At 34.8% G+C, this 288,358-nt stretch overlaps 13 protein-coding genes, 1 long non-coding RNA gene and 1 pseudogene across 25 annotated transcripts; 8 read left to right on the top strand and 7 right to left on the bottom strand.

The window, feature by feature from the left end:
* Window positions 1–6,508: 6,508 nt before the first annotated feature.
* LOC111517359 (uncharacterized) lies at window positions 6,509–21,403 on the top strand. Its single transcript, XM_023173494.2, has 4 exons — window positions 6,509–6,664; window positions 13,637–13,975; window positions 20,266–20,423; window positions 20,605–21,403. The coding sequence occupies exons 1-4, from the start codon at window positions 6,644–6,646 to the stop codon at window positions 21,323–21,325; spliced, it is 1,239 nt and encodes a 412-aa protein (XP_023029262.2). The 5' UTR covers window positions 6,509–6,643; the 3' UTR covers window positions 21,326–21,403.
* A 2,705-nt stretch (window positions 21,404–24,108) lies between these two features.
* Window positions 24,109–35,259, bottom strand: LOC111517348 (uncharacterized). Its single transcript, XM_023173476.2, has 2 exons — window positions 35,054–35,259; window positions 24,109–25,163 (listed from the first exon to the last, which is right to left on the bottom strand). The coding sequence occupies exons 1-2, from the start codon at window positions 35,155–35,157 to the stop codon at window positions 24,743–24,745; spliced, it is 525 nt and encodes a 174-aa protein (XP_023029244.2). The 5' UTR covers window positions 35,158–35,259; the 3' UTR covers window positions 24,109–24,742.
* A 25,866-nt stretch (window positions 35,260–61,125) lies between these two features.
* On the bottom strand, window positions 61,126–98,129 carry LOC111517357 (membrane alanyl aminopeptidase). 3 transcript variants are annotated; one of them, XM_074169560.1, is made up of 15 exons: window positions 98,011–98,129; window positions 97,915–97,960; window positions 90,065–90,687; window positions 88,293–88,577; window positions 86,074–86,257; window positions 84,903–85,071; window positions 84,686–84,767; window positions 84,394–84,535; window positions 81,134–81,317; window positions 74,899–75,176; window positions 70,900–71,075; window positions 66,488–66,664; window positions 66,289–66,435; window positions 61,476–61,554; window positions 61,126–61,365 (listed from the first exon to the last, which is right to left on the bottom strand). In XM_074169560.1, exons 2-15 carry the CDS (start codon window positions 97,915–97,917, stop codon window positions 61,141–61,143), a joined length of 2,754 nt encoding a protein of 917 aa, XP_074025661.1. In that variant the 5' UTR covers window positions 97,918–97,960; window positions 98,011–98,129; the 3' UTR covers window positions 61,126–61,140. The 3 variants fall into 3 exon arrangements, with proteins under 3 accessions (XP_074025661.1, XP_074025663.1, XP_074025662.1); XM_074169562.1 differs by lacking the exons at window positions 97,915–97,960; window positions 98,011–98,129 and adding an exon at window positions 94,555–94,707; XM_074169561.1 differs by lacking the exons at window positions 97,915–97,960; window positions 98,011–98,129 and adding an exon at window positions 91,706–91,826 and having other exon boundaries at window positions 90,065–90,683.
* An 8,255-nt stretch (window positions 98,130–106,384) lies between these two features.
* On the top strand, window positions 106,385–109,263 carry LOC111517355 (uncharacterized). Its single transcript, XM_023173487.2, has 3 exons — window positions 106,385–106,602; window positions 106,654–106,877; window positions 109,029–109,263. Exons 1-3 carry the CDS (start codon window positions 106,497–106,499, stop codon window positions 109,224–109,226), a joined length of 528 nt encoding a protein of 175 aa, XP_023029255.2. The 5' UTR covers window positions 106,385–106,496; the 3' UTR covers window positions 109,227–109,263.
* On the bottom strand, window positions 109,249–111,584 carry Blos2 (biogenesis of lysosome-related organelles complex 1 subunit 2). Its single transcript, XM_023173488.2, has 3 exons — window positions 111,349–111,584; window positions 110,959–111,201; window positions 109,249–109,467 (listed from the first exon to the last, which is right to left on the bottom strand). The coding sequence occupies exons 1-3, from the start codon at window positions 111,389–111,391 to the stop codon at window positions 109,331–109,333; spliced, it is 423 nt and encodes a 140-aa protein (XP_023029256.1). The 5' UTR covers window positions 111,392–111,584; the 3' UTR covers window positions 109,249–109,330.
* A 1,178-nt stretch (window positions 111,585–112,762) lies between these two features.
* LOC111517354 (solute carrier family 12 member 9) lies at window positions 112,763–131,708 on the top strand. Its single transcript, XM_023173486.2, has 11 exons — window positions 112,763–113,220; window positions 114,519–114,653; window positions 115,002–115,136; window positions 116,243–116,439; window positions 116,495–116,708; window positions 119,779–120,048; window positions 120,111–120,517; window positions 122,304–122,695; window positions 122,950–123,120; window positions 123,626–123,955; window positions 126,604–131,708. The coding sequence occupies exons 1-11, from the start codon at window positions 112,980–112,982 to the stop codon at window positions 126,785–126,787; spliced, it is 2,676 nt and encodes an 891-aa protein (XP_023029254.1). The 5' UTR covers window positions 112,763–112,979; the 3' UTR covers window positions 126,788–131,708.
* Window positions 131,709–133,030: 1,322 nt separating this feature from the next.
* Window positions 133,031–133,839, bottom strand: RpL13 (Ribosomal protein L13). The gene has a single exon (XM_023173485.2). The coding sequence runs from the start codon at window positions 133,756–133,758 to the stop codon at window positions 133,087–133,089; it is 672 nt and encodes a 223-aa protein (XP_023029253.1). The 5' UTR covers window positions 133,759–133,839; the 3' UTR covers window positions 133,031–133,086.
* Window positions 133,840–135,614: 1,775 nt separating this feature from the next.
* Amacr (Alpha-methylacyl-CoA racemase) lies at window positions 135,615–138,409 on the top strand. Its single transcript, XM_023173482.2, is given in 4 exon segments — window positions 135,615–136,089; window positions 136,141–136,627; window positions 136,630–136,770; window positions 137,923–138,409. Coding segments are annotated over 4 exon segments (1,134 nt in total). The 5' UTR covers window positions 135,615–135,981; the 3' UTR covers window positions 138,321–138,409.
* A 235-nt stretch (window positions 138,410–138,644) lies between these two features.
* Window positions 138,645–142,961, bottom strand: LOC111517352 (ceramide-1-phosphate transfer protein). The gene is made up of 4 exons (XM_023173483.2): window positions 142,747–142,961; window positions 142,482–142,696; window positions 141,302–141,477; window positions 138,645–141,198 (listed from the first exon to the last, which is right to left on the bottom strand). The coding sequence occupies exons 1-4, from the start codon at window positions 142,866–142,868 to the stop codon at window positions 141,070–141,072; spliced, it is 642 nt and encodes a 213-aa protein (XP_023029251.2). The 5' UTR covers window positions 142,869–142,961; the 3' UTR covers window positions 138,645–141,069.
* On the top strand, window positions 141,476–163,974 carry LOC111517350 (asparagine synthetase [glutamine-hydrolyzing]). Of its 6 annotated transcripts, none has more exons than XM_023173481.2 (10): window positions 144,698–145,017; window positions 146,453–146,603; window positions 148,151–148,276; window positions 150,882–151,119; window positions 152,578–152,754; window positions 152,818–152,996; window positions 155,122–155,507; window positions 155,676–155,849; window positions 157,542–157,806; window positions 160,213–163,974. In XM_023173481.2, the coding sequence occupies exons 2-10, from the start codon at window positions 146,475–146,477 to the stop codon at window positions 160,216–160,218; spliced, it is 1,680 nt and encodes a 559-aa protein (XP_023029249.2). In that variant the 5' UTR covers window positions 144,698–145,017; window positions 146,453–146,474; the 3' UTR covers window positions 160,219–163,974. The 6 variants fall into 6 exon arrangements, with proteins under 6 accessions (XP_023029248.2, XP_023029247.2, XP_074025658.1 ...); XM_074169558.1 differs by having other exon boundaries at window positions 157,916–163,974; XM_023173480.2 differs by lacking the exon at window positions 144,698–145,017 and adding an exon at window positions 141,476–142,084 and having other exon boundaries at window positions 157,542–163,974.
* Window positions 163,975–173,291: 9,317 nt separating this feature from the next.
* On the bottom strand, window positions 173,292–174,304 carry LOC111517349 (uncharacterized). The gene is made up of 2 exons (XM_074169556.1): window positions 173,790–174,304; window positions 173,292–173,730 (listed from the first exon to the last, which is right to left on the bottom strand). The coding sequence occupies exons 1-2, from the start codon at window positions 173,958–173,960 to the stop codon at window positions 173,443–173,445; spliced, it is 459 nt and encodes a 152-aa protein (XP_074025657.1). The 5' UTR covers window positions 173,961–174,304; the 3' UTR covers window positions 173,292–173,442.
* Window positions 174,305–182,669: 8,365 nt separating this feature from the next.
* On the bottom strand, window positions 182,670–183,760 carry LOC141480033 (uncharacterized). Its single transcript, XR_012464125.1, has 2 exons — window positions 183,459–183,760; window positions 182,670–183,426 (listed from the first exon to the last, which is right to left on the bottom strand). It is a non-coding gene; the product is annotated as an uncharacterized lncRNA (long non-coding RNA).
* Window positions 183,761–192,921: 9,161 nt separating this feature from the next.
* LOC141480032 (uncharacterized) lies at window positions 192,922–194,511 on the top strand. Its single transcript, XM_074169723.1, has 3 exons — window positions 192,922–193,090; window positions 193,176–193,465; window positions 194,067–194,511. Exons 2-3 carry the CDS (start codon window positions 193,181–193,183, stop codon window positions 194,202–194,204), a joined length of 423 nt encoding a protein of 140 aa, XP_074025824.1. The 5' UTR covers window positions 192,922–193,090; window positions 193,176–193,180; the 3' UTR covers window positions 194,205–194,511.
* Window positions 194,512–252,735: 58,224 nt separating this feature from the next.
* Window positions 252,736–274,436, top strand: LOC141487622 (elongation factor 1-gamma-like; annotated as a pseudogene).
* On the top strand, window positions 267,040–288,122 carry LOC111517347 (uncharacterized). 5 transcript variants are annotated; one of them, XM_023173473.2, is made up of 4 exons: window positions 267,040–267,153; window positions 280,334–280,448; window positions 284,706–285,241; window positions 287,889–288,122. In XM_023173473.2, exons 2-4 carry the CDS (start codon window positions 280,342–280,344, stop codon window positions 288,035–288,037), a joined length of 792 nt encoding a protein of 263 aa, XP_023029241.2. In that variant the 5' UTR covers window positions 267,040–267,153; window positions 280,334–280,341; the 3' UTR covers window positions 288,038–288,122. The 5 variants fall into 5 exon arrangements, with proteins under 5 accessions (XP_023029241.2, XP_074025654.1, XP_074025655.1 ...); XM_074169553.1 differs by lacking the exon at window positions 267,040–267,153 and adding an exon at window positions 267,160–267,338; XM_023173472.2 differs by lacking the exon at window positions 267,040–267,153 and adding an exon at window positions 274,513–274,623.
* Window positions 288,123–288,358: the final 236 nt, after the last annotated feature.

The following is a 288,358-nucleotide window of genomic DNA, read 5'->3' as shown; positions in this document are numbered from 1 at the left end:
ATTTGTCGTGGAGTTTTCAGCTCCTGGCGAGACGAATAGAAACGGATAAAATATCGATATTTTCTCTTCGAACTCCGTAGACTCTATCCAGACCACTCTGTAAGGTGGTTGTTCTGATTATTGGAGTCCTTGGTGGAAAGATGCCCTCTCTACTCTCCAATCTTAAAATCATACCGGCCTGCCGCACTAAGGCAGAAATCTCAGCCGGACAGATGCAGAAGGCTGTCATTCTTGACTCACTGCGCTTGCTCAGGGCACATGATTCTCGGACCCAATGTTCACTTACCCCACGGTGTGGGGAGTGGTCGTTGGTTGATAATGCTGGCGCGCCCTCCCGTTTGTATCAGGGCTTCGAGGAATAGGGCCTGACCAGCGCATATAACGGCAAAAATAATAATAATGATAATAATGTTTATACAGATTCAAATCACAAAAAGAAATAACTGAAGTAATACATACAGTTGAATAAACATCGTAGAAACCACAAAAGCCCATGAATTAGTAAGACATATATGGACAATGTGGACATACCTACAGAGATTCATTAACTTATTTGAATCAAAGGCCCTATAAACTCGTTGGAATTGGACAAAAGTTTGTTTCAATTCCATCAACATCATCTTGAATATGTCTCATGTCTGTTACATTCTAGTTTAACTATATTTTGAATATGATATTTCTAAACAATCTATGTCGCAATCTACACCTCTATGAAATAAAACTGTAAAATGCAAATTTAGTGTCGGGAACAATGTAAAACTTGATTCAATTTGCGTTAAAAACCCATAAACGAAGGAAAACTTCTCATTCACAAAAGATGTACTTCTTGCAGCAGAAATCCAGTCAGGAGGTCGGTATTTCAGGTATGACTCATAGGGAAGCCAGATAGTAAGGCAAGGATCACACAGCTTCAAAATAAGATTCATGTATGAAGGAAATTTCACGAAATCATATCATTAAATTTCATACAAAGAAGCAATCTGAAGAGTCATTGAGAAATAATTCATGTTTTTGTCATTTAATTCAATTTCAAATCACTTAGGAAAGTTGGTGCTTGGAAGAATATAAAAAGTCTCTCAGTTAAAATATAATTTTTTCCAACAGTACAATTTTTAGGTGATGCACATTCATTGTTACTTCTCTAGTCCATGTTTTCATTTTTTTGCTTCAAAAACCATATATTTCATCTGTGATTATCCTCGAAATTAATATTTGTAACTATAATTTTCTATCATATATTCTGTCTTTTGGCTTAGGTTTTCGATAATGATGATACCTTTCAATTAGAAGTTTCCTGTACCCATGAATGGAAAAGTTGTAAACCGGAAATGCTGACGATAGGAAGAATTAAAACCGTTGGCGTTGAATGAAACTATTTAAAATCTTTTCCACTTTTCCACCTCAGTTTAGTTTTACCAAACTTTATTTTTATACATTCACCTCCCAAATTCTTTTCTATAATCACATCAATTGAAATATCAAGGTCACAAAAGAAGCAGTTCGAAATGTTATTTGCTAAGGAAACCGTTATGTTATAATAATAATAATAATCGTTATCAATCCTAAGAAACAAACCAGCGCTCAAATAAGCTATTTAAATACCAACACATCAATTTAAACTGCAGCACATATATACATACATACTATTGAAATATTGATTTTTCCCCAAATTTTGAGCAATGTGATATGATTAGTAGTTTTCTTGATTTCCCTTGTATTATATCATGGATGTTATTCATTTGATTGAAATTCAAATTCGAATGTTTATGATTTTTTCTAATAGAATGAGTGAAACAACAAATTTTCAATTGAAAAATGGACTGAATGTCTAAAAGATCACATGGTGTATGTAAATATGATTTTGTTTCAAAATATGCTAATTCGAATATATATTTTATTATTTTATTTTGCATTTTCTTTATTTTGCATTTTTGCATTTATCAGTGATAAATCAGCTGTTCCCCAAATTGAAATTAAATATTGTAGATTCGAATAAACCACACAGAAATATATACATTCAAGATATTTCAACGGAATGGAATTTCTAACACTAAATAATATTCCTAAACCTAAAATATCAATATGATTATTCTTCAATGTATGGTCCTAAAAATTTTGAATTTTGACAATATTTATTGATTTCGTATTTTTCGTAATTCAAACTCAAGTAATGATAATTTTACCAAGATATTGGCAATATAATGCCATTAATCATGTTATTCTAAAAATTTTTAGTATCACCAGAAGAATTAAGTAATGTTGTGTCATCCGCGTATAACTTAATATTTCCTTCCATATCACCAGTTTATCTTTCATGTTTCTTTCATGATTCTTTAAAAAGTGTTGAGTTTATTTTCATTATTCTCGTATCCTTAATTTTACAAAAGTACGATACTCAGTAAAGCGAATTAGCTTCTTGATTTATCTCAACATTTTATGTGGAAAACATTCATATAAATATTGCTCGTTAAAGCAGGCACTCGACCTCCAGCGAAGGCGAACTTGTTCTGCAGGATTATGAATTCAAATAAATTTCTGATAATATTACTCCAAAAAAGCGTATACTAACAAAAGTGCAACACGGTGACATTCAAACAACAATATACTTTGCACCGAAAGGAAAAACATCAAGAGATGACATTAATATTATTTTTCATCAACCATGTCTAGTTCGTTAGTTCGTGAGATGTTCATATTCAGAACCTAACACAGCCACTACCTGATAATGTTCAAACTACAAACGAACAATATCAGTGATACAGAGCTTTCTTATGAATTTGCATTTGCAACAGTTTTGATGTAGTTTTTGCCAAGCCAATATGAGATGTACATTTCTCTAATCAACTGTGACAAAAGATGAGTTTATTCATATCATATGAAAATATAGGTAATAGAGCAATTCAATTACTTCACAGGATCCTCATATAAAAATTATTATGCTCACAAATACTGAAAATCTCCGACTGTTTTTAATTCTTCATCGTCATTATCATTGGCATAGTTTGACTTATATTGAGAATCAGACAATTTTTATTCGCTCAGATATAAATCCCTGATATACTTTTCCAACAATGAATATATGAGGTGACTCTTTCGGTGATAAGAACATTACTTGCATATGTAAATAATATCTGTAATAGATAATATCGGGTGGTCCAAACAAAACCGGCAAAACCACAAAAGAAATAACCACGAAAGGAATTTCAGGCAAAAACATAACAATCTGCACTGACAGCAGACAAGCCCTATTAGCCTTGAACAGACAACGTAAATCCTCAGGGCTAGTACTAGAGTGTCACCAAGATTTAGCCAAAGCCTCGGTAGATAATAACATTATTATCCTAAAGTGGGATAAAGGGCACGACAGGAGTAAAGGTAATCGCATTGCCGACTCTTTAGCCAAGGAAGCGGCTGGACTAAGAATTTTAGGACCCAGTGGCACCCACGGCCGGATGACTTCGACAATTGCGGAACTAGCCAAATGTTACACCCATGCTAAATCTTCAAAGAGATGGGATGGAATCAAAAGATGCAATCTTGCCAGGATCACCTTGGGCGACCCTGGGAAGCTGGCGCCTAAGAAATATCTGACGATGACCAGGAAAAATCTACGCTTAACAGTAGGATTTCTGACTGGCCACTATCAACTGAGAAAACACCTCCATAATATGGGGCTAGCGGATACACCTCTATGCCGGATGTGTGAACAGGAAGATGAGACCGGAGTTATCGTCAATAAGAGAGGCCTACACCTGCCGATATAAAGGATATGTCTCCCAGTGACCTGTCCATTTTCCTGGAAAGGAAAGGATGGACGATGACCTAGGAGTACAACTCCTCGGAAGGATGTACACTGGGTCACATGTGGCCTAAGTGATGTGGCTCACACTCAGCCTCCCTACTCTACAGATACAGTTACAGATACAGAATATCGGAAGAAATATCATTTGGGCACCTCTTTCCTTCCTCTTCTCATTCCTGGTTAAGTGCAACGTGGTCGAATTTCCTTTGAGCTTTCACTTAACCTAGTGTTCTTCACTGCGGATGATTTCAGCTTGAGATCACTTGATGGTTTGCTGATGAGTCCAAACACTACTTCAGATTTGCTGTTTTCTCCTCGCTGGGAGTTGTTCTCGCCAATATATTCAAAAACAAGCAGTTTTCCCAATCACCAAAAATGCAATACTCTTCTGGACGCGCGTTTCACTTGGTTGGTTAATCACACGTCGAGAAGATTGATTGGGTAAAGTGCTTATTTATAGATTTATTCTATGCCACAGGTTTTAGTTTTTCTCACCAATATAGACTTTCGAAAGCCTCTTGGTTTTACCGATATAGGATTTTCCGCACTTACTTGGTATTCGATAAACGCAATTTCTGTAGTCCTAGTCCCCGTTGTCTGATGACTTGGTTTCTGTGAGTCTACTACAGATCCGTAAACATCATCCAATTATTATAATTTTTCATACTCATTGCTCATTCATTTCTGCTCCATTTTTTCTCTCTTTTTGACATAATTTCTGTTTTGTATAATCCATCTGAATATTTCGGTCGTTTGTTTCAGTAATTCCAATAATTTTCTACATTTCATTCATTTCACATATAGTCAGTGGACATATTTGAAGACTCGCTATAGATCAAATCATTTAAAATAACAATTCGTTCAGGCCAGTCTCAACTGCCTACACTTTAGGTTGCTGGACTGACACCCATCAGAAAACAACTACTCCCCTGGCTAATACCACGAATGGCGTTTAATTATATCCGACAGGTGTCGGTGCACGTTTGTCATTGCCCCATCTGCCTGTGAACGAGGTAACCAACGGCATATCCGAAATTTGCCCAATTCCTTGGATAAGGAAAGAAAACTTTTTACATACTCAGTGGGCATACTTGAAGGCTGGATATAAATAAAATCATCTAAAGAAAAAATGCCACGAAGGGCATTATCCGATTATATTCTGAACTAATTGTTCTTTCAGATGATTTGATTTATAGCCAATCTCCAAGTATGCCCACTGACTATATGTGAAAAGATAGACCCCACCGTGCACTGACGAGTGGCCAAACAGCCCGAAACCGGACTGCAAGTGTGAAAATCTATTGCGGCAGTTTTATCGCCAACAGCATATATAGGAATAACTTCAGTGAAGACACCTTCTGACACCTGTCGGATATAATCCAACGCCCTTTGTGGTATTAGCCAGTGGAGTAGTTGTTTTCTGACAGGCGTCAGTCCATTAACCTACAGTGTATTAGGGAGTTGAGACTGGCTTGAACAAATTGTTTCTTTAGATGATTACATTTCATTCATTTTCATTTTATTTGTTTTCCCATTTGCCTTCCATTTGTTTTATTAAAAGTACAAACTTGTAACATTCAGCAAAAAACATTGTCAACTACTTTCAAACAGACACAGATAATCATATCTTGTATAATAGATTGCGTTGTTCAATTAGTCGTACTCACTTCATTTTTTGTGTTGATATAAGGTATACGTTTCTTCCGCTTTCTGGGAGTAGTTATCCTTGTCCATTTCTTCCAAGTCTTCAGAAAACACTGCAGCATCAAGGGCCTATTATCTAATAATTTTATTCTCTGAACTGATCCCTTGCTGGACGTATGTTATATTCTTCTGGACAAAATTTGGGTTGTCCGTATATTGTTTTCCTTTTGTGATACAAAGCTTCATATTCGCATAAAATATATGGTACTAGTTGTTGCCCGCGGCTTCGCCCGTGTAGAATTTGGTAGTTGTAGTACTAATTGGTACTATGTTGCTGTATCGCTGCTGTTCCAATGTTTTGCCAGAAACAGAATCAATGAACTTAGGCGTGCGCAGTGTTATAGAACAGTGCTTTCAAAAAATTGTTCTACAGCGCTATCTAGTGGCGAGTTGCAGAAAAATTGATAGCCTAAAAACCTTCTCTATAAAAAATTACTTATAGATGTCAAGTTTCATCACGATCGGTTGAGCGATGTAGAAGTTTATCTGATTTAATGAACTTTTATTTTAATGATAGAGTAGATTTAATTGAGTCAGGTAAATCATTGAATTGAACAAAACCTTTAAAAAATAAATTGCTCATACTATTTCTTAGATAAGTTAGAAATTTTCTAACTTATATTCTGTTGGAAATAAAAATGTATTTTCTATGTTTAATAGAAGGTGAAGATTCGTAAACATTCTGGAAACTCTTTCCATTCAGCTGATCTGTAGGGCAAACTTTACGTGGTTCATGTTGTTCTTCAATGTCCAATGCATATGAACAGATTTGAACAACTTTACCTTCAAATTTAAACAATTTGAACGAAAAATATTGATCAATACCCGTAAAATCTATCGAAGCATCAACAGGAAGAGCAATATCATGAATCAATCAATTCGGCTATATCTCGCCGCAAGAATTCACTTCTAAGTGTATTCTGGCAATTAAAACGCCATTTAGGAACCGCCTCAACAGGTAAGTTAGGTTCAGGATATGCTCATCTTCGGTTTTAAGCGAAATGGAAGGGGAAGATTGCGGATTTACCAGTTATAAATAGGAGATTGTTATTAGCTAGTTGAATATTTAAACAAAACATTTATTCGTTTTAGGCTAAAATTGTTTCACAGTTTACACAGTGAGTGTCGCTGTAGAAAATGAGAGTTTTATTATTTTTGGTGAGTACTCGAACCATATTCCTCAGTGATGGAACTATTGCTGATCATTTGTTTTGTCAATATGAATAAATGTTTACATAACGAAGTGTTGTGAAGTGAAGGTGAACTACAAGCTGAAGCAAAATCTTTTTTTATTCGATCCTTTTCAACATATTTTGTAAAACCGTAAAAAATAAAACCACAGAATCATATTGCTAAAAAGTATTATTTAATCACTCCTGAAATATATTTTTTTTATCACAAAATTACGTGAACCATTCATGATAGTCTTCAAATATTACACCAATTTTTGTTCTTCATGTTGACTTAAACCTTTATAATGTCAATATTTCTGAAAGAAGTATTTTCCGGATACAAACAACTGCTTCTGGAACAACCAATGGAAATTGAATTTATCCACTAAGCGTTTATAATGCTAATTGACTAAAAACTTGTCAATGGTAACCTAATATAATACAATAAATGAGATTGTAATGATAGAAAATTCCACTTGATTTTGGTACAAACTGAATTCCAAATGTCTTGAAGGTTTGAAGGCTCAACAACTGTATTTTGGATATTTTGAACTACGATTCACTCAAAATTCTTTAACGCATTTTAAATATTTGACACTACCGGAAAATTTGCGACTTGCATCAGAAATCATTTATCCAACTTCTTAACTGAATTCAATTATTTCAATCCCAGTCACAGAAATTCAATACATGACGATACTTTTTTCACGAATCCAATTTTTACGGCTGGTATTAAAGTAATCGGATTTATAATATTATTGTATGAATTACTTCAGTCATACAATCGAATTACCATGTTTGTGGAGCGGATTTGTTTTTCCGATTGTACCAAGTTTTCAAAAATTATGCAAGAATTCAAGTGAGCCATCCGCCGATAAATTTCCCAAAATACTGCTCCAGTTTGAAATTGAATCCATGTAACTTTATTTCATTTATTGCATAGTGTAGCTTTTTGTACGAAAACTTTTTTGAGAACGTTGGGCAATTGAATTGCAAAACAAGGCATCTTTGTGTTTGTAAATACCTGCAAGGAAAATTATTAATTTCGATCATTTTTTTTCTATTCGAACCTAAAATGAAACATTGGTGGATGATGGGAAGAAATGTTTTACAAGTCTAAAGTGATTCATTTTGACTAATCAACAACTAGGTTAGGGTTAGGTTAGATCCAAAGTGGGTGGGTCTATTCGACCCTCCACCGCAACCCGCAAGGGTTTATTGTGGCTCACACCACTCGACCAGAAGAACCCAGCTTCTTAACGAAGCCGATTAGTTTGTATGGTGAGTGGTCTTTCAGGTCAGATGGTAAGAGTACAGCTTTGCCGAACTCTAAAAATCCGATTCGGTCTCCAGCAGGGCTGGAACATAGTATGTGCTCTGCTGTTTCATCATTTTCTAAACAGAGGCGACACACACTGTCTTCCGACCGTCCAAGTCTCTGCATGTGATGATTCGAATGACAGTGACCTGTAAGAAGGCCTGTTAGACATCGTAGGTCATCCCTACTATGGTCCAACAACTGTTTGGTATCAAGCTTCGAAGGGTGAATAAACGCTTTGGAGTGAGCCAATCCTGGAAGATTTTGCCAGAAGTCCATAAATCTTCTTGCCATCCAGGTGTTCGATCTTTGTTTGGCAAAGCCTAAAGTGATGCCAATGCCAGGTTCTGGTCCGATGAAGCCGCTGGCAGCACCCTCCTTCGCAAGAGAGTCTCCAGCTTCATTACCTTCTAGGCCAGTATGGCCAGGAATCCAGACCAGAGACAATCTGTTAAGTCTTCCTATCGAGGAGATAATTAACGACTAATTCACGACTAAAATGAATGTGCGAACTTCAGTTCACATTTTTTATGTATACTTTATTTCGAAGCAAAATTTCATTGTGTTTTTGATTTTTTATTCTTAATATGTGAAGGAGAGGATAATAATTTTATACATGCACATCATAATATTTGAAACCACAATTTAAGTGCATTGAAATAATAACCTGATATTACAACAGTTTTCAAAGCGCGTTACTTGTTTACCTAGAAGAAATGTGCATAGTGAATGAATGGAAATGATATTAGGTACTAGGTACTAGAAAATTTCAAAATATAATTGAATACATAAATATTGAAAGCAAAATATAATTCACCTTGGATTATTGTCATTGTTTAGGTAGAAAATATACTGAGAATTCGCAGTATCCATTAGGTTGTTTCGAAATTTTTGTCCGTTTCCATTAGTCTACTTTGAACTGTAATATCTCAGTGAATCATCATTCAATTCAATCGAAATAAGCGCCCTCTGAATCACTGCAAATTGCCTACGTAACACATTTCGATTGATTCCCACATCAAAAAATTGGGATTCGATGAAGTCAACGAAGGCTGTTTTTGTCTGGTCCTGATTGGCAAAGGTTTTACTGGTGAGTTGTCGAAGTGCTTGGTGGAAGGTCTGGAGAGTATGGCGTTTGAGGCAGATTTTCGACGCTAAATAGTCCTTGATGCTGATTTATCCGTCAAGTATCGCCACTGGATATTTTAGTCATCAGGTTACTGAATTCTTGCCAAAAAACTATAGAAAATTGAGAATAATATTTTGTGAAAAAACAATAGAGTTATTTTTTGAAAGACTTCTAACGGAATTAACGGATACACTAATATTTATAATGTTTATAATGAATTTTCTAGTTTTTTACAAATGGACAACGTTTCAGTAAGCAGTTTCCATTTTCAAAATTCATCTTAAAAATGCCTTGATTGAGAATGTTTTCTTCAGATGTCAAAAATATCTTCAGTTTGCCATTATTGAAGTCGGGGATATTTTCCATCAATTTAGATTTTTCCTGATTGCGAAAGGGTAAAAAAATTGAATACATGAAGAGAAGAAATAGAGTTGTTTTCCAAATGAAATATTTTATATTTTCCATTCATTAAATGTCTATGAGGTTTCTGATTGAAACGTCAACATTTTCATCATAGGATATAAGTAATTACTCTCCCAAAAAATTGACTTCCAATAAGGGACTGTTTTCCTTACAGCAATTAAGGTCATCCTCAACAAAATATGAAAATTGGGGTCCCCTCTGAAGGTCGTAATACGATAATTCAAACATTTTGTTTAGATACTCTTTGTCGGCATTTAACGGGAAAAATCACTTGTTATCCACATTTATTTGAGAGTTATTTCAAATCAGTTGTTCCTTCTAAGCTAAGAATGATTTGGACTTTTTTATAACCGATCAATAAACATGTAAAATAACTTTAAAGTTCACGCGATTCGATTTTCCAACAACGTTAACAAAAATCGATTTAATTTGAATATGGTAAGTATTTTTAGAAAAAAAATTGAAATAAAAAACTGATAAAAACTCATAAAAGAGTCAAAACCGGTAAATGGCCAATTTCGTATTTCAAAACATCTTTCACATTATAAAATTCCATATTAATCTTACAGATTGAACTGTCAAATTTGAATCTAGTTGGTTGAATTTACAAGCGAAATACATGAAATAAAAATATTTGCATATGTATGGCAAATCCGATAAATCATGACCAATGTTAGAGAAGTTGAAGCGAGTATTCAATAAAAATATCTCCATCGCAGATGTTTTTTCTGGTTGAAAGTAAAATGTAAAAAAAGAACCATGGCATCAGAAACAGTTCATTGACACAGTGTCGGTAATAAACATAGGTATAATTAACTTATTGATTCCAAACACTAATAAATATAGTAGGTATAGAGTAAACAAGAAGGTTGAAATTTTATGTTTTGGGTCAAAAAGAAATTTCGTAGTTGTAGTAGTTTCAGTTCCATTGTCTTTGAACTAAGTGATTCACTATTATTATTAACAAATCTAATGTACGAATTCAAAGGGGTATATTTTTAGGAGAGAGTAATTTCCGGGAAAGAAACGTTTTAAAATAATTTATCTCTCAGAAAGGATGTTTTTGAGGTATAGACCTTGTATTTTACCCAAGTAACAAAAAATAATCATTTAAACCCAAAATAATGAGTTCAAGAGTAACAATTAGGAGACGTATTTCAAATTCATAAGTGATAATTTTGGCATCGCACTTTAAAAAGTGAAAATCTCGCTTTTTTATCTCAGACGATTTTCGATGTTGTTCATAAGAAAGCACCTGATTGGCGGGTGATAAGATTTTGAAACGATTCAGTTAGTCAATAGTTTTTCTTCGACAATAAGAACCAGTTAAGCACATAAGCGCAGAAAGTCGTGCGTAACAGATTGCGATTTATGTGGCCATGAATTAAGTCATCGGTTTCTTGCGTCATCTATTCAAAATTCATTCTTAGTCGTAAAATCCATCTTGATTAGCAATGTGGAAGATGCAAATATATAACCTGGTCATAAGTTGCATTTTCGATTATTTAATTTAACTTGGAAATTATTGATTGTTGTTTTTGTTTTTCAAAAAACATGAACAAACAAATAATCTACGGTTACTCGGTGACACAATAAAATATTTTTCATTTATTCAAATTTTATTTTGTCTTTTTGAAATATAGTTTATCAGATTATAATATGATGACTGAAATAAAACATGTATCAGTTGAGGCTTAGGTGATCTCTTTTTTGTTTTGTGTAAATCCTATCCTAAAGGGGTAGCTTCCATAGATTATTTATTAAGCAAACACATATACATGAAAATTATACTTCATATCGACTTAAAGTAGTTGTGAGCGTAACTGTCGCTGAGTTGACAGATTTAAAACTTATTTTGTGTTCTGATATACGGTTATTCAGATATTCACCAATCCATCCAATATAGACGTCTTTGCATTTCACCCGAAATACATTGAAATATATATTTTTTAATGATTTGGAAGCTCCAAAATCGTTGATCATGTATTGTCAGGCAATAATAACAGGATTTTTTGTTTTCAAAACACATGTTGAATTTTTTCAATTCAATTTCCATTTATTTATCCTCAGCTAATACTGTTGAAAATCTGTTCATCAGTTGAGTGGAGGATATTTATAGTAATAAACTCAAGAACTGTTTCATGATATTTTTGAAGTTCATTCAATGTTTGAGGGTTATTTGGATGGACTATTTTTTATTTTATAATGAATATAAATCATAACGAAACATTTTTTGAAGATCAATTAACGACAAAAAAATTTTGAAATTTATATGAAGATCCAACCTATTACTTTCTATAAATAATGAAGATATAGTTACATGCTTCAAGGTGTTAATAATGTGATGACATCGCTTAGCTCATGCCATGCAATTTTTTTGGAAATTTTGGTCATGAAGCGTGTGGCAGCAAATTTCGCTTCAAAATTGCTGAATTTTGACCAAAAAAAACCGTCGTATGAGCATCGCTCATATCGGCGATCCCGATTTGCTTGGAAGGATCGCAACTGGCGACGAACTATGGGTATAAGATTATGACATCGAAACCAAAGTCCAATCGTCCCAATGGAAGAGCCCAGGAGAGCCAAGACAAAAAAAGCACGCCAAGTTCTATCATATGTCAAGGTTTTGCTCATTGTTTTTTTGATTACCATGTTCGTACTTTCAATAAGGAGTTTTATCTTGAAGTTATGCACCGCTTGAGAAAAGCAATGAGCTTTTGCATCACGGTAATGCACTCCTTAGGCTTAGTGATCTGGAGTACACTTCACATCCTTCGGTTTTGGAGCCATCTGTATATTTGCGTATTGAGTTTGTAGCATCTGACTCTGTAGCTCAAAGACATATCTAGAAGTAAATATCAGAACTGCTCCGAAGATTGGAAAAACGCTGGCACAAGTGTCCCCTTCGAAGGGGACGAAATTGATGAATAAACAAATATTCTTTCAGAAAAATCAAAATTCAGCTTACTTTTTCAAAAGACAGCGTACTATCATACCGGTGATCAATTCCGGAATTTCAGTGATGATTTTCTCCTACAATCAGTCTGTTGGTTCTATCATCTGGGCTTTTTTTGATACTATTTTGACGGAAAAACGTTGCGGTCATTCATTTTTACTACAAATGTGTTTCACTTAAACATTTTTGAACCACCTGGACTAAAGAGAAGAGTCAGTCAAGAAAGGCGCACTTTTCCATAAAATATCGTCAAGTCGATTCTGTCGCGAATTTTTGCTTTATTTTGCGTATGCCAGATCTAAGTTAGAGTATGGCTCTTTGTTATGGAATTCGGTTTACGACTACCAAAAAACATCAATCGAGAGCGTGCAAAGGAAGTTCCTGAAATATTTATGTCTCAAAGTTGATGGTCAATATCGCACGAAAGGCATCGATCATAACATATTGTTGACACGATTTGATATGACATCTTTGGAAAATAGGAGAGTTATCCTTGGTATAAAATTCCTGCATAAATTACTCAACAATATTGACAGTACGGTTCTTTTACCCGAGAACAATTTCTCAGTATCAAGAAGTGAAGGTCGACACAATCTGAAATTCTATCGCGTAGCATCACGCACAAATATTATGCTACGATCACCATTGAATTTTATGTACAGTAGCTTCAATAAAATCTGTGAACACTCCGATATTCATTTCGACTCTCTGAACGCCTTGGTATCTTGTATCCATAATCACTTTTAATAATACTATAAATAACTTTTGTGTCAGTACTGTTACATTGCATGATTTGTAACTTTTTGTGTTACAAAGTCAATTTTTCATTTCTCTTTGAAATTCTACTCATACGAATATTTTATATATACTTTGTTTTAGCATTTACTTTTATACATTTCTATATTCCATTATTTTTAATATTTATTCCATATATACTCTGTAATAATAGCATTTTCTGTAATTGGGTACTCCTGTTGGAAATAAATCGCTTTTTTTTTGTTCCATAGAATTTTAGTTGCAGCTCTTCAGAGGTATCTTTTATCCTACAAATTTATCGATTTATCCCTTTTATCCATCATCAGTACATGCAGTTGCTGTCTAGAAATGTATTGATCGAAATTATTCTTTCTAGTTCGCACTCCAATATGCGTTTCCATCACTACTTACCGAAGAAGTAAGGCTGCTTGATTTGGAACCAGCGGATGCTCAAAAGATCATCGAGAACCACGATCAATCTCTTCACTACGCCCCGAAAATCGAAAGCAATGTTCCAGCTATACGATTCCTTGGAAACGAACCCCATCACGTGAAAGAAGACATTTATCTAGCGAAGCAATACCACGGTCAAGACGGCATTGGTGGATATATCTATGGGTATAATGTTCCTGATATCGCTAAGACAGAGAGAAAGAAGGCTGGAGGGGATTTGAGAGGAGCGTATAATTATATTTCTGGAGGAAAGGAAATCAAGGTAATCGTAAATCTTCATTTCGAATCCTGGAGCAAATATGAATTCACATCCAAGTTTTCACATCTCAGTTTTTTTGGTCCTATTTCTCTTAGTCCTCTTCATCAGAATTCACATCGAACTCCCTTCTGTGTAGAAATGTCAACATTTACGTTCGAAAGATGATTAGCCCTGTATGGCTGAATCTAATGTATCATCAGGTATAGCTGACTTACAAATTCCCTCTGATATGAAGGTGCCCCAGTCTTACGGTGGAAATATTGCATCTTGAACAATCAACACCTCGATCTCTTCAGTGTGCCATCAAGGATGCTTTAGAGTTAAGGGACACTCCAAAAGATGATCCAGGGATACAGTTCCAGATCTGCTCATTCTGGCCTGGATGGCTGCAGGATACCTGAGAGAATCAGCAGATAATCTTCTAACTGGCGGGTACAGTCAGAACCCTGTAGTTATGGAAGGGAGCACAAACGATTTACTTCTCAAATCACACATTTGAAATGCTCACCTACGTGACTGTCGATCAGGTCCTCATTGGATTGAGGAATATTCACCATGGTCTGTCAACTGTGGGGTGGATTATTCTTCACGAATGAGTTCGGGCCTGGAAAAGCAGGGCACATTCTCTGTGCCTCTGTGTCACATTTGGTGGAGTCGCAGTGGAGTCGCATTCTTGGAAACAGATTTGAAATATAGCTCACCAAATGAAGTAATCGGCTTCCTTGGTCGAGGTTGAATAGTGCAACAAAACAAACCTTCTCAAGTTATAGTAGTGAGTCGCATAGATATACTCACTCACCTATCTACCATATCTACTCACTGGAAAGATTGCGAGATATTGCTAAAAATAGTCTTCATATTTATATAGATGGTGACGTTCTGCCTTCTGCAACTGAAGCAAAGAACTCAGGCCTGTGGTTTGATTATGTACAGCGCTTCAGAAAACACGTTAGTCATTTGATCCAAACGTCCTGTAACATATTGAGGCAACTGTTTCCAAATCTGGACTTACCAAACATCTCAAACTGAAATTATGTGAGGCGCTAATCATTTCAAAAGTTTCATATTGCCATAGCATTTATGGCCCTGCGTTACTTCAATCTGATTCCCTCCGTCTTCAACGAATCCAATATGGTTGTCTTCGTTTTTCTTTTGGCATTCGAAAATACGACCACATATCACCGGTCATGAATGAATCAGGTTGGCTGCAACTAGAGAAACTCGGGACACTGCACCTACTCACAAACACCCACAAAGTCTTGAACACCGGAATGCCACATTATTTCATTAAAATTTCTTTCTTTTTCAAATATCAACAGCTTTTTCACCAGAAACCTGGCCATTCCTGAACACAGGTCTTCTGTTTTTACTCGCAGCTTCTCATACAACGCAGCTGAATTCTACAATATCTCGCCCAGTGAATTCAGATCCTACACGTTGAAAAACTTTTAAACAAGACTCAAACAGCATTTATTTGAGTAGTTAACTTTCCTCATATTGACCGTGACCCATTCGTTTACGCAAAAGATTAGGTGACCGAATAATAAATATTTTTTCAAAATGACATTCCGCCCACTCACCTCTATTTTTTTGTATATTCTGTATCTTCTTACTTTAGGTGAATGAAGGGTTTTTATTATTATTATTATTATTTTTACCGTAGTGTGCGCTGGTCAGGCCCTATCCCCCGAAGCCCCGAATACATTCGGGAGGGCACGCCAGCATTATCAACCAACGACCACTCCCCACACCGTGGAGTGAGTGATCATTGGGTCAGAGAATCATGTGTCCTGAGCAAGCGCAGTGAGCAAGAATGACAGCCTTCTGCATCTGTGCGGCTAAGATTTCTGCCTTAGTGCGGCAAGCCGGTATGATTTTAAGATTCGAGAGTAGAGAGGGCATCATTCTACCAAGAACTCCAATAATCAGAACAACCATCTTGACAGAGTGGTCTGGATACAGTCTGCGGAGTTCGAAGAGAAAATCTCAATATTGTATCCGTTTTTCCTCCTTTTTTCGGACGATATTCGTCTCGCCAGGAGCTGAAAACTCCATGACAAATATCGTCTTGCTCTGGTGGTCGAGAAAGACTACATCAGGCTTGAAGGTGGCTGAAGGTGGGGAACGAATAGTTCCAATAAATTCGGCACTTCTCGTTTCCCACAACGGATTCCATATCCCCGGAGCGTAGGGCAACACCGGTGTCTCGTCAATACCGTAAGAGTGCCGTATATGGTAATATAGCACTTTTAGGGCCGCGTTATGTCGATGGATATAGGCCGAGACTGCATATGCTGGACATGCTGATAGCAACTCCATTAGGGTCTCGGGCGCCTCGCGGCAGGCCCTGCACCTTGTGTCACGAACCTCTATACCCATCACGCGACTGCGGTAGGCTAAGGTGTTGAAGACACCATCCTGGCAAGCCATGATGAACCCACCAGTTTCCGACTTTAGCCCACTCGACCTGAGGAAAGTGAAAGTCAGGCGCTTTGATGAGCCAAGGTCTTCAATATTATTGAAGACGACCCCATGCATTGGCTTATCTTTGTGTTTCTGCAGAAGTGAGGTGATCTTTGCAGCTTTATATGAGCTTTTTGCTGAACGGGTTCCAAATTGGTGACAGAGTTGTGGTCACCTCGTTCAGTGTCGAATACTAAACTGAGTTCATCAGCCCCTCGGGCAGCTGCCCTGAAAAGAAATCCTACAATTCCTGCTCTCTCATGTAGACACTCCAAACTCAAAAGTCCACGGCCTCCCTGTTGTCGGGGAAAGTACAACCGTGAAACGGATGATTTGGGATGCAAACTCCTATAGAGATCCATCATTTTTCGGGTCTTTACGTCGAGTTGATACAGGTCCTCCCGAGTCTACTTCACTACTCCAAACGAGTAGAGTAAGATTGGAACGGCAAGCATATTTGTTGCAGCAACTTTGTTCTTCCCCTACAGTTCCGATGACCAGATCTGTCAAAGTTTGTACTGATACTTGCCGCGGAGAGAGTTCTTCACTGCTGTTACTTCTTGTGAGTGGCGTTGTTCCACCCCGAGGTAAGTATACGTCTCTCCGGCATCCGTAGGATGCTTCCATCTACAAGCTGCACATCCTCTCCGTAGTTCCCGCATCGACCTCTTTTGAGATGAACCATTGTACATTTGTCTATCCCGAATTTCATACCGATAGCATGCGTGTACTCTTCCACCACCCTCAAGGACTGATGAAGATCCTTCTCTCCAGAGGCATAAAGTTTAAGATCATCCATATAAAACAAATGGATGACCTTGTGCCTCTGGCTTGACCAGATGTTATGGTGAAGCGAGTTCGCCAGAGTGGTTTCAATTGTTCAATGCATCTCACTATTTTGTCGGATACCGCAAGGCATCTGAGCAAATGCAAGATGAGCTCATGCGAAATTTGAATCAAATGCCTTACGGTAATCGATCCAGGCCATAGAGAAGTTGCGCTTATATTGTATAGAGTCCTGGGTTACACATCTATCGATAAGCAGGTGCTCTTTAGATCCAGCGACTCCTCTCTTCGATTCTCTCTGCTCATATATCTGTTCGAACACTCGGTCAACTGCGGTGAGTATTCGTGTGTATAAGATGCTTGTAAACAACTTATAACACGAATTCAAGCATGTTATCGGTCTGTAATTCTTAGGAATCGACAAATCTCCGCTTTTGGGGATGAGAACGGTCCCTCGACAAACCAATCCGGAATCGGCTGCTCTCCGTCCAGCCATGAGTTGAAAACTCTGGTCAGATGGCGGTGGGTGCTTCGTAGTTTTTCCACCAATAAGTGTTCAGCCGATCTGAGCCTGGAGCAGCAAAGTTCTTGGAACCCAAAAGGGCCCTTCAAACGTCATCCGGAGTTATTGGGTTGTGCAGTTCAGTGAGCTCAGGCTGTCAAAGCTCTCTGTTCTGCAACATGCTCCAGATTTGTTCCACACCATAGAGCATGCAATCTCGCCATGTACCCTCTTCGCGCGGGCTCACTACTCTCGTAACAATGCATAAACCTATATCTTAGCTCATGCGTCCACTCAAAGCGTCCGTTGTTAATGACAGGGTTGTCATCAGTAGGCAAATCATCGTTATGGGCCCCACCACCTTGCCTCCGACTCCTCCGAGCGGGTCGATTGTGGGGGCCCCTTCCTTGATTACCAGGAACCAAGTAGTTGGGTCTACCGGGTGGTTAGCCCTGTGGACTCACGGCCGGCACCGAAGGGAGTGTTCTCCTTCCCGGGTGCGCCTGGGCTGCCGGTCCGGTTTTGTACCAGTTGCTCGGGTAAGTGGTGGCGCAACTCACCAAAGGCCAAGGGTGTTAGTGGCCATTCCTGCTTATTCATTATCATTATTATTGTTATCATTATTATTATCATAATTATTCAGTCTTTCTTTCCTATACGTGGTAAATAATACAGATCCATTGATTTCCCAGTGTCAATTGATTTTTTACAAAAAAATATTTCAAACGTTTTTCATATTTTCTCTATTCAGTTTCTGAATACTCATGAGAAGTTCTTCATACCCTACCACATGTCCAGTTCTTTCTACGTTATGAACGAATGACTCATGCCTTCAGTAATTTTTTCAGTGAGGTGTATTCAAAATCTGGCTCACTTTTGAACAGTGAATAATAATGTTCATATTCATTTTCACCCCATTCAAGAAAATGAGGTTATATCTGCAACTAAAAAACTAAAGGACAAACTGAAATCAGGCCCAGATATGATCCCATCATTTTTGCTGAAGGATTGTGCAGGAGCATTAGCAAAACCTCCAACGAGAATTTTTAATTCATGTCTGATATCTGGAACATTCCCAGATATTTGGAAATTAGCTAAAATATATCCTGTATACAAAAGTGGTGAAAAATCATATATAGAGAATTACAGACCCATATCTATTTTATGTAAGTTTTCTAAAATTTTTGAGATTATTTTATATAATCGCATATATGCTTCTGTTCAACGGCAACTATCTCAACATCAACATGGATTTGTTACTAAGCGTTCTACTGTTACAAATCTAGTCATTATTACTCAATTTATTTCCGATGCATTAGATAACAATGGCCAAATTGATGTTATATACACGGATTTCTCCAAAGTATTGATAAAATTGATCATGGTATCTTTCTCAATAAACTGATGAGTTTCGGTTTTTCGAATACTGCCTGTCAGCTGATGCAATCCTATCTGACATGTAGAAAACAATTCGTGTCCTATAACGGTCATAAATCTAGAACATGTATGCCTCAGAGCTCCAACCTAGGTCCTCTTTTAATTGTATTGTTTATCAATGACTTATGTGAAAGTTTTGCTTGTGAGCGGTTATGCTTCGCGGATGACTTGAAATTATTGTCTATAATTAAGGAAGTAGGTGATTGTGTAAATCTTCAATCTCAATTAGAATTTCTTGTTGCTTGGTGTAGCGATAATAAATTGAAACTTAATGTAAAGTAGTGACTCTAGTCGAAAAAAAGAGGTTTATACATTCCTGTATGTAATACAGGATTCAGATCTGCTGAGATGTAATGAGATCAAAGACCTAGGGGTAATATTTGATCATGAAATAACATTTGGTAGACATATTTCACAAAAAGTTTCAGAATCTCGCAGAGCTTGTGGTTTCATAATATTAAAGCCATGAAGCTGTTGTATTTCACCTACATACGTTCGAAGATAGAATATACAAGTATCGTCTGGAGTCCATTCTATGAGATTCATAACATAGCCATTGAAAGAAAGTTTTGTAAATTTCTAATTTTCAGAATAGATGGTTCTTACCCTGAGAGAGGTATCAGTAATGATGTCATATATGAACGTTTGGAACTTTTTAGTTTAGAGCATCGCAGAAAATGTGCGTCGCTCATATTTTTATTCAAGTTAGTGAATGAGAGAGTTGACTATCTTAAAATTCTCCAACAAATTAACTTCAATATACCATGGCCAGCTTCACGATCTCAATCCATTTTTAGACCTCTCAGAGCAAGAACTAACATTATGCTCAATGCCCCAATATATGTTATGTGCACAAATTTCAAAAGCATTTGTGCCCATGGTGATTTATTCTTCACTAACCTTCATAATATTATCAGAATTGCTATCGTGTACTTGAAGTAGGCGATTAGAATTAGTTTTTCTTTTTTTGTTCATTTTATTTTTCGTTTATGGTTAAGTATTGTGAATAAAATTTTATATTGTCCTGTAAATGGGTAACTGTTGGACAATAAAGCTATTATTATTATTATTATTATTATAACAAGAATTTCACGCTTTTTTGCAGGTGGAATACTGGGATAATGGTAATGGTTTCCATCAAATTGATAACGTACCAAAAATTCTGCCAAAACAAATTGACGATTCTCCTGAAGTAAAAGCTGCAAAAGAAAAATTCTTGGCCAGGTGGCATGAGGAAGCTGAACGGAATAAACATCCAGTGACGTACGTATTTTCGAATATGAAGATATTCGTATGGAATCAGTTATATACTGATTCATGTTTTAGTTTCAATTTCACAAAATCATATGATCCTAATAAGTATCAGCATTCATCAGTAGTGGGGAATTGAATCAATATTTACTAACATAACACATGCTTTACTGATATTTCATTTTTCTTACAGGGACCCCTACAATAGTGAAGGCCAATATGCCAGTGGACCTCTCTCAGCGCAAGGACAGCTAGAATCCAAAAAACAATTCCAACAACAATATCAACAAGGACAATATCAACAAGGGCAATATCAACAACCTGGACAATACCAACAACCTGGACAATACCAACACCCAGGACAATACCAACAACCTGGACAATATCAACAACCCGGTCAATATCAACAAACCGGTCAGTATCAACAAACCGGACAGTATCAACAACCCGGACAATATCAACAAGGTGGTCAATATCAACAACCTGGCCAATATCAACAGCCTGGGCAATATCAACAACCTAGCCAATACAGTGGTTCCCAAAATCAAATTGATTACACTGGGCAATACAGTGAGAACCAAAATGTTTACTCCAAGCCTGGTCAAGTTCCCAGCTCTGGACAATATCAACAATCTGGTTCATACCAGCAGTCCGGATCCAAAGCTACGCATGAAGTAGACAATTCTGGGCAATACAATCCCAAATCGGAAGAAGAAGACACAACAGGGCCACCAAAAGGATTTTACTACAATTTCGATTACCCTGTTGGTATAATAGTAAATAAAGAAGGGCTAGTTAGGAGAGAAGGCATTAAAGAGGTTTACGATGAAAATAAAGCTAAATTTGAGGCACAACTCAAAGCAGGTCACACTGACGGTTCAAACCAGAGTGGATATCTTTATGTAAAGAACTGAGGTTTTTCTAAAAGAATGAGTGATAGTAATTTTCAATTAATTTTGTAATTTATTTATAATAAAGTTCATATTTTCTGATGGGACTTTTTTTTCATTTATGCAATTTTTTTAACCTTTTGAAAATTTGAAAATGAATCGATAAGTTTATACCATGTATAAGAAAACATAGAAAACATTGGATAAAGTGCAGTTTAAGCGGTTCTATTATGATTCAAAATTGTATACGAATTGTGGTAATCAAGGACTACATTGTCAAATGAACAACAAATGAATGGTTTTAATCGAATAATCATTGAAACTCTTCATCTACGAACATATCAAATGAATTATCAGAATTGAAACGAAATTCCGTAATCGGTTGGGATATCGTGAACTTTCTTCTTTCTTTGCATTTCAAACTTTTCTGATTTTGTGAATGTATCTGACCTCTGAACGAATATAAATGGTCAATTGTTTTTGGTTTAGAGAGAGAAGTCTCGGGACAGATTGAAGGTCACCAGAGGCTGCCCTTAAGGTGGAGTTCTATAGCCCCTCCTATGGTCACTCCTGACGGATAGTCTGCTTGATGCCCTCGTTAGAAGAGGAGTAGAACTGCAAGCTTTGGCAAGGTCTACGTTGGGAAGAGTAGCGTGTAGTATCCTCCAAAGTACGATGGATGTGGTTCACAGTTGGTGCCAGAGGGAGCAGTTGTCTATCAACCCCAGCAAAACTGTGATGAACTTTAGCAGAAGTAGAAAGTTGGATGATCTAATGCCACTTTCCCTCAATGGTGAGGTCATTCCATTTGGAACGGAAGTGAAATATCTTGGCATTATCCTTGATACAAAACTGACGTGGAACGCTCATTTGTAAAAAGTTCTACACAAATCCAGACTGTTACTATGGACGTGTCGAAAAACTTGTGGTAAAACTTGGGATTTAGGTCCCAAACAAATCCATTGAATATATGTGGGCAATTGCCTGGTGGCCGAAGGCTTTACAAAAAACGGCTCAGGCGAAGCTCTCTGGCTTACAGAGACAAGCTTGTCTGGCTGTTTGTGGTGTCATCAGTACCACACTGTCAGTGGCCATGGAGATTCTTCCAGAACTACCTCCTCTCCACATTTTTCTGGAGAGGCTACATGGACTGTATTTAGACTTGTGAACATCCAACTGTCAACTACGAACTGCATCATACAGTTCTTTTCCCGAGTAGAGAGGATTGGATCTTCCGGGAGAAGGAAATTTCAAGAGCAGATAATTGTTGGTTCACAGATGGATCAATAACACCTACGGGCTATGGTGCAGGTGTTTTCAGTTGCAGATGACAGGACAGAGATATCAACCTGCCTAGGGACATTTGTGACTGTATTTCAAACGGAAATCTATGCTATTGAACTGTGTGCGGAGAGATTGGTAGAATCCAACCTCACACACAAGTCAATAAATTGGTGGAAAATTGACAAAAACGACTCTCCTCAATAGGAAGACTCAACAAATTGTCTCTGGTCCAAGCCACACTGGCCTGGAAGGCAATGAAGCTGCTGACTCCTTTGCAAAGCAGGGTGCTCTAAGTAGCTTCATCGAAACAGAACCTATCATTGGCATTGCTTTAGGTTTTGCCAAACAAACATTGAAACCTGGATGGCAAGAAGATTCAAAGACTTCTGGCAAAATCTTCCAGGATTGACTCATCCTTCGAAGCCTGAAACCAAACAGTTGTTGGACTACAGTAGGGATAAACTACGATGTCTAACAGGCCTCCTCACAGGTCACTGTCGTCTAAATCATCATATGCAGAGACTCAAACTGTCGGAATACAGTGTGTGTCGCCTCAGATTGGGAAATGATGAAACAGCAGAGCATATACTTCATGCCTGCCCCGCTGCGGATCGAATCAGGTTTTCAGAGTTTGGTAGAACCACACTTCTACCATCTGACCTGAAAGATCACTCACCATATAAACTAATCGGCTTCGTCAAGAAGTTGGGTTTATTTGGTCGAGTTTGAATAGGTGTGAGCCAGAATAAACCCTTGCAGGTTGCGGGGGAGGGACAAATAGGCCCACTCACTTTCCACCTAACCTAACTTAACTGTTCATTGCAATGCAGCTCAACAATCATCATATTATATGCAGTAGGTATGAATGTAATGCGAGACTTTGTACCAATAAAATATTTTTGTAGTATCTCGTTATGTATTACAACAAGAAAGTAATGAATATACTTTTCTTTCCATTAGATTATTGTTTCAGTAGTGATAAATAGCAAAACTTATAATTTCTTGATACTTCCCAGTACGGTTGTTTACCTTAGTACTCTTATAAATATTCTAAGTTGATGTTTCTAACTTTTTGAGGTTATGGGAGAATAAACCTAAGCCCGAAATATTCTGTAAAAATACTTTCATATATCCCACTGTTATTTTGTCAGTTTCAGGCAATAATTTGCTTAAGCTGCATAGCCATATTCATTCCATAAAAAAGTATAGTATTCTACTCGTAAAAACTGGCCATTACATGCTCGAATGATTTATAAAATTTCATTCTCATGAGTGAAAGCCACATTTCTCGCCCGTTAAATAATATACAAATTTTACTTATTCTCTGAGTAGAACATTTTTAAAAAATTGAACTGAGTATACTTCTAGTTCGAAATTGCATCAAGATATTTGAATGAAAATGAGATATCAATAAAAACTCCCAATAAAAATAACATTTTCAGGAAAATCAACAAATAATTTAATATAGTAACATAATAATATAAAAAATAAATATTCAACATAAAAATACCAACATAAATAAATAAATAAATAAATGAATGAAAATGGAGTTATCACGTGAAATTAAAAGGTCATTCTGCTTTTTTAGTTAGTATCAATCTATATAGAGAAAAAACAAGTGCAAGAACATCATTTTTGAATTCACAACGCTGACAAATGAAAATTTCAAATGATTCAGACCAAATTTAATTTTGTTCATTGTTTTGAAGAGAATCTATCTTTGGGTAGATCACTTCGATCTCTAACATACTATGAACCCTGTACATGAATATTCAGTTTCTTTTATATTTCGAAAGATGGGAAACAATCAACCAATATGTTACCCAAAGAGAAATCCATAACATAACTCTTCTGTAAGTTTGTGATCCAATATCATGAATTCAAAAAAATATGTTCCAGAAAATTATGAGGCGTTTTTGCATTGATCTAATTTTAGAAAGTTTTATAACATCTTAAAGATATTCAGGAATCATTTTTAATGAAACTCAATCCCTTTCAATCAATGAGAAACATCAGGAGTGCAAAATAACTACAAGTTCATTTTTTCATATTATACTCCGAACTAATTTTCATTCACGATTTTCACCAGATATCTTTGAGGTCTTCAGTATTCGTATTACAATGAAGTAAGAAACTTTTTTGTAGATATAAACAAATTCATGGAAAGAAATCAAAAACATCACTGTCTACCTGACCGGTGCTTTTCTGAAAATTATCCAATTTCTTAAGTAATTGGTCAGGATCAGCATTCTTCTGTGTAGGAACCAAGATGAAGTACTTTTGCGTAGTTACACTCCCTCCAACGGGTCGTACGAAGGCGCCCAAGATAGGAACTCTTTGAACAAAGTTCTGGAAGCCGTTGCCAACATTTTGAGTGAATGTCTGGAAGCCAGTTCCAACGTTTTGAGCAAAATTTCCAACGTTGTTTGCTAGAGTTCCTACCCCATTGCCTATCGATCCAAAAGTATCGGGTACGTTTATTTCTATTGGGAAGAATCCTGAAGACTGGATCAAGTTGCCAATGAAGTCCAGAGGTCCTCTATTTTGGCCCTGAAGGATATGTTCATTTTGAAGAAAACTGAAAAATTCAAATATGATTGAAAAGTGAAAACTAAATGAGGTCGTATTTCATTGAAGAGTCACGATAATATGTAAACTGAAACAAACTTAAACACTAAATCATCCAATTATTTACATTCTTGAGTAAAGAAAAATGGGAAATATAATTTCTCTATTGAATTATTATTATAATCACTGTAAATCTTCAAAAGTGGTGCGAGTCGGGTCCTTTCCCCGAAGCTCCAAAACTACTGAGGCGGTCGCGTTTCAGCGAACTCAAGCCGTCCATAAGAAATACTGTACTACACGTACACGGGCGTTCACAAAAGTTAAAACGGGCGTCTGCAGTCACCAACCACAAACTTGCAGTCGTACCCAACCGCATACACTGTCGTGTACTTTTTCTCATATTGGACTCACAGCATTCAATTTTTGATGTCAGCTCCCTCAACTGCAAGTGTGGTTTATAAGACCGCAAGTCGACCACAAAAATGTGGTTGGGTCAACCGCGAAGTGCAATCAACGTGGCCACAATGTTGTGGTTGAATCGACTGCAAATATGTGGTCCGTGTATGGCCGGACTTAGAGCGCCCGTACACGAGCCACATTTTCCGGTCGGATGGACCACACAATTGCAGTCGCGTTCCAGCGAACTCAAGCCGCCCATAAAAAATACTGTACTACACGTACACGGGCGTTCACATAAGTCAAAATTGACTTCTGCAGTCAACTTGCTGCTGATCTCCGCCGAGATGTCATCGCGGCATCCGCCGTACACTAACCACAAACTTGCAGTCGTACCCATCCGCATACATATTGGTCTCACAGCATTCAATTTTTTATGTCAGTTACCTCAACTGCGAATGCGGTTTATATGACCGCAAGTCGACCACAAAAATATGATTGAGTCAACCGCGAAGTGCAGTCAACGTGGCCACAATGTTGTGGTTACCCCAACAGCAAATATGTGGTCCGTGTACGGCCAGACTTAGTAACGAATGACCAGCACTTCACACGCCGTGAGGTAATAAATCATCGAGTCAGAGAATTATGTGTTCTGTAACGAATCTGAAGCCGCCCCTGACTACGCCAGCTGACTCATCGAACAAAAACATGATCTCACCTCGAAAGAATGCAGACTAGAACCGCCGGTAAAATTCTAGACGAGTACCGAACCGTTTACAGACTTCTCGAGAGCCTTTACCGTCTTCCCGACCCAAGAGGGCAGTTTATCCAAATAGTGTAGGATGCTTTCGTCTACAAGTATAGTAGGAGTGCACTCTTCCAACATCCTCAAGAATAGATGGAGATCCTATTCTCCAGAGGCATACAGTTTAAGAGCATCCACATAAAACAAATGAGAGACTTCATGCCTCCGATTTTCGAAGATGCCACAGTTGTACCCTCGAGTATTCCCTGAGCTTTACAGATAATGGCAATAGTGAGATGCCGAAAAGAAGGAGACTGCGGGAATCACCCTGAAATATACCCCTATAGGATACGTATACTTGTACATTCACACGGCAGGTAAAGCTTTATAAATTCTTTTTGGTAAAGAAGCAACCTTACACTTCAGTAGTCTTGCATCGATGTGGGAATTTAATCTCTTAAAAATTCTGTTTTTTCGTTAACCAGCTGTCGCCCCACGAACGACAACTCTCAAAAGTTGAAACTCGTTCGAGCTGAGGACTAAGAAGGTCTTACCTTTCAACGTGTGATTCCCAGCACGGATTGGATGATAGGAAGTAAAAATAGATCGTCTGGCTTTGCGGCTTAAACCACTGGTTCACACAGCGGTCGATTGAGTGAGTGGAGCGAACCACCCACGTCAACCCGACCACCTGCCGCCCCATCTTGTGATACTAAATCAACGATCACAAGCAGCGTCTTTTCTGAGAAAATCTGAACAGTAACCGACATAATCTTGAATTCAAGCATCCGGTTTTTCGAACTTTTTAGCGCTTCTGCCAAAGATTTTCTATATCTATTAGGGAAAACAAAATCTGGGCTGATAGGCTGTGGTCCTATGGAACCTCTGGTAATTTGTAAGTGTATTCAAAAATACTTCAAATTGTGCTCATTAATGAAGACTGAAGAATTTCTAGCAACTTCAAGTTTGATAGTTCGTACTGGAACCTCTGGCGTAATATCAATATAGTTTCAGGAAAGGAAAATCGACAGCTGAAGCAGTGAGAAGATTTGTTGAGTTTGTAGCCGATGGGTTTGAAGCCGCAACTCCCTCTCTGGCGGTTTTCGTTGACCTCCGTAAAGCGTTTGACTGTGTCAATCACACTTTACTAATTAAAATTCTACGGATTTTCTGACTCCGCAATAAAACTGATGACCTCATACTTTCAAAATAGATCCCAAATAGTTCACTGCAATAATCAGAGCGGTTCAAGTCTAATGATAACCAAAAGTGTTCCACTAGGAAGCGTTTTGGGACCGCTATTGTTCTTGATTTATATAAATGACCTTCCCAAAAGCATAAACGCATCATCGGCAAACAACCTTGTTTGCCGATGATGCTACCTTCGCAACCAGAATCGAAAAGAATTCTACAAGAATTGAGGAAATGATGGGATCGATCATCAATCAAGCTACTGAGTGGTTCACGGCAAACGAACTAAGTTTGAACACACGCAAGACTCAGACACTTATTTTCAATATCAAGCATACTGCCACTCAGAGCGTAAAATTTCTAGGGCATATTATTGATCCCAATTTCAATTGGAAACTTCATGAAGATCAATTAACAAGCAAGTGATCAAAAGCAATATTTGCAATTAGACGGATGAAATCGCTAGTGAACTTGGAGGCAGCCATCTCTGCTTACCATGGTTCATTGAGTTTAAAATACTGACACTTCCGTCAGCAATTATTTACAACGAACTAATCTACATAAAAACGCACATGCATTTGTACACACAATTATCTGACTAGAATGAAATCCCAAAATGCTATTCCAAATAACAGATTGACCTCTACGAATAAAAAATTTATTGGTATCAGATTAATCAACTCTCTACCAGAATTTATCAAAGAAGCTCCAATAGCCATTTTTGAAGCAAAACCGAAAACTCACTTACAATGCTCTGCCTATCATGACAACTCTGAATTTAAATCTCATTAATTTTTATTTAGAGTTAGGATTAGGTGTAGTCAATGACTTGTCAAAACACTATGTCGTGTATTACTGACCAATTGAGTACAATATAATACAATAAATACAATACAATACAATACAAAAAGAATCTATTGCGAACAATATCCCAACACCAGAACAAAATTACGGTTTCTCGACGCGCGACGCTAACTTGATTAGCGAAACGCGAGTCGAGAGACCGTAATTTTGATCTGGTGTTGGAATAGTGTTTTCAATAACTGTAAGTTGCGCTCCTTAATATACACTGAAGAATGTTTAGCTCTCAAGCGATTTGCTGAAATGCTTTCCATAGAACAATGAAATTAAAAATGTTGTAATAATTTTGCATTTTTTTTCCTGCATATATTTAGGAGTACTCACTGTAATATAGCTCACTATAACGATCTTGGTAAACCCCAACTTTATATTATATAAAGTGTATTCTGCGTAATTCAATTTGTTTCACCAGGTACAATGTTGGTTCATCTCGAGTATGATATCGTTAATTATATGAAATCATCCCACGTGAATCGTTTTGATCATCACTTATCTATTATGAGAAAACTATTGAATTTAATAACTCAAGATGAACATTTGATCCTTTCATTGTGAATAAAATTGAGGTATAATAATCGACAATTTTCCCACAAATAATAATGAGATACTTTAATAGCGGTAATTATTCTATTAAAGTCGAATACTGAAGGATTTGGAATTCAAAACTCACACATATGAATGATTAAGGCTGGTGCGGAACTCATCAGTAAAATAATTAACTCCAGTGGCAAATTTATAGCGTAAATGTCTCCTTGAACACGATTCTTCACCTGAATTTTGTAAAACAGTATACTTTTTTATAATTATTTCGGCATTTTGTTAGCTTTAACAAAAGTTCCATCGATAAATACATTTTTTTTATTGTATTTGAAAAATATTTACGTCAAATGACGTTTTCCATTTTGTCAGATCAAACCTGATGACCTGTTTTTCAAATAACTCCCACATTGATCCGTTACATTCGATTCAATCTTTACTGTTTATATGTCTAAAAAGTTTTCACAGTATCGACAAAATTTTATAACTATCTCCATCTGTAATCAAGCGTTTCTTCCATTTACTGTGCATTTCTTTAATGTACCCTTTCTCTTTTATTTTTTGAACGGGTCAAACCAAAAATTGAAATTTTGGATAATGAAATTAGTGCATGAATACTTTATTTTGAACTGAAATTGACAGCGACTGGGCGCCATCTGGGAAAAAAATTAAAAGGAAAGGGGGGGTCTTATGATTCATCATTTTGAAGTTTCTGACGAATACTTCACAACCCTAGAATATGAAATCAATATATTCAGCTACTACAAAATGGCGGAACATTTAATAATTTCCTGAAGACAAACACATTAATATCGATATTTCTAGAAATTTTGCTTTTTATCTGCCTTATGGCAATTCCAACAACCTGATAAGGTTTGTTAAGTTATTTTTTGTTTATAAAAACGTCAAACAATATCAGAACGACAATGAACATTATTGTTCAGTTAAAATATTCTCATTTAGTTTTCGGTTTTACTAGTAGAACGGTACCACGTCAACAATTTCTAAAATGGTCAATTCTTGTCCATTGGAAGAAAAAATTGAAGACTGAAAAGATTTCCAATGAACGTTTTCTGAATCGTCTTATTTGAAGAAACTTGTATCCAAGGTCACAACTACCGGTAGTGTACATAACAAAAAGCCCCCAGGTCATCAGTCCATTCCGGAAGATGAACAAGTGCAAATAATTGGTGAGATGGTAGTAAATCCTGAACAGTCTACTTATTCCGTCGCAAATGTTTGTGAGGTGTCTCCTTCTACTGTGTGGAGACTTTTGAAGGGGAATAGGTATCATCCATACAAAATTAAAATGGTACACCAATTAACTGAAGATGACCCTGATCGTTCTGCGAAATCATGACGGAAACCATTGCAAGGCATTCTAGCTATCTCCAAAATATTTGTTTTACTGACGAATGTATATTTTTTCTAAACGGCAATGTTCACAGACAACATTGCAGTATTGAAGTGACACCAACCTTACGTTTTCCGGGATACACATACCCACTGTCAAGAAAAAATTAACGGTTGGGGAGGAATATTGGGAAACCATATTATAGGACCTCTATTTACTAATCAAAATTCACCCACCAAGGGAACTGTGTTTGAATATGCTGGAAACTACTGGATATTGTATTCCAACAAGATGGAGCACCACCACTTTACTCCAGACAAGTAAGAAACTATTTGGATACTACTTTTCCCGGTCGTTGGATTGGCCGTCGAGGTCCTACAGAATGGCAAGCTCGCTTGCCAGATTTGATACCTTTGGAATTTTTTTATGGGGATATTTGGAACAAAAGGTATACGAAACTGAACCTGCTTCAATATTGGATATACGGCAGAGAATAATAAATATTTGTAGAGATATTGACGTTACTGTGTTCGAAAATGCTCGGCGTGACATATCGGATAGAATTTTCATATTATGTAGTTGAATGTCAATGTATTCAGGAAATTATTTAAAGTTACGCCATTTTGAAGTAGTTGAAGATATTGACATTATATTCTAGGGTTGTGAAGCATTTGTCAGGAGCTTCAAACTAATGTGTCACAAGACCCCTCTTCTCATTTAATTTTTTTCCCAGATGGCACCCAGTCGCCATATTGAAAGTTTCATGTGTCAATTTCTACCATAACTTGAAAACAGAATAGAGTTGATGAAATTCAGGCTATTTCTATGATTTTGAAGCAGCTTGTCACAAATCACTACCAGTTAATCGTCAGCATACAAATGTTGATGTAACTAATATTTAAACGCTCGATATACGTATTTCTTCAGTACTTTTATTGTGGATTTTTAGTTCGAGATTTTATTTCAAAATATTTATTTTCCAGTACGTATGTATCTCTCCTTGATACAGTCTTCAGACATAGATAGACAACCAGTTCACAACTTTCGTGATATCTATATGGTTCAGAAAAGCTCAAAACGAGACTCGGCTCGAGGATCGGCTCGTGAAAAAATTCGCGGCTTGGACTCGAATACAACCCTGATCATGACTATCCATGGCACAGTTAACAAAAGTAAATACATCCAGTATTATCCTTAGTCTTAAATGATTTATTCTCTCATTTTCAATCAAATAAATAAGTACATTTTTTAGGAAAGGGCCGTATGGTATCCATACTTCGAAAACTAATAGACACGAAAATGTTTTATGCCTGCCTATCATACTAGTCACTAAAACTATGTGATTTTAATATGACATTACCTGAGGGCCTTAGATTAATTAATGTAAAATCATGGCTATTTCTATGCAACATTTGAAGTTAACCTTTAAAAAAATTAAAATAGGTGAACACTTTTCAAAATATCATCTTCTGAACTATAATTGTCTCAGATATCAAAATATACAGGGTGTTCTGTTAAAAATTCCAACAACGGAGCCTTTTCCCATGAAACCAGAAATGACTTTGCGAATAACCTACACCAAGTCTCATTTTGTTACACTAATTCTAGAAGTAATCACTTGTCTAATAGATTTGTTGACACCCGGTAAATGTTCATATAACTGAGAAGTTCACTTCGAAAAATTACTACATAATATGTATGTGAATACTTATTAATGTTTATTCATAAAACTTTTAACCCACAAAAAATTAAGAGCCTCCAAACGAACTCCAGAGTTTTCACAAATTTGATTAAAATTTTAAGCTATCACTGAAGAAAATGCAAGGCAAGTTGTGGGAGATCTTCCTTCAAGGTCAAAAAATGTTAATTTCTCAATCAAGAATAATGGATAGTTTTAAATCAGTTGGTAAATCGAAAATCTAAGGGAAAATTTCATATTAAATCATATAAGTATGTATTTTTTCAATGGTTGAGCTATACCTTTTCAGACTTTCACGGGCATATACAGTGTCACCGATAAAGTCCGCATCAAATGGGAAACTTTTTTATTTATCGTTTTATGTGAAATTTGATTTTGGCAGTAGATTTTGCTTAAGAAATGATGTCAAATGGCGTCTACAAAATAGGTCACATGATTTCCTTAACCTGTCAAAATTGACATTTAAAAAAAGAAACATTGAAAAATGACATTATTCTTCAAAATATCCAAAAATATCAAAGGCTAAAAACATTTTCTTTTGTAATTTTATACCCACACACCAAGTTTCAAACCCATAATAAGTATTTTATATTTTCACTATTTTTCCGCACTCCTGCTTTTTCTACTTATCAAAATTTAAGCACACCTGTACTGAATCATTTATTTTAACTAAACTCGTCACCGAATTTCTTTTTTTGTAATATAATAATATTTTAAGAGCCTCTTTGATGTTAAAAACAAATTTTGAAAAATAAAAGTTGTCAAACTTGATGCAAAGTTCATCTAGTTTCAACGGGGCTTTCAAAACTATACAGTACTTGAGTTTTTTAATGAGCAAATGACCTCACAATATGAATTAGAACAAAACGGAACATTAGGAAACATCATTTCGTGATTCTTGAAGCCCATTCAATAAAAGAAAAAAACTCATAGTATTTACATTTACCTACTCCGCTAACAACACTAATTTAAAAAAACTGGGTAGGCTGTGAAAAAATATGAAACTACATAATGTGTTTTAGAAAACTTCACTGTCACTGAATAAATTAATGCCCGTTAGTTCAATGTAATGTATGAAAATTAAAATAATATGTTATCTTTACAAGAAAAAATTGAAATTGTGCTAATTTGTGGTGAAAACACATTGCATCGACAAGTGGCTGATATTTTTAACGCAAGACATCCTGGTAGACATGTACAGCAATCCACTGTAAGTAGGATTTTTAAAAAAATTAAACTGACTGGTTCAGTTGAAAATACTTTTAAAAAACGTCATAATCCATCACGCAATAATGATGAGGTTCAGTTGGCTGTCTGCCTGGATGTTATCGAACAGGGAAAATCAAGTATTACCAATATTGTAGATAGAACTGGCGTTAAAAGAGAAAGCGTAAGAGCAATTTTACATAAAAATAAATTCAAACCCCACAAACCCAAATTTATAAATACCTTAAAGGAAAGAGATTTCGATGTTCGACTAGATTTCTCTTTCTGGTACCAAGGAGAAGTAGAATTAAACAGAAAATTTCCTTACAAAATCCTATGGACCGACGAAGCTACCTTCACATCGAACGGCGTAGTCAGTTCCCAGAATTGTAGGTGGTGGGCTCAGGAAAATCCTCATTTTGTGATAGAATGTCGGGACCAATATTCATTTAAAACAAATGTGTGGTGCGGTGTTTTAAATAATCAGGTAATGGGACCATTCTTTTTTAGACACAATTTAACTTCTCAGGATTATTTGCAATTTATAAATACTGAGATCAGTGATATAGTGGACAATATGCCGGTTGAAATAAGACACAGTCTGTGGTATCAATGTGACGGGGCTCCTATTCATAGTTCAAGACAAGTCAAAGAGAAACTATTAGAAATGTTTAGGGGCAAAGTTATTGGGCGAAATATGGAGCAAATATGGCCGCCTAGGTCGCCAGATTTAACCCCACTAGATTTTTTCTTATGGGGTTACTTAAAACAAATCGTTTATAAACAAAAACCTTTTCGTGACGTGAATCACCTAGAAACTGTTATTAGAAACTCTATTTTAAACATAAACCCTGCGAGTATCAGCAACTCAATAAAAGATGTATCAAGAAGGACAATTATCTGCATAGAACGCGATGGAAGACATACAGAAATGTAGTGTATTTAATGTCGTGAGTCTTTTTTTCGTGTTTTTTTGCTATTAGGTATAGGTACATGTTTATTTTCAGTTCCTTTTAATTAAGATTAAATTCCACTGTATTTTTTGTTAAAAAAACAATAAACACTCTAAGATATTGTTTCCTAATGTTCCGTTTTGTTCTAATTCATATTGTGAGGCCATTTGCTCATTAAAAAACTCAAGTACTGTATAGTTTGGAAAGCCCCGTTGGAACTAGATGAACTTTGCATCAAGTTTGACAACTTTTATTTTTCAAAATTTGTTTTTAACATCAAAGAGGCTCTTAAAATATTATTATATTACAAAAAAAGAAATTCGGTGACAAGTTTAGTTAAAATAAATGATTTAGTACAGGTGTGCTTGAATTTTGATAAGTAGAAAAAGCGGGAATGCGGAAAAATAGTGAAAATATAAAATACTTATTATGGGTTTGAAACTTGGTGTGTGGGTATAAAATTACAAAAGAAAATGTTTTTAGCCTTTGATATTTTTGGATATTTTGAAGAATAATGTCATTTTTCGGTGTTTCTTTTTTTAAATGTCAATTTTGACAGGTTAAGGAAATCACGTGACATCATTTCTTAAGCAAAATCTACTGCCAAAATCAAATTTCACATAAAACGATAAATAAAAAAGTTTCCCATTTGATGCGGACTTCATCGGTGACACTGTATAAAGGTTCTGAAGAAACATGATAACAAATTAGTAAATTTCCATAGGCTGGTTGAAATCTGAAATGAACTTGTTTGTGCCACATAACAATTAAGTGCAAATAAATCGGCAAAAGAAAGAAAAAATCTTCGAATATTTTGCTTGAAGAAAACTATGTCAGTGAATTTATATTTCAATTATTTAAATACTATTTGAAGTTAATCAGTTGTTCTCGTTGAGAACATTATTACTTGAATCATTTCAAAATGTTTTGTCTAGCGGAATTTAAAAAAAAAACAAACCTTGCAGGCACTATAATTATTCTTCTAGTAGAATCGATGGCCGGTGCTGCCAACAGAAACGAAAGCCAGCTGAAGCACAAACTGGTCACCAAGATAATCTTCATTTCGCTCGATTACTCCGCAGTTTACCGTTATGAGAACGTTGGTCACCGTTACTATACTCGTAAACAATGAAAGTGCTTCTTTCGATCTTCGTACGCCAGGTGGGAAGTAGAAACTAATTGATCATATTAGGACCAAAATTGGGACTCATTAATTGATCATACGGGTACTGAACGGTTACAAAAACCAGGCCAAACCGGATTTTTCAGTACAGAGTGGCGCTGGGTTGTCCAGCGTCACTTCAAAGAGATAGCTCGTTATAAAAGTGATTCATTTCTTTTCTGTCAATTTTTCTAATTCAACGCAGTGGATACAAAAAAATTATAATTACATAAGTTAACACTTATTGATCAGACTCGAACACCTGTTCATGTAGCTGCAGATTCTTAAGAATGTATCATCTTTCCCACCAACCGATTTCCTAGATTCTTTTAGGTCCACTATATACTCGTTTCGAATTCTTGGGGTTCGTGTTGAATACTCTTCGTGAGCAGGAAAGTAGCAGAATCAATACTCCCCACCGCTCTGGAATGAATAATTCCGTACAGTCTATCTCGTCTTGTATTTGTAGTTCTTTTTCAGGAAAAATCCTCACTATTTTACTTTGTAGTACATGTTCAAGAGGTAGCAAAAACGTATGTGACTTTCTGGAACTTCAACTATGACTGATAACCAGTCCATGCAAAGCGCATTGTTAAATCATCTGAAATTAGAACTTTTAACGGGTGATGATCAACTGTATCGCCAAATATGCGGCAAAGTAACTGACTATTATGAGACAACAAGTATAGCTGTGGCACCAGTCAATCAAATAACACCACTGATGATCTTCAAAAATGACTCAACCTCTGATGAAAGCAGCAAACTCTTACGAAGTTTCGAAATAAATGAACACTTCAATCTAGCAGACCACTATTATAATCTACAAGCGGCTCCGTCCAACATTTCCATTTTGGAAAGGTTGCAAAATAAGATAATGAGGATGATTGTGAATGCTCCTTGGTTCGTGCGGAATGAAGCCATCCACAGAGATTTGCAGCTGCCTTCCATTCGGCAGTCCATTCAGTCGAGGAATGAGAGAGTTTTCGAAAAAACGGAAACTCATGAAAACCCGTTAGTAAGGAAAGCCACAGATTATGCTGTAGACGACCCCTCCCGATATAGAAGGCCCCGACACTCTGTCGAATGAGGCCCTCATGTCCCCCGTTAACGGATGAATAACTTTTCATCCATCCCACCCCAGCCAGGTAGGGGTATCCCGTGAAGGGCGGCACTGATGTCTAAGGACTTCATGCCGTCACCTATTCAGTCATGAACCCATTGGTCCCACTCAAGACCAACAATCAGCCAAAAGGGTAGGGGAGCTGGTCTCCAAACCTGGATGAATTGACGATGACATTCTATTATAATCTTCATGCAGTCATTGTCCACTGTTATTCTGGCGTTGAATCTAGTCATTATTAGGCAGTGGTCAAAGACAAAACGGACTGGTTTAAGTTTGACGATATATGTAGTCGTGTCACTAAATATTCTGGCAATATCTTGAATTTATTGGAGTCTCTGGAGACATCCTACATAACATTTTATTCTAAGAAAGAGAGGATATTGGAAGATCAAGATCTTCAGATGATGTGGTTGCAGGTTTCTCCGGGTTTTCCTGCAGCTGAAGAAGCAAATGCGCCACTGTAATCAATCAAGTCGCCCCGGAGCGACATTTAATTTTTGTTATTTCATAATTTCATAACTCGTATTACTTTATTTTCTGTAAGCCCATTTTGATTTTGCTGCAGCTGTTTTATTAAATTTTCGTAACGTTACAAATTTTTTACCAATTTTTCAACGGAATTCTTGTCGTATTTCCTGGAAAATGAATTATTTCTTCCTAGCACAGTTCTGAACCCCACAAAAGTGGAACGATGAGAAATATTCACCTTCAAAATGTGTCTCCACATCAACTTTTCACTTCTACAAGTATCCAGGATGGTGTCCATCTACTTCCATACAGTTTTATAAATTGCTTTCAATGATAATATGAAAAAATTTGTTACTGTTTGTTTTTGAGAATATAACAGTCTGAAAAATAATGAAAGGTGAATCAATAGAGGGCAAACATGAAAATTTCATCCCAAAAAGTGATTGCTTAATATAAACCACTGAAGAGTCCAATTAGTCAGTAACTTGTCGTGATCATAAAGTTTGCGTATATGACAGGTTACTCACCAATTTATCACGGTTCATAATTTTCCAAACATTGACATAGTTGATGAAATAATGCATTTATTCCATATGGATCTTCTACATTATAATATTGGTAATATACCACATGAGCAAAAACGTCTCAGGCCTTACACATAGATGGCTCTAGTCTTATCGCATTCACCGCTTTTTCAGTTAGTACTAACCTTCAAAAGAGAGCTGTTGAAAATGTCATGATATTCTACTCATAAGTTTGTGAGTTATTGAACTGACGGTGACACTACTTTTGTTATTTTCGAAACAATTAATCAAAATAATTTTCGTGTTTTAATTTTATACTGCTTCTTGATGGAAAAAATACCGTTCAAGCGAAGCAATGGCTTGAAAAATGTTATACGGACACCGCTCTCTCAGAAATAACAATCAAACGTTGGTTTGCTGACTTCAAACGTGGTCGTAGAGACACCGATGTTACAGAACGCAGTGGACGTCCAAATGAGGTATAATCTGTTCAGAAATGAGAGAGACTACAGCAGTAGTCTGTAGTCTGTACTGTATTCAAATTATTTACTCTCAACGAATTGAATCAATGAATTTATACGACGAAAATACAATTCTTATTTTTCAAAAATATCATTCATAAAAAACAAAATAACAAATCTACTATGAAAAATGTTAAAATATGTCCAGTGATAACCAAGATATTCTCCAACAAATAGGTATTTAGTTGAAATGGATTGAAAAACATTGTTTTTTTGAAGGCGGTATAAATAGATATTCCTTTGAATTATACTGTCAACAGACACATCGCACCCATCAATAAGACCGACTTGGCTTTTTAGCGGAGTTATTCGTGATATTCTTCAGTTAATTTCGAGAGCGCCTTGAATAAACAGCTATACAACATGGAAGCTAGTTGTTCAGGAATCGTGAAGCGTCCGAAATTGTCACCATTAAATATAAATGAAAAAACAATTGTTATGAATGTATATAATTCTTTAAGAATACAATATCCGCCCGAAATATAAAGTAAGGAGGAAGTAGTGCCAAAATGCGCGAGTATGACCGGTGTCAATAGATCGACAATTTTTAGAATTCTCAAGGAAAACAACAACTTTTTGGAGACGAAAGTGTCCATTGGTAGAAAGTGTTTGTTTATCGATGAAGAAGTGAAGAATTCTATTAGAAGAACAGTACACTCTTTTTACATAAAAACGAAAAACCTACATTAAATAAAGTTTTGTCAGTTATTCGTGAAGACAGTTTTTTTCCTGAAAAGAACTCGATTATGGAAGATATTACATGAGCTGAATTTCACTTTTGTAAAGCAAGATAAAAAGAGCATGTTAATAGAAAAATCAGAGATTGTAGAATGGAGAAGAAACTATTTAAGAGAAATAAAGAAAGCCAGAGCAATAGGTAAATCTATTTTTTATTTGGATGAAACATGGGTCAATGAGGGTCATACCGTCCCGAAGGTTTGGTAAGATCAGAACATCAAAAGTGGAAGAAAAGCTTTTATGGAAGGTTGGTCCACTGGTTTGAAAATTCCAGTTGGAAAAGGTCGTCATCTTATCATCACTCACATAGGCAGCAGTGAAGGATTCGTGAAAGATGGGTTGATGGTGTTTGAATCGAAGAAAAATGGGGATTATCATCAAGAAATGGATGCCACAGTATTCGAAGAATGGTTTAAAAACATACTTGTAAAACTTCCGCAGAGATCCGTAATAGTAATAGATAACGCAAGTTACCTCAGTAGACGAGTCAAAAAGCTGCCGACGTCGTGTTGGAAGAAAGCAGATATTACTGAGTGATTACAAATGAAAGCTATTCTTTTTGAATCGACCATGTTGAAAGCGGAGCTCCTCAACTTGGATAAACGTCAAAATTCAAAATTCCTCAGATACGTCACCTATGAGATGGCGAAGACTAAAGGAATGTCGGTTCTTCGGTTGCCGCCTTATCACTGTGAATTGAATCCAATTGAGTTGGTTTGGGCTCAAGTTAAAGGATTCATCGCAAGGAATAATAAGACCTTCAAGCTGTGTGAAGTAAAGAAATACATATACAGTGCTCTGGAAACAGTCGACCAAAAAGCTTGGAAAAAATGTATCCACAAAACAATCAGAATCGAAGCAGAGATGTGGGATCTGGATGATCGCAGAGACTCATTATTAGATTTTTCAGATATGAATCTCCATTTCCAAACCAACAAGAATATATAAAGTGTATCTCTCAGTGAATCCACACTTTTATACTTCCTGAAAATATCAAAGTCGAAGCCGAAACGTCGAGCAACGCAAAATTTTGAACGCGGTTCAACTCGAAATCAGATGTTCAAATTTCTAACCGCGGAAATCTATTCTATTTGTATACTTATCTGGTGATGTTTCGAATACTTTATCCATCTTCATTATCATACCGACGATCAATTTGATATTATCAGTGTCAATGATAATAATAATATCAAATTTATTTACATCAAAAGACGAATCATAACTACAAATTATAATGTTTTGATTTAAATAGTTTGGTTAAAGAAAATGGATAGAGTCTTCAAAGCGTCACCAGATGATACATTTTTCTTTCAATATGCAAAATTTTTTAAATTCAAGTTAATGACAGATTTGATTTTTTTTCCAAAAAGCGAATTTATCAAATGCAGTAACTTTTTGCCCTTTCTACATTTGTATTTATTTGTAAATTTAATATTCTGATTATTTAATAGATCTGTAGAAGGTAACAATTCTAAATAATAAAAAACTATTTCAAACATAAATTGTCCTTCCCAAAATAAAATATTTAAACAAAATTAGTTTTCACCATATTTCAATTATCTCCTCATCATACAGAATTTATCAATGGAAAATTTATATTAATACCCCCAGTCCGACGCCTATTAATATTATCTTAAACGTAATATCAGAAAAAACATCGAGCGGTTCTTTTGGCAGTATTTTCGCGTTCTTGGTCGCATATCCCTATTTTATGGCTCGTTAGCGGCGTCCTCAAGGGATATGAAGGGTAGACATATCTCAATGATTTTGTGGGTGAATTGCAGTGCTACTTGCTTGAGACGACTATGTTGCTTTCTTTGATGTAGTGACATGTTTGAATTCTTGAAATTCTTTTACTCTCAGACAATACTGAACGAACTATAGTAACACCAGAAAACATTAAAAAATCCACAAAATTGTTTTGAAACTTCGAAAAGTGAAGTTGCGTGAGTTAGCTGACATTGTAAAGATAACAAAATAACGTGTTGCCTTTATATTGCATGAGCATTTGACTATGAGAAAGCTCTGTTCAAAATGCCTCGCAAGCTCACTGTTTATCAAAAACAAGAACATCTTAATGATTCTGAAAAGTGTTTGGCCATGTTTAAACATAACAAACCGAAATTTTTGCGTCGATATGTGATAATGGATTGAACATGGATCCATCACTTCACTCCGGAATCAAAACGGTCGTCATCTGAGTAGAAATCAACTGGTGAACCTCGTCTAAAGCGCCCAAAGGCACACAAATCAGCTGGAAAGGTCATGGCCCCGGTATTTCGGAATGTGCGTGGTGTAATATTCATTAACTATCTTGAGAAGAGAAATACCATCAACAGTGAATATTATATAGCATTACTGGAGCGTTTGAAAGACGAAATTGCAAAGAAAGACCGCATATGACGTAGAAAAAAAAGTGTTTCATCAAGACAACGCACAGTGTCACAAGTCAATCAAAACAATGGCAAAACTACATGAATTGAACTTCGAATTGCTCCCACATCCACCGTATTCGCCAGATTTGGCTCCCAGCGACTAGTGGCTGTTCACAGACCTCAAAATATTGCTCACCGATAAGAAATTTCGCTTGAATGAAGAGGTTATCGCTGAAACCGAGGCCAATTTTGAGGCAAAAGATTGTCTCGTCGATTTTTTCTCAAATGAATCGGAAGATTATTGAAAATTTAATTCCTGCATAATATGTGCTATAGTGAGAAAAATTTGGTAGACTAAACTGAGAGGGGTATATTTATAGAAGAGGTTGTTTTTTGAAAAAAAAAAGGTTTTGCCTTTCTTTTTCTCCATCTTTATACAAAAAATGTGAGAAACTTTCAAAGGAAAGAAGAAAACAATTAATTTGGAAATGAACTCCTAACAAATGTGTATATCATGCATAAGCGTTGCTTTCAGATACAAACTGGAAGAAAAAGTCCTCTCGTAACAACTACTTTCATATAAACATTGAATTACACGAAAGAAAAATACTTTGGAAACAAATACTTTTATACGAACACTGAATTATACAAAAACACTTTTTTTCGATCAGTGTGTACTCGAAACATTCGTTATGGAATTGAATCAGATTTCATTCACAGGATTGCTACACAATATAGTATATGAAAGATATGAAATTTCACTTACATGAAACACTGTCATCCTCAATGGCGAACATCGATGTTTCGGAATAGGACACTTGCTTATTAAGCACCAATCTGGATATCATTACAAGATGAAATGTTCTCTAGCAAATTTTCAAGCAAATTTGATTACAAAAAATTCCTGAATTGACAATGATTAAACCTTTTCAAATGATATAGAACAAACTCCTACTTTTCATTTGAAGAGATAGACATTGTTTTGGGTATTTAATTCAAAGAAAAATTCCATGCAACAGGATAGTAATTTCAAAATAAAAAATTTGTCATGTTCAAAATTTTCCATGAATTGGCACAATGACTGAAATAATGCATTTATTCCATAGAGATTTTCTACATTATAAAATTCTTTATATAAATAATCAATAACATGATAAAATATACTTTCTTTTCAATGACTCAGCGGCGGGTATTATCAATTTGGCTATACTTCCGCATTATTGATACAGGTAGCTTCTTATCATTCTTTCCTACTTATCTCAGTATTATATATGCGAAAATGGGAGCTTTCATTGGGTTAAGAGACAAATATAAATATACTGGGTCATCTCGATATGGTAAATTACAATTGACGAAACTTCTAATGTTCTCCTTTAATGGTAAACCATTACAAATCATCAAAATAATAATAATTAATCGAAAATTGGAGGTATAATTATTGAAGGTATAACAAAAAGTAAAAGATTCAAGAAGTAGTTGTAATTTTAAAAATCAAAACTCTGAATCAATTTATCTACACAATTCACGAAAAATTCAATCAGAGGAAAGAAAATGGAAGCTATGCTTTGTCTAGTCAGGATTACATTTTCCATATCGTGGAAGGATATCTATTGGAATAACAAGAACGAAGGCAAACCAAAGAACATAAAAACAAAAGGCAAATCACTGACCAGTGGCGTAGCTGATGGTTTGCATGGCCCACGGGCCCAGGCTTCAGAGTGTGTGGCGCTCTTCTCCAATTCTGCAATTCAACTAGTGTTGTAACAGAGGCCACGGTAACGGAAACAGAGATGGAAGTACAGAGGTTTCCCTTGCGGAAACGGAGGTTAACAGAGGCGGAGGTGGATACATAAATAAAAGAGATTTATTATCAACTATTTGTTGAATAAAGAGTACCCGTTGTTGATCTGAATTTATGAGAGGCAAATTAAGTTTCTTGATGTTATTTAGGTTTTCAATCTCCCATTATCATCCCGAAAAATTTCTTTGCGATGTGAAACGAATAATTAGTCAATGAATTGTCATATTTATAAATGTTGCCTAAAATGAATTAAATAATTTGAATTTTTTTTATCTACTCAGCTTTCTCAAAATGTCCAACGTTCCGGAAAGTATTTTTTTTTCGTTCTCAAAACCTGATGGAATTATAGATAGGAAATGCCTCGATTGCAAATATATAGGTATCCAAAACTCCAGAACTGCAACACTCTTCTTAATTCGCGTTGCACTGACTAATTTGGCGTTTTCAGAAGCTATAGTAGACTAATTATTCTGCTTCATTCATCTCCTACTCATCAGAATTAATTCGTAATTACAAGTAAAGTTGATGACTGGATTGACATGTGTTTCCATAATGTCTTTGAAATGTGTTTTCCACTAGCCAGTTATCGTCCCTCCACCTATTCGAAACTTGTACGAGTTAAGGATTAACAACTTCTTATTTTTTAGCGCGCGATTCCTAGCAAAGGTCAGACAATACGTAGTGACGGAACCCAGTGCTAATTCGATAGTCTCACAGGGGTCGAACCAATGTTCAATCAATGTAAATGGAGTGGATATGCTTTATTGATATTTTCACGAGGGATTTTCAACTATGTAATTGCATTCTACTAGTATGTACAGTCAGCAATAATGATGGTCACCAAATCTAGTTCGAACAACTACAGCAGGCTACGAAAACTTCTCCTCTTGAAGATACCAACTTGGTTGGTGAAACGCGCATCGAGAAGATAATTTCATTTCTGGTGACTGAGAAAAGTGCTGGTTTTGTAATTATTTTGAAACTTTTTTATTCTCCATAACTCAAAACAACCGAAAAAGCATTTTACTTTCACACTGTTCACACAAAAACGCCTAAAACTCATGGCGATTCTTAGCCGGCTTCGCCTTTTGAATATCTGGTGACGTCACGCCCCCTTTCACTGAACCGCTTCTTTGGGGCATCGGATTCACTCGGATTATATTTTCGCCAATACAATATGTCAATTCCATTTTGGAAATAAAAAAAGTGCAAATGAGCCTATTGTTGACAGGTTAAGTCAAGGTAACGATATAGTTTTTGTTTCTGGCAAATGTCTTCACGTTGTAATGAAGTATTCACAGTGTGATAATAGTTATTCATGTATCAAGGGCGTAAAATAGGCTTTTATGGACCGCAGCGTGTAAGTACTAGTCCGAGCGATAGCGAAGGCTATTAACTCACCTAGGTCCATAAAAGCAAATTACGCCCGATCGATATATTTGATGTCATGTAGATAGATACCTCTTTATATCTAGAACACGATAGAAATACATCAAGGCTTCTGTGAGGGCGTATATTCATATCATATCGGAAACAGAATAAATCAAGAAGTGATGGAATGAATGTTACCATGGCAACTCCGTAAATTTTTTGAAATAAGATTATATAGGCTAGTAACCATAATTTATTAGTGATTTTGAAATGGATTCAATCGACGATGAAAGTGTGAACTGTACTCCACCAGAAATAAGTAAAGCAGCTGAGGATGCGAAATTGTGTTTATTGCCAGGTAAAATCAAGAAAATATACGACAAATTCTATAAAGAATTCGCGAGGTGATGCAACGAGACTAATTTAAAAAATAAGAACTATACAGAGAGTGTATTTCTTGCCTATTTTCGAAAAAAAATTAAATATCGTGAGCCCTCTTCCATGTTGTCATACTATTCCATGCTGAAAGCTACTTTAAATGTCCATGATAATAGAGATATCAGTAGATACGCAAGATTTATAGCTTTTTATGAGTTACCTATAAGTACAATAGATATATCGATAGTCTGATGATGGTGGTTGATGGGTTCTCGACTCGTAATCTGCACTCCTGTATAATTCAGATGTATGTTTCAATAATTTTGCATTTATTGAAACCATCAGAATAGGTATAGATTTCTATCGATATGAGATTGATAGCGCCTGTTCAACGACCATATCGCCCGCCGGGCGATAAAGTAGCCCGCGGGTGCTAAAGTTCTACTTTACGCCCACAAATCCGGGCAATAAAGTACTACTTCACGCCCAGTCGTGCATAAATAATATTATTTTTGTTGTAATATATTCATATTGATTGTTGTAAATTATATGTGCATGTTTTCAAAAACGCCAATGATCATTTTCTACTTAATAAATCTGTTTACAATAATCGCTTGTACCATATGCTAAGATTAAATTAGTTATGATTCTCTCAAGTTATTGATCCCAAAATCAACATCTCAAATACTTTCCATAATTTGAAAGATATCTGCCTTAGTAGTATGTAAGTCGTATAAAGGAATTCATCGTTGACGTGTCCTATACCTATATATTTTTTGTCGAAAGAAAATAAAGAGTAATTATTTGATTGAAAATTTGGTGACTGATGCATTATGTATTTATGATATGCAATTTAAAAAGTTTCTACAGGTTTTTTATAGCAGGTGCAATATGTAAATAGTGTTAAAAAAATCAGAAATAATTCACAAATTTTCTGAAACTTCAAATTAGGAAAATTTCTCAGGTTGATCAAATAGATATTCCCGTACAAATCATCCTAAGTATCCTAAGTATCCAGGTGAACGAATGGATTTTATTAAACTTGAAGAAATCAATAAAAACATGAAGCCATCAAATAGTATACCTATGAATAACTAATGAAGAAACCTCTCGGTAAAATGATGTATTCTACGCCATCAAAACTAGGTTTGACACATAAAAAATTAGAAACTTTAATGACAAATGATAATAGAAGATGAGACGTGAATTTCTAATAGTCTCATTACAGTTTGTTGAGCAAATTTGTACTGGATAAACAAACGAAATTGGAAAGTGCATTATTGTTTTTGTCAAAGTATGAAGAAGTTTTTAGATATTGAAAAGTAGTTCAGCCTAGTAATGTTATTAGACAAAATTGATATTAATTAGTTCACTGAACCATTTTCCTCATAAAAATAGCTGTTCTATGTTGCTGAAAATATAAATAATGCTATCTCGTAGATAGCTAATCATTAGTTTTAAAAAATTTGTTTAAATCAGAACTTATAATATCATTGTCTACTTCGTCATAAGGTTTCTGGAACTCAATATATACGGTATCTAGCTAGGGCTTGAAATAACTGATTACTATATAAAAATAAATTGCTATTTATCGATTTTTCTACCATAAAACCATATTGTTATGTGACTATATATTTGCTAAAAAAATGAATATTTCGCTCCAATAATGATTTTACTACCATAGTTGTAGCGTCGTTAAAGAAATTTACCACGATTCAAGGAAAATACTCGATCTGCATATTGAATTATGGATATGGTCCACGCAACCACACGTTTCAACTTTTCAGAAGATACGGTATACCATTATACCCTGCTGATTGCTTGGGTTCAAGTTTTTGAATTGCCTCATTATAGACATCTTCGGTAACTAACTGTATTTGGAAAACTTCATTTGTGGCAGATTCGGCATCATCACTTGCCAAATCATATAAGATTTTTGTCGACTATAGACAGTGAAGGAAAACTTTGCAAACTGACCTTCATACCTGAAATTATCTGAAATGATACAATATTTATGAATGAAAGAGAATTGAAACTTTCTATGTTTTTTACCACTTTTATTTGTAAATTTTGTTATTGCAGTTTCATCCTATAAGGGCATTTTCTTTTCTTTATAATGATTTCCTACCACGTAATTTAGTGAAAGATACAATATTTCCTTCTTTTATTCATATAATTCCAAAACTAATTCATATCAACCACATTATTATTTTCCATACGTTTCATGTTTTTCTGCTCTTCTTTTCTGATTATTGCCCTCATCTTTCTTCGTAATTCCTTGATAATAATATCATTGAAACTTTCATTTTCTAAACTCAATATCCTGAATTTCTGTTTCTCTTTCAATAAATCTTCAATTTCCCTAGTCAACCATACTGGATATTCGTTAGATTTTACTGAAACATATTTTGGTACACTTACATCAACAATATCATTCCAAATATTGTAAACAAAATTTGAGGCTCTGTTCACATTAGATTCTGTCATGTCCAAATTCCAGTCCGCTTCTCTGATGGATCTACTCAAACTCAAGAAATCGGCTTTTTGTATTTGAACTAATTACTGTTTTTTTCATGTTTCTTTATTTTTCTTACAATTGAAAGCATAAAAAGGTATATGTACACTATGGTGATATAAAAAACAAGTATTATTAAATGTTGGCCGTCAAACTGGCTGTTATTGATGACAAGCAATTCCAAAATGATTAAAATAAACCCATTCAACATTAACGATGATAACCCAATTACATGGATAAAAAAATATGAATTCATGACCGTGTCCAGCAAATGGACTTCAGAGGAACAGAAAATATCGAGAGAAAATATCATTCGAGAGTCAACTTATCCGGTATTTCTCTTCGTTAGTATGAACAAAAACTTGGTGAATTAAGATCATTTTCTTGGGAGGAATGAAAGAATTCTCTCATGGTGACGTTTGATGAAGATAACATAACGAAATGGGATAAAGCTGATATTTCTAATATAGGAAAATTTCATAACAGGAGTGATGACTTTGAAGAGGGGTAAGCTATGTGATATATGAACACTCTGTATACTTCCTTTTCATATATATTTATTGATATGGTGATATAAAAAAACAAATATTGGAAATGTTGACAAGTGAAGTTCTATGCTAGGAATTCATCTTCTTGTTTCTGTAAAAGTCTATTACGAAAGGTGAAGACTCTTTGGTTACTTTACAGTGACCATAACATTTTTCTGATCCAAAAACCAAATCCAACGTTCTGCACCCTTCTATTTTGAATGATTCCAACAAATTCAAATCCAGAAATTCCTTCATTGCGTCAAGTTTTTCATTGTACGTGATGGCACTAATGTCGATATTGACTGTATCGTTTATAATAATAATAGTGGCTTTTATTGATTTTTCCATGCAATGACAATCAATTAAATGGCAGGGTTCAATATCTACACATGATAAATTTATCGGAGAGATTGCTCTTCCATATATTTAAATACCAATGTGTGTCCTAGCAAGAGATTGAAAAGATTTACAGACGCATTTTGAACTAGGTTGTCTGTAAACACCTATGATAATGTATTTTTGGTTTTTCACTTCGGAGTGTACAGATAGTGCTTCAAAAAGATCGCAGTGTTTATATAAATACAATATTTTACCTTTTTTACTTTGCGCTATCAATAATTCATCCCCAATAGTTTTATTTGTCATCCGTAAATTTCTGTCAACTTTTAGTAAATTGAACATTCCTGTATCAATTATCTGTACATCGTTAATTTCTTCATGAAACAACGTTTCAACATCTAGTGTAACCTCAAACTCACTTATACTAAAAAAAATCATTGAGTTTTGTGTTGAGGTCCCTTTAATTTTGATAATAAATATTCAAATCTGAATTTACTCATTTATAGAGATGAAATAATCGGAAAAATGCAAATGCAATCGAGAGTTCCAAACGGTGAGAATTTTGTGCATAATTACGGGGCGGTGCTTATAACCGGGTATTGTTTATTCTGTTTACGCTGTTTGTTCGAAAAATAAGGTGAATTTCATTTTTGTCAATGAATATTCATTCATCTATCAACTTCTATTTTGTCCCCTACAAAGTAGTCTCCCTCAGATTCAATACACTTGTGCCATCGTTTTTTCCAGTCCTCAAAGCAGTTCTGATATGCACGTTTTGGTATGTCCTTAAGCTCTTTCAGCAAATCCTCATTCGAAAACAAAAAAAAAGTCACAGGGGGGCAAATCTGGTAAATACGGTGGCTGAGGCATGATAACGATGTTGTTTTTGGCCAAAAAATTACAAACAAGTAATGACAAGTAAGCAGGTGCATTATTATGATGCATGAGCCATGAATTGTTTTTCCACAATACCGGACGTTTCCTTCGTATTGTTTCTCACAAACGGCGCATAACTTCAAAATAATACAACTTGTTGACAGTACGATGTGGGCTCTTCCACTGGGACGATTGGATTTTGGTTTCGATGTCATAACCATACATACATGATTCGTCACAAATTATGAGCATTTAAAGCAAATCTGAATCGCTGTTAACGTCATTCGATAATTCTTGAGAGATGCTCATGAAACTGTTTTTTGGTCAAAATTCAACAATTTTGAAACGAACTTCTCTGCCGCAAGTTTCATGCCCGAAATTTACGGAAAAAATTGCATGGCATGAGTCAGTCGACATTCTCAACAATTCTCCATAACAATTTTTTCACTTACCACTAACCCAACAAATCACCCCCCCCCCACCCCAAATGAGTCACCCCCAAGTCACCCCCAAGCCCAACCCAAATGGCCTAACGCAAGTTACCAACCCAACCTCCAAAGCCACCCTAAAACGATGGTGGTAGTGGTCTTATTCAACCTCCAAGAAACCATCCCAACCTCCGTGTCCATCTACCCCAACTAACCCAACTAAAAGCCACCCTACCCTTTCTCCTCCCTAGTATCTGTCTATTCCAAAACATAACCTAACCTAACATAACATAACTCAACCTAACCTTATCAAACCTAACCTAACATAACATAACATAATCTAACCAGGACGGGCGTCTTCGTTTTTCTGACTCAGAGTACCATCACCGTATGCCACTGTCAACATTTCGAGGGTTTTCGAGCACTTAATTCTATTTTTTACGTAAAATTTGACACAAATCCTTTGATCCATTTTTTCGATAGCAGAAAATTGCCGAACATGCAAAACACTTCAAACTTGTATGCCTCTCATCCACAAAATAAATAATTTAAATAGCTGAAACTGTGAACATATGTTGGAGACTAGTGTACTAACATAAAAAATATAAATATCTCTAATCGAAATTTGAACATACACCTTATTTTTTTAATAGTCCACGTACTATTTACTTATACTGTTCATTTACATTTCGAGAAGTTGGGGGTGTTCGTGGAGGGCTGGTTCCACAAATGTTCCCCCCTGGAAATTTTCAATATCAAGTCTCGGAGATTCTTGATATTTGCGTTCGTTTCGAAAAAACTCTGGTTGGAAAGTTTTCGTTAAGGCTCTGTATTATTATTCTTTATATTAAGGTTAAAATTCGAACTAGAATTTTTATGTGTAAGTTACTAGTTACTAGTGCCAATGGAACCTGAATTTTTTATGGAACCCATTCGCCAAACAAAAATTAAAAGTTGTTATTTCGCAATAAATTCTATACCTAGTTTGGAGATATCAAAAAAGTACATATGTATTCACATACACTTACCTGGAATATACTTCTGAATTCGGGCTTTCAATTTTGAAATTTGTTATCAGAAACCTTCCTGCTGAATGTTTTCAATGAAATGTTCAGTTCAAGATCTGGATCAATGAACTTCTCAGTATTTTGTTCCAAGCTGTGCGTGAAATATGGTGCAGTAGTAGAAGTTTTGGGAGTTATATAGACGAAACTTTCGTTCTTCACAGTAGCAACCGAGTTGATAATCTCAAACAACTTCTCTGTACTATTTTCCGTTTCTAGAGGGGATAAGTTTTCACTGACAGTGATATTTTCTGTCAGATTATCAGTAGAATCTTCTTCGGTTTCGTTCGTATTTTGGTAGACCTCAAGGGGGGCGGATGTAACTGCCTCGGTCGTTGAATTGGGAACATAAAATAACAGTTGATCCGCTGGAGACAATGTGTATACAGGTTTGTCCCAAGTGGGTGGCCGACTCAAGTCTTCGTGAACGTAATTTGAGTAGTGACTCTGCACTTTTTGCAAAAAAAACTCGAATATAGGTGGAAATTTACTCACTGTTTCTTGTGGCCTCAAAAAAAGTTTATTGATCACTTCGCCTGGTTTGGGAATTCTGTTCAACACATCCGCTGGTTTAGGAATGTTTATACTAGCACTCGATGAAAAAGAAACGAAGAGCAAGAGCATCCAATGCATGTTCATGATATTGAATTATTGCTGGAAATTTTCTCTTTCTGCTCGATTAAAATTCGATTTGACTCTTAAAGGAGGAAGTAGAACACAAAATGAGAAAATACGTTTTGAAGAAGTGGTATTTAAAATAATCGCTTTTATGTATTCGAGAGGGCCGGATGACCCGAGACTTGCATGGGCGTAACTCAAGAGAATACTGAACATTAAATTACATTTACGCGATTTGTATGAGGTACGGTCACCTAAAAGGTGACCGTACATTTTTTCATCACAGTAACAATAGGATTTAGATATGTTGAGGTTTCATGTAGTAATTTGTCATTCATCAAAATTCAATTTTTTTGTGAGGACAATACACAAGCACTACAGGAAAATACAGGAACAGGCACCGCTCTATGAGAGCGGTGCCTGTTCGAAAGTAGCGATTCACGCTAGATTTGAATTGTTGGAGATTGAACTCATTTGGGAAAATGTTCTCAGGAAGTTTATTCCACGCAGTTCTTAAACAGTGAAGTTAGAGGTATGCTGAGTTGAACCTCAAAACACTGAGCAGCCATAGTCCATCGCGTATTCCTGATATGTACCGCTTTTGGTGGAATCAAATGTATATAACTGGAGTTCTTTCCCAACACCAAACAGTTATTTTAACACCTCGGCACGTGTTTCGATCACCAAGTGATCATCTTCAAGAGGAAACTGTTCAAACTGTTTGATCTTCCTTCGAGGTGTTAAATTAACGGTTTGGTGTTGGGAAAAAACTCCAGTAATATTAATTACTACACCAAAGGTTTCAAACAGTGCATTACAAGGAATCAAATGTGCCAAGTCACTTGGACACTTCCCGAGAAAGTATCTATAGAAGAGAGACAAACCCCCAACCTTTCTTCGATATTCCAGACTATCAAGGTTGCAAATGATGTTCGTGTCTCCAATCAGACAGATGGCTCTTTTCTGGATCGAATCCAGCAGTTTCAGGGTATGCTTAGGAGCTGAGCTCCATACATGTGAACAATACTCCAAAGAAGGTCTGATCTGAGCTTCATGAAGCATCAAAAGTTGCTGAGGTGTATACAGTTTTGTGGTTCGGAACAGTATTCCAAGATTTTGAGAAGCAGCCTTCGCAATTCCAGCGACGTGATTGTGCCAAGACATATTGGTATCCATTCTAACCCCCAACAAACTTATCGAAGCGAAAAGCGGAATTGTCTGTCCTGACATTAAGATATCCGGTAAGAAGACATTTATCTTTTTGGAGTAAACTGATGCCTGGGTTTTTGTGACATTGAATGGAACCTGGTTAGTTTCACTCCAATTCGAAATCACTTCTAGATCGTCATCAAGATATACAACCTCCAGCTGCCGGTGAAGATGTGCATCCACAGCCGGTGTCCTGGAATCCAAATGAAATGACGAGACAAGTGTGATGTCATCAGCAGAGTAATATATTGGATTCTTGGTTTTTTCCAATAAGTCATAAAATGGGGGTTGAAGTTAATATGGATCCCTGGGGAAGACCAGCGTTGATGATAAAAGTATTCGAGATATACCCCGACGGTCACTTGCAGGGAACGTTCTTTCGGGTAGCTGGAGAGCCATACAAAAAAAGATCCGACAAGCCATAGGATTGAAGTTTGGCCAGCAAACCCCCACACAGTCAAAGGCCTCAGAAATATCAAGCGCGACAGCTATTGTCCCTCCGTGTTTCTCGATTGCGTTATTCGAAATATGGGTGACATAGCTTGAGTTATTGGAATTCCCAATAGATATGAGTACACTTTATTCACCATCTATCCATGACTGATGATGCCACGCATTAGAGAAAAGATTTCATTAAGTTTCGATGACGAATTCTACACCAGAAGTTTTTTCATGTGAAAAATAACCCTTCAGTACATTCAACTAGCAATCCATTGCGAGATGTCCACTGAACAAAAAACCACAACAGTTGTTTCACTAGACAATAGCTTCTTCAGGCATGTTCAATACAAACTAGTATTGTTGTTATTGATATTGTTATTAGATTATTATCATTACTTACCTATTTTACAGGAAATTCAGTTGCTGTTACTTTATCATACCTTAGCAAATTCTTGTCTCAGATATTATACACATCTTTGGGGTTATTCCACATTGTTTTCTGATGTTTTCGTAGCTCAGGATAATCGAATAACTCGAATAATCACAGGAATGAAGTGAGGTAACTCATGCAGTAGCACATTTAAGAAACTAGGTGTTTAAACTCTGAATCTCTTAATTTTAGAAATGTGTTCACATATATTCGAAAAAAAAAATTGAAATAAGTTAAAGATATTCACTTCAGAAACACGAGACAAAAAAGATTACTATGTGTCATTTTGAAAATACAATATTTCAGCAAATGCTCCTTCGTACTTAGATATGAAAATATCCAATAAATCACCATGATATATATATAAAGCACAGTCAAAATAACATGAAGAAAATATATACATTTTTTTAATAGAAATAGTATTTGCAATAGATAGGTAGATAGATAGATAGATAGATAGATAGATAGATAGATACTACCACAGCTATGTCGTCGGCAAAACTAATCAGTGTGATGCCAAAAGACGGCACACTGATTGGTTTTGCCGACGACATAGCCGTGGTAGTAGCTGCTCAGAACGAGCAAATACTGATGAATTCAGCCAATAATGCGATTCAGCGCATAATAAATTGGCTCCACCTTCATAGGCTCAAACTGGCACCAGAAAAAACTGAAGCAGCACTTCTCACGACTAGAAGGAAAATAAAGCCTATACAATTCGATGTGCAAGACATCAAGTGCTTCCAAAGAAAGCAGTGAAGTATTTGGGGGTCTGGTTGGACACGAAACTAACGTTCGCTGAGCATGTAAACAAAGCATGCCAGAAAGTAGAAAAGACCGTAGCCGCCCTAACGAGGATTATGCCAAATGTCCAAGGACCTATAGCGTCGAAAACAAAACTAATGATGAGTGTGGCTCTCTCGTAATTACTTTATGGCGCACCAGCGTGGTACACAGCGGCAGAAAACCTAAAGGTGGTCTCAAAATTGCAGAGTGTCCAACGCAAAATGTCGATCAGAATATGTTCCGCCTATAGAACAATTTCCGCAGAAGGGGCTGGGGTGATATCTGGCGTTCCCCCAGTAAAACTTCTTATTTATGAACGACTGGACAAATACAATGAAGTAAACGAACAAACCGCAAAAACTCTTCTCATTGACAGATGGCAGACCACCTGGAACAATGGCAGATATGGAAGATGGACCCACCCTTTGATTCCTGATATTCATGTATGGATTGATAGACCGTACGGAGAGGTAGACTACTACTTGACCCAAGCCCTATCTGGACATGGGTGTTTCAGGAAGTATTTGTATGACCGGAGAAGAGTAGAATCAGACCGATGCACCTATAGCGGCCTTCAAGATCATGCAAAGCTTACACTTTTTGTATGCTCAAGATGGCAAAGTTCACGTGACATATTTCAAATGAAAACAGGAATATCTTTCACTGCCAGTAACATGATGACAAATTTAGTATCAAGCGAAAAAGGGTGGAAACATGCATACCAAACTATCCGCCACGTAATCGAGAACAAAGAAAAGGAAGAAAGACCAAATAGAGCATATAACGGAAAAAACTAATATACTTCATTGGGGGCTAAAGAAGAAGAAGGGGTTTTGCCGGGGTATACAGGACTTGCACACACCAGCCTGGAGTCCCCGGACTGTCGTGCGAGGGAGGAACTTCGCCCGGCGCCAGCAATCTCTAACGACGGTACCAGGGACTAGCACAGGAGGCGGCTAAGGAAAAAAATATCTAAAATATAATACAATTTGTCGACAGAGGGTGTCATGTTTATAAATACATAAAATGTTGAGACTGCCTGGTCAAAGATGATGTGGGCAGTGGAAGGGCAAGTTTTTTATCGCTACGCGTAGACCTTTCCGTATGGCTGTCAAACTTTTCTATATGTTTGTGAAGTAAGCAGACAGTCTCTGGAATCAATATTTCAAATATTGGTAATATTTTATTTCTGCATAAAAGTGGCGTACACGAGTCACGCATCTTCACGCATCAAAATCTGGCTGCCTTAGCCAGATTCCATACCGGAGACGACTCTCCATAAGTGAATAGTATGCATTTATTGCTGCTGAAAATGCGAGTTCACGAGATATGACATTTATGGCAAAGCAACCAGAAGATAAATCTTTTCTTGAAGCAGTAATTTGCGCATCAAATTTTAAATTACTTTCAATGAATATACCTAGAAATTCAGTTACAGTCTTACTTTCAATCATATATTCACCTAGTATTACTTGTTCTAAGTCCCACTTGAATGTTATCAGATTTGTTTTAGAAACATTTAGCGATAGCTTATTCGATTCACACCATTTTTTTATTTTTTTCTAAATCTGAGTGGACAGACCGAGCGAAAGTACCGTAGTGTCATCCGCAAACAAGGTAAATGCTCCGAGTTTCACGATGAATGTTCCAATCATCCGTGTAACTGTGTCTAGTTTAACTTTAGGTATTAGGTTAATCGTGATGACTATTCTTATACGATATTAAATTTGTTGAAAAAGAAAATGAATGATAATACTACTTCAATATTACTATTACTACTACTATATTATTACTATTGTAATTAGTATCCCACAAAATATGTGGGATACTTCCTTTTTCTTAAAAATCATTCCTCCTAAAAATATTTCCCCTTCAAATTAAAACGAAATTCCTTCATCTGGAATTAAATCAAATAACCATATGAATGTCTTTGGAAATAGGTTTTATATAAAGATGGAGGAAGCCAAAATCTTCCTTTTCCAAAAACAAATATCTCCTGAAAATATATGTGTTTTCGTATTGAAAAGCCTAAATAGGTGCTGATGAGGACAAGCGATTCCGATTCGAAATTGCGAGAAGTACCAGGTCTGTTAGTGAACTTTCATTTTTCTCACTTGTGGCAGCACTTTTTGGTATGTCCTTAAGCTCTCCCAACGATTCAGTTTGTATCACTTCAATCGTCGCCAGATGCAGTCCTTTCATGAATCTCTTCAATCTTGGGAACAGGAAAAAGTCGCCGAGGGCCAAATCTGGTGAATACGGTGGTCAAATTTTGAAAAGTCAAGACAGTGAAAATTGTCCTAACTTCTCAAAGACGGTATTTTACCGCCAAGGCTAGAAAACGCTAATTTAGAGATAGAGTCAAGTGACCGTCAAACCGACATTTTAGAAAAAGACCAGACTAATGGCGACAAATGTCTGCGGAGACGGAGTTAGTTGAAACATCCAGAACGATTTACTCCATTGTAAAATAAAACTGACATTCATAAGTGTTTACCATTTTTATTAACGTGTATTTTCTGTGAGGAAGAGATGTGTAGTGAATAGGGGAAAACTATAGAGTACGCTCCTGCACTCCATCAGATAAAAAAAGTCTCTCGGGCTCGAATGTACCGCAGACCGAATATATTTTCCCACAGTAATAAACGAGCAGCATTGAACACTTGTTTAATTATAACCAAAAAATACAACAATCACCTCAATCGTCGCAAAACGCCGTCCTTTCATGGATCTCTTCAATCTTGGGAACAGAAAAAAGTCACCGGGATCCAAATCTGGTGAATTCGGTGGCTGAGGCATGATAACATTGTTGTTGACGAGTGAGCAAGTGTATAATCGTGATGCAAAAGCCAGGAATTGTTTTCACACAAAACCAGACGTTTTCTTCGTATTGCTTCTCGCAATTCGATTCGACAAACATTTCTAAACTTCTAAACTGAAAACGGCATACGCAGCTATGAAATTATTTCCTCATCGAAATTAAATGGATTTAAAAACAAAAAAAATGTTAACCGAGTCGATGTTTCGATCACATTTCAACCATTATGACATAGTTTATGGTCCTTTTCTTTGTAAATCTGATGACTTTCGTATCCAAAAGGTTCAAAATTCATATCTACGTCTAAATTCTCAGTCTCAAAAAGAAGAGATAGGATTTCACATAAGCTTAAGGAAATGGGCTGGTTAAGTATGTATAATCATCGTTTAATACATTCGCGTTGTTTTTTTATAAAATCCTCGATACAAATACACCTGAATATCTGTGCAGGACAGTCACATACAGGGCGGATGTTCATAATCTTAATTTGCAGAGAAAGAATCTTATTGATATTCCATGCATAAAAAAGAGATATTTGAATCCTTCTTCTCTCTTATCAGATTGCTATAACTGCCTCTTTACTGGATATTCCCAGTTTTGCATTGTCTTTGAATTCCTTCGAAACAAAACAAAATTTGTTGACCCACCAATTTTATAACTTAGTGTATAAAATGTATGTTATCTTTATAGTTTATATTTGTTAACCAGTGATACATTATAAGTATTAATCATTTATTTAGGTTATGGGTACGTACCTTATTATAAGTAGGTAGATTTTTCATTAATGATTTAGTATTTACAATTTTTTAGGGGAGTGTGGAACTGACCTAACACTACTCCTTTTGTTTTGTTGTCTTCTTTGGGTTGAGGTTTTCAGTTCTGTAATTATTTTACCGGCAAGCAATAAACAATTATTATTAATTATTATTAATATTCCTTATTGACTGTACAACCGTGTGGCACAAACTCCTGATGCACTACGCTATGATAATCAGACAAAACAATGAGAAAAAACTTGCCATTTGATTGAACTTGGCGTGCTTTTTTGTTTTGGCTCTCCTGGGATCCTCCACTGGGACGACTGAACTTTAGCTTCGATGCCATAACTAAACATGATTTGTCACCTGTTATGACCCTTCCAAACAAATCTAGGCCGCCGTTGACGTCATTTTTTGACAGTACACCTTAAGAATGATAGATTTCCAAATTTCATATCAATTCTCGTTCACACTCGTATGTTCACGTTTTTGTGGATGATATCTGCTTCAATTCCATAACGAATGTTTGGAGTATAATATTTATGACATTTATGGCAAAGCAACCAGAAGATAAATCTTTTCTTGAAGCAGTAATTTGCGCATCAAATTTTAAATTACTTTCAATGAATATACCTAGAAATTCAGTTACAGTCTTACTTTCAATCATATATTCACCTAGTATTACTTGTTCTAAGTCCCACTTGAATGTTATCAGATTTGTTTTAGAAACATTTAGCGATAGCTTATTCGATTCACACCATTTTTTTATTTTTTTCTAAATCTGAGTGGACAGACCGAGCGAAAGTACCGTAGTGTCATCCGCAAACAAGGTAAATGCTCCGAGTTTCACGATGAATGTTCCAATCATCCGTGTAACTGTGTCTAGTTTAACTTTAGGTATTAGGTTAATCGTGATGACTATTCTTATACGATATTAAATTTGTTGAAAAAGAAAATGAATGATAATACTACTTCAATATTACTATTACTACTACTATATTATTACTATTGTAATTAGTATCCCACAAAATATGTGGGATACTTCCTTTTTCTTAAAAATCATTCCTCCTAAAAATATTTCCCCTTCAAATTAAAACGAAATTCCTTCATCTGGAATTAAATCAAATAACCATATGAATGTCTTTGGAAATAGGTTTTATATAAAGATGGAGGAAGCCAAAATCTTCCTTTTCCAAAAACAAATATCTCCTGAAAATATATGTGTTTTCGTATTGAAAAGCCTAAATAGGTGCTGATGAGGACAAGCGATTCCGATTCGAAATTGCGAGAAGTACCAGGTCTGTTAGTGAACTTTCATTTTTCTCACTTGTGGCAGCACTTTTTGGTATGTCCTTAAGCTCTCCCAACGATTCAGTTTGTATCACTTCAATCGTCGCCAGATGCAGTCCTTTCATGAATCTCTTCAATCTTGGGAACAGGAAAAAGTCGCCGAGGGCCAAATCTGGTGAATACGGTGGTCAAATTTTGAAAAGTCAAGACAGTGAAAATTGTCCTAACTTCTCAAAGACGGTATTTTACCGCCAAGGCTAGAAAACGCTAATTTAGAGATAGAGTCAAGTGACCGTCAAACCGACATTTTAGAAAAAGACCAGACTAATGGCGACAAATGTCTGCGGAGACGGAGTTAGTTGAAACATCCAGAACGATTTACTCCATTGTAAAATAAAACTGACATTCATAAGTGTTTACCATTTTTATTAACGTGTATTTTCTGTGAGGAAGAGATGTGTAGTGAATAGGGGAAAACTATAGAGTACGCTCCTGCACTCCATCAGATAAAAAAAGTCTCTCGGGCTCGAATGTACCGCAGACCGAATATATTTTTCCACAGTAATAAACGAGCAGCATTGAACACTTGTTTAATTATAACCAAAAAATACAACAATCACCTCAATCGTCGCAAAACGCCGTCCTTTCATGGATCTCTTCAATCTTGGGAACAGAAAAAAGTCACCGGGATCCAAATCTGGTGAATTCGGTGGCTGAGGCATGATAACATTGTTGTTGACGAGTGAGCAAGTGTATAATCGTGATGCAAAAGCCAGGAATTGTTTTCACACAAAACCAGACGTTTTCTTCGTATTGCTTCTCGCAATTCGATTCGACAAACATTTCTAAACTTCTAAACTGAAAACGGCATACGCAGCTATGAAATTGTTATTTCCTCATCGAAATTAAATGGATTTAAAAACAAAAAAAATGTTAACCGAGTCGATGTTTCGATCACATTTCAACCATTATGACATAGTTTATGGTCCTTTTCTTTGTAAATCTGATGACTTTCGTATCCAAAAGGTTCAAAATTCATATCTACGTCTAAATTCTCAGTCTCAAAAAGAAGAGATAGGATTTCACATAAGCTTAAGGAAATGGGCTGGTTAAGTATGTATAATCATCGTTTAATACATTCGCGTTGTTTTTTTATAAAATCCTCGATACAAATACACCTGAATATCTGTGCAGGACAGTCACATACAGGGCGGATGTTCATAATCTTAATTTGCAGAGAAAGAATCTTATTGATATTCCATGCATAAAAAAGAGATATTTGAATCCTTCTTCTCTCTTATCAGATTGCTATAACTGCCTCTTTACTGGATATTCCCAGTTTTGCATTGTCTTTGAATTCCTTCGAAACAAAACAAAATTTGTTGACCCACCAATTTTATAACTTAGTGTATAAAATGTATGTTATCTTTATAGTTTATATTTGTTAACCAGTGATACATTATAAGTATTAATCATTTATTTAGGTTATGGGTACGTACCTTATTATAAGTAGGTAGATTTTTCATTAATGATTTAGTATTTACAATTTTTTAGGGGAGTGTGGAACTGACCTAACACTACTCCTTTTGTTTTGTTGTCTTCTTTGGGTTGAGGTTTTCAGTTCTGTAATTATTTTACCGGCAAGCAATAAACAATTATTATTAATTATTATTAATATTCCTTATTGACTGTACAACCGTGTGGCACAAACTCCTGATGCACTACGCTATGATAATCAGACAAAACAATGAGAAAAAACTTGCCATTTGATTGAACTTGGCGTGCTTTTTTGTTTTGGCTCTCCTGGGATCCTCCACTGGGACGACTGAACTTTAGCTTCGATGCCATAACTAAACATGATTTGTCACCTGTTATGACCCTTCCAAACAAATCTAGGCCGCCGTTGACGTCATTTTTTGACAGTACACCTTAAGAATGATAGATTTCCAAATTTCATATCAATTCTCGTTCACACTCGTATGTTCACGTTTTTGTGGATGATATCTGCTTCAATTCCATAACGAATGTTTGGAGTATAATATTTATTTGCAAGTAGTTGTTTCGGAAGAACTTTTTCTTTCGTGCAATTCAATGTTCATGTGGAAGTAGTCGTTTTGAAAAGAATTTTTTCTTCCAGTTTGTGATTGAAATGAACTTCTATGTATGATCTATACATTTTCTGAATAAAGATGGGGAAGTAGAAAGTCAAAAGTCTGTTTTCCAAAAAAATAAACTCCTTTAAAAAAATCCCCCTTTTAATTTAAATTAATTAATGAGTTTTTTTCAATAACAATGCAACCTGAGAAATAAGTTCTGGAATAACATGCAAGTGACCTATGGTGAAAGAAAATATCAATTCAACAAAGAATAGTTTGTATTATTTACGAATAAGCCTAGCAAAGGATTTCTTTCTTGAAATTCGCTATCTCAATACAAGTAGGTATGGAATTTATTGAAAAACTTCATCTTTTGAGATTAAAAATTATTTTGATAAGTATAAATAAACACACGATAATACACAAGCTGAAGTGAAAACGAAAGTGTTTGATTGAGCTCCTACAGCGTTTGATATTTTTGGCAGAGCTTCTTTTATCACTTCAATGTACATTTCTGTCCACTCCAAGTTGTACTTGATTCTGGTTATCATTTTGCCTCCGACCAGTGATAAATCGTCCAAATGGGGGTTATTTGTGACGATGTTTTGGAGCTTAAAAAAAAGGAAACAGTATCACCAATGAATGACTGTATACATATAGTTGATAAATGCATTTAAAAATATATATAAAAAATTTATAACAGTATATTTTTAATTTTTACCTTTTTCAGTTGCTCTTCCGTTTTAATTTTGTCAGTTAATCCTATGATAAAATCAGAAATGCTGAATGTTCTTCTGTGCCTGAAACAAATCAATTTGATAATGAAAACAAAACGAAATATGGAATTTAAAATAATAGTACGCATTGTCTTATACTTGTTTGAATGATTTATAAGTAGAATACCTCGATAAAATCACATGTATGTGCTTATAGAAAGTGATTTCACACATTTAACAATTTTCTGTTGATCAAATTTCGGAAATTTAGACAAAATATAGATATACGTATTCCACATAAACAATAGAATCCGTTCATTGAAAAAAGAGTAGGAAATCTAAATTTCAAGAAAAATGATAAATATCTATAATGAGACAATTGCAACTATTTTTCACACCCACCGGGAAAAATGATTGAAATTTACCTCGGAATTTTCATTTCGAACGAAGAAAATTACTTCAGTTTTATTGAAAATATACTTTCTCTATTGAATAATTCACATCCCCGAGCGTAATTTCAGTAGGCAATGTACTTTTCATTGAGAATTAAATATTCATCTAATATATGTGTGAAATCATAACATATTATTTCATGTGAAGAGAAGAACTAACTGGACGATGGGTATTCCCCCTTAGTGAAATGTAAATTTTCGCCATCTCTTTATCGAATGTAAAATTACGCTTGTATTTGTGAGTGATTATTGTATTGTTCATTCTTGTCTACAGAAGCGCATCGGTTTGTCTGACGTGTGCATTAGAATATTTTTGTTGTTGGTGAAAATAAGTAAAGAAGGTGAGTACATTTCTTGTAAAATTTCAATAACTAGTCCAATAAACAGATGAATTCATTGAGTTTTCTCGTTATGCATTATAGAGTGTTTTTTTATTACAAGTATATCCTAACCTCACATCGCGAATTATTTCATACTGTATGGAATAGTACAACATATTTTAACTGATTTTCAAATAATTACAGAACATATATTTGAAAATGTTTGTGATAATTACTGAATGGTATTGAGAAAAAGAGAAAAAGAGATATACTCGATAGCAGTGGCGTGAATCATCAGTGACGCCGTATGCACTATCCATTTTAAAAATGAATTTCGATGAGGAATAAAGTTTCGTATTGATGGTTGCAAATATCGGACAATGTTAAATCGTAATTTCATTCACCTAAAAAATATCTGAACGTTTTATTCGTATCTCTCATAATTTTGGATAAATTTGAGGATTTGTGATTCTTATTATTGAACTTGAAAACATTTTTGCGATGGAAGGCAAGTTGAAATTGAAGGAATCGAAAAACACTTTAGGACCTTTTTGTTTCTGTTGAAGAGGTGAACAAAACACTTCATCACCACTTCATACCATATCATTATAGATATATTTGCTATATTTCAGAAAATGTTGGAAAACATTTGGAAAAATCAAATTTTTATTATTCCAAATAATTCAAATATTATTATTCAAATTATTTTATTCCAAAATTTTATTTTATTTAAACGGTTGAATATGTATCAAAATTTTTTGAGAAATATTAATATTGAATTCAAACTAGTGGTAGTTTTTCTCTAGGAATGTGTTTTCGTCAACTTACTGTGTTTTTAGATTTCTAAACCTATTCATTTGATGATATTTCATTTCTCTTTTAGGATAATACCACCATGAGCAAGAAAGAAAATGTGTTAATTTGAAGAATGGTTTTTTATTTTGTACTGTTATTTGACTTTTTTGAAAATGAAAAAAAAATGTTTTGTAGAATTTCATTTCAAGAATGTATATGAACTTATTTTGTATATACATATTTTTTTTAATATATCAATGTGTAATATGTCTTGTGCATTCAATTATCTAAATTATGAGGAAAAATGGTCACTTAAGAGTCGAGAGTCAACATCCGATTGAGGTATTGTATAGGTATATATAGTGTATTCAAAACTACTCTGAATACGGACCTTTTTACAACGGAATATCCCAAGGTAATATAACCCGTAAATGAAAAATTACAATGTAAAATTTCATCAGACTATAGAATTCCACTGTGAAATTATATAAGAGTGTAAAATTCTACTGTAAAATTCTGTGAAGAGTGTAATATCTCGATATAAATTTATATCGCAAATTTACCCTATAAAGTTTTATTTCAACACAAAAGTACACTCAAAATGAAAAATTACACTGAAAAATTCCACACTTGTCTTCGGGGTAGAATTACAAAATAATATTCCGCATGGAATGTGAGATCACACACGAAAGTAATTTCTCGCTAATATGGGCGGTAATTAAATTGCCACCGGTACCGGTGGAAAAATTTTTACCAGCCCTTCATTTTTAGATTTGCATGATTGATTCAGAGTTCATACATTGTGAAGAATTCCGTAATTCCTTTTCTCCTTAAAAAATGCTTCAAAGAACACGCTGACACGGCATCTTGTCAGAGAATTTCTAATAACGGATGTTACTGGAGCCAAACTGCGATTTGATAACGCTAAACCTTTCGGTGAGAGAATTTACTGAGTCGTATCAATTTCTAGTGAAGTAAGTGTAATAATTTAGTTGAATGAAAATTCCGTATTCAGGTATCGCAAGAGGTATTTCTTTATTATCATTCATTCATTAATTTATTCAATTCGGAATACTAACAGGTTGGAACCTAAAACAGTATTTTCCAGAGAACACAGAGATTCAAACAACAAAAAAGTATCCAATAAACAGATGAGAAGACAATACATACTAGTAGCTTTATCCAATTGTCACTACAGCAATATTTTCTCGAAAATAACTTAAATTATTATTGCGTATTATCAATACCAATATGGATTCTAAGAAAATAGTAGCACCCTGAGTGCTACTATAGACTTCATTAACCACATTGCTTCTTCACTGGATGATAAATACCACACTATTGCTGTATTTGTTGATCTACGAAAAGCATTTGATGTTGTTGATTTCTTTATATTACTTCTGTATCATAATGGATATCATTATGAAACGGATTATGGTCATATAAGTGTAATGTTAGAGTACGGGTGTAGAAAAAGAATGTTTTTCATAACGATACAGATTATCAACCAATAGGAACCCATAATTTTTCAATCAAGAATCCTGTTCCTTTGTTTGTCCTAGATTCTAACCTAAGTAACTAATTGCTTTATTTGTCAAAATCAGTTTTCATATTACCTACCTATATTATCAAAATGTCTGAAAACAGCGATATAGAAGGAATACCATCGACTCCAATATTTTTAAAAGATAAGATTAATTACAGTTGTTATATTCAATAGAATCTTTATAGTTTTCATATATCCATGATAATACCATTAAGTTTGTGTTTTTTTAAAAAAATATGAGTTAATTACTGTAAATGTGTTCAATACAAATATAATATTTATAGTTTTTCATTATTTATCGGGTTTAGAAAAAATAGCGTATGCAACTCTCATGTAATGGTTATTAATACACTCGCATATATCATACAAAACTCGCCTTCGGCTCGTTTCGTATCCCGGTTAATGCTCGTGTCTTAATAACCATCATTACATGATTGTTGCATAATATACTATTATACTAGCATACTCAACGAAGGAACAGCTTAAATCTTTTCATTTCTCTCTATCAATTACTATTAGATTTTTATTTTGTTTACATTTGTATTATGAATCTTGATAGTATCATTTTGTTGTACTGTACAAAGTATTATTATATTGTTTTAAGCTAGTTTTCCGCATGTTGGTGCTGCTTTGGATTATTGGTTTTGATAGTGTTGGTATTTCAAATACTATTCAAAATGTTTTTGTAACCATGATTGTATTATCTAAATAAAGTTCTTAAAAAAATTATACATCATATGCATTGACACTTAAATATACATTTCTAAAAAGCAAACAGGGAACCATGATGTTACAATCATGTGCAATTTCACAATAACCTAGTTATTGAATTAATCAATGAGATTAGTCTATGGAAACACACATTTTAATTTTGTTTCATAGGATTGTAGTCAGAAACAAAAAATGACTACGTTACCATAGTACTTGAGGAAAGTTTCAGCATTTCTGTATATAATAGAGTTTTCCCTAAGTCAATGATGAACTGTGCGAGAAAAAATGTAGTGCGAGTGTTATGTGTAGATATATAAAAAAGTATCAAAGATAATAGATTTTTCATCCTGAATCGTTGTTCGAATGAGAAAATATCATTTTGACTTTTATTCACTGCCGACATATCTCGCCTCACTTCCAAAATAAGGTCCTTACGCTTCAGGTGAAAACTTTAGGTGCAAAAACCCGTGTAATCACGAGTAGGCGAATTTGTTTGGCGAATGGTTTACAATAGAGTCTTCATAAGAGTGTACGATAAAAAAAACTGTTATTTTGAAACAGATCACTTGGATTTTGTCAAAAACTCTCGAACTGTGGCACTTTCCATGAAGAAATAATAAAGAGATGCGACAAATTTCTGCATTTAATTCATATGGGTGCTGAGTAAATAATTGAAAAAAAATACGCGCGACAGATTTCGATTCTCGCACCATCTATCAACATGTGTATAATGTTGGGCCGATCTCATTTTTCTTATCGAGAGTTTTTGACAACAGCAAAAAAAACAAACCAAGTTAGCATCATCTCCTGATGAGCTTCTGATGATGATAACTTGGTTAGGGAAAAGGTTTTCTTTAGATTTGTATGTTATTGTGAATGAGGAATAAGGCTTGTTAAGTAATTAGATCAAAAACTCTGGTATTCCATTCAACAGATAGTATGTAAAGTGGCCTATGATACTACTGATAATATTTGACACAGCTGGAATACGTACTTTTCCATAAGCAGTTCGAAATTTTGCAGCAAAAAGTCTAAGGTGACATCTACGCCACTGGCCTTGTTTGAATAAACTGCTTCGAAAACTAGCGAAGCATACGAGTGTGGAATAATTGAATGATCAGTCACGAGTTCCAAAAGATAACTAAAAAATCGAATGCATAAATTGCACTGTTTGATTAATGAAAACTACTCACTTGAAAAGAACTTTAGGTTCCGAAATACAACCTAAAGACGTAAGTATACTTTCCCGCTCACAAGTTGAATTTGTGTTTTGGAAAACATGCAACAAAAAATTGTAATCAATCTGTGGGTTCTTGCTGTTTCTGATTCCGTAGCAAAGAATTAAATTTCTTTCTTCATTATTGAGAATACTGAAACAGAATGAAAGTAGAAGATGATCATCAGTACACACATTATATAAATTACAGTGCTAGGATATGACATTGGACTCTGCTCTAGCTTGGCCTTTGGGTTTACATGCATAGTGGCATAACATCCGATCAATTTCTCAACGGAAAATCCATCATGGCTCAATGTACCACGAGCTACATGATAATAATAACAGTAATATATTTCAGAGAATGCTCTACATTTTTTAAAGAAAACATAAAATGAAACAATATCACACAGTTTGTACATAAAGGTTTGAAAACTATATACATATTCCTAAAGTAAGTGAGGTTTCAACTTGATCAGGAGCTCTTCGACACCTGTTTTAAATTTTTTCAGGCTCTCTAACATTTTACGTCCCTGTGGTAAATTATTGAAAAATCTTATAGATGCATGGGATGGATGTCTCAATAACATTGTCAATTTGTGAATCGGAAAAGATATATTTACATTGCGCCTAGGATAATTATGACTTGTTCTAGCTCCCAAGAATCGAATTTTATTTTCAAATAGCTATATTCGCTCTCATGGATATACTGTCAAATTATTATTTGCCTTGAAAATTCCCTGGCATGACTGATGAAAATTCATTTTGAAAAAACTCTCATTATTTTTTCCGGATAATGAATATGTCTGAGGTATTATTGCTGCTCTCCAGAATATTATGCCAAATTCTAGTGAAGACTCAAAATTCGCGAAATATATAATTTTTAGTGAATTTTATTTGAGGTAGAAACTAATAATTCCGATACTGTAACATACTTGATTCAATTTTTTCACAAATTGGTAATATGATTGTAGCTATGTAAGTGTTCGTCAAGAAAGGTATCACAGAACCGGCAGTTGAATGGGCTACCAAGTCGTTATAGCCCTTCAAAACTCCTGGAGAGGATGGTTTATTTCCAGCTCTTCTTCAAAACGGACTGGAAATAATTTTACTTATTTTCATAAACTTGTATAGATCTAGTCTGGCATGGAACTATATACCACCCAGTTGGTTGGCAGCAAAGGTGGTATACATACCTAAAATGGGTCGGGTACGACCAATAAGCCTTACATCCTTCCTGTTGAAAGGACTTGAGAGGATACTGGATGGCACATCAGGAGGGTGGCATTATATTCATCCCCCAGTATGCTTTTCAAACTGCCAAATCGACAGATTTAGCTTCAAATAAGCTTGTACAGAAAATTTCCCAATCCCTTGACAAGAAGGTACTGTTCCCGAGTAGAGAGAACTGGATCCTCCGGGAGAAGGAAATATCGAGAGCAGATATGTTTTCAGTCGCAGACCCAGGACAGACATATCAACCTGCCTAGGAACCTATGCGACTGTATTTCTTACGCTATTGGAAAAATTCAAACTCATAGACAAGTCAATAAAAATATTCTCGAACAGTCAAGCGGCGTTCAAAGCTCTTGGCTCCTACCGAGCAACGTCTAAATTGTTAGCAAATTGCCAAAAACGACTTTCCTCGATAGGAAGGCTTAACAGATTGTCTCTGGTCTGGATTCCTGGCCATACTGGCCTGGAAGGTAATAAGGCTGCTGGCTCCCTTGCAAAAGGACGGTGCTGCAAGCAGCTTCATTGGATCAGAACCTGTGATTGGCATCGCTTTAGACTTTTCCAAACAAAAATTGAACACCTGGATGGCAAAAAGATTTATTCACTTCTGGCAGAATCTTCTAGGATTGGCTCACTTCAAGGCGTCTATTCACCCTTCGAAGCTTGATACAAAACAGTTGTTGGACTACAGTAGGCATGAACTACGATGTCTAACTGTCCTTCTTACAGGTCACAGCCGTTTGAATCATCATATACAGAGACTCGGACTGTCGATAGACAGTGTGTGTCGCCTCTGTTTGGAAAATTATGAAACAGCAGAGCACATACTTTGTGCCTGCCCCGCTGGGGACCGAATCATGTTTTTAGAGTTCAGCAGAGCCGTACTCTTACTATCTGACCTAAAAGACCACTCACCATACAAACTAATCGGCTTCGTTAAGAAGCTGGGTTCATTTGGTCGAGTGTGAATAGGTGTGAGCCACGATAAACCCTTGCGGGTTGCGGTGGAGGGTCGATTAGACCCACCCACTCTGGACCCAACCTAACCTAACTTGAGTGTTCGTTTACATGTATACCAAGAAATTCTGTTGAGTTCTGAACTGCAAATTCATTATTTGACAGATTAATTGTACTTGGTGATTCAATTCATTGCTGTGCCGTTCTGAATCAAATTACATTTGTTGAGTTCTGAACTGCAAATTCATTATTTGACAGATTAATTGTACTTGGTGATTCAATTCATTGCTGTGCCGTTCTGAATCAAATTACATTTGTTTTCTCAACATTCAGAATCAAATTGTTCTTTGAGAACCTGTGGCTTGCTCTAGCAGGTTACTCAACTCTACAAATAAGTTTGGATATTTGTGACTGAAAAATTTGTATCATCAGCATAATTGATGATTTGAAAAGTTTTACTGTCATTATTTAGGTTTCTAAAATATCGGTGATGAAAATAGTGAAAAGCATGGGTCCGATTACACTTCCCTGTGGGATGCACATCATGGTATTTTCTCGTGTCTATGATTTGAATATTATGGAAGCGCAGAAGGGTCACATATTTTTATTATTTGTTTCTTGGAAATTACGACTTTAAATCTCGAAATTTCGACTTGTATCTCAAAATTTCGACTCCAATCTCAAAATTTCGACTTTTATCTCGAAATTTCGACTTTAATCTCGTAATTTTGAAATTACGACTTTTAACTCGAAATTTCGACTTTAATCTGAAGTTTCTACTTCAATCTCGAAATTTCGACTTTAATCTCAAAATTTCGACTTTTATCTCAAAATTTCGACTCCAATCTCAAAATTTCAACTTTTATCTCGAAATTTCGACTTTAATCTCGTAATTTTGAAATTACGACTTTTAACTCGAAATTTCGACTTTAAACTCGAAATTTCGACTTTAATCTGAAATTTCTACTTCAATCTCGAAATTTCGACTTTAATCTCAAAATTTCGACTTTTATCTCAAAATTTCGACTCCAATCTCAAAATTTCGACTTTCAAATCGAAATTTCGACTTTAATCTCGTAATTTTGAAATTACGACTTTCAACTCGAAATTTCGACTTTAAACTCGAAATTTCGACTTTAATCTGAAATTTCTACTATAATCTCGAAATTTCGACTTTAATCTCAAAATTTCGACTTTTATCTCAAAATTTCGACTCCAATCTCAAAATTTCGACTTTTATCTCGAAATTTCGACTTTAATCTCGTAATTTTGAAATTGCGACTTCTAACTCGAAATTTCGACTTTAAACTCGAAATTTCGACTTTAATCTGAAATTTCTACTTCAATCTCTAAATTTAGACTTTAATCTCGAAATTTCGACTTTTATCTCAAAATTTCGACTTTAATCTCGTAATTTCGAAATTGCGACTTCAAACTTGAAATTTCGACTTTAAAGTTGAAATTTCGAGATTCAAAGTCGTAATTTCCAAGAAACAAATAATAAAAATATGTGGCCCTTCTGCACTTCCGTAGAATATATTTCCGCGCTCATGATTTTAGTTTTTTGCCGACGATTTGACAAATATGAATCAAACCACTTCCAGATATCACCTCTAATTCCATATCTATCAAGTTTTGCCGTTTCTTCTGATCTTTCTTTCATATATACATGTTGAAAAGAACTTAACAGGTTTCACTTTTTCATGAATTTTATGATTTTATCACATATGACCGTCTCAAAAAATTTAGAAAAAGATGGTAAAACGCGTATCGGTCGAAAATTCTCAAATAACTCACAATCTCCTTTCTTATAGACGGTTGTTTTCAAAGCAACTTTCATTTGTTCAGGAAATAATACTAGCAACATTATCAATAAATTATTCGAGAAACAGGTATAATGTTCAATAAAAATAATTTGTATCGATTGGCAATGTTTGTTGTATTCCCTAGAGATACTTTATATTTGCCTACTATATCTTTATGAATATACTACATACATTCCGTTTTCTTATGAGATGGTAGAAATCCTCTCTTTTTTTTTCAACAATTTATTGTACTCTTTTTTTTTGTTGCACTTGATATAGTCAGCATTCTTCAATTTCCTGATCACTATGCAACATATGTGGCATAGTGACTTTTCCACACTTCTTTTTATGTATCTCAGAGGCCAAGCTAGAATATTCGACCTACTGTTACCTTCTTGTAGTTTTGAAACTTTCGAAGTTTGAGCTGGTATATTTCAGACAATCTTCATGTTTCAACTCACACTTCCATTTCAAAATCAGTGTTTCTTTCAATATTCCGACGTGATCAGTTGATTCAACTTTTTTCAAATTTGGAAAAGCAGCATTTATCCATTGTGATATTTTTCTCTAAAAAGAAAATACATAATTTCCACATGAAATTTGATTTTAATATATCAGGAATGATTTTATGTTTATGATATTTCATAGTAAAGAGGACAAAATACTTCAGTTGAGAATGATTCGGGTATCATTCTGCTTGGTGATTCCAATAGCGTAGATGGTAAATGTTCCTGTCTACACAGTACGGATTCCAGCAGGATTGTTATACGACCTCAAAGCTGGTATGTCTGGTTCATGGGATAAAGGAGTCCTTTCACCAGAATAAGAACACAGTCATGGTGCTGCTTGACATTCACAAAGCCTTCGACAGCGTCTGAGCAGAGGAATTCTTTGCGAAAATGTGGATGGCACACATGCCTTTATACATGATAAGAATATCAGATTCTTATCTGGTCAAACGGACGTTTAGGGTGCGAATCCAACAACCTATCTCTACGGATTTTTCAACGAAAGGTGTTTCACAGTGGTCCTATTTACCTCCGCACCTATACAGGCAACTTTCCAATGTTTTAAAATACGGAAGGAATCCTTCAAAGACTGAGATCGTCAATTTCACGAAGAAATTTACTGAGTTGTATCATTTTCTTTCTTCAAATCGAGACCAACTCAGGAAAACATAACCTCTCGCAATTGATTGAGGAAGGTTACAACTGATGTAAAGATCTTCAGGTGATTAAAAATTCAAGGGAAGTGCATAGATGAACAGAGTAGTGCGAAATACCTGGAAGTGATCGTGGACAAGCGCTTGAACTTTCGAGGGCACTTACGTTTGGCAATTCAAAGAGCGGGAATGGCAATAAAACGCAACGACCCTCATTGCACGAATTCCAAATTGGTGTTGACAGCAAACTCCTAATATGCAAACAAGTTATCTAGCCGGATATGTTGTACGCTTACGCTGTATTATGCTGTCTCAAATATACCCCATTATCGAGGCTTGAAATAATACGGAACAAGGTGCTTGGTATTGTCAGCCATCGATACGTCTCATCGGAGCGTTTGCAAGACAGTCGGTTGAAGATTTCATCTACCAACTGGCGTACGAACCCTTCAAGTGGTTTCTTCTGAAAAGCCCGCTGACAAGTACAGTCACGGCGGTCAGAGGTCATAATCAGCCCCGCCGTTACGGCGGACTTATTTATGAATCTTTCGACACCATCCGCGAAGTAAGTGCCTAAAAACCGGCATCGAAAATTCGTGTCGAAAGTTCTGTCCTGGTTTTCTCGTAAACTTTTGCCAGGAGTATTCGGCCAATTCTGATAGTTACAGTATGAACCATCGTTGAGTGACCTGAATATCAAACCAATGTATACTTATACAGTAATCCCACTTCGGGTGATTTTTGGTTTGAATTTTCTACACACAGACCCAGGAGTTGCAGTCTCAGGTCTGCGCAAACGACGAGTTTTAGACAGGCACGCAACCCTTCCATAGTTGTCGAATTTCATGGGTTTCGCCCAACCTACCTACCTACAAAAATGTCTCGAAAAACACAAATGTGACATTTGCATTAAGTATGCTAGAGAATGTAAATTATTAAGTGCAGAAACTTTGTACACGTAATTCAGAGCATATCAAAATGCAAAAAACGATACTTTTGGAAATCTACAAACTCCAAATAAAAAGTTTATGGATTATTTGAATATTTTGAAAACTATTTTCAGTGAACATTTTCCAAACTTATCGATAGAAACTGGTGTTGGGAAGCATAAAACATAAACTTCTCATCCATGTTTGCATTTTCCAGCTGATTATTTAATTTCATTATATGTGCGGGTGACAATTTATTATTCGATTAAGTTTATAAATCGTGGTTATAAAACTACATCGAAAAAAATTAAAGAAAATCAAAAAATACAAAACCTTCGACATTTGTAAATTTTGTCTAATACTTCTCAAATACCTAGTGTTTATATGTACCCACGACTTATTATACTATAGCAATAGAAAAATTTGTTTGTTTTCTGAATAAAGTGTATTCAAAGTCTGAGGTGATTTCTTATTCAAAGAAGGTGGAAATAAACTATCGAAAGCTTGACGAAAATAAGGAATCTTCTTTGACTTAGTACCAAAAATTCTGACTGCAACCCCACTAAAGCTTTTCCAGATAAACTATAGGCTATATAGTTTCATTTTTCTCTACTGTCAGATAACATATATAAAGGTATAGTCAAAATGCATTTAGGCTTGTCAGTGATTTTATTTTCAATTTTTACTTGAGTAAAAGCTGAAAACAGCAAAACAATCTATTATTTATCATACGGTGTAAATAATTCATAACTTCCGACTCCGAAAACTCTCACATATATTTATAGTTAGATACAAAAAAAATATTTTTGTATGATTGAACACTACACAATTACTTTTTTACTTCGTCAAGTCCTAAATAGTACTACATAATTCAAAAAGAATAGGCTCTACAGATTCTTAAATCTTGAGTGATGAATTCGATTAGGAATATTTTTAATAATTGGCCTTAAATGAAATCGAATCGGCAAACTCATCCGCCATCTTGAATTCTCAAATCAATGCATGAATATGCTATATTTGGCCCCAAAATTCACTACAAAGAAATTTCGCATGGATTCGTACCATGGTTCATGAATAACAAAACTCGTTCTTCATCTTGTCTTTTTTCTTGTTGAAATGAAAATATATTTTGTCACATGAATATGAACATCTGCTGATCACATGAATTTTTAAAATCTACTTGAAACATAGTTCATCATTGTCCAAATGATCTGGATTACTTGAATATTACACAAATCACAAATGCAAAATTATCATTTGTACAATTTTCTCAGGTGCCCAACATGGTTTTCATCGACTGTATTTTTTGAGCAGTTTATATGAATAGTTGTTATGTTGAGCAGTGTTCAGACGCTTTGGTTGAGATTGTAGTAGAGAGAAATGTCATTTGTGTCAAATACGTCAGCATTGTAAAAACTGAAACTCCTGGACACCAACATCAAAGGGATCGACGCTTAGTGGGACTACTATATAAGTATACTGTGTGTAGAGGAAGCCCTATATAAAGATACAGCAAGCGCCAAACGTGATGGCGAGCCCGCCCCCGTGCGCACAGACTCATTTTTTGGTGTAACCCCCACTACAGCTCTTGCAAGACATACAAATGCTCTGTACAGAGGCGTATCATTACTTGTCCCCCAATGCTGTTGGCGTTTGGCATTGTCTGAATAATATGTGTTGTTTCTGAAAAAACGTCATCGCCTAACAAAAGTTTATTTATGGATAAGTGTATCATTATATAACATCTTGAAGAAATGCCCTACTACCTATAATACTGTATAAAATACAAAAAGAAATTACAAAGAAATCATATTTCATTTGCTACCCTAATTGAAACTAATTATAAATACGACACTGGCCGGCAAGGAGCTTATCGTAATCCAATAGTAATTTAGTTGGGAGAGTCCATACCTGTGCGATGACTCGCCATCACGTTTGGCACTTGCTATATATTTATTTTGATTTGTTGTTCTTGTCTACAGAATAGGAGACGCTAACTCATCTTGTATTTCGTTTCTGTTTATTTCATGCATTGACATTTATATTATAAAATCCTGCCATGCTCCTATATGTGAAAGACAATTAACAAATTTCATCTACTCCATACAATCACCACGGAAGAGCAACATTGTTGATAAAAGCGCTTGTCTAGAGAACAAGAAATCCAGGTTTGAATTCCGGTCCGATCCATGAAAGTAGAAAACAATGGAATGACTACAGGCACATGCAAGTGAATCCTGAAGTGCGGCAAGGGGTATTCTCAAATCTAAGCTTTCGTAGTCAATGAATTTATACTTACATTCAACACTATGGTGGTTTCATTATCATTTATATGATCCACCAAGTATGACACTGCATTCAACGCTGAGAACCAAGGATAATATTCAGTTTCGCCCTTTAAATAATCAGCCAAACTAAAAACTGTAATATAATTGACTTTTCCAGCACGAGCAACATTGAAGGCATCATCAATAAGTTGAGCTCTATTCAAGACGTGGATGTTTTTCATGTCGCCTCCTTTCAGAGTTTTGATAATACGACTCCAAAGGATATCATCATAGTTGACTCTATAGAACCCTGTAAAAATTGTCAATTCGAAAAGTTTCTACGGAATTACCTGAAAGTGATTTTATATACTTCGTCCAACTCATTTTTAACTGTATTACTGAAAATACGTCATCTATTCGACCTACGAAACAATTTACAATTGATCCTGGACCACGAAGTAGGGATGGGTCAATTGAGGTTAAGCCTATGGCGAGAAGCGCTCACTGCTCAACCTCTGCTGCAGGCAGCCAGTGATGCCATTGAACCCAGGTTTGTGTTTGATGAACCCTACAAAATACAAGCCCTATTAGCCATGAACAGACAACGTGTTACTTCAGGGCTAGTACTAGAGCCAAAAGTCACACCCATGCTCAATCCCCAAAGAGATGGGATGTAATCAAAGGATGCAGTCTTGCCAAGATCACCCTGGACGAACCTGGGAAGCTGACGCCGAAGAAATATCTGACGATGACCAGGAGAAACCTAAGCTTACCAGTAGGATTTCTGACTGGCCACTGTCAACTAAGGAAATACCTCCATATTATAGGGGTAGTGGACACACCTCTATGCAGGATGTGTGAACAGGAAGATGGAACTGTCAGACATGTCTTATGCGAGTGTCCGGAGTTATCATCAATACGAGAATGTGTGTTCGGCGAGTCTTGGCCAACACCTGCCGATATAAAGGAGATGTCTCCTAGTGACCTGTCCACCTTCCTGGAAAGGACAGGATGGAAGATGACCTAGGAGGATAACTCCTCGGGAGGATGTACAATGGGTCACATGTGGCATACGTGCTGCGGGCCTACACTTACCCTCCCTACTCTACAGAGATACACCTAGTCACCTAGTCACCAAAGAGTATAATCCTGTAAATGGTGATTTTCAGTATATTCCTCTGCAGTGTTCTGAATAAACTTCTTCGGATATAATTGCAATGCACAGAACCAAATATTAAGACCTTTATGGACTTTGACTGGAGATTATATCAAATGGCAATCACGACCCCCACATCTGGATATTTTACTACTTCCTCATTTCGATCGTAACCATATCTCATGATATAGTTCTTAATTTGAATTTTTTCCATGCTCAAATCCACGTTGAACCAGGCCTCACTAATTGAAAAGAGCTTAAAACTACGAGTTTCGTAAAGTCTCAAATACTTTGCAAAACGAGCACTTTTTCTAATCACCAGAAATGCAATACTATTCTTGATGCGCGTTTTACCAACGAAGTTTCTTTAGTAAAGTTATTTAATATTGCTATTTTATCATGAACTTCATGCGCAATATTATTATACGTTACTGGCCTGGTAGTTTTTTGTGAGCATCCTGAATATCGTTTATTTGTTCCTCCATTTCTTTAACTTCCCTTCCCAAAAGCAAAATCTTTTGCAAGCGAGAGTACTGGAGTCCAAATAATAACATATTTACATTCTTCTCAGAAAAAGAGAATGAATGCTTCTTTTGCTAGATTGCACGCATCTGAATAAGACTTGTAACCAAATCTTCTTCGTCGGACATATTGAGTTTGTACTTAGTGCAAACCATAATCTCATCATCAGCAGAAGTCATTGAAATGGAAGAAATGCATCGATCTTCAAGTATAATATATGCTGGTAATAATGTGAAACTTGGCTGTTTTGGAATGTCCAAAATCAGTATGGCTGTTGTGGACTGGAAAAGTCTATCTAGCACCAAGTTCAGTATTCAGTTGAGTGTCTATGTTTAGACTGTTTTAAACAATCCAGACAGGGAAGCAGAACTGACCACCGTTGGTGATTCGTCTTCAGAGTCCAATTAGTCGAAACCAGAGCTCAAAAACCATAAGTCTCATAAATTTTGTTAGACTGAACCACAAATGCACTTCTGGACACAACTATCATCACGATATAAGCCTAAATTAGAAAAAATTATGACATCTGTCCTACGAAAATATAATCTGGAGCCTTGTTCAAATATCATGTAATTTATAAGTTGAGTCTTATGTTTACTAGGTAGTTCGAGACAGCTCTATCTGGTGATGGATAATAGATTTTTGGTTTCCGAGTCGAATTGACATTTTTCAAGTACAACTTCCATTTCAACCCACTTGGAGTGACAGCAAGCACCCCCTTCAAAATGTTCAAAGTAAACAAACAACTTCGAAAATTTTATATTTCAAAACAAATTTTCAAACTAGGGTCCATTGCTTATTAACAATAATGAAGACAATCGAAATATGTTTTATCGTTTCAGGGAGAAATTTATTTATTTTGTCTTTCAAACCATCAATGTTATTCGTTTTTTAGCAGCCTCAAGATTTTTAAACTGCAATGAAAATAGTCAAGCGGAATCAAATCAGAAGAACGGGCAAGCAACTGAATTTCACCGTTTCTATCGAACAACGTATAACGTAACCTTGATTGGGATAGGTTTTTACTTCCGATGCAAAATGTGATGTATCACCTGCTGATACCAAATATTTCTATCAATTCCATTAGGACTGTCATCCAGGAATAGTATTCGTAAGTATGGAACAGACAAATTGTGCAAGAAATACGAGTAACGCACACCAGTTAATGTGATATCAAAAAGAAATCGGCCCATTTTTCGCGTTATTATATATAGACGCATTATATACTCGTACAGAAAAAAAGATTTTTCATTAAAAATATATGGACCTAGATTTCAGACAGACAGACAGAAGATTTCAGAAGTCGCTAGTTGAGACAGTTAGTCCCATCTAGTTGTTCACATCAATTTTCCTCACCTCGAATTTCAAGAATGACTTGATTGAAGCATAGTTTTATGAAAAAAAAATTCTAAAAGATCATTGATAGTAGTAGTAGTATTGTTTTCAATGTCTTTTAAAAATGTTATTATATAATAAGTATGTATCGGTCTTCATATACAGGGTCCTGCAACAGTGGCGCGGTGTTCCATATCTCTATATAGGAAGCAGATAGGAATCTAATTTTCTATAATATTACCTTATTGCTCGAGCTCGACAAAATAAAAATATTGGCGGTCACACAGGGTGTTCGATTTTTTCTGGGCGGATCCCAACTGTATCTTTTTAAATGGCAACCTATATTTTTATCGCTTTTTCGGTTTCTTCATAGAAAATAAAATAAACTTTATGTATATCTGCACTTCGAAAATATTGATGGTTTTCGAGATATCTAGCATGTCAGGTTTTTTTTTCCAATATTCGTCACTCAGAATATTTGAAATTATAAAGTGGTGCCAAGTCCAGTAGAAATTTTTTTTTGGTCGAATATTCTACATTGGTAACTCTCTCAAACGATATATCTGAAATCGACCTGTGATATACAGGGTATGAAAAACCGCTTGCCAAATATTGTAAATGAAAATTTGCAAAATCTTCCTTATATTAAATGGAACACCCTGTATATTATTGATCCATAAGAAGCGCCAACGAAACCTCTACAAATTTCATTAAGTATTCCCTATGGCTAAGTTCAATAGTTTTTCTTAAATGAGCATTTCTTTCGAAAAATGGTCATTTTTTCAAAGCGAAATCCATTTGACGACTGATAAGAATATACAAAAAATACCCTTTCCTTAAAATATCGCCCATTCCTAAAATTACCTGTTGCTAGATAAACAAGTTGCGAATTACACCACAAAATGGACGTTCTTGAATAGTTACAATAATTTCAAAAATCTCGGAATTTGTGCCATATTCTTTCGGTCTAAAACAACCTTTCAGCGAATGAAATATTTATTGGAAATCAAGTAGTCTGGCAAATGACAGAACAAAATATTTGGCTGCAAATGAATATTGAAACTGGATCTATTAATTATTCCAAACATGAGCGCATCAAGCCAGCTACTAATGAAGATAATGAATTGCAAGTTCTTCTTGCTGTTGAAGAAGATCCTAGTAGGAGTCAACGACAAATTGGGGAAATAGTGGATATAAGTGAGAGATCAGTGCAACGAGTATTGAAGAAACATCGCTTGCATCCATACTACGTTCAGTTACATCAAGAACTACTGTATGCTGATTTCGAGAAAAGAGTGAGATTTTGCAATTGGGCCATGAACAAAATTCGTCGAAACGAATATTTTTTCAATGATATTTTATGGTCGGATGAATCGACATTCCATAAAAATGGATTTGTAAATCGACATAATTACCATTATTATGCGACAGAAAATCCTCACTTATTGAGACAGGTGGATTATCAACATAGGTGGTCGATAAATGTCTGGGGAGGCATCATTGGAGAATATGTAATTGATCCATACTTTTTTGAGGGACATATGAATGGTGCAATGTATCTCAATTTCTTACGAAATGATTTACCAGGTTTGTTAGATGATATTCCTCTTGACCTCCGCAATAGAATGTGGTTACAACATGATGGTGCACCTGCTCACTATTCGGCAGAAGTGAGAGATCATCTAAATGAAGTATTTCCCAATAAATGGATAGGACGGAATGGGCCTGTACGGTGGCCCGCTAGGTCACCAGATTTGACGAAACTAGATTTTTTCTTATGGGGATACATAAAAAATATGGTTTACGTTGAGCCACCAACTTCTCCCGAAAATATGCGACTTAGAATAACGAATGCTTTTCGCAGCATTACACCAGCTGTCTTGCGCAGGGTAGAACAGTCTTTCAAACATAGACTTCAGCTCTGCATTCAAGAAAATGGAAGACATGTTGAACATATTTTATAAAAGTTTCATTATCAACCTTAATTAAACTCTCCCTTTTGTAGTTTTGTAATTCGCCAGTTGACAAATTTGAATATCTAGAACTCAAGCTCTGAATGAATATAATAACATGAAAAAAATAGTTATTTATAATGTTTCTTTCTTTTAACTTGTTTGGTTTGATATTGCACGATTTATGAGTGAAATTCTGCATCCAATGAAAAAATAATTTTCCATTTAGCAAAAAGTGATGGCGCTTCTTATGGATCAATAATATACAGGGTGTTCCATTTAATCTAAGGAAGATTTTGCAAATTTTCATTTACAATATTTGGCAAGCGGTTTTTCATACCCTGTATATCACAGGTCGATTTCAGATATATCGTTTGAGAGAGTTACCAATGTAGAATATTCGACCAAAAAAAAATTCCAACTGGACTTGGCACCACTTTATAATTTCAAATATTCTGAGTGACGAATATTGGAAAAAAAAACCTGTCATGCTAGATATCTCGAAAACCGTCAATATTTTCGAAGTGCAGATATACATAAAGTTTATTTTATTTTCTATGAAGAAACCGAAAAAGCGATAAAAAATATAGGTTGCCATTTAAAAAGACACAGTTGGGATCCGCCCAGAAAAAATCGAACACCCTGTGTGACCGCCAATTTTTTTATTTTGTCGAGCTCGAGCAATAAGGTAATATTATAGAAAATTAGATTCCTATCTGCTTCCTATATAGAGATATGGAACACCGCGCCACTGTTGCAGGACCCTGTATATTATCATCTGTTGAATTATCTAAATTGAAAGGGTATATTTTTAGGAGAGATACATTTTTGTGACAGAAAGTTTTTGTCTCTCCACTTCTCCGTCTTGATAGAAAAAATGTGGAAATCTTCCAAAGAAAAGAAGAAAGCAAACAATTTCAAAGATTAACTTTATATAAAGATGTGTACATCATGCGAAGACACACACTGGAAGAAAAAGTCATCTCGAAACAGCTATTTTCGTATAAACATTGAGTCACACGAAAGAAAAATACTTTCTAAACAAATAATTTTATATGAACACTGAATTATACGAAAAATACTTTTATCTATTACGTTGGTATTCCAAACATTCGTATGGAATCGAATCAGATGTCACTCATAGGATTTCTACACAATATCTATAGTAAAATTATTTCTATGATAACGAAAGTGACAATGTAAATCGAAACAGTTTATGATGAAATCTTTGGGCTAATTTCTGTAAAAACAGGTTATAGAATTGAAAATTTACAGATTATAGGTATTAGTTATTATTCTTACCTGTTTGCTGATTATTCAAGATAATCCAAGATTCGCCTTCCAAACCAATAATCAAATCATTGTTTGGTTCCAACCAAACCACATTTTTTACACTAAAGCTTTTGTCTTCGGATGTTGCAAAAGTAACTGGAACGTTCCAACTTGTTCTGTTAGCGGTGTCTTTTTTTGTCATTTCGAATTTTTCCTTAAAATGAAACACAAGTTTTTGATTCTCATCTGGCAAAACCATTGTGTATATATATATATATATATATATATATATATATATATATATATATAAATGTTTTTTTTTCCAAACAGATGTTTTCCTAATTCTTTTTTCACACTACCCATCATTCTGGCCAACTGGACCTAATGTCCACGTGGCATAACTGAATTAATTATATTAAAAATGCAAATATCACTAAATATGTAACAATCTGAACACTCAATCAATTATATTGGCATATTTCACATTTCAAATTTTTTCTAACATGGAACTGATGCACTTAACTATGAAACTTGGTAATTCGATGCACTCAACTGATTGGAACAAAATTGACGTCTCACGATGAACACGTTGGAAATTACAAGATTGGCCGTTACCAAGAAACATATGAAGAAATACGAGAGTCTGTGTAGAGCCAGAAAATACATTTACCACAGTACAACAGACAAATTTTGGTCAACCTCTCCGATCGGACTTTCAGAAGTTCGTCATACTCACCAAAGGTGGAGTCTTCACTATACCGCCAACCAAAGTACCACATGAGGATATTATTGCGAATATAGAATCAGGTATTCGTACTTCACTTAACGACATTGCTGAGAAACATCGCACAAAACTATCAAAGGCCAACACAAAACGACAGAAACGTGAAGCGCTAAAAATCTCAATACAGATAAGAATATTTTGCTATTGCCGTGACGAACATCAGGGATCATCATGAGAAAATTGCCACCTTACTCGATCCAGGGATATATAAGAGACTCAGTCGGAACCTGAACTCCGGGATTTTGAGAAAAACGGGTTTTCTTATTCGTTCTTCAAGCCTTGGAGAGAATACGAAGAAGATCATACAAAAATACGAAGCCACGTCTATATGGCTTATCAAAAATCCATAAAGAGAATGTGCTACTTAGACCTATCGTAAATGCGAGAGGTTCACCAATTGATGAGCAGGCCAAATACTTGACAACCCTACTGCAGCTATCAAAGCTGTATAAAGAGATCCATGAATTCATGGATGCAGGCCGAATCGATAAATTGGAATAAGCTCCCAGGAATGAGGAGCCATCGCCCAGATTCACGGAAGATCTGCTAAACCACAACCGTAAGGTTGTAAGGGTAGTGGTGGGTCTACTGACGGGGCATAGCCGACTCAGGAAACATATGAGCAACATGGGTCTGACAGAAGAAACTCAATGCAAATTATGTCAAGAAGAGGAAGAAATCGCACTGCATATGCATGTGCGAAGCGTTAGCAAGGCTGAGACACGCAAGATGTGGGGAAGATAAACCAGAGGCTGCCAACTATATGAAGGTGTCAGTATCAAGGCTATGGAGTCTCATCAAAGATATCAAGCTAGAAAATGAACTCTAACAACCAAGGAGCATCACAATAGATCTGAAAAGGTTGCAGTGAATCAGGCCTTGGGCTAGCTCCCCGACAATCTAATCTAATCTACTGAAGCTGTTTATAAGAAATACAGAGTCATTTATTAAATACTCGAGACAATTTATCAAAAAGAGTAGATATATGAAATTCAAAAACAGGGATAATTTTAATAGAATAGAGGAGACAATGGACATCAATAAAATCTAGCCACCTGTCCTTTATTATACACAAATAAGGTTAGGTAATCTAATCATGAGAAACCAAAACACGCTTACCTATGATAATATAAAACCGAAGACAAATTCCAGTATTCCAGTTGTTTCTGCATTGGAACAACAGGAACAACAACTCGACCGTCACCTTTGGTAATGGGTACGGCAGTGATGGACGAAAACGACAGGTATAAAAACTTGCAGACCACGGCCAAAAAAACCGAAAATTTGCTTTGACACAATGAATAGACATTTAAATAGTTGAAAATCAGCTCGATACTGAATATTTTGATTTGCTTCTTTAGTTATGATCAACTGAAACCCAGTTTCAGTTGATTTCTAAAAATATAAAGATATATTGTGCTCTAAAACAGCACCTTTGGACCTCTCAATGTTGAATACAATCGTTTGGGTCAGATTTCTAAAAATGTAAAACAAAAATGCTGGGTAATCTCTCCAGAATGTTGTTCGAATTCAAGAAATCATGATTTTTAAAAATAATCAAGAGAAAAAGCCAAATGTATTTCAGAAATGAGTATAAGAAATCAGGAACTGCTCCAAACAATGAAGTTTTTCATCTGGTCTTCAAGAATAAAAATTTCGTTACCATGCATGATTTTTACCAGATCAAACTGTTCGCTTTAAGAAAATACTGCATGTAGGGTGTATTCGCCCAATGGGCGCCTCAATATGCCATATCTATAGGATGAAATATGTTACTCAATACATCATATGTAAAAATGACACGAGACCCTGATTGGCGAAGGTTCTACCGGTGAGAAAGTTATCGAAGTTTTCGAAAAGATGGCAGTCGGTTGTCGGGAGGTCTGGAGAGTATGGTGGTTGAGGCAGAACTTCGAATCTCAATTCGTTTAATTTCCAAACGGGTATTTGTGAATCGTACGGACGGGCGTTGTGGTGGAGCAGGATCGAACCTCTTCTGCTGACCGATGTTGGCTGCTATTGACGCAATTTGCGGTATATTTCCTCGTAAACCAACGTACCACGGCACAGTTGAATAAATATTCATTGAAATATGTAGCTACAAAAGCACATGACATTAAAACGGACAAAACTTTTGAAAGAACCTAATAATGTCTAATACCGGCTCAAAGATAACAAGTTTGGTGATTATTAGAAACAATGGTTGGCTATTATCAAGAGGAATTCAAAAAAATTCAATGCAGAGTGGCCCTCAAGTTAGAATAACCTTGAAAGTTCAAAATTACATGAGGCTTTGAGTAAAACATAATAATACAGAATGATTGGAAAAGCCAAAGCAAGATATGTAGGCATAGACTGTCTCTAGGTTATGGGTTATAATCAAACAGTAAATATTTGTCAGGTATGAACACAAAAATTGAGAAATGGAATTTTGTATTTTCAGTACCAAAAAGTGTGCTTTGGATTAACAATTTCTAAACTCAAGACATTTTTATTACATATTTACCTGGGTAACTATAACTTTTTGTTGATTATTATTCAGCCTCACTGTGAGTAATGGATATCCTGATTCATATATCCAGTTAACCATACGGTTCTCCAAATCAAGCACTTTCAAGAGGGACTTTGGATCTGTGATATTGAACTGGCTGAAATAAATCAACTCATATATCAACATATTCTCAATGAAAATTTCATTTTGAATGATCATCTATAAACATCTGTTACGGTCAAGGCGAATTTTTGAAAAAATTGTGTTCAGTGACAGTTCTAATAGAAATGACCAAGATTTAACTTACTTTGTCGACAGATAAGATTTGATACAATTTTGAAACTCATCATCCCCTTTAATGCTCCTCATCATTCTTATCAAACTGGCCCCTAAAAAAAAATTAAAATTTAATCTTATGCCGAACAGTGGGAGCTGTGTGATGTAGATGAGCAAATAAAGTAAATAAAAACTTTTCCAATCACGAAGACTCCAATATTGGCAGTTCATTGAATTGAATAGCATACCTTTCTTAGATGTTACAGCATTGAATTTCTTCAAGCAATCATCAGATGTCATTACATCTTCCTCTTTACTAGAAAGTGGTTCAGAATCTGGAAAGGCATCTTCCCGCAGTGCCACTTGAAGCTCGTTTATAGTGAACTGCTTCTCATATTCAAATTTTAGATCAGGAATCTGTGAACAAACGTGAAAGGGGTTCTGATAACAGATTTGTCATGGTTTGCCGTACAATTGACTCATGAATGCCCTAACTTGATTTTGAATCATCGGCTAGGTTAGGTTAGGTTAGGTCCAAAGTGATTGAGTCTATTCGACTATCCACCGCAACCGGCAAGGTTGTGCCTTAAACCTATTCACACTCGACCAAATAAACCCAGCTTCTCAACGAAGCCGATTAGTTTATATAGTGAGTGGTCTTTCAGATCAAATGATAAGAGTACGGCTCTGCCGAACTCTAAAAACCCAATTTGGTCCCCAGCGGAGCAGGCACAAGGTATGTGTTCTGCTGTTTCATCATTTTCCAAACAGAGGGGACACACACTGTCTCCTGACAGTCTGAGTCTCTGCATATGATGATTCAAATGACAGTGACCTGTAACAAGGCCTGTTAGACATCGTAAGTCATTCCTACTGTCGTACAACAACTGTTTGGTATCAAGCTTCGAAGTGTGAATAAACGCCTTGATGTGAGCCAATCCTGGAAGATTCTGCCAGAAGCCCATAAATCTTCTTACCATCCAGGTGTTCAATCTTTGTTTGGCAAAGCCTGAAGCGATGCCAATGACAGGTTCTGGTCCGATGAAGCTGCTTGCAGCACCCTCCTTTGCAAGGGAGTCAGCAACCTCATTGCCTTTCAGGCCAGAATGGACAGGAATCCAAACCAGAGACAATCTGTTACGTCTTCCTATCAAAGAGAGTGATTTTTGGCAATTTGCTACCAGGAGAAAAGACAATTAGTAAAATTCGTGTCAGTGAATGAATTATTGCTACTGAGTAGCAATAATTATTTAACAGTTGCGTATTCGCATTCAAAAAATATTTTGAACTGTACAGCATAACCTACTTATGGGGGGCCTTTTGGTCGAGTCAGCATACAGTAATTTGCCAAGAAGCGGGTGTATATCTATCTTTTTGTCAAACTTGGTCAGCAGTTTATAACGTATTTTCATTTCTTACCTGTCCCGGAAGGAAATATTCGAAGAAAGTCGCAAACCCTTCGCTCAACCACTCATCTGACCACCAGACTGGAGTGACGTATGCACCAAACCATTGCTTAGAAACTGAATGCGCTATATTGGAGATAATTTTCTGTTTGGTGATTTCAGTGCTTTTATCGGCTTCATCCAGTAAATCTTGTTCTCTAAAGTCAAATCAATCAATTATTAATAGAAATAAAAAAGTCATGGAACTGCTCGCTGATATTCATGAGGCAAGTACAGTCAATAATTCTTTCAATTCTGTTCGACTTGTCGTCTTTCACGAGCGCTTAGCTTTAAAGATTGACGCATGAATTCAAGAAAAAATCGGAAAAACATTGCTCTCACTATTGAATTGAAAGGAAGAACAGGAAGCTAGTTACATAGTCAGAATGATGCAAGAGTGATTGTTACCTACCAGTGAACATTGTCAAATTTCACTCCTGGTACCAATTTTTTCATAATTATCCTTTTTTGAACATTTAATGGTGTTGAAACCAGAGCCCAAAACCAAAGCATGCGTGATCCAATACTAGAGAGTACTGTTTCAATTCACCAACGGTTGAAACAGTGGGAAGCGGCGATGACGTATCCCCTTACAAAAACGCCATCATCTACGGCAATCCACGAATATGAAAGATAAACGAGGCCCCTCGATTTGGTCAATAACAAAAATAAGTTTTTACATCGACAGCTGAAGGAGATCCGTCTTTTGTCTTTCACGACTAGGCAACTTGTTGAAGCCAGAGACAACTAGTTGAAACAAAACCCAAAAGCAAAGCATTCCAGATTTAACGCCTCTACATACTCAGGTTTGTTCATTGAAGAATGTTGAGTTCAGAAGGGCATTTGTGGATTAGCTCAGCACCACTGATAAGACCAGGTCGCAATAGCCCCGTCTGAAGTTGGATCATGAGTATTTTGGTTTTGGGCTCCAGTTATAACTAGAAACTTAGTAGGGAAGGCTACGACGAAGTGTTATGATTGTTGTCATATAAATATTATATTCAACATTTGAGTCTCCGAATTTATTTTGTTGGTGCTGAACGAAACTTCGTTCCAGTAAGGTTAGGTTAGGTCAAAAGTGTGTGGGCCTATTCGAACCTCCACCATAACCCGCAAAGGTTTATTGTGGCTCACACCTATTCAAACTTGACCAAATAAACCCAGCTTCATGACGAAGCTGAGTAGTTTATATGGTGAGTGATCTTTCGAATCAAATGGTGTTCAATGTTTAATTGGCAAAACTAAAAGCAATGCCAATGACAGGTTCTGGTCTGATGAAGCTCCTTGCAGCACCCTCCTTTGCAAGGTAGTCAGCAGCATCATTGCCTTCTAGGCCAGTGTGTCCAGGAATCCACACCAGAGACAATTTGTTAAGTCTTCCTATCGAGGAGAGTCGTTTTTGGCAATTTGCTACCAACTTAGACGTTGCTCGATAGAAGCGAAGAGCTCCCAAAGCCGCTTGACTGTCCGAGAATATTTTTATTGACGTGTGAGTTAGGTTGGAGCCTACCAATATCTCCGCACACAATTCAATAGCATAGATTTCCGCTTGAATCGTCCTCATTAGTTGAATGCCGTTTTACATACGTAAATAAGCGGAGGTAGCCAGACTTCAATAATGTTCATTCCATCTTCTTTTCTATTGAAATTTTTTCTGTTTTTGAATTTCTATCGCTTCCCCACATAGTCTTGTACCGTACCTCTTAGTTCCATCGAGCCTTTGAGTGTCTTCAAATGACAATTTCTTCTATGTTCTGGAAGCTGGATACTTACACATGTTTTCGTGGCCCAACTGTTAACCGATCTACAGCTACAAAGGATCTGGTATACCCCCGATATTGCTAAAGGTCCTCCGGAGTCCAATTCAGACTATTTGAAATTGAATGAAATAACAAAAATTGGAAATAGTTTTAAATGTTTTTCAGCTTGCTTCTTGATAGGAAATTGAATGATATTTCTCTTATTCGGTATATTTCACAAATGAGCCCTATTTTAAAATGTTTCTGATAAATCTATGAAAAATTATAGTATTCTACTCGTGGAAAATGGCCTTTACTCACTCGAATGATTTAGGATGTTTGCCTTCGGCCTAAGTCAACAAACTTCATTATCACGAGTAGTGGCCACATTTCTCGCTGTTGAATGATACACACTGTAAACATTTCCTGTAAACATCAAAGTGAAAATACTCACCTATATATTATCAATCCCCAATTCTCCCGTGATCGAAATGTAGAATGCTCAAGAACAACCTGATCAAGCTGTGCGTTCTTCATATCTTTGTACTCAACTCCAGCCCAGTCGCTCATTAATTGTATAATATTTGGAGTATATTTCAAAGCGGTTCTGGTAAATGGTTTCAATTGCGGTCTGGTGTATACCTTATATAATGAATTTCCAGATTCCAGTTTCGAAAGCACGAATCCAATCAAGTAGGTGGGCATAGGAGGAGTCGAACCAAATTCCACCTCATCAAGTCTGAAATTATTGTACAATGATAATAATCAAGATAATAATAATAATAAACTTAGACACTCCAGCCCTAGTGCAGTTCGAAACCTGAGCTCAATGACGTGCTCAACCCGATAACCCCGGATGACGTTCGAGGGTCCTTGTGGGTTCCAAGAACATTGCTGCTCCAGATGAGCTCAACACTTATTGGTGGAAAAACTTCCAAACACCCATCGCCATCTGACCAGAGTTTCTAACTCATGGCTAGACGGACAGCAGTCGATTTCGGATTAGTTTGTCGAGAAGCGGACTGTAATTATCCTCGAAAACAGAGATTCGTCGATTCCTTACAACTGCAGACGATACCATACTTGAATTCATGTTATAAGTTGTTCACAGGCATATTATACACACGAATACTCTCCCCAGTCGACCAAGTATTCGAACGGATATATGAGCAGAGAGGGTCGTCTGTCTCGTCAATTTCATATCTCAAGTTCACGAGCTGCAGTAAGAAGCTGTCGGAATTCATGCCAGATGTTCAAAAATAAGCGACGATACCTTCATGCCCTGAAATGGCTCCTCTACCAACTGGCAGAATGAAACGTTTTATCAAACCCTTTACATTTGCAGGAATGAATCATTTTGGCTTTGGGCCTATGGATGTGGCTATTGTAAAAAGCAAGGAAAACAAATACAGTAGACCAGGATTCAGAATTTAGTAATAATCATGAAATCCGTGTTCTGAAACAAGTAATCGACACCTTGAGGTTCAAGGATAATAATTGCAGCAGATATCAAAATACCTTTCGAGACCATTTGGTGGTATATATAAAATCAATCACCACTTTTACAAGTCAAAGTATGAACACATCTCACATAAATTTCAACCCCACAAACAAAAGTAGTGGGAGCAAAAACAATTGAACCTCGTCGGAAGCCAAAAGGAATCTTCAGAATTTCGTTTTCAAGAGAGTACGAAGTAGAGCAACCAATTGAGTATTCAGTCAAGTTCCAGATTCCTCCATCATTCCTTCATCTCACGTGATGAATTAGTGACAGAAGAGTAGACGTTGCCAGCTTTTCTTTTCGTCTTTTTGATAATTTAACCTATAGGGTGTTAACTTGGTGCTTTGAGAATCCCAAAACCCAAACCTTTTTCGTTATCTGTATCTGATGAGATAAGCAAGGTAAATGACAAAATAAACTTTCTTTTATGAAAAACACAGTTCAAAGAAAAAAAGAAATGCTTACACGTATGCTATTTCAGCTGTGAGGAATTCTCGAAACTACTTTTAGTATTAAAGGCATTGATAGGCCTTTAAACAACCAAAATTACTCGCTTGGAAGAATTTACTAGGCCTAACTACCAACTTTTTGAATTCATTTCAACTTCAACTCACATTTTGTCACGTTCATCAACTCATCTCAACATTTCTTTCATATGTTTTTTACTTCAAAGTTCAATTATCAAATACATTAGATTTCATTATCAAATGAGTGACTTTCCTTACCCGTTGCTTTCATTAGATATAGAACGTATCTGAGTGTTTCCAACTACTCGGAAAGTATCAGGAAACAGAATAAAAATATCAAAAACAGCTTTGAACTCTGGTTCATCGAAGCAAGGAAACACTCTTCGGGCATAAGAAGGGACCATTTGGGTAGCGAGTAGAACTTCTTGGTGGCCATCTTGCTCATATATGTTTTTATAGAGACCAAATTCACCATCGTCACTCAGTAATGCTTCGTAATTTATTACCAGAGAGTTTTCGTCTTTGGGGTCGGTATTTTCCGAACAAGTTATAGTTATCTTTTCTGTTTCTTTATCCGCATTTGTAACGTTACAAGGCTTTTCGAAGTCGCTATTCAAAATAATTTTACTCAGATGTAAATGGTCCGGGGAAGCATGTAGCAATATAGTATTTGTAGCTTCGCTGGTTTGGAAGGTTATTGCCACTGATCCGGTAAAGTTATTGCTTTCAATGTCATTGATGTGTATGCGAAGAATGTAGTGGAGTGGGACAACAGTTTTCGGTAGACGATGATCCTTCGCCACTCTCACAGATATTTCTGCTGAAACAATACACAGTAAGACGAGATATAGGGCCACAGTATTCACCCATGCCATTTCTACCTGAAATGAAAAAAAATTCACTTCATAGACCCAATTTTCTGATAAATTATTTTCAATATTGATTATACAATGCTTTCCAAAAGTAATGATGAATGACATAAACATGATACATCTTTGGTGTCATTTGAAAACTCAAGTTCACATTTTTGAAGTTGAAAATTCGAAGCATAGAAGCAGAGGATCTTTCAAGAAATATCAATTACTTGATTGAAATGGTTCAATATGCATTTGTCACCAATCCCGAGGCTGGACAGAAGTGGCTCAATCTGAAGCGGTGGCTGGAGATGAATAGAAATGTCCACCCCAATCTACCGCTTGAAGTGAGGCTGGACATAGCAGATCACCTCATGATGTAATACAAAGGCCAAGGCGTAAGCGCATTTGCGGCGCCGAGGCCAAAAGGAAAAAGAGAGCGAAAGAGGTAGGAGTGGCAGCAACTCTAAGTGCACCCTCCTCCTCCCCCACTCCAACTCCAACAGCAAGAGCACTTCCAACTCCTGCACCTTCCAAAACCTTCGCGGAGGCTACCGTGAGACACCTCAAGGTTACCAAAGAGAGTGTGTGTTCGGCGAATCTTAGCCTACACCTGCCAATATAAGGGAGATGTCTCCTATAGTGACCTGTCCACCTTCCTGAAAAGGTCAGGATGGACGATGAACTAAGAGGACAACTCCTCGGGAGCATGTACAATGGGTCACATGTGGCCTAAGTGCTGTGGGTCTACACTCACTCTCCCTTCTCTACAGATTCACATGCATTTGTCACTAGACTATAACATTTTATTTTGCAGCGTTTGTGTTCTTCATTCTGATTTCGATATTTTCTCTATTTTCCATTCAGATACGTGTGATACAACTTATTTCAAAAATAAATTTGTCACTGGAACCTCTTCAATTTGTGGCAACAGCAAATTGCTGTGTTGAACGTTGAAAATAGTTTTCTGAGGAGTGCAGCTGAATCAAAGTAATCTAATGCAAATTAAATTGTGAATTTTGGCCGACAAAAATTTAGCAAATACTTGCCTACTCTTCATTAAATATCATATACTCTCAAAATGGAGGTTGAGCCGATAAAAATACATCAACTAAGTTTAAAGCATATTAATCCCCGATAATATCACGATAGTTTTTTATTATTCTGGTTGAAAAACTCTATAGAGGACGTTAAATCCGTTATAGTCCAGGAGCTTCGACATCACATCTTCGCAACTAAGTAAGTCGAGTAGACTTTACATACTGATTTTTATATTTCATTCCGTGCGATTGCGATATCACTGGGAAAACGAATTTTCATTGTTGTGAATCTGCAACTTTTCCATCAAGTTACCATATCTTCGTGTATTGATATAAAGTTTATTACAAATGCTGTACCTTGAAAAATAAAAAGAAATAAACATTTTTGGAGGGATTCAAAATTAAATGTTGTGATGGTGAAAATAATGATTGTAATGCAGATAAAAGTATACTGGAAGAAACAATAAATGAGCTAACAGAAACATCAAACCAAAAAGATTAGTATATTATGAACATAAAACTTGACAAGGCTAATGAAGAAATAGCTCATTAGAGGAATGTCATTTCACAAATAACAGAAAAATATTGCAGAGTTGGATCCACGCAGACTGAGAAGACAATTCAGTTAACTAGTTTATTGATCCAATAATTTTTCTGAAGGAAGGTTGGTTAGGTAACAGGATCAATGTTTTCTTTAAAAAACAATTGTTGTTTTGCCGACGTTTCGAATTCAATTAAACTTTTCTTCAGGGTCAAAAAGTAGTTTCTTCGTGTTGATAATATTACTGTTACAAAAACCATCAGACATATTAGATACATATTAAAACAAAAAAAAAACATTGCAACAGACAAACTTCCATATTACGGGATCTCCGTTTACTACACCACATACGGTGAATGGACTATCTTATTCAATTCCTGAGGGGGCGATACCTGGTAAACAGTAAAACACATTTTGAACATATATATGTATGTGGAGGGTACCAATCCAAAATAATAAACCATGTCAAAAAATAAGTGAAAGCTAGTTAAACGATTTCTTATTGGTTTGGTCGGTCGGTAGCCAGTCGGTTCGACGTGGGTGCTTTATTCACTCACTCGAATCGACCGCCGTGTTGATCGGTAGTTCAAGCCCCAGGCTGAACCATCGATTTTCACTTGCTATCGTCCAACCTGTGTTAGGAATCACACGTTAAAAGGTAAGACCTCGTTAGTCTTTCGCTCGCACAAGTTTGGACTTCTGAGGTTTGTCGTTTGTAGGGGTGCGACAGCTGGATAGCGAAATAGCTGTTTTTTTATGAAGATTTTTTTACTGGATTAAATAGTTGATTCAGAAATTATATATATATATATATATATATATATATATATATATATATATATATATATATATATATATATATATAATATAAGAATATGAAAGTTATTGAGTGTCTTGATATAGAAACAGAAGTTAATATTGGTTTGCCACTTTCTGGAGTGCTATGTGGAGAAAGGTTAATTCAGTCAAGCTGCTGGAAAATAACTCCATGAAAATCAAAAGATAAATATATAAGTACCATTCTGGTCATTCCCATGGCTCTTAAATTGAAATCAATTGAATTGAAATCAATATATATATATATATATATATATATATATATATATATATATATATATATATATATATATATATATATATATAATGGAATAACGGGGTCTCTCAGTCAAAAAATCAAAACTCTGCTTTACTTTACCAAGCTTCGCTTCTAGTGGGAAGATTCTTCAGGCCCTATAATTTATTAAATTGTGGGTTTTTTTGCCAATGAATAAAATTACAAATCATACTTACAGTAAAAATAAATCATAAATCTGCAGTGATATTCATTTTCATCGATTGTTGAGCGAGCGTCGTCATTCACATCTTGTCGACCATCTGTGAAAAGCTTGTTCCACTTGTAAACATTTTTCTAACTCAGAGTACCATCATCGTATGCCACACGTCAACACAACAGTGTTTTTGAGAACTTGATTTCAATTTTTTCTCAAAATTTGATGCAAATTCTATGATTTACTTTTTTCGATAGCAGAAAATCGTCAAACACGCAAAACTATTCTAAATTTCATGCCTCTCACCAACAAACTGAACATGCTAAGCAGTTGAAACTGTGAATATATATATATATATATATATATATATATATATATATATATATATATATATATATATATATATATATTGTAAATCAAATAAATCAAAAGGGGGAAATTCGTGGACAGAATACTCAAGAAATATGGAGGCAAACCGCGGATACGTATTTGTGGCTGTTGGCCTCATCAGCGCGGTGCAGCCAATTGCAAAGGTGCACAACAATTGATTACCGGAAATGGAAAAACATCACATATGTACGGTGTCACCACCAATGTGCGGTTAGCTCCTGTTGGTGACACCGTGTATAAGTGATGTTTTTTCATTTTTGGTAACTAATTGTTGTCCACCTTTGCAATTGGCTGCACCGCGCTGATGAGGCCAATAGCCAGAAATACGTGTCCGCGGTTTGCCTCCATATTTCTTGAGTGTTCTGTCCACGAATTTCCCCCTTTTGATTTATATCATACACGCTCGATAATATCTACATAATATTTCATATCATCTGAGAACATATTTACTTAGAAAGTATTTACCGTAAATCAAAGGATACTTAATAATTAAAAGTAAAAACAGATCATTCAATTTTTCTCTGTATGTAAAACAAATTATTGAAGAAAAATACTGTAAAATATCATCTGATAGTCATGACCATTTCAACACTAATATATATTTCATCAATACCACAGTGCTACTCTGTGTGGCATCAATATTTTTTAGACTCACCTCGTATTTGAATCTCAAATCAACCGAGATATTTTCCTGTAGATTACGAAGTACACAAAAAGTAAAGAATTGTTTCACCAAATTGAATAATAGATAAGAACGTTATACATATTACCGAGTTAATTAAAAAGAGAGAGATTTTATTTTTCCAGCAACTTGACCCTTGAAACATTTCCGAAACTTGATAATTAGAGTTTGGGTTACAAATTATCAACGTTATGAAACAAAAAGGAATGGAGTGGGTGGAATTATTTGTTGATACATGTTAATATCAGAAGCTCTCTTTAAACCAAACCAAAATATCACGTGTCCCAGAAATGTGTTGAAGAATACATGGTGATTCAATTAGTCATACCATAGCAGTGCTTTCATGAGTCTCTTCAATCTTGGAAACAGAAAAAAGTCGCAGAGGGTCAAATCTAGTGAATACTGTAGCTGAGGCATGATTACGGTGTCGTTTTGGATAAAAAAAAACCGCGAACAAGCAATAACGAGTGAGCAGGTGCATTATCGTGGTGCAAAAGTCATGAATTGCTATCTATTCTCTATACAGAACGGGTCATGAGCAAGGCCAACAAGAGAAAATGTTTCCAAAACTCCAAAACACGTCAAATTCGTTCGAGAGGTAGCAAGTTTTGACCTAAAAACCATTGGAAAACTTCCAGCCTCATAACCAGATTTTTTCAAAACAGAAAGGTGGTCAAGTGATATCTCTTGAAGTGGATTTTTGATTCCCTAGTCATTAATACTTCGTTTTTTAAAATAGGTCTCTACTTTAGATGATATGGAGCTTTGAAATGCTTTCAATACGTTTTTCTAAAAATTCAAAAGATAGTGATTTCAAATCAAAACTTTCGTATCAGTCTAAATCTTATATACTTAATAAAGATGGAAAAAAATGCACTTACTCAAACGCAAGTACCAACTGGCAGCTTATCCATTTTGGTGGATCTATAGATATATTGAATTGTTCAAAAAATAGGGTGAATGTACAGTCGATTGACGATTTTTAATTTGTTTTGTATTGGTACACTCGTCTCTTACATACGTTCACAGTTTCAACTGCTTAGCATGTTCAGTTTGTTGCTGAGAGGCATGAAATTTAGAATAGTTTTACGTGTTTGACGATTTTCTGCTATCGAAAAAAGTAAATCATAGAATTTGTATCAAATAATGAGAAAAAATTGGAATTAAGTTCTCAAAAAAAACACTGTTGTGTTGACGTGTGGCATACGATGATGGTACTCTGAGTTAGAAAAATGTTTACAAGTGGAACAAGCTTTTCACAGATGGTCGACAAGATGTGAATGACGACGCTCGCTCAACAATCGATGAAAATGAATATTACTGCAGATTTTTCCCAATACCAAACCATTATTTTAACACCTCGACACGTGTTTCGATCACTGAGTGATCATCTTCAAGAGGAAGATCAAACTAATCATACTTATTCGTGTATACACGAAGAAAGATTGTCAAGGAACTAGGTATGAAGGTGGTTTTTAAAACAAATCATACACTACAAAGCCTTTCAGGAAGTCCAAAAGAATTCGGAAAAGTCTGGAATTTACGAAATTAAATGTAAGGACTGCGATGCAAAATATCATGGACAGTTATAAGGAACACTCAGCACACTCAAAATATGGGAAACCTGAAAAATCAGCAGTCGCCCATCACATTTTGCAACAAAACCATGAGAGTGTAGATATAAGTAAACATAATAATATTATGAATAACGATGGTGGACCAATACCTAATAGTATACTGAATAGCTTGTTAAAATAGTATTTTATTCACCTATTAGATTTGCCTCGACTATTACATAAGGACACATTATAAAATTAATTTAAGACTAATATGTAGAGCAATATTGTGAATTTAATTTTATATAGCTCATAATATTTTATTTGTTAGATTTACCTGACTATTACAAAAGGACACATTGTAAAATTAATTTAAGACTAGTAGATAAGGCAATATTCTGAAATTAATCTAAGACACTTAAGACGCAGGTACCTAGAACAGGTATCTATGGAATAAATAAGGATAATTTTGTAAGGATGATTAGTTTGATCTTCCTCTTGAAGATGATCACTTGGTGAAAAGAAACACTTGTCGAAGGGTTAAAACAATGGTTTGGTGTTGGGGGAAAAGCCAAAGGTTCCAAACAGTGCATCACAAGTAATCGATGAAAATATTGAGATTAAGTTTTGAGTTAAATTATGTTTTGAACGAGAAGAAAATCTCAATTGATTATGCTCGAAAGAAAGCAAGGCAAAATTTAGAAAATCAAGCTATCAAAATGTGTAATCTTTCGAAAGAAAAATTTCCTGCTGCTGTGATTGGTGACAATGTTGGAGTTTCCATTCCAGACGTTGATCGTGGTAAAACAGATCCAAAAATTTCAATTTGCGTTGTTTTGTCTAGAGATGACGAAAAAAAATTATATAAATCAGGAAGTAAACAGGGAATTTTAAAACAATCTTATTCTTAGGCATGAATTCGCCATTTGCGAACAAAAGTTTATATGATACGAAGATGTTCCTCAAGATGTTGAGAAATCGGTAAGAGAAATTATAGGAATGCAATCCCTTACTGGTGGACAAGGTTTTAAAAGATGCATCTGTAAAGGAACATGTTCCTCAAAAAAATGCTGGAATATTATGTTATTCTAAGTGCCACAATAATAATTCTTGCTCGAATAATAAAACTTTTTTCATTATGAAATTTCTATATGTTCCTTCATAGTTTTATAAAATTCAACTGTTATAATAAAGAAAAGTATGTTATTATTGTTATTTGTTTGATTCCCATCGTATAGGTCCTGAAAAACTAGGACGAAAATTGTATTTATGAATATTGGGATCATAACCTACGATATATTATATAATATGCAAAGAAAAGTATGTTTTGTTCGTCATTTACATTTTTTTATTAAAATAATTTTCGTTATTGAAGCCTTTTGTATTATATTTATTTGAATAAATATTTTTTTACTGCAACAATATTTTTAATTTATTTGTATTCCAACTTTTCTTAAAACATGATGGTAAAAGTATACATTTACCAAAACGTGAAGCAAGAGTACACATTTGCCGGGAAATGTACATATACATTATATTCAGTTCACATATACCTAACTTTCTGGGAAATATACACATTTCACGGTAAAAGTGTACATTTCCCAAGAGTGTACATTTACCGAGAGGTTGAGTGGAAGAACTCAGTAGCACTTGTGCTAACTGAGTTGAACTTCGCCTTTTGTTATGTCAGCAACTAGCTCTGTGATTTATTTAAATATTGTATGTTACTACAGCTGGGAAACAATAAAGACGATTATTATTATATTTATTTACATACCATAATATTTTTTTAACTTTGTGTTGTTTGAATTTACAAAAATTCAGCTCCCCTAGTTTATTTGAAGAAGAAATCAATCATCAACTGTTGGATTCATCAATTCGTCAACGTATCACTAACTCTTATTTATCTCTGATTACAACCCAAACCTGCAGTTAACTCTTACACAACCTATCTTTTTTGCACACCTGCACTCATTAATTCTCTATGTAGATATTTATTTATCTCTAGTACAGCCATTTATTGTTATCTATAACTGAGTATCAAATACATTTTGAAAGCAGTAATGAGGGCATGTGTAATGATGTTGTTGGAAGATCGGTTTCTATATTTTCGACAGTTGTTGGTTGTTGATTTGAAAATCGAAAATCTAGCTCCGGTAGGTATCAATTGAGGTTTTGAACGTGTTGGTAGCGTCCATCATATAACATAATTTTTGTTGAGTTGAACATAAATAGTTTTTATACATGAATTTCTATTCTGAAAAATTCAGGTTGGGATCTAAATTCAATGGTGATGGTCTTTGTTGATTTGAATTTTGGCTTATTACTGGTGGCCTGTTCGTTTTTTTGACTTGATATAGTTGTGGGTGGACTTGGCCTAAAATTTTGCACTTACGGATTTGGTCTTTGAAAGTTTTGCAAAATTTCATTACGTGGAATTTAGTTTTTTTTTTGTTTTGGTTGAAACTGTTATTCAAAGTTTGTTGTTCACAGTAAAAGAGTTATATTTCTCTTTTCATTCTTTTAATAGCTTCCAGTGTGAAGGGTGAATTTCATGCTCTAACTATTCACATAATAGAAGAATCAAAGCCTGTTGAAAGGGTGTTTAATGTCATGGTTTCAATCAGATTTTGTTGGACCTGTTTCTTTTCAGTTTTCGAATGACTGCATACATTTTTGTGTTGTGAGTTCGAAGTCTGTTGATAAAATTCTGATGGGTCTGTAATTCTTGAGTCGAGAAGAATGAACCTCGAGAATTACCAAAGCATTAATTCAGTAATAATTTGATTACCTCTCAAGTCTGAGGATTGCGAGAACTCATCAATTCAACTGCTTCGACTTGGGGTTTGTATTTTATGTGTAATATGACCACGATTTTCTGATCTTGTACTTCCATGTGGTAGGCAGTATTATACGCTTGTATGTATCGATAATCATCATATTCGGGAACAACTGAAAAAAGTTCATTCAGTTTGTAGGGTTTAATTGCGGGTGATGCTAGTGAATTGGGTCGAAGTATACATACTTTGTCGTCATGTTCAACAACAAAACCGACAGTACTAAATTTGAAGAAGCAGAGAAGGCGATAATGAAGGCACGAGTGATCTGGCTAAAAGAACAGTGCAGGACACTGTTCTCCAAAAGAAGTAACCTGCAACATTATTTGAAGGTATTACACTCTGAACTTCCTTATAAACTCCACCAGATAGAATTTGACAGTTTTTATGACCAAGTTTGGTCTACAATTAGTGATTTTATATACCGGAAGTACCAAACTCAATTCAAGAAACTTAGGGCACTAACACAGAAACAACAACATATAATACACAGCGAATCAGTCGAACCAGATATCCAGTTCACCGAAAAAATCATTAACTTGACCAAAGTAGAATTTAACAAAGAGGAAATTTCAACAATGTCCAAAGGGCCGAAATATACACCAACAATAATTAATAAAAATAGTTTGGATACGTTGATAACAGATACAGCTATTGCATTGAAACAGACAGATAATAGAGATATAGGGGCATACAATAGAAATGAAGTAATTCAGAACCATCCATTCTCTTATCAAACAGTAGAGAAACAGGCACAATAAAAACTATAAAACAAAAAATAAGAAATAATGATCTTGTTTTCATGAAAGCTGATAAATCGAATGACATCGTTTCCTTGAACGAGAAACATGTTCAGAAAATTGAGTCAGTCATCAAGAAAGGCCCAACGAAAAATGGTCAAAATGAACTGAAAAATTTTCTCTTAGTGACTGAAATCATTTTCACGGAATCAGAGAAACAGAGAATCACCAACATGAACCCCTCTTGCCCTAAACTATATGGCCTGATAAAAACACGTAAAGAGGATAACCCCATAAGACCGGTAGTTTCGTATATAAATAGTCCGGTAAAAGAACTAGGAATACGTCTTAACAAGTTACGAATTTCGTCCCACCTTACAGCATTAAAAATTCACTGATTTTAGTAGAAAACATAAGGAACCAAACCACGCCACATAATTCAATTTTAGTTTCATTCGATGTAAAGAGTATGTTCTCCAACATACCTACTGTACAACGAGTGTAAGCCCCTCATTTTAGACATATTAGATCAGGCCGAAGTAGACATATTCATTTTTGGTACAGATATGTAGACGATATTCTCGCCTGTTTCAGAGGTACTACACGACAGCTAAACCAATTTATGACATTCATGAATAATCTCAATAGCAACATTCAGTTTACACTCGAAACAGAGATAGAGAAACAGATAAATTTCTTAGACCTAACCCGTTGTCACACAATTAGAATAAATTTGAGTTCAATGTTTTCAGAAAACCTAGCTATACAGACATTACCATCCCAAGCGATTCTTTCCATCCAGACAGTCATAAATTAGCAGCATACAATTCAATGTTGCACAGAGCATTCTCACTGCCTTTGTCTGCTAACAATCACTCTAGGGAAATTGATATAATTACGCAGATAGGTCATAATAATGGTTTCAACGCAGATACTATCCAGAAATTAGTCAGGAAACAAAGTCGGAAATTCACTTACAGATTAATATACCCTCAGGTCAAACAACCAGAAATCAAGAAATGGGTAACGCTAACATATTTTGGAAAAAGAATAGAGATAATTGCGGGTTTTTTCAGAAAAAACAATGTGGAAGTGACATTCAGACCAACCACATGCCAGGTTATCTCATTTCCTTTTCAATGCCAAAGATAAGGTGGACAAGTTGGAGAAATCTGGAGTTTATAAGCTTAAGTGTCCGGAGTGTAATAGTGTTTATGTAGGACAATGTGGCCGAAATTTGCAAAAACGATATGCCGAACAGCATATTGTGAACGCAATAATCAAGCACCAGCATTACCCAGATTGTCTGAAACATGCGGTGGTAGTGCCCGTTCCGAAACCAGGAAAAATCAAAACACGTATTGATAGCTACCGACCGATCTCGCTTCTCAGTTCGGTCGCGAAGGTTATTGATAAAATCATCCTAAGCAGACTTCTCCGCCTGGAAAATAGGATGAAACTCATCCCCGAGGAGCAATTCGGGTTCCGGCGAGGTCGAAATACGACATCGCAACTGGTCCGGGTTGTTCACGGGGTGAGGGAGTCCTTCAACCAGGGGAAGAATACAGTTATGGTCCTGTTAGATGTCAAGAAAGCATTCGATAAAGTTTGGATAGAAGGGTTTATCGCCAAAATGTGGTCGGCAGGCATGCCTTTATTCGTGATTAGGATTCTAGAATCCTACTTGAGCAACCGAACTTTTCGTGTAAGAGTGGACCAAACCACATCTGCAAATTATTCAATCAAAGCAGGTGTCCCGCAGGGGTCCTGTTTGTCACCGCACTTATATTGATTATATACGCATGACTTCCCTATGTTCTCGAGGACGAAGGTGGGTATTTTCGCGGATGACACCGCGATTTACGCGCACTCTTTCTCGAGCGAGGTGGCGAAGCAGCAGCTTCAGATCCACCTCGATAGGCTAGTCGTGCCGTATTTCGAACAAAATAAAATCGAAATAAATCCCGATAAAACTGAACTCGTAAACTTCACGAGGAAATTCACGAATGTGAAAATCTTCAAGAAGTTGCGAGTTAAGGATAAGTGCATTGACGAGCAGAAGAGTGCGAGATATCTGGGAGTGATCCTGGACAAGCGCCTGAACTTCCAGGAACACTTGAGTATGGCGATCCAACGAGCAGGTGCGGCGATAAAACGCACGTATCCGCTCATTGCACGGAACTCTAAGCTCAGTGTTGACAACAAGTTGCTTATTTATAAACAAATAATTAGGCCGGCTATGATGTACGCGAGTCCTGTGTTCTGCAGTCTCAAGAAGTCCCCTTTAATGAGACTCGAGAGAATGCAGAATAAGGTGCTCCGTATTTGCACTAACAGTGACAGATACATTTCATTGAACAATCTGTTAGATCTGGCAGAAGTGGAGTCAGTCACCGACCATATCAGGAGACTGGCTCAGAAATTCTTCAAGTTCTTTCTACCGAAGAGCCCGCTGACGAGGGACGTCACGGCAGTTAGAAGCTATCATGAACAGCGCCGTAAGCACGGGCTAGTCTATGAAGAACTGGAGATATACCGTGAACGGCGCGAATGCGATCGCGCTTAGTTCATGGAAAAATTGGATAAGAGTATTCACGCACACATGATGACGTGATAGCAGAAATACTCTTACCTGGTTTTTTAATGAACTTTTTCCAGGGGGATATCGACAACTGCTACCAACAAACAGACGAATGATTCTCTGAGAAGTACCGAAACGCGACAGAATGACAACTTCCGCGTAAGCCTCGGCAGGAAGCGGAAAACTATATATGAGGCTGATATAAGGCGTTTTTGAGTGGAGAGCCAACCGCCAACACCAGCGGGGGCGTCTCCCACTGTCCCATCGGGGGACTGTGTGGAGGCGCTTTTCTCTTCCGTGCGGAATTCTTGAGAGCGCAAATGTATCGGGGTCTTTTCCTGCCACTCCCTCTACCCCATTCACTACCCATCCCAATCCTTACCACTGTCCCACTCCATTGGGGAAACCCTTGTGTACATTTTGTATATTTGTATATATATTTTTTATTGTATATATTTTATAAACACCACAAAAAAAATACCTTAAAATTGTATGGAGAATAGTTAATAAAAAACATTTTGATTTTGATTTTGATTTTGATTTGAAAGGTCCTTCAGACTAGGAAAAAATGATTCGACGTTTTCAAACCATTCCTTGGCATGCAACCACAAGTTTCCAAACCTAAACGATACAGAAATTTTGCACTATGCAAGGAAGGGTTACAAACTCAATTATTTACAATCCTTGGAAATTCACAAGCATAAACATTGCGGGTGCAACCTGTTAAATGATCAAATCGATTTAGTTTACTCGCCGGTTTTTACTTTCACTTATCCCCGCCAAACGGTCATCTCCCGCTGGTTTAGTGGGAGATGACCGTTTGGGGGAGTTGGCTTGATGTTGGGTTTCCATATGTTGCGTATCTCTACGCTAGCTTGACTGAATACGTTGTTGGACAACATGTATGTGGCTTCTTTGAATTTCCTCCTAAACCAATGTTCCTCTCTGTGTATAATCTCAGCTTGGGGCCACTCGATGTTATGTTGATGGGTCCATACATGCTCTTCTATTCCTGATTTGCCAACTCTCGCCAAACGGTCATCTCCCACTAAGCCAGTGAAGCAGGAAATGGAAAGCGGGGATAAGTGGAAGTACTCGATAATTACCCATAAATAGTCATATCTCGGAAGAATCAGTCCAGTCATCACCCGAAGACGATTGTGGATACTAACAATCGAAACGTAGTGAAGTAACCTGGCTTGGAATCTATTTACGTTTTAATTTTATTTTTTGTCCAATTGCTCTATGTTTACTTGTATTCTAATTCACTACTATTTCATTTCAGGTTTTTTTGCTTAATATAATTGTTATTTATTCATTTTCAATTCTTCTTTTTCGGTCGGTAGCCAGGCGGTTCGACATGGGTGCTTTGTTCACTCACTCGAATCGACTGACGTGTTGATCCGTGGTTCAAGCCCCAGTCTGAACGATCGATTTTCACTTGCTATCGTCCAACCCGTGTTAGGAATCACACGTTAAAAGGTAAGACCTCGTTAAACCTTGGCCCGCCACAAGTTTCGACTTGTGAGGGGAGCGATAGCTGGTTAACGGAAAAACAGATTTTTTTTTAGTTTTTTTCAGGGATTTCAAATCATTTTATATAATATCAGACAATGGACGTCCGAACTAATGAAATTCATCATGAAACATTGTCAATCACCTTCAAACAATTAATTATCTTGTTTGGCGTCCAGACGATTTCAATGATACCACTTTCAGAGAAATCGAACAATCGAAAGCGGAAACCGGAAGTGGTTTTATCTTGACGGATTCGAAACCTTTGTGGCAGAAGGAATTTGAATTCATTATTTGATAATCGAATTTTTCGTTATATTTTTTCTCAACAAGCTTTTGATTTTATTTTTCAAAGTTAGTACCTACTATCTGATTTGACAAGTAACAGCTGACAAGTGACATGTCTTCATTTTTTCGAAATTGAAATTGATTGACTTGACAGATGACAAATGACAAGTGTCATAACTCCAAATCTCAAAGTAATAAATAAGACATAGAGTTGTCATGCCTGTACGGTGCCTATACCAATACAATACATGTGTTTTGAAACAGGTGTCGTAGTATCCTTTTCTGTACAACTTCATTAAAGGCGGGGGGTGGCGGGTAATGAGGAGTTATGGAGAGTTTGTTTACATTTGAAGTAAGTTGGACCATAATACAGTGGCGGTTGGTTTATTTGTTTATTATATGTTTACAAAATAAATGATTTCAGGTGAAAACGTATTCTGTTCAAATATTTCCTACAGGAAATTTGATTTATTATTCAATAATGATTATGGAAATGAAGCCAGTTTTTCTACCACCTACTAGATTTTTATTTATGTATGGCTTTATAATAAAGCGCGTGGTTTACTGGGTTAAAATTAAATTATTCCAAATGAACTAAGTCATAACAATGATAAATGTTAATTTCAAAAGTAATGAACTTTGCTTCATAACATCAGATGAAGAAATTTGTGATTTATTCTCAGATTTGATAAACAAGCGGTACGGTTTGTGAGGTCCGATATAAAGAATTTCCGATTAGAAATCATGAATATTCATAATTACGATTGAGGTTTGATATTATTATGTGATTTCATTGAAAATTGGTATTTAAGGGTCCGGCATTATGTTTTTTTCAATAATTCATGCTGACGAATTCTATAATTACGAAAAATCATTAATGTAAATTAAAAAAACTGTATTCAAAAATGGAAAATATGTTTTTCATATGTGTGCCATAAGTCATATCCATTCTGTGATCAACGGATTAAAAATCGTTCTGCTCAATGTTCAGTTTGTATACTAAATGGTTATTCTTGTGCAACCGGTGTTATATATGTTTTTGCTCACTTAATAACTAACTTACGTCACACAAAGAATATTATCTCCGTTTTGGTTTTCCTTTCTTTGTACGAGGCTTTCGAGTTGCATACAGACAATATTCAATAAGAAATGACGGTTGTCATTTTTCAAACCTCTTTTTGGTTGGGATATGTCAAATAATGAAATAATGTAAACCTAGTTTCAAAAACTTCATTTAAAAAAATAAGATCAAAAAAACTATCATAACAAACATCAAAAATATCCCCTTTCATAATGTTGGTCCACAAAGAACCCTAGATACCAATTTTAAATAATCACAGAATAAAATCAAACCTCAATCGTAATTATAAATATTCGTGATTTCTAATCGAAAATTCTTTATATCGGACCTCACAAACCGTACCGCTTGTTTATCAAATCTGAGAATAAATCACAAATTTTTTCATCTGATTTTATAAAGTAACGTTCATTACTTTTGAAATTAACATTTATCATTGTTATGAATTAGTTCATTTGAAATAATTTAATTTTAACCCAGTAAACCACGCGCTTTATTATAAAACTATACATAAATGAAAATATAGTAGGTGGTAGAAAAACTGGCCCCAATTCCATAATCATTTATAATATATCAGATTTTCCGTAGGAACTATTCGAACAGGATTCATTTTCACCTGAAATGATTCATTTTATAAATATATAATATCCCTCCGGTTATCAACTTAACCGACCGCCACTGTTTTATGGTCCAACCGTAAACAAAACACAGTTATGCTGCCTTCAATGTAAGGATGGAAAAGGCCTCTCTATTGTCTTTTGTTACTCTGAGATTCAAATATGCTTACGCATCAAAGTTTCCGCGTCCTGCGCACTCGCCGTATTACTCATGACAATCATGATTATTCCATACGATATGACGTAATTTTCCTTTCCAAGGAGGCTCTCAACAGAAATGAATTCTGAAACATTCAATAACTGTTGACTTAATCATTATCAATTTTCTGTTTACTGGTATTTTAAGTCTTCATCCGCTGGATTCTGATAACATACAAACCAATACTCCATTTCATTATTACCTAATAGGTAATATTCGTGAATTATGAATGACGAGTATTATCTGTTTCACATACACTTTTCAACATATAAAATTTCCCAATAACTACGCTGCCAAAACACATACGAATCATGACGTTTACGTTTATACACACTTGAATTTTTTTGGGAAACACCCAAAATGGAAATTGTTACTTTCAAAATAAGGTGAATTGATAGTGACAAAACTTGTCAAAAAAATATCATCAGTCAGCCTTTTTCAAAATGTCAAGTTATTTTCATTAATGATTCCAATTAAATCCATAATATTGTTTGTAGACTCGTAATGGGAAATGTTTTATTTTCCGAACTCTTTGATCATGAAAGTAACCCTTCAAGTGAAGAAAGCATCATCAACTTATCTGATAACTGCATCAAAATGCTCGTTAAAGGTAGGAAAATTGACGATTTTTCAAAGTGTCGTTCATAAATATTGTTTTCAGGTGTGAGCAATGAAAAATCGGAACCTCCAGCAGACAATACAGACACCACCACCACAGAAGACGTTGAAGAACGGCCAGATGACGAATGGATGAAGAAGCTTAAGGTGATGGATGATGTACACTCGAACACCAATGGCTTAACGTTACCTGCAGTAAACGAACTTTTGGATAAAGTAGAATCACAGGTTGACAAGATTAGGCCACAAGTTTGTTCCACATTTCTGGTAAAAAATAATTTTGATAATTTCGTTTCATTTCATTTGAATGTAAAGTCATCGCCTTTTCAATTATTTTTTTTTTCATTAACACGCTTTTATCATTAGCTTCACCTGTATGTATGTTTGTTTGTTTGTTTGTAGCTTTTCTTTTCATTTCATATTTATTCCCGTTTGAATGCTCGAGATTTGTATTCGACAGAATTATCGACATTATTGCTCGATCTATTCGCAGGCAGATGGCGCGTAACCTCCTTGACATAATTCGAACTCACTTTACATGTATTTTTTCATTTGAAAAAAGTATGTTTTTTATCAACAGACGCGCCTGCTGCCTTATTTGGGCTTGGTAGCTAATTTTCAGGCTCCCTCTCTGGAATCGGAATATATCAATGGTCATTTTTCTAAACAATATACGGCTGATTGATCCCAAAGTTTAGATAAAATAAATACCTACCTATAGTTCAAAAAAACTGAAAAACGCACTTTTATAGCATACCAAACTAAAAAATTAAAAATAAATATATTTTAAAAAACTAAAAAACACGCTTTTGAAGAACATCGAACTAAAAAATTGAAAATATTTTTTACATAAGTTTAAAACAATAACGAACGAAAAATATTAGTATTATTGTGGAAAGAGCGTGAGTGCTCTGTGCCATATTTTTTGTATATCAAGCGCCCGTCGCTTTTTTTAGTTTTTTTAAACTATATTTATTTGGTCTTGTCTTCAATGCATTTGAAGGGAGGTATTTAAAGAATGATTTAGTTTGCTATTCATGTTGTCTTGGCTTGGCAAAACTGGATATTTAGCCAGAGGGCTCACCATTATTATGTCAATTCTCAATATTTTCTACACTCAATTTCCGCGGCCCATGCTCACCAGGACGAAAAGGTACAGGAGCTGAATTGTATTTTTCCAGATGAAAGGAACGATACGTTATATCGCGCCAGGATATATTGATATCCAACAATATTTACTCCAGATCTTCATTAAAATATTAAACTTGTCACCAAACACATGCTTCAATATCTGATGTTGGAGTGACTAAATGAAAAAAGAGGGGAGTGTGTTGTCTCCTGAAAAGTAATAGGTATCTATATGGAATTTCTAGTCTTTTATTTGTCATTGATGTACGGTTGGAGACATTTTGAATCCCCTGAAAACACCATCGTTAATGGTAAACGAATCCAAGAAAGAATCATCTTTGGTTTCTAGTATGGAGTGCTATTTTTGTGAGAGCTGGAGAGCCACGCACAAAAACGATTCGGTAACACTGAAGTTTAATAAATGTTCATGACAATCGCATTCCAATGGCCTTAAAAATATAAAGCAGAGAAGTCGAGACTCTGAATGCTTCCAATTGCATCATTCCAAAGTTTTTTTCAATGTTTCAGAATTGATAGTTGTGTCAGAATTCGTTTAATAGGACACTTGCAAAAAGTAATAGATAAGGTAAGGAATATATGAGAGCACTATGGATCCGTTACCTGACAAACTGTTAGGTATTATCTATAAGGGGTCGTTAAAACTGTCATTATTTTTTCGACTATTGTGAAAGTGGCCTTTGCGTCTTTGTTCAACTCACAAGCAAAACTTATATTGAAAATTATTGAGTGTAAAAGACAGACTTAAAAAATTAGTTATCACAAAACCTGTAATTTTGTTCTATGCCAACTAAATCACACAGTTTACAATATTGCGAGTGATCTCAGTAAATTCAAAATATTGAACAAAAAAGAACTACGATAGAAACAAATTCCTAGTCAGTGAAGAGTTCAGAAATCCACAGTACCAAATTTTGCACTTTTTGTTGTGTTCAGAAAACAGCCATTCCGCCTGACCAAAGATCAAAGCATTGCTTCAAGGTTCAACAGAATTCACAAACTACATTTTGTAAGAAGTCTTCGTTTTGAAGAATGGGGAATGGACTCTCCCGGACCGTTTTTCCGTATGCGTATAATCTATGGCGATCTAAATCCAACACACACCACTTTCGCAAAGGTATCCCTCGCAGAGACTTGCAAGTGACTTGAGTGGCAGATGATGAATCAAATTTGTAATTTCCCAACAATGAACTTCCGAATCACCACCATTCCAAACGATCTCATTTATACCTAAGCCAATCAAGACTGAAAATTAATACAACTAAATTTCAGCTTTTGTTGTGCCTGAAAAAGAACGAAAATTGTATGATAAAGTGCAAAAAACTGATGGACGAATTCATCGACTGTGTGGACAAATCCAGAATAGAAATAGTGAAGGAAAAAATAGAAGCGGAAACCAAAAATAATATGAGTTCAGGGGCGTTGACCAATGAACTCACAAAAGAATCAGATTCGCTGGAAATATTGTAGTATTTTTTATCAAAATAAACTGTTTTTTGTTCACAAATTTCATTTTATTTCGTATATGTACACTAATTAACAATATCAAATCCAACAAGAACAAAGTCTTCAATTCAACGATTTTCCAAATTCTTGAACTTGGCTTCCAATCGTTTTGAATAAGAATCTAATTTGTATGCAGCTTGTTCCAATTTCACCACGCTATCTTCTATTTGTTCTATTTGTTGTAGAAGTGGAATTAATGAATTATCTGAAAACAATAAAAACCATCAATGCTGAGTAGGGTTTATAAAAAAGCTACCCCAAAATACATTTACAGTAATCAGCTTTAATACAGGTATATTCATGTATTCAAATGATGCTAAAAATATGAAAATTCCCGATTTTCTTTATATTGATAGATAAGAAAGCCAAAATGTTTCTTCACAAAAATTGATCTTTCTTGAAAAATATTTCTGTTTTGATAAGCGAAATTCCAATGGATGCTTCTTATGAGCAGAAGTGTCTCCAAAGTCATGAAGTTTTTCCAAAAAGATGCCAATAGGGAAATGAAGTCTAGGGTTTTTCTTTCCTTAGAAATTTTCCCTATTGAATGAAAGAAAATTAAATTTTTGGAAAATATGAAAACTTTTCTAATAACAGTACTTTCAAATAACTTTCTTTCATAAACAATTTTCTATACTTATTTTTTTTTTTTGAAATTTTTCTAATCATAGCAAAAATAGATATTCAATATAGTTAAGTACTAGGTACTATATTAACAGAATGTGCAGTGCTTGTGCATCTCATAAAAAAATATTTCAATGAAAATATCGAACTAGTATTCTCACAATGGTAATATGTAATTGAAATTTTTTTTGAATATATACTAGATTGGAAGCGGGTCTCTTATCAGATATCACTCAATCTATTTTCAACATCTCACCTTGAGAATGTGCACTAATGTCAAGTGTCATATATTATACCCACAGGTTTATCCTTCTGTGGGAACTATATTCATGTCGTTATCTAAGATTATTGTATATTTCAAATTGAATGGCAAATAAATATTATTATTAATAGTTCTATATTCAGATCGTGACTAGTTAAGAATAGATCATACCTAGGTATCTACGTCCAATTTTGTATCAAAAAAGTCCATCATTGTCAGTTAGAGTCAGTTACAAGGTTATTTATTACTAGCAGTGATCTTACATTGAAAATAAGTATGCATAGATTTTCTAGTAGAAATTATTCTTTTACTACGATGATAAACTCTGGTGGCTCAAGGATTTTAAGATGGATTCATACAAGCCAACTTTACTGATAACTGATTCAACTTAGATCTGTCAAATTGAGTTATGAAATTGAGCATTCATGGAAAAACTTGTAAAGATGTGAGGATATACACACGTTTCAAATTGCCTTTGACATTTTTGACAACTCGTTTGAAGATTGAAGGACTTCAAAGACAGGATTTATTAGTTTGCAAAGTAATACGTTGTTTTGAAATATTACGAAAATGAGAAGCTTGATCAGTTTAAATCCTTGATATCTGACAAAAATATGATCAAGGGCAACCAAACCGTTGTATAGTATACTGTTTTAGAATTATAAAGAAATGTTAAAATATGTCGTAATTTATAATTGATAAATTATGAATGCACAACGCTCCCATCATTCAATCTCTCAAATAACCAGTTAATTGCATAAATCCTCCTTTGGAGTATATGTATTTATATTTATGAACCTTGGATCTTACATTTCTCATTTAATTCACACATACTCTTCTTGACATTCACCGCTAACCGTTTCATATCAGAATATTTGGTTATAACAGTTTGATTCATATTCTCTAGAAGCCTGTAATCATCTAATGTTGAAGTCAGTTCGCCATAAAGGTATTCAGATGTTTTACTGAACATCCTATTGGCCAGCTGGCTTAAGTTGGGATCATGGGGGTCCAAAGCCTCAAAGCTCGAAGTTGAAGTAGAAAGTGTTGGCCCTACAAAATCACAAATTGCACGGTTCATATGTATTGCCCTATAAAATGAAAATCAAAGTGCCCAAGAATTTCAATACATAGTACTCGTAGTAGTGAATTGGGCTTAGGAAAAATATTTCATAACATTTTTGTCTTTCTCTGTAGTACCTCTTCTAGGAGAATCTGAAACTTCTTGCTCTTCTTCAGCCATATTTAAATGAGTTATAAACTATTATTTCTCAATATTGCATTGAATAAAATCTATACACTCAACTTTACTAGTAAAACTGAGTTCAGTAAATCTATAACAGATAATATTTATGATAAACAAACTACAATAACAAAAACACAACTTAGATATCAGGTTATATCCAGTGGCGCTACAGAAGTTCTCTTGAGAGTTTAGGGTTTAGGGAAGTTCTTAAATTCAACATAAAATTTCTAATGAATTGTTTCAACCAATAGAACTGCACTAACGTTTCAATTGGTCCAATACATCGGATCAATCGGTGGACTTAAGAACTCATATTGATAGCAGATCAGACACTGAAAATTGTGCACGTCTTTTGATTGTCTGTACTCATACAAATTGAGTGATATTTTGAATTATACGCACGTGCTGTTCTTGTTTTACCAGTACATCGGTAATATAATCGGTATAAATAATAAGCAATCGGTATATATAATAAGCAGGCAGTCTTGGAAATAAGCTGATGAGCATAAAAAAGTTGAATTGATATTTATTATTCACTGACCACTGACGACAGAAATGAGAAAGGTATGAATAATAATCAATAGAAGAAAAAGAGAGCATGAAACTCGTAACACAAAAAATTTCCTTCATGTCAGAAGTTAGCTATTCGTGAACTTTAACAGAATTGTTCAGCAAAAGGTTGAAAATCCCATGGAATATAGCAATAAACTAAAACTGATTAAATCTTCTGAATCATTTCTACACATAATGATAGTATTATGACGTCATTGAAATCATCGAGTCTTATAGAACTGATAACGTCCAGTCCGTCGACATCCAGTTACTGGCGTAGGGAGCTGCCACTCCGCTCACTCTGTGTTTCACTCCGTTATTGATGAGAACGTGACATTATTTATTTCAACTACACCTCTCTTTGACTTTGGGCTCCACTCCGGCCACAGCATCTACGTGCCATCTTTGTGGACGGTCGTTATCGGCACAACCGTCCTCTGTCGCGGTCGGAGAGAAAGTCTGTCGGTGTCTCAGAATATAAGAAAATAAGTAAAAACGTAACTTGTTAATTTCATACGTCAAAAAGGACCATTTTATTACTGAATTAAAAGCCGGAACAAGAAAATTTGCACAGCTTATGTCAAACATTCATTCACCTGTTTATCAGGTGTAGGACAAAGATAGTTTAGGAATATAGCTTGGGTAGGATTACACTCCAGCGAGTCTGAGCAATTCTATTGAAATTTAACCTTGATTTATATAGCATGCGCACATGCAAAAGTTATGAAATCGCTTAATATATTTCTGAATTTTAGTATGAAAATGACATGTGGAATAGCAACACCGCAGTGGAATGAATATTTCACTGAAAAACTCCCCGCCTCATATTTCCTTTGTATCACAGATCACAACTAAAATGATGTTAGTATGTTTGTTGTGATCTGTGCTTTGTATATTTATTTTTACTATTCCCATATGTATGGTGAAAGTTGTTTATTTGTAGTTAATTAATGCACCATGTCGTGAAGTACATTTAAATCAATATTAAATAAGTTCCACTTGTATTTTTCAAGACTATAGTAAACATTACAAAATGTTATCCCCTGAAGAAACCATAAATGATTCAGAACCTCCAGTTGCTTCCAGAGGTCTCTTGAGGAGAATTTCTGGTATTTTCAACCGAAATCAATTGGGATCTTCAACTGGTGGTAGCTTAAGCTACATAGAATTTGGGACAATCGAAGAGTCGAGTACTCGAACATTAGGAACCTTTGCTGGTGTTTTTTCCCCAGTGACATTGTCAATGTTTTCGGCCCTCATTTTTCTAAGAATGGGTTAGTATTCATCAGTCAAACCTGAAAAAACAGTTTTTGGCTTTCTACTCCAATATATGGATGAAAAGAAAATATCCAATGAAATTGAAAATAATATTCAAATAAGAACCATTGTAGTTCCTCAGAAAAACCTGGAGAAACAATCTAGAACAAATATACTCTAAGAATATTCAATGAAAGAAATAACTTTTTATCTCGAAAATATATATCTATGAATTGAAATAGATGAGTAGTTTGTTATAAAATATTCACATGAAACACATTTAATCTCAAACTGGATCCAGTGCTTCTGTGGGAATTTGTTTCAAGATTCTCAAAAATCATTCTAACCACCAGTTGGCAGCTTCTCTATGAACAACCTCAGTAGTCTTCTAGAGACTTGTGCTAGAAATTAAAAAAATAAAAAGTTGAAGTCATACCTTTCGACATCTGATTCCTAGTATGAGTCAAACAGTACACACTGAAAAGAATTATCACTGAGTAATTCACATATAATACTTACTTGCTCACAGCGTAAAGTCATAAAGAGATTTTTTTAATCTTCAAAAACAAACTGGGTTTGAATCTGCTCTCAATGTAGCAGTGACTCCAACCAAGTGACACTGAAAATTCATACATCACTCTTAAGCAGTTGAAACAATAATTATCAGTGGCAACATTCGTACACTAGCATAGATATTATATTAATTTTTTTCTTGTAACAAATGAAAAATATGAATTTTTGCTATTTGAAACTTGCGAATCAAGACTAATGCATGAATCCACATGTACATTGTGGGTCCAGTTTAAGATTAAAAGAGATATGTGTATGTTTAAAGTAGTTTTCTCTTCTTTCTCTTTATCTATATTTGATGTAAAAATTGCGAAAAAAAGTGATGTCATTCATTGTCATTAAAGGGAAGTAGTTATTCCAGATGTACTTTTTTCAATCTATGGATCCTCTGTACATCCCTCAATTTTCATTGATATTCTTTTTTGTTCCTTTTGTTTGGAAATTTTCAGTTTTTTTATAGCCGTGTCACGAAGTGTTCTGGCGATGCATTGAATTTATTGGAGCCTCTGGAGACACCCTACATTTTGTTTTATAAGAGAGAGGACATTGTTAGATCAAGATTTTCAGATGATGTGGTGCTGCAGGTTTTTCCGGGTTTTCCTGCAGCTGAAAAAGCAAATGCACCACTGGAATCAATGAAGTCGCCCCGGAGTGCCAATTAATTTTTATTGTTGTTTTAATTTTATTTTTATCGTTGTTTTAATAAAATGGAGAAGTAGAAAAACAGAAACCAATTTACTTTCAGGATATTTAGTTGGAAATGCAGGTTTATTAGTAATTTTACTACAGTTCGCCATAGCATATGCCATCTTGGTGTTTACAGTCATGTCAGTGTGTGCTATATCTACTAATGGAGCAGTAGAGGGAGGAGGAGCATATTGTATCCTTTTCACAAAACTTCATTAATATTCATCGTGTCATAATTTTATATTACATATTGTCATGATTTAAAAGAGTCTTAGAGAAGGCTTGATAAGGGCACTTGAATTAACATTAAATAATTCACATATGAAATAAAAAGATCAAGTCAATTATACATAGATAAGTGGATAATTAAATAACCCTCATGATCTAGTAATCTAGTGCATTAAAAAGAACTTATTGGGCATTTCTGAGAATAGAAACCTGGGTCGGGTAGGAAATCTCAATTTTATTTTAGGTTTATGTTTGTATTTAGAAAACTTGTTTTTTAAAATAAGTCTGAATATTTTCTTAACAACATATTCAGTTATGATAAGCAGAACTTTGGGTCCTGAATTTGGCGGATCTATAGGAACATTATTTTTTTTAGCAAACATAGTGAGTAGTGCACTTTGCATATCCGGATGTGTTGAAGGTTTAGTAGAAAATTTCGGACCATCAGGTGAGTGAGTAATAATTATCTCAGTTCTTTATTGATTGTAACTCAATGGAAATCACACTAACTTATGCCCTTCAATCTGTTAATTTTATTACCAAATATCACGGTAACTTTTATTAAAAAAATCAGTTATCTTTTTTTCTGTTAACCAGCTGTTGCACCCCTACAAAATACAAATCTCAAAAGTCAAAATTTGTCTGAGTAAGGACTAACAAGGTCTTACCTTTTAATGTGTGATTCCTAGCACATGTGGTGATTAACATAACATATATAGTGAATAACATACTGCACAGAAAATCTCATGTTCAAAGGAGTAAATTTCAACTGATGACTCGAACTTTGTTACCAAATTATTTTATTTGTCAAATATTCTATGACATATTAGAGATATTTCAAAGTAAAATTCCTATATGAAGATTATTTCAAATGAGAGTTATATTGTCAAATTTTATATTGATTTCATAATAAGAAGCAACTTGAAAAATTGGTATACAAGCTCATGTTCAACCAATTGTTACACATAGACTTCTTACAAATTGGTGTCAATTTAAGCTATTTGAGTTTGACGACTTTAATTTCGTTATTAAGCGACCTCTTTAAAGGAAAATCAATTCCTTTGCTATATTGTAACTTCCTGGTGAAATACTCCTGTTATAACTTTCCAAGTATACGTTTTCATTTTAATTTTTCTTTAGTACATATATTTTAAACACCACCTATGTATAATTCAGTTTGAAGTTTGAGAACAATTTGGAAGTAGGTAAATTTTTAAGGCTTACTTGCGACTAGAAATGATACAAACACTAATATAAAAAAGTGAATTTGCTCAGAGGTAGTGAGTTATGTATCTGGTCAACTGTGACTGGTACGAAGGTGTTGAAAAAAAGATCAGTACCTTCTTACACAACAAGAAATCGTCATCTAATAAAGGTTTTTTCAATAGTCATAAGAAAAATTCAATTTAAAAAAAAATTACAACTTTAGCAGGTAACAAATGACAGTGGTTGCTTTAACTCAAAGCAAAGACACATGTCACCGAAGTTTATTTGTTAATCCATCTTACCTATCTGGCGAGTTGCATAAAAAAAATCACAAACAATATTTTTTAGGGTATTTTGTGAAGGGCCTCATCCCCGATGGAAAATGGTTTGAATTTCTCTATTCTACTTCATTGAACGTTTTGAATTTTCTGGTGTGCCTCATTGGAGCCTCAATGTTTGCCAAAACATCATTTTTCATTTTGGTTGTGGTTTGTGGATGTTTGAGCATAACATTTTTCACCTTCTTTTATCAAGGATTTCTAGAGGTCGGTACACAAATAAAATCAATTTTCTTAACGAAATACTTGTTGAATATTTCAGGTTTCCATACCAGATTCTAATACTCTTATACAAAATGCAAGTGATCACGTCTTCAGAAATTATACAGGCTTGCAAGGTTCCACTTTGCAGAGTAACTTGTGGCCCCAATATGGAAGAGATTACACAGCAAAAGGTCAATTAGTTACTTTTGCCACTGTATTTGGAGTACTGTTCTCAGGAGTAACTGGAATCATGGCTGGTGCCAATATGAGTGGTATGTTGTTGACAAGTATTTTTACTTCCTATGAAATTGCCATTACATATTTCATGATATAAATTTATTTAGTTCATACAAAATAAAAACCGATGAACATTAACTGGCATGGTTGAATTTTAGAGTACACCTTGAATATGTGAAAATATTTTAACTCATGTATTAATGGGTTGGTTGGTATCGTTTGGGATGTCTCAGGAAAGTGTTTTGGGACCTATTTTATTTTCAATTTAACTTGAAAGATATTGTTACCATCTATGGATGTGTCTTCATTAACGCTTTTGCAAATGACGTCACATTGACAGAAATACTAGTTGACCAAATGGATAACTAACTAGAAAACTCAACTTCTACAACACAAAAAATTATAAGCTGTCACTCATTAGATATGAGAGTAATTCTTTGATGCAATTGTTATGCAAGCATATATGCTCTATGCTTAGTGCATTACAAAGGCTATCTATTCGAGAAAGATATTACAGATTAGCGATGATTTTTATTTTGGAAATGATCTATGACATGCTGCAGTCCTACTTTAAGGAACTTTATTATATTGTTATGTTTTTCTCCGTTAACCGATAATTGACTACAATCGGTAGTAGCGACGGGCGGTGTGTACAAAGGGCAGGGATGTAATCAACGCGAGCTTATGACTCGCGCTTACTGGGAACAATTGAAAGAAAGCCCCAATCCCTAGCACGAAGGAGGTTCAACGGGTTACCCGGTCCGCTCGGCCAGGGAAGACACGCTGATTACTTCAGTGTAGCGCGCGTGCGGCCCAGAACATCACAGACCCCTTATTGCTCAATCTCGTGCGGCTAGACGCCGCCTGTCCCTCTAAGAATAATTGTTTATACGCTGACAGTAAAACCGCGCATGTTGTCTATCGCCTTACTAGATCGCTTCGCGTACCGCACTGTAACTTCCACTTGACGGTGTCGATATGCTCTTGGCTAATGTTTATATATCATAATCGAATGCGGTAGACAATTCGCCGGAATTCCATCGAAGTCGGTAGCATTATTCTCGCTATATCTAGAGCTGCAGCGAACATGGTACATTCGCGCGCTCTTAGCTACGTCACAGTTGGTTTATGACTACCAGTGGCGGCCGGAGTTATTTTTTTAGGGCATGATTTACAACAATATACAGGCATTCTACATATAATTACATGACCAAACATAGTGTCAGTTTTCACCTGCAAAAATCTGTGAAGATTTTATTGCATAAGGGTCTTAGTAAATTCAATAAACTTTCACAAAATCAGAAGGATTTCCCTTCAAAATTAATAATTCATTTATTCAACAAGCAAAACTTGAATTTGGAAATTGCAGGTAATGAAGTATGGTTTGTGATTTCAAGTACTTAGGTTTCATGATGAATGATCGTTTATCTCTTCAAGCTCGATTTGATTTCTTTTGCAAAAAATAACAAAACATCTATTTTTTTTCACGAATTTCATCTCGCTTTTTTCTAGCACATAAGTCGATTTTTTATATCATTATTATTATTATTATCCTATCATGTACGATCAATTTTAAAAATCTAAGTTTCACTAGTAACATACATTAGATCATTTTTTACATTTGGAACCCTCTTTCAATAGTCTGAATAATGACATATGCTAAAAAATACTGTAAATTTTCAGTTTTCTCAAAAAATATTCATTTATTTATGTTTTTATTTTGTCCCCTTCAAAGTAGAACCCCTCAGATATAATTGACTTCGCCAGCGTTTTTTCCAATCCTCGAAGCAGTTCTGATATGCACTTTTTGGTATGTCCAGGAAATAATCGCAGGGGGCCAAAACTGGCGAATATGGTGGCTGAGACATGATTACGGCATTGTTTTTGGACAAAAAATTACGAACAAGCAATGACGAGTGAGCAGGTGCATTATAGTGATGCAAATGCCATGCATTGTTTTTCCACAATACCGGACGTTTCATTCATATTGCTTCTCGCAAGCAGCGCATTACTTAAAGATAATACTCCTTATTGACCTTAAGACCATGTGGCAAGAACTCCTGATGCACTAAGCCAAGGTAATTGAAGAAAACAGTGGGCAAAATCTTGACATTTGATCGAACTTGGCGTGCTTTGTTTGGTCTTGGGTCTCCTGGGCTCTTCCATTGGAATGATTGGACTTTGATTTCGATTTCATAATCATATATCCATGATTCGTCACCAGCTATGACCCTTTCAAGCAAATCCGGATCATTCAACAATTCTTGAGTGGATCTCTTGCGACGGTTTTTTGGTCAAATTTAGCAAATTCTGAAACAAACTTTGCTGCCACACACTTCATACTAAAATTTACGAAAAAATCGCATTTCATGAGCCAACAGATATGCCAACATCCTCAGTAACTACTCTAATAGTGATTCGAAAATTTTCCATAACAATTTTTTTCACTTTCTCAACATTTTCATTGGTTATTGAAGTGCTGGGGTGTCCAGGGCGAGCGTTGTCATTCATATCTTCTCCTCCTCCTTCTGTGAAAAGCTTGTACCACTTGTGAACATTTTTCTTACTCAGAGTACAATCACCGTATGCCACTGTGAACAAGTGTTTTTGAACACTTAATTCCATTTATTACACAAAATTAGACGCATTTTCTTAGATCCATTTTTTTTGCTAGCAGAAAATTGCCGAACACGCAAAACTCTTGTAACTTTATGGTTCTTGCCAACAAACTCAACATTCTAAACAGCTGAAACTGTGACCATATGTTCGAAACGGGTGTACCAACATAAAAAAATAAAAACATTGTTAATCGAATTTATGTAGCCCGCGAAATTTGAACATTTACCTTATTTTTTTTAACGGTCCACATATGTCATCCAGAGAATAGTTTTTTATCACGTATTTTTTTCTGTATGGAACTTCCTGGGGTAATATATACTTGAAATATGGTGTTACAATTAGCGCCTGTGTCTAGTGCTGCAGTATTTGTAACCCTACAAGTAGTTTAACACATTCTCTAGACGAATTGAGAGTTTTATTGTTTTTAGTCTTTTATAACTTTTAGTTAGGTTATTGAATTTCTATGTGTGATATTACATTTTTTAGGTGAATTGAAAAATCCTGGAAAATCAATTCCTAGGGGAACACTTTCCGCTGTAGCTTTCACGCTTGTTATATACCTATCAATATCTTTACTGACAGCTGCCACATGTACCAAGGAACTAATGCAAAACAACTATTTGTTCTTGGCCGGCATCAGCGTGTTTTCACCTAGTGTTGCTATTGGGTTACTAACAGCTACCTGGTCTGCTGCTCTAAGTAATGTTATTGGAGCCTCCAGAGTATTGGAAGCTCTCTCCAAGGATAAAATTTTTGGTAATCATTTCATACTTTGGTGAAAATATCTTTGACAGTACCTAACTTTACGTAATTTTCAGGCTCGCTTCTAAATTTCGTTCCAAGTGGTACATGGAAAGGTAACCCTGTTGCTGCAGTAGTGGTTTCAGGTGTTCTGGTACAGTTGGTTCTGCTCATTGGTTCCCTCAACCTTATTGCCCAACTGAACTCTGTTTTGTTCCTATTAAGCTACTTGGCAACAAACCTGGCTTGTCTCGGTCTTGAACTTGCTGGAGCTCCTAACTTCCGTCCTTCTTTTATGTATTTCACGTGGCACACTGCGTTGGTAGGCCTTTTAGGAACAATCATCATGATGTTTGTTATCAGCCCGATTTACGCAGCATGCAGCATACTGTTGTGTCTACTGTTAGTAGTATTTTTGCATTTGTTCTCTCCCTCTAAAGAGGCACAATGGGGCAGTATTTCGCAGGCATTAATATTCCATCAGGTAAGCCGTTTAAGATTGCTACAGTGGGAATATGAGCGTTTTCTTTTTCAAAAACTCAACAAAATGATTTGTATGATATTGAAAGTATTTTCAGCTTTGATCAACCTAATGTCAATTCCTCTTTGCCAAAAAGTAAGAATAAACTTTATTATCTTTCAGAATATGTTTTTCTGTGTATTAATATTGGTTCATTCTTCATTTTTATTCATATTGTATTTGTTTAATTTATATGAATGTTTAAAAAAAATTCAAGTAGACTCATTATCAACTGTCTATGGGGTGTATGGAACAATATTTCGTTCATTTATGCTTACACACCTGAACAACTTGGAAAATTCATATTGGTTTTATATTGCTTCATTCTCCATTTTCATTTATATTTTTTCAACTTATTTGCATGTTTTCAGAAAAATATTTTTCAAAGAAGACTCATTACCAACTGTCTATGAGATGTATGGAACTATATTTTATTCATACACTGTAACAACTTAGAGCATTTATATTAGTTTTATATTGGGTTATTATCCATTTTTATTTATATTGTATTTTTTTATATTAGTTGCGTGTTTTTTCAAAAGATTTTTCCAAGTAGTCTTTCTGTGAGATATATGGAACTATATTTTGTTTATTTATGCTTACACACCTGAAGAACTTGGATAATTTATATTGATACATTCTTCATTTTTATTCATATTAATATAATTTCAAAATAAATTTTCCCAAGTGGACTCATTACAAACTTTTTATGAGATGTATGGAACTATATTTCGTTCATTTATTGTTCAGCAAGTTAATCGAGGATTTGGTTAGCTATACTAATTTCTGATTACATTACTGAGTTTGGCACCTAAGTGATTGAACACTTGTATTGTGCAACTCTATTATATATGCGGATTTCAAATAAGTCTTGTAACAAAATGGCTTAGGAATAATATTAAAACATAATGAAAACTTCATAAGCGTATGTCAGCAAAGAAGTGTAAATGTTGCATTAATTTATTTATTCAGTATTTTTAGAAAGGTGTAATAATTATGAAAAATATATTTTTTTGATAGAATACTGAATTTCTTGAAATTTTTTATTCTTTTATACTGGATGGAAGAAGGTTGAATGCTTTAGGTAAAGTATATATTAAACATCTATGAACAATATTTTTGTTGCAGTTGGGAATTCTTATGCTTATATACTTCACCAACTTGGATCATTTATATTGGTGTTATATTGTTTTATTATTATTTTTCATTTATATCGTATTTTATTTATTTGCATGTTTTCAAAAAAATATTTTCCAAGTAGACGACTCATTACCAACTGTCTATGATATATATGGAACTATATTTTGTTCATTCATGCTTATAAATCTGATCAACTTGGAGCATTAATATTGGTTTTTTTGCTTAATAAATGTTTAAAAAAAAATGCTTTTTCAAAGTAGACTCATTATCGACTGTCTATGAGACGTATGGAACTATATTTTGTTCATTTATGCTTAAACACGTGAACAACTTGGAACATTTCAATTGTTCTGGATGTTTTCTATAAACAAAACTTCTCTCTTCAATAAGATGATAAATGGATAAGAAAACTTCACCTCCCGAAGACGCCAACTAGGTTGGTGAAACACAGGTCGAGAAGATTATTGCATTTCTAATGACTGGTAAAAATGCTTGTTTTGGATTATTATTTCTTTTTAGTTTTCCCTTTGTTGTCAATTTCTGATGTTTTTTCATTTTTCCCGTTACAACTTTGATGAATGACTATACCTTGAATTGTTGTTGATTTCAGGTTCGTAAATACCTTCTCCTTCTGGATTCTCGCAAAGACCATGTGAAATTCTGGCGTCCACAAGTCTTACTGTTAGTGAATAGTCCCAGATCAGCGTGTCCGCTCATAGATTTTATTAATGATCTTAAAAAAGGAGGGCTGTACGTGCTGGGTCACGTGGAAACTGAGGAACTGAAGGAAAATGGGCCAGATCCAACCATTAACCAAACTTTACACTGGTTAAATTTGGTTGATCATTTGAAGGTGAAAGCTTTTGTAGAACTGACTGTTGCGAGAACTGTTAGAGAGGGACTACAACACTTGATGCGGTTGTCTGGAATGGGAGCCATGAAACCTAATACTGTTATTCTCGGGTTTTTGGATAGGCAGGATCCGCACGATTTTTTGCAGAGGTACATGGTCAATATTAATAATTCTTAAAATATTGAAATTGATTTCTCGACTCAGTAGCCTCGGTTTCAAAGGTTAAAAAACATATGTTAAACGTAAAAAATATGTGTATGTCAACACAAATCCTAAACCACTGATGGATTGGTTGGATGGAAGAGCATTTGGTTGGATGGAAGAGCAAGGTCTGCTCATGTAGACTAGTTCTTTTCAAATATAATAAAAAATAAATCATCAATTGAACTTTTTTTATTTTCAGTAATGATTCCCCCTATTGCAATCAAGATTTTGAAAATGATGTATTTCCTATCAGAAGTCGAAATACCTTAGAACCACTGGAATATGTTCAAATGATGAGGGACGTATTAAGAATGAATAAAAATTTGTGTTTGTGTCGGAATTTTTCCAAACTGAAGAAGGATTCTAAAAGGTATGAACTGTGTTGCTGTTTTTATTGAATGAAATATATTTCTAATTAACACCAAATGTCTTTACTTGAGATCAACACATATATACTCTTCTGCAATTGAAAGAGGAAGTCAAAACAGTTAACATTCACTTTTAATCAGAGAGAGCTCTTGTTTGGTTGACAATTTGCACTCAGTATGTTGAAGAGGGATAGCTAAACAAACGTGAGTTGTGGGCCATTTCATAGATTTTGAAACCAATATCGAAGTTGAAAAACGAACATGAAATGATCCAAAATCGTTCGTAAATTGTTTTTAGTACATATATCACAATATAGTGTTAGTTGAATAAGAAATGCAGATATTTTGTTTGATACAAATTAATAAATAATCATTTAATGTTAATGCACTTACCATTTATTGTTACAAAGCACCCCTAATGGAGTTATATAAGTCAAATAGATAATGATGAATATTTGAAGAGCTTTAATATTATTGGGACTATATAAAGACCAATTTTGATTTCAGCGTTAGAGGCAAAAAATACATTGATGTTTGGCCTGTGAACTTCTTGAATCCTGGAGAACATGATGCTTTCGATACAACTTCCCTATTTATGATGCAACTGGCCTGTATCGTTAACATGGTTCCCTTGTGGAGCAAACTAAAGCTAAGGCTATGCATTTGCGACGAGGCTGTAACCAGTTACTTCTCTCTCACTTCTTCAGCTCAAAGCCACTCTGACAAATTGAACAATCTTCTGAAAAAACTGAGGATTGAGGCAGAATTGTTTCCCGTTAATGGATGGAGAAACGTCATCGAGTCGCATGGAAACAACGAGAATGCGTACATCAACAGGTGAGTTTTTCTGAAAGTACAATACCAAGATGGATAGAAAAACTCTGGGGTGATCATTAGGATCTCCTTTCTTTTGTAGAATAGTTTATCAAAAAAACTCTGATAAAGAGATAATGAGATATCCAGGTTCTCATGCGACTGCCATTTACAGAGGCACTGGGTGTCACATCAAGTAACTCTGCTTAACAGCATCAAGTTGACAATTCCGTATTTATCTTTGTAGGTTTAAAAAAAATCAGTTTTTCCGTTAATCGGCTGTCGCCCTCATACGAACGACAACTCTCAGAAGAGAAACTTGTGCGAGCTAAGGACTAACGAGGTCTTACCTTTTAACGTGTGATTCCTAACACGTGAATAACAAGTGAATTATTATTGTGAATAATAATGTTCTGTAAATAATTATGTTATGTAAATTCAATATCTGAATGATATTTGTAATTTGGAGATTTGGGGCATTTGTGGAATGTGGTAATAATTGTTCAGTTTAGTGTGAGAAGGTTCTGACTCTTACATCTTAAAATAAGATGAAAACCTTTATTCTGTAATTTTTGCAATGCAGGCAAAAATTTGCATCAAGTTGTGATAGTAAAGTAGCACAGAAATCGAAATGGGGTTGATTGATTGATTTGAAAATAGTAATGGAAATCTGAAACGGTAAGCAACTGTTTACACGGGTATAGAAAAATAATTTTTTAGCAATTTCATTACGAATATATTTGAAATGATTTTTCATATTCAGTGTTTGATCCACGATGAACCCCAAATATTTGAAGTCCCCGACAATTTCAATTTTTTGATTGTATATACTTATACTTATAGATGTTTTGCCGATTGAATTATGTTTATTTTTTGTTGTAATTATCATTGCTTTCATTTTATTGACATTGAACATGAGCTTATTAACGTTGAGAAATTCTGAGGCACTAAATGAACGAAACAGAATGAGAAGAAATGAGTAACAAAATTAGAAACTAAAAACTGGAAAATAAAATAAGTAAAAAGTATGTTAAACAGTTTATTGAAAAAAAATAAAGATAATAATGATGTAGATAATATACTAAAAAGTAAAAAATAATTTGGAAGGCCCTAGGTAGCATTCATCACACCACACTCCTCAGCAATCTAGGGTATTGATCAGATAAAAAAATAATAAAATCGTAGAGTACTTTATTTGACCATTTTACATACAGTACATTTATGGCAAGTCACAAATATAGAAATCCTTGATCAGAGATAAAATTCATCTACTATGAAATATAAGTAAAGAATATAAGTATAAATAAAATCATAAATATAAAATCGTTGAAATATGTCACTAAAATTGAAATGTAGGTATGTTGATTTAATGAGGCCTTTCGTAAGTTAAAGATCCCGCCATTTCAATATATTCCTCTATATTATAGAAACAGTGTTGGAGGAGAAAGCTTTTGATAATAAATTTAAATTTAGTGAGGTTGAGTGATTTCACAGATGAATGAAGATGATTATAAAGATTTAACTTCAGTGAATTTATTTGACTGATAGTCAGATTATGTCTAGGCAGGTTCAACAAACTTGCGGACCTCGTTTCATATGCATGATTTTCACTATGTCTTTCAAATTTGTCAACATTTTCATGGATCTCCAGTAACACTTCATGAACATACAGTGTTGGAAGTGGCATAATGCCGAGTTGAATAAAAAGAGGACGACAATGATCTTTGTAACCTGCTTCAGTTAGAATTCTTATGGCCTTTTTCTGACACCTAAACACACTTATCGAGTTACTTGAATGACCTCAAATGAGAATACCATAAGAAATAACTGAGTGAAATAATCCGTAGTAGGCTGTTTTCAGCGTCATCAAGATGACCACATCGTTCAGTCGCCTCAAAACGAACAAAACAGTAGGAAGTTTGCTAAACATAGCTTTGATATAATAAGACCAGCTCAATCTATGATCAATAGTGAATCCTAAAAACTTTACACTTTTAGATTGGGAATATTGCGATCGGAAGATACGATTATATTTTGAGATTTATCTTAATTCAAGGTAAGTTAGCAGCAAACCATTTGTGAGCTAATGTTTTGCTATCTTACATCATTAGTTGTAAGCTAGTTGAGTCTTTACTAGATCACATTAAAGTTGTATCATTTGCAAACAATACATCCTGCATCCTACATATTTACTCAGGTTACGCTAAGCCCAACGATTTCATTATTTTTTTCGTCTAATCAATACCTTCAGAATTGTTTTTTAGTTTTCAGTACATTATCTACATCATTATTATATACATATCTTTCAAAAAAACCGTTCAACATAAAATATTTTTTTACTAATTTTTCTATTTTATTTTTTCTTTCATGTACAATTCAAATTTTGAGATGTTGAAGAGAAATATGATAAAATTTATTGTAGGACTATATGTAGTTTGTTTTATATTTGCAATTTCTTTCTTTATGTATTTTGTATTGTCATACATTTGACTGTACTTTGGCAATACATGTTTTTTCAAAGAGGGTAAAACACTTTGAACAAAAAAGCATATTTATTATTATCAATCACGTCGAGTGGAGATCTTTTAACGAAACAAATCGAGTTGGTTGAAATACCAGGGTTTCTATGCGTTATGTGCAATACAATCTTTAATAATTTTTCTTTTTTTCAGTGTGAATACTTTGATATTGCAACAGACAAAAGAAACTGCTGTAACCTTCATTTATCTTCCTGTGCCGCCTTGTGATGATTCCAAGGCAGAGTTGTTTTATACCAATTTAGAAACTTTCTCGAAGAACTTACCTCCAACTATTTTTGTACATGGTGTCAGCACTGTTACTTCGACTACTTTGTAATAGCAATTTTATCATTTTGAAATAACTCATTTCTATTAGATACAATTATAACTATTTTATGAACCGACATTTTAGAATTTTATGAACCGACATTTTAGAAGTTAATCATTAATTCACTAAGGAGATTTTTTTGAGCAGAATTTTAATAAGAATATGAACTGATGTTTGGAAGACATATACTCAGACAGATGATCATGTATTGAGTCTTTCAAATAATGATAACTAAAATTGGAATCTCTGGCTCTCAACGAGCATTTCCCTAACCAAGTTAGCATAATCAGGAGATGACTAAAACGCCTGCAGCTATGTTGGTGTTTTTATATTTTGTTCCTAGAATTTCATTGACCCTAATGTTACCACCACCTTTTAGCTGTTTTCTACAGGTAAGAGACTAAAAGACTAAAAAATGGGCTGTTTGGAAGGGGGCCTTGGATGCTTTTCATAGGTTTCATTCCACGTTTTTTTATTTCTATACTTTCGAAGACATCTAAAAATCTTATCATGTACTGGTCTCAAAATTTTACAGCGATGATCACTTATTTTCTGGACGTTCTTTTTATATAACACGTTTTCAATATTCAGTTTTCAAAGACCAGAGAAGTCTAGTGTTGCACAAAATGTCATAGAGAATGACCGCAGATTAAGTTAACAATGCTTGGAATTGCAGAGACTGGTATATGTCGAAATGTTTTGAGATGCCTTTGAAAGTTTAGAAATCGAAATATGTGAAATGAATTCAATTAATGGTGACAAAGATCTCATTCCAAACATCTCCTTTTAAGTCTCTTAAGTAATAATTACACGTTAAGGGTAGGTATCTATATACATATAAGAACATTAACATAGCCTTAAGCTTTAGATTTAGTCATCTCCCAATGGTGCTAGCTTTGTTAGTGAAACGTGCCTCGAGAGACAATATTTAATAGTCAAAATTTAAAATAATATTACCAGCTTCATCATCAAAATCAGCTTGAAATATCACAAGTACATTGCAGAAATGTCGAGGTTGAAAATGAATGATTCTGCAAAATGTCAGTTCACATTCTTTTCTGTAATAAGAGAACCTTTTTTATTTTATTGATTTTTTGGCTGTTACGTATAGTCAAAAATGTTTATTATAGTATTTATACATGTAAATGTTTAAGGCGGTATTTCTATGGGTGATTTTAAACAAAAAATGTATAAATTCATATCCTAATTCATAACAGGACGTTGATCTTTTAATATTTTCCTAAATTTTATTATTTTAACTCGTACATTTCTCAAGCTATCAAGTTCAAACTTAACACACAATTTTCTGTTATCGTTCTCCACAAAGAGAGAGTTCTTTCAAACCTTATGAATTTTTTGTTTCGACCTCTGATTACTTGAAATAAAAACAGATTGCCCATTTTGTGTTCAAAAATTCTTTTCTCTTGCTCTATTATGATATTTTACTCTGTTTAAGAAATATTTGGGGTAATAGCTCACATTTAAAACTGGAATGTTTCATATGGAATCTGTTTTATAAAAGATTTCAATTGATGTTTAGTAAAAAAACATGCATATATTGCCAAGAAACATTTACAATAAACAGTATTTTTATTTTGTATCCTTTATAAAAAATGAGAAATAAAGGTACACAAACAATGTAAATTAATAATGTTCTTATGATAACTGTTGAACAGTTATGAAAATTGTCAACAATTTATGAAACAAAGGTACAATAAACAACAAAATCATTTCAATTCCCTGATAAGAATTGTGAAAAGTGCCGTTGACAATGTTTCGTGGTATATTTCATTAGTTTGAACTCCCATTGTCTAATACGATATAAAATTATTTGAAATCCGAATCAATAAGATGAAAATGAATAGCTGAAAATAACAATTATATTAAGTGAAAAAAAACCCTAAAATGCAAAAAATTTAAAATTGAACATGAACCATAAACCTTTCCAACCTATCCACCTATTATGGTAAATTCGGTGTGAATATTTCCAAATTATAACACTAAAGTGGGCTCGTCCACAGTCTTGCATTAGTGAAATTTCAATTCTTGAAATTATTGGAATATCTTCAAGGAAAATGGGAAATTCTTTTTGTGAAAATTAAGATTGTTTGACTGTCTATACAACAAGGTAAAAAGAAAGGACTTCTGGCCCAGAAGTTAACAGAAAAACTGCTGTTAATAGATTTATGCAATGCAAGGGAATTTTTCTCAGACAAAAAATTATTTTTTGCAAAAATTTGATACAAAAAAAAAGGATGAGAGAATCTCCCAAAGAAAGGAAGGAAGTAATCAATTTGAAAATAAGTAACTCTATACATGGATGTGTAGATCATGCAAAGATGGAGTAGTAGAAAGCCAAAAACTTTCTTTTCCAAAAATTAATCACTCCTAAAAATATAACCCCTTCAATTCAAATAAGGTTCCACTTGGCTGGGATTAAATCAAATAGGTGAATGAATGTCATTTTTTGAGAGAGAGAGAGAGAGAAAGTACTTTATTGTTCATGAATAACATCATGGTTACAAAGTTGAAAAATTAAAAAAAAAAAAATGTAAAATATACATAGCACTGATACCAGAGAAAATATGTCAACAACAATTAAACTTGTTAATAAAAGGTAACATGTCACACTTAATACTATATAAATCTACACAACTATACATAATAAAAGATGAGCAACACTATGCGACATATGGAAATTAAAAAGGATTATTCTAGTATTTCACATTACGATGTCATCGATGACATAAGCAGATCAAGCTTATTCCGTGACATTCAAAATCGTAATTCATGAATGAAGTGTGTGTATTTTCTATAATGTACAATTTGGTACTGAAGAGCCTTGGGGCAAGTGTCTTAAGGCGAAACATCGGTGTATACCAGTGAGGGTGACAGTGTTCCATGTGAGTACAATTTATTACCATTCATTCAAAGTAGAACTCATGTGAATGATATCTGATTCTTATTCTACAACAAATGTTTGATATACAAACTGAGTAGAGAAAAGTATCTTCTGTATAATTCAGTGTTCATATAGAAGTATTTGTTTCGAAATAATTTTTTTCTTTCGTGTAATTCAATGTTTATATGAAAGTAGCTGTTTCAGGAGGACTTTCTTTCAGTTTGTGTCTGAAAGTTACTTCTTTGCATGATCTACACATCCATGTATAGAGTTACTCATTTTCAAATTGATTACTTCCTTCCTTTCTTTGGAAAATTCTCTCATCCCTTTTTTTTTGTATCAGATGGAGTAGCAGAAAGCCAAAAACTTTCTTTCCCAAAAATTAATCACTCCTAAAAATATAACCCCTTCAATTCAAAAAAAATATTATTATGGAAAGTCATAGTGACATAAAAGTAAGGAAAACTTGACATCCAAACTGTGAATTTACTGCTAGTTTCTGAAGATACTACTAGCAGAAAATAATCAATATCAGAAAGTTATAGAAAAGCAGTATAAATTAGATTATGAAACAATGCCACCATCCACTTGGAGTATTCTAACAATACGAGAGAATTTCCATTTCCACAACCACACACAAATTTTCAACATTCTCATTTGAATGGAGATTTGAACATGTATTAGTTTTCTAACCATTTGAGATATCCTGAATGGTGTAAAATATCAAAATCAAGCAAGAGTCTAAAATGTTTGAACACCGAATGAGCAATGTGTGTTTTTTTCAGGAAAAATAGCCAGTGACGTTTTGAAAAAATTCGGAGGATTGACAAAAAAATTATCCTCTAGAAAGTTCAATACTTTTTTATAGCCATTTCATGGATGCATATAAGAATAGGCAGCATATAATAAAAATTTAGAAATCAATTAAACTTTCAACGCCCTTTTATAATATAAATAAAATATTTCATAATATGTATCTATGAGGTTTATTCTCATTATTATCTATAGAAAAACTCCCATAAATATTTACATGACATTGTATAACAAAGAACTCTTGGGGATTTTCAAGATTCCACCATGTTAATTTCTTAAAAGTTGAAAATGAAAAATATATGAATTCATGAACGGATTGCATTGAAGCTGAATAGTAGGAGCTTGAGATATAGAAGAGAATAATAATATTCTTAGAGAACGGTCCAGTTATTTGTGTTTTTCAATATCCGATCAATGTTGAAACATTAAAAATTGGTGATTTGAAAAATAGAATAATGATTTTTTCCATTATAAAAAGCAAAGGCTTCAGGAGTCTTCTACAAAGAAATGATTAAAGCAGCCTTACCACTCAGGTAATGTGCAATTCTTTTTGTACAGTATCACAGACGGGATTCTTTTGCAAAGAATCACATTTGTTGTTTTTAAAAAGGTACATGATTTTTTGCAAACCAAAACAATTCATTGAAAAAACCCTCTTGAAATAATTATTTTCACATGAAAATTACCTTATTTTTTGCGTAGTCATAATTATTCAAAAATAATTTTTTTATTTAATCAATGTTTTTGTGGAAGAAGAATCTCTCCAAAGATATCCTTTCTTCAATTTCGATTTATAAAGTGTTTTAAATGTTCATTGATGACCTACGCACCTTCTTCCTTTTCAGGCAGTAATAATATGAAGTGACCGACTTATAGTTTCATGAGGTACTAAGAGACATACATTAAGCTAAAGAACTCCAGTTTTGAGTGGAATCTCAACATACTCATCATTATATCTCTCATGTTGGAATGTTTGATTTTTCTCTCACATCTTCAATTATTAGGGCTTACTTTAATTTCTTAAACTCCTATTATTGAGTGTCACTAAATTCCCTAGAATATACCTGATTTTGAAACCTTGTTTGTATTTTTTTGAAATGATTTTTATAATTTTTTGACATGGCCTATCGGAAATCCTGTGATATGAATATTATAAAGTGATAATTGACATGTATAGTAAATTGATTTTATATTTGAATATAGTATTATTTTCGATCAATTATTTTCATTTATTTCCTTGAACCCACCAATTACATTATGAAATCAAAAAATGATTTAGTAGCAAGTGGAAAGCAAGAGTTGATAAGTTTTGTACAGACTAATGGGCTTTCAGTTGTTTCAGGCTTGCTTCATCACAGTGAACCATTCACATATTGTGGTGCAAAATTGAGCTTTGACTATAGAAATCACTTTCTGTTTCTCTCTGCAGTAGGTAATAATAGGTAATTTTTCTTTAGTTAAAAGATAGTTGTGTGAAGAAAATGTTTGTTAATGTTTGGCTTTTTCTCTCAACCCTTTTTTTTAATCAAAACTTCAGAAAAGCATAACTATTCACAGACATATCGAGCCAGAAAAAAAAACTCATCTGTAATAACTAATTTCCTGGAAGAGATTCAACAGAAATCTATTTTTTTTCTTCAACATTCAAAAAAAGAACTGAATAGGATATTATTTATAAGAATATATCAGTGAAAATATTAATATAAAATTTCATCTACACTAGAATTTTATCTCCATGTGAGAAGACTTTATATCCCTACTCCATTTATTACCCAGTGTTTTGCTTTGAATTATATATTCAGTAAATTTTTTTCACAATAGTTTGGTGTTCAAGTCAATAAAGATACAGCAATTTCTGCGTAATTCAATACTAACAGGTTAGGCTTGCCTAGTTTGAATGATCTATATACAGTTAACAAGTTTTCATACATACTCATTTCTTCTCACATATTCTTTTCAAATTCACTTGTCTTCATTGAAATTTGTTTTTATAAAAAAAAAAGTAAATTTGAAGAATAGGTTACTATACTTGTTTATTGAAACTATGTGTCAATGTTAAAATACAAGTATTTTAATTGATTGATGGATGTAGCCATTACTATGTGGTAGATCATCCCTTTCATTTGTAAATAAAGTTATTGCAGTTTCTTCCAACAAGGAAGTTTTCAAATGAATACAATAAACTTGTATTTGTTAGAAAATGCCTTTGTATCACGAAACTACAGTAATGTTAGTTACAAACAACAGTGGTATACAAATAGGAAGTTTTGATTCTCATTTTTCACAAGAATTTTAATTAACTCAATGTATGTATTTGTCAACAAATAGAAATTTGTGATGCACTGTTTGGAACCTTTGGTGTAGTAATAAATATTACTGGAGTTTAATCCAAACACCAAACCATTATTACATACTTCAACATGTGATGACTTGGTGATCGAAACACATGTCGGGGTGTTGAAATAACGGTTTGATGTTGGGATAAAACTCCAGTAATATTTAACAAAAAGAAATGTGAGCAATATAAAAAAAATACCTTTCAGAACAAAACTTCTTTAATTTTTCACGTTAAATATAAAACTTTAGTTCTGAATTACTTTTTTGCCTTCTTATCTTTGCCTGAAGCAGCTTTGGCGATGTCTTCGGGGTTTTCTACAGCGTCCTTCACTCTCTTTGCACGAATACCAACCAGGCGTTGATCCGCGCGTGCTTTCCTCAACGTTACGTATGCTTCAAACTTGGTTTCTTCTTCAGAGGGAACCTTTGCCTTTGTCTTGATGGATGGCTGGTGAATAGGCAAAACCTCACCATTCAACTGAGTAGCAACCTTACGCTCCTCTTCGGTAGCTTCTCCAGCACGAAGCTTCTTCTTATTGTGAACGGGGAAAAGAATGAGTTTGGATTTATATTCTTTCAAACGCTGAGTGTTCAGTTGAACAGATTCGATTGACTTGTTTCTTCGACGAGCATCTACTGAAATTCCAATGGTTCTGGCAAATCGTGGGTTAAGACCTGCAGCTTTCAATTCTTGAAGGGTGAAACCACGTCCAGCACGAACTTTAGTATGGTATCTTACTGACGGGCATCTTACCACAGGTCTCAAGGGTCCTGCAGCTGGTCTGGGTGCGATGGCTTTGGCTTTTTTCAAACGGTTCTGCCTTCTACGATGCTTTCGGGCGGGTTGATTAAACCATGTTTTCACAAAACGTTGCCAATCTTTATGGAAATGTCCATTAGGAATCATATTATTACCTTTTGGAGCCATATTTGCGGTTTATCACTACACACACAGCGCTTAAACCGACACGTGCTAATAGCGAAATGGAAGAGACGGAAACAGTGTTAGTGACTTTTTCAGTTGTCTGCTGTCAGTTTTTGTTCTATGTTCTATTCAATTTTTAGCGATGTGTTTTTGGTAATTGGAATATCTGACGCTAGAGGATGGAACATTTGAAAAGAATCTCGTAATCGGCACATATGTTTTATGACTCAAGTCTCAAACCCAAGAAAAATTAGATTATTGCCATAAGGATCCGTAGTCGCATACTAAGGTTTTCATTCGAAGCATCCTAACTTTTTTGTTTCATTTATTCATTATGTTATAAAACACAAATGTAATAGTCAGCGCTTCATACTGACTAGTATATTCAAACCGAATTCAATAAAAAATGACAGAACTGACCGATACTTGATGAAAATCCATTATAACGCATACTTCAATGTAAGATTTTCACTTGAAAGTTTAGAAAACCGCGACATGTGTTTCGCTATACACTGGATTGGTGAGTGAGAGCAGCGTAAGCTTTGACACGAATAATGTAACGAATTATTCAATTCGCTTCTCCTTTCCTTCCCTCTGTCATCGCCACTCGTATTCTCGTGATTCCGATTAGCATTTGAAATATTTCTATTATTCGAATGATTCCTTTCTAGTTCTTGGGATATCTCGAGTTATTGCAATTATCGAATGATTAATTTGAATTATCCTATCACAAGCTATCCGTTATCCCTTTCCGTTCTCAAAAGGTAAATTATCACCATTGATTTATTTGCGATTGTGAAAGATTAAATATGCAAAAAACAGAGAAATATAGGGTTGAAATAGTGAACTATTACTTTTCTATATTCGACTTATAATTGTGCAAATGTGTAATACAACAATCATTCACGAGAGTTCGAAGTTTTCATTCAATTATTAATTGCAATTATTATTGAAGTTATAAAATGTTTGAGAAAATTGTTTAACTACTATAATGAATAAACTACTAACCGTACGTTCCACTATGCGTTCGCAACGATCAACCAGTCGATGTGGTCGCCTCGAAAAAATCACTCATGACGTCATTATTTCCGCTCATAGCAAGCTCACAAAGACCCATCTGAAGAGATGGGTCGAAATCGGTAGTCGAAGTGGACGTTGCGAATAATTCGGCGCAATTTTTGAAATTGTTTTTGAAATATGACATAAATGTTATATGCCATTCGTAATTCATTTCCAATTTTTCAAATCATTCCATTATTTAATCTCATAAGTAATCAAAGGAATAATTACTTACACATAATGGAGTAAATTTAAGAGTAGCATAAATTTAGTGAATAATCTAAGTGTGCTATTAGAAATGACATTTTCAAAATTTACAGTGCAATATGTGATAGAAAATCATGTACCTGAAATGATTTTTGAGTTCTTCATTTGAATAACGATGAAATACATTCTCATAATCAATATGTGGCCCGAATTTTCGGTTTACAAGATTATAATTTTGGAAAGTTGCATTCCACTCTGGGGCATTATTCCGACGCATCAACAAATCTCCAATTGCCGTAGAAGACATTTTGATCACATTTAAACTTAATCTGTTCAACAAATTTACTGAAATTATATATATAAAAAATTAGTTTTTTTTTTTAATTTCAAAGCTGCCCGTTCGCTTACCAAATTAGAACGATAGAGGGCGCAGTAGTCTCTTTGAAAAGCGTTCTGGTCAACACAACCAGAACACATTGTCCGAGATTATCTCGGAGTGTCTGGAACTGTATGGGATTTTTGTTTCTGTACATCATGTTCTGAGCAGTTTCAAATATTGGGTATAACCATAGATAGTTCTGTGGGTAGAACTAAAAAAACATAATACTGTCAACCGAAATATTTTCATTTATTCACAAAATTGCTTGTCAATTTATAGATTTTTTGTTTTCTATACTGATTACGCCCCTGTAATTCGTTGGCTAGTGAAAGTTCAAACCTGTTTTCCGCCAAGAACTTATTTCCAATACTGTATGTTATTTAAACACTGATAAAGAACGTGATAATTTGAATTATTGACCTTTGAATTGTCTGCATACTTAATATATTTGTCATGGATTTTGTTTGGTAAACTGAATAAATACTTCACAGTATATACATTATTTATAACATACCCCTATGGAATTGTTCTGAAGTTTTTCAGGGTGTACTTATCTATTATTTGAAATATAATTGGTTGAAATGGCTTTGAAAGGAATCAAAGTATTAGAATTATCTGGGTTACTACCAGTACCTTATTGTGGGATGGTACTGGCAGATTTTGGAGCGAGTGTAATCAGGGTGGATAAGGTAAAAGCCATCCATCATTGTTTTCTATAGATTTAACAGAACTATTTTCAGCTCGGCTTCAATACAGATTTGGACTGCTTGGGTAACGGAAAAAAATCAATTAGTTTAAATTTGAAAAATCCCAAAGCTATAAATATAGTAAAAACTTTGTCCCAGCAATCTGATGTACTCATAGAACCTTTTCGTAAAGGAGTCATGGAAAGGTTGGGTCTGGGACCTGAGGTTTTAATGAAAGATAACCCCAAACTTATTTATGCTAGGCTCACAGGGTTTGGACAGCAAGGCTTGTACAGTCTGAGAGCAGGGCATGATATAAACTATGTAGCAATTTCAGGCCTATTATCACTTTTCGGAAGATATGGGGAAAATCCACTTCCCCCGGTCAATCTACTAGCTGACATAGGAGGAGGTGGTCTAACGTGTGCTATGGGAATACTATTAGCACTTTTAGAAAGGCATAATTCTGGAAAAGGCCAAATAGTGGACAGTTCGATGGTAGAAGGCACTGCTTATTTGGGAAGTGCAGTCTACCGAGGTCAACAACTCCCCCTTGGGGTCATGAAAGAGGAAAGAATATATTAGATAGTGGAACACATTTTTACGAAGTATATAAAACAAAAGATGGAAAGTATATGTCTGTCGGAGCCCTGGAGCCACAGTTCTATAAAGAGTTACTAACTGGTGAGTTATGTGAATTACTTCATTGATACATGTAGGTCAGATTCATTTTCATTGCACATGAATTCTTTCAAGCCTACGTTTAACATTTGAATGCCTTTCAAAAGACGAATAAATGAGCTACTAACAATTAACGGATATTATTATATGGAAAATCAATTTCAAAGAAATATATTGGAGACAAGACAGTAAATTTCCTCTGAAACCTAGTGAATACAGTTAACTGATATTAATACTGTGATCAGTTGTATCCAAAGCTCTTGATAAATTAAAAAAAACAGTGCACCCGCTTACTTTCTTCGATCGAGTGGTACACGAAATACACCCTCTGTCGACCTACCTGGGCCCTTATTTTAACATCAAGTGAACTCTCCCATTGGGATAGAATTTTGTCTCTGTTAAGAAAGTAAAACTGAGACATCCATTTTTTTTCTCATTGTGAGAGTTCAGCTGATTTGAAATTAGGGATCCAGAACAAAAACCACATTGAAAGTAGTAGTAGTATCAGTTTAAACTGATGCAAAAATACAAGCATTTTATTGTACATACATTTCTTGACGACTTTGCATATAGCTGTGGGTACTGTTATAAGTGGAAGAGCAATTGAATGATGACTTGTCATCATGTAAATTGAACTTCGCCTTTTGTCTTCTTATAATAAATGAACTGTACATGATTAATTTGATTTGAATGTATTAGAAGATAATAAAGACGATATTATTATTATAGTTTTCGAAAATTTGCAATCTTTTTTAGAATTTCTGATATCAATTCAGTTTTCAATTCATTTGGGTATTTTTCAATTTGCACAGATGAATTTAGTAAGTAAACAAGTTGTTCACAAAATCAAGAACTTTTTATGATTTTTGTTGATACATTCTTCAGTTAAAACCCTTGGGCTTGATGGGTTGAAAAATATTGGCAACACCTGTTTCATGAACAGTGTAATAAAATGTTAATCAAACATGATATGGATAGTGGAATATTTTAAAAAGGATAAATACATGACAGATACTTTAAGTTTGATGAAGTTGAGAGTTATTTCTGGTGAAATGTTCATAGATTTGCTCATTTGCCCTGCTATAAACATTGTGTTTCTTGGGAAAAAATAAATTGTTATTATTATTATTATATATTTGGGAATTCCTTTTGCAGGTCTTCATTTGACTGAAGAAGAAGCACCTCAATTTGGTGACTTTGAAGCTATGAAGAAACTTTTCACCAAAAAATTCTTAGAAAAAACAAGAGACGAATGGTCTTTGATTTTCGATTCCACAGATGCCTGTGTTGCTCCAATTTTAACTCTTGATGAAGCTCCCAAACATCCCCACAACGTCGCTCGAGATACTTTCGTTAAAACGGAAGATTGTTATGCTCCTAATCCACATCCAAAGTTGAGTAGAACACCTGGAAAATCTCAAGCTGTCCATCCAATACCGAGGACAGGGGAACATACTAAAGAAATTTTACATTCTTTGGGTTATTCCTCAGATGATATCAATACATTGGAAACTGAAGGGGTTATTGAATGCTTTGTCAATTCAAAACTGTGATATTCATGTTTTGAGTTTTATTTTCAAAGTGCTTTTATTCTTGATGGAGATGTTTTAAATATTTATAATATAATATTTGTTCTGTTGTCTTTCTATGAACATCATTTTGGGAGCTAAATTAAATCCCAAAGCATATAAAATTGTAAGGCCATCGATAGTTTTAGATGTTTATGGATTTCAGAAGAAAATTCTACTTACATGCATAATCGTTTCAACAGATTTTTTGGTAACACTCAATCGAACAAATAAGTATAATAAATGAAATCTATTAATCTGAATGGAACTAAAGGATATTGAGGGTACTATAACTGAGAACTAACCGAATATACACAAGGAATGTTTAATATGTTGTATATAATTTTCATATCACAAAACTTAAAAAAAAGTAAAATATTCATTTCAATACTTTAGGCCTTGCATTTGTTATAATAATGTATGAAAATGTAAACTACTATAGTGTGTGAACATAAAAAATTTCCTCTGTTGACTTTTGAATGGGACAAGATATCAAGGTCGGACGAAATCAACTTAGTAATGCATCATTTCTCGTACTCTCCGAAAAAAAAGGCAATACTGTCACAATGACCCTTTCTCAAATTACAGGGCATTGTGTGATACCTCTCTTGATGAGTATTTCAATTTTCTACGACATTTTGTTTGTGGAATCGGTGATTGCAGTTTTATATTACTTTCAAGATCTGCAAACAAATGATTGATTGAAAACTCACTCCAGTTTATTCCAATTCTTGACATTCACTGTTTACAAATTCATTCCTTACATTGTGGAATGTTAAAAAAAATCTGTTTAAAATCTGCTTTTCTGTTAACCAGCTGTCGCACCCCTACGAACGACAACCCTCAGAAGTCGAAACTTGTGCGAGCTAAGGACTAACGAGGTCTCACCTTTTAACGTGTGATTCCTAACACGGAATAATTTTGTTGCAAATTTTTTTATATCCAGGAATTCTGAAATCATAACTTGAATGTTATGTACCCTCAAAAACATCTAAAGGTATCATGTCTGGAGATCCAGCGGGCCATTTTATGGGACGTTTACCTATCCACTGGTTTAGATGATAGTGATCAAGCCATTTTCAAACCAGTCTAGTACCACATCTTGCTGAAACGTAACATCACTTGAAAACTCATTTGGTTTTCGCAATTGTCCAAACCGGTAAATATGGAAACAGGATCTCTTAGAATGGCTTGCCTTATCAACTGATATGACACCTCTAGATGTGTGACATTTGAGTGTACAACATACAATCACAGGTCATTTCAGAACTCATGGATAGAAACAGGTGTGCATCCAAAGAAATAACCCCACGAATAGGAAATTAGGAAGTAAATGGTGAACATTTATTGGAATTAACTGTAGTGAGTTTCTAATGATAGAGAACTGAAATACCTCAAACGAGGTATCACAAGACCCTCTTACGATTTGAAAAAAATTTGGTAGAGTCCTGATGGCGACGAGTGATGAAACTATGTCTGATTCTGCCTGTTTTTCCATTAACCAACTGTCGCTCTTAACGAACAACAACTCCCAGAAGTCCAAACTTGTATGAGATAAAGATTAATGAGTCCTTACCTTTTTACGTGTGATTCCAAGAACATTATTTGAACCACTGACCGATAAGCTGAGTATTTAATGGCTCAGCTAACAAACGCTTTACTTCACTGTGATCGCATAATTTATTTTACACATACATTTAATGATTTTGTTGTGACACAACAATCCTCAAAAGTCGAACCTTGCATGAGATAAGGATTAACGTAGTCTTACCTTTTAATGTGTGATTCCTAACATGGCTGTAGATATTGCATTGAAACATAGGTTACATATATAAAAAACATATTGGAAGCATCTAGATGAAAACCATAATATTAAACCAACTCAAGTAAACATTAACAAAATTATTTCACAAACACAACTCTGAAGTATTCTAATTTGAATGTTCAAAATATAGAAAACCCTGTAAAGAAAATATTTTTATTTTTTGGAACATTATTGTAGCTTTGAACCTCATTTTGATTTAAAAAAAAACAGGGAATTTAAAAAAAACTTTTCTGTCTCTTGCTAGGAATTGCACGTCAAAAGCTGAGATCTCGTTAATCCTTAGCTCGCACAAGTTTTGTCTTTTGACAGTTGTTCTTCGTAGGGTGCGACAACTGATAAAAAAAACAGATATACTTTTTAAAAGTTCAATAATACTATCAAAATAGTATTTACCTTCACACTAGATTATATAACAAAACTTACATATGAATTATAAACCAGGAATCAGACAGCAATTTGAAGTTCACTACTACATTAATTTTTTCAGATTGAAGATCAATGATGCCAACAAAAATCAACAAACCCGGTTTTTTCTCCCCAAAAAGTGACTTCCATTCAATATACCACACGAAAGACAACATTCACAAGCAAGTTGTTGATACAATAAAATAATTATCACTAGCATAAGCTATTTTTTCCGAAACTTGATCGGAATGTGATAACAATTACTTCAAAAAATCACCCAATTCAAAATGAACTAAGAAAAACTGATTTTGACTTGACTGAACGACCTTATTTCGATTCAACTTTTTCAATTAATCTCTAATACTTGTAGTTTAATTCTGGCAAGTTACTTCCAATACTCGTTATAACAGCAAGCCAAAAATTATTCATTGTGAAAATATGATACACATTTTTGGTTCATCAGTGGATCATTCTCGAAGGAGATACAAAAATTTGTAATAATGTTCAAGGCAGTTCATGAAGTTTATGTTTGCTATACAAATTTTCTATCCTTTGGAACACTGAAGACGTAACTTCCAGGGTTCTAGGTAACATATCCAAGGCTTGTTTTATGTCTTCTTCGCCTCCACAAACCTAAAATAAGTCACTTGAATTGAACTTGATTCAAAAGAGCTCCAAATTAATAGGGAGCTCAAATATTTCATACCAAATTTAATTTAGACATCCTGTAGCTTACCCGTTTCAGTAAAACTTCTTTTGTAGGCAGTGTGTATATTGCAATCCTAGCACCATTTCTAATGAGAAAGGTATGATGTTTTGATAGAGTTTGGTCATATGCTTCTCTGCAGGCAGTGGAGGTGCTTTCTTCATCTTTGAGATCACCCAATTTCTTCAAAAACAATTGTATGAAATCTAAAAATGAAGGAAAATAAGCTTGGTATTAACTACACTATAATATTTTGTCGGTTTGTGAAATTGATGATTGATTATTCGAAGGAAATGGGGACTTTAAATATTGTAATTTTCTACTAGTGAATAATGAACTTATTTACTTAGTAGCTTCTACTAAACTCAATATTTTTGTAAAAAAATTGAATTACACGAAAGAAAAATACTTTTGAAATAAATACTTTTATATGAAGGTTGAATTATACGAAAAACACTTTTCTCTATTCTATTTGTATTCCAAACATTCCCACATATTTTGTATCAAGATGGAGAAGTAGAAGGCCAAAAACTTTCTTTCCCAAAAATTAATCTCTCCTAAAACATACCCTCTCAATTTAAACAAAGATTCCTATAGCTAAAATGTAATCAAATAACTGAATGAATGTTATTTATGTACTGTCATTGATGACATGGGTGGATTTGATCCATTCTGAGACAAAAAGTCGTAATTATGAACAAATTGAGTGTTTTTTCTTATAATGTTATCTGTATTTGCTATTGAAGAGCTGATAAGGCAAATGTTTTACTGTGAAACATTGGATGTCTAGCAGTAAGGATGACAGTGTTCCATGTAAGTGAAATTTAACTTCTTTCATTAATTATATTGTGTAGAAATGCTGTGAATGATATCTGATTTGATTCTATTACGAATGTTTGGAATTCAAACAGAATAGAGAAAAGTGTTTTTCTTATTATTAAGCGTTCATATAAAAGTATTTGTTTTAAAAGTATTTTTTTTTGCATGATCTACACATACACATCTATGTATAGAGTTAATGTTTTGAAATTGATTCCTTTCTTTCTTTGGAAGATTCCTACATTTTTGTATCAAGTTGGAGAAGTAGAAGGTAAAATACTAACAATTTTCCCACACCTATTATGATAAATATTGAAATGTGCATGTAGATATGTATAATAGGAATTCATATTATATTTCAAATAAAAAAAAATCCTTCATGAATACTCACCCAAACCTCTATGTAACCGAAGAAGTGTCCTAGCTCCTGATGTATAATCTTTTTTATTCAATAAATCATTCTGTAATTCATAATCAATCATTGCTTTAGTTGTGGCAAAATGATTCCCATTTTCTGGGTCTTTAAGAAGTTCATATAATATATCCATTTTCGCTTTGAGATCATTACTTACAAAACTGAAAACTGTGCCAATCAGAGTAAAAAATCTGAAACATATTGAACTTAGTAGATGTTTGAACTTGAATCACAACCATACTTGTTCAGCTCTTCAAAACTTTCTAGGTAATTTTGTAGTTGTACGTCGTCTTCTTTAGAAAGAGCTATTTCAAAATTTTCATAAACTATTCTCATATCGAAATTCTTTGATTTTTCAGACATATCTTAAGACTTTGTGTGTATTAGGAATTGTATTATTGAAAATAATCTTTTTTCTCCTTGTTGTTACTTTGTCATACGTCATCTAGTATGACGTGGGTCCCTGCGTTCCTGTCATAGAATTCTGTATTCCTGCTTGGAAAAAATTATAATAGATTATGCTGAAAAAAAGTAACATTTGACAGAAATTTGTAACTTTTGAATGAATCGTACACAAGCGCAGCATTTTACGCGAGAGGTTACAGAAAACGTTTGAAAAATTCTGAAACGTTTGAAAAAATCATCGATTTTGATACGGTAAGAAATATAAATGAAAATTTATTTCATAAAATTTGATAATTTTGTAATGAAAAACTGAAAAAGGCGAATTATTAGACTTGCCAAAACGTAAGTATACAGACATCCATGGAAATATTTTTAATGGTCACCATTTAATATTATATGCAGCAATTTTTCATTTACGTTGAGTCACGATTCTGTTGACTTTGGACGGCTTTGATTGGTTCACATTGAATGAATCCTTGGAGAAGAGAGCTTTAATACAGTTAACTATTGATTAAATCGGTCGGTAGCCAAGCGGTTCGGCGTGGGTGATTTGTTCACTCACTCGATTGACTGCCGTGTTGGTCGGTGGTTCAAGCCCCAGTCTGAACTATCGATCTTCACTTGCTATCGTCCAACCCGTGTTAGGAATTACACGTTAAAAGGTGAGACCTCGTTAATCCTTAGCTCGCACAAGTTTAGACTTCTGAGGGTTATCGTTCGTAGGGGTGCGACAGCTGTTTAACGGAAAAACAGATTTTAAAACAGATTTTTTTTTAAATTGATATTCTGAATATTATTATTTCAGTAGAGGATAACATGATCAAAAAACATTTCCTTGTGAAGTGGAAATTGTAATTATATTTTCAGAGTTTTTCTGCAGCAACGTAAATAAAATAAATAGCTGCATTTTTGCTACAATTCCGAAACTGAAATGACCATTCCAATCGTTTAAATGTACTCTTCCAGGTACCCACTACTTTTTATTCTGTTTCAATTGACCGAATCTTTTGATTTGAATTGAAGTGGCGAGGAAGAGCTAAATCAATTATTATTGGATTTTGTTAATATTCGGATATTTATTATAAGATAAGTATGTACTAGACTTGATGCTGCCCATGCTGACTCTGAAATATTCATTTGTTCAGCAAACTGGCTTCTGCCCTTGAATCTTCATTTCCTATGACTATAGGTAACCAATAATATGCTCAGAGAAATTGAGTTTTTATTGAAAATATTACAGTTTTATGAAAGTGACGTTGAAGGAAGTTATAAATGTTGCTTTGCATATTTAATGAGTAATGAATACGATGAATTCAGAATGATACAAATGAAACGAAATTAGTAGCATAACTCTATGAAAGACGATCTATTGAAAGAAAATGGTTTATTCAGTTTTTGATATCTATTAAATTGATATCTATTAAATATGGCTTTCATTTTCAAATGACGAAATCAAACTGGTTCATCATTTTGAAGTATACAAAGTCATTATACGAAGTTGAGAAAGTTGTGAACTATATCATTCTGTGGTCGTTGTAAATACGCCAACGATTCATCGTTGGAATACGCCTTAAGTGAAATATTTTTTTGACACATTTAAATAATTTTGTGCGCCAAATTTGAATTTTCCTGAGGTAAACGTAAGATACAGGAAGGTTATATTACTTTCCAAATATATTTGATGGAGTGTTAATTATGAGATAGGTACATTGATTTAATTAATAACGATGTATTAGTTGGGTTTGTCGTTTAAAGGGTAATCGGTGACGGTGATCCTAACCTAACTTATAGTATGTAGTAGTAATAACTATGTAATCTATAATTCATATACCATAAGAATTATTTTTTATATATCTCTAAAATCCATGAGGTTGAACAAGTTTATTTTCAACTCATCCAAACTTAGATATCTAAAATAGTTATAGAAATGCAACGTTTTTTAATATTTCATCATAAGTCATGAGTATTTGTGTTTATGTGAGTGTGAGAGCGAGGTGGTAAAAATATTTTGCCTTTCAAGTCGATAGCAATTAGCAATCCCAGCATCGTGTATAAATTTAAGCAGCGGGTAGTCCACGTGTTAAAAGATTAGTGAAAAGATTGTTGGGTAAGTTTAATTTTGATTTAAGTTCAGGTATATTTGAAAAGAATATTTGTCATCTACTGTTGAAAACCATTTTCACGAAAAAAATATTTTTTGATTTGGTCATTTCTGTAACATTCCATATTTGTCAGGGGAAGTAGTTGTTTCAGATAATGTATTTTTTTATCTGGTTTCCATTCAAAATTACGTTGTTCTCTCAAGGAATTACTGAAGAAGTAGAAAACCAGAATAAGTTTTTCACATTTTTTTTGTTAGATTTTAAGAGGAATAACATTTCATTATATATACCTAGATTTGATTATGAAAGCATATTTTATTAGTTTTTGTTTTATAAACATTCAAAGGAATCAAATGAAGTAAGTGGCAGTTTCCAGTTTGAGGATGTAATTTTGCTTCCATAAAGTTGGGCTTGTACATTAAGTTTTGAGTTTAAACTGGTCTTGATTGGGGACAGTTTTATTTTATTTGTTTACACAGATCCAGAAGAATTGTAATGAAAGTTATATATAGAGTAGGGCAATATCATTATTATTATAAAGTCACTGTTGAAAAATATTCAATTATGACAAGTTCACCTCCCCAAGAATGTGAATATGTTCAGTATTTTTAAATTACAAAATATTTGATTAGATGGTTTAAAATGGGTTTTTTGTTCAACCGAATGTTGTTTGTTTCCATTCAAACAACTCTCAAAAGTGGAAACCAATGCTTAGGAAAATCAATTAATAGAAACAGTTTTGAAACGTAATTTCAAAGAGTCTTCCTCATCAAGTTTTGGGTGAATTGAAAAAAGTTTATAAAAAAGAAATATCAGAAGAAGCACTAAAACGTTTAACTGCTTTTGTCATACACATACCTCTGTGAGAAGGCATTCTCTGCTCTTGTATATATCAAAAACGAATACAGAAACAGGTTTCAATTGTATTCCGCTTTGAGATTACAACTAAGTAATAAAACATCAAAAAAATATTTCTAATTCAGTTGCAAAAAAGCAGTACCAACCTTCACAGTGAAAAGTAATTTTTTGCATTACTAAAATAAAATGTATGAAAAGTATTCCCGTTTTTTTATTGAAGGGGTCCTTGAAATTGTAAGCGAATTTTTTAGGTGTCCGTGGATTTTGATTAACGCTGAACTAGAGTGAAGAAAAAAATTTAATGGATTTGTTTATTTAGATAATAATTGACATTTAAATAACTACTTATTGTTTATAACAGGCTTTTATAATTTTCTTCTGGTATCTTTTTTCTGGTATCATTTTAAATTTTTTCTTAAAATTTAGTATTACAACTTTACATCTTCATTTTTTCAATATTTTTTATTTTAAATTAAAGATGATGAATTTTATTTCTTATAAAAACATAATGGGAATAACATTTATAAATAAGTGATTTTTTTTTCAAAATTTCCATTCATATCTGTTTTAATTTTTTTTCAGATTGCTCAGAACAACATCTAAAATGTGTGGAATATGGGCAACTTTTGGTCTGACATCTAATAAATTACCTTGTCACTTAGGTACTACTTTTGCCAAGATATCTCATAGAGGACCAGATGCTTGGAGAGTAGAATATGATGACAAAATGAAGGTGAGGCAAATCAAATCGTACATCTGTTCCTAAATCACAAATTCAATCAATACTGGTAACCCATTTAATATAACAAATACAATAAAATCTTTACTTTTCCACATTTCAAAAAAAATCTTTCATATTTGAGATCTGCATCATTTGTTCTTATATCATATTACTTTTACTACTAGTTCTCAATATTATAGAATCTTTTTTATAGAAAATATTCTTCTTTTATTTCTCTAGACATCAATGTCAGATAATAAACTGACTCTTTGAGATTGAAATTTCCTGCCGTTTTTTATCTGAAGAAGAACAAATAATTATATGAAATAAAATTTGAGAGAATCAGATGAAGAGACATGAATAGGGTATTATCATTGATATTGAGATGAATGTTTCATAGTTTTAAGCTTCAATTTATGAAAAAATATATTGAAAGAAATTTCATCAGGTTTTTATACAGTTTGATCCATTTTAAATGGAAGCACCTTTATAAAACACAATAAATTGATTGATGTAGCCGTTACTACATAGTAGAAGATCATCATGAAAAATGAGAAATGAATTAAATCTTCTATGTATAAAAGCGGTAAAAAACATAAAATTTCATTTCTCATTTTTATTACAAAAAATATATTTTTAACCAATTGGATTTTTCAATAGGTAGAATTTAAACATAAAAAGATTATTAGTGATTTGCTGAATTTACTTAGTTTTGAACTTAGTTTGGAATGGTTTATGTGAAAAATTTTAAATATATGCCGATTAATTATTCCACCAATTCAATGTCAGACCTCTCATCAAAATTCTGCCTACTCCCACTATTGGCGTCTGCAAGTTTTGTTTATCAGTGTCAGAAATTTCATCAAAATCTATACATCATTTGAAAAGTTATAGGTCAAGAAGATTTTAAAAATATGTTAGAATTATTGCATCAAACTATACTCATCACTTTTTGATGATGAACATATTTCTGAAGAAATTCTGGACAGTGACAAAGCAAAAGGTGTGGAATCCAATGGAGTAATCAGAATTTTGATGGAAGTTTTAAAAATGAATTGGTGGGATGAATAAATGGCATTTTTTTCAAATTCTACTCCCTTATACTTGTTCAAAGACAAACGCTTTTCAACGGAATTTTGACAATTCATTATTCAAAACTATACGAAGCAGTAGTGTGGACAGATTGAAAAAAAACACAAATGATTTTTTTTATTTATATTGAAAAATAATGAACGTTGTCCTTGTAAACAAAGACTCTTTCATGAAATTTGATGTTTGTTCTACTTAATCTCCTTGTGATGTCAACTTGATTAGTGAAACGTGCATCGAGAAGAGTGTTGCAGTTCTGGTGTTTGGGGGAAGTACTTGTTTTGGAATTATTCTATGCCAGAGGTTCCAGTTCTACTTTTCATTTGTTCTAGTAGGCTCCTCAAATGTCTATAAAATGAAATATGTGTTTTACAAGGGCGCTTCCATTTCAAATGGATCACACTGTATGATAAAATAGTATGTGTTCATGGGGACAGTACGTCAATTAATCTGAATTCTCATTCTTTCAGAATGCCTGTGTTGGATTCCACAGGTTAACAATTGTAGACACCACGTATGGAATGCAGCCCATGAAATTACATGTTTATCCCACTTCTATGTTGATTTGCAATGGTGAAATCTACAACTGCAGAAGGGTATGTCCACTTTAACTAATTGTTCATTAGATACATTTGGTAAAGTAAGGTAATTTGTATTGAAAGTAATGTTAACTTTTTACACAATTGTCTAATGAATGATCTTCAATATAATTGATTCAAGGGCAAATGTTTCAGGTGAAATGAGGTTACCTACTACAGAAGGTGTAGGGTCAGATATATAATAAGAATTTGTGTGATATTTATTTTTTGATTCTAACCGTAGAGAGCTTTTTTATAGATATCTTCATATTGCAAAGACATTGCAATATGAACTATTGCTATTTCATTGTTGAAAAATATTCTCTAGAAAATAAAAAAGATTACTTTTTAATTTGATATCATATTTTTGCAATCCGTTAAAATTGACTTTACTTCAAAAAATTAAAATTATTCATTCAGAAACTAAAATATCTTCTATCATTTAAATTGGAAGGTGTATATTTTTGGGAGGGGCTAATTAAATAGAAAGGTTTTGGGTTTTTACTTCATCTTGATGCAAAAAAGGTGTCGGAATTTTCCAAAGAAAGGAATGAAGTAATCAATTTCAAAAAAAGTACGTCTATACAAAATGTGTATATCATGGAAAGAAGTAACTTTCAGACACAAACTGGAAAAAAAGCCCTCTCGAAACAGCTTCTATCATATAAACATTGAATTATATGAAAGAAAAATACTTTCGAAACGAATATTTTTATATGAACACTGAATTATACAAAAAAACCCTTTTCTCTATTCAGTTTGTACTCCAAACATTCATTATGGATTTTAATCAGATATCATCCACAGTATTCTTAAACAATAAAGTAAATGGAACACTGTCATCGTCATAGTTTTTTCCTTCAATGTTATCCAGATTTGCTACTGAAAAGCTGATAAGGCAAGTGTCTTACAGTGAAATATGGGTGTCTACCAGAGAGGATGACAGTGTTCCATGTAAGTGAAATTTTACCTCTTTCATTTACTACATTGTGCAGGAATCCTCCTTCCTGAGGTTTTTCTAGGTCTACTCATATTATTGTTAATTAAATATCGTGGATGAATACGTTTTGAATGAATTCAAATAATTTTTTTCATAATAGCAAATATTGTGTATCCATTTTTGTAGTACAGATGTTATTGAGAGTGAGCACTAAATGAAATGTATTTGTTTGTTCATCTGTAATTTCTATTAGAAAATGAACAAACTAAAATTGAATGTTCAAAAAACGAAGGCAATGGTAATTGCGAATAGATATAAATATGATCAAATAAACATAAAGGACATCTAAATAAATACCTTGGATTCATTATTGATAATCTGAATTTTCTCAAGCATGTCCAGTACATCAAGAATATCTAGTCATCTTTCCACAAACTGTCGAATTATTTGCTGTAATTGCATCATTCAACCACATTTTGATTATTGCAGCTCATTATTATACTTATTCAATTTGAATGAAAAATATCAATTACAAAAAAAGTAAAATAGAGGCATGAGGGTAATTCTGGGATGTAATAATTTACCTATAGCTTTAATGCTGGATGCACTGAAATGGTTACCAATTATAAGCAGATTGTTTTATACGACTATGACATTCATATTCAAGATAAAATAGGAAGTTCAACCTGAGTATTTCAATGAATTTGTTATTTTGAATCATTAACATCCACAATTATTCTTCTAGAAATAGAGTAGATTTCCAAATAAATAGAACGAATCTGAAAATGGCCATGAATTCTCTGTTCTTCAAAGGTTTAGATTTATATAATAGTCTTCCACAAATGATAAAAAATGCAAGGACAGTAACAATTTTTAATACCTGTGTAGGTATATAGAGACTGGCTTGAACGTTTGAAGTTCCATTTGCTTTAGATTTGTTTATTGCCAGTCTTCAAGCATAGCCCATTGACTAATAAGAAAATCTTTTTTTTTCTTCTTTTTGATTTGAAATACCTTATTGATGTAATTCTTTCATAATAACTACATACTAATATGAGTGTTAATTATCTAGTTTTATAATTATAAAGGCATTTTAAATCTTAGGTGAATACATCTTGAATAAGTTGAATGTTTTTTATTGGTGTATATTAGGAATTTCTATTTGAATAACCTACTACTACTACTACTTTGAAGCACATTTTAGGGAAAAAAGCTACTACATCACTAAAAAAATGTGGGAAACTTTCTTTGAATTTTGTCCACATTTTTTGATCTCTCCTAAAATATTCTTTTTTTAAATCAAAAGGAATATTTCATCTTACTTACAAAATATCAATTAAATGAGAATAGTTTTGAATTTTTTAGCAATCATCTTCTCTGTTGCTGTTCATTGAAATCAAGTTAATATTGTTAAAAAAAATGAACTTTCAACTCCAAGTTAAAAGAAGTCCAAATTCATAAGAAAAATATTAAGGAATACTCTTAAAATTTCAGAAATATGTGTGAAAGTTGACCAAGTTTTAGCCCATAGGATACACGGAGAAATAAATCCACCGATGAATCAAAGTTATAATTCATTACCTAACCTCACTAATAGATCTATTGTATGCATTGTTGCGATTGGAGAGACAATTACAATGTTTTTATTTGATTGTAGTTGTGAAATTTCAATTTATTTTACAGCTTCAAAAACAATTCAACTTTGAATATGAAACTTATAGCGATGTTGAATGCATATTCCATCTCTATGAAAATTTTGGTATTGAAAAATGCATTCAAAACCTTGACGGTGTGTTTGCATTCTGCATTGTAGATTATCCCAGGAATAAGGTATTTTTGGGAAGAGACCCTTATGGGGTTAGGCCGCTTTTCAAATTAAAAAGTGAAAGTGGAATTTTAGGAGTTTCCTCCGAGGCCAAAGGTAAGAAAAAAGATTTTATATATATATATATATATATATATATATATATATATATATATATATATATATATATATCATAAAAAATGTATCAAGAAATTCGTAGATCACTCACAAATATTTTTTTTACAATCAGAAACAAGTGTATTTTCTTTTGGGATTAGAAAGAGTAGGGCCAACAAGAGTGGCTCTACCTTATCTAATTCCTGCAATTTGCTAGGGCTTATTATGTCTCACACCTATTCAAATTTAGCGAAATAAATCCAGCTTCTCAATGAACCCGATTACTTATTTGGTACGTGAGCTTTCAGAGTGAGACTCTCTCAAACACTGATAACCTGATCTGATTGGATGTGGGACAAGTAAAGATTATGTGCTCTGCTATTAGAGATCAGTTTCTCAACTAATTTAACTGAAATATAGTTATTAGATGCTATCTGCTTTATGATCTTCATTTCTTCTTGAAAAGCCTTCTCCGATGACGGATTCATTATTGCTCTATGTATCAATTATCTGAATGATGGACTGAAAGGATCCATGGGGATTGTACAGTCCGTAAAAGTGTTTTTTTTATACCTACATGTTGAACTGAAATTTATTATTAATTTTATCCTATTGTGGAGAGTGTTGAGGAAATTCAACAAACGATTTATGTCTATATATTTATGAAACCCACGAGGATATTATCCACATACGAAATGTGTTTCTGTGATAAGGCATTATTCATGAAACACGTGTTTTTTAAGTTGTTCATAAAAATATCTGCTAGTAAGGGACTAAACAGTGACCCCATTGGGAGGCCCGAATTTTGCAGCAAAAAGTTTTTTTTATTGTATTTGAAATAATTTTGTCTGAGGCATATTTCAAAGAGGTTGTATAGTTCCTCAGTGATATATGGATTGGTATTCTGTTTATCTAGTATGTCTTTTAGCACTTGAATGTCAATAAATTAGTTTCTTTCAGTATGTATTACACATCATTTGAATACTTTTTCACATTTCTCTTAACATGCAAGACTGTTCCAGGCGATAGTTGTGTCAGCAGCAAATAATGTAAAATGACTTGACATATTGATATATGTCAGATCATTTACATAAATAAAGAATACCATACCCAGAAAAGAGCCCTGTGATACCCCACATTTGAGTTATTCTATTCTTGACTAATATTTGCAACTCTGTTTCACTTTACTTCGAAATGAAGAATGTTTTACAGATCGTCACACAATTTTTTACCTTTTGTTATTTGTGTAGAGAGATATAAATGAGAGATATCAGTCATGACTGAATATGATCACAAAATGGTTGGAATACTACTATTGCAAACAAATAATTTTAGAGTAGCTACTATTTACCAATTGAAAAGTAATTAGAAATATCAAGATTCTGTTATATTATTCCTCATATTCCTTACCCCTGGATTTAAAATGATATACTCTTCTATGGTGATTGACAATTTCAGGTTTGGTGGAATTACAGAAAGAATTAAATGGAGAAAGTTATAAATTGGAACCGTTCCCACCAGGAACCTACGAGGAATATGATTTATTAGAGTCTGGTAAAGTTAAATTAGTAAAAACAGTAAAGTATCATTCACCTGGAGACAAACCTTTGTTTAAGCCTTTTTTACCATATACAGGTAAAGTAATATGAATTAAATTGTGTTACTATGTTCTTTAGAATACATATTTATTTGATTTAGATTTATCACCAATCAATGATAAGGAAAACATAAACAATTTATTGAGATTGGCAGTGAAAAAGAGGTTGATGGCAGACAGGAGGATTGGTTGTTTACTATCTGGTGGTCTGGATTCCTCTCTTATAGCATCTCTGTTGGCAAAAGAGGCCAAGGAAGCAAAGTTGCCATATAAAATACAGGTAATAAATATATTTGCGTGAGTGATATCTTACAAAAGAAAAATATGAATCTGACAAAAAAATGAGAAGTTACTATAAAAATAATTGGCAGGTCTATAAATTTAATGATTTCAGATTGTAAGTAGAAGAAATCCTTATTTTTAAAATTTTATTTTGGTCCCATGAAATTTCGTTTATTAATGTTTTTTCATTGTTGTAATTTTAATAATTTAAATTTAATAATAATAATGATTGTTTTTTGTTTGTCAGTAAACGAAATATACATGTTGATCAATAGCAATGACAACAAAAGGATAAGTGTTGGGTCTTTAGACCCATTCTTTCACACTTTCCTCATTCATTTCTGAAACTTTTTATTTGTTTCATTCTGTAATATTTATCATTTCGCTCTGTGTTTCTATCCATATCTTTACATTTCTACATGGTTTATCTGAGGAATATGAAACCGTAAACATGTTTGATGTTCATACTATTTTTATGACTAAGAGCTATGTAATTTCCAAGATAAACATAGTCAGTGATTTTGTTGAATGATATGAAATGTAGAGCAACCAAAAAAATCTTTGAGCTAATATCCCTTCAAGAGATATCAGGGTGTATTTTTTGTTGTGTTTTTGATCATTTCAATTTGGATTTGTGTCTATTTTTACATTTTCATTATGGTCATATAAAGTATCGTTTATTTTCAGGGGGTGATTGATTCATTGTAATATTTTATTACTTTACAGTTGGAACAACAAAAGAATACGCATGCATAATCAATTTGTGCATTCAATACAGGTCAACAAAGTTATGAAAACGAAATTATGTTGCTACTGTTTCTAACAACCTCATCTTTTAATGAAGATTTTATTTTATTTTTGACAAGTAACCCCATGTTCCGGTTTTGGGCCAGTTTTTCATGAAATTCATCAGCACTTCATTGATTATTCTGAGAAAAAATCATATTTTATATTCCAACTTCGAAATCTGTCTATTTAAATACTCCAACATTAGATAGAGCCATTTCCAATTTGAAGTTAAAATGTACAATTACAATATAAAACTTACTTATATTAATTACATAAAATGCCCACAGGTTATTAGTTGTGAAAACAACTGTTTGGGTAATATTGATACCATAGAAACTCTTCAACAACAAAGTAACTTGTCAAACGATATTGATATGTCATCAATTGGTTTCAAAATCTAAGGAATTGCCGACGACTCATGTTTGTGTAGCCACGTCTCTTCGATGTACTGGGTGCAATCTATCGTCTATCTGAATCCTCTTTTGTCTTTCATTTTCACTTAGAGAAGAAAAGGATGCTATAAAAAAGTATATGTTTTATTGTGTATTTTATTTATGACTTATATGTATTCTTTTGTCGTCTCAACTGTTGGATCTTTTTTTCATAAAATGTGACAAGGAATCACCCCCTGAAATTAAAGTCATCACTGTATATCAGTTTTCTGGTATTAAATATGATATTTTCATTGGAATTCTGTCCAACACTTTTATCCTGGATTTGTTAAAAACTCATGATGTTCCTAACCTCATCTATGCATTGAGTAGCATATGGTGTTTAGGGAAGAGCATCGAGGAATTAAAAAAATGTTTGATTTATATAGTGATATAAAATGCATTTCTCATTTATGCACATAAACAAGTTATTTTATTGATAACAACTTCAAAGAATGTTTTCCAAACTGTCTACTGATTTTTCCTATAAATCAGCTGGGGTCAATTAATATCTTTTATTACACTTAAAAGGTCAGCACACTTTCTTATATATGCCACTATATAGCAACTATCGTTATGGTGGTGGGGGGGGGGAAGGTTTTGAATGTACCTACTCAAAATAACGAATACATTACTACCAAGTTGAATTGATTCTGGCTATCTCAATATGACCAGTCTCAAGATGCTACACTGGAAATGAGGTCTAAATGTGGTAGGCTACATTTATTGATTTCTGTGCTTCATAACATTGACAGCTCTAGCACACCTTTCAAAGGTTTAAATTATACTTATATAGACCTGATTTCCCTTTTTTTATTGTTTTTTAATTCTCGAAAGTTGTAATGAGGTTACAAAAACAAAAGGAATTTTATTATTCTCCTACATCAATGTCAATCCTTCTAGTCGTTTTCTATCGGAATGGCTGACAGTCCAGATCTGGTTGCCGCACGTCTTGTTGCCAAACACATCGGGACGGATCACCACGAGATAATCTTCGGAGAGGAAGACGTTGCCAGAGTTCTCGATGACGTCATTTACACCTTAGAAACGCCAGATATAACTACGATAAGAGCATCCATACCCATGTACCTGATTTCGAAATATATCTTAGAGAATACTAACACTACTGTCCTGTTGAGCGGGGAAGGTGCAGATGAAGTAGCGCAAGGATATATATACTTTAGAGATGCTCCTGACGCTGACTCAGCTCACGATGAGAGTGTGAGATTGTTGAACGAGATTTACATGTTTGATGGGCTGAGAGCCGATAGGACCACTGCTTCTCAAAGGTGAGATTTTTCACTTATGCATCGTTAATCCTTAGCTTGCACAAGTTTCGACTTCTGAGTGTTGTCGTTCGTAGGGGTGCGACAACTGGTTAACGGAAAAACAGATTTTGAACAGATTTTTTTTTGAACATGTTAGCTAACTTATTATCAACTTCATTTAATTTTAAGCCTGGAGTTGAGAGTACCTTTTTTGGACATCCAATTCACCAATTATTATTTGAATCTTGCTCGGGAATTGAAGCAACCAGTGAAATCGGTGGAGAAGCATCTTCTGAGATCCGCATTTGATGGTACTGATGTGCTACCTCACGAAATTCTCTGGAGACCAAAAGAAGCATTCAGGTAAAATATAATATTCCTATTTGTTGATCATTGTTTATTTTACCCTATACAACTCGTTAAATTTGAATCTGGAGTTTTCCCGTCATCGAGTTTCAAACTTACCGTTTTTAATAGAGATGGGGAATATATTTTTTTGTTATTGTTATGTTTTCTCCGTAACTTTAACTGGACTTCAGACTAATTATCAAAGGTCTATCGCCTTATTAGCTCACGTCGTACACCACTTTCAAGTAGACTAGCCCCCATCTGCCTGTTAGTAGTACTTATATATCCCAATGGAAGTTTTCGGAAGTTGATAGGAATATTCTCCAAGAGACGTGAAACCTGAAATGATCGAGAAGCACAAGTGAAGTATAGTGCGATCTTGGCCAAGTCAATATGTCATAATAAGTACAGAATGGAAACTTTAACCCTTTCTAAAAGAGTGCTGTACGTATACGTACGTCCATGTGAGTACGAGTGTCGTACAAGTTTAAATGATAATGCTTCACGAGTGTCTTACAAATACGGCGAGCTGGACATGTGTAATATAACTCTGTATTTGCAACCTCAACGACTGCGCATTTGATGGGTAAAATATTACTGTTTGAAGGCATGTGTTTTAGTCAGTATCATTTTGTCATAGGGTTATCTCTGAAAACATGTCCCGCAGGTAGTTAACCTTTTATGTGTTATTGAATATATATATGGACAGGATGGCTAGGGCTAGGATGTGGAATTATACACGATCTGAGCTTGACTGCTTTAATCGGTGACCCTCGAGACAGATGACAGTTGGCACTTAGGCATTTTGTAGCGTACTTATTACTTAACCCAAAAAGAGTTGGAAAATAAAGCCGACAATTTATGTGACCGCAATCCAAACCTACTACAAGAAAAAATTTACCAGTGCGACATTTGTAACGTCAGATTGTGTGTGACACCTTGCTTTGAGTTGTATCACACCAAAAAGACGTTCTGAATTTTGAAAGTATTCCTTTATCTTTTCTTTCTTCAAGCTGTAGAATTATCTTAAATTTTTTTTGTGAATCAATAGATTGATTTTTCTTAAGAATAAAATGAGTATTTCGCATTTTTCTTTCATTATAATTGTTCTAAGTACGACTGTCGTACGTAGAGGTCAACGTAGAGGTCAAATAAAAAAACCTGCCTACAGGGAGTACTGTATAAAAAAGACACCCTCGTATAGAAAGGGTTAAATTGAGTTTAGTAGCACTATCAATTCTTGCTTCAATTTCTTATATGATCAGAATATTTTTATTTCAGAAAATAACTGAACTGGTTATTATGATTCCACAAGTAATTATATTCCATTTGTTTATCAGTCAAAAGAGGATGAAATATTTTTTATTTACCCATTTTTTTGGAAAAAATGGGGCAATAATGAATTTAGGTACTTCAAGTAACATTCCAAGAACTTCATGAAACTTGATAGATATGAACTTTAAAAGATGCAAATATAATGGGAAAATAACAAGCCAGCAAATAACAGCAACTTCCTGACACATGATTTTGTTTTATTTTGCGCTGCCGGAGACTCTTGTTCAGAGGTGTTTGAGTCTTCTGTCGTTCTTATCTTCGTCGCTCTCTTACTAAGAATTTTTAAACGCAGCCGAGTCCGATCGTTGCATTCACAATCCTGTTTTCGTTAAAAAAGTTTCGTGAAGTATGATTGTTCATTTTGTTTTTTAGTGATGGCGTAGCATCTACGAAGAAATCTCTGTTTGTTATTCTTCAAGAAATTATCGACAAACGGATGCCTGAATCTTTTGATCGGGACCTAACTGCTAAAAAGTATCCACATTGCACGCCTACTTCCAAGGAAGCTCTGTACTACAGGGAAGTGTTTGAGAAAAGTTATCCTGGTCTGGCCGAGAACTTCTTACCATACTATTGGATGCCTCGTTGGGTCAAGGATGTTACAGATCCTTCAGCTAGATTTATAAAACATTATGAGGTAAAAGAACAGTAAATATTCAAAATTAGATGCAGTTTGGTATAATTAAGAAAACTTTATAGATCTGATTTATTTTCTTTTCATTATTTTTCTTTTTTTTTTATTTTAGCAACGTTTGTGATATTCAACAGTGTGCTATATCAAAATTATATTGTTTTTTGAATGATTGATTTTTATGGGCATTATAACAACTAAGGCATTGAGTCAAAGTCAAGATTAGACAGGAAATCTGGCCTAGTAGGCAGTGATTGAAAGGAACTTGTGCCAAAAGTTTCGTCTGCTGTTGCGGCAGATATGTTTAGTGGTGTAGGCATTGACTGCGAAGATGAAGGTATTATCTCGATGTCTAAGCAGCGACTAACCGGGAGCAAAATTTTCCAGTGGGGCACGTGTACCTGCTTTTTTTCTTGATATAGTTGCAAGTAGACTGTACTAGTGTATACAAAGTCACGAATCACATTGCAAAACTGTTTAAATGTCACAGCATTAAGACAATTTACAAGCCAACTGATTAATTACTCAACACTATCAGGACAAAGGACAGAAGAGAGCCTTTGTCATCCACTGGTGTTTACATTGGAACTACCAAATGCATCATTACCAGGATACAAGAACACAAGCGTACCCAGCTGCTGCCTTATGTAACCGGAGAAATTTACATTAGCCGAAAATGAACTAGAAGAAACAGATCATCACTTGATAAAAATCGAAGAAACTGCTGTTCTGTCTGCCACAAGGCATTACAACGCACGACTTCATAAGTAAGCTGTTGAGATATATCGGCATCCCAACAACTGTATCAGGAAATGACAAGGTATACTAGTCAACAGAATGTGTAATCCAGTACCCAAGTACCAAGTACATAATAATAATAATAATAATAGTAAAGTCGTCAGGAGTTCGGATCCCCTTCTCTGCATGGTCCGTGACCATGAGAGAGCAGGAATTGGAGCATTTCTCCTTAGGGCAGCTGCTCGAGCAGCTGATGAACTCGGTATAGTTTTCGACTCTGAACGACTACAACTCTGTCACCGAGTTGGAACCCGTTCAACAAAAAGCTCAGATAAAAGCCGCAGAGATCACCTTACTTCTGCGGAGACACAGGGATAAGCCAATGCATGGGGTCTTCTTCAATAATATTGAAGACCTTGGCTTATCAAAGCGCCTGACGTTCGCTTTTCTCAGGTCGAGTGGGCTGAAGTCGGAAACTGAGGGGTTCATCATGGCTTGCCAGGATGGTGTCTTCAACACCTTAGTCTACCGCAGTCGCGTGATGGGTATAGAGGTTCCTGACACAAGGTGCAGGGCCTGCCGCGAGGCGCCCGAGACCCTAATGCACTTGCTATCAGCATGTTCAGCATATGCGGTCTCGGCCTATCTCCATCGACATAACGCGGCCCTAAGAGTGCTATATTACCATCTACGGCACTCTTACGGTATTGACGAGACACCGGTGTTGCCCTACGCTCCGGGGGATATTGAATCCGTTGTGGGGAACGAGAAGTGCCGAATTTATTGGAACTATTCGTTCCCCACCCTCAGGCTCATACAAGCTAATAAGCCTGATGTAGTCCTTCTCGACCACCAGACCGAAACGATATTTGTCGTGGAGTTTTCAGCTCCTGGCGAGACGAATATCGTCAGAAAAGAGGAGGAAAAACGGATAAAATATCGAGATTTTCTCTTCGAACTCCGTAGACTCTATCCAGATCACTCTGTCAAGATTGTCGTTCTGATTGTTGGAGTCCTTGGTGGAATGATGTCTTCTCTACTCTCGAATCTCAAAATCATACCGGCTTGCCGCACTAAGGCAGAAATCTTAGCCGCACAGATGCAGAAGGCTGTCATTCTTGGCTCACTGCGTTTGCTCAGGGCACATGATTCTCGGACCCAATGATCACTTACCCCACGGTGTGGGGAGTGGTCATTGGTTGATTATGCTGGCGCTCCCTCCCGAATGTATCGGGGCTTCGGGGGATAGGGCCTGACCAGCGCACACTACGGTGAAAAAAAAATAATAATAAACACTGTAACGGGAGTTACAGAAACTTCAGTACTTCATAATCATTGAGGTTGATCTTGAACTTCGGCACTTTAAAATCAGGGAGATTGCTCGTGAGTAGTATGATTCTTACCTTGTCAGGTAAAAACCATATAGGAAGTCAACCACACTGAAAAAGCTTACATGAAGTCTGGCGTACCTCAAGGCTCAATATTGAGCCCGTTCCTTGTTTTAGTATATATTAATTATTTGCCAAATATAAAAATATCAGAACATTTTATACCAGCCGATGGTACCACTATTATGTGACTCTGTTCGGATATTGATTCTTTAGATACATTAATTCATAATGATGCCAATATAATTAGAAAATGGTGTGACACTACCAGTGTTGTTGCTTTCAGAGATGATATCGAAAATCTATTACTAGGAAAGGAGTCGGTTACGAGCAAATACTATCAAAATTCCTGGAGCTACACTTTGATGGTACACTGAATTTCGATAGTCATGTTAAATGCAATCTTTTGGGGTACATCAATGAAAAATAACCTTCATTTTGTATATGAAATATTGTTTCACAAACTATTGTATTTAGTAACAGCAGATGATGTTCATTCATTTAATCAAATAATTATGTAAGTTACTATTAAAAGGTTTGTATATTAGGATTTCTAATAAAGATGATTATTATTATTAAATCGAGGCTCTCAAAGAAAGCATATTAGCATCTGACTATACAGTTTGTATCACATTCAACGAACTGGGACTGTCTTAATGCAAATATGGTTTGTTACTCACTAATCAGATCTGACCATGGCGTTGTCTTCTGGGGGATAGTAACAAACACATGCATGCCGGGCGATACATGTGTACAGCAAAAATCGAGATTCTTGTTAACCATATTTGTCAAATATAAAATTCTGACTGTTGTAGCTTTATTCATATTGGAAACTGCGTGCCTAATAAGAAAACATATAATAATAATAATAGCTTTATTGTGCATAAATTACACACAAAAGGGTGGGGTTAGCCTATGGCTATCTTCCACCCCTCCTGCTAAGTAATTCAAATAACATTTATGAGCAATAAGGTAATTACCTAAGATAATTCAATTTTCTTCAGCAGCAAAATTGAAAGAAAGAATATGATAAATACATCTCAGTTTGCAGAAAAGTAAAGGAAAACACTACACTACAATACATTACTTTATGCTGGTCAACAAAGTTGATTTCAAATGATGTTTCACTTCATATAAAGATGAATTCAGGAGAGGAATTATCATGTTCAAAAATAACGGTGAAAGATACGAAATGCATCCGTCGTATTTAGATGTGACATGGTTTGGAATGTTGAAATTATTGAACCTGGTATTGATGCTACGGATATTAGAACAACGTACTATAAGCTCTAATAAATACAGGGGTATTTTGTTTTTGATGAGTTTAAAAAGAAATATTGTGATCAGATATTTCATTCTACACTTTATGTTTAATTCTCTCAATCCTATCAGAAAAGGAGTAATGTGCTCTCTATAAGGTACACAGCAAACAAAACGCATACAAGAATTTTGAATGCGTTGCAACTTTAGTCGATTATATTTCGGTAGAAAATTATAATACACTGGAGCGCAGTGATTTCAGTTTGAAGAACGCTATTTTGAATATATTTTGGACATGGTCATTGAAGTTCAAGTTTTGATCGATAATCAATCCGAGATTTTTGTTGAGTCAACCCATTCAATGTCCGTTTGATTCATTCTGAGACTATGTTGTTTGATCTGATAAGTCTGTCTCTGAGGACCTAAGCAGATTGCAACAGTTTTCTTTGGTTTGATACGCAAGCCATGTTTTTCAGAATAAACTTGAGTGTTTTGGAGATCTTCGTTAATAATGCTCACATGGTTTTCTATATCAGTCAAATCGCAAGGTGAATATAATTGAAAATCGTCGGCATATAGGTGAACTTGATAAAAGTTTAAACATGATGGAAAATCAAAAATGAAAATTACAAATAATAATGGCCCAAGAATACTACATTGGGGTACTCCAGAAATAGTCTCTTTAAGGGTTGAGCATAGCAGGTTATTATCAAGCGTTACTCTTTGTGATCGACCTCGGATATAGCTATTCATTAATTCCAAAGCTCTTTCTTGAAACCCTATGAATTTTAATTTCGCAAGAAGAAGCTGAAAATTGACAAGATCGAAGGCTTTGCTTTGATCCAGGAGAACTAGGATCGACGGTATAGATTTATCACCATAAGTACATATATCATTTATGACTTTCAATAGAGCCGCGTGTACCATGTTTCGAACGAAAGCCAGACTGTACTTCTGGTAAGATCCTATTGAAATCCAGGTATTGTCTGATCTGTAGAGAAAGTATTTTTTCAAAAAGTTTGGAAAATGTAGGTAAGATGCATATGGGACGAATATCATTAAAACTTTTAGGTGTGGATATTTTAGGTATCGGAATGACATTGGCAATTTTCCACAATTCAGGAAATGTACCTGTTCTCAAGGATTCATTGAAAATGTGTTTTACTTCCTCTATGCAGAAAGGCAACACAATTGTTATCATTTTCAGACTAATATTATCTAAACCCAATGCCTGCGATTTCAGAGATTTCAGAGCATCCCAGACATGATCACTAGTTATTTCAGTAAATGAGAATTTCAAGTTACTTCCCAGAAAAAACGTATTCTAGAAACACTTTATTGTGTGATTTTCACTAGATAGTTTTACAAAAATGCAACACGTGTTTCGCCATACAATGGCTTTCTCGGGGGTGTCTTAAGACACGCCCGAGGAAGCCAGTGTTTTTAGAATACGTTAGTTATGGATTTTCATCAAGTATCGGCCGATTCCATCATTAACTTCCCAGAAGGTTATTTTTATAGAATGATAGTAGTTCCGCATTTACGGAGGTTTTACCGGCAACATTAAAAAATAATTGTTAAGTAAATCAGGCTCACGGAGTTCTAAAGGAATATTATTCGTTTTGAGAGTCGATTTTGTGCATGCACCCCAGTCGCTGAGATAGGGCCACATCGACTTAACGTTATTTTTAATTTTGTCAAGCACAAATTGCATATAGGCAGATTTCTCACGTTTCACAGCTTCGTTGACATAATTTCGAAGCGTAATATAATATGCTCTATCTGTATCAGATCTAGTTCGCAAATACCTTCGATGAGCTTTGTTTTTCGTTTCAATCATGAGCTTGATATTATGAGTGATATAAGGAACAAATATTACCACCTTTGAAGTCATTCAAATGAAATAAAGTACTTGCCAGGATGAAAATATTAGATCACCTTTCCAACACCAAATCTCATCTGTTGTATACTATGGTTTCAAAATATATAACCATATACCAATAGAGATACTCAACACTTCAAAAAACCGGCTATACTATTACATTACTGACTTTTTCAATGATACATTTTGAATTGGATTCAATTCTGATACCAACATCATTTTGTGTTAGTGTAATTACCCTGGTCTGATGTGGTATAGTAGTTGATGTACCTTTATTAATTTATTTTTTACTAATGTGTGTTGTGTTATGTATCGTATTGAACTATGTAACATAACAACGTGATTTATTATTAATGTCTGTTTTGTCTACTTTTTAAGATAGTCAAAAGAAATGATTGAATGTCGACAAGACAGACAATAAAGTATATTTCTCTCTCTCTCTCTCCCTGATTATCTCAATCGGTAGTGAGCATTCTCAAGGACACCACCAATATAAATGCACGTAGCTCCCCAGTCAGACCTTGCTGAGACTTCAAGATACTACATTTTCGATCTCTCAATCAACTCTGCTGAAGATGTATGTCGCAGTTGCAGACGAAACGTTTATCATAACAAGCTTCTTTTGACTAATTTTGAATTATTTGGAATGATGTGAAATTTATTGATTGTTGAAATTTTTATTTATATATTTTTGAAAATTACCATTTCAGATTATTTATACTTGCTTTAAAAAAGTGTATTGTTTTTCAAATATTCGATTTGTATTTGCATTTGGAATGCTGTGAAATTTATGGATGTTTGAAATTTTAATCTATAAATGATTATTTTTAAATCTCATTTACATAGAAAATTTTGTTGTGAATTGTCTATTTTTTATAGTTGATTATTAAAAAAAATTGAATCCTTTGTCATTTTATTTTTTCTTGTCCCTGTGAAATTATCTATCAGGTTTATTCAATTTTTAAAATAACAACCAGAATTTGTCATTTATTTTTTGTTCAATTATTGCAAATATTCCATAAATACCGGATCGTTGACACTACTCTATATTTACTTTTATGTGTCAATGCCCTCTACTACTCTGTTCGTTATCCTCGTGTTCTGAGTAGGCAATGTTAACAACTCTCCGAGCCACCTAGAAAGCACCATGGTCATTCTCAGTCTGTTAGCCATGAAACGATACAGAATCATTCCATCTTCAAGTAAATCAATTCCGGGAAAAATATCTGGTCAAGATGGAGATTGAACTCACGACCTTTCGATAATGAGTCGGATGCACTACCACTGCACCAAATCACTGCTATATTTTCCGATTCTGATATGCACTTTTGGTATGTCTTTGAGCTTTCTCAGCGATTCGGTGTTTCCTCATTCGTCGCCAAACGCCGTCCTTCCATGGGTCTCTTCAATCTTGGGACCAGGAAAAAGTCGCAGGGAGCTAAATCTGGTGAATACAGTGGCTGAGACTTGATTACAATGTCGTTCATGGCCAAAAAATTACGAACAAGCAATGACGAGTGAGTAGGTGCATTATAGTAATGCAAAAGCCTTGTATTGTTTTTCTAAAATACCTGATGTTTTCTTCGTATCGCTTCTCGCAAGCGGCGCATAACTTTAAGATAATACTCCTCATTGACCATACGAGCATGTGGCATGAACTCCTGATGCACTATGCCACGGTAATCGAAGAAAACAGTGAGCAAAACATTGACATTTGGTCGAACTTGGAGTGCTTTTTTTTATCTTGGCTCTCCTGGGCTCTGCCATAAACATATACCCATGATTTATCATCAGTTATGACCCTCATTAGCAAATCTAAATCGCCGTTGACGTCATTCAACAATTCCTGAGCGATGCTCATGGGACGGTTTTTTTCTAATAAAAATTCATCAATTTCGGAAGAAACTTCGCTGCTACATGTTCATGCTAAAAATTTCCGAAAAAATGCATCCTCAGCAACTTCTCTAATAGTGATTTGACGATTCTCCATAATAATTTTCTCAACATTTTCATTGGTTATTGAATTTTTCTGATTGATTTGGCCGTTACTTGATGAAGAGCCATAGTAATTTCACCTTCACCTGACGATTTGATCTCCAAAAACTTTATGTGAAAAATGTATCACATGTTTCGCTAAACCAGCAGCGTCTTCAACAGTGATTTGAGTGATTTGAATATTCAAGATATTCAAGAATATTTAATATCGAAGATTTAAATCACTGTTGAAGAAACATTTTAGCGAAACATGATATATTTTTCAAATAAAGTTTGTGGGAAATAAATTCTTTGATCAATTTTTTTCGACAGCAGAAAATCGCTGAACACAAAATACTTCGAACTTTCATGCCTCTCACCAACAAACTAAACAGCTGAAACTGAACATATGTTCGAGACGAGTGTACCAACGTAAAAAAGCAAAAAAAAATGCTAATAGAATGTACTTATCCCGCGAAATTTGAACATTCACCTAATTTTTTCAACAGTCCACGTAAGTATAAAGAGGAATCTTTGCCTATTTCAAAAGTTTTGTTATTTTGAGGTCTCATTGAAGACACATAAGTATTGACTTGACCCTTTCGGGAGAAAAGACAAAAAAACTTTGCATGAATATTTTAAATCTGTCAGACAAAAGGCATATAAATTCTCCTTAGTTCGGACTTCCATTGTCTAATATATAAATTGATTTGAAATCCCTGAAAGAATCTGTAAAGACAATCAGGAATCCAACCACCATCAATCGACTAAGAGGAATCATCAAGACTTTACTAGACCGTGCTTTCGGGCTGTGTAATACAAAGGAAGGTCTCGAAAAGGAACTAGGCATCATCAAAAATGACCTTCAACGGAATGGTTACTTCAAAGTGATGGTGGAACAGGCTTTAGCTAGAAGACAGCAAGAGCTCCACAAGGAAGAGAAGCCGCCACAACCAGTACTTGTACTTCCCTACATCAGAGGATTGTCGGAAAGGATAAGAAGGATTGGGTCCAAGTATAACATCAGAACCTGCTTCAGATCTGGGAACACTATCCGTTATAGCCTTACAAAAACCAGGCCACCAAACGCGGACTGCGATTCCAAAAATTGCATTTACTGGATACTCTGCGAGTGCGGAGAATCATATATCGGTGAAACTAAGAGGCCATTGAAAGTTCGCATTGCCGGGCATAAGAAACACACACATCGAGGAGAAACCAGCAAATCCGGAATAACAGAACATGTTTGGACTCATCAACATAACATCAAGTGGGCTCAAGCTGAAATCATCCACAAGGAGGAACACTGATTTAGGAGAAAATTCAAAGAAGCCGCATATATGTTGTCCAAGCTAGTGTAGAGATATGTAACATATGGAAACCTCCAATCAAGCGGAACACGTCCAACTCCCGACAAACGGTCAGCTCCCGCTAAAACCAATGAAGCGGAGAGAAGGATCTATAAATATTCAGATCTCGGAGGAATGAGTCCAGTTATCATCTGAAGACGATTGTGGATACTTACAATCAAAACGTTGTGAAGAAACTTGGTTTGGAATCTTTTAATTTTTAATTTTCATTTCTTGTTAATAATTTTTAATTTTCAGCTCGTGTTAATAGTTCAATTTCTTTATTTTTTGTTTGTTGCTTGTATGTTATTTCATTGTAATTTAAGTTTTTTGCTTAAAATGATTGTTATTTTTTAGGTAATCTTTTAAATTTGTTTTTACAGATTCTTCAGGGATTTCAAATCAATTTATATCATATTAGACAATGTAAGTCCAAATTAATAAAATGCACCACGAAACATTGTCAACCACCTTCAAACAAACATATAAATTCTCGTCAATGGACGCGCGTGTATGGATTGAAATCGATCGGTTACGTGAATTACTCTCTGTTGAGCATGATCCATCCAACCACGCCTCCTTTCAAATATTTGTTAGTTCAGCGTTTCTTCTTTCTTTTATCACGTCATCAACCTACATCCAGAATAAACTAGTTGTTGCCCGCGGCTTCGCCCGTGTAGAATTTGGTAGTTGTAGTACCAATTAATACTATGTTGCTGTATCGCTGCTGATCCAATGTTTTGACAGAATCAGAATCAACGAACTTAGGCGTGCGCAGCGTTGTAGAACAATGCATTAAAAAAATTGTTCTACAGCGCCATCTAGTGGCGAGTTACAGAAAAATTTATAGCCTAAAAACCTCTATGAAAAATTACCTATACATGTCAAGTTTCATCACGATCGGTTGAGCGATGTAGAAGTTTATCACTTACCAACCAACAAACATTCATTTTTATAAATTAGATTCAAAAATCATATTTTTCAGATGTCTGGAATATTTCTTCTGAATAGAAGTAATAATGGGTTTTACGTGTGGGAGTAGGGAAATTAACATCTATGACTGAATTTTTCCCGAAAGGTTCCAATTTTTGGGCAGAATATGTTTTAATTGATTTTTTTTTTCTCAAAAAATGTTACTTTCATCAGAGAAAGAACGTTTACTTTATTCAATTGTCATGTTGTATTTTTTTTACAGAACTGAAGCCGGACGAACTTCGGCTCTGCCGAACTCCAAAAACCTGATTCGGTCCCCAGCGGGGCAGGCACAAAGTATGATGTGCTCTGTTGTTTCATCATTTTCCAAACAACGGCGACACACACTGTCTTTCGACAGTCCAAGTCTCTGAATATGATGATTTCAATGACCTGTAAGGAGGCCTGTTAGACATCGTAGTTCATCCCTACTATAGTCCAACAACTGTTTGGTATTAAGCTTCGAAGGGTGAAAAAACGTCTTAAAGCGAGCCAATCCTGGAAGATTCTGCCAGAAGTCCATGAATCTTCTTGCTATCCAGGTGTTCAATGTTTGTTTGGCAAAGCCTGAAGCGATGTCAGTGACTAGCTCTGGTCCGATAAAGCTGCTTGCAGCACCCTCCTTTGCAAGGGAGTTAGCAGCCTCATTGCCTTCCAGGCCAGTATGGCCAGGAACCCAGACCAGAGACAATCTGTTGAGTTGCTCGGTAGGAGCCAAGAGCTTCCAACGCCGCTTGACTGTCCGAGAATATTTTTATTGACTTGTGTATGGGGTTGGATTCTTTCAATCTCTCCGCACACAATTCAACAGCATAAATTTCCGCTTTAAATACAGTCGTATAGGTTCCTAGGCAGGTTGATATATCTGTCCTGGGTCTGGGACTGGAAAACACCTGCACCAGAACCTGAAGGTTTTTTTGATCCATCTGTGAACCAACAACTATTTGCTCTTAATATTTCCTTGTCCCGGAGGATCCAGTCATCTCTGCTCGGGAACAAAACTTTATAAAGCAGTTCGTAGTTGACAGTCGGAGGCGTAGTCAGAGGTCATTCTCAGAATGCTGTGACTTCTAGTCTCAACCAGCGGTCTGTTGTACTCTGCATAAGATTGATTTGTGCAATTGGCAATGTGCACAAGTCTATATGCTGTCCATCTAGTCCCTCTCTTTCTCTCCAGAAAAATGTGGAGAGGAGGTAGATCTAGAACTAGAAGGATCTCCATTACCGCTGACAGTGTGGTACTGATGGCCATAAAATCCTGTCTCTGTAAGCCAGAGAGCTTAGTTTGAGTTGTTTTCTGTAAAGCTTTCGAATTTGGCACTAGGAGTATCGTAACTCCGCCACCCTATTTCATATTTTTAAAATAGATTTTCATTGCAAAAATAAATGAATTAGTTACATATTTTGCGATAGATAAGTGTTAAATTCAAGGGAATGAAACAATAATATTTCATCATTGAAATATTTTTTGGGTACTCAATGCCATAAAAAGTTTCGGTAGTTCTGTCTCTGAGTTCCAGTATAGTCAAGGGTTGCCTAACAGCCTTTTTTTAATAAAGCATCAAAGGAGGAGAAAAGTCCAATTCGGTGAACAAGAATGCCATTCTAACGGACTGCACCTATCAATTCACATGCCTGGGTAAGTCTGATCCAACCAATCCCTAACAGATGTAGGAAAATAACTAGATTTTCGAATTCATCTTCATTGTTGTCCACAATTTCTTGAATCTGTGTGTGAAAGATGTTTTAAAGAATTTTCAAATATATATCACCAGTTAGATTTTCCTGTAGATATATGACACCAACGATGTGATTTCTCAACATTACTGCTTAGACATTTATTTTCTCAGGAGTTTGAGAGTGACCTTGCCGAAAAATATGTTATGTCTGGCCAATATCGCATATTGGCTTCTCTAAAGATCTGACGCGAACCATTTCTAACGAATCTGAAGCCGCTTCTGACCGATATGCCGGCCGACTCAGCGAACAAACATATGACATCACCGCGAAAGAATGTAGTCGGGAATCGCCGATAAAATTCTAGGGCTGAACCGACTACAGATTTCTAGAAAAGACCGTTACCGATATAAGCACGTCTTCCCGACCCAAGAGGGCAGTTCAGAAAGTGAATCGAGCGACTAAACAAGAAATTCAAATAGTGGAAATAAATTAAGCGTTAGTTGCTAAGTGTTGTAATAAATAAATTAGTTTGTGATTAGTGAAATATTGTTGGAAATAAATTTGTTTAAGACAGTTAATTTTTTAATTTGTTACATATTTTTGAAAATTGAAATGAAATGAAATAAAGCGAATTCTCAACTGTAAAGCTAACACAATACTCTCTTTTACTAGGGTAAAACGGTGTAGTTTCTTATCTGCATAGTCGATCACAAAAAAATCCTAAATCAGATCTAAAACAGAAATACGTTTTTTTTGTTGAATACTTTGGTTCAAGTTCCGTGAACAATTTCATTTCTTTACACATTACAAACTTTGTGTAACCTGTGATAAATAACTTTGCAGCTGTTTCAATCATCTTTTAGTTGCAAAGTTACGAATTATCATTATTCCTAGTCTCCAATTCATACAGTCATAACTTCGCAATCGGCGATCCAAATTTAAAACAGTTGAAGCAAAATGAAGAATTGAAATATCTTTCGAGCAAAGAGCCACAAGACCCTTCTCTCTATTTGAAAAAAAAAATGATGTCACCATTGGCTGTTTTATCAAAACGTACTAAAATTATTCCTTGTCATACAAATTTTGTCCGACTCTCTCGCCCCGTACAAAAGTTAGGAGGGAAGGGACTATTTTTGTCCGCACTGTATATCGTCTATTCCCTTTGAGCTCAAATTTAGTATATTTAAAACCCTAAAAATGCTACTATCCATGAAACAATCAAACAATTTTCACACTATGAATTTTATTCATAAGACGGTTCACTACACTTAAACTGATGAAACTACCGTGTAGTGAAACGACGCGTCTTGAATAACATTTATAGCGTGAAATCTGTCTAATTATTATTATTACGGAAAGTGTTATTAATTTTCAACAAGTAATGAGTCAGTGCATTCATGTTCTAAAAATGTTATCTCTTTTGATTTTCATGTCTGCAGACTTCTTATAATAGGTCTACAGGTTTACGAAACCCTTTTCTATATGAATTGCATCTTCTCTGCAGTAGGGGGCGTTAGAGTACTCCTTCCTGATGAGGTCGTTTCACTCGTGAAAGTGACTCCCTCATTCTAAGGTATGTATTCGTGTCTAAAGAATATATATTTCTGAGCCCACTCGGTATCACTAATGGAACCTTCCAGATACCGCGCCCTGGCAAAAGAACCTTTTCATCTCCTGATGATGTGCTAACTTGGTAAGCAAAACGTGCGTCGAAGTACAGCAATTTTGTTCTGGTGGGGAGAAAGTGTTTCCAACAGATTAATTTTACCCAAGCAGAGGTTCCAATTCTACCTATCAAATTTCCAACTCTTGTTCCTGTTAACAAACCTAGCAGGCTAGGTGATAGAGAAAGGTAGCAAAGAATAGTCTGTCTTACAACAATTTTTTGCAGAATCTGCAAACTTCCTCTTTGCAGGTCAGCACAGGATTAGGTTAGGTTAGGTTAGATCAAGTTAGGTTAGGTTAGATTAGGTTAGGTTAGGTTAGATCCAAAGTGAGTGGGTCTATTCAACTCTCCACGGCAACCCGCAAGGGTTTATTGTGACTCACACCTATTCACACTTAACCAAATAAACCCAGCTTCTTAACGAAGCCGATTAGTTTGTATGGTAAGTAGTCTTTCAGGTCAGATGGTGCCGAACTCTAAAAACCTGATTCGGTCCGCAGCAGGGCAGGCACAAAGGATATGGTCTGCTGTTTCATCGTTAACGAGGTAGTCAGATAGTCAAGGTGCAAGATTCCCACCTTGATACCCGCGACATCCTTCCCATAGAATCAACCGTGTAGGGCTTTTTCGCCTCTGGTTTTGGTGAGCGCAAACGTTTGCTAACCTGCTCATGGGAGATTTGCTCCTCTACCTAGGACAGATTCTGCTTACGCCGCTCAAAAATTTGGTGCAAGGCGGTTTCAGGAGGTTCTCCGCTCTTGAGGAGACGACTCAGCCGTTTCCTGGCTGCACCACCAAACCTTTTTTTAGGTTCAGTTATTGGATCAGGAGTTGGAGAGTTGAGAAGCTCTCGCTTCTGATCTAAATTTACAGGGAGGTCAGTTGGAGGCGTAAGCTCGACATCCATCTCCTCTGTGGACTCAACGTCAGAAATAATTTTTAAGTTTAGTCTGTCTATAAAAGTCCCACGAGTAGCTAGGGAAAGAAGATCAATCACGGCAGAGCCCCGCATTATCGTGACAAGGCGATGCTACGACGACAGGGCGCCCGGTATCTCGAAGGTTCCGTAGAGACAGCTGATAGGCTCAGCGTTATTCATCCTCTCGGCACGGATACACACACCTTAGGATTAAGCCATAGGTGGGATGCTATTCAGTTAGGGAATAACAGAACCACAAGTGATTTTGTCATTCCCGTATCCAGTGGGGCTACGTGGAAGCAGGCATCCGATGGCCGGTTTGCTCAACCTCCACATCCCAAGCCAATGCTCTCACCAAAAACAGCATGCACATTGGTTCAGGCAGGCAGTGAAAGATGAATAAGGACAGCCAATCCTCCAGGAGGAGATTACGCTCAACCGATAATTCACTCAAACCAAAGTGAAAAAGCCCTGCATGGTCGAATCTGATGTATCGTCATGTATAGCTAACTAACGAATGCCCTCATCTTTTGGAATCTCTTCTGTATACCATTATGGCTGCAGTGGAGAATATTCCAGAAGATGGTCCACAGGTACGATTCCAGAGTGGCACATTCTGGTCTGGATGGTTAGAAGTTACCTCAGAAGACCAGGAAGCTTATCCTGATTGTTGGGTGCAGTTAGTACCCTGTAAGGAGAGCGTTTTCCTGAATTGGATCACAGGAGACCTACTTTCCAAGCCACACATTTGGGTTGCTTAACTGACGAAAATAGTGGCAAGGTCTCACCATGGGGTCAGGAACTGGTAGAGAGTACATACTCTGTGTAGCAGCTCTCCTGGAAGATTACTCACCAAATGAAGTAATCCTTTGTTAGGCAGCTGGATTTATTTGATTGATTTTGAAGAGGTGTGCACTTTGAACCTACCTACGTATATATATGAATGGCATTCACTTAAGTCTTGCTCTTTCCTAGTCTCCTGACGTTTCATGATGGCAAACCAAACCAACCCTTCCGAACATAAATAGTACATAACCCCTATATTACCTACAAAATTATAGCCATTACAAAACTCTGCCTAGAATATATAAACTTTTAACAACCAATTCGAAAACTTTCCCTTTCGAGTTGGAGGTGTAATGCCAGTGTGCAACTTTAATTTCGGGACTTTTATGATGATTCTGGAAGTGAGAACATAGCAATTCCTGAATTAACTATTGCAAAGATTGACGAGCTGTGCCGCCGAAATTAAATCGGCAGCCCGTGGGGCAGCGGAGGCGGGGGTAGGGACACAACGAGAGGGATATTCGCTACTGATGTGGCAGCAGACTGTACCGGCTAAATTGGTTTGTGTGTTTTTATGACTGTGTTTTAGTGTCGGGCCCGCGCGCGTCTTGGATTGCGATTGGGTTAACGGGGCGAAGAGAAAGGACGGTGTCAGCGGACAAGGAAGTCGTTCTACAAGATTTTCACATCGAGTAAGATGATAAAAAAGATACAGTTTTTGTTAAATAATTGATTTTCCTTTAGTTATATGTGATATAAATATAAAGAAAATAATAACTTCTGCACCTAATAATTCAACTCTGTATTTTCAGTAACAAACAATAAACATGACAGTTCCTAATTCTAATACTTATATCTAGTTGTTATATGTAAATAATTTTATTTCTGACCGGGATATTATAAGCTTATATCGTCATAGTTACGCTATCAATAAAGAGGGTCATAACTCCCTTGGGACATTATAGATTTTATAATTCCCTCTACCTTTCACAAGTAAAAATAAATAGAAATGAAAACTGAACCATATTTTATTTATTCACGTCATTACAAATAAATGTACAATTTTGAAATGTTCCCTGAAAATTACTTCCGCCACTGGAAACAATTTCTTCTTTTGTATGGCTGGAGCTTCTGTTCTTGATAACATCTTTAGGAGATAAAACAGCAGACTTTTTCGGCTTATAACTCTTACTCTTCCGTTTCAAAAAAGCCTGTAGTTCATTGAACTTGGTGATATCTCGTTTCTCATGTATAGTCACCATCGATTTTAGCATTGACCATTTAGTCCATAAAGAATTCGGACTATACGTTTCTGACTGAAACGAATAAACACAATTACTACCAAATCTACCGAAAAACATAGAAAATTCCTTACCAGTTCTTGAAAATATGCCAGAAATACAGTTTCAGTGACATCTTTTGGCATAACATTTTTCCGTGTCAGCCAGTCCAGATATATCTTGTATTCTTTTTGGTATACGGCTTCACTTTTCGATGGAATTAATGATTCTCTTGCTTGTTCAGCTTTTTTCAAAATATCCTCCATTATATTTGGGGTAGAAAACACGTTTTCACCGCAAACACAGCTTGATAACAAAGTTCTGTTTATAAACAAGTAACATAGCAACAACCTAGCAACAAGAAAACTCTACTATAATCAACGGTACCTGATTCAAATATACCGGGAAGGTAATGAATTGGTACATTTTTCCGTTTCAAAAATGAACAAAATTTTATTGAAGTCGGTCAGAAATAAAATTATCTATGTACCACGGGAATTAATGAGCCTTAATAACCTCAGGCAATTGCTGTCCCTCGGGCCAGAGGCCCTCGGGACGCAAACTTTGCCATCGGTAATTAAGGCCCTCCTAATTCCCTTGATACATAAATAACTATGACATACTAACTATTCATCAAACGTACAATAATATAATATATAACATATCTCCGTTCAAGTTCAATCTACCTATACCTACTTATAAATGTAGAAGTCACTCAATAAACTGCCGTTACTACGTGGTAGGAAATCATAATGAAGAAAAGATAATTGGAACTTTCTATGTTTTTACCACTTTTATTTGTAACTATAATGTTACTGCAGTTTCGTCCTATAAGGACATTTTCAAACTTATCCATTAAACTAACAATGGTTTATTACATTAGCCTTTATATAGCACCCCTGTAGGTTATAATAGAGATAATAATAGAGGTACCTGGCTTGATTGAGTACTTGAATTTTCAATGCTGATGTGCTAATTTGAAAACCGGTGAGTAAACTAAATGGATTTGATCATTTAACAGGTTGAACCCGCACTGTTTATGCTTGTGAATTTCCAAGGATTCTAAATAATCGAGTTTGTAACCCTTCCTTGCATAGTGCAAAATTTCCGTATCGTTTAGATTCGGGAACTTGTGGTTGCATCCCAAGGATTGGTTTGAAAACGTCGAATAATTTGTTCCTAGTCTGAAGGACCTTTCATGTTCGGCATACCGTTTTTGGAAATTTCGATCACATGGCCTCACATAAACACTATTACACTCCGGAAGATCTCTCAAACTTATCCACCTTATCTTTGGCATTGGTACAGATATGTAGACGATATTCTCGCCTGTTTCAGAGGTACTATACACGACAGCTGAATCAATTTATGATGACATTCATGAAACAGAGATAGAGAAACAGATACATTTCTTAGACCTGACCATTACACACAATCAGAATAAATTTAAGTTCACTGTTTTCCGAAAACTTAGCTATACAGACATTACCATCTCAAGCGATTCTTTCCATCCAGACAGTCATAAATTAGCAGCCAACAATTCAATGTTGCACAGAACATTCTCACTGCCTTTGTCTGTTAACTATCTAGCTAGGGAAATTGATATAATTACACAGATAGGTCATAATAATGGTTTCAACGCAGATACTACCCAGAAGTTAGTCAGAAAACAAAGCCGTTAATTCACTTACAGATTTATATACCCTCAGGTCGAACAACCAGAAATCAAGAAATGGGTAACTTTAACATATTTTGGAAAAAGAACAGAGATAAGAGCGGGTTTCTTCAGAAAAAACAATGTTGAAGTGGCATTCAGACCACATGCCAGCTTATCTGATTTTCTATTCAATGCCAAAGATAAGGTGGACAAGTTTGAAAAATCTAGAGTTTATAAGCTGGGAATTCACAAGCATAACATTGCGGGTGCAACCTGTTAAATGATCCGCATTGTAAATTGTAAATTCAGGTACTCAATCAAGCCAAGTACCTCTATTATTACCTACAGGGATGCTATATAAAGGCTAATGTAATAAACCATTGTTAGTTTAATTTATGAGATTGAAAATGTCTTTATAGGACGAAACTGCAGTAACGTTAGTTACAAATAAAAGTGGTAAAAACATAGAAAGTTTCAATTCTTTTTTCTTCACCTCTCTCTATTTCTCTGTAGTGGTTAGTCATAAGACTGTTCTTTGGTATAATTCATGTGCTTTTTAGATCTCAGATAAGCTATAAGAAGGGATTTTCAAATAGTCCAATAGTGGAGCTACCCGTGGGGGTAAAAGAGGCGCGATTACATATGAAAATTACCTTTTCATCACCGTTTCTCCGTACCGCTATACCTTTGGAGGCTGAAATTTTGTATGTAGGTTCTTTTTATGTTGTAAGATGTACAATAAGAAATAATTTTTATGTATACCAAGTGGGGCACACCCTCTGGGAATGAAAGGGGCGCGTTTACATATGAAAATTACCTATTCATCACTGTTTCTCCGTACCGCTATATTTTCGGAGGCTGAAATTTTTGTAAGTAGAATCGTTTATGTTGTAGATGTGCAATAAGAAATTATTTTTGAATATTCCAACTGGGGATTTCCCACTGGGGATAAAAGGTGATCGTTTTCATATGAAAATTACATATTCATCCTTGTTTCTCTATACCGCTATATTTTCGGAAATTGAAATTTTGTATGTAGGTTCGTTTTATGTTATAAGATGTACAATAAGAAATAATTTTTATATGTACCAACTGGGGCGCACCCTCTGGGAGTGAAAGGGGCGCGTTTACATATGAAAATTACCTTTTCATCACCGTTTCTCCGTACCGCTATACCTTTGGAGGCTGAAATTTTGTATGTAGGTTGTTTTTATGTTGTAAGATGTACAATAAGAAATAATTTTTATGTATACCAAGTGGGGCGCACCCTCTGGGAATGAAAGGGGCGCGTTTACATATGAAAATTATCTATTGATCACTGTTTCTCCGTATCGGTATATTTTCGGAGGCTGAAATTTTTGTTAGTAGAATCGTTTGTGTTGTAGATGTGCAATAAGAAATTATTTTTGAATATTCCAACTGGGGATGAAAGGGTCTCGTTTTCATATGAAAATTACATATTCATCCTTGTTTCTCTATACCGCTATATTTTCGGAAACTGAAATTTTCTATGTAGGTTCATTTTATGTTGTGGATATGTAATGAGAAAAGATTTTTGAATATTCCAACCGTGGAAACCAGCCGTGGAGGAAAAATTGAGTTATTTTTTCCTCACTGTTTTCCCATACCGGTATATCTTCGGAGTCTGAAATTCTGTATGTAGTATGTAGGTTAGTTTTGTATTGCAGATGTGCAATAAGAAAGGATTTTTGAATATTCTAAGTGAGGCACTAGCCGCGAGGGAAAAAGACGCATTCATAAAAAAAATTATGTTTTCATCACTGCTTCTTCATGCCCTTAAATTTCCGGTGCACCCGGGCACAGCCGGGGCGGTTTGATAGTTACTTATATAATTCGAAGTTTTTAAATTTTGATGGTATTCTAAGTATTCTTTCAGATTTTTCTAGGGATTTTATTTTCTTCTAGAGTGATTTGAATTGATGGTTGATTACCGAGACTGCTATCATTAGTTGGTTCTGATCTGAATAACTTTCGGTTTCTCAAAAGTTAACCGTCATCTGTACTACCACATAGGCCCTAGGAGATAAATGAACTGATAAACGTAATGCACATCAGCCATTTCCTCATTTGTGTATGCCATTTTAATAACAAGTGAATTATTAAAGTACCAAATTGATAACAGAACAACAACACACAATAAGTATTAAATCAATTTCGAAAATTCACAAGCTGACAGCGTTATACTAATTTAACTGTCACTATCGCTAATAGCGACCTACTAGATAGATTAGTTTCGTATTTTCGCATTTATGATGATGTATCTGTAGTTGTTCGTAAAATAATTTTTTGTTGCGAACTGGTTTATTTTGGGCAAAAAACCCAATAGACATTTTTTGTTTAGAATGAAACAGGCTATCGGAAATACATTTTTAAATGGTAAACACATAATAAAACAAAAAGTTACATTGGAAATAAATTTTAAGGGTTGCGTTTTCCACCCCTTACAACCATGGGGTAAACAAAATAAATTATTGGCTAAGTGTCTTTTTGGTAGTACAAAATGTCAGGTTAATTTCAATATTGTAACTTTTTCAGTGCTTGTGAAAAAATTTGTTGAACAAATTTTATGTACCCCCTTTAAGGGGCTGTATCTTAACAAGGGATGCTCCAATGAAGTTTCTTTATATGGAAGATTCTATCTTTTTTTCGATGAGGAATCACCTCCCTAAATGTTTTACACTTATTCACCCTGTATAAAGGAAATAACTTCTACAACTAATGATTCAATTCTTTATTTTTCAACAACCATGATAGTTCCTAATCCTAATACTTATATCTAGTTGTCATCGATAATTTGATATATTAAGTGCTCATCAAAAGTGTAATAATATAATATATAACGGTTTTAGTTATTAGAAAATATAATTAATTTGATTTGAAAATGTAATCTAAAATTCGAACACAAGTTTCGAACAAGTAAGTAAGTAAGTTGCATCAACAGAAAACTCAAAAAATATCATAGATAAGAGCACCGTATTGATCAAGTAAATGCTGGAAATGTTCGTCCTCGTATATCTTTCAGTGAGTCAGGTGGAGTACGATATACTTCGTTTTATACGTGTCACCATAAGAACTTGAATCAGGTGGCCGAGGAGGCCACTCAATAGTACCTACCTCTTCATCCTATTCCGTGACCTTGAAATCTCCTGTTTAAATAATTATGTACATTTCATAAGTAATTTGAGCACCGTCTGTCTCTCTCCAATGTATGGTAAACCATTCTCTATAATATAAGTAAAAGCTAAGTCGATAGCATTTTGGTTTAAATCCTCGTACATTGAAAGGTAAGACCCTGTTAATCTTCAGCTCGCACCAGTTTCCACTTTTGAGGACAGTGATCAGGGTTTCCGGAAATATCAGCTCATATTCTGGAATTTGAATGGTTATGTTTATTTATGTATGACACAAATCTAAAAATCTAAAATCTGTTTTTCCGTTAACCAGCTGTCGCACCCCTACGAACGACAACCCTCAGAAGTCGAAACTTGTGCGAGCTAAGGATTAACGAGGTCCTACCTTTTAACGTGTGATTCCTAACATTCCTAAATAATTCTGGAATCGCTGTCGACTCAGTAACGACAATTGTGACGATTCACTGTTCCTTTCACAAAGTACAGTCTACCGAAAGTCACAAATTATACTGGTAATTACCTTTGGTATCGATCATTCCTTCATAATTTTGTGAAATTGCATGCAACAATATAACTTGTCTTCATTCACTAACCGAATCTCAAACGGATGGAACTTGTACTGTTTCAATAATAGCAGGACACACGTCTGTCACAGGTAACAGTGCCAATTTTTTTTACTAAGTGTAGGTAGATACTATTCATTGAGATTTGTCCGAATACGTATACTTCTAAAGCTTTTAATGTACCGAAATTTCACACTGCCTCTTTTTTTTTCGAATCGGTTGAGAATGCTTTTGGATAAATACTTTGGTCATACGATTTCTTCATTCATTCAAAGGTGAAATTGAAACCTTTTCACCTGAAGAGCCAACTTGGTTGGTGGCATGCTTGTCGAGGAAAGTGTTGCAGTTCTGCTATTTGGAGGCACTGCTTGTTTTGAATCCACATTCGTTACTATTTAATAAAATCCAATCATTTCAACCCTTTTCGGAATTGTGTTACAAATAACTGATGAACTAATATAGTCATGAAATCACTTTTAAACACTTCACAAGATAGACTAGGCCCATTGGAATTTTGTAGCAAGCAGAAACCTTTAGGTACTAGCCTAATGACAAAATTTGCCATATATATTTATACCTGATCAAAGAATAAGGTGACTGTTCAAATTTTGCGATGACGGTTTTTTTCCTTGTAAGTGAAGTTTTTTACCTTTCATTCAATATATTGTGTGGAAATCCTGTGAATCACATCTAATTTGATTCCATAACGAATGTTTGGAATACAAACTGAGTAGAGAAAAGTATTTTCTGTATAATTCAGTGTTCATATAAAAGTATTTGTTTCGTGTAATGCAATGTTTATATGAAAGTAGCTGTTTCAGGAAGACTTTTTCTTCGAGTTTGTGCCTGAAAGTTACTTCTTTACATGATCTACACTTCTATGTATGAAGTTACTTCTTTTAAAATTGATTACTTCCTCCCTTTCTTTGGAAAATTTCCACAATTATCTGTATCAAGATGGAGTAGTATTAAAAAGCCAAAAACTTTCTTTCCAAAAAAAATATGAACTAAGTTATCTAACACTAAACACAATACAACAGCATAAGCTGAGGATAATAAATAGGTAGGTCAAAAATATGGTTTTTCGCACCTGCCTAGTTGAACTGGGGACAAGAATAGATTATTTAGAGAGAAGCTCGGGTCTGGTACTGAGTCCGTTGATAATTCGAAGGCAATATATCTCAGGGAATTGTGTTTTACATCCTCGTGTTTCAGTTTATGTGTAACTTAATGGGGAGGCCAAACTGTGGAACAACAATAATCGAGATGAGATCTAATAGAAAGTGAATTAAAAGCCAATTTTAATGGGTATGAATCGATTTCAATTGCACATATATAAATCTGGGGATACCACCCGTGCTTAGAATGTTGAAGGTTTTACAACTTGATGCAGGTCTGCCTTTTCATCAACATCTACGTTAGATATATTTGTTATTTGTAATTTCCCAACAGTAATATATAACAATCGAACATCAATGCTTTCAGCATGAATATATCGATAGTAAGGTTCCTCTATTCAAATGTTGCATTAATGAATCGTTCTAGTCCTTCGACCGTCATATTCGTGGTGCTGCTTCCACCAAAAGTTTTACTCGCGACATTCCCCAAAAATTCAAAACCGCGCTTTCACCATAACTTGAAATGGGTACTTCCTTCAAATTTACTGTTACCAATTTTGATAAAAACCGGTTACGTTTGGCTAAAGCCATGCATATTTGTTTTTCAAAATATACTCAAAATATAATTTTTTGTGGAACTGTCAAAAAACTTGACATTTCTGCATCTCTATTGATGCGTAAATGTTTACCTTTTTTCACCGTGAAAAATAGTTATTTATTATACAAGGGAAAAAAGTTTTATATTTTAGCTCAAAAAACAGAGAGCTAAAATCTAATATTTTTCCCGTGTATAATACACAATTTTCTTCTGTGACGGGAAAAACGACGATTTAATATTGAAAAAAACATACTATTACAATGTGTTAAAGTGAGAAAATTATCGATGTGAAATTTGAATTTTCAAACAGGTAGGCTGTCGTACTTATAGCGTTGCTAGGAAACCAATCAATAGAAAATCAAATATCTGTCAATTTAATTATAAACATTTTATTGTAAAACAACGATAAAAATAAAAACAACAATTTAATTCTGTGATTTTTTTTTCAATGGGACACTCTTTGTGATTTGATTTAAAAATTGCGAACTTAGTGGTCAGTGGTTACTTTGAAAAATGTTAATTCCGAGTTTTCTCTGACTCCACCGGAGTTTGTAGAAGCAGCGAAAGTACCGTCACAAAAATTGTTGCCAGCTAAATCGCGGAAAATTTATGAAACTCCGTATTTAAGATTCACGTAATGGAAGATGAAAAAGAAATACAGTTCTTTCTCGGAGACGGTGTTATTGGTTTATTTTCCGGAACTGGCACAACAATAGCCATCAACATTGTGTTCGCATTATTCAATGGTTAAAAGTATGTCACAATCCAATAATAATGTAGACATTTCAAAATATTTCAAACTAGTTACATTTCTGAAACAAAATGGGAAAGGTTACACGCCCAAGAAAGCTGCGATATTTACGAGTACACGTATCAGTGACTTTTTAAATAATATTCCCGATGAAGTTTATTTAATGGCCAAGGTTGTTGTTGTATTTGGGATTTCAGGAGCTTGTCGAATTTGTGAAATCAGCCAGGTAACATTAGATGATATTGAAGATTGGGGAACGTTATTAATTGTGAAACTCAAGCAAACAAAGAATGATATAAACAGGAGATTTATAGTTACTGAAGAATATATTCAATTCCACCGAATGTACATAGCCGTTCGTCCAGCAGCATCAAAGGATTGCCGCCTGTTTTATGCATATCGCAATGAAAAATGTAATTATGTTGTGGGTAGCAATCAGTTTTATAAGGTACCTGAAGTAGTGGCTAATTTTCTTCAACTTGAAAATGCCAATTCATATACAGGTTATTCATTTCGAAGATCGTCTGCTACACTTTTCGTTGAATCTGGGGGAGACTTGATGACACTAAATTAGTCAAAATTTTGGGTGTTCGAAGTAATGGTTTGTGGAATACAGTCAGGAATCATTTTGAATATGAAACAATTGCGAAATTGAAAGAGGTGTATTCGAAAACAAATGTTTAATTAATAACAATGTAAATAATATAACTTGATAAATCATTTCATAAGAATGGTAGGTACCTAGAAATAAGTCATAAAAATTGTTCAAAGTGATGCCCATTAGATATTATACAGGCTTCGAAACGTCGAATCACTTCTCTCGTACAAGTCGCTCTTATAATATGAGGCGTAATATCACTGCACGCTAGTCGAATTTTCATGTTCAGATCATCCACATTCAAAGGGGAGTAGTGAAAACAATATCTTTTAAATAACCCCATAGGAAAAAATCAAGCGGTGATGAATCTGGGGAACGAGCCGGCCACCGAATTGGACTCTTATTACCAATCCAACAATTTGGGTACGTTCTATCCAGATGTTCAGTAACAACCTGTGAATTGTGAGGAGGAGCACCATCTTGTTGTCATTTTCTAGAAAATGTAAATATCGCAATCCATTGAGATTTTCATTGAAAAAGTAAGGTCCTATGATGCGGCCATTGAACAATCCACACCATACATTAATACCCCAAGTAGTTTGAAAATTACTTTCACGCACCCAGTGGGGATTTTCTTGAGACTAATAGTGACTGTTATGTCGATTCACAACTCCATTATTGTGGAATCGCGATTCATCGCTCCACAAAATTTGACTGAATATGTTAGGACTTTCATGTAATATTACCTGAATACAAGCAATGAATTGAAGTCGTCGTTCAAAGTCCGTGGGTTTCAAACCTTGTACCAACTGAATTTTGAATGGGTGGTATTTATTTTCTTTCAGAATTCTCTGTACATTAGATTTACTCACACCGACTTCTTCTGCAAGAGTACGGATAGAAACATGTGGATGAATAATAATATTAGCCAACACATTGATCTCTAAATCTTCAGTTCTAACAGATCTCGTATGATGACGATGCTTTATAGTAGAAGGAAATAACCCAGTGCGCAATTTTTCTACAACTCTCGAAAAAGTCATTCTTGACGGAATGGGTCTGTCTGGAACACGTTCTTGGTATAGACGTTGTGCTTGACGGCAGTTTTTCTGACATTCCCCAAAAATTAATAACATATCAATGCAATCACTTGGACTAAACGCGAAAGGCATACTGGAGTTTTCGCACAAAGAACACAGTTACTGTTCACTGTTGCAAAGAATCACTGAATCGAACTGACAAGTAGATACAATTCAACAACATTTGTTACTATGGCATCAACAAGCATAAGCTACCTGATGAAATTGTGCAATATAAAGCAATTCACCCTCAAGTTAGTCACATTCTCAAGAATTTCAATATTATATTCAACTGATATCGATATCGTATCGTAGAGGTGAGAATAATGGTTTGTATTCAGTAGTAGTCTAGTTCAATTTAATAAAAGATATAGACTGGATTCGTGTACAAGTAAATAAGTTTTTTTGAAACTTTATATTTAAGGAAAAGTGCAATAACTCAACAACGCCATAACCGAATTTCAAAAACCAAACATGAAATGATATCAGAATTTAACGTAGCATCTGAATATGTAATGATATACAGGGCGTTCTATTTTAAAAAATGGAATTTTGGTCTGTAGCACCTACACAAACATTTAAAAATTATATCAAAATATAGCTCTCATGAACTCCTAAAACTTTTGTATGAAACATTTTTGTGTATCTCCTTCAACAAACCAGATATTGCCTGTCACATAAAATGTGGGACACCCGGTATATATATATATATATATATATATATATATATATATATATATATATATATATATATATATTGAAAGTTTTTTTCTGAAGAATACTCAAAGGTGGTCGGTGGAAATACACAAACACAAGCAATTTATTTGCACTATTTCACTGCTTTTGCCATACAAAAGTGATGGATGGATCAAAAACACTTTCCGGTTCTGGTGCAGGTGTTTTTGGTCGCTGACCTAGGACAGAGATATCTACCTGCCTGGGAACCTATGCGACTGTATTTCAAGCGAAAATTCACGCTATTGAGTTGTATGCGGAGATATTGGAAGGATCCAACCTCATATACAAGTCAATAAAAATACTTTCGGGCAGTCAAGCGGCGTTAGAAGCTCTTGGCTCCTACCAGACAACGTCTAAATTAGTAGCAAATTGCCAAAAACGACTCTACTCGATAGGAAGACTTAACAGATTGTTTCTGGTCTGGATTCCTGGCCATACTAACCTGAAAGGCAATGAGGCTGCCGACCCTATTGCAAAGGAGGGTACTGCAAGCAGCTTCATCGGACCAGAAACTGTCATTGGCATCGCTTTAGGCTTTGCCAAACAAAGATTCAACATCTGGATAGGAAAAAGATTTATGGACTTCTGGCAGAATCCTACAGGATTGGATCACTCCAAGGTGTTTAATCACCCTTCGAAGCCTTACACCAAACAGTTGTTGGACTACACTAGGGATGAAAGACGATGTCTAACAGGCCTTTTCACTGATCACTATCATTTGAATCATCATATGCAGAGTGTCGGAAGACACTGTATGTCGCCTCTGTTTTGAAAATGATGAAACAGCAAAACACATACTTTGTTCCTGCCCCGCTGAGGACCGAAATGGTTTTTAGAGTTCGACAGAGCCGTACTCTTACCATCTGACCTGAAACACCACTCAACATACAAACTAATCAGCTTCGTTAAGAAACTGGGTTTATTTGGTCGAGTGTGAATAGGTGTGAGCCAGAATAAACCCTTGTGGGTTGCGGTAGAGGGACGAATAGACCAGTTCACTTTGGACCTAACCCTAACCTAACCTAATATAAATTGTTTACTGTCATTGATCCATTCCGCTATGAGTGGAAAAAAGACTTATAGTAAAAAAAAGGCGATAACAATAGGAGATACAGTCTTCAGAAAAAGTGACAATATATGCCTGTCGTGGGTTCATTATATGTAGCTACAAATTACTCAAAACATCTCAGACTTCACCCAAGGTAGATCGACTTTGTGGTTCCTTGAAGAAAACATCTTGTCTTCAAAAATTGGTAGGTGGCAGATTATTTTATTTTGTAATGATAATTTTGTACCAATACGATGGAACATAGCTCACTTTTTGTGCGAAAATGCCACAATGAAGTATTTTCCAATATGTCAGGGATAAGGGTAATACTAGATTTAATTTTCATCAAGTATGGGAGTCAATCAAAAACCTCATGAGAGAATATAATATTTAGTTATTATTTATAAATTAAATAGTTGAGGTGTGTCAGTATCATACAATTCAAGATTAGGAAAACCTCAAACTACTTTCCAAGATAAGTTCAATTCCAATATATATGTTATAATAAAACTTGCAAAAATTTTGGTGAAGTAAAAGCTGCAAGTAACAATCTTTTTTTTCCTTTTCTAACTTTCGTGTCAACAGGCTGTATATGGACTGCAATAGTGTTTTGGTCCTTGAAGATGAACAAATTCTTTGCAATTCACCCCCGTCCAATCTTCTGTAGGTGTATCACGGTAGTCGTTGGAGAGAAGTATTAGGGCGTAAAAATAAAATAAGAAATTCAATCTAGTAGCCCTTACGCAACGTTTAGTCTATACTGCACACGTTCAAATTTCAGCACTGGGATATTGGATGCCCGGCAGTGTAATTTACTCTCGATGACTCAGTAAAATGTTTTCGCGAATGATCTGTTACACCTGAAAATTCTGGGAAGAACTCATAATTTAATGAATTTAGATATATAACAATTCAGAGAAGGATGACAAATCAAAAATGTATTGATAAAAACAAAATGTACTCGATTTATTTTCCAATTCATCTGGATCTGCCATCTACCAATGTGAGTAGTTTTATTGAAAATCATTTGCATTTCATTTAAAATTCAAGACTTGAGATCGTAACTTCCGCAGTTGAACACAAACATTCAAGGTGTACTAAGTTGATCCTCAAAACGATGAGCAGCCACAGTTCGTCGTGTATTTTTGGTATGTACCGCTCTTGGTGGTATCAAATGTACCAAGTCACTTGAACACCTCCTGTGAAAGTATCTATAGAAAAGAGACAAATCCCCAATCCTTCTTCGATGTTGCAAGTGATGTTCACGTCTCTAATCAGGCGGATGGCTCTTTTCTGGAAGGAATCCAGCAGCTTCAGGGTATGTTTGGGGGCGGAACTCTATACATGAGAACAATACTCCAAAGAAGGTCTGATCTGAGCTTTTTTAAGAATCAAAAGTTGATGAGGTGCGTACAGTTTTCTAGTTCGGAACAGTGTTCCGAACTAGAAAATGATTGTGCCAAGACATATTGGTGTCCATTTTAATTTCCAACAAACTTATCGAAGCAGAAAGCGGAATTTTCTGACCTGACATTATTCTATCTGGTTCGGAAACATTTATCTTTTTGGACAAAACCGATGCCTGGCTTTTTGTGGCATTGAATTGAACCTAGTTACTTTCTCTCCAATACGATATCACTTCTAGATCCTTATAAAGATATGCAACCTCCTGCTTTCGGTGAAGATGTGCCTCCGTAGCCGATGTCGTGGAATCCGAATGTAACGACGAGACAAATGTTCTGTCGTCAGCAAAGCATGGATTCTTGTTTTTTCAATAAGTCGTTGATATACAATAAAAAGAGAGTTGGAGACAATATGGATTCCTGGGGAACACCAGCGTTGATGGTGTAGATATTTGACAGATATCCATAGTCGGCCGCTTGCAGAGAATGTTCTTTCAGGAAGCTGAAGAGCCATACACAAAATTGATCCAGCAAGCCATAGCATCGAAGTTGGTCCAGCAAACCATCATGCCCCACACGGTCAAAGGCCTTGGAAATATCAAGCGCAACAGCTCTCGACTTTCCATGTATCTCGATAGCGCTATTCCAAATGTGGGTGACATACCATAGAAGGTCGCCTGTTGATATTTGTTTCCAAAAGCCATATTGATCATCGATCAAGATGTTCAATCCTTTCAAATATTTGAGGGTATGGTGATTTTTGATATCACTGATAGCAAAGCGACTGGTCTATAGTTATAACAATATACAGGATAAGTGAAATTACAGTGAAGTAGGAGTTACAGAGAAGGTTAACTGGATTTGTTCATTATACAAGTCCATTTATTAAAATATAGACAAATGTAAACTAGTATTTGTACTGATAGAAAAAGACCAAAAACTTCAAACTTTTCAACGTGATTTGATTGACGGGCTACAGAAATATAATAAGAATACTGAAGCGTTTTTCATGATGTATTATTCAGGTTACACCTAACTTTGAATGATTTTTTTTATAGAGACTTATATTTATTATTACATTTTTTCAACTTTCCGGTTCATGATTGATAACGACATCAATTACAATTACCTATCAAACTGTTCCGTCATCGTCAGTATATAACGAGAATATCGAAAGTTTCACTGAAAAGTATTTTTTACCAAAGAACCACTTTCAAAACATAAGAAACTTCAAGATTCCTTGATAATGCAAAAAACAACTCCCCCATAAGAGGTTGAACGCCTGTAGACTAATATTCTTGTCAAAAAAGCTATCCGAATGGGAGCAAACACGAGAACTGATATGAGAATTCACAGGCTCAGTAAGTAATGGGTGATTTTTTAAGAGGTATAGGATTTGATTTCCAAAACAACATAAAAAATTTGGAAAAATTGATGGAATATTTATTGGAATCGATAAAACGATGAATATAATTAAATGTTTGAAGACGATTTCATGCAAATGTTGTCCGCGGCTCCGCTTTAGATGACCCATGCGCAAGGTATAATTTTGGCACACTCTCTCTAACATATCGACCGGTATTTTACGTATAAATGGTTCAATATTGGCTTCCACAGCGTCAGTTGTTACTGGTTTATTCCTGTAGACATGAGCCTCAAAAAGACCCCACAAGAAATAATAGAAAGGCTTTAAATTACATGATCTAGGCGGCCAATTGACGGGCCCCAAACGTGAGATAAACTGTTCACCGAAGGCGACTCTTAATTGGGCCATTGTTTCGCGTGCCGTGTGGCATGTGGCACCGTCTTGTTGAAACATGTCAGGCATGTCCAATTCTTCCATTTTGGGCAACAAAAAGTCGTTAATCATCACACGGTAGCGCTCCGGCCATTATCGTCTTTGAAGAAGTACGGCCAGATGATGCCACCGACCCCTAATTCACACCAAACAGTGAATTTTTCGGGATGCATCTGTAGCTCTTGAAATGCTTGTGGGTGGTCTTCACTCCATATGCGGCAGTTTTGCTTGTTAACTTATTCATTCAACCAGAAATGAGCCTCGTCGCTGAACACAATTTTTCGAAAAAAATGTGGATCTTCCTCCAACTTTGCAAGCGCCCATTCACAAAATGTTAGACGTTTTGGGAGGTTGTGTGGCTTCAATTCTTGCACCAACTGTATCTTATAAGGTTTTACAAATCCTTTTGCAAAATTTTCCACGTAATGGAGTAACAGAGGCCCAATTGCCGCGAACGGCGGCGATTACACGGTCATCACGAACACTGGCGGATACAGTCGCAAAATTTTCTTCTGTCCTCACTCTACCTAAGCGTGTTGGTGGTTTACTGTCCAATAATGTGAACGGGGTTCGAAATTTAGTTACAAGCTTCCAAATAGCACCCTCAGTATGCCGAAAAAACTGCCCATAAATTGGAAGAAGTGCACGATGCACTTTCTTCACCGAGCATGAATTTTGATAATAACATTAAATAATTTGCAAGCGTTGTTCATTCGTAAGTCGATTCATGGTTAAATTATAGACCAAACTGAACAAGTTTGATAATGACACAAGACACGAATCACGCATGATCTATCAAAAATAGTGTTGCCAAAAAGATACCAGCAAAAAATTCACTCATTATTATGCCAATGGAATCGCTACATTAACCAGTTTCGGCCAACAAATACATGCAATCGTTTGAAACGCTTTCCTTTGAAGAAGTGTTGAATCTGGTTGAAATACGTTGTCGATGGAGACATTCCAATATATGCCGTTTCTGGAAAGGGTGTTGAAGAGGGCCAACAACAAGTGGAAAAAAAATCCAACTTACAGAAAGCAGTAACTGAACCACGAATCTACTCTAATATATTTATAATAATAATAATATACTTTATTGCATAAAAATATAAAATGTGACCATAAAAATACCTACAAAAAAGAAAAGTTCAACGTCGAAATTTTATTTTGTATCAACTTGGTTGTGTACAGATTTGTTTAAAAATATTATCAACACTTATATAATAGACATATAAACATATAAACTTATATATAATATCACATAAATAAACACACCCATTGCACCAGACAAACAAACATTTATATCCAAACAAGAATATAAAAAATATTATATAACTTAAATTCAAATATGCACATTTTGTCAAGTAAATTTATCATTACAGAACTCTTGCAAATTATAATAGGGTCTATCAGCCAAAAATGTTTTTACTATTATTCTAAACATTTTGTTGGTCAAATTTGCTTGTCTTATATTTGAGGGCAACGTCTTGACCCCATGGTAATAAATAGAATTCCTGACCAAATGTGTTGAAGGAATTGACAGACAGAAGTGCTGAGTATGCAGAATTGCATACTCTCAAAAATGGTATTTCATAAAATAGGTGGGATTAACGAGGGCGTAATACACCATTCTGGCAGTTTTGATTCCCAAATTTATTGAAGTTACTCTCACTGAATAACATCCAGAACAAGTTTTACTTTTGAGTTGTTTGTTATGTTCGAAACATTTCAGGTTATTGTCAATGTAAATACCTAGAAATTTAGATTGGGTCTCGTTCTGGATCACTAAGTTATCACCAAATGACAGGTCGTCAAGAGCACATCGTCAAGATTAAGATTGAGAAGATTAAGGAATCGTTAAGATTATAATTGATGGTGCATTCAGTGTTTTGAACACAAAGGGAAGCTTTGACAAGGAACTATTCCACTTCAAAAATAATCTTCAAAAAACTTACTTTTTCATGTTTATAAACATGACATGATAATTTCGAAATATTTCGTACTGATTCCACTCATTTTTCACATCGATCGAAGAGGAGTGAAGTCCTACCGAAGAGGTAAACATCTCTGTTGGAATGTAGCTGCACTGTAACTGGGTGGTATTTTTCGAAAACTTTTCCGAACATTCATTTCAGAAAAGGAATTGGCGACCTCTTGAAGTAACTTCAATCCACACTTATTCCAAACACCAGGAGTGATGCCAGATAATTGAACTACAAAGTTCCCGATTAGAACAAAAAAGTATCTTCCTCAACAAAAAAATGTTATTTATATTATTGATGGATTGAAGAAGATGCTTCGTATTTTCAGTTTCGACTGGTTCTGATACTTGAAAAATGTATTTGAGCGTATTACGGCTGATTTCGATCTCCGGCGACTTCGCCAAAATTTTAAAAATATACTTTTGTGCCTTCACCAAATATTACACAAAACTGATTTTTGTACAACTGTCATTAAAAGTAACATTTTTAATGGTTGTCAAGAGTATCAAAATATGATGTTCACAAAGTAGCGTGTTGGAAATATTTTCAACACCGGTGTTAACAGTATTTTCAACACGATTTTTTTCGACCAAATAGTAATAAACAAAACATATTTATTCAACTTTCAAGGGAGTTTTATTATGAACAATAGATACAGTAGATACAGTATAGATAGAATATAGAATTAAATTATGTTACAAATGTATTATATACATAGATTACATTATTATTATTTATTAACATTAATATTAACAAGTACAATTAGAACAACTGCTGATATTAATACCTTGCGATGTTGAAGAGCCTTATAATATATTTGAACTAGCTGAGTTGACAATTTCATGGGCATTTACTTTAATTCTTGAATTTAATTCTTGCTTTCAGCAATACCCTATTTATAAAAAATAGATTGATCGATGTAACCCTTAGCTACTGTTGTAGACGTCCATCTTCCGTACTTCTTAATATTCGATATATTTGCTCCTGATTCTGATAGCAAAGAAGCAGAAGACCTTCTGAAACAGTGACCTGTATATTCCTTTGGTTCCGGGAGGTTCAGAAACTCAGCAAAGGTAGAGGACATATTCTCAAACGTGTTTATACCAACTGGGTTGGCACTGCATTTATAATTAGAGTATATCAGAAAAAAACGTTGATGATTGACAACAGAAGGATGTAATGCAACGTATTTATTAAAATAGTCAACGTTTTTTCCAACAATGCAAATAGAACGACTAATTTTCGTTTTTGTATTTGGAATTCGAACAATCAGTGATTCATCCGTTGATTTAATGTCTTCAATTAATAAATGACACAACTCCTCACGCCGGCAGACTCCATATATTCCGAAAATAGTAGTAAAACATTTTTCATCTAGCGCCTCATTTATGAACCTCTGGACTTGTTCAAACGTGAGAGTTTTTGATTTTTTTGGCTAATAACTTCCATTTTCCGCTTTAAGAATGCTGTTATCTTGAAATATTTGCTTGTATTGTTACTATTTTTAACGAGCGCACTCGACTTTATCATTGAAAACTCGATCCACAAAGTTCCATATTTTTGATTATTTTCAGATCCATTAATGACACTTTTTGCACCAGAAAATTTACTGAAACCTTACCATCCGAGTTTTCTGTTGATCCCCTAGATGGCGCCTTCATAAAGCTTAACTCAATTACACTTGTCCTTTAAGGACAGTTAGTTTCAGCAATGCATTCGTGGTTGATCAGAACGATAGCGAGTCAAAAACGCGTGTTGGATCACGAATGCTTTTTCTTTGGGCTCTGGTTTCATCTTGTTATGATCAAAAACCATCGCAGTGAACTGAACCCAGTCTGGGTCACAAGACCTTTTTTTTGGACTTCCGTCCAAGGGCACCAAAAACTATGATCCAGGGCTCATTCGATTCGGAATGACCTCTAGCAACTTTCTGAAAAATTTCAAGAGGGACTCAAAAAAATTGCAAAAATTTAGTAAAAAAGGGGGTTTGGATTTTTGCAAATATCTCAGAGAATGTTGAAGATATCCAAAATTTAAAAAAAGGTCCTCAGAGAGGAGGAAATTTACTAGAAAAGGTCCCACTTCCTGGAACTCTACCACCAACATTCATAATTTTAATTCAGAGGCAAAAATAGCACTGACTATACGGACCTTTGAACAATAAAAATTATTTTAACCCATTAAATATCTTTATTTAGAGAATGAAAATTCCCATACCTCCTAGATACTTGAGTAAACAATAATCTATTGAAAAAAAAATCCCGTGATTATTTTATTAGATATATTTTAGTTAATTGACTAATTTTTACAAGTTTCAAATTTACATAAAAACCCTGATAATTTTCAAATTGAAAACCTCAAATTTCATTAACTTTTTGGAGCTCTTCTTGAAAGCCTTCAAAAATGATTTCTGTTGGAAAAATTAAAAAATTTTGATTTTACACTTTGTTATTAACGATCAAAGAAGTTAAAAAGTGAAAAATTCAATTAAAGCAATGAATTTTTTTTAATGATCAAATTTATTCGTATTCTTATTATTTAAAGTTACATAGAAATGATTTTTCATAATTTTTAGCTCTATTTGTTTGAAAAATTGTTATAAACAAATGTAGGGGAGAGGTGGCATGTAAGGGACACGTATTGAAAGGGACATTTCAAATCACAGCTAAAATAAAAACCGATTCGGATCAACATTATTTTTGTTGTATTGCAGCACCGACGCACATTCGATCGCACCTAACTTCATGCTCCTGCCACTTATACGCGAAGGCGTATGAGTGTTCGTATTGCCGTAGAAAAGTATTTTTTCAGTTATTTTTGTGAAACGTTTTTTCAAGTGATGTGAATTGATTATTTCTCAATTTACATTAGATTAGTATCTTCTAGTCATACACGAATATTAAAACAAAAGGTCAGTATTTGTGTATGCTATTTATGAAAGGGACACAACAAACGGTTATGAACGGGACGTCCCTTTCAATTTTTTATTATTGCAGATAAAATGCCACCTATAAAGAGAACTCGTGTTGATGCCAAGAAAATTGAAGAGGCAGTCAATGAAGTATTAAAGAACAGAATTTCTGTGAGATCAACTGCCAAGGTATATAATGTGAGTAAATCACATTTACACAGGTTAGTGACCAAAGCTAAGACGTATGAATGTACGTCTTTTGTTTATATACCGAACATTGGTAATAAGAGAGTTTTCACTACAGACCAAGAAAGTTCCCTGGCAGATTACTTGAACACCTCTGCAAAAATGTGCCATGGATTGACAATGAAACAAGTAAGATAACTAGCATATCAGTTGTAACGTTTTTTTTTGTTCAGAGTATAACGCCAACTATTTCATGAAATTACCTGTATACATGTCATATTCGATCACGATCAATTCATTTCGTACTGTCCTAGTGATGCTCTGTACTGATAGGTGCCACCAGCCAACAATGAATTCGAACATAATATTTATCATTTATAATGTTGTCTATACCTAGAACATTCCAAGTTCTACCTGTCTCTATTAGATGGCACACGACTTCACTCTTCCGAATCCCAAACTCCATTTCTGTCCTCTGAAAATATTTTTGAATATTGTGGAGAGTTACCAAGGTGATGTGATATGATAAGCGGCTTTGCCTTTCTCTGCCTCAGCAAATTGCGTTTATGCATAATTTCTTAATTGAATTTGTTATGCTGTATGGCTATTGCTTTTTCATCACTTTGTAGATCATTTAATAGTAGGTTTTATATCTATTTGGAATAGAAACCTTCCTTTACTGGGGTAAGTTTTTTTAGTCCATAGTTTTTTATAATTTCATTTGCTTTAAAAAAAAGGAGAATTGGCCTATTTCCAATCACGTGAACATTTATTCCTAATTCTCTCGTAGGGTTTCTTCTGGAGAGTACCAACTCAGCCAGCTGAGAAAAGCTTCCGACTTCAGAATTTGTTATATATATATAATAAGTTTGATCGACTCCAGTATCCGAATCACCTTCGTCAGCCGAATCCGAAGTATTGGTACTAATTGGCAGAATCATATTTCTACATTTCCTGAGAACTCCTCTACTCCATATTCATGTAACAGTGGAACATTTTTTTATAAGAGCACTGCTACAAGTTGTCGTCATCTCTTTAGGACATTACCAAGAACTCCAAGCACCATCATACATCGAGGTAAATTAAGGCCAGATTTTCGATATTTCCTGATTCATTATTTTTTTATTTGATTACCGATAATTAGATGATATTATTATTTTCTCCTCCGTAACTGATAATGAAAAATTATTGGCACTGATTTATTTATCTAATTATTAAATGATATTTTATTTCAACATTGTTTTTTTTTTCAACAGAGATAGTGGAATATTTTATGTAGTCACTGGATAGTTTTTTTTACGTCATATAATATGAATTTTGTTTTCCGTGGTTGGCAAAATTCTGAAATACTACTGTTTTAAATCCGGTGGCACCCGATTCAACATCAAATTTTTTTAGTTTCCTCCTACTCACGACCCAAAGAAGCTTCCTGACTAAGAGCTCCGTGCAAGTGTACCTTTTGATAAAAAAAAAGGTTACACAGTATGATGTTCGTTCAGAACTCAGTACACCATCATCATGGAACGCAAATAATATGGGTAGTCTAGATTGGTTGAAGGGTTTTCTAAAAAGGAATAACTCGCTGAGCGTGAGAAAACCTGAGAATACTTCTCTAGCTAGAACTACAAGTTTTAATAGACACAATGTACAAAACTTTTTCAGCAACTCAGAGAAATGTTATTTGAAGTATGAATTTCCTGCTAATATGATATGGAGTTTGGATTAAACTGGCTGTACTACTGTCACTAATACACCAAAAATAGTTGCGCAAATAGGTGCTAAGAGAGTTGGTCAAATTAGTTCAACAGAACGTGGTTCACTTGTAACTATGCTGGCATTCGCAAATGCTTCTGGTGGAAGTATTCCTCCTGTGTTCATATTTCCGCGGGTTCATTTTGAAAAGCATATGCTCGAAAGTGGCCCAACTGGTGCCTTATGACTTGCAAATTTATCTGGTTGGATAACTGAGGATTGTTTTCTAAAAGCTTCAAAACATTTTGTTGGTTTCGTAAAGCCCACAGCTGAATCGCCTACTTTAATAGTCCTCGACAATCATAATACGCACATAACCATTAACGTGGTGCTTTATGTCCGAGCTAATAACTTAATAATGTTAACATTCCCACCTCAAAGGTAGTCACCGCCTACAATCCTTAGACGTGACTGTATTTGGACCTTTCAAAGCTCGATATAGAGCTAGCAAGAACGATTGGATGACATCAAACCCTGGCAAAACAGTCACGATTTACAATGTCGCTCAATTTGCTAGAGACACTTACTATGCTGCTTTAAGCATGAATAATATCACATCAGGTTTTCTTTTCACTTTTGTAACAGACCTGCCCCAACCTCTTATAAAACTTTACTGGTTTCGACGGAAATTCTTCAAATGAAGAAAAATTTCAGCACAGACCTTACCCTATAGAGCCTTATCTAGATTCCAATGAAAGAATAGTTTTACCTTCCATTTAGGATGATACACAAACTGCATTCTGTTTTGAAAATGAGCCACAATCTGAAGTCTTTTTTACAGAGGAGCCACAGCCCGGACCCTCTAATTTGAATACATTACAAGCTGAACGTTCCTATGCTGGACTGTCAAATGCTAAAGCTTCAAATTTTTATAATCCTCCAGTAACACCAGAAACCGTTAGACCATAACCTAAACCTCCACCTCGAAAATCTATTGGAAGGCAATATAAAGGTAAAACCACAATTATAACTGAAACTCCTAAAAAAAATAGATTGCTTTTAGAAAATATGTTGGATATTTTGAATAAGAAAACGCCGAAAGCTGACAAACAGAACTTAAAACATGGTAAACAAATTTTCAAATGCAATTTAAAAGATCAAGAAGCAAACAGAACTGAAGGTAACGGAAAGGCTAAAAATAATAAAACACAATTAAAGAAATCTGTTAAAACTACTCAAAAGAAGAAGCCTTCACGCAAATCTGTTGTTAGCAGCAGTAGTGACGATTCAAGTGTAAACTTGAACAGTGGCGACTGATTCACACTCTATTGATGATATTTCTGAAACAGAAGAAGTTTGTCCAAGATTAAGAAATCGCAGCCTGACAAATGATAAAACAGGAGATGATAACCAGTGTAACGTCTGTAAGTAAAAGTATTCAGAAAGTACTGAAGACTGGTATCAATGTAAAATATGCCCGAATTGGGCACACGAAACCTGTGGCTTTAAAGGAATTTTCAATTTTTTTTGTTCACTTTGTCACTGAGAATCTATTATTTTTATGTTGATTACTTTTTAGGTAATACCTAAACCAAACCTCAAAATCAATATTGATTGTTAAGATCATTTTTAAGATAGAATTTTCAACCTAATTTTTTTAGATAGGTATTATGTACTGTCGTTTTCATAAATAATCACGACCCTTTCAATACGGGCCATTTATGAAAGGGACAAAACACACATTTTTGAAGACTGCAAAAATAAATGACTAATAACCAAGAATGAATAATTACTTTTTTGGGAAAGAAAGTTTTTGGCTTTCTACTACTCCATCTGATACAGTGTTCTATGTGAGTACAATTTATTACCATTCATTCAAAGTAGAACTCATGTGAAAGATATCTGATTCTTATTCCACAACAAATGTTTGAAATACAAATTGAGTAGAGAAAAGTATCTTCTGTATAATTCAGTGTTCATATAGAAGTATTTGTTTCGAAAGAATTATTTTCTTTCGTGTAATTCAATGTTTATATGAAAGTAGCTGTTTCAGGAGGACTTTCTTTCAGTTTGTGTCTGAAAGTTACTTCTTTGCATGATCTACACATTCATGTATAGAGTTTCAAATTGATTACTTCCTTCCTTTTTTTGGAAGATTCTCTCATCCCTTTTTTTTGTATCAGATGGAGTAGTAGAAAGCCAAAAACTTTCTTTCCCAAAAAATTAATCACTCCTAAAAATATAACCCCTTCAATACGAATAATTACTGTATTTTATTTCAATAGTAAACTAATGGAGGCTTCCCATTCAACTCCAACCTGTACAAAATAATATGTCACTTATTTATTAGAGGTTACACAACAAAAATGTCCCTTTCATGCCTCCTCTCCCCTATTGTTTATAAGATATTTGAAATATTTTTGGGGGGATTTTATGATTTTTAAAAACAAAATCGTTTTTCAAAAAAAATTAATGCTTGAAAACGCATTTGTTGATTTACATTTTTTTTGCTTCTGAATATGAATATTAAGGAACGATTTATTTAATAAACAATATGTTTTAAACAAATACATTTTTTCTATATTTTTTTTAAATACTACCAAAAAACAAAAACAATGCCATTAGCAAAAATAGAAAAATATTAAAAAATTTAGTCATTTCAATATTTATGAAGTGCCTGAAATACCAACGCCAAGTTATGTAAAATAAACTAATACAAATATTCTGCACTCCCTCTAACATAGCAGTATTTCACCAGACATTCATCGGCGTGATGGTTATAAATGATATCCCATCAATCTTTGAATGAAAAACTATACTTTCTGGGGCGTTGAAGGCCAGACGGCGATTTTTATCTTATTCTTCTCCCGAATGAATATCTGGGTCAAAGTTATCCGAACTCGTTACAAGGATAATAGAGGGTCACCGACTTACAAATCTTCATTGCCGTGATCTATGGATTAAATGAGGTTCTTTAACCTAAGCTCACCTCTATTCCTTGTTGGAGGAAAAGAATTATCGGGAATTTAGTTTCCTTTCATTTTATGATAATCGTTTATATTATTTTCACAAGTACAGTATACATGTCTTAATATAGAATTTGATATTTTGGATTGTAATGTAAGAGAACAAGTTAGTCATCTCATTCATGAAAAGTACTGTATTCAAATAAAAAAAAAAAATCACTAATAGGAAAAAAAACCATCCCCAGCTACTAGAAATGAATTTACGAATCATCAATTTTATGACAAGTTCATAAATGTATCAAAGCTTCAGTTCACAGACACTGAAAATTTGTTGATAGGAAAAGGTTTAAATATAACGTCAGAAATAACGTTAGGGAAAAAGTGAGTGGGTCTATTCGACACTCCACTGCAACCCGCAAGGGTTTATTGTGGCTCACACCTATTCACACTCGACCAAATAAATCCAGCTCTTCAACGAAGCCGATAAGTTTGTATAGTGAGTAGTCTTTCAGGTCAGATGGTGAGAGTACGGCTCTGCCAAATTCTAAAAATATGATTCGATCCCCAGTGGGGCAAGCACTATGTGCTCTGCTGTTCTATCATTTTCCAAACAGAGGCGACACTCACTGTCTTCCGACAGTCCGAGTTTCTGTATATGATGAATCAAATGACAGTGACCTGTAAGAAGGCCCGTTAGACATCGTAGTTCATCCCTTGTAGTCCAACAACAGTTTGGAATCAAGCTTCGAAGGGTGAATAAACGCCTTGGAGTGAGCCAATCCTGAAAGATTCTGCCAGAAGTCCATGAATCTTCTTGCCATCCAGGTGTTCAATATTTGTTTGGCAAAGCCCAACGTGAAACCAATGACAGGTTCTGGTCTGATGAAGCTGCTTGCAGCACCCTTCTTTGCAAGGGAGTCAGCAGCCTCATTGTCTTCCAGGCCAGTATGGCCAGGAATCCAGACCAGAGACAATCTGTTAAGTCTTTCTATTGAGGAGAGTCGTTTTTGGCAATTTGCTACCAATTTAGACGTTGCTTGGTAGGTGCCAAGAGTTTCCAACGCCACTTGACTGTCCGAGAATATTTTTATTGACTTGTATATGAGGTTGAATTCTTTCAATCTCTACTCACACAATTCAATACCGTAAATTTCCGCTTGAAATATAGTCCTAGACAGGTTGATATCTGTCCTGGGTCTGCGACTGAAAACACCTGCACCGAAAATGGAAGGTGTTTTTGATCTGTCTATGACCAACAACTATGTGGTCATAATATTTCCTTCTCCCCGAGGATTCAGTCCTCTCTACTTGGGAACAGTACTTTATAAGGCAGTTCGTAGTTGACAGTTGAAAGCATAAACTCAGAGGTCATTTCCAGAATGCTGTGACTTCCAGTGTCAACCAACAGTCTGTTGCACTCTGCATTAAATTGATTTGTGCAATTGGCAATGTGCACAAGTCTATATGCAGTCCATCTAGCCTCTTTCTTCAGAAAAATGTGGAGAGGAGGTAGATCTAGAAGGATCTCCATGGCCGCTGTCGGTGTTGTACTGATGGCACCACTGATAGCCAGACAAGCCTGTCTCTGTAAGTCAGAGAGCTTCGCTTGGGCCGTTTTCTGTAAAGCCTTCGGCCATCAGGCAATTGTATAAGTGATCATTGGTCTGACAATCATCACATAAATCCAATGGATTTGTTTGAGACCCAAACCCCAAGTTTCATTACAAATTTTTCGACATGTCCATAGGGATAGCTTTGTGTAAAACTTTTTCCAAGTGAGCATTCCAGGTGAGTTTTCTATCAAAGATAATGCCAAGATATTTCACCTCCATTCCAAATGGAATGATCCCACCATTGAGGGAAAGTGGCGTTAAATCGTCCAGTTTTCTCCTCCTGGTGAAGGGGATCATCACATTTTGCTGGGGTTGACAGACATCTGCTTCCTCAGGCACTAACTGTGAACAACGTCCATCGTGCTTTGAAGGATATTACAATCTACCCTTCCCGACGTGGACCTTGCCAAGATGACAGGGTCATCCGCATAAGCTTGCAGATCTACTTGTCTTCTGTCGAGGGCATCAAGCAGACTATCCATCAGGAGCGATCACAGAAGGGGAGATAGTATCCCACCTTGAGGGCAGCTTCTGGTGACCCTGAACCTAATGGCCTCACCTTGAAGAGTCTAAGTTGCAGTTCTATTTATCAGCTTTGCATAGATCTAACTAGTTATGGTCGATTCTATACCTTTCCAAGCCAGAGATAATCCTATAGATTTAAGAAGTGCATTGTCAAATGCTTCTTCAATATTGAGAACAGCAATTTTCTTGTTATCAAGGAATTTGGAGATTTGATCTCATATTTTTTCAATAGAATTTAAACCTGCACGTTAATATTTGATATTCGTGGATTTAGTAATAAATAATATAGAATTTTACTCACAAGAAATTCTTATATTCTTCATATCAACCTAGATTCGGGTAAGAAACTTATTATCAACTCATCATCAGCACTAGTTATAAATGAGAATTTCTCTAAAATTCTTGCTTACTTTTAGAATACCTTCAGAAAATTAATTTTTTCATCATGATCCTCCTCCACGTTGGATATATTTAGTATCTGTAGAGATAATTCATACTTAGTTGATAAAAAAAACATCAGATATCAATATTTTCAGGAATAGAAGTGTTGAATGAATAAGTTGTTCAAACACAAAGAATATTAGAGCCAGGATGGATAACGAAGATAGATCTGGAAAACATACATGGGCTCCTGCGTATCTGTCGGCATGTACAATGAATTATACTTTGGCCAAACAATACCATCGATCACTGGTCTGTGTTTGAAGAACATGCATTCAGCTTGTGATGAATATTTCAGAGAAACGTTTACATGACATAAAACTATAAATGTTGATATTTGCTTCTAATAATAAGGAGAAATTGTACAAGAATAACAAGCAAAGTAATTACGTTTCAAACTGTCAAATTTTTTCTTCCAAATCTCTGCTTTACTTGTAAGTTGCTGGTACAATTTACACCGAAGTTTGAAGAAATTTGTATGTTCTCACTTCCGTTTACACTGAGAAAGGTCGATTTGATTTGAGTATTCAAAATGTAGTAAGAAGTGGTCATTTTTTTTCTACCAAATCATTACCTTGCAAATAACTCAGATTTTTTTTAAGATTAACAAAACAAGTGTGGAGGTATTAGCAAATTGAGGTTATGTTCTCAGGAAATGCATCGATGAAAAAGAAAACTAGACGTTTTGTCTCTGAACGGAGACATCTTCAGAACATTTTTTATTCGAAGTATATATTTTATTGAACCCTCTTAAACATAATTGTCAACATAAAATAAATTTATCTGATAGACAACGACGTGTGTTCGCTGAATGGGCTCTGGGGCAGTTGGCAACTGATCCTCAACAAACAAAATGGTCGAATTTGGGACGATACTAATCCACATGAGATCCAAGAGCGTTCAATGTATCCCGAAAAAGTCACTTTTTGGTGTGGATTTTGGAATGGCGGCATCAGCGGTCCTCAAAACTCAACATTACTCATGCCATCGGTCAAATTCAGCCTGATTCATGCGCCAGGACGTTTCAGATGTGCTCTACCCAGAGAAGACGTGGCAGATATTTGATGTTATACTCTTCGGCTTCGGATAAAAATGTATTGGTTTGAACTATTTGAGAAAAACTTGCGCCATCACCAATCTATCCCAACCAGCAAAATTATTTTATAATTTCATAGTGTTGCAACAGTTTTATTTTGTTGGTATTTTATAATTGTTTCCAAAATGCCAATTGATTATATTATACGAGCTGGGAACACAATACAGTTGTAAGCAATAAAAGTGACTCATAAATTTGTTATAGAACCGTTCATAAAATAAAATTAAAAAACCGTCATAAAATAGTCACGAAATTATCCCAGAAACGTTTTTACAACTAGCTTATAAAACATATTTTCCTATAAAAGTAAATTGTTTTGTAGCTGTTTCATAGCACTATCCTGAGAGGTTTGTATGATCTTTATAAAATTATTTCAAGCTCATTTTATAACTACTTTCTGTAGCTTTGATGAAATTATTTCATTGGATTACTTTCAAACAATTTTGTATTCATTACCATTTTGGCACTTCAATGATAATTTCCCAAATATTTTATAGTTAATTATACACAGTGTCATCATTAAAGTGCGCACCATACGGGAAACTTTTTTTTCTAAAAGTTTCAATGAAGTTCAACTTCGGCACTTGTTTGTGCTTTAAATTTAACTTAAAATGATGCGGCCAACTGCAACCCACTGACGTTCAGTTTTTGTCAAATTCAACTTTTTTTTTGTTAAAGTTAACGTTTTGTTTATTTTTGACAGATATCCCCTTTATTTTAAAAAACAAGTTCGGTTAATTGTCATCAATTCATATATACATAACAAACTCATCATGGAGTTTAACTTTTCTGATGAATTTTCACTTATACGGACATTTTTAGAGAGAAATTAAAAATGTGCTATAAAAATTTTAACATGACTGGTGCAAAGTTTCAATCACTTGACTATTTTCTTGAACAAACGTCAGTACCTTCAATTTTGAAAAAGCAGACACAACTGAAAAACTGCAATAAGTATTAATAAAATTACTAGAGTTGAAATTACATTAAAATTTCAATATTCAGTATTCACACATTATTTATAAACACTAACTAGGGCGGTGAGGATGCTTAATTACGTTGAATAAAATTTTTAAGTAGGTCTTGACAAACAAAATGCATGCTATGGTGGTGTCAAGTTGTCGATTTACTTGTCAAATTTTTAACAGTAATTGTTGCAATAATGTTGTCTCTTCAGGAAAGAATAGAAATAATTTTAATATGTGGTGAGAATACACCATACCGGCAAGTAGCTAATATTTTTAATGAACGGCATCCAGGAAAAAATGTTCAACATACTACTGTGTCAAGGATAATGTCGAAATTCAGAGAAACAGGATCCGTAGCAAATCAATTCAAGAAAAAGCACACTCCAATTAAATATGATGAGGAGGCCCAACTTGACATTTGTTTAAAAGTTATTGAACACGGGCAAACGAGCATAACCGATATTATAAAAAATACCGATTACAGGAGAGAAAGTGTTAAAAAAATTTATTAAAGAAAAGATTTTGGCCTCACAAGCCAAAATTTATTAACACATTAAAAGAACGAGATTTTGATGTCCGTTTGGGGTTTTCATTCTGGTTTCAAGGAGAGAGAGAAGAAAATATAAAGTTTCCGTATAAAATTTTATGGACAGATGAGACAACATTCTCTTCAAATGGAACGGTAAGTTCTCAAAATTGCCGATGGTGGGCCCAAGAAAATCCCAATTTCACAGTTGAATGTGGTGATCAGTATTCCTTTAAAACTAATGTATGGTGTGGGATACTTAACGACCAAATAATTGGGCCATTTTTCATTAGGGGAAATTTATCATCCGTCGGTTATCTCAACCTTTTAAATAATGAGGTTAGTGGAGTTTTGGATAATATCAACAACTGTTCAGAGGCAAAGTTATTGGACGTAACTGGGAACATTATTGGCCACCTAGATCACCCGACTTGACGCCTTTAGACTTTTTCTTGTGGGGTTACCTGAAACAAAAAGTGTACCGAAGTAGACTATTTACTGACATACAACATCTGGAAAATACCATTCGCGAGTGCTGTGCAAATATAAATCCCCGATTTATTAAAAATGCAGTTACAGATGTCAGTAGAAGGACCATAATTTGTATTGAACGTGGAGGACGACAAACTGAAATGTAGGTTATAAGACAACCACATTTAGATCAATAAGTAATTTTTTTTACCCATTTGTATTTTCTATATTATTATTGTTGTTTGAAATTTATAATAATAATAATAGGTCTATCGAAATTATTTGCATTTTTTTAAGTTGCCTCTGCTATTTCGAAATCAAAGGTTTGTTTAAGAAAATAGCCAAGTGATTGAAACTTTGCACCAGTCATGTTAAAATTTTTATAGCCAATTTTTAAATTCTCTCCAAAAATGTCCGTATAAGTAAAAATGTATCAGAAAAGTTAAACTCCATGATGAGTTTGTTTTGTATACATGAATTGATGACAATTAACCGAACTTGTTTTTTAAAATAAGGGGATATCTGTCAAAAATAAGCAAAACGTTAACTTCATCCTAGTTGCATAAAATTTGGCATATGGATATAAAATTGCCATAGACACAACTTTTTCAAGTAACTTTTTGTTAAATTCGATCTAGAAATGCACTTTTTCAATTTTTTTCAAAAAAAAAGTTGAATTTGACAAACACTGAACGTCAGTGGGTCGTAGTTGGCCGCATCATTTTAAGTTAAATTTAAAGCACAAACAAGTGCCGAAGTTAAACCTCATTGAAACTTTTCGAAAAAAAAGTTTCCCATATGGTGCGCACTTTAATGGTGACACTGTATATTTACTACAATTATAAAATAATAAAATAATTGTTATAAAATCAAATTGCTTCCACTAATAATATTGCTGTCGCAAAGAATAAAATAATAAAATGCAGCATACAAGAAGAACCAGCTGACATTGCTTTTAGAGGTCGTCCAGTGAAGTATAATTTGTCAATTTTATTTTACTAGCATCCCAATAACTATTTACCCAATAATGTCGTGTAATATTGGTCATTGGAAAACAATTAAAATTCTCAAATCACTAGCTCATAATTCCTTCGAAATATAGCCTTTATAATCGATGGAAGAAGCTTCTTAAGCAAAACAACCCGATGGATAATATTTATCCAAACTATACGTGAAAAATTCCATATTCATACAAGCACCATCACTCATAGAACTAAGTGTTTCTTAACAGTTTTATAGGGATAACATAGTAGCTAAAATACGTTAAAATGCTTGCTATTGATAACAAATTATTTTATCGAGCGACGCCATTTTAAAATGATAGCAATTCTCAATACTGATATTAGATAAGTTGAAAATATGAAATACCGCATATATTTACAGCTGAAAAGTACATAGAACATAGATATTATAAGATTATATTAATTAAAACAAACTGAGTTAGGTTTACGACTAGAAAATTGATACATGGACAGAGTGTAATTTTCTATAATTAATATTTTTTTCCAAAAACATTAATAAATGAGTGGCGCGCTTGAATTTTGCTAATAGTAGGCTATATGTCTGTCAGTGAAATTTCATTTGCAGCGAAAATATAAATCTTTGAAGCACAAACAGTGTCTTTGACAGTTTTATAAATACAAAAGTGAAATTATTGAAATGCCTTCAACCTTTCTATTTGTTAGTTATTAGTTGGAGATATATCTATTATATTTTCCTAGTGTCCAATACAAAATTACTTCTTATGGCTTTGGAAAAACATTTTGACTTTTTTTTTATTCTATTGTTATCATTTCAGGCTGCACTATATTTCATAATACTTACTTGGAACTCCTAAAACACTCTTATAAAATTGTTATCATTTTAGACTGCATTATATTTTATAACGCTTACTTGAAACTACTAAAAAACTCTTATTAAATTGTCTTTCAATTATTATATGAGTATCTTTACAAAACTACATTTTGAGAGTATAAAAAAATATAGTGACTACCGAAGTATTTATAAAACTGTTTTGTAGTGTTTGTAAAAGGCCTTACAAAATACTAATAAAGAATATACTTTTTTATAAAACGGTACCAATTTCCTACTTATAGCTGTTTTATAAACATATTGAAAAGATTTCTGGGAGAAATAAAGTTTTATAATTTGTTTCTTAGAAACGTTTTCGCAATTATTATGAAATATAAAATGGCTAGTTGGTATATTTCCGAAGTACACCCACTTCCCACTCCTGAATCACCAAAACGCGAAAAACAAAACTCAAACGATGCCTCATTGAAAATTTAGCGGCAAGTTCATCTCAATAACAGTAGATCACGTCCAAACTAGCCAGGAGATAGTAAATAGTTTAATTGGAGTCGGGAATGGGCCTGGTGGGGCCGTCTGTCATAGAAAGGCCTCGTGCCGATATCTCAGTCCCCTTGAACGGTTAGGCCCCCGGGATTATACGTTATATCGTCTTAGACCAGCATCAAGGAGGCCTTGCCTTGCCACCTTCAAGTTTCACTTTGCAGTATATCGTCTTAATAGGTTAACGGGGATATATCAGGAAGATGGATGCGCTGGCCCGATTCGGTATTAGTATCTGGGAAAAAAGGAACGCTTGTGTGTGTCCAAAATACATCTAAAACAATTAGATTTCGATGAGTTCCCAATGAGAGACTTAGGGTGGAGTTGTTTACGACAGTTTCCATCATCTATTTGAATGAATACTATTTCTCTCTATCGAAAGTAAAGCTTCATGAAGTTTCAGATTCTAATCGAGATGTGGTTCGTCTCTATTTTAGAAATTGGGTTACAGTTTCAAGAAATTTCGTCCTGACTCTCCACCTCTTGTGAGGATAGAAAAAAGAAACTTCAGGACACACGATTCTTGGACCCAATGACAGCTCATTTTTCAGCTGCGGAGAGTGCTCATTGGTTAACGAAGCTGATACGACCTCCGAACGGGTAGGAGCTTAGGGTGAACTATATTGTGCATACTTAAAGTTGGCGGCACTCTCAAAGGCCAAAAATACCAATACATACAAATGAACCAGCTGCGAAGTAGTCCACGTGGACCGTAGAATTGTCTGTTCGTATTGGATAATTTTTACTAACCGTGTTTTATGATTGTCTGAAGAGTCATGTTACGATGCGAATAGTTCAGGAACTGATCGCGATTTGAGTGTTGAAATTCGATATTGGTGCAATTATAATTACTTTAAATTTTCGTTATCTATTTAAAATGTGGCGTACTTGAACAAGTTAGGTTAGGTTAGGTCTATACTGAGTGGGTCTATTCGACCCTCGACCGCAACCTGGAAGGGTTTATTGTGGCTCACACCTATTCACACTCAGCCCAATAAACCCAGCGCCTTAACGAAGCCGATTAGTTTGTATGGTGAGTTGTTTCATCGTTAAGGAGGTAGTCGGTAAGTCAAGGTGCAAGATTCCCACCTTGATATCCGCGACAACCTTCCCATATGAGGGTGTTTGCACGTCAGCTACACCTGACGATACCTTAGATTCAACCATGCAGGGCTTCTTCGCCTCTGGTTTTGATAAATCATCACCAAACCGCGAACGTTTGCTAACCTGCTCATGGGGAGGTTTGTTCCTCCACCTGAGACGCTCAAGAATTTGGTGCAAGGCGGTTTCATAAGATACCCCGTTCTTGAGGAGAACGGGGTATCTTATGAACGGGGTGCAGCCAGGAAACGGGTCGTTTCCTGGCTGCACCACCAAACCTCTTTTTTTATTCAGTTATTGGATCAGGAGTTGGAGAGTTGAGAAGCTCCCGCTCCTGGTCTAAATTTACAGGGAGGTCCTGTAGACTCGCTCCTGATCTAAATTTACAGATAGGTCAGTTGGAGTCGTAAGCTCGACATCCATCTCCTCTGTAGACTCAGCGTCAGGAAGAATTTTTATGTTTACTCTGTTCATAAAAGTCCTTCGAGTAGCTAGGGAAAGAAGGTCAATTACGGCAGAGCCCCGCATTACCGTGACAAGGTGATGCTACGACGAGAGGGCACCCGGTATCTCGAAGGTTCCGTAGAGACAACTGATAGGCTCAGAGTTACTCATCCTCTCGGCACGGATACACACACCTTAGGATTAAGCCATCGTTGGGATGCCTTTCAGTTAGGGCATTGCAGAACTACCAGGGATTCTGTCATACCCGTATTCAGCGGGGCTACTTGGAAGCAGGCATCCGATGGCCGGTTTGCTCAACTCCCACATCCCAAGGCAATGCACTCGCCAAAAACAGCACGCACAGTGGTTCAGGCAGTGAAAGATGAACAAGGACAGCCAATCCGCCTGTTCATACGGAATTGTTACATTTTTTATTACTTGGTAGGTGCAGTGTAGTACGCTATACTTTTATTTCGGTTACGTTAATGATTTTAAGATTACCAAAATTGATTAAAAAATTTTTCGCCCCGTATCTTCGAAACAAAGCGCCCTCTCTGAAATCATCGAAGGACAAAATATCCTTAGAATAGTCCAAGAAATAGTCTCATGATTTTTTTTCACATATAGTCAGTGGGCATACTTGAAGACTGGCTATGAATCAAATCATCTAATTCGTTCAGGCCAGTCTCAACTCCCTACACAGTAGGTTAATGGACTGACACCTATCAAAAAACAACTACAAGTATGCCCACAGACTATATGTGAAAGTTTTCTTTCCTTATACGAGGAATTGGGCAAATTTCGGATATGCAGTTGGTTACCTCGTTCACAGGCAGATGGGGCGACGACAAACCTGTTGTTTGTTGTCCGCTTCAGCCTAGTTCGAGGAATGATGCTCTGACGGAATTCGATTTTCAATTATCGGAAATCATCGACTTTATGTTGATGATATACACTACCTTGCACTGACGAGTGGCTAAACAGCCCGAAACCGATCTGCAAGTGTGTTCCAATAATTGAAAATCTATTGCGGCAGTTGTATCGCCAACAGCATATGCAGGAATAACTTCTGTGAAGAATCCTGCACTGACACCTGTCGGATATAATCCAACGCCCTTCGTGGTATTAGCCAGGGGAGTAGTTGTTTTCTGATAGGTGTCAGTCCATTAACCTACTGTGTAGGGAGTTGAGACTGGCCTGAATGAATTGTTCTCAGATAATTTGATTTATAGCCAGTCTTCAAGTATGCCCACTGACTATATGTGAAAGTTTTCTTTCCTTATACGAGGAATTGGGCAAATTTCGGATATGTAGTTGGTTACCTCGTTCACAGGCAGATGGGGCGATGACAAACCTGTTGTTTATTGTAGTCTCCAGATTAGTTCGAGGAATGATACTCTGACGGAATTCGATTTTCAATTATCGAAAATCATCGACTTTATGTTGATGATATACACTACCTTGCACTGACGAGTGGCCAAACAGCCCGAAACCGATCTGCAAGTGTGTTCCAATAATTGAAAATCTATTGCGGCAGTTGTATCGCCAACAGCATGTGTAGGAATAACTTCTGTGAAGAATCCTGCGCTGACACCTGTCGGATATAATCCAACGCCTTTCGTGGTATCAGCCAGGGGGGAGTAGTTGTTTTCTGATAGGTGTCAGTCCATTAACCTACTGTGTAGGGAGTTGAGACTGGTCTGAACGAATTGTTCTTGGATAATTTCATAATTTTTTGTCGCATATTTAATAAACACCCTGTATATCGACATAACTAATTGAACATTCATGTTGAAGAGTAATGAAGGCAATAAGAGTACTGAAGACCCCATTGACAAATCAACATTATATTGGATACAAGGGCACTTGGCGATCACAGATAATGTAGGTACACCAGAATCCATATATGAGACTGAACCATCTGTGACGATATCAAAAGACGATCTCTTTGTGAATTTACTTTCAGTATTTTACAGCGTTGTTTTATATTTCAGTATTTTGTGGTAAGTTTTCCTTGAAAGCAATGTGTTACTTAGTTAGTTGACTTACTGACAACTTGAAATAAGAAAAAATAGCTCGAAAGAAAAATTTGCGAGACAGCTTCATTTTCTTCCATTCCAAACTTCCAAAACTAAGTCCCTTCTACTATATCAACATAACTAATTGAATAAAGACCCTATTGACCTTAAAGGTATATACCAGATAACTTTATATATGGGATTGAACCAGTTATGAGTTTTTCCAAAAGACGATCTCTTCCTGAATCTAATTTCAGTATTGTACAGTGTTGTTCTGATTTTGGATATTTTATAATGAGTTTCCCTCAAAAGCAATTTACTACTTCAACTATACTCTGATCATGTATATGGTATCCTTCAGATGATATTTCAATAAGGAGAAATGCCATCGCCATTTCTTACTCAGGCTTGTCCTTCAAGAACAGTTGAGTTCAGCAATATATTTGTGGTTCCGGCTAGCACCACTAATAGACCTATGGTGGTTCAAAACATAAGGTGTTGCATGATAAATGTGTTGAGTTTGGGCTCTGGTTTTCAACTAATGCATATAGTGAAAGGTAAAACTGGAGGCTCTGGCGTAGAACAAATTGAAAACAAGCATTTCACGAGATGAAGTTTCCTTCGTCTCCTGAAGACGCCAACTGGGGTTTGGTGAAACACGCATCGAGAAAAGTATTGCATTTCTGGGAATGGCGAAAAGTGCTTGTATCGAATTTCAAGCGTATGGTATAACAAAAAGTAGCTCAATAGGAAATTTTGCAAGTCAGCTCTATTTCCTTCCATTTCAAACTTCCCAAACCAAGTCCCTTCTACTATATCGACATCACTAATTGAATATTCAGCTATACAATGTTTCCAAATGACGAAACGCGAATATTAAGACGCTGCTTTTTTACAAAGAGCTTAATGCAGCGGTCCATCGCAAACAATTCAAATCAAGTAGAAGAAGATAAATATTTGCGGAGGAGAGAGCGAGACGGAGAGGAAGAGAGAATGTAGTTGAAAGTTGGAACTTCAAAAAGACATGTGACCCACGCACAGCTTATCAAGAGACGGTCGTCGTCCAGCGCTGCGAATTCAATTTCAATACATGCTCTCAATCATGCATGGAGTTTGGGGAGGATGGGGGTCGAAAAGCAGGTGGAGGAAAACCAGAGATGGACCGAGATAATTTGGAGTCCGAAGAAGGCCAGGGGTTAGAATAACGGTTTTGGTTGGTATGAAATTGGGCTTATTTGTGAGATATTTTTCCATAGTTAAGAAATAGCTCAAAGTGGAGGTACTTAATCAGAATCGAAACAATGTCGTTTCCCCGAAGTTTATACACACTTCGTGATTTTGACAAAGTAGTACTTGCATTATAAAAATTATTAAATCAAATTAGATTGAACCAATTGAATAATAACGAAGTCATATGTGGTGATTTAACACAAAATGCTTTTTCTTTAGCGTTGGGTAGATTATTTATAAACAGTAACATTAAAATTTATAAAAATTCTTCAGATGTAAATCGAACCGTCAAATAATACACACTGTTTGATAGGGCTTTGATAGTGCTTATTTTTGACTTTCGACCAATAAAACCTTTTATTTTATTTTTTCAAACTTGCTATTACGATAACAATTATTCAATCTAATTCAGCAAATAGATCGGTTTGTTACTCATAAAAGTTATACCCTTGTGCATGAGCAAGTTAACTAATCAATCAATGAACGTTGTAAAGTTAGAGATATAAAAGGTGAAACGTAAACATCAAAAATTGTAAAGATATAAAATTTAAAATTTTAATATTAACATATGTCACAAAAAGGATTTGAAGCCTTATAACTTCTTCATTTATTATATGTGTGTGCTTTCGATAGCTGGCTGTGGTGTCATCTTCAAGGCTCTCTTCAAACTGAACTTTTCATCCTCGTGTTTGTTCTTTTATGCAGTCAGAACGCCTTAGTGCAGGTACTTCAGGTACTGTAGGTAAATTTGCCTATATTTGGTTACATCAGGTAATATCCTTTGTGTTGGATTTTCTCTAGGTTCACTGTTTCTAAGAATGTGTATTGTTTTGTATAGTATATTGAATGTTAAGTCTTGTTATGTTTTGATTTGTATTTGTTCCTCGATAAGTGAATTATGACTGTTGAATATATGGATGTTTAAGTTTTCCCAGATGACAATACAGTTTCCTTCATTGACTTGTTTTATGAGTTTTATGTTCTCTGGTGGGGGAAAGTTATGTTTGTTTTGTATGGCGTGTGTTGCGGGGTTTGATTTATATATCATTGGGTTTATGTATGCTTTTTGTGCTCGCCGTACCTTTGGATCAGTTTTTTCTTAGTTTGGCCGATAAAGAATTTGTTGCAGTACGAGCATTGTATGCTGTACACCCCGTTTAAGTTTTTGTCTTCTTTTTTTCATAGCTGTTTATTTTTTGTGTTATTTTCGTGTTTGGCTTGTATGTGAAGTTGATATTCATGGGTTTGAAGATGTTTGTTAGCTTTTTGGTTTGGTGACCTACGAATGTGAAAGCTGTCCAACGTTGTGTTGTTTTATCTGTTAGAGTAGCTCTAACAGATAGCTCTATAAATCTATTAGAGCTGTATGAGTTTTCAATCTGAACACATTGTATTCTGTTTGCTGAGGAGTTTCGAAGAGATACCTATAAAGCCATACTCTAAATCTAATGTTGACTGTTACCGCACTTTAAATTGACAATTGCAAATTCTATGTCTAGCAATTTTCTTGTGTTTTAAAGAAAAACTGCAAAAAAATTAAATATTTTTACACATGGTTTATCACAGTTTATCATCGTTTTACCAACATACACAATAATAATGATAGTGATAATATATCCTAACAATATCAAACCTTCCCATAATCTGACAATTATCAGATGTGAATTTATTCGAGCCATAGGTCCTAATACTTCGCACAAGTCCATAGGGATAGTCTAGTTGTGTAAAGCATTTGATTTTCCGACAAAAACGATATTTTCAGGTCCACAAATAACCAAGATAGCATTATTACACTTGAAAGCTGAAAGTAACTTGTTTCGAAGACGACGGTATGTAGAAGTTGCCGTTCAGTGATTTCAAACATTTCTTAAACAATTCCTATACTACTGTTATGTTTTTCCCCGTGGGTTGACAAATAATTGACTTCACCGAACAATAAAATCAAACTTAACTTTCTTTCACTTCAAATACAACAAACACTTCAACTATTATTCGAATCAAATCATATGAAGGAACAATTCGTTGTGAGAAGTATTATTCGAATGTCTATCGCCTTACTAGATCGCTTCTCGTACTTCCACTTGACTGTCGATGGACGAGCGGATGGCGCTTATATTTGGCGAAGGCGCCAGAATATTCCTCGAAATTTCATCGAAGCCGGTAGCATTATTCTCGAAGCAACACTACGCCTGGAACGGCAGCGAACATCGAATATTTGCGAGCTCTTCACAATTGGATTATGGCTACCAGTGGCGGCCGGTGTTATTTTCTTTAGGACATGATTTACAACACTATTAATTCCCAGAAAAGAAAAGAATATCTTTTGTGGTACTTGTAAAGATGAATATACTTGAATGAAATAATTTTCGATATCTATAATTGTTTTTGATATAAAGGGTGAAAATAATTTTTTCGGGTGGCATTAAATAATATGAAGTTCAAGGTGGTAAATGAAGGTTGCAAACATTTCAGTACATACATTTTAAAGGAAATAAAGTTTGATTAATTACAAGTAACTCTGTAATTAATAGATTTCAGGTTGTCCAACAACCGTTCGACTTATCAGAATTGTGTGTTTTTTAAAGAAACATCCTATATACTTTCACTGAATTGCTTTCTTTCAAAAAAATTGTTTGGGTTTTTAGCAGATATTTAGTCCATGGGATTTATGTCACTTCTACTCGATCAAATGCTATTGGAAAACTTTCCTACTGAATATCCTTGAGAATAGTGCCTTATCATTTCTCATGCATGATTTTACCGAGAGGCGATTTTTCTCTAGAGAAGTAATCAAAAGTGATGACTATTTTTTGAGTGGAATATCTTGTCATAAGACCATACTCGGCCATGAACTTTACAGAAATAGTAGGGCTTGACTACGTGATTCTAACGGAAATTAATAAAAAACTTCAGTTAATTCATTTTTCTTGTCGTCCGGTGTCGTTTATCCCCATAGATAAAAATGTATGTGCGTTAGTTCTGGGAAATGTGCTGGCCAATGAAAAGGCCCATTTCCTTCTATCTATTAATTTCTACGCCACCTGTTTAAAAACTTTCTTACCCGATTTTGATTGTCAGAAAGCACGCTGTCATGTCGGTAGTATAACATGACATGTGTCAATTGATACATCCTTCGATCAATTTGCTAGATCATTTCGTGAGAAATTTAGAAACTTTCTCCATTCAGATATATATGATTCATCGACCGAATCAATGGGGGATCTTCGCCGAGTAGTTGTGGCATTTTAGCTCTTTTGTAGTTTATCTCGCATTCACATTAAGACTTTCAACTAATTCATATTCCTCACTTGCTTCAATTCAACCGAACTGTCATTGTGACACGAGCAGAATTCCAGCGACATTGAATTGAAGTCACTGAAATGGCTCACATGCACTTTATTTATGGATCAATGAATGTACCAGGACAGATATCTTAACAAAGTAATTTCAGGTGCTAAAACATTCAGAACGCTACATGCAAGATTATGTGAAATTGGGAGTTTTGATAAAAAGTAGGTGGTGGAAGACCAGAAACTGTAACAATGCCTGAACTAGAAAAAGCTATACTTGATGCGATAGAAGAAGATCCTTCAGATAGTACCAAAAAGATTGCATTGCAGCTGGAAATCAGCCCAAAAACCATATGGATAGTTCTAAAAAGAAACCTCCCATACCCATATCACATACAGCGAGTTCAATCTCTACCGCCTCGGGATTTTTACTCAAGATTAATGATTTACAGGTAGTTCATTCATACGATGGCACACAATAATAATGTTTTACCAAATATTTCATTTACGGATGAAGCAAATTTTTCACGAGATGCTTGAACTTTCACAATGATCATTTTTGGACCGACGAAAATCCCCACGTTATTATAGAAAGTCACTTTCAGCAACAATTTTTACTGAAAGTTAGGGTAGGAATGATTGGTGACTACCTAATTGTTCCATTTTTTTAGCAGCAAGATAAACAGGTGAATACTACACTGACTTTTTGCGAGATCATCTACCCATTTTGTTAGAAGGAGAGCCGGTATTTGCAAGAGGCAACATGTGGTTTATGTACCACGGGGCTCCAGCTCATTTTAGTATTCTTGCTCGTCAGCATCTCGACATCACCTACCCTAATCGCTGGATTGGACGTGCAGGACCTCGAAATTGGTGAGCACGCAGCCCTGATATGGATCCTCTAGATTTATTTTCATGCGGTCATCTGAAGGCTCTCGTTTATAAAACTCCTGTAGTAGATGTGTATGATTTATTTATTATTAAAATAGTCAATATTTTTTCGTTTTTGTATTTGGAATTTGAACAATCAATGATATATCCACTAATTTAATGTCTTCTAATAATAAATGGCACAGTTCTACACGCCGGCAGGCTCCATATATTCCAAAAATGGTAGAAACTTTTATCATCAAACATTTTTCATCTGGCGCATAATTTATAAACCTCTGGACTTGTTCGAACGTAAGAGTTTTTGATTCTTTGGACCTATAACTTTCATTTTTCCGCTGTAAAAATGCTACTACCCCGAAATATTTGCTTGTATTACCACCATTTTTAACGCGCGCACTCGGCTTTATCATTGAAAACTTGCTCCACAAAGTTGACGACTTCCAGATTTTTGATTTCTCTTCTAGATGGGCTAAGAAGACGCTTTCGCTGGAATTCCTTTCGACGATTTCAATTCTACATCAGCCATGAAAATTAGAATATGCAATGTCGTACTGCTGAGCCGATTTTTTTGGTAAAAATTCAATTGAAGCTCTTTCAATATCGTCAGGAACACACAATGGCTCACTATTGTTCTTCATTATGCAAGACATTAAACACCAGCAAGAACTTTAAATGTGACTTTAAATGAAACTAGTGAGCTGTAAACAATACTGTTGTTGGTAACCTGGTGATTCGGCGTCACCTGACACGGCCACTTCACAGCAAATGCGATGACATAAAAATAGTTGATTGACAAGAGATGTCAAAATATGTTTTTATAGAAATATTTAATTTATCTATTTTATTATGAAAACAAGACAGTTGTACAAAATACTTTGTTGAATATTTGTGTTAAAAGTAAGTTTTATTTTGTTCGTGAAATTGCTCAACTCGCTACGCTCGTTTCACAAAATAAAACCTTACTTTTAACACTCATATCATAAATGGATATACGTTCATCGGATTTTTTTTAAACGACCTTACGGACCTTCTGAAGTTTCGTATCATAGTTATGAAACACCCTGTATGTAAATTAAGATTATATTCAATGCATGTTGTGATGATAATATTATTATTATTTCACATTGAAAATTGTGTACATTTCATTCATATAATTAAACCAGATTGGTCTGTTTGGATACAAAATATTGAATAAATAAGATGAACATCGATCGTAGTACAGCAGTTGGTATTGAATCAACATTTACATAGCGGTTTATTGAGTGTTCAACAAATCAAACATCATGGTTGTTTATGCCAGGATTTTATGTCAAATTTCAGAATTGTCACACGTCAAAACGCACACATAGTGCAGCATAAATAAATAAAAACTTCCTCATGGCGTGATTTTCCCGCCCCGTCCACTTTAAATTCTTCAACTTGTCACTCTAAACCGAATTCCACCCCTGTCATAGAGAGGGACGCCAGAGAGAGAACGCTGCAGAGGACGAAGTGAGAAGGAGCGAACATCAAAGTCCTGCAGGCTTTCGCTTCGTCCAAGACATAGCGGAAAGTGTTCCCCGCTCCCCCTTCAGGATTGACGCGCCTGCCACGCATATACTCAGCTCACGCATAATTTAGAGACGCCGGAGGGCGGGGAGGGGGCGAAGCGACGGTGGCGGTTGCCAGAATGGACATCGCCCAAGCTCAATCAATACCTCAGATCCAGGACTACTACTGACTACATTACTGCTTGAAGGATGCTTTCTCGGTGCTTGATGTGTACACTGTACTTCGAGTTTTCCTGGAAAACGTTACGGCGCGTTGCTTTTCTTATTTCCTTTCATTCTGAAAGGGCATCGTTTTTTATTGACGTCACCTTGAGTTCTATGATCTATTGTGCAATATTTTATCCTTTACATTCGACAATGACATATGTTTCAGGTTTACAATTATTTTTAGTCATACTTAGTTCAAATTTTTTGCACTTTCTGTTTGGTTAACATTTATGACAGTTAATTCAGTAAATATATATAATATGAGTATAATTATAATAGTTATCGATATCGAAAATATTATATAATTTTTATTTATTTTGATTATTTCTAAATACAAAACTCTCCAATTTGTGGTTCTCTGTTAATGTGTAAATCCTGTTCATTGAAGATATCCAAAATAGTGATTGTTACCTTTATACAGGGTGTTTATCAAACATGCAGCAAAAAATTAATGGACTATTCCTAAGGATATTTTGTCCTTTGATGATTTTTGATAGGGCACTTTGTTTCGAAAATCCGGCGTGACAAAAAATTCCGACAATAACAATTTTGGTATCTTAAAATTATTAACGTAGCCGAAATAAAAGTATAGCGTACTACACTAGACCTATCAAGTAATGAAAAATCTAACATTTCCGTTGGTACCCATCAACAACATTCCGATTACAACAAACGACTGCAGACATTCAATTTGCTGGGTTTAATGGAATCAGAAACGATCCTGGTGTTTTAGAAAGAGTTCGGGAGTCAATGAGGAGAAGATTGGATTCTTTTATCCGAGTTATTGTCGAAATTCTTTTTCGCTCCGTATCTTCGAAATGAAGCGTGCTATCAAAAATCATCAAAGGACAAAATATCCTCAGAATAGCCCAAGGAATACTCCCTAAAATTTTTGCCGCATGCTTGATAAACACCCTATATAGTCATGAAAAGAATTGAACGGAAGTATTTAGATGTATGAATTCATTTTCAAATATTCGTCCTGATCATTGTAAAATATTGGTTAAATCATTAGAAATTGGGAACTTGAGCACTTTACCTATTTGTTCAGGAAATTCCTTTTTTGTTCTGTTGACAATTTTTAGGCTTGAATTTAGGAAAACACTTATCAAAAATTGTGTATACTTTTTGCTGATTACAATTAACTTGTTTTCGAGTGGTGTTGGTTGAAAGTTAAGTATATATATACAGGGTGTCCCTGGACTTCCTCTTTTCCTTTCGGGAATGTATAGATGGGGTCAAAATATCACCAGTACTTCATATAACTTTTTTTCCTAAAAGTCTTCGTAACCAAGTTACGGGCCCTCGAAGTTACAAAATGAAAAATGTTTTTCTTTGATAACTTTTCAAGTGAATATTCAAAATCATCCAAATTTTGGTAATTGACTGAACAAATGAATTCCGTCGATGAGCTTTCATGCAGGAGTCAGTTGTTTTGCTACAAAGTCAGGAACGAACTACCCCCGATGGTCCACACCCCAAAACTTTGAAATGACAGATATTTTTCAATATTTTTCAACAAAATAAGGTTACTTGGACAATTTTATGAATAAAAGTACTCGTGTGGAAAGTCGATCGGAGCAACGAGTCTTGATAAAAATGTAGTTCTACTCGACGACATCAAACCCGCTCGTCCACCATTATTTGAAATGAATAATTATCAAAGCAGAAATAATAATGATAACGTTAATTCAACAACATTCATAACAGGAATAATACAAAGTATGCTAAAATGAAGTCGTAAACAAAAAGTACAGTACCTATATGGAAGTTTAAGTCACAATTGTGATAGCAGATATTTTTTCAAAAGAAATATCAAGTTCTGTAGATTCGTGGTGTTTTTAAACTAACAAGCTACTCGACTATGAAATATCGAATTCATTCCATATTTTGTATGTACATAATACGTGTGGAATAATCACGTTTCGTGTTGATCAGTTATCTGAATCTCATGAAACTCAACATTCGAATGTTTCAAATTCTTCTTCACAGCTAAACTGTTGAGGAGTTTCACTGATAATTATAATTTTATGGGAGAAATTCTTTAACACGAATCTAAATTTAGCTGAAAAAACGCACATCGGAAAAAATATTTACTATACTAATAAAAAGCAAACGAATGAACTACAAAAACGGCTGCACATGATCAGGTGAAAAATATCCAGGGAATAATTATGTTCCATTTCTTTCACAGAGGTTGACAAAAAAACCTTTTAGAAAGTTTTGATAAAAAATGAGAAACTGGAATGCGATTTTGTTTTGTTGAGTGGTGCGTTGTCATATGACTATCATTGTATTGTCAATATTCTATAGGATATTTTGAATTTTTTTGATATGGCCGAACAGTTTACATTCAATGAATATGCAGATATGCATGTATTTTATGGACGAGCATTTTGTAATGCTGCAGAAGCTCGTCGTCTGTATTCCGAGCATTTTCCCAATCGAACGGTACCGTCAAGAGAAACATTCGAGCGTGTCGATCGCAGCTTGAGGGAGACAGGTATGTAATAATTGATAATTAATTTGAGCACGTTGTTTTATTTCGATATTATTGTAGGTACAGTTTTGCCAAAACGAGGTGGTGAGGGCGCTCCTAGGACTGACTGTACGTACCGTTGTATTGGAGGAAAATATTTTGGAAGCCGTCGCTCATGATCCTTCAATGAGCATCAGAAATCTATCAGAACAGTTCCATACATCCAAGTCCACTATTCATAGAATAATTAGGGAACAACTGCTCCACCCATTTCACATCCAGAAGGTACATGCCATGACACCTCAAGATTTTCCAGCACGACTGGAATATGCCAATTGGTTCATGGATAGGCAAAGAGAGGATATGACTTTTATTAATCGAGTTTTATTCACTGATGAAGCAGGTTTCAGTAGAGATGGAGTTATCAACTCTCATAATCTCCATATATGGGCCGAAGAAAATCCCCATGGGATATTGCAAACCAAACACCAACGGAAATTCAACGTGAATGTTTGGGCTGGTATCATAGGAAACCATCTTATAGGACCATTCGTTCTACAGGACCGATTGAATGGAGAACGTTATTTGGAGTTCATTCAGAACGATTTGAATGGACTTTTGGAACATGTTCCAATGCAAACCCGAAGAGATATGTGGTTTATGCATGATGGCGCTCCTCCTCATTTTAGTTTGATTGTGCGTGACCATCTGAACCATATTTTCCACAATAGATGGATTGGTAGAGGTGGGCCATATTCATGGCCATCGCGGTCTCCGGATTTAAATCCATTGGATTTCTTTCTGTGGGGGCATCTAAAAAGCCTTGTTTACGCTACACCTATTCACACAAGAGATGCATTGTTGAATAGAATAACATTACATTGTGAAGCCATACGAAACGACCCTGGAATGCTATTTCAAGTACAGAGAGGGTGTCTTCGCAGACTAAGAAAATGTATAGAGAGAGAAGGTGGTCATATCGAGCAGTTTCTGTAGCGGATTTTTCATTTCTGTTTGCTCTTGAGGCTCTTGAGTTTCGTTAGTTAAACGTGTTTGCATTATAAAAATTCGTTATGAACATTTTACCTATCATTTCCATTTTCCTTAAAAACTAATATTTTCGAATAATGGTAGACATCTCAGGATAAATGTTGTTGAATTAACGTTATCATTATTATTTCTGCTTTGATAATTATTCATTTCAAATAATGGTGGACGAGCGGGTTTGATGTCGTCGAGTGAAACTACATTTTTATCAAGACTCGTTGCTCCGATCGACTTTCCACACGAGTACTTTTATTCATAAAATTGTCCAAGTAACCTTAATTTGTTGGAAAATATTGAAAAATATCTGTCATTTCAAAGTTTTGGGGTGTGGACCATCGGGGGTAGTCCGTTCCTGACTTTGTAGCAAAACAACTGACTCCTGCATGAAAGCTCATCGAAGGAATTCATTTGTTTAGTCAATTACCAAAATTTGGATGATTTTGAATATTCACTTGAAAAGTTATCAAAGAAAAACATTTTTCATTTTGTAACTTCGAGGGCCCGTTACTTGGTAACGAAGGATTTTAGGAAAAAAAGTTATATGAAGTACTGGTGATATTTTGACCCCATCTATACATTCCCTAGAGGAAAAGAGGAAGTCCAGGGACACCCTGTATATATATATATATATATATATATATATATATATATATATATTCCTTAAAATTGTATCAACTATCTGAAGTGATCTAGTCGAATAATTTCAGCATGGTCCAGCTGCTGGATGAAAGGAAAACATCTGTGATCCAATATCCATCGTGGTATTAGCCGGGTAAATACTTTTTTCTGGCAGGCATTTACCAAAACCTACTGTGTGGGTACGTTTGAAAAAATTGATGTTTAATGATTTATTTCGAAATATTGATTTTATTATACGTATACATTTCTCCTCCAGACAATCTTCAGACATGTTTTGATCTCTGTGCTTATCTAGTTTATTTACAGTAAAAACTCCATTGGCAACAACCGATCATGTATCTAGTTGAATTTTGAATGAATCGTTAATGTTTATTAAAAACCAACCTGTATTACTCAATCTTCTAGAAAATTGTTTGATCAATCAATAGGAGGGACTTTTAAAAGAGATGAATTCATTATACATAGAAGGTTATAATTCTTTTTTCGATGGGCCTACAAATGGAAAACAGTTGATCAATAAACAATGATCAACTCAAAAAATCTCACAATCCAACACTAGTCCAAAATTTAGGTAATTTTTCTGAAACAGCTCAACAGTAATGAAGAAAAAAAGAAAAGAAGAAAAACAAAATTTATTGCCCAACAGATGAAACTATTTACAGGACAATATATAATATAATAATGCAGTATGAATAAAAGCCACTTGAGCTAAATATATAACAAAAGATAGATATATTCAGAATTTAACAAATTAAGAGATTAATTCACATATATGATCGAATTAAGAAAAAAAGATGACATTGATTAATTATTATTTGTAAATAACATGAAATGAAGACAATAGGCTAGATGATGGTTTGTTCAATTTTGGATAATATGGTCTTCAGTGGATCGAAATTAATATCGCATTGACTGCATCAAATTCTTAGGAGACACTTTTGCAAGGTTGGATCTAGTAAAAGGGGTATAGAAAGTGATCTGTCCACGTGTAATAGCTAGTGGTACGTTGAAGTTAATTTGTTTTAGTAACGAGGGTGCGTCAATGAAATAATCCAAAATTTTGTATTATATAATAATACTTGATGAATTTCTACGTTTCTCCAAGGAAGGCAGACCCAATCTTTGAAGTAGTGTGAAGTGGAAAGTTCCTCTAGCATGGTAGGTACACATCATCAGTTCTAAATGCAAGAAACTTCAGTTAATACCTTTGCACGTTTTCCAAGGTTTCCTCATGTACATTATAGAGAGGATACCAAATCAAAGTAGCATACTCTAACTTGAAGCGAACGAGATGATCGATTTACAGTTGCACAGAATAAAGCCAAGCATTTTTCTAGCCGATGCCGGGACAGTATTGGTGTGGCCAACAAATGTAAACCTGAGGTCAAACGTCATCCCTCGATCGAAAGTATAAAAATACTCAAAAATATTAGCATCACGTGTAAAAGAGCAAACTTTGCACTTTTTAACATTCATTGCCAATTTATTGATTTGACACCAGTTATCTATCAAGTCTAATTGAGACTGGAGGTAGGAGCAGCTCTCTAAACTTGTGATAGATGAAAAGATCTTCAAGTCGTCTCCATTTATGAAGATGAGGAAAAGCAGAGGTCCCAGATTGGAGCCTTGTGGCACACCGGATGGTGATAAGTATGGTGCAGACGCAAATCCATTATAAAATACAACATTGGTTCTCGGATCCAAATAAGAGCGTAGAAGTTGATTTAGTGAGAGATTTGTACCCATTTGAGCTACTTTCTTTAGTAATGAAGATGTTGTGATCGTAGTTGAAATGGTATTAACGGACTAGCACCTGTGATTTGCAAACTCTTCAATTCGTCCTAGAAAAAAGGGTCGCCAATAACTACGGGTCATAATACGAAGAAGACTACTTCCACACACCAGAACTGTCTCCTGATTACAACAACTTGGTGGAGACGAAAGACTTCAGGCGTGTGTTCATATTTCCACCGTTTCTCAAATAATGTATGCAATAATGCATTAGAGTTTGAAAAGCACAAGTACTGAGAGGTTCTGAGAGCAGTACCTGTGAGAAGGTCGTGATTGAGTTCGAATGAAAATCTCTGTAGATTACATTTACTTGAAAAAATTGTCTTAGATAGTTTTAGAATCTAGTACCTTTAAGGTAGGCTAAAGTGGAAAATCTTCTAAAAAGTCTAATTGGAGTCTAATCAAGTTACCAAAGTATCTATAACTTCCAAGTGAGAAATAATATTGCAAGTTTCTGAGAAGCTGTTGTTGATATTCCAAAAACATGATTGCATCAAGATATTGTTATTCATTTTGACACTCTACAAATTAATCGATGGAACTGCGTGCCTAGAAATTCATGTTATCACGTTTGTCCATTCACCTCTTTGGAGGAAATAGCTACCGATATTTTTCAACACCGTTACCTCGAACTAAAAATTCTCTCAAGGTGCGCATTGACATTGACATTTTGGCATCATGATGTGCAAAGAAAAAAACGATCTAACATAAGCAAAGCACAATATTGGGTTTTCTCTGCCCATTAGGTTATTGAGGTATTTATCCACAAGTTGCTCTAACTTTTGCTCTGTTGATAATTTTACTGCATCAACATGCTCGACAGAAGTTGCACCCTTGAACATACCTTCAGCCATATTCATTAGTTCATCTTCTGTAAGTTTCTCTAAAAAAGCTCTCTTAACGGTGTTGGATGGTCGAGGGTAATTTCTTCAACCAAGAGGACACATTTTTTGGACATCTGCCCGGATGACAACTCTAGCATCTCCCTAAAAAGCTGGTTTGTTTTTACATCACCTAGCTCACATTCACCAAAGAATCTGGTCATTTTTTAAACTTGATACCATTGTATCATATGAGATTTCAGTTCGTTATATGAATCTGAGCTCTGCTGGATTTTGAAAAGGTTTGAATTTCCTTTGATTATTGAACAATCCAAAACTGAAATCACTTTTGCAAACTTTATTTCACTTGAGTCAATTGCGTTAATACTAAAAATAGTTTCAGCTGTATTAAACCACAGTTCAGGTTCGTGTTTCCAAAATGATGGAAAAATTATAGATTTAGCGCGCTTCTGTTCCTTTTCTATTTCCTCTTGCTGTTTATCTATCTGGAATTTTTGTCTTCTTTCACTTGTGGATGGTTCATTATACATTGGATTGTAGGAAGGTGTTACTTTGTCGAATTTTCTTCCATTATAGTTTTCATACATTTCCAGGTTTTTATTACTATCTTCTAGTCTTTCTATTAGCTTTGAACATAAAATTTCTAAACCATTCACTTCATTAATTATTTCGTCATTGGTAATTCTGTTATTAGCTTTTTCAAGTTCACATATTGAGTTTGCATCACCGTCAATTCCTAGTTAATTGTTTTCTGTTCAATTTCTTTAAGGAGATCAGTGAAATCAAAATTGTGTGCATTTACATTTTTTGGGAAAGCTTGATAGAAGTGATATTTTAGTTTTAGTTTCAGGTCAGCTAACGTTTTTTCTGTTTCTTGATTGAAGTGCCGTAAAATTTTGATCAGCTGCTGTTCATCCATATTCTGCAAGAACATCTTAACCATTTTGAAAAAAAAATCAGGGTCACCAATTATGGAATTAATTCTTGCTTTGAATAATGTAAAGAACGTTTATTAATTAAAAATGTCAGTTTTTTGAATAATCAATTTTAACAACCTGACTTCTCTCATTATGACAACTTTATGCTATCTTGTTTTTTATAATAAAATATATTGACACGTATAGGGACACATATACAGGAGAAGCCTGTAACATGTAACAATATAAAAAGGGGGGAAAACAATATGGATCCGTGAAAGACACCAGCGTTAATGTTGTAATTGTTTCATGTACAACAATGATTTTTGTAAACATTCTTGTGTCCTAGCACCAATTAAAAAATTGAATTTGATTTTTTTTAACTTGAAGGTATCTGAGAGAGAACCATTGTTTTCCAATTGCAATAAACAATTTTTGAGAAAGTTAGAAAGCTCTGGCAAGCCGTAAAGTTTGGTTACTCCAGGCTGTTCCAGAAAAAGGTGACATGTGAAGGAGGTTATATGTTGATGCAAAACAAACTCAAAAGTCAGTTGTATGAACAGTGTCTTTTATTACACATCACTAATTACGTGAAATCATACAGATTGGTATGCTGTTTATGAAATCGGAGAGAAACATGTATTTGAAAAAGTAGATCAGTCTTCTCAAAAACTCTGAATGCTAAATACACTAGAGATAGAGAAAGAGATTCACCCTCCAATTACTGAGGAGGTGTCAGTTTCTGACCGAATAAGGGTTATTTGCCCGATTCAAGATCCAAACATCACAAACAACTGTGATAGTCTGGAACATCAAAGGAAGGAATGGGTTTTCTCTTGTCCGTAAATACTTTAACAAATTAAGAAATTGACTGTCTTGAACAAATTTATTTTCAACAATGTTTCACTAATCACAAACTAATTTATTTATTACAACTAAGCAACTAACGCTTAATTTATTTCCACTATTTGAATTACTTGTTTTGCCGCTCGATTCACTTTCTGAACTGCCGGAAAGGCGTGCTTATGTCGGTAACGGTCCTTTCTAGAAATCTGTAGACGGTTCGGTGCTAGAGTTTTACCGGCGATTCCCGATTGCATTCTTTCGCGATGATGTCATGTGTTTGTTCGCTGAGTCGGCCGGCATATCGGTCAATAGCGGCTTCAGATTCGTTACAATATTTTCATTAAAAGGGTTCAAATTATATTGTCCGTTTGCTTTCAATGATTACATAGTATGATGAAAAGACGTGCAGCACTGTAATAATACTTCATTTCGAGGTTAAACTCATTAAAATATACTTCTTCGAAAGGAAGATTTGACAAATTTAATCTGGTCTGGATTACTGGCCACACTGGCTGACAAGAGAAAATGTTCCAAGCCATTTCTTCGAACCAGAATCTATCACTGGTTTCGCTTCATATTTCACAAAAAAAATGGTTAGAATACAGCTGGCATGATTTAAATTGACGATAAAGTTATTTGCAGGTTACTGTCGTTTAAATGATCACATGCACCTGAAAGATCATTCACCAAACAAACTGTTTATTTTTCTTGAAAATCTGGACTGATATAGTTTCGCAATGGACCTTCGCGGATTTCAGAGGGTTTTATTAAAAGAAAGAAGTTTTTGTGAAGCAAGCGGATATTATTTAACGACTGAATTTTAATGAAAACGTTATAATGTTGAAAAATATTCTCAATGAATTAATTTTTGAAATCAATAAAACGATATTTGAACTGATGGAACAAAGCCAACTGCTTCCACCCGAAACCTCCCCTGACTACACCGCACCACAATTTCCAATCAAGAATTCATTATTAAATATTTCCGTCAGTACAATATAGCGAAAACAAAGATGAACGCAGCACGGGCATATGATTTTTTAATTGTGTTTCTAGCGAACGGGAGAGAGTATCTCAAATTGTTTGAGTGTTAAACGCACTCTCTGATAATGGGCTGTTAATTTTTTAGAGGATTGTTGGTAGAAGACTGGAAGTGGTGCTCAGATATCTGATACGGCAACTACGGGGATGGGACTGGGGATGGAAACGTCAATCTATTTCTGTTCGGTGTACGTGGAAATTAGCCAAAATTAATTATTCAGTGGTATTAATAAGTCAAGAGAGAGGTGTCACGAAATCTGTAACGCGTTCAGACAATCTTTTCTGGTTGCGTCGCGCTCAGCGAAATTATTCAATGACTGTGATGGAGTTGAAACGGAGATATGCCAGGAAGTAATTAATCACAAATGAAATGAATCGATTTTTTCTGAAATGGTGTCTCATTTTCAAGTATTTTCGAATATTTCAAGTATTTATTTCAAGTATTGCATGTACAAAATTACTACAATTTTTGTTTACAAAATGGGGTTAGATTTGCTCTCTGAGTACAACATACCTAGGTATAAATGTCTGTGTGTGTGTTGTATTCAGGGCTTCTTTAAAAACTATTAGTACTGTACATAAACTATACTAAAATTTGACCATTCACCATGCGGTTGGCAGAATCAAAAGATCATTGGACAACAAAGAATCCACCATGGGTATATTCATAAATATCGAGAGAGCGTTTGATAAAACAACCTTTCCAACAATTACCCAGCAACTTATCAATGAATACTCAAGATGCTCTTTAGTAGAGCAATGAGTATCGATGCAGAAGACATCACAGTGAAAGGACTAGTCATGAGGGGATGTCCACAGTGAGGGTATCCAGAACTATGTTCCCTTCTTTGAAACATAGTTCTGGATACCCTTATTTATTACCTGAACAATAATGGATTCTACACAATTGCATATGCAGACCGGCAAATTTGTGAGCACCCTGTGTGATACAGCGTAAGCTGGGCTCACTGTATAAAGGAAACTACAAGTTTTGAAAATGGAGTAATAGCCGAAACTAGTCACAATCAAGAAATAGCGTGGAAAGTAGACATAAGTGTGTTTTTGTAGTGTATCCTCAGTGAACATGAATTTCCACAAAATAAACAAGTCGTCAATCAAAGAAGTGTATGAAAACTATAGGGGCATCAGTTTGCTTTCTAGTGTATCAAAAGTATTTGAGTTGAATATCAAAAATCAATTAATTTCCTTCCTTTCTATGAATAACATTCTCTCATCAAACCAACATGGATTCACAAGGAATAAGAGTACAGAAACAGCTCTATGTGATTTCAGTGAACACATTATGAATGCTTTTGATTGCAAATTACACATTTGTGGTTTATTTATAGATTTTTCAAGAGCTTTCGACACCGTGAACCATGAACTACTGCTACAGAAATTGGAACGATATGGCGTGAGAGGAACTGCTCACAAGTTGATTAAATCATATCTGCAAGGCAGAATTCAACGAGTTATTGTTGACATCACTGTGATTGAACCACGGAAAATAGAGCAAGGTGTCCCTCAAGGATCTACACTCGGACCACTTTTCTTCATCATTTTTGCTAATGACTTGTTTCACTACTTTCAACTTTCATCAGTACACGTGGTAACATATGCGGATGATACAAATTTCCTTTTAGCAGAGAAAGACTCGGCAACTCTATCAGATATTACTGGAAAGGTATACCAGCAAATTATAACATGAGCAAGTAAAAATCACCTGAAACTCAATATAACTAAAACTGTGCTGATGAAATTTACTATGGTTACAAATGAGCCCGAAATTTTCAGTATATATGAGGATGATGATTTTCATGTATAATCCTCTAAAGAAACTAAATTATTAGGCATCACAGTTGATCATAGACTCACTTGGACACCACATATTGACTCACTTTGTGAAAAACTACGTAAAAATTGTTATGCGTTAACATTCTTGTCTAACTACTGTAATGCTGAAATCTTGTTGAGTCTGTACTATGCCACTATTCATTGTCATTTGCGATACGGGATTTTGAATTGGGGTACGGGATCATCCGTGGAAAGGATTTTCATATTACAAAAGTCGGCAATTCGAATAATTGCTAAACTTGGATGAAGAGAGTCATGCAGGAGCTCTTTCAAAAACCTGAAACTTCTTACGCTTGTTAGGATATATGTTTATGAATTATGTATTTTGTTTGGATTAACAAATCAAGTTTTTTATCGAACAAGCAAACTCATGATTATCCAACTCGCTCTGGAAATTTGCTAGTACCTCGATCACATCGAACATCCCTCTACCAGAAAAGCCATCTTTATTTCGGACCGAAAATTTTCAACAAATTAGACGAAAATATAAAGGCAGCCCCAAATATAAATATTTTTAAATCAAGATTGAAAACTTTTTTAATTGAAAAAAATTGCTACTCCTTGGCGGAATTTTATCGATGATTTTATCTCTCTCCATGTTATTTGTGTTTCTTGTTCAATTGGCAAATCATTTGTAAATACCTATAGTTTTTTTTAAGCCGACGTTTTATTTGTTATTGTATATTGGAAGATATGTTTTTTCATCTTTTTTTCCATTGTACCTTTCAACAAATGAAATATCTGATAATAAATGAAATGAATTTCAACAAAAATTGATTATCAAAGGAATAGGCAAATCTTTACCGACTAACAGGAGAAAGACTGGCCTACGGCTTCAAGTATTCATTTCGGATTGTCATCCAGTGAAAGTTGAAAAATAAAATTCGAGCTTGCTGTTTCCAAAAATTTGAAAATTCCAAAGTCTTGGTAATTTAATAAGCCAGCTGTTCGCGATTGGTTGTTCACGTGTTCACGTCATTCATGAAGTTAGTTGAAAATTAATGGTTTACAAAATATTTTTTCATAAAGAAACATGTATTTCATCCATTTTCGATGATTTCTTATTTTTCAGCTACAGTTAGAAACTAAAGCAATTCTATTTCACTGTACGGCTTCAGATACATTGTGTGTTGATTAAAATTGATACCGATATTGCTTTGAAAGTTTGAACAATCATTTTTTTAACAAATTTATAACTTTTCAAAGAAGTGATGTCCCCTCCAAATAATTTTTTGTATTCATACAACTCGTGAAATTTTCAATTAACGACTAAATAAGGCAATAGGAAATGATTACAAATTTTAGTATTTTCTCTTGACAACCGTATTATCACAATTGAGTATCTGCTTTGCAATGATTATAAACTAACCAACATATTATGATAATTCAAACACGACGAAACAGGGAGATAAATCATCAGTTTGATTAGGCCATCAGTCAAGAAAGATTAATCTTGAGCACCCGGCTAAACATCGGTCAAGTCGATTCACCCTCATCCCTTTTAATGGAGGCTTTTTGTAACCCCTGATACGACGGAAATCAAAGACTGTATTATGTTCTGATCCGTCAAAATATCGTTTTGACCATTTTGGCATGAAGAAAACATTTGCAATAATCACAACTGATTTTTTTGCTTCGTGTGAGGGTTATGAGAAATTTTGTGGAAATGACGAAAAATTATCGTATTCTTCTCAAAAAATAGAACTCTTATGCTCTCATAATGAAGGTTATTCTGAGGTTTATCGTTTGTTAGAATGTGAAACATTATCTTTATGACAGCAAAAACTTGGGTGAGTACAAATATTTTCTATATCATCACCCATTACTACTTATCGACTCATCGGAATTTATGTGCTCTGGTATATTATTGAAAAAGCACATTAGAATGTAAAAACATGGAAAAATACAAACATTTTGAAAGAAATCTAAATAAGTCTGATAATTGTATCGAAGAGCAAAATCTACATATTGGGGAAATTAATATTTCACCATTGCCATTCATTAACATTCACCATTACCAACATACCTAAACAGCAGGATCTGGCAAATTCCTGCCGGCAAATAACTACTTGACCGGCTAATACCACGATGGATATTAAATCATAACGTTTCTGCAAGTTACCTCACGGAGAATAGTCCTCTAAATCAGGGGTCTCCAAATTCTGAAGCCTTCGGGCCATAATGGTTTGTTCCAAGGGCCAATTTCTACCCTTAACTATATTTCTAGACTAGGATAGTCGCAAAGTGCGTGACCTAAGCAAACTTATGATTTTTTTGCATTTCAATTATTATTGTGTATTGTGACACTTAACGACATCTAGCGGCGAGTAGTGGTACTATGTACTATCTTTTTCAGCTACCCGCTAGGTGGCATTAGGCGTAATTAAATATTTGGAATTACCGCGTTGGTTCGAGAAAGTTCTGGTTCTAGCTAGTGTATTCCGATCACCTCGAAATGGCAGTAATAATTGCATATAAAAAGGATAGCGGCCCAACTGCGAGTTAGTCTGCATAGGAAAGGTGAAGGAAACGAAACTGTCTATTGTGAAATAAAGTAACACCCGTCAATAAAAGTATTTTGATTTGACTTATTGTTTTTATGTTTGATTTGTTAGTATGGAAAAGAAGCGAAAAATCGACAGTGAATGCAGAACGTTTCAAGAAAAATGGAACTTTCAGAATTTTGTATACAGGAAGTTTGCGGAAGGAAAAATTTGAAGCTTTGAAACGCGGACTCAAATCGCAGCAATCTTTGTTTACCAAAGCGAATACTGAACAAGAGTCTGCAACTCGCGCCAGCTTTCGTATGGCTCTTGAAATCAGAAAACGTGGCAAACCATTCACCGATGGAGAAATGATAAAAGAATGTGTGATTGCAGTAGCCGAAGAAATATGCCCCGAAAAGGTAAATTTATTTGGAAGTGTAGGTTTGTCAGAAAACACCGTGACTTGGAGGGTGCAAGACATCGCAGAAAATATATCATCTCAACTGTCTGACAAAAATGGACATCATGAGTGGTTTTCTCAAGCATTGGATGAGTCAACGGATGTGTCAGATACTGCTCAGGTGTTGATTTTTATTCGCGGAGTAGATAAAAGCTATGAAGTGTATGAAGAACTTCTTGATATTGATAGTATTCACGGCACGACAACTGGGGCAGATATTTTTAAGGGAGTTGAAAATGCCATTAAGAAAAAAAACCTTCGATGGAGAAATTTGAAATCTATAACAACTGATGGAGGCAAAAATATGTATGGTAAAAATAAAGGAGTGGTTGCACTTGTGTCAAAGGCTGTAGGAAATGATGGTGGTTCAAAACCATTAGTCTTACATTGTATCATTCATCAACAGTCCTTGTGCAAAAAATGTTTGGATATGTCTGAAGTTCTAAAACCAGTCATATCAGTTGTTAACTTCATCAGATCCACTGGGCTGAATCACCGACAATTCCGCGAATTTATTCAACAGATTGGAAAAAATGATTTACCATATCATACTGCCGTACGCTGGCTTAGCGCTTTTTTGAACTTCGAGTAGAGATCGAAATTTTTTAAAATGAGAAGCAGCGCCCTTTTGCCGATTTAGAAAATAGTGAATGGATGTGGAAGTTAGCCTTCTATGTCGATTTGACAAATCATATGAACTAAGTGAATTTGAGATTGCAAGGAGGAAATCAGCTTCTCCCTGATTTATACACCAATATCAAATCCTTTAGGCAGAAAATAATATTATTTCAATCGCAATTATGTAAAAAATGTTTCACACATTTTGAAACATGTGAAATATTCAGCCACACTACTGAGACTGAATTTCCCGTCAATTTTGCAATGGAAACTTTGAGTGCTTTGAAGATAAATTTTGATACTCGTTTTTCAGATTTTGATGTCATTGCGAATGAAATTAAGCTTTTCCAAAATCCTTTTGATTCTGACATTGAAACCCTGGCTCCGGAAGTTCAAATGGAAATTATTGATTTCCGCTGCAGTGATGTGCTTAAGAACAAATATCAAAATTCATCTTTGTTGAAATTTTATAAGAGTCTTCCACTGGAACAATTTGATAATTTGCATAAATTTGCTCTTGGGTTGTTTTTTGTTTTTGGTACTACTTATTTGTGTGAGAAAACGTTTTCCAAGTACACAAATAATGTTTACAGATCTCAATTAACCGATGAGCATCTTAAATCTTTTTTGATGATTGGTACAAGTAAAATTGATCCACAACGAGAAAGTATTGTCGGTGGAAAATCACAACTACATAAATCTCATTAGTGTTTTTGTTTTACTGTGATTCATTTCAATTATTTGTTAATTATTAATATGCTTAAACTTAGATACTTAAGTTAAGTTTTCTTTATCATCATTTCTGTCGTTAAGTTTTACCTTGCAAGTAAATAAAACCGAGTAATTATCATCCTGTGTTTTCTTCTTCAACTTATCACAGCAATACTAACAACAATTAGGTAATCATTGGCTGTCGCGGGCCGGATTGATGACACTGGCGGGCCGGATTTGGCCCGCGGGCCTTAGTTTGGAGACCCCTGCTCTAAATGATTCTCGATCATCCAGTTCCAATCTGGCCCCATCATATTGGGGCCAGATTGGAATCAATGACGTAGATCACCTACGTCCCAAACAATATTGTGTTTGGGACTTCAATGACTTTGACTGGGCTCGAATGCATGTATCAATCATCACCTGAGAGGAAGATTTTTCAACTAATAATAGCTCCATATCGGGAGCAAATATTCAAAAGTGAGAAAGAAACGTCCTATGTAGGAACATTTTAACAGAAATCAAAATAATTCTGATTATCGTATTGAGGAGAGAATCGTACTGAATTGTTTTAGATATTCAAAGCTTAATATATCTAATTTTACAATTTGATGTACCTACATTTCAAGTACCCAAGCTTATGTCCCAGTTTTCACCTTTCAAAAAGGATCAGTTATCATTCAATAGATAAATTACCCGAATTTTTGACGCTATTGATTTCTAAACATTCTAGAATTCATGTCCTTCTGCTAAAAGGTTTGAAAATGTGGAATTGGTCTTTCTTTTTACCAAACTACTTCGAAGCTCTTTAATTCTTTGGGAAATGTTCTCCACGTTTGGCCAATATACAGTTTTGGGCAAAAGCCACAAGTCAGCTTATATACTGCTGATTTATTCGACACCGAAGTTTTGTCTTTATTGTTTTTGATAAATCTACTTAGAATATTTTTCGTTCTGTAAGCTACGTTTACGCATTCTTTCTTCAAAAAACGGGCAATATTATTGGTGAGTCCACCCAAATATGACAATGTCCTATAACTGACGTTATCGCAGCTTGAAATTGAGTAGACCTGGTCCGTGGTTTGCTTTTGTAGTTTTTTGTCAAATAGGTCAGGAGTATATAAGCTGAGTTGTGGCTCTTGCCCAAAACTGTATATTGGTCAAACAGAGAGAACATTTTCCCAATTTTCCGAAAGAATTAAAGAGTATAGAAGTAGTTTTGTAAATAGAAACACCAATACCACATTTGCAAATCACCTTTTAGCAATCATGATTACGACGTGTTACATTTAGAAGAGAAAAGTTTCGAACTTAATCTTCTAGAATGTTTCAAAATCAATAGAATCCAGAATTGAGGTAATTTACTGAATGATCTATTAGAATTGAATAACTCATCATGAATTTTCATCAAATATCGGCCAACTCCATCATATATCGAATATTCAATTCTCATCTCAGCAATAGTTATCAAAGTGTTAATCACAACTCTAAAGAATCAATTTTACTTCTGTTAAATTATGGTGTTCCTCAAGGATCGGTTTTGGGACTGATTCTTTTCATTATTTCTTCACCTTTGCTTTTATATAATAAGAAGAGATGAAGTTTGTTGGCTGTCCTAGATATTTTTGTCAATAACTGGTTTCAGAAAGAAGTATTAAGATAAGGGTGAAATCAAAGTACTAATCATTCAGAATCAAAGCCAAACTCGAAAATGGGCTGAATAATTGAATTATTTTCCAATACGATATTGAATTTGCAAGGAGTCGGTTCGCTTGAAAACCGTCTAAGAAAGAGTTAAACAAATCAGTGATAGGAGTGTTTCCAAGTCCATTGATTTCTGGAGAATTTTTCACTGATTTACTTCCTGACAGAAAGAATTCACTATCCACTATTAAACATAATATTGTTTCGAAAAAGAAAATATGTTCTATTATTGGGTTGTGTGATTCGTCTTGTAGCGAGAACTCTTTATCCCAGATGAGAGATTTACATCCCTTCTATATTAATTTTTATATTCGCATATTTGTAGTTTCTGTCTAATTTCATGGTACAGTTCTCCTGCTCTCCTGCCATTCCTGTTTTCCTGCTGAAGGAAGATGCAATGAGACACGCCGCTATTCCCGTGCCTGTAAAACCGTCGTTAACGTTTTAGGACGGGTGATAAAATAGAATGTATTGTATAGAGATTAACTCAGTCAGATATATATCATTTCAATATCCTATCGTTAATAATGAATGGAGTGATAGAACTTGAACAGTCCAATCGTACTGAATTATTTTCCAAACTCTACCTCCCATAAGATCTAAAGAAGGAAGAGACCCAAGAATAATTTCTCTTTGCTTCATCATCATCGATTTGGTTTCCAACATCGATATATCAATCGAAACATTTTATAGCTATAAACAGTCAAATACGTCTAAAATTATCAAACGATACTTGCCAGTAATTACATTTCGTAAGTCTTCATCGGATTCACTTCGGGGTATGCCTCAGGTGTGCATGAAAAAATCTAACGGTGTATGATCGGTTGATATAGAAGGTCATCCTACGGTACTTATTCTGGCAATTCATTGCCCAGAAAACTCTTTGTTCACGACCAGAAAGTCGGGAACAGCCCATCTTGTTTGATATTCCACCAAAAATGATTCGAACGGATTTACACAAACCAAATGATACCGAAGTGAAATGACCAAGACCTCGACCAGACACTCTTAACGCATTCTAGAAACATCTGCCAAATAACTCATCTTCAATCGATGGATGAAAGGATTTAGAATCTCTCAATGTACTGAAAACCCAATCTATCCTAGGGGTAGGATAGCTATGGTGTTTTGATAATTCCTTCAACACAATAATCAAAACACAAACACAATCTCACGATTTGACTTATTCGTTTTTAATGTAAGTGATGACAGTAGATTTAATGCCTATTTCTCGAACAAAATATGCAAAAACATGTTAACTAATTTGGATAATCACTGGAAATGATAGCAACAAAAAGTCAGTCTTGAATAAGTTGAGTTGTATTCGAATTTTCAAAAGGGAATGTGGGCTGTGCAAAAACATGCTCAAAGTACAAAAAATCTCTAAAGTGATTTGAAATCAGATGTAAAAAATGTTTAGTTTTCATCGACTTCGGCTTCCTGGTCTTCATCGAACTCTGCATCTTCGTCAGTAAAGCAACTGAACACCAATTGCTTTGTGACGGTCCAACGACACCCAATTTGAGCATATAATTCAGTAAGTGAAGGCAAATCCCCATCTATGGAATTCATAGAGAATTCAATCTTCGAATATCAAAGATAAACAAACGAGGCTCGTCGAGGTGATCAATTGCAAAGCGTTGAAAAATATTTCCAATTTCTTTATTTTGATCAATTTCGGATAGTTTGGGATTTGAGTGGAAAAAATTGTTGATTTGACTCGACCTGCCATTATGCCTTAATCCTCTGTCACAGTAGCCTACAGCTTCAACGATTACTACAAGAATCTTCTTGCACATCAGTGTGCAGTGTGTTAGATTAGATTAGATTAATATGGGGCTTCTGTGCTGAACAGCCCTCATGTATGCTAGAGTTCCTTGTCTAGGCCCGTCCTTGTAACTAGACTCCATAGGCCAGACCTCAAGTTCCCCATATATTGAGAGAGTTGTGGTTTTTCCTCTCCTAATGTTGCAAACCTTATCCTTGACAGAACTTCGCAATATCATAGAATGTGTACGGAGGTTTCCGCATCCTCTTGGCAAAGCCTGCATAGGCTGTGTCTGCCAGTCCGATGTTGTTCATGTGTTTGTTGAGTCTACAGTGTCCCGTCAATAGTCCGACCAGAACTCTAGTTGATCGCCTATTCAGACTTAGTAGATACTCCGTGAAATTTGGCGATGGCTCTTTAATGAACTCTTTGGCCTGTCATACCCGGCGCCTCATTCCACCATTTTTGAGATTGGTTTTCCTTCCAGTCGCTGTTACAAGTTTTTCGCAGCGCTTTTGCTGTACCACAAAAGGGCTCTGGGCCAATGGGGGAGCGTCGTGCTCCTTCTCGTGCTAATGAATCAGCCTCTTCGTTGCCCTTGTATCCTGTGTGGCCTGGTACCCAGGCTAATGACAGTCTGTTTTGACTACCTAGTTCTTGTAGCTTTTCTAGGCAGTTCTAGACCAGTTTGGAACTGACCTACATGGAGCTAATTGCTTTTATAGCTGCTTGGCTATCAGAGTATATTGCAATAGTCTTTTCCTTAAACTCTTGCCTTAGTAACTCTTCTGCACAGTGACGTATTGCTTCTGTTTCTGCCTGGAATATCGTCACTTTTTTACCTAAACTTAGTTAGAGTTTTGTCTAGTTATATAGATTTCTGCTCCTACACCTTCTTCCGTTTTTGAGCCGTCTGTGTAACAGGCAATCTCTGCATTTATTGGTGGTCCTCCCTTCCATGCCTCTCTGCCTGTTATAATTGTTTTGAAGTTTTTTCCGAAGTTATACTGGGGAAACATCTCATCCGATGGCATTCCCATTATGGGGTCGTTTTCCAACTCTTTGTTTAGCTCGTTGTACCTCTTACCGTGCAGCATGTTTATAGGCATTTGCCCTCTGGTCAGTTTACTGATGACTGACCTGGCTTCCACTTGAATATAAAGATGTAGTGGCGTTAGGTTCAGCAAGACTTCTAATGCGGCTGTTGGGGTGGTTCTCATAGTACCCGTGGCAGCCAGGCAAGCTTGCCTTTGAATATCTCTTTGCCTTCGAATTGCCCCAGCCTGCTGAGTCTTTGGCCACCATACCACCGAGCCATATGCTATCATTGGTAAGATAACCCTGGTATATAGCCATATGGTTATTTTTGGTTGTAAACCCCAATTTTTTCCGCACAACCTTCTACACAAGTTAAAGGCTATCGTGCTTTTTTGGATTATTTTTTGTAGGTGTTGATTCCATGTCAACTTGTGGTCAAAAATGACTCCCAAGTATTTTGCCCCTTGTGCAATTGGAATTTCTACCCCGTGCAGTATTGGTGGCTTCAGCCCTCTGAGTACTTTCTTTTTTGTAAAGACTACTAGTGTAGTTTTGAGAGGGTTTACTGTTGGATCCTCCTCCTGGCACCAGTGCAGTGTGTTACTGAGTTACCAACTTTATAAAAATATAAATTTAATCACCAGATCTCAAATTTCCAGGGGAGTACACTCGCGTTCACTTTCCAAGTTCACTTTTTTGTTCTTGTTTTCCGTTAGAAACTATATATTTTGCAACAGACTATCAGTTGAAATATTGAGTTTGTCGTTTGAGCGATGTTCTTGATCTGGTAGGGTCTTATCTTGAAAATAGGTATCAGTGCGTCAACATCAACAATATCAAGTCAGATTTAAAGCTAATTTGTCATGGCGTTCCTCAGGGTTCTATACTCGGCCCGTTATTATTCATCATTTATATGAATGACTTATGTAGCTTCATTCCACCAACAAAATATGTTTTGTTTGCCGACGACACAACCCTCAGATGCTCAGAAAAATCACATACCAGTCTACCTCAAATGATGGACAGAAATAAAAACTTAGCAAACACTTGGTTCACAGTAAATAAACTGAAACTGAACTATAAAATAACCCAGAATATTGTGATATTCTCATCCAGGATCCAGGAGACAGTGTTAAGTTTCTAGGTATTCATATTGATGCTAGACTTACTTGGTCCAATGATTGATAAGTGAGCAGTGATAATGACGAAACTCAAAGCGCTTTGCAATAATTCCATAATTATACACTTTCATACAAAACCTCTTCGATTCGATTCAATAGTTGGTCCAGCCATATTGAAGCAACTACTCGTAAGCTGTCTATAGTGTTTTATTTGTTCCTAAACATTTGAGAAATGCTGTACGTTTGATGACACTGAAAATAGCATATCATTCACTATTCTACGTAGTTATTTCATATGGGGGCATTCCACAAACTCAATCACAAATTTCAGATGCCAGAAAAAAGCCAAGAGAATCATGGCAAACGTAGGATATAGGGAACACTGTCGTTCATTCAATTTGAAATCATGCCACTTTCTACATTATATATTTATGTTGTGTTGTTGAAGATTCACAAGAATATTCAGATGTTTCCGAAACACTCTCACAATCATGATTAATCATCAAGATCCGTATGTTTATTGCATAATACAAGACATAGGTTAGCAGTTAGTCAAAAAACTCCCTGAATTTGAATTTAGACAACTGTCTCCATCCCTCAGTGAAATCTTTGGTTTTTAGAAATTTCAAAAATCAAAATCAAGAGATATCTTCTCAACCAATGTTTCTACTGTAGCTATTCAATCCATAGTTCTTGAAAAATGATTCATGTTGTAAAGCTGGGATAAAGCCTGTTCTTATGTTCGTTGACCTTTTTATATTGATTTATTTATTTTATTACCATTCATGTGACTCTGTGATCATTTTGAAGAATTTTAATATGGTAGTTTTATTTAAAAAATTTATTACTTTAATCTAGAGACATTGCTGCTCATTTTAAATGTCTGACATAGTACCCATAGTATTATAGTATATATGACTTGCCATAAATGTAATTTGTAACGTATTCTGAAAACATTTTATTGTGTGATTTTCACTAGATAGTTTTACAAAAACGCAACACGTGTTTCGCCTTACAATGGCTTCCTCGGGCGTGTCTTAATCCATTAAGACATACGTTAGTTATGGATTTTCATCAAGTATCCGCCGATTTCATCATATAATGTAATTTGTATATGAAGTGGTCAAATAAATTACCCTACTTTACTCTACTGTTCTCATGCAACAGTTTTTTTTTTGTCAAAATTCAGCAATTCTGGAACGAACTTCGCTGCCACACGTTTCATGCCCAAAATTTTCTCAAAAATTGCATGGCATGAGCCAACCAATATGCCGCCATCAGCTCTAATAGTGATTCGACGAATACCCATAACAATTTTCTTCACTTTTTCAACTTTTTAATCGGTTGTTGTTGTGCTGGAGCGTCCAGGGCGAGCGTCATCATTCACATCTCTATTTGTACACATTTTTCTAACCCAGAGTACAATCACCGTATGCCACTGTCAACATTTCAAGAGTTTTTGAGTACTAAGTTCAATTTTGTACACAAAATCGAATGGAATTTTTTTTATCAATTTTTTTATAGCAAAAAGTCTTGGAACATGCAAAACCCTTTTATGTCTCTCACCAGCAAACTGAACATGCTGATCAGCTGAAACTGTGAAAATATGTTCGAAACGAGCGTGCGAATACAACAAAATGAAAGAACGCTAATTTAATGTAGCCAGAATATATATGTTGATATTCAATATCTCGTTCAATAATCTGCTTAAAATATGTTTTTCCGTTAACCAACCGTTGCCCCCCTACGAACAAAAACGCTCAAAAGTCGAAACATGTGCGTGATATGGACTAACGTGATCTTACGTTTCAACGTGTGATTCCTAGCACGGGTTGGACGATACGAAGTGAAAATCAATCGATCGGCCATACGGTTTGAACCACCGATTCACACAGTGGTCGATTGAGTGAGTAGAGCCAACCACCCACGTCAACTCGACTGGCTACCGTCCAATGATAGTTTACAATAAAGTGAAAAGTTGGCTTTATTATTGTCTAAAGCCATTACAATAGTTTTGCTTCTGCATCAGCCACAGTCTGAGGTGTAGTTTGAGATGTAGTGGTGTCTGAGTTGTTTTAAAACCACTCAGACAGTACTTAGATATATCTATATCACAGCGATGCTTAAGACAATATACGAGTATGATTAATTTCGAAAGCTCAACGGTTGGATCGCTGGAAAATTATATGAAATTAGGAAGGTTTACAAATGATGTCTATTTCACTCAGCAACAATGAACAACGTTACAGCTGGAATGAAGAAATATTCTGCTACAAAATGTTCAAAATGTTGTTCCCTTATTACGTTCAATCGCAGTAATTGAACTTTACATATGCTCGTATATTTTATCTGAAAACAAAGATAACGAAACAGTTAATAAAGTAAATAAATGTGACTGAGAAGATACTACAGAACACACTTTTGTCTATACTGTATCCTCAGTGAACATGAATTTCCACAAAATAAACAAGTCGTCAATCAGAGAAGTAAAATACATGTGAACTACCTCGTACCTTCACTTTGCAATAAGATGGAGACATTATTGCCGAAAGCTTTGGAGATTTCTGAAAAAACAAATAGTCCAGGATCAACAGAAATTCAACAGATTTTTCAGATCACTTATAACAAAATTATAATATAATAAAATAAAAAAACTATACCAGAAAATCAAAAATTATCCATGAAATACTGGGATGCAGTGTCAAAAATATATTGTAGGAAATCAAAATTGATATCACACAAATTTGAAATTAAATTGAAATCATTGCAAATGCTAAAGATAGGTGACTTGAGGTACAAATTGGTTCCGGCCAGTCGGATGTAAAAAGTTTTTGTACTTCTAGTTCTAAAATGAGGCACACAGAAATTTATAAGAGGATCCTCCTATGGAGGTTAGAATACGATATATTTAGAAAAGAAACAAGGTATGAACGTAAAGGTATATTCCTGACAGTTTCCACCACTGTGGACAGCACAAACGTGCTGGGTTGAATTTTTTAGTGCATCGTCTTTTGACTTTCCCTCTAACACATGATAGGTTCACAAAAGAAAGACGTACAATACAAGAAATAGCAGCCACTAACGGTTTCTCGAGGGGTATTGTAGATAATATAATAAGGAAAAAGAAGTTTAGGTTAAGAATGAACGAAATCTCGACTTTCAGAAAGAACAAAAACCAAGATAAATTCACCTTAGTTCCATACCACCAATATACGAGGAACTTTGGAAAGATTTTCAAGGAACTAGGTATGGAGGTGGTTTTTGAAACAAGTCATACACTACAGAGCCTTTTGGGAAGTCCAAAAGACAAAGTCGAGAATCCGGAAAAGTCTGGAATTTACGAAACTGAATGTAAGGACTGCGATGCAAAATATTATGGACAGACAAAAAGATCTATTAAAGTAAGATATAAGGAACACATAGCACACTTAAAATATGGAAGACCTGAAAAATCAGCAGTCGCCCATCATATTTTGCAACAAAACCATTTCATAGACTCCAGTTCATTAAGATCAGTTAGACAAGTTAACAACAACAGGCAACTAGATGCCTATGAGAGTGTAGAAATAAGTAAACACAATAATATTATGAATAACAATGACGGACCTATACCAAAGAGCATACTATATAGCTTATTAAAATAAAATAAAATAATGTTGTTGGGTTTACTGATTACTACATAAGGACACATTGCAAAAATAAATTTGGATAGGCAATATTGTGAAATTAAATTTTATATAGCTGAAAATTGTTTTATATAAACATATATTGTAAAATAATAGATAAGGCAAAATTGTAAAATTAATTTAGGTTGGTTTACCTGTATGGGTTACCATTATAGCATAAATAGGATTAGCTCGCACTAGTTTCTAGTTTTAATATTCCTCTCTGAAGATGATCATTTGGTTTTCGAAACACGTGTCGAGGTGTTAAAAATAACGATTTGGTGTTGGGAAAAAACTACAGTAATATTCATAACTACACCAAAGGTTCCAAACAGTGCATCATAACTTCCAATATTGAATGTTATGGTGAGAGATTCATATGGAATATAAGCAACATCCATCAATTTATCATATGGAATACCCCTATCAGGATAGATACCATAAGATTTGAAGTAAATGAACTTCAGAAAACAACGTTGAACTTTTTCAATTAATGTATTATAACAACTGTAGAATGGAGACTATAGACCATAAACTCTCGATGTTTCACTTACTTTCGATCTGATGTGGTTGGAAAAAGACAAATTTTGATTAAAATATACACCAAGATCTTTAATTGACTTACTTCGTGACAGTGAAATGGTATCTACTCGATAATTGTACTCGATGACTGTAAGACACTACTTTACATTTGGATACATTGAGATATAGTTTGTTAACTTGTCAAAGAATCATAGCCGTTATAAGATACAAACTGTTTGCGTTGAATTAACAAACCATCAACAGAGAGGCCGTTTTCCACAATAACTGGATTTTCACACACAAGCATCAGAACCAAAATAACTGATCCAAGAATTTGCTGTGAAGCATACTAATAGGCTTGTAAAATGAAAATCCGTTAAATTATCTGAAGAAAACATCTGAATACATCTCCTACATGCAGCTGTACTGAATGAAGCTCATTGTTGTAATTTCTCCAAGTTCCATGGGAAAATCGTGTGAAACCAAGCAAGTAATCTGTTGGTTCCCACCTTTGTCTTACGATCCTTTGTCTTGAGCTTCTGCTAAATTTTCGAAACTTCCACCCGTTCTATTCTGTTCCGCGAGAGAAAGTCTGGAATCGAGAGAGAGTCCGTCAGCGGAGAGTGAAAGTCCTGCGGGAGTGTAAAGTGAGCGGGGTGTGAGGGGCATCGGGAGGTTTTCTATCGATCCTGGCCCCCTCCGTTCTTAGGCCCCGTTCGCGGACACTGGCCAACGGCCACTTGCTTACGTATTCATATGCATGCGGGAAAAGGTGATTTTGAAGGAGTGCGTGTCAGTTTAGGGTCACCCGAAAAATTGCATGAATGCCAGAAATTGATGGGTTTATATCATGAGATGAGAAATGGGATGACGTGGGATTTGCTCGGATTTTTTTCCTTGAGAAAAGGGAACAAATATATTACTGTCTCGGCATCGCGGATTATCGACTGTACATTCCACTTCTGATGATCGATTTTCTTATTTACTTTTTGGTTTTGTTACTGGTCTTGGGTGTTATATGTTATATCTACAAACTATTACCCGGAGTAGGACATAATAGGAAAAAATATGACGGAGAAGAGGGATATACAATTAAGAAAAATTCAAAAGCAGTAAAAATCAAATATAATTTGATATGATAACTGAAATTTGATGAGAATCAGGGACAATACAAGGATATGTGAATGGAAGAGTATATGAATAGATCAACGTTGACAGAAATGTTACGATCAAACAGTTATCAAAGCAGATAGCAGAGTGAGAAAAAAACGAGGAACACATCTATTGAAATACTAGGACTAGTTATGAAAATAACCTGGAGTAATCAACAGGCCAGTCTAGAAAATAAATAATGCTGCCATACAATAGAAAAAAACTTCACTGAATCAGTTAAAAATAAAAATCAGTGGTATTCTAAAGATATTGCAAAAATTATGTTGAAGAAAATAAATGAAATAGAGCAACTGAAGAATGAAGATGAAGAACGTAAACTTATTCGTACAAAAAATGAGATATTATGAAGGTGCTAAAGGAATATTTTTTGTAATTATTGTTTAAAACTGTCAGTAATAATCAGCAATTTGAACTGCCGATCATCTTCAATCTATAGTTTGAACTATTTGGTCCTACAAACAACCAACAGACAATTTATTATTTTATAATAAATGGGATTATACGTTTCAGGAATGTTGATAAAATTTGATAGAGAAAATTACCTCCCTTTTAATATTTCATTTTCAATTGAAATGGACAAAATTCCTATGGCTGGTTTTAAGTTAACGTATGACATAGAGTCGAAATGTTATAAAATAAATGAGTGCTTCGTCTTGTAATATTATCCAACACGACGCTGATCCATTGATAAGACAAATGTCTTGCCCCGAAACTTCGAAGTGGACCATTGAGGAGGATAATGTTCCTTGTAGGTGAAATTTGATACCGATACTCTCTCGTATATCAAGATTGTGTAGTTTCCTTATGAATATCATTTGTTTCAATTTCATTGTGGCACAAGCTGAATGGAAAACAGTAATTCAATGTTCATATTGGAGAAACTATTACTTCATGCCAACACCGCCATGTTCCACTAGAGAATCACACTTTTTTTAACGAAGAAATCAAATTTCTTGGCCTTTCAACTAGATCACTCGTTTGATTATATTATTGCGAAGATGAACTATTTCGAATCAAGAAAATATAATATCATCTCAAAATCTACCACCTATTTGAAGAGAAAAATAAACTATTTCAAATGGAGAGCAATATGAACTTGATCTAAACACATATTGTTTGTGTGAATTTAAAACTGTATTCCTTCAAATAACTCAATTCGTTTATAACAAGAGTTTTGTGAGTCTATATATAAAACTATATTATGATCGACTGAAGATAACAAGAATTTTGTATAGAATGAACAGGGTTTCTTTCAAAGAAATATTTCATTTATTTCAGTTTGAAAAAACTGTTTTATTTGAACATAGATGTTATTGAAAAGAATTTAAATTAAGTATTATGATAAACTAACAATATAGTACAGTGTTGCCAGTTTTATGAAGTATATTTAGATCCCATGCTTCAATTCAATCAACCTCCAATCATAGGTTTTAAAATATTATCAGAAAAAATATTTAGCTTCAGTGAAAAGTCACAATTCAAAAGTCGATTGATGCAAGTGGAAGTAAAATCAATCTAAATTGTTCAGAAACTCATCAACTCCAAATTAAATCAAATATTAGTAGATCCCGTCAAATTTTCAAGTTCCCATGTGTTTAACAGGCCATAATTTTGATATTCGTAACAGAAATATATATATATATATATATATATATATATATATATATATATATATATATTCATATATATATATATATATATATATATATATATATATATATATATATATATATATGAATAATATCAAAACATTATCCCCATTTAGCAATATTAGTGTTATACATAAAATGATGTGGCAACACTGGTCTTCCTATGACCATGTCAAGTGAGAGGGGAGCGGGGAATTCCTTTGTAAGCATCGCGTACGCGCCAGTATGTGTTGGAAAGTGATGTTTTGTGTTGCGAAGTGTGTCTGTAGGCAGTGCAATTCTTTATTTTGTATCTACCATAGTGGATAATATTTTACAAGACTGGAGTCTTACACAGTTGAAAGATATTTTCATGGTTAAGTATTATAATTGGATAAAATTGTGATGTTTGAGTTACTTAAGAAAAATACTTCGCTATATCAGCAAGTACTGCATTGTATACCTAGTACCGAAGAGGAAGTGGTAAACTTTGACAGCAACTCTTAATTTTGCCTTCATTTTGCGAAAATTATATCAATGCTTCGTAATTTTTTACACATGCATTATTACATTTGCCGAGTTCTGCAAGCGTATATCAATTTGAACTGAAAAATCACCACGTTGATTCAAATTCGCCAATCTTTTAATTTGAACATATTTTTTATCTTGTTTTCAAATAGGTGCATTTTCTCTAAATAAAATTTGATTTTCTCTTAGACCGAATTCATTTTTTATTGAGCGAGAGAGGTTCTTATAGTTTCAACAACAAATTATAATACAAAAAATAACAAAATAGGCACCAGTAGATATAAAAAGCATGACAGCCACTTTCTGATTTCAACATGTAAATGTTTGTTGAATTCCGTAACGTCTTTGCTTTCTGTAATCACTTCAGGAATGTTTTTATGTTATTCATTGGGAACAAATTGAATATACCCTATTTTGTTTGGAATTATTTGATATATTTCCTTTAGGAATGTAAGAAATAGGTAGAAATATTACCAAACTCACTAGAGGAGAAATGAGAATTTCCAAAAACGTGAAAACAGTGAATCATATACCATTTAGTATTTTTGTATGATCATGACTTACATTTTTTAAATAAAACATTTTATATTTTTCATTGATCCTCTAATAATACTCACCCAACACTTTGAATTCCTAATAACGCTTCCAAAATGATTATTTTGAAAGACAATTTTTCTATGAAGACTTCTGTCCACTTCAAAGGGATCTGAGGTACGTCTTTTGAATTGATTATTCATTTCTGATCAAGAAATGTTTAGAAACTCTTTAACTTGGTAGGAATCCTATGTTAAACAATAATACCTCACAGAAGTTTAAAATTTTGAGGGTTGTCGTTCATATGCGGACAACAATTGGGTTGGTTAACGGAATAAACTCTTTTAAACAGTTTTTTACTGAAAAAAAGATATATTTTTTTTTAATGAGTAGCAGCTCTTTCCATATTTTTACCTTTCTAGATATTTGAAATACTGGCTAAGGATGATGTGCTGATTTCTTCTTTTGTTTCAGAATCCAAGTGATGTTCCGGCAATTGTGGATAAACAAAAGCAGAATGCAGAACTTGATAGATGATAGTGATTTTTTGATGTTATTTACCAGAATGGCATCTAATTTCAAAAACTTTATTTGTGTGAAATTACTAATAAATCAATTCATTTTCTTGTCTGAGTTTTAATGTTGTTTATAGACTTATATTTTATTTTATTTGTTAATTTGCAGTTTGTCAAGAATATGTCACTTTTTTATATATGTTTTCTGATTGAATATTCATTTCCGTGTTAGGAATCACATGTTAAAAGGAAAGACCTCGTTAGTCCTTAGCTCGCACAAGTTTCTTAACTTCTGAGAGTTGTCGTTCGTATGGGGGCGGCAGCTGATTAACGGAAAAACATATTTTAAACAGATTTTTTTTTATTTGTATAAGTGTATGATCTATCAATAGTGTACGGTTAGAATATGACATTCAAGCAAAGATTAGCAAAGACAGTTTTCTATAATTTTTTTTTATCATATGCTTTTTCAGGATAATATTTATGATTTGCAATTGGTTCAAATAGACCAATCATGATATTTAATTTATTATTTAATTTCTTCCCTTACCACTTATAGCTGTTCATATTACAGATGAGATACTTTGGATTCAAGTAACTAAAGACATCCATATGAGAGGGGCAATTTATAAACAGAAGCATAAGTTCATCTTTGATGAGGTGAATGAGTTTATTTGATTTATACAAATAGAAGCGTTTGAATGAAAAATATTTCTCTTCAAAGGAAAACAATTAATTTCTACAACGGAGATATTTAAAAATTGTTCTAAGTTAACATATCATTCTTTCAAAACCCAAAACAGTTTTGCTTCGAGATTAATTTTGCTTAGACCAAAGAATGCATACTTACTTCTCTTGAGCCAATGTGATGATTTCTATTGAAATGTATGCACAATCTTGGTGGAACATTTTTTGTTTTTACTTGAAAGAAGCATTTATTCAGTCCATTTGAAGTAATGATTCAACTTCAACTTGAGAGAATATATTTCTCAGTTTATAAAAATATTTCTTCATGAATATAGGAGCGCAGGATTTCTTTAAATCCAGATAATGTTCTTCACTTCGAGATTTTAATTTTGACTGTGTGACTCAACCTCTGACGGAAGCACCAAACTCTTACGAAGATTCGAAATATTTGAACACTCCAATCTAGCAGACCACTATTATAATCTTCATACAGTCATTGTCCACCGTGGTTCTGGCGTTGAATCTGGACATTATTCGCATTGATCAAAGATGAAACGGACTGGTTTAAGTTTGACAATAGTCATTTCACTAAATATTTTGGCAATATCATGAATTCATTGGAGCATCTAGAGACATCCTACATTTTATTCTATGGAAGAGAGACATTGGCAGATTAAAATCTTTAGATGATGTGGTTCTGCAGATTTTTCCGGGTTTTCCTGCAGCTCAAATAGCAAATGCGCACTGCAGCGCCAAGTCATTTTTGTATTACTTTGTATTACATGTAGAAATTCAAGGATTCAGTAATTTTTTATTCAGGTATCTGAATGTTTTTGTAATTTGTTTTTTATTTATATTCAAAACATATGTGAATTAGGACTACCCTTTGAGGTAACACTATGATTGGAGTGATCGTAAACTTACATATTTGTATTACGTAATTGTTTAATCATCAATTTAGTCAATTATTTCTTGTCATTGAATTATTATGATAGTTATTATGGACATACTTATAGAGTGAAATATCAATTTCGCACCAAAAAACTACTAAAAATTGCAACAATTTTCAACAAACATCGATCTACTAGTTCGACTAATGAATTGGACTGAATTTCGCATTGAAATATTATTATAGTAATATTAGGGATGTGCCTAAGGTGTATATGAGATACTAGTACTCTTTATGAAGCTAGAACCTTAAAAAATATTTTTTTTGTTTTGTTACGTAGGCATCTTTGATTAGAAATCTTTTTTGAATAAACTCTTTCAATAATGTCGAAAATAAGGGTAGTTTACTCTTGATCCAAATTTCTATTTTTCATTCTCTTCCGTACACAGTTTGTGTATTCAGAAATTTGACAACTTCAATCCAAGTTTTCCGCAATGCACCAACTTTTATCACGGATACAATTTTCTGACAAATGAATAATAAAAAAGTTTCCCATATGGTGCACACTTTTTGAAACTCACAGTATATACGCATTATATTATTGTGAAAAATGTAACGGGACTTCAAAAATAAATTGGTAATGTTCGGAGTCCTCGTTTATCCTCCCGGTAGACGCTGTATGTTTAGAAGATTAACGATTCCAGCGGCCAGTGAAGTTTGCTGATCATGAAATATGGTTCGAAATGTTGGTTTACTCCATTTCTGCATCAAATTACGTCCAACATTGCGATTGAAAGTTTGAAACTACGGCCAAGAGAAATTGAGAAATGCTTTCTAGTCATGTAAGATGGATGACTCCATTCTAGTGAACTATCAAACAGATTTGATTTTTTTTTGTATTACAAATAAATATTTTACGAAACTCTGATTACATTTGAGTTTCTCGAATTTTAAAGTGGTATTTCAAATGTAATCGATTTGTAAGAATTTAAAAAGTACATTATAACCAATTTGTTACTAACTAGGAGCCTTGTTTATTTCTTATGAATTTAAGGAAAATATAGCTGTTTCAGGGGTTTATTGCATATCCTTTGTTTCAATAAACTGGTCAATGGAACAAAAAAAACCATTTTCTTCGAATGGCATTAAACGTCAATTTCAGTGACATTTTTCGATCATAACGCCTAGACATTAGGAATGATTTTTTAAAGTCGAGGCGTTGAAAAATAACTGTTTCTGCAATTTTTTGAAATCTTGCTCCGCATAAGTACCCGACCAAGAAAACTTCAATAAATTGATCACAAAACAAATCTACTGTGCGTTTATTTTTGTGGGAAATATAATTAAAGGCAGATACTCATGAAAAGAACGGCAAAATTCAGAGTTATATTGTAATTTCAACTCTTACACTGATAATCAAACCAAAACATAGAACATAACACAGAACACAACTCAGAACAGAACAAAAAAAAACACAGAACACAACAAAAATGTGAGTAGACGGAATTCTATAATATTAATGATTTTTGTGGATATTGATAGTAATGTGCGAACAATTTCCCAACATTACTCCACCGGCTGGTGAAGTACTGTTGCAATCAACAGTATTTTGTTTTTTGGGATCCGAGAAAAGTCTTTCACTAACGTGTATCTTTGCAGCGATACAGTATTCGATATAACCTTCGCTACTGTTGACAATCTCCAATCCTTTTCACTGTGGTCATATCTCCCCCAGAGTCCATTGAAAATATAGCAGAACTTTCACAGATTTGAGGGTAAAGTATACGAGCACCTCATACTTATCTATCTCAACGAAGAACTGCAACGAACAGGACAAGTATCAAACATACAATATGGATTCAGAATAGGTTGACAGTCAGTGGATGCCATTACAAAAGTCCAGAAATTAGCCAGAGAAGCTTCTTATTATACACACGCGTACAGAACACTTTGTATGATGATGACATTAAATGTCAAGAATGCTTTCAAGTTCGCATCCTGGCAACTTATTCTAGGGTCATTGCACAGGAGAATATACAACAAGAAGAAATGCTGAAATGCAGGAGGTTTCGCAGGGTTCTGTACTGGGCCCAACTCTCTGGTACGTCTTATATGATGTTCTCCTATGGACGGAACTTCCAGAGGGGACCACACTTATAGGATTTGCTGACGATGTGGATATGGTAGTCACCACGAAAAACGAGAGTACACTCATGAATGTAGCAAACACAGGAAAACATAGGTTAGCGAACTGTATGCAAGAAAACCTGCTAGAATCAGCCTCTTAGAAAACTGTTGACAATAAAAAAGACAATATCTATCTACTTCGATGTTGAAAACACGTTGGTAACACCAAACAGGGCTGTCAAATATATTGGAATATGGGTAAACACAAAGCTCACTTCTGCGGAACACATCAATAAAACCGTTGAGAAAGCAGAAAAGACCATGACTGCTCTTCTGTCTCTTAAGGAATGTGGGGGCCCTGGAGCATCGAAGAGGAAGCTCTATGCAAGTGTAGTTCACTCAAGTTGTTATATGGTGCAACGGCGTGGGAAAAAGTCGTTAAAAACAAAAAGTTGTCACTTGAACTTACAAGAATCCAAAGAACAGTATTCAAGGTATGTAGTTCTTACTGAACCATATCCATAGATGGTGTTGCCGTCATAGCAGGTTCCACCCGATAGAACTGAGAGTAAGAGAAAGAACGGAAAGATACCATGGTACATCGAAACAACTTGCTGAAGAGAATCTGATGGCAATTTAAATGGGATAATGCCCAGTATACGGACGCTGGACTAAACGTCCCATTCCAAACATCCAGGAGTGACTGAATAGAAAATATGACACAGGCTCTCTCAGAAAATGGATGTTTTAAAAATAACTATTCGAACGCAGCGCAGTAGAAACAACATATTCTGACTAGTACCCATACTGCGAAAACATGGATGATATGGAGCACACCCTCTTTTCATGCGTCAGATGGGAGGGAAAGCAAATAAAATACCAGAAAAATACCGAAAGTATTTTTCACGATGATGACGTCCTTCATCTCAGAAGGAAAAGGGTGGAGAGTAGCGTATAAAACCATAGAAACCAAAGGAAAAGAGAACAGAGAGAGGAGATGAAAAATTTGAAACAGTAAGAACAATTGTACAGGGTACAATGTGAGTTAGCAGGCAAGAGAAGTAGGAGTTTTACAGGGGTATACAGGAGTTGCACCCACCAGCCTGGGAATCCCCGGAACGTAAACAAGGCGCTATTAAGGTTTTCTCTTTCAGCCAAATGCCTGTTATAGCCGAAGCAATGTTTAACGACGGGGAATAGCACAGGAAGCGGCTTAGGAAAAAAACGAACTGGTTATTCTGAAAATGTTGCAATTTCTCTTGGCATTCTTCAAAATTAATGGATACCAAGCCATTGTCTGTGTGTCTCACCATTGGTGTTTCGAAAAAAATACATAACCAGCATGATGGTCTCAATCTTCATATTTTCTGTAGAAGTTTGAATGTTCCACCAGAATGAATGAGCCTAATATTTGTATTTTTGTATCACGGAGAGTAATAAATAAATTTCCCCTATATTTTCAATTTGATCTTTTTCTTTTCGGTGAAACTCATCACTTCTACATGCTCACGCTATAACAAAAATTAAAGCAACCTAAAATAAAAGAAATTGTTCACTTGATGATAAATTTACTGCACTCCGTGTTTTAAAAGGCTTAATTCCATTTATGGATGATATTTTCAAATATTTTATTTACATCGATTGTTTGAAAGAAATCACAAACAGATTTTGTGATAGGTTTTGAAAATTTTTAAAACATGGTGTAGTTTCCCAATGAGTTGATAGCCTGCATAAGCCATATTTCAGATCATCAATAATAACAACCTATAGAAGTGTGGTTATTGTGATTTTCAGGATTTTGAAAAGCTGGAAACAATATGGAGAACATTATGGAAATTAATTGAATTTGCTATTCATGCTTCAAATTTGATGAACTTTTCTTTAAAAAAACAAATACATCCAACATCCATATCAAGAATGGGAAATATATTCCCTAGAAAAGATTTAGAAAAGAAATAAAAAAAATATTTCAGAATGCCAAAATAACACTCAGAATGGAGACTAGAAAATCTTCAATTTTATCAGTTTTACTTCCAATTTGGTATTTTTTTTTGTAAAAATAAATCAATGGTCATCTAATTATCTGAAATGCATTCTCACTGACCTTATCGAAAGATTAGAGGGAATTTGAGAACAGTTTTTGCACGCTTGTATAATTGATTGTAAAATATCTATTGATGGAGGAGTTGGGGATTGAAATATATCAGACAATCGTTTCTGACACTTCAAAATATGAATTATTTCCTCGCACCCATCGGACATACTACTGATGAAGTCTGCCACATTAGCAGATGAAACGTTTGGCACTTCAAGTACCAAGTGAAGACCTATGTTCCTATATCGTTCTTATAATGAAAAAAATGTATTTCATATCTCCCGGTACATCCAATATTCCACGAGTAGCTCCTCGACGACCGTACAAAAACTCGCTAACACTTTCCCTATATAATGCAATTCTCCGAACCCGATTATACCCGTATCGTTCTAGAAGAATATGCAAAAGACATCGGAGATTCAACCCTGTGTAAAATGACCAGCGGCTGTAGGCTTGTAAACTTCCCAATACGGCGCGGGGGTTCGAAGGGAGAGAGGGCGGCAAAGGGGCTGTAAACTTTCCCTTCTCAAAGATCAATACCTCTACTCTAGTCCGGCGTCCAGTAGCTTATACTTGGACTTCATGGGAGCGTATCCTCTGTTTAAAATCAGCAGGAGCGCGGCAGAAGTGTAATTCCTGCTATTCCTGCTTTCAGAGGGTCTTTCATACAAACTGACTTGTACGATAAATTATGCACGCTGGTCGAAAAAAGCTTTTCCGTTAAGCTGCTCGTTTGGTTTCGTGTGGGAGAGGATATCTTGCTATTTTTCGATGATATATTATTCAAAGGAGTTCAAATTAGACTTTTTGATACGGACGCATGTCGATGGAACTTTATTCCAATGTTTCGTACGAGAAATCATCAAAGTCTGATATATTCTGGTACTCATTCTAATCAAAAATGAAGCTCAAGACCATATGTCTTTTTAACCCACTTAAAATAACGGAATCGACTTGTTTTTGGGATAGAAAGTTTTTGGCTTTCTACTACTCCATCTTGATATAGAGAAACGTAGAAATCTTCCAAAGAAAGGAAGGAAGTAATCAATTTTGGAAGAAGTGACTTTAAAGATAGATGTGTAGATCATGCAAAGAAGTAACTTTCAGACACAAATTGGAAAAAACAACTTTCCTGTAACTGTCATATAAATATTGAATCACACGAAAGAAAAATTCTTGCGAAACAAATACTTTTATATAAACACTGAATTATACAAAAACTACTTTTCTCTACTCAGTTTGTATTCCAGTTAGTATATTGTGTAGAAATTCTGTGAATGATATCTGATTTAATAAATATAACCCTTTCAAATTGAAATCGACTTCTTTCGAAGTCTTTCAACAATTGAAATTTTAGTAACTCAAACAACAACAAACAATAATCACAACTGAATTAAATGAAATTTATATTGCCCTGGAGTATCATTATTGATGAAAACATTTCAAATTCATGTTTCATGAATATACTGGGCCTACTTAGTAATCAGTGAGAGTATATTCCCCCCTTATTTATTTATAACCGGATATTAAATTTTCCAATTCGAAAGATTAAAAACAAACATAAGAAACATTGAAAGATCCCTGCATTATATCAGAAAATATACAAATACAGATTCTTTCCATAACTACTACAATATGTACAGATCAGTATATCGAAAGTTGATAAAGTTAGCATAGGAAAATTATTATAAAAATCGCATTGATAGTTCCACCAACAAATCAAAGAAGAGTTGGAAGATAGTAAATGATCTTGTAGGAAAAAAACCCAAAAAGAAAGTAGATTTGGAGTTGAATCCGAACACATTAAGTGAGTATTATACTTCAGTTGCAGATGAAGTGACAAAAAATATACCCATAGCTTATGATCCACTAATAAATCTAGCAAACTTCAATGTTAATGAAAACCTAATCTTGTATGACACTAATATTGGTGAATTGAAAGAAACGTTACATACAATTAAAAATAAAACCGCAACAGGATTTGATAACATTTCAGTTAGGATCTTTGAAAATCTTCCAGATAATGCTCTGAACCATCTAGTATCTCTGATAAATGGATCCTTCAAAGAAGGCATATTTCCACAGTTTCTCAAAACATCAATTGTCATACCGATCTATAAAGGTGGTGAAGTGAGCTCTCCTAGGAATTTTAGGCCCATTTCACTCATTCCTACGTTAGCCAAAATCATCGAAAGACTCGTTAAAAGAAGGAATTTAAGACTTTTTGCAGGCGTGTGATATATTGAGCATCGAACAGTTTGGATTTCAGTGCAATAAGAACACAAATGATGCAATGTTTTCACTTTTATATGAAATATATACTGGAATCAATGATGCGGAAGTTGCGGCGGCTGTGTTTTGTGATTTATCGAAAGCTTTTGACTGTGTGAATCATGAGATACTGCTGCGAAAGCTTCACCATTAAGGATTTAGAAATAAGGCACATTCATGGTTTACGACATATTTATCTGGTCGCACACAAGTAGTAAAAACAAAAACAATGTCAAGCTTACGTAATATACAATGTGGTGTTCCGCAAGGATCAGTCTTAGGTCCAATTTTGTTTTTACTATGTGTCAATGACTTGACGATGCTTGACATTTCAGGAAGTTTCACACTATTCGCCGATGATACCACCATACTATGGCATGAAGATAAGAAAGCCGATCTTCAACAGGTCATCAATTCAGATATAATAAAGGTTAAAGAGTGGTGCGACTCAAACCTTTTATCCTTCAATATATTATGCGCAGTATCTGATATTTCTATCAACCACCAGATCATTGAAAACAGTGTGTTTTCTACATTTTTAGGACTATACATTGACAACGGTCTCAAATTTAATGAACATGTCAAAAACCTGAATGAAAAATTGTCCTCTGGTTGTTACGCTGTAAAAATTGCTGCAAACGAACTAGGTTACACAATCGCAAAGTCAGTATACTACTCCTTGATAGAGTCACATTTGCGATATGGTATCCCATTCTGGGGAGTATGCAGTGAAAATGTTCTTCAAAGTGTTTTTGTTTTACAAAAAAGAGCCCTGAGATACCTCTGTAAATTAAAATTTCGCGATTCGTGTAGAGTTCATTTCAAGCAACATAACCTTCTCACGGTAGTGTGTATATTTATACTTGAAACAGTGTGTTTCATTTATAAACATAAACAAAATTTCATTACAGATAGTAGATATGCCACCCGCCAAAGTGACCATATCAAACTACCTTTACCATATTCCACTCTAGTTAAGGACTCCATTATATATAACGGCTGCAAGATGTACAACCACCTTCCACATTATATCAAAATTATACAGTCCAACACTGGCTTCAGAAAAGCTGTAAAAAGAGCTGTAAAAGCGATAGAACCTATTATAGTTTGGAAGAATATTATGCGGATATATATCAAAACTTTACATTTTGATATAACATACCTACTATTGTTTGTTATATTTCAAATTTTAAATGAGTGACTGATTGCTTTTTAACAATTCAATTTTATATATAAAGTAGTGACTACGTATACTATATATACTAAGTTAATAATTAACTGTTATTCATATAATTTAATTTAATTTATTTTATTTATACAGGCTTTGTCAACAAGATGTTATTCTTTGATAATAAAGCATATTTTGATTGATTGATCAATGTCCTCTTTTAGATAATTTTGAAAATTGCATAGGAAAGTCAAAGAAGTTATTTCCATCACAATAATTTGAGTGTAATAAAACTGTTTTTACAAAAATAAACATGACATTTTGAAATATTCAATATACAAATTCACTCACATCATATAATAATACTTTGTTACAGAAATGCATCTTCAATACCCTTTAGAACCTGATAATCCATACTTCCGTACCTGAAGTAAGTTTTTTTCTGATTTGCCCAAACTGAGGAAGGTTTTCACATGTAAATTTTTTTTGGTTGATGATCGCAAAATGTATATTTTCATTGCATGAATAATCATATTGTTATTATTGAATACACATCATAAAATACTCAAATATAAAGTTATGCACCACATACCCCTTTTTTTAATCCCCTTAATCAAATCTAACGTACTTCTGAGAGTATTCTGAGCAGAAACATTCTCAAGATATAGAAGGCTACCCTCAGACTCCAACAACATATCTTGAGTGAACTATTGAAAATTCAGTAATTTTTTGCTGACTGGGATTGAATGGTTTTTCAAAAATTTGCTTCAACAATGAATTGGGCGCCACCCAACATTTTTGAAAAATCAGTAGCAACTATTTTGAATCTATTACTTCAGCAGTATAAAAATTATGAAACAAAATTTATATATTATCATAATGCTCGTAAGTTGAAACTCACTTACATGAATAGAATAGTTCGTAATTTTTTTCAGAAAAACCATAATATAATGTTCAACTTAAAATACACGAGCTAGGAATTGCACTTTGAAAGGTGCGACTTCGTTAATCCATAACTTGATTCGTAGTAGGTAACAGCTGGTCAATTGAAAAATAGATTTTAACAGACCTCGGAAATGATTGGGGTTCAAAAATAACAAAATAAATTTTTGTTTTCATAATATTTGCAAGAAAAATGTAAAATCTATTGATTCTTTTGAAATATTTTCTTGATACAACACACACTATTAATTTTAATTTTGAAATATGTAAGTCCCTATCTGCCTAAAGACAGCACAAAGCAAAAATTTGACGTTAAACTTCAAGTGTGGATCAAGTGGATAACTACGTAAAACAAAACCAACCCAATTAAAACCTTTCTTCATTAGGTATTTGTTTGTGAGACCGTATGAATTTAGTTTCTCCAGCGATAAATTTAATTTTGCCATAACTCCTAATACGTTGATCTGAATTGGATGGTGTGGAAAGCAATAATCATAATATACACGTACATGTACATTAACGTGTACATTATACATTAAAATGGGAATAGTATGCTATCTTTAAAAGATAGACATATGCCATCGCGGACTTTTTCATAGACCTATAAAAGAAGAAAAATATGAAATGAATAGTAATACTATATCTCAAACATGTGGTGAAATTATGTGTTACATTTGAAGCATCACCGCCATGACTTAACATCAATAACGTCATCATATTTCAACAAATTCATCCATAATATTGATAAATTATACAGGTACACCTTCCTCATCAATCATTGCTTCCATTGGTGAAAACCGTATGAAAATTCGTTCGGTATTTTTTGAATTTATAGTGTTCAAACATACAGACGCGGAGGGGAGACTTCATTTTGTTTATTAATATTCAGTCACAGCTCATATTCTCATACAGAATTCAGTTTAAAGTAGCTTTCCTTCAAGTTAATGCTGAAGTTTTCACAGAACTGATATGCTTATGAAAGACATTTTGTTTTTATGGAGGACCCAATATTTCTTCATATTTTCAGGGTATACAGTGTGTAAAAGCCAGATGGATTAAATTCATTATTTCCGTTACTGTACATGTTTAAAAAAAACCGAAATACGTCAAATGTAAATTATAATTTGACATTCTTCAACCTCCTTCGAATGACAGGTACAACCCACAATTTTTTAAATGGGAAGTATAGGTTTGTGATATATCGTTTGAAAGGTCTCTTCATTCTTTATTGAAAAATGTTATCGCTTTCAAGTTTATTGCAACAATTAAGATAAAATAAATTTAAATCATGTGGTTACAGAAATTCGATAAAATACACTCATAACTCAGTGACATACGTCATACGTCACAGACCTATTTGACGTATGACATATGATATGACGTATGATATACATCAAGAGATTTTTTTGACGTATGTCAAAATTTTGGGTTTTGAAAACGGTAAAAGACTGTTTTCCGTAACGTTGACTACTGAAGAAAGCTAAATATATAAATAATTTTTTCCAATTGATTTTGTCAATTTGTAGGCAAAATTTATGAGTACTGTTCAGACACTTTATTACACTTCAGCAGTTCCTCTATTGAGTTATTGAATTTTTAGATTATGGAAGGTTATAAACCAAAAAAAAAAACAAAATAATAAATGAAACGTTCACTTTTGAACATTATATTTTCATATTGAACATTACCTGTTTCGAGACTTCTGGGGCGCTTCAAATTTTTTATACTATTTCCTTCCTCGGAGGGACTTCTTCAGATTTAGTTCTTTAAAACCATGGTTATTGAGTGAAAACTTTTCCCTTGAAGGTACCAATTGTTTTATATTGGTATTATCTTCGAAATGCTTGTTTCAGGAAAAGTGGAAGATATTATTACTTCAATGATGTTAAATGATATACACCCCAATTCTAAAACGTTTTTTGTGAGCTCCTGTATTCTCTTTGGATGATAATAAGAGAGCAAACTGTTAACGTCATATCAGCACCTGAGCAGTGTTGCCCTGCTTCTCATTCATCTAGAACTTCCCCAGTGGTTGTTCAACCCCTTACCGGCTCTCGGACCGCTTATATCATCAATTATATATTCTGTGAAAGGCAGAGACTATTTTTGCTCCACAAACTTCTGCTATCCTGGCACCATAGTCCTGTAAAAGGTCCTGGAACGTAACAGGACAACTGAGACAGGGAATCGACGGCATTTGCTAGAGACAGAAACGGGAGATGAAGGCAATGAAGGGCGCGAGAAGGGATAAATGTCCTTGTAAGGATTATGAGTGGACGAACAGACTGTCTCTTTCATATCGCTGACGAAAAATGATGTAACAAAGAGGTTGTATATTTTGAGAACTCGAAAATTTATTATTTTCCGAACTATATTAATCTTGTAAAAATTGATGTTCAATCTAATTGAAGTGGTAAATTAACCGTTTGTATGAAGGTGGTTGACAATGTTTCGTGTTGTATTTCATCAGTTCGGACTTCCATTGTCTAATCTACTATATAAAAATGGATGATTGTTGGTTGGTTGGTAAGTGATAAACTTCTACATCGCTCAACCAATCGTGATGAAACTTGACATGCATAAGTAATTTTTCATAGAGAAGGTTTTTAGGCTATCAATTTTTCTGTAATTCGCCAATAGATGGCGCTGCAGAACAATTTTTTGAATGCACTGAATGCACGAAAAATAACAATTTTATTAAACAAAAACTGATATTACAAATAAATAACATACAAGCAACAACCAAAAAAATTAAAAATTGAAAAATTAATACAAGCTGAAAATTAAAAAATTGAAAAATATCATTAACAAGAAAGAAAACTAGAAATTAAAAGATTTCAAACCAAGTTACGTCACGACGTTTCAATTGTTAGTATCCACAATCGTCTTCGGGTGATAACTGGGCTTATTCCTCTGAGATCTGACTATTCATTCAGTGCTTTCACCTATCCCCTCTTTCCTCTCTCCACTTCATTGGTTTTAGCGGGAGATGACCGTTTCAGCTTTAGCTCACTTGATATTATGTTGATGAGTCCAAATATGCTCTGCTATTCCGGATTTGCTAGTTTCTCCCCGCTGTGTGTGTTTCTTATGCTTAGCAATGTGAATTTTCAATGGCCTCTTAGTTTCACCGATGTATGATTCTCCGCACTCGCAGGGTATCCGGTAAATGCAATTCTTGGAATCGCAGTCCGCGTTTGGTGGTCTGGTTTTCGTGAGGCTGCTACGGATAGTATTCCCAGATCTGAAGTAGGTCCTGATGTTAAACTTGGGCCCGATCCTTCTTATCCTCTCCGATAATCCTCTGATTTAGAGAAGTACAAGTACTGGTTGTGGAGGCTTCTCTTCCTTGTGGAGCTCTTGCTGTCGTATATCTGAAACCTGTACGACCATCACTCAAGAGTGATGTTAGAAAAGGCGCCATTATGATGGCGAAGTATAAAATCAAAAGGTTTTTGCTACCAAACACTTGTCTATCCTACAGCTACTACTACTGATACTTTTAAGCGTTTTTATTGACGTTGTTATTTACTTACTTCCTTCCTTTTTTCAGAAATTTCCTACTTTCTTTTCTATGATGAAGAAGTAGAAAGCTAAAAAATTCTTTCTCTGTCCTGAAAAATGTACCCTTCTCAATCAAACCAATCATCTACTTCAGTAAAACTTCCTCTAACTGATAAATAAATATTTTCGGAAGCGATACTACACCTCTACTGCAACTAATGAATGAATCTCCAGAAAGCATCACAACTCTCACTCAGAGTTTATTCGAGAAGTTCAAATATCTTGGAAGTTGGAAAACTTCAAGGATGTGGGTGGGTTAGGTCAGTTATCGCCCGGGGAAAATATTACAACTTTGGAAATGAATAATGTCGGCGGTCTGGGATTATCACGACGACCTTTTCGTACTTTTATCAATTGGAAGAGATAGCGAACTTCCGGCCGTTTTAGAAGAACTCAATTGAAAGGAGAATTGGCGTTAATCACCACAGAAAGAATCGTAATTTTTCGGGGAAATACTGGATTGATTCCACGACTTTGTATCGGTATTAATGAATTTATATTCGTTCGTGCGTAAAATTGAATTGTTTATTGGATAGAATTTGCTTCTATACATATTTTCACTTAGAACATTAAGAATGAATTCCTTCCTGAGCTTCACTCTGAGAAGAATAGATCTTATTGACAACTTTTGTTTCAATAAGTCAATACAAATATATACGTGCATGTAGTGAGTACAAATATATGTGTAATGAATAATAGTTTGAAAAACTAAAAAACACGCTTGAATAGCAATACAAACTAAATCAAGATTGTGGTCAACATCGATAATAAGACTTATGGCTTAATGTAACTAATGATTCTCAATTAGTCTGAAATCACGACGAATCTATTTACAAAAAAAATAATTTTGCTTGTGATGCTTTAAAACAGCTCCTTACCAAGTATTCATAACAATCGGTATTTAGCACCCCATGCTTTTCTAGAACAAAATTATTATTTTTGTAAATAAATTTATTCTGATTTCAGATTTATTGAAAGTCATTAATTACAACAAGCCATAAGACTTATTATTGATGTTGGACACAATCTTGAATTAGTTTCAAATTATTTTTCAATTTTTAGTTTGTGTTATTAAAATCGTGTTTTTTAGTTTTTCAAACTATCATTTATTTTTCACATTTTAATTTGACTTGCTATTTTGAGCACATTAATATAAAATATATACGCATGCGCACATAGTGTGAATAATTTCGTCATACAGAGACTGTGTGAGGAAATTATTTAATCCTGACGATCCTGATCAGGATAACGAGATAAATTTACGAAATTACTTATATTGTCACCGATTCTTGATAAGTGTAGAAAGTTTAAAATACATCTGTCCATTTAAAATTAGTCAATATCGAGTCCAAAGCAGTCGGTTACAAACAAATATACAAGTGAAGCTAATGAATGCGTGTTAAAATTTGAAACCTTTATTGAAAATATATGCATATATATGTATATATATATGATAAAATAATAAAAACAGATGTTTACATGCCAAAAATGCCAACATATAAAAGTTCCCCATGTAAACAGTAGGTGTAAATATGAATTTCGAAGCACAAATTGTAATAATACTGTGAATTGATGCAAGTGCTAAATGGAATTTATCCAACAATCAGGATTGATACTTATTTAGCCTACTTCAGTGAAAATCTTAGTGTTATCGTCAAAAAATTCATTCAAACTATCATAGACTTTATCAGAGAGCAGAACTTTGATTGCTTTCCTGAATTCTGTGAGGTTTTCTATTCATTCAACGTCATTTGGCAGGTGATTGAATATGTTTAGGCCATTGTAAATTCCAAGGTATAGGCTGACTTGAATCCGGAGTCTGGTGGGTAAAAAAGTAAAAAGAAACTGGAGAAAATTTCTTCCTGTCTATTAAGCAAGCCGTTTCTAATATGAAAATGGCATGAACTGTCAAAATTTTATCTGTACTGAATATAATAGTTGGGCTGAGAACTTCGTAGGCTCATACAGAAAAAAATGTTCTTATAAAATTTGATTTTATTTTTCAATATAGTTGCCTCAAAATAGGTCTCAGTTTCAACGATTACTTCTTGAGCGGCACTAAATTTCTCTCTCCAGCGAGCTTTCACTTGAGATCTGAGAACTGAAAAATGTCGCTGGGGTCAGATTTGGAGAATTCAGTGGATGCGGAAGCAATTAGAAGCCCAACTCGTGCTATAGATTTCATTGAATTGTGAATATTACTGGAGTTTTTTCCAACACCAACACCGTTAGTTTAACACCTCGACACGTGTTTCGATCACCAAGTGATCATTTTCAAGAGAAAAATCAGTTTGTTAATGCATGGAACATGAATACATATCAATAGCTAAGAAAAAGAAATCAGAAAAACTCAAAGTTGAAATGAGGGTCCCGCAAGGGTCCATTTTAACCACTATTGTCTTCATGATCTACGTTAATGCTATGGATAATATTTTAGGAAATTGAATGTAAACTGCAGACACTGACGAGTTCACGTTACTTCTACAGATCTATGATAACAGTCTAGAAGAAAAATATAGAATATATCTAAACAAACTAATAGCCTGCTATAGTGGTTCCAACCAGTTTAAAACACAAATCGTGACATTTGACACCAGACAAAAAACTTTTCCGCAATGACTTACTTTCACATCTGATAATGAGGCTAATGGCAGGATCAATCAATATTTTCCTTTTTTATACAGTTTCATCACTTACAACTTTATATGTCTTTAAAATATGTCTTATCATTTGAACATATTGACTAACTGATAAAAATTCCAATATTCGTACATTCAATAAGCAAGACTGAATATCATATCAAATTCTCCTAATTGTATATTCTCTTAAATATTCAACGAAAGATTTTTTGTGGAAGGAGTACTTTTTTTGGGTATTTGTTACCTTCCACAATCTGAAAAATATTAACATTATAATGGAGAACTGTATACAAGTATAGAAGGGCAAACTTTTTAGTTTACCCCGATAAGTTACTGCCTGAAGAAAAATCTTCTATTTATCAGTAACTTGTCGTATTTAACAATTCTGCCTATCAAAAAAATTGTAAAAAAATAATACAATACTTATCTTAACGTTTCGGAGGCCAAACTCTGCCACCGTCTTCAGAAATGGACAAAAAAATTCTAATACATTGACAGTTATTCCTTTTTGATCATTTATTTCGTTACTTCTTCGACAGATGTCAAAGGAGTTTTGAAATATGAAATTATGTCAATGTTGTTGATTGACAACTGAAACATTCAATATAATACAAGGTGCTCTCCGATATCAGTCTGTTGCCATTTCGCCACTATCCAAATTTTTCTTCAAGATGGGTAGCCAAGTACGGTCCATGTTCATTCTCATGCACTTTCAATGGTCTCGAGGTTTCACCACTGTAACTTTTACCACAAGAACAAGGTATTTTATAAATACAATTTTTTGTTTTTTCTTCAGTGTTGTTGGGTTCTGTATGTCTGAGTATAGATCTCAATGTATTTTTTGTTTTGAAAGTAGTTCTAACATCATACCTATTTCCAATTCGATAGTCTTGGAATGTAAGGTATGACGTAAGTTGTGAAAGGTGTCGGTGGATGTTGAGTCGGTAATTGTTGAGTTGGATGTTGTCGAATTTGTGGAGTTGTTTGTATGTTCGTTCGGTTTTAAATTGATTTTTTATTTTCTATTGCATCTATCGTTGAATTTATGAACGAATCTGGATAAGAGTTATCTTTCAAAACAGATTCAGTTGATGATATTTCTTTATTGATTTTTTCAGTTGAATTGCATATCGATTTAGCTCTTTTGTAAAGGCAATTTATTATACCTTTTTTAACACTCGCATGATGATTCGATGTATAGTGAAGATATCTATTTGTATGTGTTTTATTTTGATAAAAATTTGTATCAAATTGATCTGATGACTTCTCCAACATTACATCAAGGAAAGGGAGTCGACCATCTTGTTCAATCTATATTGTGAACTTTATTGTCGGCTCCTGCTCGTTGATATAATTCAAAAAAGCATTCAGGTCATCATGGTTTCTATTCCAAACAGCAAAGATATCGTCAACGTATCTCCACCAAACTTTGGGACCATTCTGGTAAGTTTCAACAAAAAATTCTTCAAAATACTCCATATATATGTTACTTGAGATGGGTGATGAAGGGGAACCCATAGACATGCCAAATTCTTGTTGATAGAATTCATCTCCATATTGAAAATAGGTTTTGTCAATAAATAATCTTAAAAGTTCTAATATAGAACTGACATTCAACTTCGTTCGATGTATTAAACTTGAGTCATTTTCCAACCTGGATCTGACAATTTGAAGAGTTTTATCAACAGGAATATACGTGAAAAGACTTTCAACATCAAAGCTCATGAGAACATCACCATCACTGAGTGTTATATCTTTAAGTTTATCTATGAAATGGGTTCTATTTTTTAGGAAACTATTACTGTTTCCTGAGATTGGTTTCAAAATGTCCAAAAGGCATCTTGCTAATTTCTGACAAGGAGATGCAATTGAACTTACAATTGGTCTTAAAATACATTAGGTTTATATATTTTAGGTAAGCCATAGAAATGAGGAGGTTTACTAAAATGGGAAATTAGTTGAGTGCGTCCTGTTTTGGTTAGCTTTATGTTTAGCCAATGTTTTATAAATTTTTTGTTCAATTGATTTTGTTGGATCCTCCTTCAGTTTTTTTAACGTTTTTTGTTATATTATGTGTTCGGTGTGTTGTGTTCGAAATCAACTGAGATTATTTATTTTCATAATCGAGAGTTTCCATTATCAGCTGGAAGTATTTTAATATCAGTATCTGAACGAAAGGATGTTATTGCAATTCTCTCATACTTAATCAAGTTACTTCTAGTATGATGGGGTCGTGACAAAATATTTTTACATTCAGATTTGTAATCACCACATATTTCAGGTGCTAAATTTAGGGATGTTTCTTCTATAGCAGTACCTAGTTCAAATGTTGGTACTATTATTGCAGTTACTGGGAAATTTAGTCCTTTGCCGTAGCGATTTTTCATGAATATTGAGAATTTTGGATAACAACTTTGCTACAGTTTTTTCTACAAATTATTGGTTATTTTCTCTATTACTGAAAATAACACTTTGCTTTTCTTCCAGTAGTATTTTAGTATTTCTTAACAATTTTTTTGATAGGCAGAATTGGTAAACACGACAAGTTACTGATAAATAGAAGATTTTTCTTTGTGAAAAATACTTTGATTTTTTACGCAGTAACTTAACGGGGTAAACTAAAAAGTTTGCCCTTCTACACTTGTATAAAGTTCTCCATTATAATTTTCAGATTGTGGTAGGTAACAATTACCCAAAAAAGGTCGATAAAAAATGTATATTGTCCTAATTGGATATGACCTTCAGCTTCTCGTAAATATCAAAGTAACGAAAGCACTCGAACAGTGAAGTTCCAGGTATACTGAGTTGAACCTCAAAGGATGAGCAGCCACAGTCCGTCGTGTATTTCTGACATGTACCGCTCTTGGTGGAATTAAATGTGTAAAGTCACTTGAACACTTTCCGTGAAAGTATCTATAGAGGAGAGACGAATCCCCAATCTTTCCTCGATGTTCCAGACTCAAGGTTGTAAGTGATGTTCTCGTCTCCAATCAGGCGGATGGCTCTTTTCTGGATGGAATCCAGCAGCTTCAGGGTATGTTTGGGGGCGGAGCTCCATACATGAGAACAATACTCCAAAGAAGGTCTGATCTGAGCAGTTTTCTTTTTCGGAGCAGTGTTCCAAGTTTTTTGAAAGCAGCCTTTGCAATTCCATCGACATGATTGTGCCAAGAAATATTGGTGTTTGTTTCAACCCCTAACAAACGTATCGAAGCAGAAAGTAAAATTGTCTGTCCTGACATTATTATATCCTGTTCGGAGACATTCATCTTTTTGGAAAAAACTGATGCGGGGGTTTATGTGGCATTGAGTTGAACCTGTTTACGTTCACCCCAATTCGAAATTACTCTTCTAGATCCTCATCAAGATATTCAACCTCCTGCTGCCTTTGAAGATGTGCATCCGCAGCTTATATCCTGGAATCCAAATTGAATGATGAGAAAAGTGCGCTGTCGCCACCAAAGCAATATATTGGATTCTTGGTTTTTTCCAATAAGTCGGTGATATACAAATAAAAAGAGGGTTGAACACATAATGGATCCCTGGAGAACACCAGCGCTGATGGTGAAACTGGAGGACACAAAAATGATCTGACAAGCCATAACATCGAAATTTTGCCAGCAAAAAATACGAGTGTATGATATTAACGCGAGGAGTCAAAAATCTATTACCTGGTATCTGTCCCAATTTGGCCGCTCTGGAATTTTGGACTTGTGTTGAAATAAACGACTAGAATTGGCATATACCATGGCTACTCTGAAGTCTCAAATGCGATACTATGTCAGTGATATTCATTCACCCTATAAGAATTCTTTACAATTCATTATTGAATGAAAGGATATTCATAGCGAAATTCCGCATAATCTTTTCTGTTCGAAATACCTAACACCGCGTGGTACTACGGAGCCGAAACTACACAATTAATACCTTAGACATCTAATTTTCCAGTTATTTTAAAATTATAACCTGACATCAGTGTTTTAGTCCCTGGAAATAGTTGAAACGCAAGGCCGTCTTGTGTTGATCCACATAATTTGGTTCATAAATAAAGGCTGATATGAAAACAAAAACCAACTAAAGATAGTAAAGATATTGCTCGGCCTGGTGTATTTCAGTTTCAGTGTGTGATTTATTAGAGAGGTGTCAGTGGGTGTTAGTTACTTATTCAGGATTTTGCTGAAAGAGCTGTGAGAAGGAACATTCGTTTTCCATTATCATAACGATGCATTAGCTGCTGTTTTTTAATGATTCAGTCTGGTTGAAACGATATACAATTTAATATTTTATAATAGTTGTGAAAACGTTTCGAAGAAACGAGTTGAAAAAACTGTATTTTTCCCAGAAATGTTTTCAATGTGTTTATAAAACAGCCGTAAGTAGGAAATTGGCACCGTTCTATAAAACATTATAATTTTTTTTAATATCTTGTAAGGCCTTTTACAAACACTACAAAACAGTTTTATAAACATTTCGGCAGTTACTATAAAAATTTTCTTATACTTTTGAAAAGTAGTTTTGTGAAGATACTCATAAGATAATTAAAAGGCAATTTTATAAGAGTTTTCTAGTAGTTCCAAGTAGGCGTTATAAAATATAATGCATCCTGAAAGGATAACAATAAAATAAAGTGTTCAAAATATTTTCCTAAAGGCATAAAAAGTAATTTTGTATTGAAGCTACAGAAAGCAGTTATAAAATAAGCGAGATAAGTTTTATAAATATCATACAAACTTCGCATAAAAGTGCTATAAAACTGCTTCAAAACAATTTACTTTTATAGAAAAATGTTTTACAAGTTACTTTAGAAAACGTTTCTGTGATAATTTCATGACTATTTAATAACGTTTATATGATTTCATTTTTAAAATGTTGTCACGGCCCAAATGGCTCGCGAGTTGGGGGTTAACTGAAATGGTAGGATTTACATAGAAATAAAAATCATAGGTAGACAATACTCAAGTTCATTGAAATGAAAGTACAACTTAGACCTCAACAATGTTACGCTTCTTTAGAAATATAATCTAACAAGCCAACAATATCAAAAGGTACCTACACTTACCAAAGGTACATTTTTCAGGGGTGATGTCTAATAGGTCGAAGTCTAATATTGTCAATCAGCATTATTGCATCATTGCTAATTGCCGAATATCATAACTATTTTTAGGTAAATTAACTTTTACTAGATCGATCATTACAGTGCGGTGCCCGGAGGCTATAAACTTGAAAAATAAAATAATTTCAGAAATTAGTATTGTTAATAATTTGGCAAATTTATAAAACACTTTTATTGCCTACAACTGTATTGTGGTGACGCCTCGTCTAATTTAATCAATTAGTATTTAGAAAGTATTTGTAAAATACCAATAAAATGAAACTGCAGCACCATGAAATTATGAAACAATTTCACTGGTTGTTGTACATCACAACAATTATATATAACTCCTCATTCAGAAATGAAAAAAAAATATTGGGGACATAAAAAACACTTCTAATGAATCGAAATTTCTACCCAAAATGATGTCAGAATTGAATTGAAGTTTATTTACAATAGCGAATGAAACATAATGACATTTCATAAAAAAATGAATTTCAAAAAATGTTTTTTTTTTAAATTTTGTTTCGAAGATCAGATATATTGTCTTCATATGACGGGCAACCCTCATTAGAAGTTAAATCAACAAATATGTGTTCAAATATGTCTCGATTAAGCAAAGAAATTCCTTTCAGATATAAACTGCAAGAAAAATTTTATTCGAAACAACTAACTGTCAGTTATATTAGAAAACCGTGTATGTATAATGAAGTTCTGCGTGGTTGAATCTAATGTTTCTTCAGGTACACCTGACTTACAAATTCTCTAATGGAAATGTTGCTCTAGTCAATAAGATGGAAATCTTGCAAATCCAGGCCACCAAAAAGGTGGCCAATTTTCACCATAATTGATAATGGGGTTCGGTAGTTAAAATCATTACAAATAATGTGTCGAAATAATTTCCATTTTAAACACTGAGAAAACCATGGAAAATATGTTTGGATATGATGAAAAACTGGATTTTATTGCTGTTTCTGCTCCTTTGTAGATAGCCATATCAACATTTCAGGGTTTGGAGAACTTTTTGAGATGGTAATTTTCCGCGAAACCATAGCAGAAAACTCTTACGATAAATATGGCCTTATTTTTATATAGTTTGATGTTCGTGGAGTATGTATTGGGTAATCATCACAACTCTGCCTCTAGGCCGAAATGAATAGTTCCAATTAATTCAGGAGAAACAGACACAAACAGTTAAAAAGGAAACGGAGCATCAACCAAAAGTGATTAGATATCAAATTCACTGTAGTACCACGCTCCTCGAAAGTAAGCGGGTATGGACGGAAGAGATTCTAGCGTCTGTACACCATACCCATGGAGAAGGCGACCACATATGCCGCACATACCATCAGTAAATACTTAGGAGCCTCAGGCGCTTGGCGGCAGGCCGTGTTCCTGATCTCTAGAACCTCTATAATCACAAGGCACCATCTTAGTACTCCAGCCGAGAAAAGCAAAGATCAGATGCCTAACTAAGAAAGAGAGAAAGAAAGTTGTGGTCCCTCATTCAGTGTCAAAAACTAATCCATCGACCTCTTAGGCAACTGTCTCAAAAATGCACAAATTTTTGCTGTCTAATGGTCGCCGACCATGAAGGGGAGATATTCAACTCCTGATGACTGTTATGTGTGATGATTTTGGTAAAACTGATTGTTTTCCAAACTATCAAAAGACTTTTGAAAACACTGTTTCATTTCTACGCATTTTAAACGTTTTCGATCTTTTCAACAGTGTTAGTTGATGGGGGTATGTTTTTCAGGTTAGTTTTTGAAAAAAAGCGCTTTGGATTTATTTTTCTCTTCATACAAAACATTTGGGAAATATCCGCAGGGGTTTTAAATTGTGAAATTTGAAACAGCTGTTCAATTATATCATTACCTACCAGCTACCGAATTTTTATACCTGCCTTTCCCAAATTTGGGAATGAAATATTTTACAACCATCTAGAAAATAGGAAGAGAAAAACAAAATCAGTCCGAGTCTCACCTTACCATGAAATCAATGAAACAAAGCATTAGGTTGTTTCAGAAGTTTTGTCCATTCATCTAGACCTGTATTTTGGTAGCTCTATATCTCAGTATCCATCAGGAGACTGACCTTACCAACCACTATTCAGATCTCAGTCAGTCCAACCCCTATCCTGACTGAGATCAGTACAGTGGTTGGACACCGATTAGCGAACTAGGCACTATCCAAAGGCGAAAACCCATCAAGAAAACACCATTATTACTACATGATGATCAGCGCGATTCACTATAACTCTCTGCATATGGACCAAACTATTACAACAGATCCTTATTGCTATGAAATCGACGAGAAGTGTCGAAAATTGCGTCAGCACCTGCCGGTACCATGTTTTCAAGCACTTCAACAACTTTCACATCGCTAGAAGCTTCGACAATCAACATCAGGCAACATCAGCCTTCGTCGACTCCATCGAATCCCGAGCACGTAATGTTCATACTGACGGGATTAATCGACTTATTTGGGTAAAATTGAATAAGTATTCTCTGAGATATTACAGTTTAAAGTAACTCAAAAACGGAGAAAACTTTTGAAACACTTAATATGAAGCTAATGACCGGCTTCCGGAATATTAATATTACTGTTAGATGTCTATCGTTCGGATAATTATCTCCAATCAATTGCTGTCTCTTAAAAAAGTCACAATATCAATAACAACACCTTCGAAATGGATACCAATTAGGTTTTCATTTAATTACGATCGTCTTTCTTCGAGCCATTTAATGTTGAGCATGCGATCGTTTTGACAAGAAAAACCTCGTTTAATGAATGGAATGATCTATTACGGGAAGCACGCAACTTTATACAAAGCTATCGCGAAAGAAAAGCAATAGTGTATGTGGCAGATGTTACGATTGAGATGATTTTAGTGGTTTATTCTTCATGATAATTATTGATAATTGAAAAGAACTGGCCGATACTTGATGAAAATTCTTATTAAAAATCATCAATACAGTCTATTGTATGATTTTCACTATACAGAGTTTTATAAAAACCGAATTTTACGCTTGAGAAAGCACGTGTCGCGGTTTTTGTAAAACCCTTTATAGTGAAAATCATACATTGAACTCTATTGATGAGTTTTAATTACTAATAACTTTTTTTTAAAGACAAAACACAAGCACTACAGGAAAATCCTTAAGGCGGTCTCAGAGCGGTGCCTGTGCGAAAGTAGCGATTCACATTTGAATCGCTGGGGATTATTCCACATGAACGCAGTTTTCCAGATGAAATAGTGGAGTTCGAGGTGTACTGAGTTGAACTTCAAAACGATGAGCAGCTACAGTCCGTCGCGTATTTCTGATATGTGCTGCTCTTGGTGGAATCAAATGTGCCAAGTCATTTGAACACCTCCTATGAAAGTATCTATAGAAGAGAGACAAATCTCCAATCTTTCTTCGATGTTCCAGTCTATCAAGGTTGCACGTGATACTCGCGTCTCCAATTAGGCGGATGGATCTTTTTTGGATGGAATCCAGCAACTTCAGGGTGTGTTTGGGGGCGGAGCTCCATACAACACTCCACAGAAGGTCTGATCTGAGCTTTGAAAAGCTCAGATCGGAACAGTGTTTCAAGCTTTTGAGAAGCAGCCTTTGCAGTTTCAGCGACATGATCGTGCCAAGACATATTGGTGTCCATTTTAACACAAACTTATCGAATCAGAAAGTGGAATTGCCTGAACTGACATTATTATATCCGGTTCGAAGAAAATCGATATCTGGGTTTTTGTGGCATTGAGTTGAACCTGGTTACTTTCACCCCAATTCGAAATCACCAAGATATGCAACCTCCCGCTGCCTGTGAAGATATGCCTCCGTAGCCGATGTCCTGGAATCCAAATGGAATGACGAGACATGTGTGCTGTCGTCAGCAAAGCAACATATTGGATTCTTAGTTTTTTTCAATAAGTCGTTGATATACAATTGTCAATAACTAATTTTAAAAGCAGAAAAATAATAATTCGGATTTTTTTATTGAGGTGGATCGGATTAGTTTTGAATGGAGTTGATAAATCGCGGTATGGGATTGAAAAATATCTAGGATGAATGGAAAATTCATCATGAAATACATTTATCAAAATACTGTTCTCACGAGTGTATACTTATGTTTTTTGATAGCCAATGAATTAAAGCAAAAACAATTCGCACAGTTCACAATTCTTTGAGTGAAAAATGTCTTCAAATGAGTTTTCTGCTTTTTGCATTCAGTTTCTCAAATTGAAAAAATATGATTCCGAAAACAATTGTTGAAATCTGATTTTCCTCAACAAGCTACCGCTAAAGCTCTCATCGCTGCACAATATGCGAAGACATCTATCAAATAAGCTCCAAATTCCGTTTTTGAAGAAACCAATAAAATCAAGGAATTTGCAGATAAATTCTCGAGCAGCAAGGTGCCTACTTTCGAATCCAATGATGAAAAGTGCCTACAGGATAGCAATACTATTGCTCATTCCGTAGTTGATGACCAGTTGAGAGGCAAAAATTAGTTTGACAGAGCTCAGATTTTACAGTGGATTGGTTTTCCTGAAGGTGATAATTTACCCCGGTCTGTGCTTGGGCATCCTCAAACACACTGGTAGCAATCAGAAAGCATCTCAAAGAGCGAAAGAATATATGAAGGCTGGACTCACTATTCCCAATGCCCATTTACTTACCCTTACTTATTCGGTTGGAGAGAGGCTCACTCTTGCTGATATAGTAGTAGGTTGCAATTTACTGAATGCCTTCAAGTATCCCCTCGATACCCACTATAGGAAGCTATTTGTTAATGTGAATAGATGGTTCAACACCCTGGTAAACCAACGGGAATTCAAAGAGGTCCTTGGTCAAGTAGAAATTTGCAGTAAACCAGCTCAAATTGGTGCCGTTAAATCAGCAGCTCAAGGTAAAGAAAATAAGGAGGAAAATAAATTGGAGAGGAAGAGTAAATGAAACAAGAGTAGACGCAAGAGGCTCTAGAACCAGAAGACCTAGAAGCAGAGAAACTCAAGAAACAAGAGGATCCTTTCGCAGCTATGCCCAAAGGTCTTTTCGACATGGACGATTTCAAACGATTTCAACGAAGAAGAAAGCAAATCCATTCCATACTTCTGGCAGAAATTCGACCCAGTAAACTACTCGATATGGTACTGCGTGTACAAATATCCTAAAGAACTTGCCAAAGTATTCATGAGTTGCAACCACATAACCGGCATGTTCCAGAAGTTAGACAAAATGCGTAGGTAAGCGTTTGCGCCGGTATGTCTTTTTGGAGAAGATAACAACAGCGCCATTTTAGGCGTTTGGGTATGGCCAGGAGGTTGCTTTCCCATTGTGTCCCGATTGGCAAAAAGATTATGAATCATATGACTGAAAAAAACTAGATGGTAGTTCCGAAAAAAGTAGTTATGCACATCCTTTGAGAAGCCATTCCTCGTCCGGTATTGTGGAGAAACAATTCATGACTTTTGCATCATGATAATGCACCTGCTCTTGCTTGTTCATAATTTTTGGGCTGAAAACAATACCGTAATCATGCCTAAGCCACGGTATTCACTAGATTTGCTCCCCTGCGACTTTTTCCTGTTCCCAAGATTGAACACACCCTCGGAAGAAACGCTGGAACAAGTGTATTATTATATCTGAGGGGCTACTTTGATTGGGACAAAATAAAAATTGATGAAAAAATAAATATTTTTTGGCAAAAATTAAAATTTACCATATTTTTTGAACCGACATTTTAAAACTCGTTAGACATATGTCGAGGAAGTTTAAAAATAAAGAGAATCATCGAAAAAATAACTGCTCGTATCATTAGATTTCTTTTAATCCTGAAGACGGAGGCAATTTTCAGCTTTCGAAACGTTAAGCTAGATATCTGAATGATTTCTCAGCTTTTTTCGACAAGCAAAATTATTCAATATCGGGATGAACTGAAAAGTTTGCTTTTTTTTCACACGTACAATTTTTACATATTTCAGATTATGAAGGGCGAAAGTATAAAAAAATGTTTGATAAATACTGTTTTCTTCTACAAAAAATGACGTTTGTTAACCATTCTTGGAGAGCCCATAGAATATAAAATTTAACAATATTATCACTGACTTGTGACAAAGTAGCGATCGATAATGAATACTTCCATTTCTGTGTGAACAGTTCAAAATGACTATTCCGAAATCTGCACAAACATCCACCAATTTCGGGAAAAAACAGAACAGCCACCAATAAAGAATTAATAACCAACCTCAAATAGTATTTTTTCGAAGTCGATCGCCCTCTAGAATCGCCCTGTACACAACAGTTCGCAATAGCTTGTCCTATCAAGACTGGCAACTGGCAGTATTCGGTGTCGGTTGGGTTGCGTGCTCAGTAATAAGCAGGCGCTTATATACCCTGAAACTAATTCTTTTTAAAACTTTTGTGGATACATATTTCCCCTATTTCTCCATTGACACTGCCAGTCTGAACGCGGCAACGGCGGAATCAACATATTTTGGAAGAACAATTCAGTTGATTCGCAATCCTCAGTTAATTTTTCAAGTTTTTATTAGAATCCTCTGGTAATTCTGTTATAATTATTTTTGATCAAAGTCCTGTAATGCATGTTTTTCTGCACTATATTTCAATTGCTATACTTCTGTATTCGATAAAGTTAAAGGAGAATATATGACAACTCCTGGGTCGGATGCACGAGAGATAATATTAAAAAAATTGAAACTACTTCAAAGCAAAAGAAAATACTTGGCCGATACTTGTTGAATATCCATTCCATAATAGAGTTTGTTGTGATTTTCACTACAAGTTTACAACATAGCTTCTTAAAGTAGTAAATTACTCCTAAATTATGACTATTTCATAGTCTAAAAACATTATGTATTACCTATGCTCCAATCAGATAATTAATTCTAGACGAGCTTCAAGCTTCAACCATCTGAAAAAAAAGATACAATACTCAATTCAGTAGTAAAAACAGGACTGGAAATAAATGATTATTATGTAGTAATTATTAAAAACCAATTGAACAAGGGAAGCTTTTTAAATGAAATGGATCGTTCATCAAATATTGGGAACATATGAATTTCATACTTTCCAGAATCAAAAGTTTTGAATTAACTATTGAACTCATGTATCTTTGTAAGTAGGCGAGTAACATGAGTTGAAGTTATTTTTCCATTCTGGACAATGTTTCTGTTCATTTTTTCGCTCTTTAACTGATCTTTGAGTTTAAACTATGTGAAATATCGCACATGAATCACATGAAAATGTATAAACTCCGTGTTCTTTCATTCGCGCTCTGAAAGTTCTTTCGGTTTGAACTATGTGAAATATCGCGCATGAATCATATGACAATTTAACTACTCCCTGATCTATCTGACACCAAACTCTTTATTGGTTTTACACGACACATTTGATTTGCTGCTTGAAGAAGCTACTGTATAGCTAAATACGTATCACGGTTTTGTGAAAATCACAATAAACTATATTAGTTAGAAGAAAATTCTATTCCCATCTTGATTGTATTATAAATCGGACGATTTCATTTCCTGGAATACCATTGGAAAACGAATCCAGAACCGATATGAAATCGAGAAAGGTTAATGCAGTCAAGCTGCTGAAAAATGATTTCATGAAAATCAAAAGAGAAATAGATAAGTTTTATTCTGATCATTTCCATATTGATTTCAATTTAGGAGCCACCGGTAGACAGCTGTTTCAGCCTTATATATATTATATATATATATATATATATATATATATATATATATATATATATATATATATATATATATATATATATATATATATATATATGTTCAGGACAGTGGTTGGACACCGATGAGCCACCCTTCCAAAGGCGAAAAATCACCAAAAAAAGACCATGGTTACTGTGCGGTGGTCAGCAGCATTACAGCAGTCTGTTGTTAGGAAATCGACATTATGAACCGAAAATTGCTTCAGCAGCTGCCGGCACTGGTTAACAGAAGAGGCCCGATCCTATTCCACGACAACGCCCATTCACACGCTTCACAAATGTCCAAATAATCGAATTGAGCGTCAAAGTTCTTCATTACCCACCATACTACCCAAACCTCTTGCCAATCGACTACCGTGTTTTCAAGCACTTCGACAACTTTCTCACCGGTGGAAGCTTCGACAATCAGGACCAGGCATAAACGGCCTTCGTCGATTTCATCGAATACCAAGCATCCAATGTTTGTACTGACAGGATTGATCTAATTCAAATTGCGCTTATTTAGATTTGATGGAATAAGTATTCACTGGGGGTCATAAAAACGGACAAAACTTTTGAAACGACTCATACAATTCTTTGTTCTCCTTTTTTAGGGGGAATAACATTCTATACAACTTGTTAACACCGTAGATTTTTAAAAACTGAATAATTTTTATATAGATTTTCAAATATCTACATTTCAAAGGATTTTCAACAATGGGAAATGTTCCTCCTGACGAAAATCAAGTAGTTTTCATGAAAGAGCTCTAAAACAACGCATTTTAAAATCATCATTTCAACGTTTTTCGTTAAAAAATTATTTAAATACTTAAAACAGAGGAATGAAATAATGCATTCAATATTTATAGGGATTCGTTTCTATTTCACCATTTGGTAACATCGGTTATAGCTAACGAAGGAAAATGAATCTGTTACCTGTATGAGACAAAAAAAGATGACATATTTCAGAGGCGTGCTGTTCTGTTCACTTATGTTCCAAGTTCCGACACATTCTGTGACATATGACATTTTGTGCACCTAACCTATCTTCCTCTATATAAATAAATAACAAAACAACTGTTGTTTATGTGGCTTGTGGAGGTGGTATTGAACTATAATTTATATTTTGCCTTAATTGTTGAATCATAAAGATAATTTTCCTTTTTCAAAGTAGAATATCTAGGTACGTATAAATTATTTCCACTTGATATAGGCGTTGTTGCCAATTTGTGAATTAGAAACAAATCCCTTCAAAAATCAAAATCCAACATTTGAATAATTAATTTGAATACTTTTCGAAGTGAATTTGAAATACTCATGAATTGAACTCAACTTTATTTTGTTCAAACTTGCATTTGCTGTAATAACCCAAATTGGGGAACATTCCCCATTCCAGAAATTCATTAATAGAAGTCTCATTTTTGAGTTCCGCAACAGATCGTAGTTTTCTAGTGTTCCCGGCTGAATGAGCAAAAATAAATTTAAAATTGAATGCTTGCTTCCTTTTTTTGGAGGATTTCCACAATTTTTAATACAAAAATGCAGAAGTAGAAAGCCAGAACCTTTCTTTCCAAACGTTATTTTCTCGTTAAAATATACTCCTTTTCAATTTGAAAAGAACCCTTCATATACTTTTTCAAATTCACTCTTTCAGTGAATATATTGTAGTTATCAACATTGGGATTCTTCCAAATAGAAGGAGCCGTTTTGCCGGGATAATATTATAAATTATATTCATTCTAATTAAAAAAATTTCACAAATCACTGTTGGCTAATAAAACATTTATGGTGATTGTGTCTAGACTAATTATTCCACTGTTAGTTTCGCTCTTTTAATATTTCTCGTACCAAACAAATATTATTTACGGTGTTATTATTTGTTTCGGGGATATTGTTACATCACGAGGTATTTTTATAACTGTTCTGATGTATTTTTATGAGAGCCGAACTTGTTTTAGAAGTTCCGAAATATAAATATCTGCCATTGTCGAGAATCACGCTAACTATAGGATGATTCGTGAAGACACTGTCGTTGTAGAATCAGTTTTTAAGAATGATTATTTGCAGTCACAGGTAGTTGAATTATGGCCAACATATACAGGGTGTCAATTCGAAAACTTTCCCACCCTTTATATCTTCCTTCCAGTAAATAATGTGGGGAATCGAAAAAATAAATGAATTTTATAGTCAAGGCGGACACTTTCAAGGAATATTTGTAGCCCTAGTGGTTCAACCAAGGAGGAGTAGATGTCGCCCTTAGAATCTTAAATGGGAAGGGGTGTCAAGTGTCACATCATTTTGATTGGCGTTCAATTCTGCTTCCCTGACTTTTTTTTTGATGAGCAGTTTCCGAAAAATGGTTGGAAGAGTAGGTGGCACTGATTTTCTATTTGTTGGTTATTGCTCTTTCAGAAAATGAAATTTAATTTGCTAGAGAAGCATTTCAAACATAAAATTTACTTACGTTTATCCTTATAAACTTGTTCAAAATGTCGACCATTTCACTCTAATCAGTAAATTCTGTTTCCGAACTCCTCTCTAACATAACGAAAAACTTCACTAGGAATTGACTGGCATGCTGCTATAATTAGTCTTTTAAGTTCTTCAGTATCAGAATGTTGTGTTTAATAAACAAGGGATTCGAAATGCCCCCAAAGAAAAAATCTAAGGGTGTTAACTCCGGTGATCTTGGAGGTCATTCAACTGTTCCCCTTCCTCCAATCCATCTATCCGGAAATCTCTCGTTTAACCACTGTCGGACGGGTAGAAACTAATGAGGAGGAGCACCTTCCTGCTGGAAATGTTACAGATCCTTCTGCAGAAGGATCTGTTACCTCCTGTATACATTTGAGTTTATAGTTCGTAAGTTATAAGAGGATCGATAGTCTCTTCAAGCATGTCAAGGTACACATTGCAAGTCAAGTTTTCTTCCAGAAAGTGACATATCATAATAACATTTTCAAGAATACCAGCCCAAACATTAACTTTTTGTGGGTGTTGTGTATATGTGTGTAATATGTGTAATATATTTGTTTGAAGGTGATTGACAATGTTTCGTGATGAATTTCACTAGTTTGGACTTCCATTGTCTACTATATAAAATGATTTGAAATCCCTGAAACAAGTAAAAAAGAATAATTAAAAAAAATAGTTGAAAATAACAATTATATTAAGCAACAATAAACCTGAAATGAAATGATAGTGAAATAACCTACAAGTAAAAATATAATAATTGAATAAATAAAAATTAAAGGAATGAAAAAAGAAAATAATAAAAAATAAAAAAGTGTAAAGATTCCAAGTCACGTTAGTTCACGACGTTTCGATTGTTGGTATCTACAATCGTCTTCGGGTGATGACCCGAAGACGATTGTAGATACCAACAATCGAAACGTCGTGAACTAACGTGACTTGGAATCTCTACACTTTTTTATTTTTTATTATTTTCTTTTTTCATTCCTTTAATTTTTATTTATTCAATTATTATATTTTTACTTGTAGGTTATTTCACTATCATTTCATTTCAGGTTTATTGTTGCTTAATATAATTGTTATTTTCAACTATTTTTTTTTAATTATTCTTTTTTACTTGTTTCAGGGATTTCAAATCATTTTATATAGTATACAATGGAAGTCCGAACTAGTGAAATTCATGTGTAATATATGTTGTGTAATATGTGGGTTTTCATCACTTCAATAGCGAAAATTTTGTCTATTAACATTGCCATTCAGAAAAAATCACCTCATTGCTGAAACGGATGTTCAACAGAAGATTACGAATGGTATTGACTCAATGAGACATGATTTCACAAAACTCCATTCTTCTATCATAATCATCCTCGTGGAGTCGTTAAATTCCGTAAGCACAAAAATTAGGAAGTTCGGAATTCGATAAAGTGGTCGAACACCGTTTTTATCTGTTACTGATTGTTGAAGGTTTTACCGTTGAGGAAGTTATCGTAGTGCTTGAAAATATGGTAGTCGGTTGGGGCAAGGTCTGGGGAGTATGGTGAATGTGACTGAACTTTGTCGCCCAATTCGTCTAATTTTCGGACGGTGAATTTCAAAACGTGCGGACCTCGTCTGTTGACTAGTGCCAACTTTGAATTGAACGTTAATTAACACTGTCATTGCCAAATGCCTAGTAATTTTTTGGTCTGTTTTGACAGAGCTTTGGTTCGATTTGAATCCGTGAAGGTAAAAATTGGTCAAAACATCATATGGCTGAAAAGGGGCCAAATGCAAAATTTGAATCGATCAATAAATACCACGACACAGTAGAATAGATATTTCAAATTATCTAAGAACAATTCGTTCAGGCCAGCCTCAACTCCCTACACAGTAGAATAGATATTTATTGAGATATGGAGCTACAAAAACACATGACATTAAAACGGACAAAACTTCTGAAACAACATCATAACTTCAATTTCATATCACTTCTGAAATATGATAGGACTCTTTAAGTTTGAAATGTACGTCTCAAATTATATCGAAAATATGTTGAATACTGAAATATTTGCTTTATGGTGTTTCAGTAACTGCTATGAAATGTACACCAATGAAATTACTCAATAGGTCTGAATATTTTGAATGGAAACCAGATGATCAAAAATGTTACGAACCAATTTATTTCTCCAAAGAAAGTGACGGGTGAGTATCTTGTAGCCAATTTTCAATATCACAATGATAATTTCATTCATATCTATCTGGATTCATCATGTATGATACGTAGTACCTACCTACTACCTAGGTACTCATCCTTAGAAAATTACAATTATGACTTTATTGTTGAAATTGAAGGATGTGAATTTTCAATCACCTAGATGGTGTGATCATTATGCTCATAATAGTATTTCATTGATTTCTGGTTTGATTAACTTCTGTATCTGTAGAGTAGGGAGGGTAAGTGTAAGCCCACAGTACTTAGGCCACATGTGACCCACTGTACATCCTCCCGAGGAGTTGTCCTCCTAGGTCATCGTCCATCCTGTCCTTTCCAGGAAGGTGGACAGGTCACTGGGAGACATCTGCTTTATATCGGCAGGTGTAGGCCAAGACTCGCCGAACACACACTCTCTTATTGACGATAACTCCGGGCACTCGCACAGGACATGCCTGACAGTCTCATCTTCCTGTTCACACATCCTGCATAGAGGTATGTCCACCAGCTCCATATTATGGAGGAGTTTCCTTAGTTTACAGTGACCAGTCAGAAATCCTACTGTTAGGCGTAGATTTTTCCTGATCATTGCCAAATATTTCTTCAGCGCCAGCTTCCCAGGGTCACCCAAGGTGATCCTGGCAAGACTACATCCTTTGGTTTCGTCCCATCTCTTTAAGGATTGAGCATGGGTGTAACATTTGGCTAGTTCCGCAATTGTCGAAGTCATCAGGCCGTAGGTGCCACTGGGTCCTAAAATTCTTAGTCCAGCCGCTTCTTTGGCTAAAAAGTCGGCAATGCGATTACCTTTACTCCTGTCGTGCCCTTCAACCTACCTCAGGATAAGTTATTATCTACCGAGGCTTTGGCTAAATCTTGGTGACACTCTAGTACTAGCCCTGAGGTTATACGTTGTCTGTTCAAGGCTAATAGGGATTGTCTGCTGTCACTGCGGATTGTTATGTTTTTGCCAGAAATTCCTTTCTTGGTTAATTCTTTTGTGGCGATTGAGGTACCAGCCAGTTCTGTTTGGACCATGCTGGTATTTCTTCCCATTACCCACTTAATTCTCAGGCTTAGTGATCTGGAATACAGTCCACACACTGAGCCTTCTTTGGTTTTTGAGCCGTCTGTCATGCCAAAATCTGTATTGCATTTATATCATCTGACTCTATGTTCTGCTTTATTTGTATTTTGTAGAGTTTATCAAACACAAACCTGGGTTCAATTGCATCGCTTGTTGCCTGCAGCAGAGGTTGCGCAGTAAGCGCTTCCCGCCACAGGCCCAGCCTCAATTGACCCATTCCTACTTCGAGGTTTACACCAGCCGTGCGCAATCGTACCATGGCCATCAAGGCAACCTCCTTAACGTACAGATCAAGAGGGGTCAGGCCCGTGATTAATTCCATTGCCGCGGTTGGTGTTGTTCTCATGGCTCTTGTGATGTTTAAACAAGCCATTCGTTGTATTTGGTATAATTTTTGGATGGCTGTTGTTTGTAGAATTTTCGGTTCCCATGCATTGGCTCCATACGTTAACATAGGTCTTATTATTGCAGTGTAGATCCAGGTGACCACACGGGCTGAAAGACCCCATGCGTATGCTCTTTTTGCTCTACTCTGTAGATGAGAGTTCCATTATAGCTTTCTGTCGAGGATAGTACCAAGGTATTTTACCTCTTCAGAGAAGTTCAGTTTGCTTTTAAAGATTTCGGGAGGTTTTGAGCCCGTTAAACTTTTTTTCCTGGTAAAAAGGACCATCTCAGTCTTCTTGGGATTGATCGACAGTGAGTGTTCCTCACACCATGTTTCTATCAATTTGAGCCCATCCTGCGCTCTATCGCACAGTGTGTTTACAAATTTGCCGGTCTGCAAGATAACTATGTCATCTGCGTATGCAATTATGTAGAATCCATTTTTGTTAAGGTGATTAGTCAGGGTATCCAGAACTATGTTCCAGAGAAGGGGTGATAAAACCCCTGTGGACATCCCCTCATGACCAGTCCTTTCACTGTGATGTCTGTGATACTCAAGATGCTCTACCAGAGAGCATCTTGAGTATCCATTCTCCTACTACCAGGGGTTCATTCCTGGAGTGTAGTTGCTGGGTAATTGTTGGAATGGTTGTTTTATCAAACGTTTCCTCGATATCTATGGATATACCCAGGGTGGATTATTTATTGTCCAATGATCTCTCGATTCTGCCAACCACATGGTGAAGGACAGAATCAGTAGACCTTCCCGAAGTACATGCATGCTGATTTGGATGAAGTGGGTTGTGAACTAGTACTTCATCTCTTATGTACCGCTCACATAGCCTCTCCATGATTTTTAAGAAAAACGGTGTGAGAGTAATTGGTCGCAATGCTTTTGGTAGGGTGTAGTTCATCCTACCTGCTTTGGGTATAAATACTACTCTTACTTCTCTCCACTTACTGGAAATATACCTCAGAGCTAGAGAGGCTCTGAATATTCCAGCCAGGTGTGGCATAAGAGTGTCCAGTCCCCACTGAAGTAGGGCTGGTCTTATCTTATATCGTCAGGTCCTGGTGACTTGAAGGGTGAATTGAAAAGCCCGTTATAGCCCATCTTATTTTGTCCTCATCAATTACTGCACTAGCAGATATCCAGTAGTATTTTGAGGGTGTTGTTGGTACATCCGCCCAGTTCGTCGTTCCAGGAAAGATAGAACCTGGGAAGTGAGTTTCCATAAGAATCTCAGCACTCTCCTGGAGGTTGGCAGCTTTGTCGCCATTTTTCCTCGTCAGGATGCCGATACTCTTATGGTGGTCATTCGAGAGTGCCTTCTGTAGCCTAGAAGCTAGTGGGAAGTCTTCGACTGCCTCACAATAGGCTCTTCAGGCTTCTCTTTGCTTTCGTCTGCAAACTTTTCTGAACTCTCTGAGGTTGGCTTGATATATACCCCAGTCCTCTTTGAGTCTTGTACGTTTTGCCTAGTTGAAGGTCGTTCTCGCTGTCTTCCTGAGGTGTTCCAATTCAGGACACCACCATGTGTTGGTTGTGCCATCTGTTTGAACCATCCTCGTCGGACATGATTCCTTGTAGGCAGTGTCTAATTTGTTGTGGATAGATACCGTGTACCTATCCGGTTCTTCATTGTTGCCAGGAGTCAGGACCTCTGTTTCCCGCAGAGCTCCTCTTAAGAGTCGATTGTAGAGAGCTATATCCGTCCTCTTCGGGTCACGGGATTTTACAGTGGTCCTGAGATCCTGGTTCACCGAATAGGTCAGCCAGTGGTGGCCTGACATTGAGACTTGCAGTCTCAGGGACATTTTCAAACTCATACAATATATAAGTTTGAAAATGTCCTTATAGGACGAAACTGCAGTAACGTAAGTTACTGCAGTTTCAATTGATTATAAAAAATTAAAATTATTTTGAGCATCTTAAAACAATTATTCTCTTATAAACACAAGTATTTTACTTAAATAACATTCACTCATTTATTTGCATGCTATTTCCTGAGCTTTTCTATTAATTAAGTTCAATGAATTGAAAAAATTAAAAAAAAAATATTGTTTTTGTCAGATTAAGCGAATTCCTCTAGATAATCGTCAGATTATGAGACAGCACGTCTAAAACATAAAGATGAACCATATATATCTTAATCTGACGCGCTTGAGAATTTCACAATTGCGAATTTTTTGTGCACATTATAATAATGGCCACGAGTTTGCGTCGATCGAAATCGTCAGATTATTGAATGAGAGCTCGTTTGTGTTGCACTTAACACCCCCTTAGAAAATCTGACGCGCTCGATTAATTTCTTTTCTTTTCACTTTCAACCCTTACGTACAACCACCTACATCATGCAAACGATCAGATTAACATGCCAACATTATTAAAAATACGTAGAACATTGATGCTATCAATATCTGACGCGCTCGAGTATGTTCATGCAACAGTATTTTGATTTTAAAAATCTATAGCCGCTTTCCCCACCGATGAAAAGGTATATATTATATAACATTTTTTTCTTCTTATCATCTAACCTTTGCAACCTAATATGTCTCAATGACGCTCGAGTAAATCCCCATTTTGTATCGTGGGCGCCCCTGCTACTACCACGTAGTAACAACGGCTACATCCATCGATTTATTAAAATTTCTTTGCATTATATGAATTTAATATTTTTTAATGGATCCTGGTTCAACTAAACACCGTCATTGTTTGTTTATTTTCCCTCACTGTTTCAATTCAAATACAATTGAAGCCATCCTTTTTCAGATATTCCTACTCAACCATGAAAAACTTGTCGCACGACCAGAAAAAATCACAGATTATATCTGTGAAAAATCTTGAACTTCCTGAAAACTTCCAAACCTATAATCTGGGACTATCCTTGGAGAAGTGGTCGAAAAAAAGACCCAGGTTGAAATCAGGGCATAAAGAACGAAACATGGGTTATCATCATTTTGAAGAACATGACGAAAACGAATGTGATATAACAGACATTCTCGATAACTTAGAAGACAATAAGGAGAGTTCGAAAGCAGAAACATCTGATTACGAACTGAATTCAGATATTGAGGAGTTATGGCAAAGATCCCAAGGAAGTTACGGAGATGAAACGACTTCCCAACACAAAAGTTCGAGAACCAGAGAAAAAGCTGTATCCAAGAAGACGATTAAACACAAGTTGAAAAAAACTATAAGGTTCTCGTTTTCGAAACCAGCCAGTCCGCAAACTGAACAGGTGATAAGAGTTGACGTTTCTTCCAATCTTTCTCTGGAAGAGCTGAAGCTGATGAATATGGACAAAGGTAAATTGTGAATAATAGTTTCTGATCTGTAAGAAAATACTCATAAAGGAACTATAATAAACTGTCATCTAAAAATTTAATGTGATGACATAACTTATATCGACATACTTTGGGAAGGTTACCCTCTATATGCAAATCACATAGAACTAAACGGTAGAAGTTGAATCTGATTATATAGTACACTAACGTTCCTTCCCGGCTCCGCACGGATGCTATGCTGATACTGAATATACAATAAACGCGTACGATCGCTACTAATCATGAAGTGCTATAGAGCGAAGCGCTGCCTTCGACGCGCTATTTATAGGCACGCGTCGCCGGCCCCTCGACCGGTATCGCCACAACTATTACGTCCCTGCATTTTAAATCTGTGATATCTTCGAAAATATACATTTGAATTGCATGTTGTAAAAGGCCATATTGATCTATGATAAATGCACAATGTATTTACGGTACTTAATTGGATGAGGATTAATAGTCTAGGTCACAAGTTCCTTTTTTTGGTACTTCTGTCCAAGGAAAAATATGATCTAGGAATCATTCGATTCGGAATGATCTCTAGCAACTTTTTGAAAAATGTCAAGAGAGGCTCGAAAAAATTACAAATGTTATAAACAATTTAGTAAAAAAATTATATCTCGGAAAATATTAAAGATATCCAAAATTTGAAAAAATATCTTTAAAGAGAAGGAAATTTACTAAAAAAGTCATACCTCCCGGAACTCACATACCTTCACATATCTTCAAGACACTTGAATAAACGAATATCTATGGAATTTTTTTTCCCGTGGTCATTTCATTAGATAAAGTTTAATAATTAACAAATTTTTAGAAGTTTTGAATCAACATGGAAATCCTGATAATTTTTAAACTGAAATACTCATTTTTTTTTTCTTCTTGGAGCTTTTCTTTTCCACTTTGTTATTAATAATCAAAGACGTTAAAAAGTGAAAAAATCAATTAGAGCAATGAATGAAATGAGATTCCAAAGAAATAATCTAATCCTATTATTCATCAAATTTTTTGATAATTGTTTACTAAAATATCCCTTAAATGTGTTTTTTATGGCTTTTAAATCTTTATAACTCATAAACTATTCAAGATACGTCAAAGACACTTCGGATCTTTTTTGTTCTCCTTTTGATAATAAAAAAATTACATTTCAAACAAATGATCTAACCCTATTATCAACTTTTTTGACAACTATTTAAAAAAATCCGAAACCTCATTCAAACGACTTTTCAAATCAATTATTTCTTAAATTATTGATGAAAATATTTGCTTCCTCTATTTTTTGTTTCTTGATAATCTCTTTGATCTCTTTTGCGGTGGTGACTGGCAATCTTCAGTATCTTTCTTCTACTTCATTCTCTTGTATTTCGGTTGCAATTTCTTCGTCTTGTACATCCTTCAGTGATGTTTCGACGTATTCCTCTACCAAAAATGGATTTCTTGTTGAACTGCATCCATCATCATTGTCTTCATTAGCTTCAAATAAACTCGTAGGAAGAGTATTATCGTTGAAGTCGTCACTATCATCTTCAGTCGTATTCATTTCACTATTTAAGCAACTGTCATTTATACAATGTTTACAGAGAGACGAACATGCATCTGCATCTTCTGTACTTTACCTCTTACCTTCTGTAATTTTGTTAGAGAGATACATAATTTCAGTTTCTATCCATCCCCAATCTTCTGAATTCAGTTGGTTACCAAGTCAAAAAATTTGATAAAAAATAGGGTTAGAGCATTTGTTAAAAATCTTATTTGTTTATTACTGAACGGAGAAGGAAAAAGACTTGAGGTGATATTGTCCTTTCTCTATCTGTTCATGAGTTATTTTCATAACAATTATTGAGAACCATGAGGAATTGCCAAACATAGAAGTAAAGAAATATTAAAAAATTTGTACAAAATAGAGACAACATTTTTTACACAAAAAGTAATACATGGTTGTTTTTTTGGTAGTATTTAAAAAATATATATCGTAAAAATTAATTTGTTTAAAACAAATTGTTTAGTGAATGTATAAAGAAAATAAAAATTCAAAAAAGTTTTTTCTTCAGAATATCAAAGAGAAATGAAAATTATGATATGAAAAAATCTTTCCTTAATATACAAATTTAGTGGGAAAGAAAATTGTTAATCAACAAATGCGTTTTTGAGAATTAAAAACTTCTTTAAAAAACAACTTTTTAAAAAAAACCATAATATTCACCACTTATAAACATCCCCTCAAAAAAAATTCGTATGTCTTATAAACAATACGTTTGTTTATACCAATTTTTTTACAATAGTTAAAAATTATGAAAAATCATTTTTATGTAACTTCAAATAATGATAATACGAATGAATTTGAATATAAAATATAATTCATTGCTTTGAATGAATTATTAACTTTTTAACGTCTTTGATTATTAATGAACAAAGTGGAAAATTTAAATTTTTAAATTTTTTCAACGGGAATTTTTTTCAAGGCTTTTAAGAAAAGCTCCAAGAAGTGAAAAAAATTAACAGTGTTTTCATGTAAATTCAAAACTTGTAAAAATTAGTTGATTAACTAAAGTATATCTAATAAAATAATCACTGAAACTAAAACTATTACTAAAACACACACAAATAATAGAAACATTTTCATTTTTTTCAGAAACTTGTGGTAGGAGCCACAGCCAGTGTAAAAAAGAAGCCGAGCAAAATTTCAGAAGAGATGATAAAACATATGAAACCGAGGAACAAGATTTTGTAATTCGTTGCAGTCAGTTGGCTTTGTCATCAAAGAAGCTATCACTTAATTGAAATCTTGACATTATGTCTTTTTTGAAATACCTTTGAACGTGTTATCAGAAACTTCATCTATGAACAAAATATAATTTCAACGATTTCCATTTGTTATTTTGAAACCGTTATACAGTGCATTTCTTTAATTCGACTGGGCGCCATCTGGAAAGAAAAATTAAATGGAAAGGGGGTATTGTGACACATAATTCTGAAGCTCCTGACGAATACTTCATAACTGTAGAATATGAAGTCAACATCTTCACCTACTACAAAATGGCGGGAACATTTAATGATTTCCTGAAGACAAACACTTTAATATCGATATTTCTAGAAATATAA

This window comes from Leptinotarsa decemlineata, unplaced genomic scaffold (assembly GCF_025532065.1).
Source record: "Leptinotarsa decemlineata unplaced genomic scaffold, Ldec_3_MD MMD2_P_RNA_scaffold_5, whole genome shotgun sequence".
Classification (NCBI taxonomy): Eukaryota; Metazoa; Arthropoda; class Insecta; order Coleoptera; family Chrysomelidae; genus Leptinotarsa; species Leptinotarsa decemlineata.
The sequence above is the reverse complement of the archived record's forward strand: the minus strand, read 5'-3'. Positions and strand labels throughout refer to the sequence as shown.

Bases quoted from the DNA above. Each gene is read 5' to 3' on its own strand.
- LOC111517359 (XM_023173494.2), top strand. From the start codon at position 6,644: ATGAGAGTTTTATTATTTTTG. The intron at 6,665-13,636 runs GTGAGTACTCGA...TATTCTTTCTAG, and splicing joins TGAGAGTTTTATTATTTTTG to TTCGCACTCCAATATGCGTT. The intron at 13,976-20,265 runs GTAATCGTAAAT...GCTTTTTTGCAG, and splicing joins CTGGAGGAAAGGAAATCAAG to GTGGAATACTGGGATAATGG.
- LOC111517348 (XM_023173476.2), bottom strand. From the start codon at position 35,157: ATGAAGATTATCTTGGTGACCAGTTTGTGCTTCAGCTGGCTTTCGTTT. The intron at 25,164-35,053 runs GTTTGTTTTTTT...TGAATTTTTCAG, and splicing joins ATAATTATAGTGCCTGCAAG to TTTTCTTCAAAATGAACATA.
- LOC111517357 (XM_074169560.1), bottom strand. The intron at 88,578-90,064 runs GTAAGGAAAGTC...CAATAATTTCAG, and splicing joins ATATCTAATGAAAGCAACGG to ACTTGATGAGGTGGAATTTG. The intron at 81,318-84,393 runs GTAAATATGTAA...TTTCATTTTAAG, and splicing joins AAAAAGTTATAGTTACCCAG to GAAAAATTCGAAATGACAAA.
- LOC111517355 (XM_023173487.2), top strand. From the start codon at position 106,497: ATGGGAAATGTTTTATTTTCCGAACTCTTTGATCATGAAAGTAACCCT. The intron at 106,603-106,653 runs GTAGGAAAATTG...TATTGTTTTCAG, and splicing joins CATCAAAATGCTCGTTAAAG to GTGTGAGCAATGAAAAATCG. The intron at 106,878-109,028 runs GTAAAAAATAAT...ACTAAATTTCAG, and splicing joins AAGTTTGTTCCACATTTCTG to CTTTTGTTGTGCCTGAAAAA.
- Blos2 (XM_023173488.2), bottom strand. From the start codon at position 111,391: ATGGCTGAAGAAGAGCAAGAAGTTTCAGATTCTCCTAGAAGAG. The intron at 111,202-111,348 runs GTACTACAGAGA...GTGATTTTGTAG, and splicing joins TTCAGATTCTCCTAGAAGAG to GGCCAACACTTTCTACTTCA. The intron at 109,468-110,958 runs GTAAGATCCAAG...TATTGTTTTCAG, and splicing joins GTGTGAATTAAATGAGAAAT to ATAATTCATTAATTCCACTT.
- LOC111517354 (XM_023173486.2), top strand. From the start codon at position 112,980: ATGTTATCCCCTGAAGAAACCATAAATGATTCAGAACCTCCAGTTGCT. The intron at 113,221-114,518 runs GTTAGTATTCAT...ATTTACTTTCAG, and splicing joins CCTCATTTTTCTAAGAATGG to GATATTTAGTTGGAAATGCA. The intron at 116,709-119,778 runs GTATGTTGTTGA...TACATTTTTTAG, and splicing joins GGCTGGTGCCAATATGAGTG to GTGAATTGAAAAATCCTGGA.
- RpL13 (XM_023173485.2), bottom strand. From the start codon at position 133,758: ATGGCTCCAAAAGGTAATAATATGATTCCTAATGGACATTTCCATAAA.
- LOC111517352 (XM_023173483.2), bottom strand. From the start codon at position 142,868: ATGTCTGAAAAATCAAAGAATTTCGATATGAGAATAGTTTATGAAAAT. The intron at 142,697-142,746 runs GTATGGTTGTGA...AATATGTTTCAG, and splicing joins AGTTTTGAAGAGCTGAACAA to ATTTTTTACTCTGATTGGCA. The intron at 141,478-142,481 runs GTGAGTATTCAT...CTTCATTTTTAG, and splicing joins TCGGTTACATAGAGGTTTGG to ATTTCATACAATTGTTTTTG.
- LOC111517350 (XM_023173480.2), top strand. From the start codon at position 146,475: ATGTGTGGAATATGGGCAACTTTTGGTCTGACATCTAATAAATTACCT. The intron at 146,604-148,150 runs GTGAGGCAAATC...TCATTCTTTCAG, and splicing joins AATATGATGACAAAATGAAG to AATGCCTGTGTTGGATTCCA. The intron at 148,277-150,881 runs GTATGTCCACTT...TTTATTTTACAG, and splicing joins AAATCTACAACTGCAGAAGG to CTTCAAAAACAATTCAACTT.
- LOC111517349 (XM_074169556.1), bottom strand. From the start codon at position 173,960: ATGGAGGATATTTTGAAAAAAGCTGAACAAGCAAGAGAATCATTAATT. The intron at 173,731-173,789 runs GTAAGGAATTTT...TATTCGTTTCAG, and splicing joins TGGCATATTTTCAAGAACTG to TCAGAAACGTATAGTCCGAA.
- LOC141480032 (XM_074169723.1), top strand. From the start codon at position 193,181: ATGCCACCTATAAAGAGAACTCGTGTTGATGCCAAGAAAATTGAAGAG. The intron at 193,466-194,066 runs GTAAGATAACTA...ATTCTCTCGTAG, and splicing joins ATGGATTGACAATGAAACAA to GGTTTCTTCTGGAGAGTACC.
- LOC111517347 (XM_023173473.2), top strand. From the start codon at position 280,342: ATGAAATGTACACCAATGAAATTACTCAATAGGTCTGAATATTTTGAA. The intron at 280,449-284,705 runs GTGAGTATCTTG...ATCCTTTTTCAG, and splicing joins TTCTCCAAAGAAAGTGACGG to ATATTCCTACTCAACCATGA. The intron at 285,242-287,888 runs GTAAATTGTGAA...CATTTTTTTCAG, and splicing joins GCTGATGAATATGGACAAAG to AAACTTGTGGTAGGAGCCAC.